Below are 268,010 nucleotides of genomic sequence, written 5' to 3'. Positions count from 1 at the left end.
GACAGTTTGTTGGACAATGTCCGCAGAGGGCTGATGAGGCTGCAAGACTGAGGCTGGTGGAGTGAACCTTAAATTCTGAACCCTAAACCTTTTCCTGCAACTGAGTCAAGGAGAAAGTGAAAAACCTTCTCTTCTTACCACCTTTCATATGTTTCAAAGATGATGACGATCGAAGATGATGGTGAAGATGAAAGCGAAGATGATGCGAAAATGTTGGTGAAGATAATGGTGAGGATGATGGTGAAGATGATAGCGAGGATGACGGTGAAGATGATGATGAAGATGATGGTGAAGATGATTGTGGGGATGATGGCAAGGATGATGACGAGGATGATGGTGAGGAGGATGATGAAGATGCTGGTGAAGATGATGGCGAGGATGATGGCGAGGATGATGGTGAAGGTGATGGTGAAGATGATGGTGACGATAATGGTGAGGAGGATGATGAAGATGCTGGTGAATATGATAGCGAGGATGATGGTGAAGATGATGGCGGGGAGGATGATGAAGATGCTGGTGAAGATGCTGGTGAAGATGATAGCGAGGATGACGGTGAAGATGATGACGAAAATGATGGTGAAGATGATGGCGGGGATGATGGCAAGGATAATGACGAGGATGATGGCGAGGATGACGGTGAAGATGATGGCGAGGAGGATGATGAAGATGCTGGTGAAGATGATAGCGAGGATGACGGTGAAGATGATGATGAAAATGATGGTGAAGATGATGGCGAGGATGATGGCGAGGACTCTGAAACTGAGCACTGTGTGGAATTTCTACACTCTCTGATTAGATCAGACTGAAACAGGAGCCCGGAGAGAAGAGCCGTGTGAGCGAGAGGAAATGAACAAATCCGAGTTCCTCAGAGCCACAATTCAATTAGGCACAAAGTGGACTCTGAGATCACATCGCCCAAAGATGGACGGAGGGAGTAGGGAGGACGAGGAGTGGAGGGACCCCAGAAACGTGCAAGGTGATGGTCTGGAGCCCAGAGCGACAGAGGACAGAAACCCGCAAACAGCTTACGGAAGTTTCCTCGCTCAGAAAAGGCACTTCCTGACCGCACACCTCCCGCGGCTGGACTCCCGCTCCTCCGAGTCGCTCCTCTCCGCAAGCGTCCCTCAGGGACCCGTCCTCATCTCCTCCTTCCTGGCTGCACACTCAGTACGTAGGAGCGCTGATCTCCTGCTGTCTGGGCTTCTGTCTCCGCACATCTCGTCATGTTCAGGTATGAAAGAACAACTGGGGCCTCTCCATTGCAACTGACGTGCATTTTTCTTAACTGGCTGCAGAGAACACACACACACACACACACACACACACACACACACACACACACACACAGAGTAACGATAGACTAATTTCATAACCCATAACTGGCTATTTCTATATAAAAACATGGTGGCACAACGAGTAGCGCTGCTGTCTCACAGCACCTGGGTGGTGTGAGAGGACATGGGTTCGGTCCCTGTGTCTGTGTGGAGCTCCCTCTGGGTGCTCTGGTTTCCTCTCACACTTCAAAGATATGCCGTTCAGGCTCCCCCATAGTGTGTGTGTGTTCCACTGATGTATGCATGAGTGAGTAGTGTATCTAGCAGCGTAAGTTACCACGGTAAATAACCACGGTGTGTGGGCTGATAACACTACATAGAGTTCATTGGAAGTCGTTTTAGAGAAAAGTGTCTGATAAATAAATACATGGAAAACAATACAACAATTTTACCGGCTTTTTCAAGTCTTTCAAGTACCGCACCGTTCAGTGTTTCATCTCTTCGCTCCTGGCAATTTAGTGTAGAGGGTTCCCCTGTTTCACACACTCTCCTTTCACGAGAATTAAGACTTAGGAACAAAAGTAATTTGTACCTTAAAATCCTCATCACGACATGTCAGCTCACACTGAAGAGAAACACCTTAGAAGAAAGGAAACTCGACAAGGTGAGCACCCCCCGCCCCCATAGCCCACGCAGGTAACACACCCTGCCGCCCACATCTGTCGTCTCATTACGCACACGTTGTCAGAAAGTGTCCCGTGTGTGATTCTACTCATTGTGTCGCCTCATATTTCACAGAAGCTTGTGGAGAGGAGACACAGGGACCGCGGTGGCGCTCAGGGCCCAGGAGGACACGCGGAGGGACGAGCGTCTGGCGTCGGGAGGACGTTGCCGACGGTCTGGAGACGGCAGCACGGACAGACATTGATTTACCGCGTGTGCAGAGACGACTCGGTGACCGTACTGCTGTGAAACAGTGACGCGCCTGCGTGCGCGCGCACACACACACGCACAAATTCCCATAATGTCCCAGATGTCATTAGAGGAGCCAGGGCTCGCTCGAAATGAGACAGCTTCGCTCTTGGACACACACTCGCCTTTTTTGTTCCAAAGACCCTCTTCAGCTCGGCTCTTGGTTTCTGCGCTTGTTCTCCTTGCAGATATGAGCCGCACGCCGAGTTCTGAAACGATGTTCCTTGCACACGTGGACAATAGCAGACGCTCGGGGCCGGCAGCGTTTCTTTGCAAAGGTACTGTGTAGCAAAACAGACCGGGAGGAGACTTTGTGCTCCGCGGGACGAGCGGACGAGTGGCACTTTAATGGCCAAGCGTGCGGAAATGCGTGTGAGCGAAAGGTCCGGTAGCGAGGACCTTGCCCCCGACAGGCGCCCTTCCTACTGCTCCTGCTCTCCTGTCGGCGCTCGTCGAGCGCTGAGAGCGGGCCTCCGGGGGCTCCTTTCCCGGGGCTCCCGCACGCACGCAGCTGTAACGCCGCAGGGTCACCGGGCGCCGCCTTGCCGAAAGCAGCAGACCCGCCGCACGGCCGGCGCTCGGCGTCTGCGGTCGCACTCTTCTTAGTTTTCCTCGGGACCTAAGAGCGGGGACCGTTTCACAGCGACTCAGGTGATGGAAGGGGCCATATCCTGGTCGCGCGGTCCTCCTTTGAGCCGCTCGCTAATCTAAGTGACCGCCCGGACCAGCGAGCTGAAGGCCCCGCTCTCCTAGATTCCAAGAAGCTCCGAGCCCGGGTGTGGCGTCATGAACACCATGCAGACAGCTGGAGCCTCGGGGCTGCTGGAGGCACAAGGGCTCCACCTGCTGCACGGACTCAAGAAGCACTTCCTTGCACTTCCTCACACACCTCACAGCGCCCGTAATGGACTTCATTTGCACCTTTGTTCTTCGTTGCAGTTAGAGCTGCTGCCTTTGGAGCCAAAGGTCACAGGTTTGATCCCCACCTCTGGCTGTAGTACCCATGAGCAAGGCACTTATCCTAAAAAATTGCTGCAGTAAAATTAGCCTGCTGTATAGATGGGAAAGAAATTGTAGGTAGACCAACACTGTAAGTCTCTCCTTCGGAGAAACGTGTTGGCTGAATGAGTAAATGATTGTACTGCACTGTTACTCTTCGTTACAGAAAAACCCTCTTCGTGTTGCCATACCAGTAAAGCACGTTGAACTGCCACTCAGCACGTCCCCAGGAGGACACCTGTGAAGGTGGACACTGTGTGCGTTGCTGTGAATTTTCTCGACTTCGCAACACTGATGAGCACCTTCGTAACACACACACGCGTCTGCAACCACTTGTCCGGTGGCGAACTGGAGCCTAACCCGGCAACCCAGGGCGTAAGGCTGGAGGGGGAGGGGACACACCCAGGACAGGATGCCAGTCCATCACAAGGTACCCCAAGCAGGATTCGAACCCTAGACCCACCTGAGAGCAGGATCTGGCCAAACCCTCTGTGCCACCACGCCCCCCCTCTTCACACCACCCTGCCTCAGTTAATTCCTTAATCCTCCCCCCTGTGTTTCAAGTCTTGATCCACAGTATGTTGTCACTAAATGGAACATTTCCCTTTCCGGAAATAAACAAAATGCTCCTCAGCGTTCCTTAATGCAAATACACACACACACATTTTCAGAACCGCTTGTCCCAGACGGGGTCACGGGGAACCGGAGTCTACCTGGTAACACAGGGCGTAAGGCCAGAGGGGGAAGGGGACACACCCAGGACGGGATGCCAGTCCGCCGCAAGGCACCCCAAGCGGGATTCGAACCCCAGACCCACTGGAGAGCAGGACTGCGGTCCAACCCACCGCACCCCCTTAATGCAAATAATAATAACACAATGTATTACAATATGAATTTTGTGTTTTAGAACAAGGAACCAAGGCACATCTATTCCTGGGCCATATTTACAGTAAACAGTTCTGGTGTGGAATGGAAAATGTACCTGAAAGTCCACATGGATTTTCAGGATTTATCTTGTGTTTCAGCATCAAGACAATCAACGTATGTGTACTTTAATAAATCTGTGTAAAATCTTCTGACATTAACCCGCTGAACACTGTGTTTGAATTTTTTCGCTTTATTCAGTGAAGAAATCCAAAAAAAGCATCATGCAAGTGATACAATCAAAAATAAAACAGTAAAATCAATGGAACCAACTAATATAAAGACAGCATAACAGGACCTTTGAGAGACTACAGGACAAACCCCAAGGCTAAAGACCATAAATACTGAAAAGGAACTAACCCGGTAGCTCCAGTAGCGCTCAAGAGGGGCGCCTCCCTGGCCTGTTCCCACCGTGTTACTGTACACCGTACCTACTGTACCCACCTGCCTTCGGTATTTTCCTTTTCACAACACGTCTCCCCTGTCGACGTTTTAGTAAAACAGGTGAATGATACAAATACATATACATTTAACCCAATAAGCAGCTGGTAACACACTGGTCACAGCTGTTGCCTTTGGACCCAAAGGTGGCAGGTTTGATCCCCATTCCAGCTGTAGTACCCTATAGCAAGGTACTTACCCTGAATTGCACCAGTGAAATTACCCAGCTGTATAAATAGGTAAAATAATTATAACCTTAACACTATAAATTGCTTCGGAGAAAAGCATCAGCTAAATTAATAAATGTAAATATACAAACACAATCAAGAAAATTAAGGGACACACACAGTGAACTAAGCTACACTAAACCATAGTACTCTCAGGTTTAAGTATTCTGGCTGTCTGTTGTTATTTATTGTTACCGTTATTTATTGCTATTGTTATTAGCATTATTTATTGTTATTGTTTTGTTTGTTCATAGTCTGTGGAAAAGCACTCAAAGAAGAATTTCATGGTACTTGGACACGGTACCTGCACCTATGACAATAAACCTTGAACCTAGAATAAATAAATCAATAGAAACACACCACACACACACACATTTTCTGAACTGCTTGTCCCATTTGGGGTCACGGGGAGCCAGAGCCTAACCTGGCAACACAGGGTATAAGGCTGGAGGGGGAGGGGACACACCCAGGACAGGACAGCAGTCTGTCACAAGGCACCCCGAGGGGGACTCGAACCCCAGACCCACAGGAGAGCAGGACCCAGTCCAACCCACTGCACCACCACACCCCCTACACAGGTAGTCATTTATTTATCTTCATCTATTTATCAGACACTTTTCTCCAAAGCGACTTCCAATGAAGTCTGTGTAGTGTTATCAGCCCAAACACCTTATTCACTGTGGTAACTTACACTGATACACTACCTACACTGGGTCACTCATCCATACATCAGTGGAACACACACACACTCACACACACACACACACACACACACACACACACACACACACACACACACACACACACACACACTACAGAGGAACCTCAAGAGCATGTCTTTGGAGTGTGGGAGGAAACTCACGCAGACATGGGGAGAACACGAAAACGCCACACAGGCTGAACGGGGATTGAACCAACATCCTCTCGCACCACTCAGGCACCGTGAGACAACAGCACTACTTGCTGTGCCAGGCACATCTGTGACAAAGCACAATTTACATGTATTCATTCAGCTGATGCTTTTCTCCAAAGCCACTTACAGTGTTAATCTAATTTTATTACCACATGGCATTTTCTGACATCCTCATAACAGGTTTCTCCAGCACAAATTCTGTTCAACACGACCGAAGCCTTTGAGTCCCCATCAAACAAGTTGACTACCTGAAGGTGCAATAAGTGCTATAAATTATAAAAATTGTGCAATTAAATAAAGTATGTTAAAAAAGACATAAAAAACGCTACACCTAAAATAAAACACATAACACACCACAAAACACAACACTACTTACATTCACAAAAAATAGGGGTTACGGTGTTTTGTAAGTGCGAAAAGACGTGTGTTACCTACCCCAGGACGGAGGATCTGCCCCAAACCTGTGGGGTCACAGCCAGAAGAGGCCCTTGCACCTCTCTTTGGCTTCTAAGCAAACCGACTTTGAACGATATGTTTTACAACAAACTTTACAACATATAAAAAATAAGGAAGCAAGACACTGTTGAATGTACAGTTTGTCTGGAATATGGTTGTAAATCCTGACAAAAAAAGCAATAAAAAGAATTCAGTTCAATGTATTTTTATGGAGCTCTTCTCACACAGTGACACAGAGCGCTTTAATACGGGCATAAGGCAAGAAAAACTAACACATCACATAGAAGACAGTAGACGAACGACTATCATAATACAATACATTTACAGAGCCATAAGTATGGCTACTGGCCAGGGAGGAAAGGAACAAAAAACTCCCAAATGAAAATCGAGGGAGAAAGAAAAACCTCTGGGGGTCCAAAAGGGCCAGCAGCTGCCCCCCACCAACCCTCCTGGACATTCTAGATTAAGTAATAATTCTAAACCAGTTTACAAGTAATAATGATATTGTTGCTGTATGGTAGCTTGAATCCCCAGCTCAGCATGGTACGTGTCGTCCATCATGGCAGTTGTTCATCGTCTTCAGTCGGCATGGAACGCATCTGTTACTGCCGGCCGGCCTCCTCAGGTCTTAGGTGGGGAGACAATGCTCAGCAAGAAGTTAGTAATTTCTAACTTAAACAAGTAAATTTAATTTGCATTGGTATAGAAGAGGGAAAAACAAACACAGTCAAGTGGAATTACATTTTGAGGTGGAATGTCTGAGTAAACACGTAAGTCTTTAGTCTGAATTTGAAGACTGATACAGACGGGGCATTTCTGACAGTAACTGGTAGACTATTCCACAGTTTAGGTGCTCTATAACTGAAGGTGTGACCTCCTACTGAGATCTTACTGATCACAGGTACTTTAGGGTAACCCGCATCCAATGAATGAAGATATCGTCCCAGGATATAAGAATCAATAATCTCAGAAAGGTAAGCCGGAGCAATGCCATGTACTGCAGGAAGTAGGATTTTATAATCAACTCTTAAGTGTGACCAAGAGCCATGCAGTGATTTAAGTACCGGTGTTATATGGTCCTACTTCCTAGTTCTAGTGACAATTCTCGCTGCAGTATTTTGTACCAGCTGTAGCCTGGATACAGTCTGGTATAGATAACCCGACAATAAAACATTACAGTAATCCATCTTGAGTGAAACAAAAGCACGACCCAGTTTCTCAGCAGCCCGTCCACATAGGAATCACCTTAATTTAGCTATGTTTCTTAACTGAAGGAAGCACGATTTAGTCACAGCATTTACATGAGATACAAATGACAGCTTCCCATCCAACAGGGCACCCAAATCCTTGACACAATCCGTACGCTTGAAAGTAATACCATTCGTTGTAAAGATTGGCGTGATAATGCTGAGAATTTTGGCATCACCACCCACCACAAGTACCTCTGTTTTACTGGCATTTAGAGATAAAAAATTTTTACTCATCCGTAATTTTATACTGGTAAAACAATTACTAAAGACACCACATGTGATGGATCATCAGGCTTAAGCGATACCTATAGCTGTGTGTCATCGGCATACGAATGGAAATTCACATTGTGTTTGCGAATAATGTCACCCCATGGTAACATATAGAGTGAGAACGGTAATGGCCCCAACACAGAGCCCTGAGGCACACCATACTGAACGTAGTCGAGACGTAGGGGGTGCAGTCATCAGATTTCAAGAATTTAATAATTACAGTTGTACACATAATCGTTTACGATGTTGTTTATTATTGATTTAATTGTGTATGGTAGTTTGTTGTGTTTTTTTAAAGGAATTGCTCTTTTTGTCACTCCAGTTAGATAAACAATGTACACCGACCGAGCAGTTGTCGAGCATGTCGCATGACAATGACGTCACCACACACAGTTTTGATCGACTTCCGGTTTTGTCGCCCTGTTTCCGTTTTGTGTGTTTTGTTTACGACGCCTAGCCGCGGACCCGCTGACGACGGGTGTTAGTGCGCATTCCAGCGGTTTGCGTTGTGATGATTGTCCGGAGGTAAAGTGCGTAACTCAGAGTGTGTGTCCGCAGCCATGTCTCCTAAGCGCAGACTCATCACGGACTCTTTCAAAGTGGTGAAAAGAGCGCGCGCAGAGCAGAGAGTGGAGAAGAAGGAGGAGGAGCCGCCGGAGCCGCCGGAGCCAGGTGTGCGTCCGCCCGCCCGTCTCTCATCTCTGCGTCCTTAATCTCCATTCCATAATGAATGAATAACACTGGTTTCCCCCATACTAATGATCTGCCCCTGTATAAACATCTGACCAATCAGAGCCCGAGTCCCGCTCCCTCACTCCCCGCGAGAAGGACCTGCAGGAACTCAGGAAGTTCGACTTGGACTGGCGCTTTGGACCCTGCACCGGTACCCTGGTGGTCCCTCCTACTCATCTCTCTCTCTCTCTCTCTCTCTCTGTCCTCTGTCCTGCACCGGTACTCTGTGGTGGTCTCTCTTACTCATCTTTTCCTCCGCTGTCCTCCAGGAATCGGCCGTCTCCAGCGCTGGGACAGGGCCTCCCACCACGGCTTGGACCCCCCCAGGGAGGTGCGAGAGCTGCTGCTGAAGAAGAGTGCAGATCCAGAGTACACACATTGGTACTGAAGTCCAGCGATCCGTTACCCCCCCTCCCCACACCACACCACACCACACCACACAGTAGTGAGTCATGAAAAGTGAATATGGAGTCTGTTCTACTCTGATGAGACAGCTGTGTTTGTGTGTGAGGAGGCAGGGGGGCAGTCGTGTGGGCTACAGGAAGAGCAAGCCCCCCCCCACCAAACTCAGTTAGTGTCAGTAATGTAAGACACGGTCACTTTCAGGTAAATAATGGTGTGTGTGAAGATGAACGCAGTCTGTGACTCTGGTTTCTTTGAAAGTGCCTTGTAACATCTGCGTAACGTCTTTGTAATGTCCATCTTTCGTTGTTGTTTGTCTTGTCACTCATTTTCATGTTTTGACCCAAACCATAAGCGGTTCTTGTGTGTTTTACTGGCACTGAAGTGTCCTGAGTTCTCGACATCCATCTTGTGTCCCAGCACTGCAGTCCTTTCCCTGTGGTCCCCACTTGGACAGCAGAGCGCTTCAGTCCACTCTTACTGTTGGACTCCCACTGGCGTTGCACCACGTCTCGTTACGTTCCTGCTGAAGTGTCCTCTCAGACGTCCCCCCGCTGCTAGCTGTGCAAACTGTGTGTTATGCTTTGAGCCACAGTGCCTGGGAGTCTAAGGGTCTCTCTCGCTTTCTGTGTGTTTCAGTCTGTGGCACGAACTCCCGTTGTGAGGACACGTGGAGGACAGGTGGAGGACGTCACCGCGCCACGGCTCCTGTCTCCTGCTCATCTGATGCTCACACTGTGTTTCACTCTGCTTTTATCACTACATTTTATAAAACCTGCATTACTTTGACACCGTTTGTCTCTGTGTATATGTGTGTGTGTGTCCGTCCGTCCGTCCGTCCATGATCTGTCTCCTCGCTCCATGCTTGTTCAGCTGAAATCCACTGGACCCGAACCAGACAAAAGAAGCGATTGTGCGGTGGCTAAACACTCACGGTCTGTGTGTGTGTGTGTGTGTGTGTGTGTGTGTGTGGAGCGCTCCAGCAGACAGCAATTGACCATAGCATTGTGAGCCAATCAGAGCCCAGCCTAGGAGGCACCTGACCACCTGTGTCACCAGCACTACCGTCTCGTTTATGCTGAGGAGTCGCGGGACAGTGGACTGGCACCGTACTCATGTGTCACTACAGCCATCGTCCTTCTTGTGTCTGCTCTGGTGACACGGTGAGTGACCGGAGCCCCAAGACTTCAGCCCGGGGCACATTTCCCTCGTGATCACGCCTTAGGGTTAGGGTTGCGATCACTGTGTGTTGATGAAGGACGGGGCTCCGATACCTCTCATAGCTTTTCGTTTATGTTCACGCACACAGACGTAGGTCACAGTGTCACTTTTGCATGTTCTTGGCACACACTCTTGTCATCACACAGTCGCCATAGTGGGTCCTTTTTAATTAATTGACCTATTTAACCAGTTTAGGACATGGTGTCTATTTTTATTTCATAACCCCCAAAGGGGCACTGGGGGGGCAGCGATTGTGAAAGTGGTGGAAGGTGAGTCGCATGAGCACAACTAAAAAGACACAAAGGCATGTGTGTGTTTACAAAAGGTAGCGTGAGAATTGTTCATTAAAAGCATTTTAACATGCATCATGTTGTCATCTTGTATCGGACAGCTGGTCGCGCAGTGCTTACGTCTGCTGCCTTTGGACCTACAGGTTGCAGGTTTGAATCCCACCTCCATCACTAGTACCCTCGAACAAGGTACTTCCCCTACGTTGTTCCAGCAGAACTGCCCAGCTGTATAAATGGGTAAATAACAGTGGATCATTTAACACTGAGAGGTCCTTGGGATGAAAAAGCATCTTATTGTGTGAGGTAAACAAGGTAAAGATGCACTGTGGCATACATGTCACTTCTGTCCCTGTGCACGGCCCTGCAAATGGCCTTGGGTGTTCAGTTTTAATTAGGGCCACATTAATTATAATGTGGGTAAATGTGGATGTTTTAATTGGGTCGAGTGTCCCGAGGGCTCCCTTCCCTTCGCTTTCCTTGGAAACGTTCGCTCTACTGCAGTGTGACCTTGTTGAAGGCCTCACACCTTCTTCTCCAGGTACAGTGTGTTTCTCCGGCTCGGTTGTGTGAGGCCTTGGCTTCGCAGTCAGGGCTTTTTTTGCCACTGTCACATGCTGTCTGGACCGGAGCGCCGCACAAGCCACCTGCCCGAACGCCGTTCCTCATGGCATGAGCCGTTTGGCTTCAGCGAGAACGTCTCCGTTCCCGCAGACCTCTTAGTCTCCCAGTTTTGTTTTGTTTTGTTTTGTTTTGTTTATCCTGCTCCACTTCACCACAACTAGTCAGTTTTTCAGTCAAGCTGTTCTTCTGTTAAGCGTTGATTGGCTGGAATGCAAGTCAATCTTTTGATTGACAGGTACTAGCAGCCGTTTGATTGGCAAATGGTAGTCCGCCGGGTGGCGCTTAGCTTACACTCTCTCCTACACCAAGGTGCAAACAGGCGGGACTCGGAGGCTCTGCTCTCTGGTTGGTCTGCGGACCCGCCATCCCCTCAAGGTGCGCTCTGATTGGCCGTGAGCGTCTTCGCGTGCGTGGGGCGTCGCTGTGCGGCCTGCTCAGGAACTGCGGCTGCGATAGAACGAGGAGCGGATTAGCGGGCAATTACATCAGAAAGGAGCCGCCGAGGGACGTAGCGGAGCGGAGAGGAGCGCGCGCGCCCGGCCGCCCGCCCGTGCATAATTAGCATGTGGAATTGAGACGTACAAGTAATAAACAGCGGCGCAGCTCTGATTTCCAGGCTGCACGCGACCGCGCCGCGTTCGTAGCGCTCACAGTTGCGTTCGTCTCCGTTCCTCGTCGTTCGCACCCGGCTCGTGTGTGTGTGTGTGTGTGTGTGTGAGACGTGACTGTGCGTGACACTCGCTGTGACACTCGACTCGCTGTGTGTGTGTGTGTGTGTGTGTCGTCGCCGCCGCCGCCTGGAATTCACCGCTCTTGCGTCCCAGACGACGTCGACGGAGTGTAAAAGTGCGCCGGTGAGTAAGCAAATCAGTAAATAATACTAACATAATAATAATAATAGTATTACTAATAGTCGTAGTAGTAATTTTAATAACAGTAATCGTGATGGCGACAATTATTATACGGGACGATGATGATTGATGATGATGCTGGTGCGTTCGCGATTCATACTAGCAATCGAATATTTACCATGGTACAGTGGCTGTAATGTTTCTTTTCTCCCTGAAAAACAAGTGTCGCGTGACCGATGTCATGATGATGAGCACAGGAGTGACGAGAAGAAGGGTAAATATTACTGTAGTAAATAAGGGCGCTGAGGAAGGTGACGATGGACCGTGTGCGCGTGCGCGCGCGCGCCCCTCCCCAGGGATGGACAGCGGCCACACGAAGACCGTGGAGGAGGTGCTGGGCTTCTTCGGGGTCAACGAGTCCACGGGGCTGAGCTGCGAGCAGCTGAAGAAGGCGCGCGAGAGATGGGGCTCCAACGGTACCCAACGCCCCACCCCCACCCCCACCCCCACCCCCCCTCCCCTCCCCTCCCCGAGAGCATCGGCATCGCCGCCGCCATCCTTAGTGCGACAGGGTCACGGTTCGGCTTCGGGTGCCGCCAGTCAGGCAGCGCGGCTTTGAATCCCCCCTCCAGCTGTCGTACCCTTGAGCAAGGTACTGACTCTAAATGACTGCAGTAAAATTGCCCAGCTGTATGAGTGGCTCAGTAACCGTAAGTCACTTTGGAGAAAATTGTCACATAGATGAGTTAATGGCGTTTTCACGTAGCTGCGCTCGTAGCGACTGGAGGGGGGCGCCGCGACTCTTACGGAATGTCCCCAGCGTGTCCGTAGAGCTCACGCGTGTAATGGACGTGCTGTGCGGTACCTGATGGTGTGCGTCTCTCTCTCTCTCTCTCTCTCCCTCGGTGCTCCACCTCGGGGTAAAAGAGCTTCCGGCAGAAGAAGGTGAGAGACCCCACCCCCGCCGCTGCAGTACGACACATACGGCACTTTGTCATCACTTTTACGCAACAGTCCTCCTCCTGGGCCTGGAACCTCACAAGGCCAGCTCCTTAACCGCCTTGCTCTCCGCTGCCTCCCACAGGGAAGTCGCTATGGGAACTGGTGCTGGAGCAGTTCGAAGACCTGCTGGTGCGGATTCTCCTGTTGGCGGCATGCATCTCCTTCGTAAGGGAACCTCCCCTGCGCTGTAACTACACTGCGGACACACTGCGGGCACACTGCAGACACCCTCCCCTGATGCCTCACTCTCTTTCCTGCTGCTCTGCCGCCCCAGACTCTGGCCTGGTTCGAGGAGGGGGAGGGGACCATCACAGCCTTCGTTGAGCCTTTCGTCATCCTCCTCATCCTCATTGCCAACGCCATCGTTGGAGTGTGGCAGGTAGTGCCTGTGTGTGTGTGAGAGTGAATGAGACAGAGTGTGGACGCCAAGACTCAGTGCTATTCGTTGTGCCCTTTGCAAGATGGTCTGTGACAGTTAGCGGTGTAGAGTGTGTCAGCAGTAGTTGCTGTGTGTGTGGTGCGGTGCGGTACTCAGTGCCCAGTGTGTTGTTGTTGTTGTTGTTGTTGTTGTTGTCGTCATTTTCAGGAGCGGAATGCCGAGAACGCCATTGAGGCGCTGAAGGAGTACGAACCGGAGATGGCCAAGGTGTACCGGCAGGACAGGAAGAGTGTGCAGAGGATCCGTGCCAGAGACCTCGTACCTGGCGACATCGTGGAGGTGGCCGGTATGTTCTGTGTGCGTGCGTGCGTGCGTGCGTGCGTGTGCATGTGTGCGTGCGTGCGTCCATGGTACAACCCTTACGGGCTACTTTCGGCTCTCCCCCTGCAGTGGGCGACAAGGTCCCGGCTGACATCCGCCTGACATCCATCCGCTCGACGACGCTGCGTGTGGACCAGTCCATCCTGACCGGCGAATCCGTGTCGGTGCTCAAACACACGGATCCGGTGCCCGACCCTCGCGCCGTCAACCAGGACAAGAAGAACATGCTCTTTTCTGTGAGTCTCGGTACACCGTGTGTGTGCGCGCGTGTGCATTGGCCATTTCCTGAGCCACGTCCTGGCCCCGTGACCCCAGGGCACCAACATCGCGGCGGGGCGAGCCGTGGGCGTGGTTGTGGCCACAGGGGTCCACACGGAGATCGGCAGGATCCGTGACGAGATGGCGGCCACGGAGCCAGAGAGGACGCCGCTGCAGCAAAAGCTGGACCAGTTCGGGGAGCAGCTCTCCAAGGTGCGCAGCGAGCTGGGCGGTGATATGGGTGTGACCAGGGGAGTGGGCGGGGCCTCCCCAGCATGTCTAATAGCACACTTGTGCGTGTGTACGTGCGCACCAGGTGATCACGCTGATCTGTGTGGCCGTGTGGGCCATCAACGTGGGCCACTTCAGCGACCCGGTGCACGGGGGCAGCTGGCTGCGGGGGGCCGTCTATTACTTCAAGATCGCCGTAGCGCTCGCCGTAGCAGCCATCCCCGAGGGTAGGTGCTCGATGCGTCGACCCGTGAGGTCATCGGACCGACGCAGAGATTCGAATCATTCTGTGCGCGTGCATGTGTGAACCCCGCCCTCTGTGGCCCGCCCCCCTGCAGGCCTGCCGGCTGTGATCACCACCTGCCTGGCGCTGGGCACCCGCCGCATGGCCCGGAAGAACGCCATCGTGCGCAGCCTGCCCTCCGTGGAGACGCTGGGCTGCACGTCCGTCATCTGCTCCGACAAGACGGGCACGCTGACCACCAATCAGATGTCGGTGTGCAGGGTGAGGGCCCTGCCCCTTGTCTTAGCCTGACCAACGGGACGGGTGATCAGCCGCAGCAGAGGGCGGTGCTCTCGTGTCGCTCGCACGTCGAACCCTCACTAACACCGCTGGCTCGGCCCCAGTTGGGGTGTCGACAGTACGCTTTAACTGTAACAAAGCATTAATTATACAAATGATGACGAGAGGGACGGCGGTCATCGGGCGCTCCCTCTCACCTTTCCATTTAACCCTTTTGTGGGTCTGTTTTCCTGTGCGTAGATGTTTGTGGTGGACAGCGTATCAGGGGAGCAATGCGCCTTGAGCGAGTTCACGGTGACCGGATCTACTTACGCCCCGGACGGGGAAGTGTGAGTGCCAATTAACCTCTAACAGACTCGTGGACTAATCAGCGCTCAGAGGCCAAATAACAAATTAATCAACTGATGATTCTAATGATGACTAATTGAACACACGTCAACACGACTGCACGGCACCCTCAAGTTGCGCTCTTTCCTTTTCTCCTCCTATGGGCTTCCCCTCCGCTGCTCTCTGGCACCCTCTCTGGCAGCTATCAGGGTCGCGCTCCAGTTCGCTGCAGTCAGTACGAGGGCCTGGTCGAGTTGGCCACCATCTGTGCTCTGTGCAACGACTCTTCCCTGGACTACAACGAGGTAAGGAATGCCAGTCACCGTCACTCTTCACAAATACGACAGCTGTTATGAACATGATAGTTGACTGTGTTATGGAGGTCACAGTTCACTCCGTGTTACATGCGTGACAGATGACTTATGGAGGCGACAAATCGCTCAGTGTTACAAGTGTGACATATGACTGTGTTTTGGATGTGACAAATGGCACCCTGTTACGAGTGTTACAGATGACGGTGTTAAAGAGGTGACGGAGCGCTGTGTTACGAGTGTGACAGATTCTTGTCAGCGTTACCGTTTGAGTGTTTCTGTGTGTCAGTTGTCCTCCTCTCCCCTTGTCTCTATGTCTTCAGGCTAAGGGTGTGTATGAGAAGGTGGGCGAGGCCACGGAGACTGCCCTCTGCTGTCTGGTGGAGAAGATGAACGTGTTTGACACGGACCTGCATGGACTTACTCCAGCGGAGAGGGCGACGGCCTGCTGCTCTGTGAGTGTGTGACACATTCCAAGTGTGTTGTAGCGCGGTCATAGTGCGTGTTACAGTGTGTGTCACACTGAGTGTTTCCCTCCCTCCATCTCTCGTTCTCAGGTCATCCAGCAGCTCATGCGCAAGGAGCTCACGCTCGAGTTCTCCAGAGACAGGAAGTCCATGTCCGTCTTCTGCTCTCCAAACAAGCTCAGCAGGTCCACCGGTGGGGCCAAGATGTTTGTGAAGGTGCGGAGCCCCCTGTCTGCCCGCGTTCTCGCTCTCGCTCTGGTTTCCTTCTCCGTGTCTCACCGCCACCCCGCTCCCCCGCAGGGGGCGCCAGAGAGCGTGTTGGAGCGATGCCGCTGGCTCCGGGTGGGCGGCGGCTCCCGAGTACCCATGTCCCCGGCCCAGCGGGAGCAGCTTCTAGCCAAGGTGCGTGAGTGGGGGTCGGGCCGTGACACCCTGCGCTGCCTCACCATGGCGACGCGAGACTCTCCTCCGGACCCGCGTACCCTCACTCTGGACAACTCGGCGAGCTTCTCCGACTACGAGGTGCACTCCCTGCTCCGGCTCCTTGTCTTGCTGCACGTTTGCGTGTTTCTGTGTTGATCTGAGGCTCTGTGTGCCGCCGCAGTCGGAGCTGACCTTCGTGGGCTGCGTGGGCATGCTGGACCCGCCCCGGAAGGAGGTACTGGGAGCCGTGCGCATGTGCAGACAGGCTGGCATCCGGGTGATCATGATCACGGGTCGGTACCACGTGACCGGCGGCATTCGCAACGTCACGCTCAGTAGAGGTCGCAGTTGGCACCATTGTCGCTGGCCACCGTCGTGCCTGTGCGCCAGCTGTCGTGCCTGTGAGCTGTATTCCACGCTTTGACTCCACGTGAGCTCACCAGCCTGTGTGCTTCCAGGAGACAACAAAGGTACAGCCATGTCCATCTGCCGGCGCGTGGGCATCATCACGGAGCAGGAGGAGGAGGAGGAGGAAGGCGGGGGGGACGGCCAGTTCCTGGGGGGGCTCACGGGCCGTGAGTTTGACGAGCTGCCCCCCCACCTGCAGAGGCAGGCGTGTCGCACGGTGCGCTGCTTCGCCCGCGTGGAGCCCGCCCACAAGAGCCGCATTGTGGAGTACCTGCAGAGCCTCAGTGACATCACAGCCATGGTGAGGGGGGTGGGGTTGGAGTGCCAGGGGCGTGGCTACAGGTCTACTCTGCTGGATTGCGGTGTTCCTGCTCCGGTCGTACTCACGTTCCCTCGCGGGCCTGCAGACGGGCGACGGCGTGAACGACGCTCCCGCTCTGAAGAAGGCCGAGATCGGCATCGCCATGGGTTCGGGGACGGCTGTGGCCAAGTCGGCCTCCGACATGATTCTGGCCGACGACAACTTCTCGACGATCGTGGCAGCAGTGGAGGAGGGCCGCGCCATCTACAACAACATGAAGCAGTTCATCCGCTATCTCATCTCGTCAAACATCGGCGAGGTGGTCTGGTGAGGCCGCTCCCACTGCCGTGACCCCGGCGTGACCCCGGCATCACTCTGATCTCCCATCATGTCCTCGTATCCCCTTGCAGCATCTTCCTGACGGCGGCGCTAGGAATGCCTGAGGCGCTCATCCCCGTGCAGCTGCTCTGGGTGAACCTGGTGACGGACGGCTTCCCGGCCACTGCCCTCGGCTTCAACCCCCCCGATCTGGACATCATGTCCCGCCCCCCGCGCTCCCCCAAGGAGCCCCTCATCTCCGGCTGGCTCTTCTGCAGATACCTCATCATTGGCTGTGAGTGCGACTGTGCCGCTTGCGCCTGTCGACCACTAGGGGGCAGCGGAACACGGTCTCGCCGTCCTTTGTAGCAGATTGATGAAGAAGATTGAATATTACAGAATACGATGGAATAAGGGACAGCTGGTAGTGTAGTGGTTAGAGCTGCTGCCTTTGGACCCAAAGGTTGCAGGTTTGATCCCCACCTCCCGCTATTGTACTCTTGAGCAAGGTACTTATCCAAATAAACTGCCGCAATAAAGTTACCCAGCTGTATAAACGGGTAAATAATTGTAAGCTGCTCTGGAGAAAAGCGTCAGCTGTATGAATAAATGTGGATGTGAATATGGCTAAATATGATTTAATATACGGAATACCCCTTTCGCTGGGCACCGCCGTCATTGTGTCTTCCTCCGTCCTTTCTCCAAACCGCGCCCCCACTCCCGAACTCCCCCTTCCCAGGCTACGTTGGAGCTGCCACAGTGGGTGCAGCAGCCTGGTGGTTCATGGCCGCCCACGATGGACCCAAACTTTCCTTCTACCAACTGGTGCGCCTCTTTGACCTCTGCCGATGTGTGTGTTTTGTGTGTGAGGTGTGTGTGTGTGTGTGTGTGTGTCAGTCATATCTTTCTCTTTCTGGCCCCCAGTCACACTACCTGCAGTGCAGTGAGGCTCACGGTGACTTTGAGGGGGTGCAGTGCTCCGTGTTCGAGTCGCCGTACCCCATGACCATGGCGCTCTCCGTGCTCGTCACCATAGAGATGTGCAATGCCCTTAACAGGTGGGGCTGCCAGGTGTGTGCGGTCGCGCGGGGCTTCGCTCTCCTTCGGCTCAACTGACACAAGTGTTTCCCCTCATGCTCTGGGCGCAGCCTCTCCGAGAACCAGTCACTGCTCAAGATGCCCCCCTGGTCGAACCCGTGGCTGGTGGGGGCCATCTGCCTCTCCATGGCGCTGCACTTCCTCATCCTCTACATGGACCCGCTTCCCGTGAGTGTCTGGGCGTCCATCCGTGTGTGTGTTTTGTGCATGCGTGCGTGCGTCTCCCTGAAGGTGAACCGGGTTCGAAGCCCTTCCCCCGTGTCTGTGTGCCCAGGTGATCTTCCAGATCCGCCCACTCTCGTGGTCCCAGTGGGTGACGGTGCTCAAGATGTCCCTTCCTGTCATCCTACTCGATGAGGTGCTCAAGTTTGTGGCGAGGAACTACGTCGAACCCGGGTGCGAGTTGGGGCCGGAGGAGGAGGAGGAGGAGGAGGGGCAGGAAGAGCGCAGGGGGCAGCAGCATGGCAGAGGCGGTGATGCAGGGCGGGTGCTGCTCGCCTCTGTCCGTCAGGCCTTCAAGGGCGTGTCTTGGTCCTTTGTCCTCATGTCTGTCCCCTTGCTCATCTGGATCTACAGCCTGGACTCGGATATCACCAACATCTTCTGGACATAGGGGGTGGGGAGCGGGCAAGTGTGTGTGTGTCTGTCTGTCTGGCTGTCTGTCTGTCCTTCTCCCTGTTGTCCTTGAACACTGACGCCTCACTTTCCCCTGCAGGGAGGAGTTAGAGTACAGTAGAGTAAATCAGTGTAAAGTAGAGGTAGGTGGAATATGATGTTCCCTGCGATGGAAATGTTCCTTTAGCCGTGTCTCAGCGGTCCAGGGTTTGAGCGGCTCCTACAGTGCCGCCTCCCTTTGCTGCTGTGTGCGGTCAGTGCTGCTGCTCTCGTGGTCGCTACTGCGATGCGTTCCGTTTGCGGTTCATCAGGATGACCGGCGTTCGGTCAGTAACGAGTTCTGCTCCTCTTGTGTGTGTCATTGCTGCGTTATTGTTACTAATAATGATCCTAATTTAATAATTAATAATAACCCCCCTAGGGCTCCACCAGCAAGGGTCACGTTTCACCGCAGTTCACATTCACTGCTCCTCAACGACTTACTAAGCGCTGCGGTCTAGAGGGGGGAAAAAAGGGTGTGATAGCATCATAATAGAAGTGTCTGTGTGTGTGTGTGATGGCATGTGCATGTTTGTGCGTGCGTGTGTGTGTGTGTGTGTGTGTGTGTGTGTGTGTGTGTGTGTGTGTGTGTGTGTGTGTGTGTGTGTGTCTGTCAGCGTCTCTCCCTGCTCTCACCTTCTGACTGCTGATTTTATATTAATCCAAGGTGCAAAAAAATACAAATACAGTGACATTAATTTCTCTTCCCTTTCTGACTTACTGTCTTGTTTTTGTGTCCAGAGTCCTGCTGCTATAACTCCTCCTCACAGTTATACACACACACACACACACACACACATACATACATACATATAATATATATATATTCTAGAGACAGACCAAGTTGTGTGTGTCATATGAAGGCAGTTAGACTTGCAGAAACAGGAGATACTTTATACTGTACAAACATGTTTTATTCCACGACACAAAACACACAACATATTTAAATAGAAAACCATAACATACGTTTTTACACATTGGGGATAATGCTACATCATTGTGAAGAAACGGGGGTGTGGGGGTGTGGGGGGAAGAGACGCTCTGCTCCTGCCCTTCAGCTACACATCACCAGGCCCTGGAGCTCCAGGATCCACGAGTGCAGCACTGCGGACATCTGCCGTTGCAGGTTCCACAGGGAGGTGGTGCTGTGCTGCCCCAGCGGGAGGCTACAGGTGCAAGTGGCATCTGGGACGACCCCACCTTGAAGGATCACCTGCCGGGGGAAGGGGTCGGGGGAGGTGCCAGTGAGCGGGATCCGCAGTGCTGTTGATGCTTCTGGGACGGTACGGCGTCTCCTGCTGCTCACCCGCTTCCTGAGGTGCGTGGACAGCGACTCGGCGGACTGGAGGACGTCGGCGGACACCCGGTCCTTCAGGCACGTCGAGTATTCGCACAGTTTCCGGAGGACATCCGTCTGCGTGGAGCACAGGAGGAAGGTCTGAGACGGCGGGGACAGAAAAGCACACTAAACGAGGTCAAAGTGGTCGGAGACACATGCTGAACAAAGAGACGCCAAATGGACAGGGACACACCAGCCGGAGAGACACCAAATGGACATGCTGAGTGGGCACAGTGATTACGGAAAGAGGGGGTCCTAACATGACCACGTGGAGTTATGCTTGAGGAGACGCTTAGCGTTGTTAAAATAACTGGCTGTGGGCCCAGTTGTGTGCAGTGTCACTGGGATGTACGTATTGTTGAGTGAAGCTGAGCGCACGAGGACAGCTGTGCAGCGCGGGACTCACAAGGTGCCAGTGGACGGGCTGCTGCGGGACAGAGTCCATCTGAAGAACAGAGACGCAGTCGCGTGAAGAACTCATTGGGACAAAACTCAAAGAAAAACAAAGGTCGCTGCATTCAATGGCCCGACTCGCCACAAGTAACGAGGCAGCAATAAACAGGAAGCGTCACAGGAAGTGCAGCAGGTTGTTGACTGTTGATGGTTGCACAGCGAGTAGCGCTGCTGTCTCTTAGCGCCTGGGTGGTGCGAGAGGACATGGGTTCGATTCCCCGTGTCTGTGTGGGTTTCCTCTGGGTGCTCTGGTTTCCTCTCACACTCCAAAGACATGCTTTTCGGGTTCCCCCATAGTGTGTGAGTGATAGAGAGAGTGTGTTCCACTGATGTATGGATGAGTGACCCAGTGTAAGTAGTGTATCTAGCAGTGTAAGTGACCACAGTGAATAAGATGTGTGGGCTCATAACACTACATAGAGTTCGTTGGAAGTCGCTTTGGGGAAAAGCGTCTGATTAAATTAATGAATAAATGTAAATGTAATGTTTAAGTAAAAAGGCAAAGGGAAGGAAAGCCTCGCTGTCATGTTGCACCTCTACAGTAAAACACAGACGTCCCTTGAAAGGAAGCATCGTTTCCAGTGAATGTGAGTGGATGTGCTGCCTGGGTTGCCGTGGTAACGGTGCTGACGTTCTGAGAATTTAAGCCGAAATTCTTTCGCTCAGGACTTTTTCACAATGATATTTTCTCTCTTTAACAGGTGGGAATTTTGCATATTTGTGGAAAAATGGCTAAACCTTCCTTTGTTCAGGGTTCAACAGGTTACGTTTCCACACGCTGCAGCTGTCATGCAAGGAACGCCTGTGTACGTTTCGCCGTACTTCGCCAAACTTCATTGTGACACCTCCGTGTCCTGTACTACGGTAAAGCAGCTGCTGCTCCACTCTCTCACCTGCGCGTCCAGGTTAGCCCTCTGCTTCTGCAGCCAATACACCAGTTTGCCTGCGAGTCGGTCCAGGTCCTGGTCCTTACAGGGGACGGGCAAGCCGGACGCCGCCGTCACCAGTAGCAACCAGAGGATGACGCTCCACCCACAATGCACTGCAGGGAAGAGGTGTGTGTGTGTGTGTCTGTCAGATGGATACTGAGCGGTGGGGGACAATGGGGAAGAGGAGAGAGACGAGCAGACAGTCAGGACCGTGGAGGATTGCAGGCTCTTACTGTTACCACTGCAGCCCTGTGCCGGAGCTCCGAGTCGCGATCGGGTCCGTGACTCCCCGTCAGCTCAGACGCTCCTTGGCTCCCGTGACTCCTCTCCCGGCGCTCAGCCGCCTCACGTGCTGCATTTATACCTGTGATGAGGGACTGGGCGCCAAGGGGCTTTTCCTAGAAATTCTCGCTCAGGTGTTGCCGTTCTGTGGAACTGAACTTGCAGCTGGGTGATGGAGGCCACGGGGGGCGTGATGGCGCTGGTCGAGCGCACGGCTGCCAGGTTGTTCCAGCTGAGCACCCGTGAGGTCGCTCCGCACGCCCACCTGCGCCGACTTCCCGGCAAATCCGCAGCGGTTCGATGCCAGCGGAGCGCCCCCTGGAGCTCAGCGCTGCGCCGAGAAAGCGGCGGCGGTCCCGGGGGCGAGTTGGAGCACGTGGCCGTCTTCCTGTCAATGCGAGGGCGCGGACAGGTATGGTGCTCGGCGGGCAAACCGGGACAAGCGTGGAGCCGAGCGCTTTACGGTGGGGTTGGGGGGTCAGAACCGGCTGCTTCCTACTGAGCGACTGTATTGCACCTTTGACAGGAAAATCAAAAATTGCCCCAGTTCGTGTTTTCGTTTCAAAATGACTTGCTGCAGTACGGACAGGTGAGCCGCGTTTCCCACGTATCTCCTCTACTCGTCTCTCTGCTCTGGTTTCCTGTCGCTGCCCGGATCAAATTCAAGACCCTGGTTATTGTGTGCAAAAGTATCAATAGAACTGCTCCCAGATATTTACGAGACTTGATGAACCGCTACACCCCAGCCAGGCCCCTTCGCTCGTCTACTTCCGCTCGCTTGGTGGTCTCGCACGCGAAAGGCGAAGCTCGGAGGTTCTCGGTTCTGGGTCCCCTGTGGTGGAACGACCTCCCCGTTACTCAGAACTGCTGAAACTCTTGTCTACGTGCAAGAAGGGTGTGAAAACGGACCTTTTCCAGGCTCGCTTCGCCCATCATGTTCACGCACCACAACTTTAACATCATGTCGGAATAACCCTTTACACAGCTGTTCCTGTAATATAAATGTTTGTGTATCTCTACAAAGAAAATAGTAGGGAGGTGATGAGGAAACTGAGTTTCACACGGCTACTGGTGCGATGAACATCGGTTCATACGGTGGAAAGAAAGTAACTGCACTTAACAATTGCACGTCTGTATCTAAGTGTCTCTCTCTAACGAACACATTGTGTTTTCTACGACATGTTGGTCACTTTGGAGAAAAGTGTCAGATGGATAGATAGATAGATGTACATGTTCTGCTCCGCATGTTCAGTCTGCACAGCCCTCCTGGCACAGTAAAGAAAGAGTAAAGTGCACTAAACATATTCTCATCCTTTTACTCCAGCTTGTGCTCAGGGTTCGAGGCCCGGTCCAGCCCCGCTGCCGCCTCGCTTGCGTAATTCCCGCGGAACCCGAGGCTGAGCCCCTCCAGGGTGAGCGAGCGCACGTGACGTGTTCAGACACATCGCGAATTTCACACGAGCTCCAGCGAAGCGCAGAGGCCTTTTCCAGGCAACGAGCGGTACAGCTGAAGTGCTCCGGGTTCCTCATCATCGCTCCCGGGTGTGTGTGTGAGCGTGCGTGCGTGCGTGCGTGCGTGCGTGCGTGCGTGTGGGGGGGGGGGGACTCTCCGTGGCCGTGCGCTGCTGGGGATCCGCAGGAGTCTGGGTTTTCGTTCATATTGAAACACTGTGGCTTTTACACCCTTTTACCTTCACACGTGTCACTGCGTGAGTCACGTGGGCGTAAAACGAAGGAGCATCAGCAGCAGGAGGAGATACAGTAACAAAGTTACTCAGCTGTATAAACAGGTAAATAACTGTAGTTTTAACACCGTCCGTCGGTGTGGAGAAAAGCGTCAGATTAATTAATAAACGGAATAATGATGAACGGGAGCTTCTGCTGTTACGGACGCTTCATTAACACCAATATGTTCCTTCGAGGAAATTGTGTGTCGAAGCAACACGCAAGTAGTGCGGGTGCAAAAGTAAGTGAACCCCAAGTGGCACCGGTGCGTTAACGAGGACGATGACGACGACCCTGACCCTAAACCTGACCCTACACCTGTTGCGCTCACATACTTGAAAGCACTGCTTTATACACATTTTTTTGTTTGTCTGACATTTATCCTTTGTTCATGTCCCTGCAGTTATACGGCAACGTAGGCTAAGTACGTCGCTCGAGGGCGCTCTAGCTGGATGTGGGGATTTGAACCTGTGACCTTTGGGGTCAAAGGCAGCGGCTGTAACCACTGCAGTGCCCGCTGCGTGCGTGCGTGCGTCCGTCCGTCCATCCGTACGTACGCTGCACGTGCGCTTAAACGTAAAGCGCCACGAGGGCCTGCTGTACGTCGGGCCTCGGTCCTTGTTCTTTGCACGAAATCGGCGCCGCCCCGCTCTCCAAGGAGCCGGGTTCGAATCCCACCTCCAGCGTTAGTACCAAAGGCATGAGCGCGGAGCGATGCGGTAAAAAGCACCCTGCTGCGTAAATGGGCAAATCGGTGCGAGTAGCTGCGAGACGAAGGCGTCGCCGTGCGCTGCACCCCAGCGAGACCCACCGCAGGAGTGTCACCCAGCAGCCGCACCATCGCGACACGGTCCCGGTGCACTCGGTACCACGTTTGTCCAGCGGGGGCGCCGCCAGCGTGTCTGTGTCCCGCGAAGGGAAAAGGCTGGAATGGCCAAAGTAACTTAAACGTCTCTTCGGCGCTCTAGTACTTTTTACTATAGTGCGATTTTCACACAAGTTACTTCGATTGGTTTGTAGAAACAAGTAAAGCCACTCTGGGTAACTGCAGTATTATGCACTATACCATTTTTACCCTGTTTTACATCACAGGATTTACCTGTGACATGAAGCTCCAGCAGGGGGCTGGGTGTTCCAAGCTTGCAAATGTGACAGCTGCTGTGTGTGTGTGTGTGTGTGTGTGTGTGTGTGTGTGTGTGTGTGTGTGTGTGTGTGTGTGCGCGCCTGCGCTGTCCAATAAGAGGACGCAGCGGACCTGAAGAGGGAGCAGAAAAGGAGCCATTTATAGACAGGGGAAGGAGAGACGGAGGGACTGCAGAGTAGTGTGTGTGTGTGTGTGTGTAAAGAGACAGGAGGGTTTGACGGATGCGTGCAGAAGAGCGGAGTCCGCTGCTCATTGTGTGACTATATAACATCCGAAGTAAGTTCTCTTAGTGTGTGTTTGTGTGTTTATGTTCATACTTGGTTTCAAACGCAATGAGAGCGCAAAGAGCAAAAACTTCACACGCAGAGACAGCTCTCCTCTACTCAGCAACTGTTTCCTACACACTTCACACCGTTTTTACTTTGTTTTACGTTATTTTACTTTTACGTGTTACACCATCAATATCTGCATTCCGAGCGCTGTGTAAGCTCCACATTCCAGCATGAAAACCGTGTGGTGCGCCGCCCCCACTTGTACGCCTCGTAGACACTTGTTCGCATGGCGCTCGTCCCGTGCGCGGAGGGCAACCGTCCCGCACGTGCTCTCCCGTGTCCGACACGGCGGCAAGAGGCCGGTCGGCGGACCGAGCGAGCGACCGTCAGGGAGCGCATGAGTACAGCGGTTTACTGCAGCGTAGCGTACCGCACTCTACCGGAGTGTACTCGGAGAGACGACGTACAACGGGGACGGTGACGTCGGCGAAAAGCACGCAGAGCCGCTCGGGGTCACGGCTCTATGGAGACGCGAGCGAGACGGCGGCCGCGCCCATACGGTACCGCACGGTGAAAGATGGGTACCTTTTACCGCCACCCCCGGCAAACAGGCCTGTTCTTCGGTGTTTCGTATTTCCGCTCTTTTGTCCCATCGCGTTGCCTCTCGAACGCCTTTTCTTAGCATCGGGCACACTTTTCACACGGAGGCGGAAGAGCGCATCGATGTGGTAAAGGTGCTCACGGACACGGAGAGGAACCTCGGGACGGGCGCGTGGTGGACCTGCGTGCGCAGACGGGGGCACCCGCTCCGGTGCTCCGGTGCCGCGGTGCTCGATTCCCGCCTCGCGCCGAGACGCCCCCGCCCCCACCTCACAGCGCCCTGCGTGCCGCTCTCCCAGCGCGCCGTTCATGTACCGCGGTGTCTGCGCTGTACTGACTGGCCCGTGTCTGGCAGCGCATGGCGCCCTCCCTGCCGCAGGCCTACAGGAGGCGCTGGTGGATGGCGGTTACGGCCGTCTTCGAGAACCTGCTCTTCTCCGCCGTGCTGCTCGGCTGGGGCTCTTTGCTCATCATGCTGAAGAACGAGGGCTTCTACTCTCACCTGTGCTCAGGTGCGTCAAACCCGCGGCTCCGGGTCCCGGGGTCCGTTTCTCGGTCCGCTTACACGCCTCCCGGGGCCCCTTGCAGAGAATGACACGCTGAGCGCCGGCGCCACCGAGCGGGACTGGCTCAGCTGCGTGGAGCAGGACGAGATGCTCAACCTGGGCTTCACTATCGGCTCGTTCCTGCTGAGCGCCGCCACCCTCCCGCTGGGTGTCCTCATGGACAGGTTTGGACCGCGTCCCCTGCGGCTCCTGGGCAGGTGAGAGCAAGGCAGAGCCGTGTGCGTGTGTGACAGCAGACAGTCAGCAGCAGGTGCAGCAGGTGTAGTACAACCTGGTCGACACGGCCGCATTGAGCTCGGATTTGCTGCAATAAGCTCCTGTGTCCCTCAGAGCTGCTGAATCCCTCCCGCTCCTTGAGAGCCACTTGTCTCCCGATCTCCTGACAGCTCCATCGATGAGTCCGACACCATCTGCTGTGATTTTTTGTGTATTTGCTGCTTGAATGTCACTTCTATAGGGACTACTGGAGGGATGTGAACCAGCAACATAGCAATGTCACACACACAAGCTGTGTCCATAGTCCAGTGTGTGTTTCTGAAGCGCTTCGTTTGAAGTGTCGCTTTGAGTCCCCCACGCTCACGATGCCGCGTCTGCCTGTGTCTCCAGCTCCTGCTTCGCCTTCTCCTGTGCAATAGTAGCGGCGGCGGCATACGACCCCACAGGTGAGTGTGTGTCGTGACCCCTGACCTCGACAGGGAACCCTGAGTGCGTGGCGGCCTGGTCAGCTGCTCTCCGTCTCCCCCAGTGCTGTCGCCCCTCATCTTCATCGCCGTCTCCTTCAACGGCTTCGGAGGGATCTGCCTCACCTTCACCTCCCTTACGGTGAGAGACAGGCACGCACGCACACACGCACACTATGTCTCAGCTCCAAGAAAACATAATGATGTCAAGTTCTGCAGTTTTTTTTATAATTTTGTAAAATGTTTTAACTTTAAAACAGCTGTACCTCTTACGTTGTTCTCGTAGCCAAACAATCTGTGCGTGCGTGCGTGCGTGCGTGCGTGCGTGCGTGCGTGCGTGCGTGCGCGGGGCTGAATGTCGGTGTATTTTCACCGCAGGCCTCTTGACAGGATGTATTCCAGGTCTCGGATGTAAATCGTGGCACAAGGCCCTGAGCCAATCAGAAGCCAGCTCCTGGCACACGCCCTACACTTGGCTCCGCCCCTTTACCGCTGCCCCTCCACACAAACGCTGTTGCTGTTGGCCGGGAAAGACCCGGCACTTCCTGTACTGCCTCACCCTGGGGTCCCACGCAAGGGCACGTGAGTGCGTGTAAGAGTGGCCAGGCCAGAAAGGAAAGACCGGTCAAAGGTCAGAGGTCACTCACACTCGTGGTCTTGGGGTTTGTGAGGGAGCCCCACCCCCGCTGTTTGCATTGGTGGGTTCAGTTCATTACACTTCTGTTACATTACATTTATTTATTTATCAGGCACTTTTCTCCAAAGCGACTTCCCATGGACTCTATGTAGCGTTACCAGCGCACACAGCTTATTCAGCGCGGTAACTTACACTGCTAGATGCACTGCTTACAATGGGAGTGCAAGAGGCACTCAGCTACTACTACTGCTGCTCCCAGCAGCGTATGATGTGTCCACATGGACACGTGGATCACCGGGTCCTGCAGCGTCTGTACCGCTGCCCCTGGACACTCCAGGTGCTCAGCAGAACAAGATAGGAAGCGAGAGGAGGGTGGAGGACAGGAGGGTAAAGGGGCGGGCGGGCGGGCGGGACGGGGTGGGGCGTGGGCATGTCCCCAGGTGAACCTTGATAGGGAGCTCAGTGTTGCCTCCTGCAGCAGAGCTGTGTCCAGAGCTGGAGCGGAGAGAGGGCTGCAGTCCAGCTTTCTTACTGGCGTGTTAGGAGCGCAAGTGACCAATCAAGCGAGAGCGTCACTACACATTTGCATATCTCACCGAGACTCCGCCCACCACAGCCAATGCCGGGAACCGGATGGACCGTCAGCCTTTGCTCCGGGCGCTCCTTCGCTCCTGACCTTTCTGTGAACGCGTTCAATCGCTTTCATGCTTTTCCGTAATTGAGAAATGAGTTTTTCCCTTCGTACTTGAAACTGGGTTCACTTTGGGTTCGATGGCTTGTTGGTTTACACACACGCGCACACACACGCAGCAGGACGAACATGGTTTGGCACGGTTTGACAATGGGGGGGCTCTGGCTCAGTATTAAACACAAATCGTAATTGCTGAGTCAGACATTCCTTGGTCAGGTAGAAGGAACAGTGTGAAACTATTTACGTACCTTGGTCCTCACAGGTGCGTGTGCGTGCGTGCGTGCGTGTTTCTGACTGTGATTCTGACATCTCTGAATCCTTCCAGTTTTTCCACACACCCTTTACTGCGACGTGTGAAGGTGCAGCTCTTTATTCGCCCCTCAGACCGACGAGTCCCCTCCGTAGAGGTGCGACGCAGCCGCTCTCCTGCAGTCCGGAGCCGAGTCGAGTCGAGTCCCATGCGACGCGCCCTGTGCCACGTGCCACGTGTCTCGTGCTGACGCTCCCTCTCTTTGCAGCTTCCTAACATGTTCGGGAACGTGCGCTCGACGGTCCTCTCCCTCATGATCGGATCCTACGCCTCCTCTGCGGTCACCTTCCCTGCAGTCAAGGTGCCGCTCTCGCTTAAGGCCCGTCGTCGCGCGTGGCTCACACACGCTGCTCTCTGTGTACCGTTTCCCCAACACGCGTGCAGTAGAGACACGCGCGCCCACAGAGACGCAGAGTCAGCCACTAAGTCCAAAGCGCCAACATAGCGCATCGTGTGGTGAAAACGTGGTAAAAAACACTCGGTGTAGCACACACTCGCACACGTTGTCACCCACGTAGATGTACCTCTGCACAGTGAACACGTGTGACAGAACGTGTGCTGACCGCTCTCCGCACGCTCCAGCTCATCTATGACGCTGGCGTGTCTTTCCGGCTGATCATGTGGGCGTGGGCGGCGCTGGCGTGCCTGGTGTTCCTCAACTGCTTCCTCAACTGGCCCGTGGAGTCTTTCCCCTCCCCCGAGGAGGTCGATTACACGTGAGTAACACGTTCCGACCACGCTGCCCTAATGTGTCCTGACCGTATCTTGCATCATCGCGGTCACTCTGTTGTCATGTGGTCAGTTACTCTGCCAGCGCTCTGCAAATGGTCACCGTCTCTGAGCGCAACTCCTGCTGCTTGGTCCCTGGCAGTAAGAAAGCGAAATCCGTGGATCCGGCTCCGGACCGCCAAGTGACCGAGGACGCGGTGGGCCAGAGGCAGAGCCATAGCGACCGGGAGCACGACTCCGGCCGCGTCCTGCAGCTGGGTGAGTCCAGCTGGACTAGAGGAGCGAGTGAGGGGATGACCACTGAAGGACCAGACTGACCGCATACGTCTCTCACGCAGCGCCCACACAATCCTGATCTAAATGTTGTCAGTTTGCTCACAGACTGCGGTACGTGCCGTATCCTTACTGCGGCGTTACTTACTGCGATATTCTACCTGCCGTGTTTCTCACCGTGGTATTCCTTACTGTGCTCTTTCTTACTTTGCTATTCCACCTGCAGTATTCTACCTGTGGTATTCCGTTGCTGGTATACTCTGCTTGCGGTATTTCTGATTACAGTCTCCCCTTCTGCAGTGTTCCTTACTGCGGTATTCCTTAATGCGATATTCTAACGTGTACGCTTGTCGCCCCCCGCCCCCCGTGTCAAGGCTCCCCTCCGCTCCGCGCATCTGTGTGTTCGCCCATCTTCCTATGGAGTCTGATCACCATGGCGATGACCCAGCTGCGGATCATCTTCTTCATGGGCGCCATGAACAAGATGATGGAGTTCCTTGTGACCCGCGGGGACCAGAACCGTGAGTAGCGCACGCGGCCGCAGCGGTTACGTCACGGGTTCGGCGAGCGTTCCGGAAACGTTCGTTCAGCCAACGTTACGCTCCCTCGGTTTTAGTCTGCAGCCAGCTGAAAATAGAAAGGATATTTAGAAATATATATTAACCATCAAATATAAATGAGAAATATATTTCGAAATGTAAAGAAATACAAATATGTGAGTCAGTTACTCAAATTGTGTGAAAGTGTGTTTTCTTTTGGTGGCAGGACTGCGGAGATATTTCTTTATTGTCATGAAATGTTAGAATTCTGTATCGAGTACAGAGGCTCCACTGCTGTGAATTCAGCTCACTCGCACAGTGTTCACAGCTTGTATCGGCGGTCAGAAAGAATACTAAGAACGACTCGCCGGAGCACGGTGTACACCCATTGCGGTGACATCAGGGTAACACTGCGGTAAGAGCGCGCTAATGTTGTTATAATGACTGATGGGTAAACTCATTTGTTTCAGCTTCAGAGGAGCTGGTGAAGGAAGCAGAGGAACAAGGTGAGGAGGCGGGGGACCGTGTGTTGGGGCTGCACATGGCTGTTGGGTCACGTCCCCTGACGCCGCGTCCTCTCCCCTCCTGCAGTGTCCTTCTACTCGTCCGTCTTCGGCACCCTGCAGCTCCTTTGCCTGCTCACCTGTCCCCTCATCGGCTACATCATGGACTGGAGGATGAAGGAGCGCGAGGGCGAGCACGAGCACGAGCCAGAGCGCAGGTGAGGGAGCCCCGACCGCTCGCTGACCGCTCGCTGACCGCTGTGACCGTGTCTCTCGCTAACGAGCCACAAAGGCAGACGGTTTGAAAACTGCCCTCGAAGCCGCAGGTTCACGTTACTGGGGTGAAAGTGTACGTTTGATGGCCCAGCGGGACCTCGGCCGCGACGTCCAGCAGCTTCGGCCAGGTCACCGTATCCTCTTTTGTGTACCGCAGCCTGTCGCCCCCGCCCAGGAGGGACAGAAGGGTCCAGAAACTGACTAACGCCATCCGAGCATTTATCTTCACTAACGTGCTGCTGGTTGCCTTTGGGATTATCTCGCTGGTGGAAAACCTGCCTCTCCAGGTGAGTGTGTGGAGCCGCAATGGCGCCGGCCCTCGAGGTTCTGGGTCGTCTCCGGCGCCTCCCCTGCTCACCTGCTCTGGGCGTCTCTTCCCCGCAGGTCGCGTCCTTCGTTCTTCACACCATGGTCAGGGGCTTCATCCACTCGTGCTGCGGAGGCCTTTACGCCGCTGTGTGAGTCGGGGCTCTGTGTGTTCACTTGGAGCGTGTGCGCGCTCGGCGGTGCCCGGCGGTACCCGGCGACGGTCACACACGTATCCGCGCTCCGCCCTCAGGTACCCCAGTAACCACTTTGGCACGCTCACGGGGCTGCAGTCCATGATCAGCGCCCTCTTTGCACTCCTCCAGCAGCCGCTCTTCGTCATCACGCTGGGTCCGCTGCGGGGCGACCCCTACTGGGTGAGGCCGGAACCCGTCGCTATGGTTACGGGAGCAGTCGGCGCCGTGCGTCACGCCGCCCTCTCTGTCCCTCGGCCTGCAGGTCAACCTGGCTCTGCTGCTCTTCTCCTTCACGGGCTTCCTGCTGCCGGCCTACCTGCTGTACCACCGCCGGCGCCTCGTCCGCGACAAGGAGCAGCGCCACCCGGGGGCGAGCGTTCACTCGGACCGCGGCAACGGGCCCCTCGTCCTCGGAGGGGAGACGGTGGCACAACCAGAGCAGTGCGGTTCATCGTGTTGAGTGCCTCTTCTCCCAGTGCCGTGTGGAAGGGCTTCACCCTGACGCCCCATTTACTGATTTCTGAGTTGCTGCAAGAGCAGGCGCGCACACGCACGCACATGTGCAAACCAGCACGGACCAGTCCACCAAGGGCCCCGTTTGTTTGACCCCAGGGCACAGCGAGGGTCTTGTAGGCAGTTATTCGGTGTCCACTGCATCCTCTGTTGTGTCCACTGGGTACACGGCCCATTACCCCACACTGGACCACGTGCCTCACGGCCTTACGGACCCTGCGGTGCCTCTGTCGGTTTACTGCTGTAAATGGGGCTCTTTTTTATCGAGATTTACCCCACACTGAAGCCCTGCGTGCTTTTACCACAACGTTACTGCTCCACACGTTCTGCAAATCAGAAGCCATGGGCTCACCGCTCATTTTACCATGCTTCACACCGCTTTTTCCGTTTGCGCACCTGCCTGGGTATCCCCATCCGACCTGCAGAGCCGACACGCGTGCGAGATGCCTGCGCTCGCTGTCCTCGCTCTTCCCGTGCCGCTGTGTTTGCGCGCTCTCCTCGAAGCGGCACCCAGTGCCGGAGGCCGGAGCCATAACCAGTGCCAACACACCGTTATGAATAAAGAGAAATCACATCAGCGTGTGGATGCCTTCATTTCACTCTGAATGTCCACTCGGTATCCCGTCCCCTCGGCAGAGCTCCGTCCACTCAGTGCTCAGACAGTACAAGAAGCGCTAAGAATCCTTACGCACGATGGGCTAATTCCAGCACCATGGTTGTGTGACTCCACAGCGCCAGTTTTACTCTGTTCGGTGCAGTACAAATACTCACTGGGGCTCTTCGGTCCCTCACTGCAGCGCTGGAGGGCCAACTGGGATGAGCAGGACGTCTCCACCGGGGCACGTTTGGATGGAATGGAGCAGGGGTTACAACCAGCCAGCCTATAGGCCACACACACACCATATGAAACTGCTTGTCCCATATGAGGTCGCAGGGAGCCGGAGCCTAACCCGGCAGCACAGCGCAAAGGGCGGGAGGAGATGCACCCAGGACGGGATGCCAGTCCATCGCAAGGCACCCAAGTGGGACCCCAGACCGACCGGCGAGCAGGCACAGGCCAAACCTGCTGTGCCACTGCACCCCCTTTTCCTCAAACCATTCCTGAACAACTTTCGCAGTGTGGCAGGGGACATTATCCTGCTGAAAGAGGCCACTGCCATCGGGGAACAGCGTTACCATGAGGGTGTGTATGTGGTTTGCAGCAATCTTTAGGTAGGTGGTATGTGTCAAAGTAACATCCACATGAAGGCCAGGACCCAAGGATTTCCAGTAGAACATTGTCCAGGGCATCCCACCGCCTCCGCCAGTTTGCCTCCTGCTGCCGTCTCTTCCCCAGGTGAACGACGCACGCATCCAGCCGTCCGCATGATCTAAAAGAAAATGTAATTCGTCAGACCAGGCCACCTTCTTCCATTGCTCCATGTTCCAGTTCTGACGCTCACGTGTCCATTTGTAGACGCTTTCAGCGGCAGCCGGGGGTCAGCGTGGGCACTCTGACCGGTCTGTGGCTCCGCAGCCCCATACGCAGGAAGCTGCGATGCACTGTATGTTCTGACACCTTTCTATCTTGGCCAGCATTAAGGTTTTCAGCAGTTTGTGCTCCAGCAGCTTTTCTGTGGTATGGGACCAGGCAGGTTAGCCTTCGCTCCCCACGCACATCAGTGAGCCTTGGGTTCGCACGACCCTGTCGCCAGTTCACCGGTTGTCCTTCCTTGGACCACTTTTGGTGGGTACCGACCACCGCATACTGGGAACATCCCACAAGACCTGTTGTTTTGGAGATGCTGTGCCCCAGTCGTGTTGCCATCACAATTTGGCCCTTGTCAAAGTCGCTCAGATCCTTACGCTTGTCCATTTTTCCTGCTTCCAACACACGAAATTCAAGAACTGACTGTTCACTTACCGCGTAATATATCCCACCACTTAACAGGTACCACCGTAACAAGATAATCGATGTTGTTCACTTCACCCATCAGGGGTTTTAATGTTGCGACTATCCATCCATCCATCCATCTTCCTCCGCTTTTATCCGGGGCCGGGTCGCGGGGGCAGCAGTCCGAGCAGAGTCCTCCAGACTTCCCTCTCCCCGCACACCTCCTCCAGTTCCTCTGGGGGAACCCCAAGGCGTTCCCAGGCCAGCCGGGAGACATAGTCTCTCCAACGTGTCCTGGGTCTGCCCCGAGGCCTCCTCCCAGTGGGACAAGCCCGGAGCACCTCCCCAGGGAGGCGTCCAGGAGGCATCCGGAACAGATGCCCGAGCCACCTCAACTGGCTCCTCTCGATGCGGAGGAGCAGCGGCTCTACTCCGAGCTCCTCCCGGGTGACTGAGCTCCTCACCCTATCCCTAAGGGTGCGCCCAGCCACTCTGCGGAGGAAACTCATTTCTGCCGCTTGTATCCGCGATCTCATTCTTTCGGTCATGATCCAGAGTTCATGACCATAGGTGAGGGTAGGAACGTAGATCGACCGGTAAATTGAGAACTTCGCCTTACGACTCAGCTCCTTCTTCACCACAACAGACCGGTACAATGACCGCATTACTGCGGACGCCGCACCGATCCGCCTGTCAACCTGCCGCTCCATTTTTCCCTCACTCGTGAACAAGACCCCGAGATACTTAAACTCCTCCACTTGAGGGAGCAACTCCCCCCTAACCCGGAGGGGGCAATCCACCTTTTTCCAACTGAGAACCATGGCCTCAGATTTGGAGGTGCTGATTCTCATCCCTGCCGCTTCGCACTCGGCTGCAAACCTCCCCAGTGCACGCTGCAAGTCTTGACTTGATGAAGCCAACAGGACCACATCGCCCGCAAAAAGCAGAGACGAGATCTCGCGGCCACCAAAACAGACACCCTCCGTTCCCTGACTGCGCCTAGAAATTCTGTCCATAAAGATAATGAACAGAATCGGTGACAAAGGGCAGCCCTGGCGGAGTCCAACATGCACCGGGAACAGGTCTGACTTACTGCCGGCAATGCGAACCAAGCTCCTACTCCGGTCATACAGGGAACGAACAGCCCGTAGCAACGAGCCCCGAACCCCATAATCCCGAAGTACCCCCCACAGGATGCCACGAGGGACACGGTCGAATGCCTTCTCCAGGTCCACAAAACACATATGGACTGGTTGGGCAAACTCCCACGAACCCTCCAGCACCCTAGTGAGGGTATAGAGCTGGTCCAGTGTTCCACGGCCAGGGCGAAAACCGCATTGCTCCTCCTGAATCCGAGGTTCGACTATCGGTCGGATTCTCCTTTCCAGTACCCTGGCATAGACTTTCCCAGGGAGGCTAAGGAGTGTGATCCCCCTAGAGTTGGAACACAATCTCCGGTCCCCCTTCTTAAAAAGAGGGACCACCACCCCGGTCTGCCAGTCCAGAGGCACCGTTCCCGAACTCCACGCGATGCTGCAGAGGCGTGTCAGCCAAGACAGCCCCACAACATCCAGAGACTTGAGAAACTCGGGGCGGATCTCATCCACCCCCGGAGCCTTGCCACCAAGGAGTTTTTTGACTACCTCAGCAACTTCAGCCAGGGTAATGGACGAGTCCCCCTCCAAGTCCCCAGCCTCAGCTTCCTCTACGGAAGGCGTGTCGGAGGGATTGAGGAGATCCTCAAAGTACTCCTTCCACCGCCCGAGGACATCCTCAGCTGAGGTCAGCAGCGCACCACTTCCACTGTAAACAGTGTTCGTGGAACACCACTTCCCCCCTCTGAGTTGCCGGACGGTTTGCCAGAATCTCTTTGAGGCTGACCGAAAGTCTTCCTCCATGGCCTCGCTGAACTCCTCCCAAGCTCGAGTTTTTGCCGCGGCGACTGCCAGAGCCGCGCTCCGTTTGGCCCGTCGGTACCTGTCAGCTGCTTCAGGAGTCCCATGAGCCAGCCAGGCCCGATAGAACTCCTTCTTCAGCTTGACGGCATCCCTTACTTCCGGTGTCCACCACCGTGTTCGGGGATTGCTGCCGCGACAGGCGCCGGAGACCTTATGGCTGCAGCTCCGAACCGCCGCCCCGACAATGGAGGCGCGGAACATAGTCCATTCAGACTCGATGTCCCCCACCTCCCTCGGGACCTGGTTGAAGCTCTGTCGGAGGTGGGAGTTGAAGACCTCTCTGACAGGGGCCTCCGCCAAACGTTCCCAACAGACCCTCAGTATGCGTTTGGGCCTGCCAGGTCTGTCCAGATTTTTCCCCCGCCATCGAATCCAACTCACCGCCAGGTGGTGATCAGTTGACAGCTCAGCCCCTCTCTTCACCCGAGTGTCCAAGACATATGGCCGAAGGTCAGAAGAAACGACTACAAAGTCGATCATCGACCTCCGACCTAGGGTGTCCTGGTGCCAAGTGCACTGATGGACACCCTTATGCATGAACATGGTGTTCGTTATGGATAAACCGCGACTAGCACAGAAATCCAATAACAACTCACCGCTCGGGTTCGGATCAGGGAGGCCGTTCCTCCCAATCACGCCCCTCCAGGTATCACTGTCACTGCCCACGTGGGCGTTAAAGTCCCCCAGTAGAACGACAGAGTCCCCAGTGGGAGCGCTTTCCAGCATGCCCCCCAGGGACTCTAAAAAGGCCGGGTACTCTACACTGCCGCTAGGCGCATAAGCACAAACGACAGTGAGAGACCGTTCCCTGACCCGAAGGCGTAGGGAGATGACCCTCTCATTCACCGGGGTAGACTCCAACACATGGCGGCTGAACTGGGGGGCTATTAATAAGCCCACACCCGCCCGCCGCCTCTCACCTTGGGCAACGCCAGAATAGTGGAGAGTCCACCCTTGATCGAGAAGAGTGGTTCCAGAACCCAAGCTGTGAGTGGAAGTGAGCCCGACTATATCTAGACGGTATCTCTCAACTTCCCGCACCAGCTCAGGCTCCTTCCCCCCCAGTGAGGTGACATTCCAAGTCCCAAAAACCAGAGTTGGCGCCCGAGGTTTGGGTCGGCCGGGCACTCGGCCCCGACCACCGCCCAAATCACAATGCACCGGCCCCTTACGGTTTCTCCGGCAGGTGGTGAGCCCACCGAAGAGCGGCTCCACGTCATGGCTTCGGGCTGAGCCCGGCCAGGCCCCGTGGGCATAGACCTGGCCACCAGGCGCTCGCATGCGAGCCCCCCCCCCAGGCCTGGCTCCAGGGTGGGGCCCCGGTAACCCCATACCGGGCGCGGTAAACGAAAGCCTTGATTTTTTCTTCATAAGGGGTTTTTGAACCGCGCTTTGTCTCGTCTGTCATCCAGGACCTGTCTGCCATGGGAGACCCTACCAGGGGCATATAGCCCCAGACAACATAGCTCCTGGACTCATTCAGGCACTCAAACCCCTCCACCACAGTAAGGTGGCGGTTCAGGGAGGGGATGTTGTGGTTTTTCATTTCAAGACACCCTCTGATATGAAGCATGAGTGTTTGTTGGTGTTACTGTCAATCAGGAAGAGACTGTTTTCCCCACAAAAAAAACAGTAGTTTGAACCTCTCACACTGGGATATTGCCTAATGAGGTGATTTCGCATTAAAAATTAACTACTATAAAGAGCATGTAAATTTACTAGGGACCACAGGGCACCACACAGGCTTTCAGGCTACAAAAGACGCTTCCCCAGATTACGAAACAGTGAACAATACAGAACTTCTTCCACTTCCGGAACTGGTAAATAACAAAAACTAAAAATTGTAATGCCAATATGGTTTTAATACTGTACTTAAAGAGATGTGATGAACAATACACAAAAACTTAACAGGTGGAGAGTGACGAGTGCTTGCACAGAGAAACGATTGACAAAATATTTAACAAAATTTTATTGTAATAAAGTTGTATGTACATGTTTTCACTGTAGCGCTCAGTCCTGCTCACTACCAGAATCTCGCTTTACTGTCCTCCAGCAACTCAACACCAGCAGAGTTCCATGCCCTCCAGCCTCCACTAAACGCCGAAAGAAGGATTTCATAAACCAGTCTCACATTACAAGGACAGGTAAGCGTTAGCAGAGGGGTTGCAATCTCACACGTGTGGTTCGGTCTCCCTGGAAGGCAAGCTGATGTTCCAGGTCCTTTGTACAAATCGCAAGCTGTGGCAATGAGGCAAGGGGGAGTGGAGTGGAGTGGGTGCAGGCAGGGCCGGCACTCGCACCCCGGGGATACAGCAGGCTTCGGGTGGCCGCCTCCTCTGTGCTCTACCTGAGGCTGCTGCTACTGCTGGGCTGCGACCCAGGCAGTCCTGGGTGATCCGGGCTGTGCCGATTCTGACAGAAAGGAAACAAAATAAATGTGTTCGCGGGCAGATGTACACCAAGTGTATGTTTGTACCAATATACACGCACAGGGTATATGTATATACCGTGTGTTTTCCAACCTGCATCTACTGTTCAGAGCTCTGTGTCACTTCAATGCACAATACAAGTACACACACACAAACACTGAAATTATCTCCATATTTATTTTTCTCAACGAACACACAGCTGTGCAGACTGTACACTCGACAGCTGTCACCATCATGTCAGGACTCGGCCTCACCTTCTTCTTCTTCTTGTCTTTCTTCTTCTTCTTCCGGTCGGGGTCATCATCCCGTTTCTTCTTCTTCTTCTTGTGGTCCGAATCCGACGGGGTCTCTGAAGGACAGAAATTATGTGAGACCCGCGTGCTCCGTGAGAGCAGAACTCACTGTTCGCGTTATATGTTACAATGATCATTACTCGATCTCTGTGGCACCTACTCTCTGTGTGTGTGTGTGTGTGTGTGTAAGGGGGGTCTTACCTGGAGGAAGGGGGTCTTGGGGACGATGGTGTCTGTGCTTATGCTTGCTCTTCTTCTTAGGGGGCTGGATGTGCATAAGCCTGTACTGCTCTGGCAGCTAGGAGGGAACGAGACGGAAACGCACACGCACACACACACACACACACACACACACACACACACACACACACACACAGAGTCAGAATGGCTTTCCAGTGTGCATCCAAGACCCTCCGGACATGTAGCCAAATCACAATGTGCTATAAGACGGTACCGGGCCAGTGTGCAGTCGGAAGCCGGTGAGCATCGCTCCCGTGAGGGGGTTGAAAGAGTTTCCGCAGACAGGCGGCTTCTCGATGAGCGAGCGCAGGGAGCTGCCGTCCTGGGAGCCGGGGCTGTCGATCATCCCTGCGGAGAGGAGCGCACGTTGCACGGAGTCACACTCATGCTACTATTAGGATCAGAAAAGACCTTAAGTCCCTGCAGAGAAATTCACCGTTATCGAACCGTAGTAACTCCGGTAAGAGACGGGCAGGTTGTGCGCCGGAAGGCATTTCCAACGAGTCGTCGGTCGGGAGATGACGGGATCAAGATGCTCACCTGGCAGGTCAGGGAGGAAGTTGCTGAGCTTCTCCTTCACCTTCTTGCCACAGAACTTGTTGTAGGCGTGTTCCAGGTTGTAGTGGGTGATGAGGTTCGTGTTGCCCGTCAGCTCGTTGCCCACTGCCCCACACCCACACACACAGGGAGGGAAGACAAGGGAGGCACACTTTTCAGACTGCACGAGTGAACAGGAGCAGAGCGGCGGTGCGCTTTTCTACCTCCTCGGCCACAGTGACAGTGTCTGTGCGAGTGTGTACGTCTCGTCATGAGTCATGTCATCTAAGTCAGATGTCATCTGATTCTGTGTGCCTGTGTGTATAAATGAGAGAGTGCACGTAATGTTTGTATGTGTGTCTATCTGTGTGTGAGAGTGTGTATATTATATTGATATATTGTCTGTGCGTGACTCACTGCAGCTCGATCATCACACAGAGAGAGAGAGAACCCGGCCGGAGACCCCAAGTTGGGCCCCAACCTCAGCGCAGCACCGACCGCTAACGCCTAACCTGCGGCAATAACCGCGGTTCAGGACCGTGCGTGCCGAGGGGAGGGCGGGAAAACTCACCGGGCAGCTCCCGCAGGAGATAGAAGGGCTCGTTCATGACCCCGGGCTTCCGCAGACAAGGCCCCTCATCCCCGAGCTGGTGTGGGATCTGCACCGCCATGGGAACCCCGCTCTGCGGCGGCGGAGGAGGCGGTTTTCCGGGGCCGAAGCCTAGCGCCGAGGAGCCAGGGGGTACCTGGCCGTCGCTTTGCGGGTATAGAGAGAATATCTCCGTCATATCTAATGAAAACTAAGTGATATGAAAAATGTACAAAGATATTTAAAAAATAAACAAACAAACGGGAATAACTTCGCCGGTCTTGTGCAGTTGTTGCTAACCAGCTTCACTCCGACTGGCGTCACAAGCGGAGATCATTCTAGATTACCGTAAAACATCGAGCTAAACGGACTGCGCTGCGGAGGCCACTGCATCTAGTTGCTCCACTTCCTTTATCTCCACGTATTCAGGTGTGTTTTGTGTTATGTTCGTAGACTTTCTATTTGAATGTACAACTTCTATGACGAAATATGAACCAGCACGACAGACGATATGCAGTGTCTTGACGCATCTGCACAGTCATTAGACTCGTTACGGTAAGGAGCGAACGGTTCCCACAGGTACGCAGGCAGTCGCGCTTTCTCCGCCCACAAAACCAAAACTTGGCTTCATGAACGACCAATCACTGCTGACTTCTTCTGTGTCGACCAATCGAGAGTTAGATGAGACGCAACCCCCACTGACTGCTGATCGGGGGCCTGGTGCTGTACAAACTGACCTGAGATCAGAAGCGGTGCGTCGCTAACGGTCACGAGCAGAGTGACCAGCTGATCCAGGCACAGTGACCGAATCTGTTCCGCACGACGTCGCTCTCTTAAAATTTCAGCAGTAGCTGTGGGTGCACCTGCTTCGCGGCGCTGCAGCTCCTGCGTCGAACCGAACGCCATGGAGCTGCTGACCCCGCTGCTCGCCTTCCTCTACCACCTTCCGCAGGTGTACAAATGGCTGCTGAAGCCCTACCTACTACATCGCGTCGCTCTTCATGTCGGTCGTGTTTCTGCTGGTGCGGAAAACGCCTGGAATCTGCGAGCACCTGGACCTGCCGAGCCAGCGCGAGGACGGCAACTCGTGCGACTAAGACTGGGTGCGTGTGCGTGTGCGCGTGAGCAGGCAGCACCAGGGAGCCACGCTCAGCTCTGCTTTTCTCGTGTAGAGAGAAGTGGAGATCCTCATGTTCCTCAGTGCCATCCCATCGTCGTCATGATGAAGAACCGCAGAGCCAGTGAGAGTGTCGGCCGTCCTGGTGACCCGCACGCACGCACGCAGCGCTGGACTTGCGCTCCTCTTCACTTCCTGTCCTCCAGTCAGTCACCGTGGAGCAGCACGTGGGAAACATCATCCTTTTCTGCAAAGTGGCCAACGTGATCCTCTTCTTCAGGCCGGACGTCCGCACGGGCCTCCTCTACCTGACCCTGTGCGCCGACTGTACCTCGCCCTCCGCTTAGCCACCCTGCTCACATCCACAATCGCATCTATTGATCGATGCTCACGAAGCGACCCGCGGCGTTCGGCGGCGGAAGCTCCGGCCATCAGGAAGAGAAAGGGTGTAAATGCTGAGGAATACCGTGGTTGCTGGTGTTACCAGCAGTCGTCGTCAATTTGCGAAGACACTGACGTCTCCTTGTTTGTTTGCTGTAACTTCCGTCAGTAGCGCAACCAACGTGAGCTGTGTTTACCCTCCAGGCCGGTAGATGGCGGCGGCGGCGGCGACGGCACTTTGCCGACGTGACGTTTCTCTAAATTGGTTCCGTTTCATGTTACTTTGTTTAATAGACGAGACTTCCGGTGAACAGCGTGTAGTGTGGCGAGCCCACGCCTCGTTCACCGCGGTGACTTACGCTGCTGGATACGCTACTGACACGCATCCATACATCAGCGACACACACTATGGGTGGCTAGGAGTCACGAGTCTTTGCGCTGTGGGAGGAAACCAGAGCACCTGGAAGAAACCCATGCAGACAGCAGGAGAACATGCAGACTCCACGCAGACTGAGTGGGGATCGAACCCACGAAAGAAAGAAAAAGAATTTCCCTCCGAGACTCAATTTTCTTTTTCTGTTTCGTTGTAGTGGCGTGTAGTGTACAACACACACACACACACACACACACACACACACACACACACACACAGACAGACAGACAGACAGACAGAGTGAGGAAGAAGATCGCTGAATGAATATGTTGCGTAGCAAAATGAGTGTGTTGAGACACAGCAGCGCAGTGCCACTCGACATTTTGGGTCACTTGTTACAGCGAATGTAGTAAACGTAGTAAAGGAGCTAAATGAGGGGCTTCTGTCTTACTAACCAAGTATTATAACTGCTAGTGAGTTAGTGGTCAGTAGCTCTGAAGGTACAAACACACTGGGTTACAAATGAACTCCAGGTCTTAGCTCTGTGTGTGTGTGTGAGAGAGAGAGAGAGAGAGAGAGAGAGAGAGAGAGAGAGAGAGAGATATACTGTGCACCTTTTCCCAATGCCTTTGTGTTCTGAATTTCTACTTTCTCGTGTTGCTGAAGCCTGACTTAGACGAACTGCCCCCTGCCCTCCCCACCCCAGCAGCCCCACCCCCACAGGCTCCGCCCTCCGCTCGCTCACTCACTTCCTGCTGTGTTACAGTGTTCCTGATAACCTGCAAGCCGCCGCTCTACATGGGCCCTGAATACATCAAGTACTTCAGTGACAAAACCATCGATGTGAGTGAAGTTCACGTGTTCTCCACATTGTCATGTTAAATACAGCAGTCATAAACAACTGTATGTGTGTCCGTGCGTGCGTGCGCGAATTGCAGGAGGAGCTGCAGCGGGATGGCCGTGTCACCTGGATCATCGAGTTCTTCGCCAACTGGTCTCCGGAATGCCAGTCGTTCGCCTCTGTCTACGCTGACCTCTCCCTCAAGTGGGCGCTTGCACCGAGAGCAGCGCGCACGCACGCAGAGTGCAGCAGGTTGCCCTTTCTAACCATCACCTCCTGCTCAGGTACAGCTCTGCTGGTCTCAAGTTTGGTAAGGTGGACGTGGGACGATATGGAGATGTTGCCAAGGAGTAGGTGCCTCTTGCTTTTTATGCCATCCACACATGCGGCTGTGAACACACACACACACACACACACACACGTGCGCATGGTGACACAGCTCTGACGGCGCCACTGTTAACATCCCTCTTGCCCCACAGGTACAAGGTGAGCACCTCCCCTCTGTCTAAGCAGCTCCCATCGCTGCTGCTCTTCCAGGGCGGAAAAGAGGTCATACGGCACCCCCAGGTGGACAAGAAGGGCCGTGCCGTGTCCTGGAGTTTCGCTGAGGTGAGGACCCCGTGACCGCCGTGCCAGGTTGTGACTGGGACACGCACGCGCGCTGATGCCGACCGAAGTGGCCCGCTGCCCACAGGAGAACATCATCCGAGAGTTCAACTTGAACGAGCTCTACCAGAAGTCTAAGAAGCCGGCCAAGGGCAAGGGCGAGAAGGCGGCCGAGTCGCAGTTCCCGCCGGTTCCGGAGGAGGACGAGGGGGAGGCGGAGCCAGAGAGCAAGAAGGACAAGTGAAGTGCGGCGCCACCCCGCAGTAGCGGTACAACGGACTTCGAGGGAAGCTCAGAAATGCGAATGAGGTTCAAAGCAGCCTTTCCGACTGTCGTTATTAGTGCTGTCGTTTTCATTTTCCTTTTGTTAAGAGGAAGCGCTCCTTCTCAGCATCGCTCTTATTGCGGCGGGAAGCCTTCCGTCATGCCGAGGTGTTAAATGACCCCCTCTCTCCAGTCCCGTGCATCGCAGCAGTAGCTCCCGGGGCCCTGTTTGTATGGACTGGACATCTCTCTCTCTCGCACGCACACGGACGGACATAGGTTTGGTCACCATGGAAACCGGCATCACTTGGGTCTCTAGGACAGGCCTGTTTGGAGTCCCTCCATGGCTTCTCCAGCAGGTCTTGCAAGGAACCTGGCAGCTGCGGGTTCGAACGACAGGGCCAAGTGCCACAGTGTGTGTTTGCTGCCCATGTTGCTGCCCTGCGGTGGGACCTGTTTTCACCGTAATTGCTGCAATAAATTCTCCACCCACTGTGTAACCGGGGGCAGGTAGACTAGCAGCATGACCTCTGACCCCAAGGATGCACCGCTACCCCACCCCCCACATGTTTTTTTTTTGGTATGCATCTTAATGTCACCTCCTCTTAGTGTGAAATAAGGGACACGAAGGAAGGCAGTGAACATGCTGTGATTTATTGATGAAGCAGCGTTGGAGCAACTCAATAAAGTGCAAATGAAGCTCAGTGTCAGCTCTGCGTTTTTTTATTTTCTTTGCTGACTGTACAGGTGAGTGGGACACTTATCCTACACTGATGACTGAGGTGATGGGGCGGGGCGGGGCGGCGAAGCGAAGCTCAGTCTGACACACACAGGTGAAAGGCCAGCTGACCCGTCACTACAGGCTCAGAGGGAAGAGGCCACAGTTCAGTGCATTTTACAAAGTTTATTATCAACCCTCAGCTACTAACAACAATACGCGGTACATCGAAACCTCACTTCCTCCTTGTTTTTAACCATGGTAGGTGCTGGGCCCGCTGCTGTCCGCAGCGCCTGCTCGGCTTCCACGGGTGCTCTTGTTCAAGCACAATTTTACAGGAATGAACAGCGTAACGAAAAAATGTTTCCTCCTCTCGGCGGTGTCCCTGCACCACCCCCGTGTTCGTCTGGACACAGTTTAAAACGGACTGCGTCCCCTTAGCCACAGACTGGCTTTCAGATGCAGGGTGTTTGCATTTTAACGCTGAAGTTTGTCACTTGGATTCCAGCAGACTAAACCACACGCGCGCGCACACACACCCACGTGTTGCCTCCGCAGCCACTGGCTGACTCCACCTGTATAAATGTATGTAAAAATAACATTAAAACAAATACTTCACTGGTGGTCGTCAGACTCCCAGCTGTAATGTCTAGATGGGTTTGTTAGGCTCCGCCCTCCTCGCTGCCGCCAGAAGAGAAAAAGCTGCACTTCATGCCTGGTTCGTCCAATCTGCATTCAAAAAAGGGTCCTTCAGCCACTCAGCAGCACGGGGCTGTGGTCAAGGTCATTCCTCAAAGGTCCAAAACCGTGCAGCTCGTAGCGGTTCTTCTGCTCCTTTATACATACGCACGCACACACCTTTAAAAAAAAAAAAGCATCAGTGACCACAGCAAGACAGCTGACAAGTCTCCCAGTCTGTCCCTCTTACGGAGTCGAGGCGAAGCACGTCGCCCTAGCAGCCCTCTGCTAACTTTGTTCGTCCGGCAGAACCCAACGGCCGAAAGGTGCTGACGGTTCGAGCCCCTCCTGGAGCTTCTTCACCAGTGGCTCCCGGGGGCGGAGGCCACAAGGACAGTACAGGTACGAGGAGATAAAGAGCCCAAAAGGTAAGAGCTGCTCCTCCCCCGCCTCAGCAGGGGTGCACGCATCGAGGGAAGAGGGAGGAGGGTGGAACCCCCCCCCCCTTCCTGCAACGGTCTGACAGTCACACTGAAATCTCATAGGTGGTTCCACCGACGCCCGTCACCTTCTTGACCCTGCCCCCCTGCCTGGGGGTGGGACCGTGCGAGGAAGGGCTGCTGCGATCGGCTTGGCCGGGGCTCGCTGGGTGGGACGGCGAAGAAGGGGACGACGCGGAGCGGTGGGGAGACGGGGGGCGCGCTCCTCCGGGCTGGCCGTTCGCCCGGCCGTAGGACTTGACGGGAACCTCGTCCCTGCGGAGGAACAAGGGGGACAAGACGACACTTGATGGAGGGAGAGAGAGAGAGAGCGCGGGTGCCAGGGTTACTGGTGGCGCGCGACTCGTAATCGCACCCCGAGTACCGTGTCGCCCGAAACGGCCAACGCCGCAGCGAGGAAACGCGTCGCCGACACCCCCCACCCCGCGATGATGGCAGATGATTGTTCGCCACAACATTGGGGACTTGAGGGCAACGTTATCAGCCCTGCGTGACACGCAGCGGTACCGTGGAGAACCGCGACGGCATAACGCACGTACGCCGCGTTACGCGCCGTGTGAAACGCGTGCATCTCTGCGTCTAACTACTGCGCTCTAGCATGACACTTGTATCCTCCATAGTTAACAGATGAGCATGTTGCCCATTAAGACACCGCCTCCACCAGAAACATTAGTAGAGAAATTAATAACACAAATGACTCCTGGTACAGTGCAAAATGCAGAGGATGAGTAAACCGTAGATACTGAGGTAAATGAAGTTGCAAAGCTTGCTTTCTCTCACACACACACACGCACACAGCACAGCCAAACGCAGTGACGTGTTCCCAGCTGAATCAGAAGAATCTGTGAATGCGCAGCCAACAGATGCGATCGCAGCAGAGCCAATCGGAGACAAGCCAGAGAGAACAGCCAATCGCAGCGGACAGCATCGCAGCGGAGCCAATCGGAGACGAGACATCGAGAGCACAGCCAATCGCAGCGACAGCATCACAGCGGAGCCAATCGGAACCAAAGAGAAGGAAAAGGAGAAGCACTCACAGGAGCAGGGATGTAGAGGCGGCTGCGGGCTGCACGGAGCAGTACTCACTTTGGAGCCTGGATCCCAGCCCCCGCCGACGCCTTCCGCACCAGCCGGAACTGCATCTCGGCCGCCGCCGCGCTCGAGTAGGACAGGGACTTCCCTAGGGGGGGCGGGCGCGGCGCGGGGGCCGGGGACACGGGGGACCGCGGGGGGTCCTGCGAGCCCAGGGAACGAGCGCGGTAGGCGTACGGGTGCGAGTCGGACAGCAGCGCCGGGCGAGAGAAGCGAGGGGGGCGGCAGGGGTCCGGCGGCGGCAGCGGAGGGGGGCTGCCCGTGCGCAGGTACGCCTTGTGCGGGGACGAGAGCGGGGCGGACGAGGCCTGGTGCAGCTCGGGCTCTCGTTGCTGAGCGATCTGCGCCGACAGGAAGGGAGAGCTGTAGCCCAGCAGGGGGGCGTGACGCGCCTGCGGGTGCGGGTGCGGGTGCGTGTGGGGATGGGCGTGGGGGTGAGGCCGCCGACGGCCTGGCGACAGCTCGGGGGCCGCGCGGCCCAAATCGGGGCCCTCGGACGGCGTCAGCAGGCTGTCGTAGGACAGGCTCCCGTTGCGCGGCGTCTGGTTGGCCAAACTCTTGTAGCTGGCGGAGGCCATGCTCTCCGGCGGTAGCGGCCCCGAGGCATTATGGGCCACGTGGGCGGACCGCACGCCGGAGGAGCGCGACGCCCCGCCCGACAGCACCGCGGGCTCCGAGAAAGAGGGGTAGGAGTGCCCCCCCAGGGAGTAGCCGGAAATCCCCCCCGCCTGTCCCCCGGCGGCGCCCGGACCCCCGGCCTTGCGCTCGCGCTCGCTGTGGTCGGCGGCGTCGTCGTCGCGCCCGTCCAGGCTGGGCTCCGAGCGGTAGCCCGACTGCTGGCTCGAGCGCAGGAGCGACGGCACCTCCTTGAGGCCGTCGCCTTGGTTCATCTGGAAGAGAGAGGAGAGGCCGGTGAGGTGCGGGAACGGGACTCGAACCCGCGGCCGGAAACGTCGCCGAACCGGCGGGTGGAGGAGGGGCGCCCCGAGCCCCGGTTTCACGCTCCCGTCGGGCACACGGGCTCCTCCGCTCCGCAGCTGGGAGCGCGAGTGCGTCTGTGACAGAGCTGCTCTCGTTCGCCCGCCGGGTTCTGCAAAACGTTCTTCGTACCGTTGCTGAAGCTACAGAGAAATGCTTTCATTTCAAGCGAGTGAAATCAGAAATACATTCTCTGCACAAACTCATATTCAACGCCAACTGTGGACCGGTTCTTGACCCATCGATCCCATACGCACACGTTCACGCGCAAGCGCGAGCAGCACATGACGCGCCGCAGGGTGTGAAAGAGCTCCGGAGGCAAGAGCCTCGTGGAACGGGCGTCCAGCGGGACGAGCGCGGAGGGACCCTGCCGGACAACCTCGTGAGCAGATCATCCATCCGTTCTCCATCCAAGGGGACGCACGTTCCAGAAGGTTCCGCAGAGACACGCAGGGACATACACTGCAGCCCGCTTACCGATCCTCCTGAACCGAAAGCCGCGGGTCGGGGAGAGGCAGAGCTTTAATGACGCAGCGTGAACAGAAAGAACGGCAGCGACGCGGCGGACGCGCAAACGTCACCACCATCGCCATCGAAGACGTCAGGCAGATACCTTGCTGGAGTAGGAGTGCGCCAGACCCGAGCGGCTCTTCCCCGGGCTGCTGTAGGCGGGACGGTACTTGTACATCGTCGGAGTGGGAGGAGCCTTGTTCAGCAAGCTGCTTTCTGGGGGGTGGTGGTACAAACAGCAAAACGCAGCTTACTGCAGTGATTTATTTCGCCACATCATCCCCCACGTACCCTGACCTTGGGGGCGGAGCTTACCCTCCGTGGAGCCCATGGACACCTGGCCTCGGGACAAAGCGGGGTATCTCAACTCTGGCTTGGGCGGCGGAGGCGGGTCCGCATCGGCCGACTGGCTCTCCGCCTCCAGACTGCTCTTGGACTGAGGGAGGGAGGGAGGCGGGGTCAGTGCACTGGCGCCACCCGGTATGCGGGGCGTTAATATCGACGGGACAATGCTGCCCTACCAGGTGCAGGTCGCCCTGGATGCCGTTGTCCAACACCTTGGCAGCCAGCTGGGCCTCCGAGAGGGGCGGTCTCAGGAAAGGGGGCCGGACGAGCGCTGTCGGGGCTCTCCTCTGCCTGCCCAGGTACCTGGAAGAGGGAACGCGGCCGCGTGTGAGGACGAGGCGCGGCGCCTGGGGACGCAGCACGGGAACGGGACACACACTCACGATCACGCAGACCTGGGGGCCTGGGAGCTGCACAGCACGTGGGAGACGTTCCTCCAGCAGCCGTTGGTGAAGGGATTGACTCCGCCCCTGAACTTCCCCGTCACCTGTGCGCAGGAGAAAGAGACTGTGTGTGTGTGTGGCATACATTCAAGGGGGCAATTCTCTCACTGCAGCGTTAAAGAGGGATGATGGTCATTCTCTCTCTGTCACGCACGAGCACACACACCTGTTCGTTGGTGGTTCTCCCTCGGGCCACCAGTACGATGTGGAAACCGGTGAGTCCTGCAACGGGGATGAAGAAGAGTCCGGCCACACACATGACCGCCATGCTGGAGGGGGGAAGTGAAGGAAGCGAGGAACACACAGATAAACAGACGGGCGCGCGTACACACGCACGTGCACGCGCCCACACGGCCGAGCCGATAAAGGATACGTGACGGCGGCGTGCAGGCGGTCTAGGTGCTGTGTGTGGTGCAGGACGAAGAGCAGACCGAAGCCAAACACACCCATGATGTGCACCGTCAGCGAGAGCAGGAAGAGGAAGAAGTAGCGGTAGTTCCTGCGGCCGATGCAGTTGTTCACCCAGGGGCAGTGGTGGTCAAACTCCTGGTGGGGGGAGGAGCAGCAGGTGAGGGAGGCAGTGGCAGGTGCGCGCGCACGCACACGCACGCACGCACGCACACGCACGCACGCACGCACGCACTCACCTCCACGCAGTTGTCGCACACGGAGCAGTGGGAGCAGCGCGGCGGCCGGTAGAAGCGGCAGGTCGAGCACCACTTCATTCGCACCTGGATGCTGCGGATCTCCACCGTCTTGTAGAGCGGCGCGCGGAAGTCGTCCTCCTTGTCTTCGTCCTCGTCCGCTGGACCGGGGACACACAGAGGCCCGGTAATTACAGGCAGCCGCTCAACTAAGGGTGTCGACGAGCGGTCCGACGGAAGTACCTCGGGGGAAGACGCCGGGATCCATGAACGTGGCCATGCAGAAGTTGGCGAGAACGAAGAGGAAGACGGCGCCGTTGTACATGGGCACAGCCACGGAGACGTGCTCGGCGAGCCAGGGACACCTGGGCCACGTGAGGGACAGCGGAAGACAAGGCGCAAACGTGTCACAGAAGGCGTTGAACTCCTACTGCAGGAACCACCCAATCGCAGAGCTCTATTTGAGGGCCGGTGAAAAACGGTGTGCGGGGGGGGGGTGGGCTGCCAGATGTCGGCCTGCGGTAAGCTAGGATTCAACATACAACGTGTGCGCGGGGTGGGGATACTCACGTGAAACAGAAGAAGAGTGTAGTGGATCCCACCAGAAAGGCGGCCGCCGCAGAGACGGGCACATAGCGGCCGGGGCGCAGCGGGCGGGACGTTGGAGGGGAGCGGGGGGAAGAAGAGGGGCCGCCGACAGCCCCGCCCCTACTGACAGGTGGCATCGCCGGTGTCACAGGGACTGGGGTTCGAACGAACGAAGGGTCAGGAGAGAGCGGACCGACGGAGGGTCACAGACGGGGAGCCCGGAGCCGCCACGGTGTCCACGCGGAGAGCATTTTGAGGAGGAGACGGAGGACGGACACCTGTCCCGCACCCTCGGCCCTTCAGGGACCGTTCGCCATGTCGATCGCGACGCCACAGACCCCAGAGCAACGAGTCCTCGGGAGCTACCGACACAGAGCCGAAGGATTCGACCTTAACCGGAGCGCGCTTGTGAAAGTGGCGTAAAGGCAAACCGGACAGCGGTCGCTGCGCGGCTCGGATGCGACGGCGGTTAAGGGCAAAACACTGTGCAATATGGTTCGCGGTGCATCTCACAGAATCTCCCAGCGATCAGTAACTGGGATGATCAACCGCTGAGAGTGTCTCCCGCAGGTCATCATCTCCAGCCCGTGTGACCATGCGAAACGCGGCAACATCTCCCCGCAGATGCACACGCTGGCCTGCGGGGGGCGCGGTTCGCCCCCGAGATTAACCGACAGGGAGAGAAACCAGAGAGGCAAGCAGCACCCCGGCGGTGGTCGAGCAGGGAACCTGGGAGCGCTCGGCGGAGGATCCGGCTGTGCTTGTGGGAAAAGGGGAACCGGACGAGTTATTCTGCCGTAAATCGTAAACGTCGCTCCAACAGCGGGGGCGACGGCCGCGGAGTTCAGAGTTGCGCTGCTACGGACACGACAGCGAAAACGAACCGCTGCGGGGAGAACGCTCCCAAATACGGCAAAGATGGAGGACCTTGGGAACGAGCGGATAGAGGGAAGAGCTCCGACCCGGGGGAGGCTCGGGTGCGAGGACAGATAAAGGTCCAAGGTAAATCAGTTGGGGGTGACGCAGGGTGCTCATCCAGGAGACCTGCAGCGAACCAGTCCTCCCCAGGCCAAACACGCTCATTAAACAGCGGCTGGAAGCGGTCAACGGGAAAAGAAAAGAGAATCAAGGAGCGAAGGGAGCGTGTACACACACTGTGCATTTCACACGCACAGGACCGCCCTGCGCTCTCATCCCCACGCTCTTCTCCGTCCAGTCGTCGGAGGGGGCGGAGCCACTCGGATGCTCCGCTCAGCGTGCTGTCCGGGTGATCCTCAGCAAAAGGGAGACGCTGCCAGGCGTGCGTGACATCGAACCACACCCCCTCCGGCCACGCCCACCGTCCACACCCCCGACCGCACCCTCCACCCGCTGCAGCCTGCGTTTCTCTGCCGCGTTGCTGGTGACGGAGGCCGCGGCTCCTAGAGACAGAAAGAGAGAGCGAGAGAGAGACGTGAACCTCAGAGACACACACCATCATTGACCTTCGAGCGTCACAGGTACGAGCTGCCCCACAGGGGGTCCAGCTATGGTACCCCGAGCAAGAAATCGCCGACCAGTTTTTCGTGAGGCGTGTAAACGGGTGACGGGATGCGCCTTTCAGCTGTCCTACATAGTCCATCTACGGCACGAGCGAGGAGCCTCAGCGCAGCTGGAGGGCACCGTCCCCGGACACAGCTCTCCGAGACGCCTTCGCTCGCACCGAGCACAGTGTACGGCGGGTACGTTCAGCAAGGGCTACAGGGTGGGTCCGACAGCGGTTCCCAGGGATTCGAACCGCAGCCCGAGCGGACAGCGCAAAGGCCCCAAGCATGAAGGATGGCTTGTTTTCACTGTGTGTGTGTGTGTGTGTGAGAGAGAGAGAGAGAGAGAGAGAGAGAGAGAGAGAGAGAGAGAGAGAGAGAGAGAGAGAGAGAGAGAGAGAGACCATTAAACCTTTAGCAGCTCATTAAAGCATTACCATCAGATCTGCTTCTTTGGAATAATGATTAAATCCTGACATAAAGCAGTAAAACAGTGTGCAGGGGTTGCCACCTGAGTGGACCCCCCGCACGCACACACAAAGCACAGCCAGTGGAACGCAACCCTAACCCTAACTGTAAGCCCTGTTCCTTGTCCCCTCAAGCACAACCAGTAACCAATAAAGTGTGACCCCCAGTGACCCCCAGTTGAAGGCGGTGCAGAGACCCCTCCGTGTGAGCACTGCACATGATGAACACTCTTCCCCGGTCGCCAGCTGCAGGTTCGACACACACGTGACGTGCAGCCCCAGTGACACATTGTTGTTCATTTACACACAAACACTGAGGAATTCCAAAAATCTGACACGCGCTGCATCTCTAGTACAGCAAAGACGTGCTGTTCGGGTTCACCTCTTGTGTGTGTGTGTGTGTGTGTGTTCCACTGATGTACGATTGAGCGAGTGACCCACTCTAAGTAGTGTATCCAGCAGTGTAAGTCACCACGGTGAATAAGGTGTGTGGGTTGGTGACACTACGTAGAGTTGATCGGAAGCCGCTTGGACAAAAGTGTGTGAGAAATAAATAAAAGAATAAATGAAAGAATGTAAATGTACACAGAGAGAGACACCGTATGTATCGTTACGCGGCGATACTTTGTTTCTCCTCCAATTAAAGCGCCGCTCCGGTGCCCGATCGATCGATCGATCGATCCATCGATCCACGCACCGTCCGTCCGTCCGTCCGTCCGTCCCTCCCTCAGCCTCCCTCCACCTGACGGCGGCCGGGCGGGCGGGTTCGACTCGCACCTCTTCGGACCGTCGCGTCTGAGTCCGTCCGGGGCCTCGGGTTCGGAGCCGGGTGTCGACACTGTCGTGCAGCCACTCGAGGCTGAATCAAGGGTCCGCGGTCAGCACTCGCACCCGCGCGGCCGTGCGTGCGTGGACCGGATTCATCATTTTTCTTCCCCGCTCCCTGCGCTGGACCGGACCGACCGATCGATCGACCGATCGATCGATCGATCCCTCACAAACACCGGACTGTGGATCTCCTGGTTCCGGCCGCCGGTACCGGACTGTGAGTCCGCTCAGCTTCCGAGCGCCGCCGGAGCTCCGCTCGCTCGCTGCAGAAATTATTTATTTTATTAAATCATGATTAGGTCTCCGAATCATCAATGCGGCGGGGCGACAGACAGACAGAGCTGCCGGTCCAAGACGCCTCCTCAGCGGCCGCTCGCTCGTGGCCGTCCACCCCCTCCTGAGCGTATGGAAGATGTCAGACGGGCGCCGGACGCCTCACAGGTCCCGGCGAAGCGTCCCACGCTGACGCGCCCTCGGCGGCAGCACCCAGCGCCATGGCCCTCAGCAGCCCGGATCAAGCCCTTAGTCCCGCCTCCTCGTGGCCATTGGACGGCTCTCACAGGTTGCCCACAGCGATTGGACAGAGCGAGACGCCGCTTCGTGGTCATTGGCCGAGCCGAGCTATCATTCAAGCAGAGAGAATTTGCGAGCTCCTGCAAGTCCGCAGACAGCGAGTCTGGCGGAGAACCCGCCCCTGCACCTGGGAGCGCAGCCCTGCGACCCCGCCCCTTCACCGTCATTGGCCATAAATTGCTGCCATTCAAATGAGGAAGGTCAGCGAGCCAATGGGAGCTCCGCTGGCAGTTCCGTGAAAAGAACGGACTGAAGGGGACGCGTTCCGGGCCGCCGCCCACAGGGATAAAGCGGTTGGTTCTGCGTGGTTTGTGGAAAAATGTCCTGTTGGTTTAAAGATGGTGAGATGTATATAATGAGACACAATGAAAAGATGCACAGTACGCTTTTGTTTCAAATAAAGTGTCTTAACATATTGTAGTACATATTTACATATTTACAGTAGCAAGTGCGAGCTGTGAATGAATGACTGTCAGTGACAGGTCAAGTTTCGGTGCACTGACTGTGTGTGTGTGTGTGTGTGTGTGTGTGTGTGTGTGTGGACGCACGCAGCATGGGCGAGGGACAGGGATTACAGTGACTGCAGGAGTTTCTCAAATAAATCCGCTGCCCATTCCATATATTTCTGCAGATCTAAACAACATCTGTTACAGTGACACATAATAATAGAAGACAATATTGAAAATCAAAGCAGCCAGAGGTTGTTCTGAGCCAAACATCATCATGTTTTCACATAAATCAAATAAGTCTACAAGTATGATTCAATTATAGTAAAAGTGTTAGAGGCTGAGCAACTGTTTTTTCACTGGCCACCTGAGGAGCCAGAGCTGGAGTCCAGTTTACTGCCCGTAACCACGGCAACTTCAGGGCTCTGCGAGAGAAGCCCATGGCAGCCCTCAAAGACACCACAGGCTTGTCCAGTGGCCATCCTTCTGTGGCCATGCCAGGCCAGGCAAGGAATGTCATGGGGGCTCTGGGCAGCCAGATAGTCCCTTTGCCAAAAGTCTGCACCAAGTCTGCAGCCCTCGGCCGAGGGCTGAGTCCAACTGCTCTTAATCACGAGGGCAGCTCGTAGTGTAGTGGTTAGAGCTGCTGCCTTTGGACCCAAAGGTCGCAGATTCACATCTCACCTCTGGCTGTAGTACCTTGAGCAAGGTACTTATCCTAAAATTGTTTAGGAGGGAGTAGGGGGGTGCGGTGGCGCAGTGGCGCAGTGGGTTGGACCACAGTCCTGCTGTCCGGTGGGTCTGGGGTTCAAGTCCCGCTTGGGGTGCCTTGCGACGGACTGGCGTCCCGTCCTGGGTGTGTTCCCTCCCCCTCTGGCCTTACGCCCCTGTGTTCCCGGGTAGGCTCCGGTTCCCTGTGACCCTGTATGGGACAAGCGGTTCTGAAAATGTGTGTGTGTGTGTTTAGGAGGGTCGGATGGAGGCCACAGCTCTGGAAAAGAAGCTGTTTCTCAGTGTGCTGCTGCAGGATTTTATTGTCCTGAACCTTTTGCCGGACGGTAGAGGTTCAAACAGCGAGTGACCGGGGCGTGGTGTCCTTGATGATACTGCCAGCCTTCTTCCTCACTCGACTAGCATAGATTGTGCCCAGGATGGGGAGCTCCGTCCCGACGACGCGCTGGACCGCCTTCGCCGCATGATGCAGATCCTCTCGTTCGGCGGCTATACAGCGGGCACAGCACGCGGTGGCGCAGTTGGTCAGGATGCTGTCAGCGGTGGTCCTGTAAAAGTTTAGCAGGGCCTGTTTCAGCTTCCTGAGGAACAGGAGTCATTGTTGGGCCTTTTTGACCAGGTGTGAGGTGTTGCTGGTCCATGTCAGCTGCTTTGACACATAGACTCCCTGTGGACGTGCTGCTTTGCCTGCCTTAACTTTCTTCAGGGTTGTCCTCACCTGGTGCTGCTGTAGAACCAGTGTCGACTGTCCGGCCGGTGGGGTGTTGAGCGGAACGGACCCCCTGCTCTGAGTGTCGAAGCAGGAAAAGAACTGGTTCAGAACATTATCACTGGGCAGCAGACTGATGGTCTCATAGTCAGTCAGGGCCTTGATGCCGTTCCACATGCTGCGGGGTTGTTGTCGAATCGATCCTCAATGCGCTGTTTGTACCCGATGCTTTTCTTGAGTTTCCTTATTTCCATGTTCGTGTGTCGTTCATGTCCCGGGGAAATATTTCTGACATTTCCAGTGTGCAGCACTTTGCGACTTGTGTAACTATGAGGAAAAAAAAGGGTTCTTTGCTTAAAAAATTAACAGTGTAAATGTTGGTATTTCATGGTATTGTTGTCTTGGAAATGAAGGGACTTGTAACATGAAGCTGTGGCGACATCATGTGGACAGATGCAGAATGACATCGATTCCCCACGCATTGGGCGCATTCGAGCGCGACGGCAGCAACAGCACCGCGGTGTGGCGAGTAGTGGTATTGACACGTGTCGAAAGGCGGTATTTAGTGTGTTCTGCGCCGCCAGTGGCTTCAAGGTTCAAGGTTTTTTCTCATAGGTACAAGTGCCGTGGACAAGTACCATGAAATTCTTCCTTGAGTGCTTATCCACCGACTATGAGAAAAAAACAAGAGAAAATGCTGCACAAAACAAAACAATAAATAATGCCAACAATAACAATAAATGAAAATAAATAAATAGACAGCCAGACTCAGAGTACTGATAATACTTGAAGTGACAGTGTAATGTGCTGGTGCGCTTGGAGGGAGTAGTCCAACTCTAGTTATGGGCTCACTGGAATCGCATTCACATGGAACAGCGAGCAACGAGACAGCAGAAAACAGCAGAAAAGCGACTCCAGACAATACAGTGTTACTATATGATCACTTGGGGGGCGCAGTGGGTTGGACCGGGTCCTGCTCTCCGGTGAGTCTGGGGTTCGAGTCCTGCTTGGGGTACCTTGTGACGGAGTGGCATCCTGTCCTGGGTGTGTCCCCTCCCCCTCCAGCCTTATGCCCTACGTTGCCGGGTTAGGCTCCGGCTCCCCGCGACCCTGTATTGGACAAGCGGTTCAGAACGTAAGTGCATGTGTATGATCACTCTTCAGTTAGTGTAGGTACAACAACAACTTCTTTATGTGCCCTGCGCATGTAGACGGAATCACCACAAGGGGGCGACACAGTCATTCAGATGGTGACAGAATCATCTGAGTGTTGTAACTATGTGCTCATGACTTTCCTGGAAGGGAATTTAATAAAAGTGTGAAAATTAAAATGAGGTGACTCTTCAGTTATGTGCGTTTTAAAGCGCAGCAATCGGAGAACTGAAGCCACAGCCTTCCGGTCACAAGCCACCTTCACTATCTGCTGTAACTGCAGCTGAGATGCGATGCTTTGCGGAGGGTTCAGCAACTGACCGAACACGTTCGCGAGAAGGTGATTTCATGGGGAAAAATACTTTGTTATGAGAATGACGTCTGAGATACGGAGGCTGGGAGACGAGCTGTGATTCACTGCAGCCCGGGAGCCGGTCCAACAGCTCGGCGGACGCTCGCCGCAGGCCGACGGATGGTGGACGGATAGAGGGGCAGGTTTCGTAAGAGCGGACCGAGGATGACGGAATGTCCCGGAAGTTCAAAGCTCACAGAGCTCTGACGCACCAGAGGACACACAAAAAGGCACTATTTCTGGGCTCAGCCAAAATCGGAAGCGTTATTCTCAGGGAACGCCTTTACAAGTGGGAGAGAGACGCGGAGGGGAGAGGCCACAAGTAGAGCAGGAGAAAAACACCATGGCCCTTGTCTCCATGAGAGACAGAATGGAGATAGAGGCTCCTCTTCACCTGCGCCCATGAGGGAGGCTGAGAGGAGAAAGGCAGGAGATGAGGGAAGCGGAAATGATGGACGATGATGTCAAATGTGCGATATGGAAATGAGGTGGGGCTGCACCCTGAAATGAGCTCAGAAACAGAGAGATACTCACAATTTTTGAGACTGAATGACACACCAGTGTGTTACACCTCTTACTGTCCACTGTTTACTTACATGTGTTCAGTGTAAAGTGACCTAGTGTTGATCCATTTACACACTTGGGTAATTTTCCTCGAGTAATGTAGGCAATTTACTTTGTTCAAGGATAATAAAGTGCAAAGGGGGTTCTGAACCTGCAACCTTTGGGTCTAAAAGCAGTAGCTCTAACCATTACACTACCAGCTCTCCTGTTTGTCTTAATACACATATTTTCAGAGAGCAGTGAAGTGTGAACTTGGTGATAATGGTGAACCAACAAATACAGCAAAACACTTTCCAAACACGCACCAAACATACCCCAAACATGGTCGAAACACGCACCAAAGATGGTGCAAACATACTCCAAACATTGTTCAAACATATTCTGAACATGGTCCAAACATAGTCCAAACATGCTAAAAAATACAGCTCTCCATCCCAAACAGTGATGTCAGTACCCCCCCCCGCAACCCTCCACACACATTCACACACGGATGTTCCTCCCACAGATGGTCAGGGAAATATGGGTCTCATCCTGCTGCACTTTCCATCTTTTCCTTTCTCACATTGATGCATAATTTGTAAGTGATGTGTCAGATTGAGAAAGAAGACGTCACACACACAGACACACACACACAGAGGCACGCACACACACACACACACACACACACACACACACACACTGCAGTTCTGCACACAAAAGCTGGTGACAATGGCTGTCAGCGAGGACACTCGGAACGCCTCTGAACAGCAATTGAAAGAGTGTCACACATAGACGACACACACACACAAGACAATGGAATGTGTGACACAACATCCATCAAGCACAGAAATGCCCCAGTGAGGCCCGCTCAGCTCGACTTCTTTACAGCTGGTGGACAGACACACAGACATAGACAGACAGACAGACACACACACACACACACACACACACACACACACACACACACACACACATAGACAGAAGCAGACAAAGCTCTGTGATGGACCAGGCAGATGGACATGTGGCCCAAAAGAAGCAGGATGATGAATCACTGAAACACCACATACAGCAGAGACGACAGACAGAGACTAAAAGAGCACAAAGGGGGAGGTGGAGGTGGGGGTGTCAAGGGTAGGAGGAGGTAAAGACGGTAAAGATCAGAGTGACGAGTGAGTGTGATTGAGAGCTCAGTGTGTGCAGAGACAATACTCCAGTAAACAGTACTGTCTGTTTAAAAAACAGTTAAAGTTACATTTATTGGCTTATCTGACACTTTTCTCCAAAGCGATTAACAATGTAAAGCTCTCATACACTGAGCTGCTCACAATAATTTTACCATTTATACAGTTAGCCAGTGTTTCCCTGGATTACCTCAGAGTAACTAGAGCTACCACAACTACCAGTGCTACCAGAGCTACCGGAACTACAAAGACTGCCAGGACTACCAGAACTACCACCAGAGCTACCAGGACTACCAGGACTACCGGAACTACCGGAACTACCGGAGCTACCACAGCCACTACAGCTACCAGAGGCACCAGAGCGTAAGAGACGAAGCGGGAGACAAGAGGTGCGGTGCTCTTTGGTGAGGGGTTTTATTTAATGTTGCGGGTCAGGGAACAGGTAGGCTGGGGATTCGTGCGGGTCACGGGGGCAGGGAGCCTCGGGTCGGTCCGGACGCCGGCCTCGTTTCCGGCTTCGGGTTCAGGTGCGTCTCTGCCTCTCTGGATTCGCTGTCCTCCTCCGTCTCTTCCCTCTACTGCCAGGCACCGGGGAAGAAATAGAGAAGATAATCAACCCCAGCTGTGGCTGCTTTGCCCCCATCTCCGCCTCTTTCCTGGGCCACCTTGGCATGCTACACAGAGCTACCAGTGCTACCGGAGCTACCGGAGCTACAAGTGCTACTGGAGCTACAAGTGCCACCAGAGCTACTAGTGCTTCCAGTGCTTCCAGAGCTACCGGAGCTACCACAACTACCATACCTACCACAGCTACCAGAGCTACCATAACTACCAGGACTATCAAAGCTGCCAAAGCTACTAGAGCTACCAGTGCTACTGGAGCTACCGGAGCTACCAGAACTACCAGTGCTACCAGAGCTACCAGAGGTACCACAAATTTCCAGCTAATTTGAAATATTTGTGCCCATCGTAAAGCAGATATACCAATAATACCAAATTACTGACAGCTTGGGACTTTCTGGAAATATCTTTGCCAATTCAGCTGAATTCAATGCAATATATTTTTATAGCACTCTGCAGGGGGCACGGTGGCGCAGTGGCGAAATGGGTTGGACCAGGTCCTGTTCTCCAGTGGGTCTGGGGTTCGAGTCCTGCTTGGGGTGCCTTGCGACGGACTGGCGTCCTGTCCTGGGTGTGTCCTCTCCCCCTCTGGCCTTACGCCCTGTGTTGCCGGGTAGGCTCCGCAACCCCGTATGGGACAAGCGGTTCCGAAAATGTGTGTGCGCGCCCATCGTAAAGCAGATATACCAATAATACCAAATTACTAACAGCTGGGGACTTTCTGGAAATATCTTTGCCAATTCAGCTGAATTCAATGCAATATATTTTTATAGCACTCTTCTCACAGAGTGACACAGAGCTGAACATGGGAATAAGACAAAGAAACAAGTATGTCTACTGGCCACAGAGGACAGGAACAAAAACTCCCCACTGAAAGTTGAGGGAGAAAAAAACCCTTGGGGGGGTTCCAAGTGTGAGCAGGGTGTGGTGGGTTGTGCTGGTGCCTGCTGTGTGGCGGTTCTGGGGTTTGAGCCCTGCTTGGGGTGCCTTGCAACAGTCTAGTGTCCCATCCTGGGTGTGTCCCCTGCCCCTTTGGCCTTGTGCCCTGTATTGCCGGGTAAGGCTCTGGCTTGCTGTGTCCCTGCTTAGGACAAGTGGTTGTTGCCATTGGATGGATGGATGGATGGATGGATGGATGGATGGATGGAGGGATTCAAGTGCCAGTGGTTGTCCATCCCTCCTGGACGTTCTAGATTAAAGAAGACTTCTAAGGCAGATAATAATGGCATTGTTGCTGTATGGTAGCTTAATTTCCCAATTCGGCAAGGTATGTTTCGTCCATCATGGTGGTTGGTCTGTAACCACTGGTCTCCTCAGGTCTTATTGTAGGGAAACAATGCTCAAGAAGAAATTGTCAATAACTTGTAGCTGAAAGAAATAAGTTTAATATGTTTTGATACAGAGGTGGGAAAAACTGAAACACAGCCAAGTGGAATTAAATTTTAAGGTGATATGCTTGAGTAAACATGTAAGTCTTAAGCCTGGATTTAAAGGCTGAGAGAGACAGGACATTTCTGACAGTAAGTGGTAAAGTACTCCATAGTTTAGGTGCTCTGTAACTAAAGGCGTGACCTCCTACTGAGATCTTACTGATCACAGGTACTTTAGGGTAACCCGCATCCAATGAATGAAGATATCGTCCCAGGATATAAGAATCAATAATCTCAGAAAGAAAAGCCAGAGCAATGCCATGTACTGCCGGAAGTAGGATTTTATAATCAACTCTTAAGTGTGACCGAGAGCCATGCAGTGATTTCAGTACCGATGTTACATGGTCGTACTTCCTAGTTCTAGTGACAATTCTCGCTGCAGTATTTTGTACCAGCTGTAGCCTGGATACAGTCTGGTATAGACAACCTGACAATAAAGCATTACAATAGTCCAGCCTGCTTGAGACAAAAGTACGAACCAGTTTCTCAGCAGCCCGTCCACATAGGAATCACCTTAATTTAGCTATGTTTCTTAACTGAAGGAAGCACGATTTAGTCACAGCATTTACACGAGATACAGATGACAGCTTCCCATCCAACAGGACACTCAGATCCTTCACGCAATCTGTACGCTTGAAGCTAATACCAATTGTGGTAAAGATTGGTATGATTGTCAAGAGTTTTGGTGGAGCTTATATCCCAGCAAGACTGCGGTGCCGTCCAGTTTTTGGCGTTGCAAATACTATGAGGGAGATTTAAAGCTGCAACCTTCAGGTTCAAAAGCAGCAGCTTTAACAACTATGCTAACAGCTTTCCAGTCTATGGGAGTAAAACCACAGTAACTGAGTATAAATAAAGAGTAAAAAGTGCTGAAATGACTCTCATTTGTTTTTGGCTCTTTTATCTTCTGAAGCAGCAGAGCTGTTTCCTGGAGCGATGCTCTGGCCACACCCAGCTGTCAATCATACACACTACATGGTAACATTCACGAAACACACCTTCTTCCAAAAAAAACCCCTCAGGACCACACCTCCACTAGGAGGAGGGGTCATGAGCCTCACTTGACCGTAGGTGCGACCCCCCCACCCAAGGGTACTCTGAGCCAGTGTGGAAAGGATAGCAACCATGAAACACACTCTGAAACATAAATGTTTGCACATTTTCAGTAAGCACACACACACACACACACACACACACACACACACACACACACACACACACACACACACCAAAACACAAGACCTTCAGCAGTTCATGCAGAAGTAGAGACTTATAGGGGCTATATGGTACAAGGGGCAGCTGGTAGTGTAATAATTAGAGCTGCTGGCTTTTGACCCAAAGATCGCATGTTTGAATCCCACCTCCAGCTGTAGTACATTTACATTTATTCATTTAGCAGACTCTTTTGTCCAAAGCGATGTACATTTCAGCAAAAGTACAATTTATGCATTACATTGAGAGAAGGAGACATAGCTGCAGACATGAAAGTCTCAAGGAAACCTAGTTTGTTCCCTACCACTTGCTGCACCGAGGTTCATCGTTCAAGTAGGTGCATAAGACACAAGACAGACAAATCCCGATACCCACACCAAAATTTTTTTTTTAATTAAATATTATAAGATACACAAATGAGCAAGTACAATGCCAGAGTAGTGGCTGAATAAAGGTTGTATCTGGGGATGCTTCTGGAGTTACGATGTGTGAACAGTTATACCATAAATGAGCTGGAGAGATCTTGGGCGAAGTGGATCTGGAAAAGGTGGGTTTTCAGACCCTTCTTGAATGTAGACAGAGATTCAGCAGTTCTGAGTGAGGGGGGGAGGTCATTCCACCACAGCGGACCCAGAACCGAGAACCTCCGAGCTTTGCCTTTCGTGCGCGGAACCACCAAGCGAGCAGAAGTAGGTGAGCAAAGGGGTCTGGCTGGGGTGTACCGGTTGATCAAGTCCTGTAAATAGCCGGGAGCAGTTCTAACGATGCATTTGTAGACAATAACCAGGGTCTTGAATTTGATCCAGGCAGCTGTAGGAAGGCAGTGCAGAGAGATGAGTAGAGGAGATACATGGGAGCGCTTTGGCAAATCAAAAGTTACCATAAGTTGCTCCGGTAAGATTATCCAGCTGTTTAAATGGGTAAATAACTGTCTGTAGTGTAATACTCTTACTGTACAAGTCCTGGGTAAGTACCCTGCCAAGGGAACTAGAGGTGTGATTGAAACCCAGCTCTTCTCATCAGAGTGCAGTGTAACTAGACTTCCACCAGCCGGCCATTACTGTGCTTACACTGGTAAGAAATCACTGAGAATGGAGTTCCGCTGGTGTTTGGAAGAGGATTCTCTTCAGTCCCTTGGTGTATGGGAAAGACTTGTCCTCTGCTGGACCTCCTGACTCACACATCCTTGACATTCTGCCTCGTGTCACTGCGCAGTGAGCGAACCCTGGACACGTCCACCCCTGAGGATCAGCATCAGCCACCAAGTGTACGATTGTCACAGTGAACTTGTGGCTCCTGCTCTGAGGTTTCTGTCGTTGGACACGTGGTGAACTACAAACAGGACAGCGGAGCTGAGGGGCGACCGTCTGCGTGGACAACGTGTGGACAATCCTCTGAAGAGACGTCCATCACCAGTGGCCTTTGTGTGCGTGGAAAAGTAACGGCTCTGAGCGAGAGAGATGTTGGGTAAAGTAATTTCCCTATTGCTTTTATGATGGACAGACAGAGAGACTTTCCCCTTCCTGCCAAATGTGAGCAAGTAGAAAGATGCTCCCCCACAGAGGTAGTAAAACAAAGTAAACATTTATTGTTACCGTCGATAACAGACCCTCCTTTCAAAAGGAACGACACAAAAGTTATTCAGTCAAATTTACATTTTTTTCTGTTTCAGTGTTTTTTCACCAAACACTCACAGCAACCCAACGTATGATTACATAGAGCATGTGGAGCTTGTTTTCCGTGTTCCTTTCACACGCACACATGCACACACGCACACACGCACACACACGCAGAGTGTGGTCCACCCCTCTCAGACCGGACTCTGGCTCTCTATTAGTCTCTCCACGGAGGCCCATGGAAATGGCACCAAAGGACAGCGGCTCCCTTTCCAGACTCTCCATCCGGTCAGTCGCTCAGTGTGTCCTGCAAAGTCCCATCTCCAGCAGCATCACTGTCTGCGTGGTCTAGTAGGAAGCGCTGCGGTCTGTCCGTTTGCCTGCTCCCGGAGTCCGTCTGAGCCCAGTGTAAGAGGGCTCATGGTCCAGTCGGTCAGTGAGGTCAGGCTGTGTGGGAATGCGGTTCAGTCCGTGCGCTCTTTACCACGTTCTAGCCTCCTTATGCATCCATGACGTACTGCAGCTCCCCCTGGTGGTCAGTGGGGGTCAGCAGTTTGGGGTGACGCTTGCTCACTTTTGCATGAAGCACAACTTCTCTCACACACACACACACACACACACACACACACACACACACACACACACACACACACACACCACTCAGAGAGAAAGAGCAACGGGAGACATTCGCGTTCACACCTTATGTCTATTTACAAGTGATGTGAGCCGTTACTCCCCCTGCTGGTGATTCCTCTCAGAAGCACATTGGCACATGGGAGTGACTCAAAGCACCTGCTCCGCTTTGTTGCTCGCGGGACCCCGGTCGTGCCGTCGTCTCTGTCAGCTGCGTGATACCGGCGCTCTTCTCTCGTCTCGGTCCGGCGGCCGACTCTCGAGGGATCAGAACCCAGGTACCGGGTGCCCAAAATCAGCACCGCTCACTGGCTGCTAAACAGCTGCACCTTTACTAAGTCAAGCTGAGAGAGAGAGCGAAAGGCGACGGGCGCCCCCCAGGGTCTGTGTCAAGTTGAGAGCGAAGGACAGCTGCTGCGAATTGCACTGCTCACACTGGAGGGTCCGCAGTGCCAGTGAGCACAGTGAGCAGCGCCCTCTGCTGGCAGGGGCCAATGCAGCTGCACGGACTGTGGTGCGAAGGAGCAAATGACGGTGAAAGTGATGTTGGCAGCAATCGCACTAGCAGCACACGCAGCAGAAGCAGCAGCAGCTTTAGTGTGTGTGGTTTGTTAGCCGCACTGGTGACATCAGTGCTGCAGTGTTACAATGTGGCAGGGTGGCAGCGAATGCGCCACAGGCAGCCTCCCTCTGCAAAGCTAAAAAGGACGGCTCGCCGTTTGTCCATGTCGGTGCTCCAGGCAAGTCCCCCCTGCACAGCACCATCCCACTGCTCTTCCCGCTGAGGAGCTCAATATGGGCGGAGCTCCAAGGGAAAACTGGCAGGAACTAAGGTGCAAGTGTGTGGGGCCGGTGGAACAAAGGAAGGACTGCGGACTCTTGATACAGGGGGCAGCCGGATTCAACCGACGAGCATGTGGACGGAGAGGGACAGAACGGCAAAGACAACAACGGACAGCGCAGAGGACGAGGTGGGGCAGGACGCCGCGGCCGGCAGAGACGGCAGGTCGAAGCCCGGCGGACACTCGAGCTCAAAGCAGCGCAGGCCGGTGACGGCAGCGTCCTCATTGCCGTAGTTGGCCCAGTACTCTTCGGGGTCCAGCTTGGGTAGCGCGGCCTCCTCCTCGTCGAACTCGTACTTGGCAGACGCGACAGCTGAGTTGGACACGGACGAGTCCAGGGCCTTGCTGGCCGAGAAGGGAAATGCTTTGACGGTCTCTGAGCTCTTCTCGAAGACACCCTTGGTGGAGGAGACCGGCTTGGCCTTGGAGAACCACCAGCGAGTCTTGGTGCTGAAGGTGGTGGTGGTGGTGCCGGCCAGCGAGCCGGGGTCTGGCAATGGGCACAGGGCAAAGTCCATCTCGCGCAGGAAGCGCAGGTCCAGGCCCCGGCGTGTGGAGGGCGAGGAACACAGCAACTCCGAGCTGGAGATGCGGGCGCCACGAAAGAACTCCCACAGGGACCGGGCCTCGCAGCCGCACGACCACGGGTTGCCGTTGAGCCGCAGGAACTGGACGGAGGCGGTGTCGCGGAGCACCTGCCCCGGCAGCTCAGCAAGCGAGTTGTTGAACAGGAAGAGCATGGTGAGGCGCCCCAGGTCACGGAAGGCGCGCCGGTGTACCTGCCGGATGCGGTTGTCATGAAGCAGGAGGCGGTCCAGGTTGACGAGGCCGCGGAAGGCGTGCTCCGAGAGCGTACGGATGCGGTTGCCATGTAGGAAGAGCTGGTTGAGGTTGACCAGGTCCGAGAAGAGGTCGTCCTGCAGGAAGTGCAGCTGGTTCTCCTGAAGGTAGAGGAACTGCAAGCTGTAGAGCTTGTGGAAGATGTCGTGGGGCAGCGCGGCGAGACGGCACCGGTGCATGTGCAGGCTCTGTAGGCGCTCGAGCCCCCTGAAGGCCCCGCCCTCGAGGCGCCGCAGCGATGGGTTGTCGCCCAGGTCGAGCTCCTCGAGCTCACGCAGCTCGCTGAAGGCCCCGGCCTCGATCCACGTGATGTTGTTGGAGAAGAGCCAGAGGACCTGCAGGGGCGACGAGGGAGGAACGAGACGGTCATCGTGAGTCTTCCTGGAGAGGAAGTGGCTTCCGCGCACACACACACACACACACACACACACACACACACACACACACACACACACACACACAAAGCCATGCAAACCCACACGCACCTGAGTCTCGAAGCCGAAGGAGTCCACCCGCAGCTCGGTGATCTGGTTGTTCTGCAGGAAGACGCGCTGCGAGTTGTACGGCACACCCACTGGCACTGATGTGAAGTTCTGTGCCTGGCAGCTCACCGTCATCGGGTTCGGGTAGCAAACGCAGAGACGCGGGCAGCCCTGGGCCGGGGTGCAGCTCAGTGCAGTCAGCCAGAGCGTCAGCCACATGGAGACGCCACCTAAAGGACATGCAGAGACACCCTTCACACACGTTCTGTAGCTCAGTTTTTTTATGCACGTGACCCACACACACGTCCAAGTTCCACCAAATACTCTGGAAAAGGGTTCATTTCAGTTAAATACTGAGTGAACTTTGTACTACAGAGGAACAATTACGAGATACAAAAAATCTCGTTAAAGGATCCGACAGCGGACGCGAAACGGGCTGAAACGGGCTAAATGTACAGTGATCGCCAGTCAGGGCTCGTTGCTCACTTCGACCAGTATAGGTTCTACACGAGACGTGTTTTAACATGGTAAGATGTCTCGCTGTGCGCTTTGGCTGCGCGCGTAAAGTTAGTGCGTAAAAGTGGCCAAAGAGACTCTCCGTCCCCGCGTGCCGCGCTGGGGCCCCCGGGAGCCACAGTCGCAGTGGTTCGGATGGATGGGGCTCGCTGTGAGGGTGAGCAACCGTTTGGCTCTTAGAGTGGCCCCTCCTCATCCTCATGTCAACGCAAAGTGGACACCGCGAAACACAACTGACACGATAAAATGCCGATGTTCATCTTTCACTCCAGCAGCTGGTGTGACTCGGTAAAATCATGGTAAAAACGACAGACTCCGAGCACTTGCAGTCCGTTTCGCGATGAACTCATCTCTCATGTGGAATGAACCGTCTCCTGTCGTGTTCATAAATGAGAATGAACCAACGGTGCAACTCACCGATGCGCTGCGCTGCTGATCCTCCGCGGAGAAACGCGCTCGAACCCGCGTCCATCATGTCGAACCAAAGCCGGAGCGAGTTAGCCTGCGAGCCCGGGGTGGGGTGGCGGTTGTCTGCTATCTCGGCCGAACCGAAGCTCTGGTTCCCGGTGCCGGAGGGGGCCAGCTCAGTCAGTGCCGGCTCTGCGCTCCGGACTCCGCTTTATACCGGGAGCGCGGCGCGCCCACGAGTGGGCAGCGCGTGGAATCTCTCATACGTCACCGTCAGGGTCGTGCACGAGCGAGGGCGGCACCGGCGGGAGGGGGATCCGGCTCATCCTGAAAGAGTCCCTAAAAGGAGAATGATGTGATGGAGAGGAGGAGCGCAGGGGAGGAGATGCTGATGATGGTGATGATGGCCGGGCTGATGATGATGATGATGGTGATGATGATGCGAGGCGTCGGAACCGCCAGACACGCGCTTTTTTGGCTTCGGAACAAAAGTGTTTCGTGCGCCTTTGATGTGCGGGAGGCAACAATGAGAGATGGCAACATTTGGAAAGTGCGTGTGTGTGTGTGTGTGTGTGTGTGTGTGTGTGTGTGTGTGTGTATTCATGTTTCGGCACAAAGAGGAGGACAAGTGAATTGGAGAAAGACTCAATCAATGAATGAGGAAAAGGAGCGCGCGGGGCGGGGGGTTCGGATGAGGAGCGCGTGGACACTGGGGACACTGGACAGGGGGGCAGAAACTTTCTTATTCACCTTATTGCCTGTAATGTTTTACTATCATCGTGTTCAAAAAGACCAATAAAAGTGACGTCATGAGCGCATTTTCATAATTGCTCGTCTTTACTGTTCAGCACGGAGCGCGCGATCATTACATAAGGAGAACCATGGTAAATGTGCGGTAAAGTGGTGTGGTAAGCACGCACTGCTGATGGACCCTGCCTGTAAATCGGAGTGAAGAGTGAGGTGTTTTTTTGGACGGTGAGCAGTGTAACAGAGCTATAGAGTGTGTGTGTGTGTGTGTGTGTGTGTGTGTGTGTGTGTGTGTGTGTGTGTGTGTGTGTGTGAGAAAGACACTGCTGGGCTCCCTTATGGCTGTGTCCACTGAGCAATGGGGGCGCTGACTGTGGTTCGAGGAGCGTCCAGCGGAAGTGGGGGCCGTGGGGTGGGGGGGGGCGCTCTGTGGTCCCCCATGATGGTCATACTTTTATTCAGCTGCGTGTGAAAGAAAGATGGAGAGAGACAGAGAGAGGGATAGAGAGAGATGGATAGAGTGGGAGAGAGAGACAGGGACAGAGAGAGAGGGATAGAGAGAGAAGGAGAGAGAGGGGATAGAGAGAGAGAGCGAGAGGGGGAGAGAGAGGGATGGGGGGATAGAGAGGGGTAGAGAGAGAGGGATAGAGAGAGAGAGAGAGAGGGAGGAACAGAGAGAGAGAGAGAGAGATGGAGAGAGAGAGGGATAGAGAGAGAAGGAGAGAGAGGGGATAGAGAGAGAGAGCGAGAGGGGGAGAGAGAGGGATGGGGGGATAGAGAGGGGTAGAGAGAGAGAGAGAGAGAGGGAGGAACAGAGAGAGAGAGAGAGATGGAGAGAGAGAGGGATAGAGAGAGATGGATAGAGTGGGAGGGAGAGACAGGGACAGAGAGACAGGGACAGAGAGAGAGGGATAGAGAGAGAGGGATAGAGAGGGGATAGAGAGAGAGAGAGGGGGGGAGAGAGAGGGATGGGGGGGATAGAGAGGGATAGAGAGAGAGGGACAGAGAGAGAGGGATAGAGAGAGAGGGATAGAGAGGGGATAGAGAGAGAGAGAGGGGGGGAGAGAGAGGGATGGGGGGGATAGAGAGGGATAGAGAGAGAGGGGATAGAGAGAGAGAGAGAGAGAGAGAGGGAGGACCAGAGAGGAAGAGATGGAGAGAGAGAGATGGATAGAGAGGGATAGAGAGGGAGAGAGAGAGAGAGAGAGAGAGAGAGAGAGAGATGGAGGAACAGAGAGGAAGAGAGGGAGAGAGAGAGATCTCCCTCCTCCTGCAGGTCCCTGGTCTGCAGTGGAAGTTCGCTGGAGGGGGGACAGGTGTCACTTTCAGTTTAATGCACTTTATCAACAGGACAGATTGTGTACAGTTGGACAACCAGAGTAGTAGTGGAACAATTTATGGAGAATATTTTGTAAGGATAGATAGATAGATAGATAGATAGATAGATAGATAGATAGATAGATAGATAGATAGATAGATCTCGCTCCTCTCCCTCTCTCTCCCTCCCCCGTTCGGCCGCCCGTGGTGCGTCACTCTGTGGGTTACCATGAACCACGATCAAGCACAGCCAGGCTATCTTGCCCCTGAAGACGGGTTTGATTGTCCTCGAGCGCGTTGCACTGAAGGAGAGGACGGCCCCCTGGCCTCCACACTCTCAGCACTTATAACAGTCTCTCATTATTAATAATTAGTATGTTGGACTGTGTGGAGGTCACTCTGTAGGTGAGTGAGTGTGCAGAGTAGAGCAGCAGAGGGGGAGAAGAAGGGACAGGGGGACGAGGGACAGAGGACACAAACACATTCTCTTCCGGTGTGTGTGAACGAACACAAGTACTCAAATTTGGAGCCCCCCTGCTGCTGCATTCTCCTCATTAGCACACACACACACACACACACACACACACACACACACACACACACACACACACACACACACACACACACTGGACTGCTGGACTTTCGGTGTCCAACTACAGGTTCATCATCCCTCCTACACACACACCAGGCTCCCTTTCTGGGAGAAACAAGAAGCCTTTCAGTGTCCGCCTTCCTGCTCCTTGGGGAGTCACTTCAGAGTGTGTGTGTGTGTGTGTGTGTGTGACTGAGTGAGTGAGTGAGTGAGTGAGTGTGATATTCTCTCTCGCTCCCAGGGTTCCCTCAGTAATATGTGATAAATACACACAATGACTGTGTGTGTGTGCGTGTGTGTGTGTGTGTGTGTCTCCAGCTGACGTCTCTGTGCCTCTATTCTCAGCTCCTCATTCCTTCATTAAACAGCCGGTATTTTTACACACTCGCAGTGGAACTCGGACGACAGATGACGCATTTGGGGGAAAATCAGGGTGGAGGGGAAGGTGAGTATGTGCGTGTGTGTGTGTGTGTGTGTGTGTGTGTGTGTTTGAGAGAGAGACCTTGCCAACAGGACTGCTGTAAACAGCCATAAAAAGAATTAAAGTAATAAGAAGCAGCCATGAGCCCTGTGACTGGAAGCCCTTGATGCGGTAAAATCATGGTCTTTTACCAGCGATGTGAAGATGGACTCATTGTGACCACAAGTTCACCATCATCCCCAGTGATGAATGATCTCCACCCCCCATTGCACCCAGGCACGGTCAGGCAACGAGGGCCTGAGGGCCTGGTGACCAAACATGGGTGTGAGTGTGAGTGTGTAGAGGAGACACAACACAGAATGCCCACACACACACACACACACACACACACACACACACACACACACACACACACATACACACACACACACACACACACACATGCAACAATAGTCCCCAGAGAAACACCTGCACCCATTTACCATACTGGTTACCATGCCCCCTAACATATGGTAAACAGACCCCTGGTCCACATGATGCTCCTGTGTGACAGTGATGGACAGACCCCCCCTCCCCCCAGAGGTCAGGGTTGAGGTTCGAGTTCCTCTGAATGCCGCTGTGCCAACTGAGTGTCCCAGCTTTAGTGTGGTCACAGCTCCCGCATTCGTGTCCTTCTGTGAGAAGAACCAGGCTGATATCATAAGGCGTGTGTGTGTGTGTGTGTGTGTGTGTAAAACCTCACCATGTGTGATGCACCCCAGAGACGACCACATTCCCCTTTATGACCACACACACGTTTTTTTTAGTGGTAACAGAGCTGCCACCATATTCTTTAAGGTCCTGGGTTCGAATCCCACCTTTTACAAAAGTGTCCTTGATCTCGTGGTACTTTATCTGAAGTGGTAGAGTAAAAATTACCCTGCTGTATAAATTATTAATAAATTGGTAGAAGTCACTTTGAAGGAAGAAGCCAGATGAATGAATGTTTGTGGCCCCCCCCCCCCCCAGTGAGAACCACTCATCCCCAAAGCGAGGAGTCAAATGAGGTGTGTGTGTGTGTGTGTGTGTGTGTGTGTGAGTGCAGTACAGTGTGTGGGAGCATGGGAAAGTGTGAGCGGTTTCATGTGTACACGTGTGTGTACAAGCGTGGGTGCGTGTGTGGGTGTGTGTGTGGGGTCCGTGTTCTGTGCTGCCTGTCCGTTGCTCCAGCCAGAGGGCCATTATGTAACGGGCTGTGTGTTTGCAGTGCTCTCTGGGCAAGTGTGTGTGTGTGTGTGTGTGTGTGTGTGTGTGTGTGTGTGTGGGAGCACAGGAGCGAGACACACCGTTGCTGCACGGGGTCATTAGAGCCCGGTCTCACACACACACCACTGCACACTCCTGCAACCCCAGTGACCGTAAGCACATGGCACTGATACCAGTGCTAATGATGTCATCATGACATCATCAGGGCTTCCTCTGGGTGCGGCATGGGATGTTTCGGGTGCCACCTGAGCCTCTTTACCAAGTGGACATGCCTCCTAGTACCAGATTGGCATATTTCAATAGCACAACCTCATGTGCAGTGGGGGGGGACAGCAGGGGCCACTGCCCTGCCAACCACCCCAGACTCTCTTCTCTCACACACACACACACACACACACACACACACACAGGGTTTGGGAACAAGCTCATTTTATTGGAAAGAGGCACCGTTACAATAACACCTTCATGAGCAGACAGAGGATGTGCTGCCATCCGCGGGGGTCTCTCTCTCCCCGTTGCCACGGAAGCAGGGGGTGTGGGGGGGTGACAGACAGGAGCAGAGAGGAGGTGGAGCTGAGAGAGAAACACACTCAAGTGTGTGCATGCCTATCAATGTCATGCTGCTGCGTGTGCCTCGGCACCCATGTGTTCCTCTGTCAGCAGGCAGGTGGCAGCAGTAGCGCCGCTCAGTGGGCCATGAGGGCCTCTCTTTCTCTCTCGCTCTCTCTCACTCGCTTGCTCGCCCGCTCACTTGCTGGCCATGGTGTAGGCACCGAATGGGTGGAACTGCATGTCGCGGATACGGCGCACCGACTGCATCCTGGGGTGCCGCGCGCCAAACTCGTTGAAGTGCCGGAAGTCACCCTTCTCCAGCAGGTACTGGCTGCCACGGTAACCAGGGTACTCGTAGCCCACCCACCTGTGGGGCGAGCAGGAGACAGAGGGTGAACGACACGGAGCCGACCGGGACCCAGAACGGAGCCGGAGGGCGTGGCCCCGCGTGACCCCTGGAGGACGACACTCACGTTCCGCAGCTGACGCAGATGCTGCCCACGCGGTCCGTGAAGCCGTAAGAGAAGAGGCTGGGCACATCGTCGTCCATGATCTCCATCTTACGGCCCTTGAAGTCGCCCACCTCATAGAGGCAGATCTTGTGCTTCTCTGTATCCTGAGGGCAGGAGGGGGAGACAGAGTGCATCAGGTGAGGAGCAGTGCACATCAGCACGTTCCCGTTGACTGAGATACGAACAAAGTGGGATACAGACAGACTGAGATACGAACAAAGTGGGGTACAGACAGACTGAGATACTGAGTACTAATGTATGATACTGGGTGCCGTACCATCCGGATGGGCCGGAAGGACATCAAGTACTCGTTGCGGTAGTTGTTGCTCCAGCAGTCCCAGCGCGGGTACTCGCCCTTCTCCAGCACGTACATCTCGCCGCAGAAGTTCATCTGCTCGTAGCCCACAAAGCTGTGGAGCACCAGAGATGCGGTTAAGGAGCAGGCGGTTAAGGAGCTGTGCGTGGTGGAGCCGCTCAAGATCTCGTACTCACGGGCCGCAGTCGACACGCAGGGAGCGCACGCGGTCAAAGCCCGCTTCGCACACGCTCATGCACTCGCCCGTGATCTCCATGCAGCGGCCCTGGAAGTTCTCCTGGTCGAAGACACACATCTGGGGGACAAAAGAAAGAGTGGGCGCGCGCGCACACACACAGAGTTAGCCTACCTGCTACATGGAGCGTTTGATAATGGGGTGAAAAGAATATTTTATATGCAGCGTGGGCCAGATGTCTGTGTGCGTCTATGTGTGTGTGTTTGGGGGCGGAGCACGCAGGCACCGGGGAGGGCTACCTTGTAGGGCATCATCATGCCCATCTCGGTCTTCTTGGTGGCCTTGCTGTCTGTCTGGGAAGAGCCCTTGGAGGAGCCCTTCGAGGAGCCCTTGGAGGACATGATAGCTGCGGGGGAGGGGAGACACACACGGTGGTGAAAAGGTGTGTCTGTACCACACACACATAGAACAAAAGCCATGACATTTGGTGGAGCTACAGCTCCTGAGGTTCCCACTCACTCAGCGGACTCATCACACACTTCCTGCCCACACTACACAAACGATACATTATTACAGCAGGGGTCACCGCTCGATCATTTAGTAATTCAGGGTAAGTGCCGTGCTCGAGGGTGCTACAGCCACAGGCGAGATTTGAACCTACAACCATTTGGTGCAGTGGCAGTAGCGCTCAGCACTGCGCTACCAGCAAGTTTCTCTGAGGTTTCACAGAGCAAAACCTTCCCTTCTGACAGATACAATAATAAAAACTTTACAGCAGGGATCTCCGTCCATATTCAGTCATAATAACCCCATAATCCATTTTGATAATCCATCATATTTGATTATAATAATCCCATATTCTGCCTGTCATTGTTGGTTTCTTTCACTTTGTACGCCTTCCTCAGGTGTGCGCGAGTGAGTCTCCACGTCTTACCTGTGTGTGTTATGGCAGGTGCAGTCTCTCACTGAGTGTGTGTGTGTGTATGTGTGTGTGACTGCAGCGCCTCACGGACCTTTTATAGTCTGGCGCACGGTGGGGGGGATTAGTGCAGCGGCACAAAGTCGCTGAGTCCGCAGAGCTGAAGAATGAAAGTCCTCCATCATCAAAGTGCAGGACGGGAGCCAGAGGGCGCACTCACACACGCACGGACACACACACACAGACACGCACGCACGCACGCACACGCACACACGCACACGCACACGCACACACACACACACACACACATTATTATTCCCAAAGACCTTTCAGATCACCCTTTTCTCAACTTTTCGCAGCCGGGGGTGCAGTGGTTAGGGGCGCCACCCCACAGCGCACGGTCCGAGGGTCCGGGAGTGCCACCTCCCGCCGTAGTCCCCACGGTGAAGCAGTAATTCCGAACTGGTGCAGTATAAACAGCTGAATGAGAGTCAGTTTCTTGTCGCTGTATATCAACGAACGAAGGAAGATGTAAAGGAAGGAAGGTAAGCGAACGTAAAGCCCAGTGAACGCAGCGAGGGACGGCTGCAGCGACGGCGCTGCGAGAAGCGCGCCGGGGTTCGAACGGAACGGCACGTCCGCTTCCTAGCGAACGCAACGGTTCAGCGAAATGAGATCGGTGCTCGAGCACAAGTGGCAATTAAACGGAAGCGCCGCAGAGTGCGTGACTGAGTGTGCGTCAAGTGGCCGGTGAGTGCAGCGTGTCACACCTGAGCGGGGGGTTCCCTACAGGTGTGAGCGTGAGCATGACGGCTGCCGGAGGACGGACCCTTCGGCCGACACCCGCACTGGGGCTCGGGTCAGAGGTCACACGCTGCTCTGCACTCACGTCTCGCGCGGCACAACATGTTTTCTCAGCACACGCCGCACTTGGGCCCTGTCAACCTGAGATGCAGGGTAAAAACAAGGTACTCGAGGCCAACCGTAGAGTGGCTCACGTGTTCAGCCCGTGGCGCGGATCCCCAGCTGTGCTGACGTGTACGAATGTGCCGCCGCGGCTCCTTTGTGGCGCTTCCATTGAAGCCGGGGCCCCCCAGGGCCACATCGCTGCCCCCTGCTGACTCAGCACACCAAGGACGGGGGGTTCGGTAGGCAAAGAGAAGGAGATTAGCGGAGAGAAACACGCGCACGCACACACGCACACACACACACGCAAGGGTTCTTCTGTATGGTGGGATGTATGGCGCGATGTATGGCGCCACCACTGGTACAAACAGTTAAACCACGTTACACAAGCTCCCCTGTAACACGGTAAAGGCAAGAGCTCCACTGCCCTTCAAGCAAGCTAAACGAAACTAATGTCAAGTTAAATAAATGAAACTAAGATAAACTAAGGTACAATAAAGTAAGCTAAGGTAAAATAAAATAGGACAATTGCTAATAAACAAGGACACTAACTCATTGCATCAGGGTTTACAGCATGTCTTTGGAGTGTGGGAAGAAACCAGAGCACCCAGAGAAAACCCACTCAGACACCACTAGAACATACAAATGCTACACACACTGAGTGGCGATCGAACCCACATCCTCTCGCACCACGCGGGCGCTGTGAGACAGTAGGGCTACTTGCTGCACCACCCAAAGCAAACAACAACCTGCAGGGTTTCTTCAGACTCATATGGACCTGTGGCACAGCCTGTGTCCATGTGGGTTTCCTCCGGGTGCTCTGGTTTCCTCCCACAGCCCAAAGACATGCTGTTCAGGTTCACCCATAGTGTGTGAGTGACAGAGAGTTTGTGTGTTCCATTGATGAATGGATGAGGGACCCATTGTAAGCAGTGTATCAAGCAGTGTAAGTCACCGCAGTGAATAAGGTGTGTGGGCTGATAAGACTACATAGAGCTCATTGGAAGTCGCTTTGGAGAAAAGAGCGTGAAAAGAGCATCCCTCCTGCTCCTACAGCCAGGCAGAAAGTGCAGGCACCTGGCACCCAGGGGGTGGGTGTCGCTTCGTGTTTCAAGGTACTGCTTCACACACACACACACACACGCAGGAGGGTGCATGTTACCAGGGCATCACTCACCCCCCAGCGTACCGGTTACCGGGCTCTGACACAACCGTTCCAGTGCACTTGCACCATTTTTACTGTCACACTCACCTGGCCAGGAAACCCAAACAGTGTAAGCAGCCCTCTGCTCTCACCTTAGGGTTAGACTCACCGCAGCTGCTGCAAAGGAGCAGCCCGGTTACCATGGATACCATGGATAAACTGTGGGGTGCAGCCCTCATGGCAGGGAATCCCTGCGCTGAAGCAGGGCGGACTCTCGCTCTCAGAACCAGTGTGCTGTACTTACACACTTGACCCGTGTGACATACCTACATGAACAGTTGGAAATTTATATGAAAGTGAAGTGTTTTCCGTACAGTTTTCTACTTCAGTCCTTGTCGATCTGTGTCAAACCCCATCTTAGCTTCCTGACATAAAAGGAACAGGCTGAGCCTCCCTCCCACCAGCATTTTTAATATTTATCTCCTTTGAAAAATCACAGGAAAATGCACTGCAAACATAGAAAGCTGCAGAAAATCACACAACTCACTGTTTCCTACTTCCACAGAATTCATTGTGCATCTGAGTGTTAGACTGATATTGACTTTTTTATTAAACAGTTAACAGGAAAACATGAAAAAGGATTTCACTTAGGACCTGTACAATGTCAAATGCCAAAAGTAATTACAGTAAACGAGCATCCACCAAAATGCAGACAATGGCTCAGTTATGAAGTGAACGTGGTCCTTGGGTAAGAGGTGATGTTACACCTGTCCAGGTTCCAGGCAGCACAGAAGAGTTTAAGAAACAGCGGTGTCAGATCCGGTGTCAACAGGAGACAGCGTACTGGCCGGACCATCAGCGCCCCGACCTCTCATTGGCCGGACCGTCAGCGCCCCGACCTCTCATTGGCCGGACCGTCAGCGCCCCGACCTCTCATTGGCCGGACCGTCAGAGCCCCGACCTCTCATTGGTTGGACCGTCAGAGCCCCGACCTCTCCTCAGCACCCCAACCTCTCATTGGCCGGACCTTTAACGGCAAACACGCCACCTTTGACACAGTGACTTTGAGAGAGTTCTGGAGTTGTTCCGCATTCGTGGATGTTGACGCTGTCTTGTTATTTCAGCTGGAGCACTTTGAACAAAAGGGTTGGCCAACGCTACCCCCCTCCCGGCCCCCCCGAGGCACACCCCCACGCAATCCCTCCAGGATCCCAAACCCCTACCCCGAGGCGGAACCCGCGGCCGCCCTCCTCCCGATCTCCTCGTCCTGCACGGACAGCTCGGTGAGCTTACGGCCGAGCCTCTCGTGCAGCTCCGCCTCCTTGTAGTGGGGGGCCACGCACTTCCGGTGACAGGCGCCAGTCATGCTGGAGTGTGTGTGTGAGAGAGAGAGAGAGAGAGAGAGAAAAAAACACAACATAGCACTTTTAAGTGTGGTGTAAAACACGAGAGCACTGTGTACTGTTCTCACACCGAGGCGCGGTGCCGAAGCCCAGGAGCAGGTGAGGCGGTGGCTACAGCTGCCTCGACTCCACCTGGCCGCAGGTTCCAGTCCCACCTCACTCAGCACCTGCTCTGCTGAGCTGTACCGGCGTCCATCCATCGAGCCGGTACTTTACCTCACGACGTGGCAGAGTATAACGGGTAAATCAGCGTGAAAACAGGTTAACGCAGCGAGTCACCAGGCAGAGAAGTGTGATACGGATGAATGAAGGAAAAGAAGCGGTCGCGCCGCGGTTAGCGCACTGAACGACCCGCACGACGTGACGACACGCCGCGACGTTACCGATTTGTACATGTCGGCCATCATCTCCACCTCGAGCTCGGCCGCGAGCTGCTGCGCCTTCGCGGGGTCCATGTCGGATGTCCGTTCGAACCCGGGACCCGAAAAACGCCTGCTGGTTTACGGGTCGAACGAGCAGCAGCTGCTCCGCCATTCCCGGTTCCCCTTCAGCGAGACACCTGGGGGCGGGGCGGGGCGGGGAGGGCACTTCCGTCCTCCGGACCGCCTCAATAAAGTTGCACGTTCAAAAGCGCGCCGACCGGAAGATGTGTGCGTGTGGCCTGGGCGAGCGCGGCCTCTTGCGGCCACTCTGGGGAAGGACGCACGTACATGCACGCACATGCGCGCGCTCTAGCGTCTGCGAGCTCGCGTCCGTTTTCCCGCTCGGGGACGCGCTTCTATTTGTCAAAACTAGTCGGAGCGTCAGACGTGAATGATTTCCACGTTTCATTCGCATTTGTGCCCCGGCTGTGAGTAGAATGAGCCAGGAGTTAAGAGAGACACGAGTCTGGAACACGAAAGAGCTAAGGAAGTTGGCGCAGCTTCACGTCACGTGCACCGCCCCGCTCGCGGCACGCGGACAGCGCGGGAATGAGGTGGACGGAGCAGTAGAAACTAAGCGGCCATTGAGTGGGAAGTGGAAATTGGAGGCGGAACAGAAATCGCGATGCAAGAAAACGCGTGAGGACCGAGAGATCCGAGAGGAGGACGCACACACGCCGTCTCTCTCTCTCTGCTCTCCCCCAGTCCCCGTCCTCGGGCCTTCCCGCCATCCCTCCGGTCCCCTCGGTCCCACCTCAGCTCCACGGTCGCCTTCTCGGACTCAGGTTCTCCGTCTGTCCTGATGGCGTCCCTCTCGTCACGTCTCCGCCTTCCCAAGATCACGTCCCTGCGGCGCTTCCCAACCCCTTACCTCCGCTCTTAGCGCCGCTTCCGTTCCTTCAGCTGCTTTCAGTCTCTTCGCAGTAACTCCGCCCGCCGTCCCGGCACGCGTCCTCGTCGTTGTCCACGGCGCGCTCGCGAAGCCTTTCTCTTGGAGCGATAGACACGTCTCGCCGCTTCTCCGCTGCTGCTCGTGAACCTTGCTCTTTCTTTCTCCGCGCCGTCGGTCAGTCGGTCGCTTCCCTCCGCTCCGCGTCCGGCGTGCAACCCTACTCCTGCAGCTGCTCTTCTGTCCCCGCAGCTCCGGTCCTTTTCAACCCGGCTCTCAGGAGCCGGACGTTAGGGAGGGGTCGGGATCCCTACCCTACCGGCGAACCCGGGCCGAGGTAAAACGCTGCATCCGAGGAGCGCTGCTCATTTGTACCCGTCTCCCCGACGACACGGCAAGCACGACAGACATCGCCGAGCTTCGCAACTGGGCCATCCGCTGCGGAGCGAAGTTTGCACAGCTTTCCTCCAGGTGCTCTGGTTTCCACCCACAGTCCAAAGATGTGCCTTTCAGCTGGACTGGTCACTAAGGAGCTGTGTGTGTGTGTGTGTTCCATTGCTCTGCAGTCTAAACAGGAGAATAACATTTATTGTGGTGTATCCAACACTAAGCCACCTTGGATAAACACTCGTTAGTAAGCTGTGTGTGCTGAACTAATAACTCATCCCAGTGATGACTGCAGCACTGCAGTAGTAAACAAAATGCTTCCGTTACGTTCAGTCCATCACGTGACCCTTTTCTCCAAAGTGACTTACAGCATCAAAGTAGCACCCATTATTTACCTATTTATACCACTGTAATGCCACTGGAGCAATTTAGGGTTAGTACCCTGCTTCAGGGTACTACAGCTGCTGGAGGCACTTGAACCGGCAGCCTTTGGGGCCGAAAGCAGCAGCTCTGACCACTGCCTTATCAGCTGCGCAGTCAGGTTGCATTATGGGAAAGCGATTTTCTCACCTTGTGAGTCAATGATTCTCACACACGGTCCTCTGAAAATATTTATTAGAAAAGAGTTCTAGTTACAAGAGGTTTCAAAACCAAGAAAGGAAATTAAGGTTTATGTACCTTAACTAATGGAAAAGTGACAGTATAAAAAAATAAGCCGATTTTCTAATTTTGATCTTGATGAAAATGAGCGGTAAATATATATATATATTATATGAAGAGAAAACAATTGCATATATATTAACCACACCCTCCAAAAATTGTCCCCAAATCACAAAATATAAAAAGAAAATCTAAGAGGAACAATTCAAATAAAAACCTTTAACATATTTGCATATTCACTTTGACAGGTCCTTCTCCATCATGTCTGTTAAAACAAGTCGACTCGTCCCTCTGCCCCGTGTTTATCCAAACAGTGCTCTTGGACAGTGGCTCAAAGCGGAATGGGTGGAGCTAAGGACACGATAACCACTGTGTATTGGGGGAGGGGCACATTCACATCATCATCTTATTAAATTACCATTAAATGAAGACATTAAATATGAGCACTGGTGGCGCAGCGTGAGGGAAGACAGCGCCATCTTCAGGGTGGACAGGGACAAGCCTTGGCTCCGCTCAGCACACCTCAGCACAAGGTGCTGCACGCCCCCTAGTGGCTGTACGGAGCAGAGGATGAGGACTGGACTGTGGTGTGGGGGCAGGGGGCAGGGGGCAGGGGGCAGATACTCCAGGAAGTGTGCTCAGCAGCAATGCATGTCCTCATCTGTCCTTGCTGGGGCTCAGTGGGTTAGGGATGGGCTGGTTTCTCTGGGCGATGCTGACAGTCATTCTCCCTGTGTGGGAGAGGAACACACACTCCTGAACAGAAGAGCTGCTCTTCAGTTGAAACAAAGCAAAGGCACTAAAGAAGGTAGAAAACAGGTGCTGACACAGGGACAGAGGAACAGCGCACACATGCGCTGGGGAGGCGCCCAGCTCTAACCGTCATATAAGTAGCCTAGAGGCAGCGATGCCCGGCGGTCCTTGGGTGTCCCTCTCTGAGAGGGCACAGATCCAGCAACAAGGCACGTGAGAGACATTGAAGCAGTGGGTTAGCGGCAAAGGGTCAGTTTGCTGAGACACACACACCTGCTGAGGACTGGGAGTGTGTGTTGTGCGAGAGTTACCTGTGCGGCGTTCTTGTCCAAAGGGTCCAGAGAGTTATCCATGGTGTTGCGGCGCTCCCTCTGGTCCAGTGTGGAGTAGGGATCTGCAGGGAGATAGCACAGCCATGTGTACACACACACGGGGGGCGGGTGCACAACATAGTGACGCTACTTACCAGGACCCATGTCGCTCATGGGAATCATCTCTGCCTCCCTGTCCTGCTGGTCCCCTGTTGGACAGACAAGAGAGTAGTTGGTGTGGAAAAACACATCGCGCACGGATGCACACGGACACACTCACCCCTGTCCATGAGCGGCAGAGTGCTGTCGTCATAGCGACCGTTGCTACGCGTTGCCGTGGGGGGGTTCGGGTTCACCATGAAGTCTGTCTTCTTCCAGCCATCCTTCTCCAGCGTGCGCCGCAGCTCCTTGTGCCCCCACACCAGCTGCAGGACCTGGCCGGCGCCTCGAACCTCCCGCTCTGAGCGGTTACTGCAGGCACAGCGACGCGTGTGACGGGAGCACAGAGCGAGGAGGGGCGGGGCACTTGGTCTGTGGGAAGAGTTCTCACCCGTCCTTGTTGATGAGTACCAGACGCTCGATGCCCTGCGAGGAGCGCAGTGTCTTGGCCGCCTCCACGCTGGAGCCCAAAACCTCGGCCAGCGTGCTCAGGATCGACACGACCGTGTCCTCGGTCAGCGCGCGAGCTGGCTGCTGCTGGCCCCCCCCTGGCAGATTGGCCACCAGGTGCGGCACCGCATGTTTCCCTGTGTGCAACAAGCACAGCAATGAACGCGCGCGCACACATACACACAACCGAATAAACAAACAGTTCGCCCAGATGTGCGCACACACATACCCATGAGCTCCTTGTTCCTGGGGTCGAGGGCCAGGTTCCTCAGGGCTCCAGACATGGCCCTGACGACCCGGTTATTTCCGTGGCCCAGCAGCTCGGTCAACACCGGGAGCCCCTTCTCCTGTCGCATCACGGCACGGATGTAGCGGCCATACTGCGGGGCAGGGAACGGGTGTCAGTACGGCGACTTGACGCACACCGAAAGGGCACAGGCAGCGCACCGCAGTAACGATTGGGCGGGGCACTCACGGTCCAGCGTCCTGCGCACAGGTTCTGCAGCGACCCGGCAGCCGCCTCCAGCACCGACGGGTTCTTGCTCTCCTTGAGCAGGGAGGTGTAGAGACGGACCACCTCGGGCTGGAAGAGCAGCTCGTACCCTGGAACCCAGCAGAAGCGCAGCGTGAGAGGGAGGGAGCGGGGGACAGTGCTGCCGGGGGACGGGTGGTCGGACCAACCAGGAGCGGTTACCTTTGGCGGGAGCGCTTCTCTTCGGAAGGTCAATGAGCTCCTCCGTCACGTTGTCTGCGTCCTTCCGCCCTGGAAACACAGCGGAGCTCTTTAGCACATACACCGCACGCACTGCTGTTCTCCCAGTCCACATAAAGTCGTGCCTGCTGGCTGCAGCTGCGACCGTGACGGTTTACCCTGCGCTTTGCCAGGCTGTACGCTGACACTGCTAATTGCAGTGCAGCTCATATAAACAGAGTGCATTTAGCCAAGAAACAGAGACACACTGTCAGCGAGTCCAACAGCGCTGTGTCTGCCGGTCCAGGCAGATGGTGTTGGACTCATTTATGGAGCCGTCAGGAGGTCAAGAGACAAGCGGCTGTCAAAGAGATGGGCTCGAGGCACTTCTTCGGTGCGGGAGGGATTCAGCAGCTCCGAGGGAGACAGTTCATTCCACGACATCACAGGTGAAATGGATAAGGGACAAACTTTGGACACTGGAGCTGCTGTGACCCGATGACCATGAGTGCTCCACTACAGAGGGCTGATGAGTATGGGAGGGGTTACGGCAGCACCACAGTGCAGCGCAGCACAACAGAAGCACAGCAGACACACACACATACACATACACAACCTCTAAAGAAACACTTGTCTGACCAGAGGAGGTGCAGCGAGAATCAGAGAGAGGGGACCCCGACTCAGCACCAAGTAAACGCATCAGATTACCCTGTTACACCACCACGAAACAGCACACCGCAGCGGCCCAAGCAGCAGAGACCACAGCCCGATTCTGGAACGTTCCCCCGTTCCGTACCCAAGTGCAACACCCACTGACCTTTGCCCTTGCGGGTGCCGAAGCAGCTTGCAGTATGGGCGGAGCCTGGGGGAGGGCCCTGGTGTACGGGTGCCGCCTCCTGGTAGCGCTCGTGCCCCGGTACCTCGCGGTGCACTTGGTAAGACAGATTCCTGAGCAGACACACACTGTTCTCCGTGAGCTGTGGGGAAAAGGAGAGAAACCAAGTGAAAGGAATGAGCTGGCAGTGCTGCCTGCCCGCCCGCCCGCCCTCCACCAGCCCCATCCCAGGGCACCTTGCTGTCGACATCTTTGCGGTCGATTTGCGACTGGACGATGTACATGACGGCGTCCACCAGTCCTGTGCACTCCCTCAGCTTGCGCCGGGCCTCGCTGCGCTCTGAGCTCACATTCCTGAGGGGCACGGAGCAAGGCATGCTGGGATATCCACTCCTGTCTCAGATCTCTGACTTCGGACGAGGCACAGCCCAGCATGTGACGCAATGCTGTGTGCGTGTGTGTGTGTGTGTGTGTGTGTGTGTGTGTGCGCGCGCGTGTGTGTGTGTACCTAAGGCAGCCGGTCGTGTTGGTGAGCGCCACTTCCCACTCCATGTGCCGTGGTTTACAGCTCTCCTCGGCCGTCCCGCCGTCGCCCTCGCCGACCCTCTCCCAGCCGGAGCGTGGCACCAGCACCTCATCGGAGAGAGTGTGCAGCGCGTGGTCCACGATCTCCATCTTCACACCCTCATGCGAAGACATGTTCCAGAGAGTGGCTGCAAACATACACGTTCTTCCTCACCCGACTGCTCGGAGCCACCATCGGCAGCCAAGCGGGGGCGCCAGCGCCACCTACACCTACCCGTGATGTTCTCCGTGAGGTCCTGGTCCCTGGTCTTCCGGAGCAGGCGCACGAGCGCAGGAACGCCATCGCAGTTCTTGATAGCTACCTTGTTGTCACGGTCGCGCCCAAAGGAGATGTTCTTGAGGGCCCCACAGGCGGCGTAATGCACCTCCCTGTTGGGGCTGTCCAGCATGGACACGAGGGAGGGGATGCCCTTCAGGCGCCGGACGTCCGACTTCACCTGCGGCGCCACCAACCACAACCGCACTGTTAATGCTTCTGGAGCCCCAGCGTACTGCATCCCGTCTGCGGCGAACGGTACCCCTTTACCTTGTCGTTCTGGAAGGTGAGGTGCTGCAGGTAGGCAGCGGCGTTGCTGCGCACCGGATCCAGGCGGTAGTTGAGCATGGCGATCACCTCGGGCAGCTCCGGCTGCCTCCAGCCCGTGGGAGGGGCCTTGCGGAGGGTGCTGTCCAGGGAGGCCATGCTGCCCCTCTCACCCTGGGCCAGGGGAGCCCCCCTACCCCAATAGTACATGTCTCCCGTTGCGCTCATGTCTCCGTCGAGGACCTCGTAGCTCCTGAACATGCGAGCACACGCACCAGAGACGTCACAGAAGTGTACGGTGTGGCAGCTCAGACTGCCGTTACTATTCTCCCCGGCCCCTGCTCACCCAATCCTCCGGGGGGCGCCGTAGCCCAGGCGCGGCACCGTGCCGTAGTGGGTGGGCGGCCCCATGCCGTAGTCGGGTTCGTCGTAGCCGATGCTGCGCTGGTCGTCCTCCAGGCCGTAGGGTTCGGGCACGAAGCGCTGTATGCCCACCAGGTCGGCGGCGCTGCCCATGCGCACCTGTGGCTGCGCTCCGTACGGGTCCAGCTGCTGGCGGCTCGGCACCCGGTAGGTGGAATCCAGCGTGCGGTACCCATCCACGGGCCTGAGGCGGCAGGTGACAGGTCACACGCGCGCTCACACACGCTCACAGACACGTGCTGCTCGGCACTCCCGCCCGCACTCCAGGAGCCACTCACCTGTAACGAGGCTCCATGTGCACCCCCCTGCCCAGGCTCGAGTATGTGTCAGAGGGGGCATACTGATAGCCGTGGGGCGTGGGGCCGGAGGGGTAGTCCCTTCCCGGCAGCCCTGCTGCTCTGTAGCCGCGATCCATAGTGCCGGGGTAGGGGCCCATTCCGTCCACAGACAGCATGTCGGACACCGACGGGATGACCGTGCGTGTGGTCACCGTCTTCACCGCCTTCTTCACCTTCAAGAGTGCGAGGGGTGGTGAGCGCGCGCGCACACGCACGCACGCACACACACACACACACACGCCGGGTAGCATACCGTGGTCTCTGCGCGGCGCGTGGTTCCGTCCTCACCGATCTCCATGGAGACAACTGAAGGGGCTTGCTGGGGTTCCTCTTCCACAGTGACCGTCTCCTGAACAACATGGCTGGGGTCGAACATCCCGTTCTGAGGGACAGTGGAACAATTACCAACACATGCTGAGACACACGCGCACACAGAGCTGCAGTTACAAGGTGCATTGTGGCAGCAGGCACACTGCGGCTTGTTACAGCGGCACAGCCACAGTGAAAACACTCCCGGCTGTGGGACCCCTCAGGAGCTTACACACAACGCAGTGCCCATCACACACACCTGTGAAGTTCATCTGCGATGTCCTGCGTCAAACACATCCCAGGGATACAGCTTTTCACTCTTACAGGACACAGCTACTGGCCCTAAACCTCGGTGAGTCTAGTGTGATTTACCGCAATTTACTATGATTTATTCCTAACAGGGAACACGGGATCGACAGTAACATCAGCAGTAAGACTAAGATTAAGACCACAGGAGGGTTTGCGGGTCGCGTCTCCTCGAGGCAGGAAACACACACACACACACACACACACACACACACACACACACACGGAGGGCTGACCGCACGGAGGAGCGGACAGAGAAACATGACCGCATTCCACGAGCACCGTGTGACACAGATCAATATCAGAGAGCTGTGCGTTCACACTGTTGCAGGCATGCGCACACAGGCGCGCACACACACAACGGCCCTGTACTAGGGAGGGGAAAACCAACCTCAGTGGGTGTCAGTCCCATTGTGCAGGAGGTAAATGATAACGGTAAATGTGGTACCGGAGTTGACACGGACCATGTGTCCAGTTACAGGTCTGACGTGAGTCTCGCCAAGTGTGTCCAAAAACCTAGCGGGTGTGTATGAAGCACACTGGAACTACCTGTAAGGTTTCACAACCCCCCTCCCCCTGGGGGCAATGTGTGTGTGCTCTATTGGTGTGACCTGCAGCTGAACCACAGTAAAGCACAGTGTTGTTCCTTCTATGGGCTCTATGTGTCTGGGGCTCTTTTTGTCTGCTACACACGCTCCGTGTGTGTGTATATTTCGAGAACAAGCAGTCAAACTGGTTTGGGATGACGATGAGTAATCAGCAAAAGCCCAGAGAAAGTCTCCTAACCCTATCCATCCACACACACACACACACACACACACACACACACACACACACACACACACACACCAGTACAGTGTCCTGTACTCTTCTTGCTGAACGCCACAAACCATGGTAGTACCATGTCTTCCTTTCCCACATCTCTGTTACCCCGGTACTGTGTAGCAGTACTTCGCTCGTCCTCCACAAGCAACTGAACACCGTTCACAAGGCACGTGTTCCTCACCACCATGAACCATCTCGACCGTGTTAAAGCCCAAGGAGGCACCGCAGGTGAGAATCTCGCACTCCCCGAGCCTGCGCAGCTCCTCTGGGGCATCTGGACCACCAACTCCAAGCGGAGGGCACCGCGCAGGCAGCTAGCGGCGCCGCCCTCCTGGCGGGACCACGCGCGCAAGCCCGTTGCTCAGCGAGAGAAACACCGCGGTACGGCCCGTCTGACCTCCCAGCCTGCCGACCGCGAACCCCGTCGACGCTACGGCACCGTTCAGGTCGCATGACCGCACCCTTCCGCAAGGGTCAAAGGTCGCTCAAGGTCCTCGCTGGTGAACATCCCCGCTCATCAGCACACGCTGGAGCTGCATGCGCCAATTCTATATACATGTATTCGTCTTCAGCTCAATTCCACGTATTTTTACAGAGCTGAACAGGGAATAAGAGAAAGAAATGAGACCTGACTATATAGCAGAGCAGAGGTGGGCAATTAATTTTCCGAAGGGGCCACATGAGAAACTGGACTGGTGCGGAGGGCCGAACCAATAGGCTGAACTTAATTCTGATCAATACTAATTTTATCGCTTTATAAAAAGCGGTAAATTGTATGGTTTTAATTAGCTGCTGTGCGTAAGAATACATGTTACGATAAGGGTACGAAAATGTGGACTAGGTCAAATATAGCAGTAAAAAGTAGTGGAAAAACCAATCATTACACCTTCACAAAAACAATACTGAAAATGTGTATGTTTTACAGTATGTTAAAGACCAAAAATTAACTTTATACAAAAAGCAATAAGTGCTTTTGGTGTTTTTTGGTTCTTTTTTCATGTTCAGTGAGAAAAATCCAGTCTGTCTTGGGTTTGAACAAGTGCACTGAAGTCTGGTTGAATGTCTGAGGTGGATATGCGAAGGACAGCTGACAGGTGATCATGAGGGAGAGAGGATCTGTGTCTGGATTTGTTAAACTTCATCACTGAGAATGTTTGTTCACATATGTAGGTAGATCCAAAGAGAACAAACATCTTCTGAGCATGCCTCCTCATGTGCGGAAAGTTCTCCTCTTTGAGAGAAGAGTAAAAATCCAGCAGCGATAGTGACTAAAAGTGCTCTGCCAGTAGTGTATCAGACTGCAGGTCAATGAGTTTGAGCTGAACATCGCTGGGTGTATTATCCACACTGCAGGGGGGAAAAGAAAAGTGCAACAAACTATCTCTGATTCAGTGCTCATGCCCTGATGAATTTAACTATTTAGTTACAACATCAATAACATGGTTAATTTTTACACTGAATTACAAGACAGTGTAAAAATACCAGTTTCTGGGTTAATTTCAGTCACTTTATCCTGCATCCGCTTCAAAAGTCCGACATTTTCCCCGTCAGATTTGGACAACCATCCGTTGTAACACCTGCCAGTTTGTCCCATTTCAGTCCCAACTTGTCCAACTCTGCATTTACCTCTGTGAACAAATCCCTCCCTGCCTGTTGTCGTCCCTTTCAATGACCGCATTGCTGTCAGCTCCTCCGTAACCTTAAACTTTCCTTCGTTGTCCCACGTACAAAGACGAGTAACCGGGCTGCGTTGCGGACATCGCAGCTGTCATCAAAGCCAAGGAGAACAAGTCAAAAGTGTCCACTTTGTTTTGCAGCTGAAGCTCCAGATTTCCCACGATGTCCTCGATCCCTCTCGTTACGGCACGCGCACACATGCGTAAATTGAAGAAAGAAAAAAATAGCTGTCGCTTTCAAAATAAAAACAATGTGGTTGTATTCTGTGTATGGCGTACACTTATTTACATTTTATTTCTAATTTCCGATTGATCTCTCGGGGGCCGCACAGAGACAGCCAAAGGCCCGGATGTGGCGCGGGGGCCGTAAAATGCCCAGGTCTGTCTGTACTAGAGTAATACTGTTTCCTTGCAGTTATTAAACTTGTAAGTTTGTCTACTGGCCATGGAGGAAAGGAACCAAAAAAAAAAAAAAAAAAAAAAAAAATCCTCTGGGGGTCCATATACCAGGGTATACCTGTATTTTTTTTCTCAGCCATCTTATGTCACTTTCACTGTAACAAAGTCAATAAACATGTTACACGACTACAGAAGTAGTGCGACTCCTCTTCCCTGGCTGGTGCTGCTATGTGGAAAAAGATAATATCATCCTGAAATTCTTGCAGCCGGACAACACGGAGCGCAACAACCGCATCACACGCTCCACTCCGGTGCATCCAGGTGCGCGTGGGCAGCAATGCAGTCTCACAATGGCGGAAGCGTGCTGATCCTGTGGAATGCAGAAGCCTTACGCAGCGAGTTGTTCTTTCGCTAGAAGTACGAGTGTGTAGCCGCCCTCCCCGCCCGCCGCTCTCAGTTTACCTGCTGATGAATAACTGGGCTGAACCTTCAAAGGAACCAAAGGCCCACAGACGAGCGTGTGAACAGGCGACGAGACAACGCCGTCTCACACGGGCAACAGGAATCTGCAGCCGTCCGTCGGTCCGGAGGTCTCCGGAACAACGAGATGTCTGCGTTTGTTTCCGAGACAGATATGCGCGCGTTTAACGGACGAAGCTTTTAATGAGCAGTTGGACGACGTGTGTGCGGCCGCTGCGTTCCGCCACGCGCAGCCTGGGCCCCGCAGCCTCAGCAGCTCCCCCCCAAGGAGCAGTGACCTTCACCTCATGCCGTCTTCCAGGAGCTTCTACCGAACTCTCCAAAGGTCTCCAGCAGGAAAGGAGGAGCTCAACACCAGGGGACTCTGTTCACCTGCGCTCCGATCGCTCTTGAACCCTGCCCCCGCCGCTACGGCCCTCGCAGCCGCTCTCGTCCCCTGCCAGCTCACATTCCAGCACCTGCGCGGCATGTCGGATCCCGTCCCATACGTGCAGACATTCCTCACGGCTCCGCTGGACGCGTCCTACCAAAGACACAGGCTGCAGGTCCCACAGGAACGGGTATCGAGACAGAGCTTCACAGCTGAACCTGCGCTGCGCTGTATTAACATGGTAAATTGTGAACAGCACACACAGCATCCAGTGGGACACTGCATCTGCACTGTCCTGATGCCGTCAGTCGTGAACAACATGCACAGCACTTCACCACTGACTTTTCCACGCCCTGCCATGCAGGCTGCATACCCGCTCACAATTTACGTTTATTTAGCCATTTCTCCAAAGTGACTTGGAGTGTCGAGCTGAAGGAAACTACAGCAGGATGTGGGATTCGAACCAGAGTCCCTTGAGTGCAAGGTGACAGCTGTAACTGCTGCGCCACCCGCCGCGCTCCGCCTTACAGCCGTGACAACAGCTAGACGCAGAGCGAGACATCAAGATGACAACACAGGTGAAACACACACACACACAGCGAGTGACGCCATGGAAGCTTCCTGTCGGCGCCCCTTTCCCTTACTGGTGAGAGCGACACACTCCAGGAGAGATAAACATGCTCAGGAGCCCGACGGTGGCTCCTTTATGGACTGCGCTCGGAGTGTAAGCGAGGTGTAAAGCACATCCGTGTAACACGTGGCCACGCACCTCAGTCGACGTGCAACACAATGGTTCATAAAGTAAAAGGGGGGGAGTGTTGTGCGTTTCAACGCTTCACTCATTAAAAGAATGAGAGCAGGACTCGGCTGTGCATCCGCGTGGCTCAGGATGAGGGAGCGCAAATGAAGATTTGGGAATCACACAGCTATGGCAACCTCCCCTGGGACAGAGTGGGAGACAAACACACACAAACAGAGCTCTGTACTTATCAGCCTGGATCAGCCCTGAAACTCACATGTACAGCACCTGCATCTCTCTGACCAACTGCTGACAGCTATGTGTACGTGCTCAAACATGGAGAGGGAGCAGAGCGAGAGGAGGTGCTGCAGTGCCGGGTGGGGGATGGATGGACAGACAGACAGACAGACGAGAAATCAAAGGACGGCAGAGAAGGCTGAACCTGGGAGCCACACACACACACACACACACACACACACACACACACGGGACCAAACGTAGGAAGCAGGAAAGAGGAAGAGGGGGACTAAAGGAGGACACGGCTGCGCCAGTAAAGGGTCCAGCCTGATGTGACGTCAGGTGACGGCCGTCTCGCTCATCGGTGTAAAACAGGGCATCGAACAGAGAGTGCAGGATGGCGACACACTCCAGAGGGAAGACCGCTCCTATGGCATTCACCACACTACCTTTCTGAGCCTCACGGGCGCACACAGCCGCTCCTGGGCGCCACGGCTTTTGCAACCAAGTCTAACAGAAGTAAACAAACATTGGGTGAGCTAAAGGTAAACAAATCTGGCTGAAAAAGAAGAGGGACGACAAGAGGTGCATGTGAACCGTGTACCAGAGAGAAAAATGTGCTCAGCGGCAGGTAAACATGGCGCCGCATGGCAAAGAAGGCACAGACAGGCTGGAACATGTCATTGCCGTGGCGAAGAGCACGGCTGTCAATTATTAACCCAGGGACCTTGGCGCTGCACTCTGCGCGCACAGGGACCGCTCCGGGCGGTTTCCACCAGTTTGCTGCGCTGCGTGACGCGCGCACGGACGCCACGAGGCCCTCGGTGGCGCTGGGGTGTACGCGAGGAGCCGACACACCCGGACACGCGGTCGAACCTCCAGCCTGGGGAGGCGGCTGTATCTACATGCTTTTCCAAAGTGCCCTTTGCCCGCACGCCGTGTCTCTTTCATTCCTGCGCAGCTCACACTGTTGAAGGTGCAGACAGGAGGTGCCACACCTTGTTTCACCAGGTCAGACTAATGTGAGTATGAGAGACAGAGAGGAAGAAAAGGGTGACAGCAGGTACATTACTCACACTTTCCCTCAAACTTTATTCAGTTCCATAAAGTTCTTAAAATTCTACAAATGATCGGTTCACACACTGACAACAGAAACTAGCCAACACGCTGTAACAGGCCTTATAAACACCGAAAACAATTTATATAAAAAAGAAAAAAAGTGTAGACTTGTGGAAAAGACAGATACTAATCGCACATCTGTCAAGCAAACATGACCTCCAGGTTTGAACTAAAAACCCTTCTGTGACAGAGAGCCAAAAAAAAAAAAATCACAAAACAACATTTCAAACAAATTAATTCATGTTGGACAGACAGTCAAATTCCAAATGACTCCCTTTTCTTCCTGTGTCTACCAACAAGCTTACAATAAAATCGTCTCACCTACATTCACACCAAAACCCATCACCCAAAATTACTACCCTATTACCCTGAATTAGCTACAGGAGCAGCAAACAAACACTAATAAAGAGACAACACTTGAAAATACTGTTAAAATTAATGAAAATCAACAGCTAACTTCTACAAACAAAAATCCCCTCCTGCCCAGCTGACCGTAGGAGGCGACCTCACTGGACAAAATTGATGACCGACACAGCCGAGCGATCGGGTCCAACTTGTGGGATGTGGGGGGTGGGGCACGCAGCGCACATTATTCACGTTACATAAGAAAACACTGCTTCTATAGAGTAAACACCAGCAACTCTGCACCAGTCACGTGCGTAAAGCACACAGCCTCATTTACACCGGGAAAAGGAAGAAACCATAACGCTTAATTCCTCATCGAGCCGTTAGCGTGACGAGCGCGAGGGCCATTCGCACGGAACGGTCCACTCCGCCAGGGACTGGGCGGGCGGGGCCCAGGAGGGACAGGCGAAAGACGGTGGACGGTCAAGCCACGGCCATGGCCGCCGCCTTCCTCACACAAGAGGAGGACGGGCCTCGCGTGTCAAGAGCGCCGCCACACCTTGCTCGAGAGAGAGGGCGGGAGGTCGTGCCGGAATGTTCCTTCCGCCCGCCCCGGCGGAGAGCGTCGCCGAAACAGGACACGCGTCATTACGGCACTACACCGCAGCACCGGACCGCAGAGGACAGCGAAGAGAGCGCTTGCGCCGCGCCGCGCCCCGACACGTGCGCGCAACCCGTTTGAAAGGCAGAGCGTCGGTGCGGCTCGGCCGCCAGGGGGCGGGCGGCACCGTGGCAAAACCCGAGACATTTCGGAAGGACCGGTCCGAAAGCAGCGACAAGCGCACGCGGCCCACCGCTCTGCCCGGCCTCCCCGTTTCCAGTAAGGGTTCAAGACCGCGACGAGCGATGACATATGATATGAGCGCAGGGTCCACCCGCCCGTCCATCCGTCCTCTGTAACACGTGACCAACCGCAGTCACGGTGACATCAGCTCTTCTTTGCCCTGCCGAACTTTAACGCGTTACTCTGAAGAGCACGGGACACGTTACCGCCCTCTTACCGTGACTCGGTCAAACACGGTAACTAACGTGCTTCCCTCCTGCCTGGTCGCTGCTCTCTACGTGCTGGCGAAGGACCACGACCGCCGCTCCGCAAACGACTTCAACGCCCAGCGGAGACGCTCGCGGCTCCGGCGAAGGGAGGAGGACGAGGAGGAGGTGGCGGCGGCGGCGGCGGTGCGGACGGAGCCGAACCCGAGTCGGGCGCCTATGCAAAGCAGTGGGGAAATCAATGGTCTGGGCTCCGGCAACCGACGGACAAGCGCCGCTTCCTCTCCTTCATCGCGCCATCATCACAACCAACAACAAGTCAAGAGGAGGAGGAGCAGAGCGAGAACACGGCAGGGGATCCGGCAGGGGGATGGATGGTCCATGGACGGTGGTGTCCAGCACCTCCTCCTCCAGCACCTGCTACACTTAAGACCCCAACGGCTCCAGCACAGCAACCCACCACCGCGATGAGGGACACAGGTGCCTATTGTTGGTCTGCTGCTGCTGTCACTCTCTCTCTCTCTCTCACTCACACACACACACACACACACACACACACACACACACACACACCCTCCGCAGCTCCCCAGTACGCGAGCGCGCCTCGCACGCGCTCCACACCGCAAACTTACTTTGAAAGAAAAACGTCTCCTACACTTAAAGACTCGGTGAAAACCGAGCCATTCATTGGACGCGTCTGGACCGTTCGTGTGTCGTCGTCGTCCCCCAGGCCGGGAACTTCTGCGCTCCCGAAGAGGCAGGCGCGCGCGCGCGCACACACACACACACACACACACACACACACACACACACACACACACACACCGCTTCGACTCAGCCGAGTCTGACGAACTCGGCCGGTAAGGCAGCAACACTTGACCGACGAGGAGCGCGACGCTTACCCAGTACCACAAAATGTGATTTTCATATGCATGTGTAAAAAGTACTTTAATGCGACCGACTCACCACAACGTTCCACTTTCACTTCTGTCTTCCTGCTTTTCCTGCAGTGCCTTCGGCGCGAGAACTCCTAGTACTGGGAATCGCACACCTAGGGCACGGGCGGGGTCTGGAGGTGGGCCATTACCGTAAGTACAGGCGCAAACACGCAACCTGTGTTACACACCTAGGGAACGGGCGGGGTCTGGAGATGGGCAATTACCGTAAGTACAGGCGCAAACACGCAACCTGTGTTACACACCTAGGGAACGGGCGGGGTCTGGAGATGGGCAATTACCGTAAGTACAGGCGCAAACACGCAACCTGTGTTACACACCTAGGGAACGGGCGGGGTCTGGAGATGGGCAATTACCGCAACAACATGTACATCACACACACATTTTCAGAACCGCTTGTCCCATACAGGGTCGCGGGGAACCGGAGCCTACCCGGTAACACAGCACAGTACATTTATTCATTTAAAGGGATGCTTTTCTAAAAAGTGATACATCCCAGAGCAAACAGAAGTGCATTGGCAACAGACACACCAGATACAGACATGGGACTCTTGCAGTTGAGCAGAAGGAGGCTGAAGAGAGAGGCCAGTCTCTGTGGAACGATAACCGATGGTAGCAATATACCGGCCCCGTGGGCGCGGAATACAGATAACTGGTTACTATAGGATGCACGTTGTACGCTGTTTGACTGAAGAGGGAGGGAGAAGATAGACTGACCTCTAGTTGTCCCCTGAGTTTGGAGCACAGCAGGTTTCTTTAGCGGCGCTGAGATGAGGGCACTTTTGAAGGTGGATGGGAAGCAACCAGAGCAGGCCGAGGAGCCGGTGATGCGGAGGGAAAAGAAATTGGTTGCAGCTAAATGTCCCGTAGAAGAGGTGAAGGTATCGGATGGAGGCAGCAGGTGGTGGCTCTGTGCGACAGCACGAGCTCAGAGATTTCGGTTTCAGTTTCTCAGATGAAATGCGGAGAACGAGGCCCAGAGACAGGACAGTACAGGACAAAGTAATATGTCACTGAGAAAGTCTCACACACACAGCAGCTCAATGTGACACGATGTGATGTTACGGTAACAAAAATAAGAAATAAATAGTAAAATAAACAAGAAAAAAAAAGTGAATTCAACATTTACAGGCTACAGATCTACTAGAAGCAAAGTAAGAATGATGAACCCAGTGCAATGACTCAGTGCACCTACTGTACCTAACAGGTCCATCACTCACACTATGGAGGTTCGCGGCTGTTGGCAAGAAGGACCCCAAACCCTTTCCGTGAGCCCTAACCAAACGATCCAGGGACGAAAGAAGTTCGTGGCGATGACCTCGAGAATGGAACGCGAGACTTTGTCCACGATGGACTCTAACTTCCTCCTCATTGTGTCCTCTGCACGGAGTTGGGGCGGGGGAGGGCAGAGCATTGACCGAACCAGCTTGTTGAGCCCGTGGGTCTCAGCAGGAGAGATGCCCCCCTCACTAAAAATCATTTAGTTAAATCAAGTTTACGGACTTTTTTCCAATATATTTATTTTTAACCAAATCTTAGGAAGTCTACTTGTTAAACTATCTAGAAAAACTTAACTGTAAATTACAGGAAATTATTAGCACAAAGGCCTAAAATGAATGCAGCAAACGACAAAATAAACATTAGAGCTATGAGAACGCTTAAGATTTTAAAAAATTAAAAATATGATTCAAATGTTTAAAAAAAAAAAAAAAAAATTTTTAAATATTTTTTTTTTTCTTCAAATCGCCAACCTTGCTTCTCTTGTACAGATCATCTGAGTTGTAGGACTAGTCCACTTTGGTGTTGATATGAGCTCCCAGGCACCACACCTGCGCCCTTGTGGTAACCGATGGTTGTGCTTTATACATTCCTATAAAGATGTTTTTTTTTCCCCCCCCCCCCTTTTTCAATTGAGCAAAATCACACACAATACCAGAACAACAACCCAGCCAGGGGGGAATTTAAAAAAAAAAATAAAAAATAAAAAAAATCTTAAATTACAAAACACTCCAATAACCAGACACATCAAGACCTTAAAAATATCACAATAATAAACAAACAGTCTTAATGGCCTTCTTATCATCACACTCCTTGATAGTGTCAATGTACTGCTTAACATCTTTAAGAAAAACTGAAAATATAGGTTTTTTAGCAGCAAATTTGTACCTGTGTATATGGTATTTTGCCAAAACGATTAATACATTAATGATATATGCTCATTTCTCTGTACGTCTATCAAAACGGAAGAACCCAAACAGTACACATTCATAATACAAAGCAAAATTCTTACACAATTTATCAATAATAAATTCTGAGACATCTCTCCATAGCTGTTTGGTATAACGGCAGTGCCAAAAGAGGTGAGGCACCGTCTCTGGGCGAAGGCTACAAAAAGAACAATTTACATCAATCCCATCCTTGAATTTTCTAAGAAAATGATTGACAGGATAGAATTTGTGTCTAATCTTGAAAGAGATTTCCCTAACCTTGTAGTTAAGAAGTATTTGTGCTGTGAGTCAGCAGCCAAAACTTTCTCCCATGGGTCCCATGATGGGACCTCGTCAAAAAAGCAGACATAAGGAAAGGCGAATCACTTCATGATTCTGAAACAAACAAAGACGAACCGCTCCGAGTGTTATCATTTCTAAAAATGCTGCGAAAAACAGATCTTTCCACATGCTCATGGGCATGGCGTATCAACTGGGTCGCTATAGAAACAGCAGCAAGCAGAGTCACAGAACCATTAGGAATATAGCCTTCATTAGCAGCAGGCCAATTCCTCTATATACACTGTATTTAAAATTTATAAAGACGTGCAGCGTCACGTGTGAGTGACAGACATATCTTTTCTGCCGTTTCCGTTCTCACCGGCACGGCGTGCACCTTTTTATTTCTGGGCTGGAGGACAGACAGAGGAGGTACTTTTCTAGCACTTTACAGTCCCCCCCCCCATTACTTTACTTGTGACTCAGTTTCGATATTACAATATTGGGACAAACACGCCGCGAACGTTCACACCTGCGCTCGAGCGGGGACACGTGCTGGTACGGGTTGTTACCGTAATAGTAGACAAATACGAGCACTCGTATACAGATTAGGGGGCAGGGAAGTTACCGTATTAACAGTCACGAGCACAAACGTACACGTTACATGCTATTGCATGGATACGAACAAAAGCGGGTACGAGAGCTGGGGGCTTACCGAACTAGCAGACAGAGATACGCATGCACACACATATATGCTTCCCATAAATGTAAATCTTCGTGGCATTAATTTCTCGACAGCGCCATTGTAGGAGCCTTGCATACAGTTCTTTTTTCGGGCAACATGATGATCCCAGTTCTGTGGGGCTTCGCTTGCCGCGCCGCTACTAGACAATTTACGGTAATCGCGCTCGAAGCAGCTTCCGTTGGCGGACGTGGCTCGAGCGCGCTGCAGTGCCGAACCGAACCGAACCGAACCGACCAGTACGCAGCCCGTATGCTGGTGGGCAGCACGTGGCCCAAGTCTTGCGGCGCGCTGCGCTCCGGGCTGTTTAGCAGCCTGCGGGAGAGCCCGCGTGCTCGCGGACCGCTCGGCCACGCCCCCCTTGCCCCACCGCCGGGCGTCCGAAAGTCTGCGGGATCCGGTAAGCGCTGGCGTGGCGTCTGTGGTCAAATGTGGTAAAAGAACCCTCATCCCTCCCTCCCTGTGACAGATACGGAGAAGGTCCACCGCGCTGCAGCTGCTCGTCATCGTGGAGGAGGAGGAGCTTCACCGATGACAGCAGGTCGGTGCCCAAGGTGAGCGACAAGTGCGTAGGACAGAGACGCACTGACTCTGTGTTAATAATTAGAGGAAATACGTGAAAATGATAGTTTGTCTTTAAATGGCTTTACCCTCCTTTAGGCTCCGCCTTTTCGATGCACATATTTACATATTCTTTGATCTTTGTGTGACACCTTTCTCCTCAGCGATGCTCACTGTTCACCTATTTACCTGGTTTTCCCTTTGACTGACAGAACAGTGACATTTGGGCTTGGTCGCTCTAGGGCAGGTGCTTTCCTTGAGGGCACTGGAGCAGGAGGCGGGTTCCGAACCCACGTCCTCAGCGTGCAGCCTGGGCAGGTGCCGTAGACGTCACTCAACCTGCTGTGCCTGCTCCGCACGGGCTTCGGCCAGCAGCTGGACCACGGTGTGGAGGAGGCAGGGAAGGTGGCTGGCAACGTGCTTCGCTTTGCACTGGAGGTTCGCCCTCAGCTCCAGTAGGGGGCGCTACATGTTTGCACATCTGTTCAATAGCAGGGTCCTGTTTTCTGCCAGTTATGAGCCTGTGCGCAGTGCAGGGGACCCACTGGAGATGAAGGATGGAGGCTGGACTAATGATGATGATGATGATGATGATGATGATGACAGAGCCGCCCATCCACGGACTGGCCACCAGGGGGCGCCACGAGCCTCTTGAGGATAAGGAGGAGCAATAATGAGAAATAATGACAAACTAAAGGGCAAAAAGCCCTTGTCTTTAAAAAAGGGTTCTTTGCTGCAGATACAGATAGTCTCTTTGGCTGATGACTTGTCTTATATTGCTATTAAATATGAGTCTTGTGTTTTCCCTGTAGACTCTTAAGAGAAATGGTGCGCAGGCTTTCAACTGTACAGGACTCAAAGCCAGACATTTGGCTGGTTGTCATGGTAACGGATGGTGCTGGCATGTGGTTCTGTGCTGAGCACACAGTTATGGGACAGTTTCCCTCTTCATGGACTCTGAAGTGGTATCTGGTCCTTAGGCTGGACCCCGCAGCATCTCTCATTCTCTCTCTCTTTCACACGCACTCTCACACGAGGCAAGACGAGAAATAAGCTAAAATCACGTACATTTAATGACACTGAGAAGGTCGAGTGTGTTCCTCCCACATTGACGCTCTGACTGTCCCGGCTGAAGGTGAACAAATGAGAAATCAGTGTGTTTGAGCAGCGCTCCCAGTCCAGTGTGTGTGTGTGTGTGAGAATGTGAGATGTACCCCTTAGTGTTCATCACTTAATCAGTCATGTTTTTTGGCAGCAATAAAAAAACTAAAACTAAAGGCGATGTGTTTCTACCCACCAATCGTCTGTTACATGTATTTACACAGTAAACATACGTCTGAACAAAGGTGTGTGTGTGTGTGTGTGTGTGTGTGTGTGTGTGTGTGGGGTGCAGCGTTGCAGCCCCTGCTCTCCTCTCATCATTCCCTGTGTTGAGGGGCAGGTGGCTGGTGGCTCCGGGGGGCGAGGCCTCTCCTCAACGTCAGCGGGACATCATGCGGACGAACTCTGAGGATAGAGACAGGACTAAGTGTCCAACTGGACAGTGTCCGTGCGCAGGGGCACCCCCCACCACCCCACGCTGCACGTGGCACTAAGTGAGCGGCGCTCACCCTCGAAGTCGACCAGGCCGTCCCCGTTGAGGTCCACGTCCCGGAGGACCTCGTCCATCTCCCTGTGGTTCAGCTGCTCTCCCATGAGCTTCTTCATGGCCTCGCGCAGCTCAGCCAGGCTGATCTGCCCGTCGCCGTTGGAATCGAACTGGGGGTGCAAAGGGGGACGGCGGGAGCACAGGGTCACGTCCCAACACTGGCCGAGTGATATTGAGCTTTGCCACCAGGGAGCCCAGAGCGAGACCACCCATCACTGACCTCCTTGAAGGCATCTCTCAGCTCCTTCACACCGATCATGTCCGCTGTCTCCGCCAGCATCTTGGGGCCCATGAGCTCCACAAAGTCTTCAAAGTCCACTCTCCCACCACCTGGAGCGTAGGGGACATGGGCACATTGACGCGGACCATCCTGGACAGGAAACGCAAGCGCACGGCATCAATCCGCTGCGCCCCAAGTGACTTCCTGTGGGGATATGGTCCCGGGTGCGGCCGGGGGCACAGAAGTATGGCACCTGCGCTGAATTAGCAGGAAAGCTTAAGCAAATGGGATTCGAACCCACTTTGTGCCGGTTTCAGAGGGACTGTGGTTTGCAGCCCTTTCCCTTTCCCTTTCCTTTTCCTTTCCCTTTCCCTTCCTCCCTCATTTCCAGGCCTTCCCTGTTACCCTGTCCAGCCACCATCTCCATACGACACGCGTGTCCTCAGCCCCGGGTGTCGGCCTACTGCGACTGCACTCAGCAGGGTCAGGTTCTTCCTGCTGCAGCGCCCTTGATCGAGGTACTTAAGTTGAAGTGACAGAGTAAAAATGACCGTGCTGTTACGTTATAAAGAGTAACTGATGAGAGCAATCACAAAGATAGGGACAGTGCGGTTGAGGTCGTGATCCAGAAGTTTCAGTGAGATTCGCTGCTGTGTGTCGTGTGTCTCCACAGTTACATGAATTTACTGTGTTCTGTAGTGTTTCCGAATGTCCCCACGACTGTTTACTCCATCTTTACTTTGTTATAGTGCTGCTGAGTGGCGCTCTGAACACGTGTGTGTGTTTATGCGCGCGCTGAATGAGTGCAGGCTCACAGATCTGCTGGCTCAGCTCGATGAGCTCCATCTCAGTGGGCATGTATCCCATGGTCCTCATGCACTCGCCCAGGTCCTTGCAGCTGATGAAGCCATCCTTGTCCTTGTCGAACTCGCGGAAGGCCTCCTTGAGCTCTGCACGGGGATGAGGGACACATGCGGGGGGGGGACAGCCGTGTCAAGGCTGGGCTGGTAGGAAGTGGCCCAGGAAGGACATGACCTCTCTGAACATCACACTGGTGCACTGACCGCACATTGACCACAGTGTGTTACCGCGCTCACTGTACCTTCTATCTCCTCTGGGCGGAGGTCCCTGTCCTTCAGATTGCACAAAGAGAAGAGAGAGATACACACATGCTCACAGAGGGCCGGGCAGTCTCACTGTCTCTCACACACACATAAAGACAACACTGAGGTACCAGTTAGAGTGAGCATTTGCAGCATCGCTAACAGGTGAGAGTGGGGACACCAGGTAGGGCATCCTGGAGCCCGTGTGTGTGTGTGTGTGTGTCGCATGCAGCAGTGGTGCACTCAACGTTAAGAGATGGTGAGGGTGCCGGTCGGAAGGACCCACACATGCCAATTCCCCGTAGGGGGTGCTAGAGAGGACACAGGACAGTGGGACACAACTGTCCCACCATAGGACAATGGTGCTGTGTAAGTCCATGAGTTAGTGATGTGATGGGGGTCAAAGGTAACCATGGTGACCTGACATCATGTGGGGAAGCTAAGGAGATGAGAGGATTACAGATAGAAACACACACGCTGATCATACACACTTTTCTCGACGCACACTCAGCGGCGCCCCGGCAAGCGGGAGAAATGGGACTTTTTTCGGTTGACCGAACTAAACGCCGCCACTGCGGTCCAACCTGCTGCCGCGCTGAAGCCCTTAGGAGGCTCTGCAGCTGACACAGATACACACGCGCGCACACACAGACACACAGGCGGTTTGCTCTTCTGTGTTTATGTTTATGTTTACAGGCGGAAAAGACAAAGTGGGATGTCTCCAGCTGCGCAGCTCAGCCTTGCTGACATCACTGGCGCTGCGTGGCCCGGAGCGCCTAAGGGATTATCCCCATGTAGCATTAAACATCACTGCAGATTACACCCTGCAGCCGTGCACACACACACACACACACGCACACACACACGTACGCACCCGGCCGGAGGGTCTCGCACAGAGCAATGCTGGGTCACACGCGGAGATGTATAGAAATGCAGGGTCATGTGTTCCTGTCCTGTGCGGACATCTCTCATCACTGTGTCATTGGTGTGTGTGTGTGTGTGTGTGTGTGTGTGTGTGTGTGAGATGTTCAGCATGATTTCTGCCCTGTCCTCGGCAGTAACACAGCAGGTCGTGTGAGGAGAGATGACAAAGTGCTGCTGAGATCCTCTCCAGTGACAAAAGTTGCAGAGAAATTTCTGGAAGGGCGGTGCAGTGGAGCCACACACCACCCCCGTGGCTCCAGCTAGACGGTCCAGGGTCCGAGGGCCGCTTTCATCCGTGTGTCCTCCTGCAGCTGGGACCACTGGCTTCTGAGGCCTCGGACAGCTGGTGGTGTTGTTGTTGTTGTTGTTGTTGTTATTAATACTACAAATTTAGTGAGCTGACATTCCTCTCCAAAGTGAATTACAGTGTTAAACTTCTCACGCCAGTTTTCCTGTTTATAGAGCATGGTAACTTTTACTCTATCTGATACTGTGTTATAGTACTGTATTGTAATCCACGTACTGCTGTTGCTCTTGCTGACGTGGTCTCCAGACATGCTGAAGAGGGCATCCAGCCAACACACGTCTCTCTGATGCGCAAATGAAGGTGATTTACTGCGGTACAGAGAGGTGAGCCCCTCTTCTGCTCTACGGTGACAGTTCGAGCTGCTGCCCCAAGAGATGCTCAGTGGAGCTTCTATAACAGTGAGGTTCATCATAACCATGTCAGCTTGTTGTGGTGGAGCGATGAGGAGGACGGAGGAGAGATGACTGAGGGGGCGCGGTGATGACCGTGTCAGTGTGTGTGTGTTTCCTGTTGAGAGCAGCCAAACCCCAGCGGTCGAGTCCTGCGCCGCAGACGGGTACGTGTGGGACGTCCAGTGTATGTCCACTGTGTTCATGAATAGTGTGTGTGTGGACAGCGTGCGAGAGAGCCGGGTGTGTACAATGTGCGTGTGTGTTTGTACGTACGAGCTGCGACTGTGCGAAGCCCTGTCTGAGGAAGATGCAGGCCGGTCCCACTATGTGGTGCAACATGGTGCAGTTGTGGACCAGTGTGTTCAGGGGGTCGCCGAACTCCTGCTCGCTGCCCGAGTCGTCCAGAGCGATCTCCTCGTCCACGTCGGCCCCCGTCGGCCCCCCGTGGTCCCCAAGGACACCTCCGCCTCCTTCCAGGGATACTGCCCCCTTGGGGGAACAACCCGCTGGTTAGAGGGCAAACAGGGTCAGCAAGTCATGCTGCATGTGCTCCCCTTTACAGAGGACAACTGGTGCTTGCGGGTTATGCCTGTCATCCCAAACCTAACCCTAACCCTATCCATTTCCTTATCCCTGTCTCTGACTCTAACCCTTAACCCTAACTATAAAGGTTATAGCCCTATCTGTAAACCTGAACCCCTAACCCCTAATGCCCCACTGTTACCCCAACCCTAACCCTACATTACTCTTCTGCCTCACTAACATCATCAAGCGTACACCTTTGTGGTCTTGTTACAGTCTTGAGACGCACCTGACCCCCTTGAGTGTCCCCTGCTGGACTCACTGTCTCACACAGCAGCTGCAGCATTCAAACCAGAGTGTGTAGAAGTCACAGGGGCTGCTAATGCTCTTCCACACAGAACACATAATCCTGATGGGCGGGGATGAACTCTTTTACTGCGGTGCCACGAGTCGTCCCACGGGACCACGATGTCCATGATGTCCATGGAAACACACACAACCCCTCAGCCACAAGTTGACTTCTAGCTGTGCTCTGCTGGTCAGACACTAAGGAGCCAGCTGGGGACGTCACCTGCACCCTCTCAGGTGGCCTGTGGTGTCCATGTGTCTGTCTCAGTGTCCCTCTCAATGTCCGTCCTGAGTCCTGTGTTGCGTGTGGGACTGGTCTTTTAGCTGTAGACACACCTACATGGAACCCCTGTCACCGTGGTACAATGCCCGGGGGGGCGGCAAGCAGTGAGCAGGTAAATTTTTCTTCTTTTTTTGTGTTCTGAAGTTTTGTGTTTTTCTCTCCTCAGCTTACCGGACCAACTCAGCTGTCCATCAACTTTATCCAGTTCCACATCATCATCACTCTATAGTGTCACGTCATCATCACCGCCCAGTCCCAAACCTCCACAACCACCACCGCCATCATCATCACCGTCATCATCGTTATCGGCGTTGCATAGTCTTACATCATCATCACTGTTCTCTCTGTCATTGCCTCTGTCAACCTGTCCTCTCACTGACTGGTTCTACAAGTGTGTAAAAGTGTGTTCCAAACACAAGAAAAGAATGCTGAAAGAAAGCAGCAGCAGAAGCAGCATGACTGTTGTGAAGCTCCCTCATTCTAGGCACATCTGTTCTCTCACACGCGCACACTCACACAATCAAGTCCTACCTTTCTCACTTTGCTGCTCTTGGATGGTTTGGTGATGTTTCCCATCCCTCGTCCCGTCACGGTCGCTCGGTCCCTCTGCCACTCGGCTGCCTCCTCTCTCCCCCTCCCTCCATTGTCTCCCCCCCTGCATCCCCTCTCTGCCCCCTCCCTCGTTCCTCGCCCTCTGCGGACCCCTCGACCCCGTTACGTAAACTCTGCAGCCCGAGCGAAGCTCACTGAGATACTGCCCACAGTATCAAAGACCGCAAGCGTCACAGAGACATGTTCATCTCGCACTCATCCTTCCATCTGTGTGCTTAGAGAGAGACATGTGGACGGGTGCTGGGGCTGGAGTGTAAGAAGAGCAGTGAAAGTTTTGGAGTTTTCCATTGAAAAATGCCTGTCCTGCACCAAGTGTGTGTGTGTGTGTGTGTGTGTGTGTGTGTGTGTGTGTCTGGTCTGTCTTTTGCTGTCATATTCTCTCTCCCTGGTTTGCTCCTCCTTTAATCCGTCCTCTCCATCACTCGGCAAATGACCAGTCTGAGTGGAGAGGGAGAGAGAGAGAGCCGGAGAGAGGGACGGAGAGAGAGAGAGAGAAAGAGATTGGATGAGATGCGGTGAATGAGAGAAGGAAAATACAGGAGGCCTTTTAATCCTTACCCTTCGAGATTAAGAAGAGCGGTGGGGAGTGCAGTGCACAAGAGATGGAGAGACCTGCTGGAAGGGCTTCTGTGGGAGACGACAGCGCAATGTGTGTGTGCGTGTGTGTCTCTGCTGTAAGGAAGCGGCTTCTTTTCTGGAGCCGCGGTAACGAGCCGCTGTCCCACTGTTCTGAGCCCATGTCCATTTCAGAGTGACCACACCGGGCCCCTCGATCCGCTCAGCTCTGCCCGTTTATTCATACGAACGTGCCGCGTCGCGTCTCCATGGCGACCTTTGACCAGCCGCAATCACTGTGATTTTGGCCACCTGGCGGCGTTGTTTCCGCCCCCGCTCACGCACCCTGTGCGGAAACACAAACACGTGGCTCTGCTGCGTGTGTTTGGGGGTGCAGTGCGAGTGTGTGTTCTGCACCGCTTTGCATATCTGTGTGCAGAGGAGTGTGTGTGTGTGTGTACGTGGCGCAGGAGACTTTTCTTGTACATTTCTAAGTACCTTTGACATCAGTACTTCTTACCTTTACCAGAGTACCGTTGTAGAGAAAAAAGGTACTTTTGTTGCGTTTACTGTGTTTCGTTTAATTTGTGGCTATTTTCAAATTTTGACCCCTTAATGAAAGCTGAGCGCTCCGGTCAGAAACGCTGCGACCGGTGACATGTCGTGTGCAGACGGAAGGCAGGTCGGCGTCGGCCCTCAGTCACGTAGGCATGTGCAGGAAAACGCTGTCCCTCAGTCGGTGTCACCGGACTGCTTGTCCTCTGAGTTCCACTTCATCCGAAAAACCACAGCAGCTGAGCTGTGTGTGTGCCAAAAATCACTGAAACACCGACACTATAGTATTTCAGCACAACATCACGATAAAACACTTACATTTTACACAATTGCTGTGTGTGAAGTGTGTATGAAACAGGGATCCGCTGATCCCGTCGTATTTAATGCGAACAACTTTCTAAAACTGCACTGCTGCTAAAACACACGTACAGGCCCGAAAAGCACCAGCTACACATTTCCTGCTAATTGCTCTGCTGTCTCCGCAACCCTTTGCTACAAACCCAATATGGCGATAGGCTCTCCTGTGGAATCGACTACACTTCCCATGATGCCCTGCTCTCTTAAAGCAACACTCAAGTTCCCAACACAGCAACGCAGCGGACGTAGAGATCCGGATACGGACGTGCCAATAGCGGCGCGTTCCTGCGCTTCCGCTTGACTCGCGCACTGCGCGACTTTCAGTTTTTTTGGACAAATAAATTTAACTTAAATTTAGCGATGCCTGTACCTTCAGTACTGAGCCTAGGAGTTACTTTATTATTTCTGAGTATTTTTCTCAGGCTCACGCGCACGCAATATATTATTTTCCAGCGCAGAAACACAAACAGTTTGTCACGCGGTACTATTTCCCGGCCCGTCGTCGACGTCGTACGTAGCTTAGTTAATATATCAAGAATATTTTTTTTGTTCCACATTTAGTTGATTTTAATAAGAGTTACACAGGTCTTACTGGATGTGTTGCTCCAATTTTTTAGTATGCAGTAACAAATTACAGTCTCCATGCTGTTAACAGTACGTAAATGTTTGAAAAGTGTCAAAATGTATAGTACAGGCTAAAAAATTCCTTAATTCCAGTAACCTCAAAGTATTATTTTAGTGTATGTATAACAGCTACTGGAAAGATCCAGGTGAACATCTATCTCGTGGCGGGACTAAATTCTGAACCGACCAAGGAAAGAGAAAAATGTGTGTTAATTACCGTTAATTAGTGTTAATTGGTATGCTGCTTCATGTGCTAATTGAACGCACATCACAGGCTGCGCAGCGGTCATGAAGTAGCTGAACCACGACTTCACTTTGGGTCACTGTGTTCCCAGGGTGTCCCTCTCAAATGTCCCCCGTGACAATGTCACTGGACGTGTGGCTCTAATTATACCAATTATGGCAAATTATTTGCCATTTGTTATTACTCAGTATTGAACCTCTCAGTTCTGTGAGCGCATTTTCCAAATTTTGTAGTAAATCTGGATCGTTTTTTCCCTGTTTCAGTCTAGTTCAGGTGCACATCACTGCATCGCACTGGAAGAGTCGTATTCGCCCCCGTCCAGTTTTCTCCGTTTCTGCCGTTTCTCACATCCACTCGTGTGTGAATGGAGCCTGAGATGGAAAAGTGACTCCAGTGTTGTTTTTATGTCATTTCCCGTTACACGTATATGTGCAGAAGTAATTGACCCCCAACTGACAGTTTGAATCCGACAAGGCCGGGTTTGGGTCGGTCCGCTCCAGTGTCACTGTCCAGCACTGGAACCGTGGAGGAACATCTGAGCTCAGTGAAAGGACTTTCTGAAGAGCTCTGAAGGAACATTTTTGAGGCCTCTCAGCCTGAACGTCGGAGAAGAGCCATTAGTAAGGGTTTCCAACGCTCTGAACCTCCGCAGAACCAGGATGGGAGCCTCATACTCAACGAATGGAGACAGTTTGGAACAGTGCTGCATCTAACTAGGACAGGCTGTCCTACCAAAGTCTGGAACGGCCACCAGCAAAAGTCTCACTGGCAATGTGTGTGTGTGTGTGTGTGTGTGTGTGGGTGTGTGTGAGGACCCTCGGTCATGCTGAGCTCCAACGCTTTGTTGCAGGTGGACCAGTTTCTTGTGTCACTGTTCTTTAGAGAGTGGAAAGTTCCTCAAAACTGGTACAGTCCACATGAGGTAAAAACACAGCACACACGGTTAAAAACACGGCACACACGGTAAAGACAGCACACACGGTAAAAACACGGCACACGCGATAAAGATACAGCACAAGACACCTGGGATCGGTGAAGGTGTCAACACGAGGCAGTTCTGTGCGCTGCAGTCCCCACACGGGACCAAAGGATGGCAGTCTAACTCTGGTGTCCACTGTGACAGAGACCAGACTCAGCGCCACGATCCCTTTTATTCCCTATTTCAGCGAAGCGTCCGAAGTAAAAACACAGGCTGACTGCGGTATTCTGCTGTGGCTCAGTGACAGCATTGGGGTTGTTGTTTCCCTGACTGTCAACAGGTGGCGTAGTGCTTAGAGTCTTTCTACAAAACACTTGAATTTGAGTGTCTGCTGCTGCATCTCTGACCACTTTACTTACCTTGAATTGATACGGTGGAAATTACCCTGCTTTATAAATGGGTAAATCAGGGTAAGTAGCTCAGAGCATGAACTTAATTTCCTTCAGGATCAAGAAAGTTTTTATCTGTGTGTGTGTATACATGTGTGTCTTTCTTTTTGCACTGTGACACGGCTGTGTGGATCTGTCACTGGACCACTGAGTTCTGCGTGGTAAATTACACAACATGTGAATTTTCCTTTGTTCCCCGAGAGGGGGGGGGGCATTAATAATAATAATAATAATAATAATCAGAAGAAGAAGAAGCAGAAGAAGAAGATTTAAGGGGCACATAAAACCAACATTTAGATTCTGTTTGAAAAGTTTAGTCAGCAAAGCAGTGCACTATCCCCCCCCCCCGCCCCCCGCCATTAAGACCGTAATCTAGGTTCACTGTCGAGGCTCTGAATCTGAGCAGCACCGAAACCCTCGGTTACACTGTAACCACAGTGAGACCTCCAGTAAGACCATCACTGAGATTGTCAGTGAGACCACAGGAAACCTGTGAGCTAGCGTGTTGCTGTCACTGTGAGCTGCAGTGACACTGCCGGGGAGAGGCCGTGTGTTGCGCTGTGCGTTGCGCTGTGTGTTTCCTCCACACACCTTGTCGGTTCCCTGCTCTGACAGCGAATCACTTCCCACGCGCTCATCTTGTCCTCAGAGCCGTTAATCTGCTGCAGATAATCCAGCGGTTGTTTGTTAATCTGCGGCCCTTGCCAGGCGCTCGTTCTTCTTCCGCTAACCACCCCATGCCACCCCCCATGTATTACTCATTATTCGCCATCCGCCCCCAACCTCTCTTCAGTTGAATACCAACGCTCTGCAGGAGACAGCAGGACGCGGACTGAAGGGGTCTGTCCTACTCTGTCCTACTCAGGCTGGACCTGTGAACCTCAACCAGTGCTTTGGTGAGAGGAGTGTGGCAATTTGGACAGTGAGCGGCAATGAGTGGACAGTGAGTGGACAGAGAATGACAGTGAGTGGACAATGAGTTACAGTGAACAACAGTGAGTGGACAGAGAGCGACAGTGAGCGGACAGAGAATGACAGTGAGCGGACAGTGAGTGGGCAATGAGTTACAGTGAGTGGACAGAGAATGACAGTGAGTGGACAGTGAGCGACAGTGAACAACAATGAGCGACAGCGAGAGGACAGTGAGTGGACATTGAATGACAGTGAACAACAATGAACGACAGTGAGTGACAGTGAATGGACATTGAATGACAATGAATGGACAGTGAGCGACGGTGAGTGACACTGAGCGGCGGTGAGTGGACAGTGAGCGACTGAACAACAATGAATGACAGCGAGAGGACAGTGAGTGGACATTGAATGACAATGAGCGAGAATGAATAACAGTGAACGGACAGTGAGCGACAGTGAACAACAATGAGCGACAGCGAGAGGACAGTGAGTGGACATTGAATGACAGTGAACAACAATGAACGACAGTGAGTGACAGTGAATGGACATTGAATGACAATGAATGGACAGTGAGCGACGGTGAGTGACACTGAGCGGCGGTGAGTGGACAGTGAGCGACTGAACAACAATGAATGACAGCGAGAGGACAGTGAGTGGACATTGAATGACAATGAGCGAGAATGAATAACAGTGAACGGACAGTGAGCGACAGTGAACAACAATGAGCGACAGCGAGAGGACAGCGAGCGGACAGTGAGTGGACAGTGTGTGACAGTGAGCGACGGTGAGCGGACAGTGAGTGGACAGAGAATGACAGTGAGTGGACAATGAGTTACAGTGAACAACAGTGAGTGGACAGAGAATGACAGTGAGCAACAGTGAGTGGAAGGTGAGCAACAGTGAACAACAATGAGCGACAGCTAGAGGACAGTGAGTGGACATTGAATAACAGTGAGTGACAGTGAACAACAATGAACGACAGCGAGAGGACAGTGAGTGACGGAGAGTGGACACTGAATGACAGTGAGTGGGCAGTGAACGACAGTGAACAACAATGAATGACAGCGAGAGGACAGTGAGTGGACATTGAATGACAATGAGCGACAATGAATGACAGTGAATGGACAGTGAGCAACAGTCAGTGACACTGAATGGCGGTGAGTGGACAGTGAGCGACAGTGAACAACAATGAGCGACAGCGAGAGGACAGTGAGTGGACATTGAATGACACTGAGCGACAATGAATGACAGTGAGTGGACAGTGAACGACAGTGAGCAACAATGAGCGACAGCGAGAGGACAGTGAGTGGACATTGAATGACAGTGAGCGACAATGAATGACAGTGAGCAACAATGAGCGACAGCAAGAGGACAGTGAGCGACAATGAATGACAGTGAGTGGACAGTGAACGACAGTGAGCAACAATGAGCGACAGCGAGAGGACAGTGAGTGGACATTGAATGACAGTGAGCGACAATGAATGACAGTGAGCAACAATGAGCGACAGCAAGAGGACAGTGAGCGACAATGAATGACAGTGAGTGGACAGTGAGCAACAATGAGCGACAGCGAGAGGACAGTGAGTGGACATTGAATGACACTGAGCGACAATGAATGACAGTGAGTGGACAGTGAACGACAGTGAGCAACAATGAGCGACAGCGAGAGGACAGTGAGTGGACATTGAATGACAGTGAGCGACAATGAATGACAGTGAGCAACAATGAGCGACAGCAAGAGGACAGTGAGCGACAATGAATGACAGTGAGTGGACAGTGAACGACAGTGAGCAACAATGAGCGACAGCGAGAGGACAGTGAGTGGACATTGAATGACAGTGAGCGACAATGAATGACAGTGAGCAACAATGAGCGACAGCAAGAGGACAGTGAGCGACAATGAATGACAGTGAGTGGACAGTGAGCAACAATGAGCGACAGCGAGAGGACAGTGAGTGGACATTGAATGACAGTGAATGGACAGTGAGCGACAGTGAACGACAGTGAGTGGACAGTGAACGACAGTGAACAACAATGAGTGACAGCGAGAGGACAGTGAGTGGACATAGAATGACAGTGAGCGACAATGAATGACAGTGAATAGACAATGAGTGGACATTGAATGACAGTGAGCGACAATGAATGACAGCGAGAGGACAGTGAGCGACAATGAATGACAGCGAGAGGACAGTGAGTGGACATTGAATGACAGTGAACGCACAGTGAGCGACAGTGAACGGCAGCGAGCGACAGTGAGTGGACAGTGAACGACAGTGAACAACAATGAGCGACAGTGAAAGGACAGTGAGTGGACATTGACTGACAGTGAGCGACAATGAATGACAGCGAGTGGACAGTGAGCGACAGCGAGCGACAGCGAGAGGACAGTGAGTGGACATTGAATGACAGTGAATGGACAGTGAGCGACGGTGAGCGGACAGTGAGCGACAGTGAACGACAGTGAGCGGCAGCGAGCGACAGTGAGTGGACAGTGAACGACAGTGAACAACAATGAGCGACAATGAATGACAGCGAGTGGACAGTGAGCGACAGCGAGCGACAGCGAGAGGACAGTGAGTGGACATTGAATGACAGTGAATGGACAGTGAGCGACGGTGAGCGGACAGTGAGCGACAGTGAACGACAGTGAGCGGCAGCGAGCGACAGTGAGTGGACAGTGAACGACAGTGAACAACAATGAGCGACAATGAATGACAGCGAGTGGACAGTGAGCGACAGCGAGCGACGGTGCAGCTCATATCTGTTTTAGGGGATTGGCCCTGCTCTGAATGGAGGAAGCGCTGTGAGTCCTCCAGCCATCACACCACCTGCTGCCCACTCTCAGTACACCAACTCCTCAGTTACAAACGCAGCCGGGAACAGAGGGCTGTTCATGACTTTGTTCAGAACTGCAAGTCACAGTCAGTCAGAGGGTAATAACACACATGTCACTCCATTGAGTCGTTGCTGCAGTTCTGGGAAATTGAGCAGAAACCAAAACAGATCCTCTGGACAAACTTCTGTTCAGTGCTGATGGTTCATTCATTGATCCCGTAAACATGGGTAGCGTTCAGGGCTAGAAGTTGGCCGTAAGCAGCGATACTCAGGGGTACTTGGCAGTATTTGGCTGTACTCAGCAGTACTCGGTGGTAATTAGCCGTACTCGGCGGTACTTCAGCAGTACTCAGCGGTACTCGGCCATCCTCGAAGGTGCGCAGTAGAGGCCTTTCTCAAGAGCTCCTGGTACTCTTTAGTGCCCCAGTGGATTCTCTGCCTCTCCCAGCAGGTTTCCCTACCCAGAATGCACTGGGTGATGCAGGTCAGCTCATGCGCTGTCGGCCCGGCTGCGGGATGAGGAGCAAATGGTGTATTTTAGCTCTCGGAAAGCTGGGCATGAGGCGTATTCTAGAGTACCGAGTGGCAGCTCCTTGTTGCTGGTGGCAACTGGCTGGACGACATCACTCGTTACGAGCGCAGAGGGTCCAAACCCCACTTGAAACCAGCAGAAGCACATAACATGGGCTCACGAGTGGAAATTCATAAGAAAATCCAAGGAGAGTGCACAGCTGGACACAGCTGGACACAGCTGGCGACCGGACGGCGAGTTTTGGAAAGAGCCCATGAAGTCCGCTTGCAGGTGTCCCTCATGACGGGGGCTTACGGGAGTTACAGGTGCTGTTAGTGTCCCCTTTATTAAAGACACATCTGTCTGAACATCAGCAGTATCTCCTGGTATATTTATTCCAAATGTAATGCTTTTGCCAGTACCGACCGACACACACGCTAACAGGCCACCGGGGAATACCGGCACGCGTTTCTCCACTGCAAGCACCGGCAGTGTTCCTTACCTTCTTGGTGATCACTGCCTCTAACCTATACCAGAAATGAGCTGTAAACACTGCGTAAAAGAGTTCAATTTAGGATGCCCCATACGTGCGCTTGGGGGCTCTTTACTGCCACCTATTGGCTCGGAGGGGAACCACAGGGGACATTTGCACGAACTCAGTGGTCTGTAAGGTGAGGAGCCAGTGTACACGTGAAGTTTTGGCATGTGTCTCTGAGGGTCCGCACCTAACCTCAGACCAGGTAAAGCAGTCCAGGTGCCAGAAGTGTTACCTGTGCAGAAGGCGGTACAGGTAGGAGAACCTACCTGTCCAAAGACAGAATCCACGATGCGCCTCAGCTTTCTCCTCTCTTTCTGCTGCCCCTCAAGAGCTGAGGACAAGTTGTGAGCCTTGGTGTGTGTGGACTGCACGTTGCTCCGCCTTCTGTCCCCCCCTGCCATGTTGGACGAGCTGCTCCACCTCCTCTGCCTCTCGTCCTTCCCCTTGATGGATGGCTGGAAGACAGGCAGAGGGAGGAGAGAGAGCGATGCTCAGGTGATCCTCCATGAGTCAGTGTGTCCCACTCGGCTGTAAGCATAGACTCCAGACAAGACCCCAAACTCCGCACCGAACACACAGACATCAGACAAGGAGGGCAAGAAACCAGTGTCTTCATGCTGTGAGTCGTCCTAAACTGGGCGATACTATTTGGCTGGTTGAGGCTCCCTCCCCTGATAGTTATGGCTCTTTAAACACCCAATGGAGCACTGGTCGAGTGAGTGTCTGGTGACCATATTGACGACTGTGATCACCACTTCTCCTCTTTCAGATTATTCTCTCATTTACCCTGTGCTGTGTTTCTGAAAGATTTCAGCAGCGTTGTCCTTACCAACAAAGTACGACAGGCTTGTGCTTCTCACCGACTTTGGTGTCCACGTTCAGCAACGTGGAATCTGACATGTCTGCTAAGTCCTTCCTGTGTCTGCTGGATCCCCCGGGGCTCTCAGCACATCACTGGACCAACTCATGACCGCAGTCACACGCTGGACCTCATCATCACCTGGGCCAGTAGTGCTCATCTTATTTCTCAGGAGAACCATCTCGGGTCATCAGCTTATCTAATCTCTCATCTGGTCTCATCTTGACCTACCTCCTGCGACTAGCAGTGTGGAAAAGGTCCTCACAACGCAAGTCTGAAAGAGCTCAAATGTGCCCTGGTTTAAAGAGGAGACCGTTGCTCCACAGTATGTCTCACATGATAGTTCCTCCATGAAGACGCTCACTGCCAACGACAGCAATGTTCTAAGGTGAATGCTTGGTAAGCCCAAGCCTCTGGCATCCACAGTGAAATAGAGCTGCTTGTGGTTCAGTGAAAGTACAAGACTGAGCATAAATGGTCAAGTGTGAAATTGCTTGCGGTGTGGCTCCACCTTCCGTTACAGGAAAGCTTTTCCAAAGCTCAAATCAATTGATATGAATAGATGAGACCAGTACCAATCCTCGTATCCTATTCCACACCATCTCCAGGGTAACTAACTGCTGCCCTACTGCCCCCTTGGCTGACCGGCACTGACTTCCTGGGTTATCTGAACTCAGAATTAGACAACTTAGACTTCAAATATAACAGGACAACTGTGGTGTCGAAACACCTGCTAAGTGCTGTTTTGCGTCTTTCGAGCCTCTTGGCGAGCAAGATTTGACCACAGTGATCCTTTCATCCAAATATATGTCTTGCCCCTTTGGTGCTCATATTGATAAACCTTCTCACATCTTACCTTGTCCAACCAATACTCATTAATGCCTCTGTCACCTGGACTGGTTCCTGATGCATCTCAATCTTCAGTTTTGAAACCACCTCTCAAGGGACTCAACCTGGATCTCTGTCTTCCCAGTGGTGCTCATCCTCCTGGATCTCACTGCAGCCTTCAGCAGCATTGACCAAAGCCTCCTGTTGTACAGGTTAGAGACATGCCTGGTCTTTTCTTGGATTGTGCTCAAGTGATCTAACGCCTATGTTATGAATAGATTTCAGTACGTATATCTTAATGACGACTCCTCTAGGTTCTCATTTTCTCCTGTCCGATATGGGGTACCTCATGGTTCTGTGCTGGGGCCATGTCCACTCCTGTGCTGATTACACACATCGCTACCTGCTCATCAAGCCTTCAGATTTGCTCATTTTTAACACATACTGTGTACCGTTGTCTTAGAGACATTGAGGCCAGGACTGATGCCAGCTGTCTTGCCCTGAATCCCAGAAGAACAGAGGTCCCACGCCTGGGACCAAAAATTCCCAGCAGCCAAGCCTCTCAGTTGAATCTTGACGACTTAACAGCATTGTATCATTTGCAAGGAATCTTGGAATTCACTTGGACCCAGAGCTCTCTTGTGAGTTCTGCCTCAGAGTAACTCTGTCACAAAGACTGCTTCCTGCAGGCAAGAAATGTCTTGAAATGAAAGTGTCTCTGGAACGAACACTGAGGAATCACTCTGTCCCTTCATCTCCAGCAGGCTTGACTACTGCCTTCATCTCCCCCTTTGACTGGTCCAAAGCACTGCAGCCAGGATCATCACCAGCTTCCGCAAATACTGCCATATGGCTCCTGTTCCTCGATCTCTTCACTGGCTACCCATCACCTGTACATTTCACTTCGAGATACTCCTTTCAACCTGTAAAGCTCTGAAGGGTCTGGTACCACCTTACATCGTCAACTAAGAGTTGACATTCAAAGGACACTGACTTGCTTGTGGTCCCGGAAATCTGTATGAAGACTTGAGGTGGCACTGGGCCCTAAAGCGTGGAATGCTCTGCCTGCTATAGTAAGAGATGCCTCCTCGGCCCCATTTTTGAAGCTAGACTAAAAACACATTTCTGTGAACTTCGATTTTGGGAACTGATCCAAAGTGATGTTTTCACAAGTTCATCTGTTCTTTTTCTCTTCTTCTTGAGGCCTCTTTACATCCTGGGACAACCAGTGTACAGCTGCCCTCTGGACAGGTCACCAACGGCCAGGAGCCGATGAGCACCTACCTCGATCAGTAGGGTCCCTAACCAGGGGCCTGGATACCAACTCTATTTTGCACAGACTGCGGTTCTGCAGTGACGGACACACTGGTCTTTTGTTCTAGACTTACCCGCACAGGTCCCTTGTCAGCTCTGTACAATGCTCACGGGGGGTGGGCAGCCACTGGGACTTGCCCCACAGAAGGTTATTTTTCTCCCTTCTCTGCAGTGGGAGTTTTTTGTTTTCCTCTCCTCAGCTGCAGTTCTGCGCAGCCTTGGTGAGAAGAACATTGTATAGAAATACATTTCAAGCAAGAGCCCAAACTCAGCAGTGAACATGCAGAACTCAACGAAGACCCCAGACGTGTCAGAGAAGAAGACCTCAAAGTGAGAGAAAGAGTGCAGGTGCGAAGGAGGGAGTCACCAGCTGACAAATGGACACGTCACCAAAAGGGGCATCACTGGAAGTCATGTGGCAAAGGTCACTAATGAAGTCATCATGGACACGGTGCTGTGCATGTGACATAAACACATGCCCTTCTCACACGCAGTCTGACCACTGAACATGCAGCCGTACACACACACACACACACACACACACACACACACACACACACATAGGCACTTTCCACTGAGGCACAGCTGACTCCTCACTCCAGCAAAACCTGACTAAATGACAAAGTTTGGAGCCAATGAAACATGTGGTTTGAAAAGGCATATCACCATATGGGAGCGCTCTCACGAGCTCTGCTTCTCGCCTCAGTAACCTGCAGGTTGACAGTTTAACAGGTTAACAGGTTAACATTTACTTCAAATGTCCCCACAAGATTAGCATAGGTATAAAATATGCAACTTACACACAGACACACACACATACACCATTACCCACCTGTTTGACAGTTGTGTTTAGTTCCTGTGGACTGTCCATGCCTGGTCCACTGCCTGTTCTGAAGGAGGACACATCCTGAGCAGGGCACATACAGCTCTCTCTCTCTCTCTCTCTCTCTCTCTCTCTCTCTCTCTCTCTCTCTCTCTCACACACACACACTCACACACTCACAGAGTCTCTCACTGTCCCCACCTCTCTCTCCCTGTCAGTTTCAATTTCAATTTAGTGTTCTTAACTGGTATGACAATTTTGATATTGCCAAAGCAACTGGTGAGCAGTGATATCGACGAGATTAATCTGTTATAAAAATATAACAATAACAAAAAAATTTTAAAGCTTAATAATAATAATAATAATAATAATAATAATAATAATAATAATAATAATAAAGAAAATACTTCTACTCGTGACAATAACAATAGACGTCTCTATATGTGTGTGTTTGTGCATGATGAGTGCAGTCTCTCTCTCTCTCATACACATCACACACACTGTATGTTTTTCTGCTTCCTCTTCTATTCACTTTTGGCACAACTACACAGTAACGCACTGGAGACCCGACATAGAAACTGAGTGTGAGGATAAGAAAGAGGGTGTTCTGATCAACACGCACACACACACACACAGATGTGCAGGAGGCAGATCAAACTGTGGACTGTAAAGAACATCCTTTGAGAAGAGAAGATCTAGTAGGTGACGATCGAGGGGATGAGAATCGAGAAGATGATGGGAGACGGTGATCTCTGCTCTGTCAGGCTGTGTGTTCAGGTGTGTATGAGCGTGTGCGTGTGGACCGGACCTGCCCCCGTTCGCCCACCCGCGCTGCCGTCAGCCGCCCTCCAGCCCTCCCTCATTAATCCCCCGTTCTCGTTCCCTCTTTGTTCCCAATCCTCTTACCCCTTCATATTTCTATTGTTTCCATATAATTCACGAGAGCGTCTCTAATACACGATCCCGCCCACCGCCAACTTGTGTTTTTTAACGCACTTTTGAGGTCACGCTGTGCTCTGTGTGGATTAAAGCAATCGTACGACGGGCCGCGGACAGGGCCTGACGCGCTCCCGGCCGAGGGCTCCGGCCTCACCCCTGCGTGTGTCGCGGATGCGCTGCGAAGCGTCAGCCTGTCGTGGATTAGCGCTGCTTATTCAGGAATGTCGCCCCTGTAATTCCAGAAGAAAATTACATCTTCGGGGTAATCCCGTGTGGCTCGGAGCCAGAGAGACACGGGGACGAGGGGCTGAGAGCGCTCGTACCCGGTCGCCGCCCTCATATGAGTATCATTGTTCGTACGCGTGCATTGTTTCAGCTGCACGAACTCGGAGCAGTGTGTATGTGTGTGTGTGCGCCCACACTTTTTAGTGAGCGGCGCTTTCCTACTTGTCTCTCTCCCATGTGTCTCATTTTCGCACAGTATTGTTCTTCTTGTGGAGTCATGCACACTGAGCAGAGTGGAGTCCGAGAGGCCCGCAGGCCTGGACCATGTTCTGGGCTTGGGGACAGACTTTGGTAGGACAGCCTGTCCTAGTTAGATGCAGCACTGTTCCAAACTGTCTCCATTCGTTGAGTATGAGCCTCCCATCCTGGTTCTGCGGAGGTTCAGAGCGTTGGAAACCCTTACTAATGGCTCTTCTCCGACGTCCAGGCTGAGAGGCCTCAAAAATGTTCCTTCAGAGCTCTTCAGAAAGTCCTTTCACTGAGCTCAGATGTTCCTCCACGGTTCCAGTGCTGGACAGTGACACTGGAGCGGACCGACCCAAACCCGGTCTTGCCGGATTCAAACTCTCAGTTGGGGGTCAATTACTTTTGCACACATATGTATAATGGGAAACGACACAAAAACAACACTGGAGTCACTTTTCCATCTCGGGCTCCATTTACACACAACTGGAAGTTACAAAAACACTGGAACAAATGTAATGTGAAAAAGCAGCAAGAAGAGAAGAGGCCGGAAGGGGGGTGGGGGGCAAATACTTTTTCACTGCACTGTAGGTACAAGTATATACAGCACAAGGACAAAGTATTACAATATTCCGCAGGGCTGCTTTGTAGCACAAATGTAACATGTATGTAACACACATGTAGCACTAAAGAAAGAAGAAATGTTTCACAAAAATAATAAGGACTGTTAAAAGATGGACTGGGGAAGCAGAGCAGGACTTACAAGCCTGCTTCGAGTGCACCGATTGGAGTGTTTTTGAGGCTGCTGCTAGCGATCTGGATGAGCTCACAGACTCTGTAACATCATATGTCAGTTTCTGTGAGGATATGTGCATCCCTACCAGGACTCGTTTAACATACAACAATGACAAACCGTGGTTCACTGCAAAGCTCAAACAGCTTCGTCAGGCCAAAGAAGACGCCTACAAGAACGGGGACAGAGTCTTGTATAAACAGGCCAAAAACACTATGGCAAAGGAGATCAGAGTGGCTAAGAGAAACTACTCTGAAAAGCTGAAGAAACAGTTTTCAGCCAACGATCCTGCGTCGGTGTGGAAAGGCAAGAAAGACATCACAAATTACAAGACACCACCCCCCGGCACCGTGTCAACTCAACAACTAGCCGACGATTTGAATGAGTTTTATTGCAGGTTTGATAAACCCTGTCTCACAACCTACACCCATTCAGACCCTCTCTCCACCAATCACTTAACAACTCAAGTAACCCCCACCTCCCCCCCCACTGCACCTTTGATCTGTGAAGAGGAGGTGCGTCGGGTCTTCGTCAAGCAGAAGACAAGGAAAGCACCAGGCCCAGACAGTGTCTCACCGGCCTGCCTAAAAACCTGTGCTGACCAGCTGGCCCCTATCTTCACAAAGATCTTCAACAGATCACTAGAGATGTGCGAAGTTCCTTCCTGCTTCAAACGCTCCACCATCATCCCCATCCCAAAGAAACCCAAAATCACAGGACTTAATGACTACAGACCTGTCGCCCTAACATCTGTGGTCATGAAGTCACTTGAAAAACTGGTGTTGGACTACCTGAAAGACATCACTGGACCCTTGCTGGACCCCCTGCAGTTTGCTTACCGAGCAAACAGGTCTGTGGATGATGCAGTCAACATGGGACTGCACTACATTCTGCAACATCTGGACAAACCAGGGACTTATGCGAGAATCCTGTTCGTGGACTTCAGCTCAGCCTTCAACACCATCATCCCACACCTCCTCCTGTCCAAATTAACCCAACTCTCTGTGCCCACCTCCATCTGTCAGTGGATCACCAACTTTCTGACAGACAGGCAGCAGATAGTGAGGCTGGGAAAATTCTCATCCAAAACTCGCACAATCAGTACTGGAGACCCCCAGGGATGTGTGCTCTCCCCACTGCTCTTCTCCCTGTACACCAACGACTGCACCGCAAAAGACCCCTCTGTCAAACTCCTGAAGTTTGCAGACGACACCACACTCATCGGCCTCATCCGGGATGGTGACGAGTCTGCTTACAGACAGGAGGTCCAAGAGCTGGCTGTCTGGTGCAGTCATAACAACCTGGAGCTGAACACGCTCAAAACAGTGGAGATGATCGTAGACTTTAGGAGAAACACCTCAGCATTATCCCCACTCACCATCATGAACAGCACTGTGGCAACAGTGGAGTCATTCAGGTTCCTGGGCACTACCATCTCACAGGACCTGAAGTGGGAGTTCCACATAGACTCCATTGTGAAGAAGGCCCAGCAGAGGTTGTACTTCCTTCGCCAGCTGAGGAAGTTCAACCTGCCACAGGAGCTACTGATGCAATTCTACTCTGCAGTCATCGAGTCTGTCCTCTGCACCTCTATAACTGTCTGGTTCGGCTCAGCTACGAAGTCAGACATCAGAAGACTGCAGCGGATAGTTCAGACTGCTGGAAGAATCATCGGCACATCCCCCCCAGCTCTCCAAGAACTGCACTCGTCCAGAGTCAGTAAAAGGGCTAGCAAAATCATTCTAGACCCCTCACATCCAGGCCACTTCCTCTTCGAACCCTTGCCACCTGGCCGGCGCTACAGAGCACTGAGCACCAGGACAGCCAGGCATAAGAAAAGTTTCTTTCCTCAGGCCATCTACCTCATGAACACCTAAATCTCTCCCCTAGAGAGTAAACCGTGCAATACATAATGCTATTTATATTTATAACTATTTATCACATTTCTCTTACACTCCCTTGCATTTGTTTCTAGTGACTATTTTTGTACTATTTTTGTATATTGGGTACTTTATATTTTTAAATATTTTTTATCCCTTGCTCACATACTCTATCTTCTCATCTGTGTCTTGTCACTGTCATTCTGTCTGTGCTGTGGTAGTTCCTGTCACCAAGACAAATTCCTTGTATATGCGAACATACTTGGCAATAAAGCTCGTTCTGATTCTGATTCAATTCATTCGATTGTCATGCTGATCAAATGTTAACTTCTCGAGTTCAGTTCAACTGTAACATATAGAAGAGACACGACGCACATGAGGGGGGTGTGAGAGGATGTGGGTTTGATCCCCATGCAGTGTGTGTGGAGTCCGCATTTCCCTCCGTGTTCATGAGGGTTTCCTCCCACAAACATGTTTCAGCTGAACCGGTGATGCTAAGTTGACCATAATGTGCGTGTGTGTACGTGTGCGTGTGCGTGTGTGTGTGTTGCTCTGATTGTACGTATTACACTGTAACGCAGTAAGGGTGAGCATGTGCAGACTCTCTCTGTCTCTCACACACACACACACACACACACACACACAAAGGGAGCTGTTCTCTTGCACCGAGAGCACAGGGTCACCAACAGCACTCAGAGCAGAGCTGACAGTTGACAACACCATTATCAGCGTCGTTATCGTCCGGACGGCAGCACCGGTGACGCAGTGAAACCGCCGTCTCCGCTCTCACATGACATATCGATGAAACAAGAGCACGACTGCAGCAGCACCAACCTGCATGATGCTCAGCATGGCTTCTGTTTTGGTTCTTATTGTTTCAGCCTAGAGGTGTGCATTAACACCCCGCCCTCCCACAGACTGCAATGACACCCCTCCCCTCCTCCCCCCACAAAAACCCGCTCTTCAATAGCAGAGTGCTTAAAGCCGCTGCCTTTGGACCCCAAAGCTACAGGTTCACGTCTCCCCTCCAGCTGTAGTACCCAAAGCGAAACCGTAGAATGACCCTGTTGTATAAACGAGTAAATAAGTGTAAGTAGTTTAACCTTCAGATAAATGAAAAAACATAATGAAAGCTGCAGTGGGTCTAATGTCCAGCTGCTCTCTGGTAAAGTCCTCTGGTTTGCATGTGTCGAGAGATGCCACAGGTCCCACAATCCTCCTCGATGTGTGTGTTCCTTGTGCACCGTGAAGTCCTCCTTAAAGACATGCAACTGTGGAGCAAACAGGTGAAATGTGTGTTGGCTCTATAAAAGGAAACAAGACCCATGGGTCGTGTGATGTAAAAGAGCTGTCCTGCAGTCAAATTGAGGGACACCCCCCACACGCTACACGGTTGCAGGTTCCAGAGGGGGGACGTGTCCTAAAGCGCCTCGCCTTCCTGGCACTCTGCTGCGCGGTACTGCACTTGGTAGGAGAAGGAGGAGGAGCTCTGCGACAGGAAAACCGAGTGCTGAGGGATCGAGGCGGGGGTGTCCCTCCTCAACCTCGTCCTCCTGTGGGAGCACCCGTTCCCCAGCTCGCCCTCCTCCAGCAGGCCCTCGAGAACGGCCCCCAGGCTCTGGCGGATGCGCACGCAGAAGTGGGGGCAGCTGAAGGCGTAGAGCACGGGGTTGAGGATGGCGTTGAGGAAGGCCGCCGTGGTGGCGAGGGGCAGCCCCGCCTCGACGAGCTTCGAGCCGTACGGCCACTCGTGAGATGCCATCTCCAGCAGGCACAAGGCGTGGTACGGAGCCCAGCAAAGCGCGAAGGCGCTGATGATGGCCGCCATCATCTTGACGAAGCTGTGGGACAACGGGCTGCTGGGCGCCAAGGAGCAGCTCGACATCCTGCCCCCGTCCCTGACCCCGTGGCTCCGCCTCCGCAGCCGCAGGCCCCAGTTGAGGCACACGTAGCTGCTGGCGATGACGGTCAGTGGCCCCACGAAGGCCAGCAGGAACTTGGAGAGCGCCGTGACGTCCTGCCGCAGGCGACAGTTCCACGCCAGCCGAGCCGGGTCCGAGTATAGGCCGAAATTGTGGTAGCAGAGCTTGCGCCTGTCCTTTCGGGAGGTGACCACGCGGAAGGGCAGGTAGGGCAGCGTGTTGGCTGCCGCCCACAGCCACCCCATACCACACACCTTCCAGGCCATGCGGACGGACCGGTGGTTCTGGCTCCAGACGGGCCGCGTCACCAGCAGGCAGCGGTCGAGGCTGATGGCGGCCAGCAGGAAGGAGCTGAGAAACATGTTGAGGAAGAAGACGGCCGACTCCGCCACGCAGAGCGGCTCGCCCAGCTCCCAGCTGTGGGCCGAGTGCAGGTAAGAGGTGAACAGGGGTAGCGTGAGTGTGGCCAGCAGGTCCGAGAGAGCCAGGTTGAGCACCCAGACGGACGCCACCGTGCGCCGCACGCGGAAGCCCACCACCCAGAGCACGAGCGCGTTCTCCAGGATGCCGAGCGCCGACACGATGCCGTGCACACACACCACAGCCACGTTCACCTGCAGCATGTCGTTCAGCGACTGGTTCACCATGCGCTCCAGGATGGGGCACAGCAGCCCCTGGGAGACGTTGCCGCCCTCGGACATTGTGCACCTGTGTGGGACGGGGCACGGGGGACGGGGGACGGGGGACGGGGACGGGAGTGGGGAAGAGCACATGAGTGTCACTGTTGTGCCTCGTACTCACTGCACGAAGCGCTCAAAGTGCGTTTCCTCACGTTCCCGCATTTCCACGGTTCCGCATTCAGTCGTCCCAGACCCTCCAGGTTCCACCTCACTCTGGAGACACGGAGCTCCACTGGGACATTTCTGTCCTCCTGCCTTCTCTCTGACTCACAATCATTTCCACACAGGAATATTTCGTGAAGCTCTTGACAGCGTTTGTGCACCACGGATCACGTGACATGTTTTGTTGATTTCCTCAGTGAGAAGACGTTCACATAGAGGATAATCTTAAAACCGACACATTTTTGCAAACTTTAGTTTTAGAGTCAACTAGTAGGGCTATGCTCAGAGCTGCTGCCTTTGGACCCACAGGGTCGAATCGCACCTCCAGCTGTACTAGCCTTGAACAAGGTACTTACCCTAAATTGCTCCAGTAACAATTACCCTGTTGTAAAAGAGGGGTAAATAATTGCAAGTAGATTAATATTATAAGTCCCTCTGGAGGAAAGTGCCAGAAGTGAATAAATTAAATGCAAAATGACTTCTTTTGTACCTCACTCTGCAGCCCTATGGAAATACCTGGTTTTTCCTGCCTGGTAGAAGCTGATCGTTTGCAGTCAAGGAAAATCCGTAAACTGCTGCTCGCGTCAGTCAGACTTTAAAGTCGATATCAGCGCCGACGTGCATCACCCTTCACGCTTCTCGGCGTTTTGGATGAGATCAAGTGTAGCACTGGAGATTTCAAGAGGGGCAGAGTGGAACCTAACAGGGAACTGTTTGTGGCTTCACAGCCACTTCCACCAAGGGAAGCTCTGCCTCCTTGAAGGCTTTTCTGTTGTTCCGCGTAGCCCATAGAGCCGAAGATGCAGGGTTTTGAGTAGTTTGACCTTCGTGAAACAGATATTTTATTTCTTGTGTTTTTCTACTTAGCTCAGCTGCCCCAAGGACATCGATAGCTCCCAGGGCTTCAGAGATGACAGTGACTTCCACCATGAAGACAGCGACTCCATCAAGAACATCCACTTTGTTTCTTCATCTGCTGTGTTTGTTCCTCTTGCCTCATGCCTGTGTTCAAGCGCTCTGTGTCACTGCGTGAGAAGAGCTCTATAAAAATACTTTGAACTGAACCGAATCGAACATCTTCTGCTCCAGGTGGAGGACACTTCTCTTCAGCTGTGTTCTGGAGGACTCTGATGTCCATGTCTTCTGTCCTTCTGTGTGGGCAGCAGCTGTGGGAAGATGCTGAAGATGCTCAGCAAGGTGAACTGGACTTTTGGAAGCCGTGGAGAAAGTTTCAGGCCTGCTTCTACCCTCACTCTACGGGGACAGAGGAGCTGCAGCACCCCCCCACCACCCGCATGTTTTAACATCTGCGGCAGCGTTGGCTACCTGTTCGATCAGGGTCAACTGCCATCCTATTGTCTGTGTTGGCGCTGGAGGCACATGGAGAAGAAGAAGCGTAAGGACACAATGTGCAGAGGTTCAAGTCCAGCGTCCAGTTGTAGTAGCCTTGAACAAGGTACTTACCCTGAATTACTGCAGTAAAATTACCAGCTGTATCAATAACTGTAAGCCACTTAGGAAAAAAATGTGAATGAAATAACACACACACACACACACACAGATGGAAACCGCTTGTCCTAAGTAGGGTCGCAGTGAGCCAGAGCCTAACCCAGCAACACAGGGCATGAGGCTGGAAGGGGAGGGGACACATGCAGGATGAGACAACAACCCATCACAAGACACCCAAAGCAGGACTTGAACCCCAGACTGACCAGAGAACAAGCCCTGGCCAAACCTGCTGTGCTGCTGCATCACTACACCCCTTACCCTGAACAAAATGAATAAACTATAAATGTGTGTGTTGTGGGGGCACGGTGGTGCAGTGGGTTGGACCGGGTCCTGCTCTCTGGTGGGTCTGGGGTTCGAGTCCCGCTTGGGGTGCCTTGCGGCGGACTGGCGTCCCGTCCTGGGTGTGTCCCCTCCCCCTCCGGCCTTACGCCCTGTGTTGCCGGGTAGGCTATGGTTCCCCGTGACCCCGTATGGGACTAGCGGTTCAGAAAATGTGTGTGTGTGGGTGCGTGCGTGCGTGTGTGTGCGTGTGTGTGTGTGTGTGTGTGTGTGTGTGTGTGTGTGTTGCATGCAGTGTTGGTGTAAAACAGAGCAAAGCAGTGACACACAGCAGCAGGAACTGAGGAGATGGTGCAGAGAACAGAAGCAAAGTCACTTCCTGAGGCAGCAGATGGACAGATAGTGTGAACACACACACTCAGACACACACACACACAGAGGGACTGAGGAATAGACAGAGAGAGGGACAGCACAAATTAGGGAAAGACAAACACAGTGAGTATCACAGCTGTTGGACTGAGGAAGGGGGCCAGCAGGTGGTACACTGACTAGGGGCCCTGCCTTATGGTTATACAGACCTGGGTTTCAATCCCACCCCCTGCTGTTCTATCTTTCACTAAAGTCCTAACTCTCAAGTGCTACAGTAAAACTTAGCAGTAGCACATGGGGTCGACCGCAGTGTCTCACTTTCGTCCACTAGCGAAGTCAACATTTGATCTACAGGATGATTCATATGAATTCTGGGAGGTCTGGACAAGCCTCTGGACCTTCTCAGGCAGTGCTGCATGGCCTGTGTGTGTGTGTGTGTGTGTGTGTGTGTGATCTTCTTTCTGCATTGCTGTGAGCAGTAAAAAAGAGGAAAAAATGCGGGATATTGAAGTGAGAAAAAACTGGGCGATTTTGCTCCGGGAAGCGGCTCGGCTTTGGAAACGCAGCGAAAGACGGGATATGAAGCACTGATATGTTTTTCCAGGGAAAACGGACGTTGTGCCCGAACCCGATAAACACGCCTCCTCGGCTCATTTCTCTCGTGGTGCCGAAGCGGAGCGTCAGGAGTGTTTGTGCACGGGGCACCGATTCCTGCTGATGTGGGCGGCGCGCTCACACCTCCGGCCCCTTTCAGAGCTTCTCGGCGTGTTGCGACTGACACACAATGAGTTCCTTTTTCAAAATAAATGGCAGAGCGGGTGGCTACGCTGTGCTGACTCACGCAGACTCGTGCGTTCACGCAGGGACACACACTTTTTGAATTTCAGAAGAATTCTACTCCACCCTGGGGCCTTTCCACAGCTGTGTTCCGGGTGTGTGTTACAGAACGAAAACAGGAGCTCTGCGAGTGAAGTGCTGTGCTCACACTCCACCTCACATCACCGACGTTATTCAGTAAATATGAGGTGCGATCCCCGCTCAGTCTGTGTGGAGTCTGCATGTTCTCCCCGCGTCTGCGTGCGTTTCCTCAGGGTGCTCTGGTTTCCTCCCACACTCCAAAGACATGCTCTTCGGGTTCACCCATAGTGTGTGAGTGACAGACGGAGAGTGTGTGTGTTCCACTGACGTATGGATGAGTGACCCAGTGTAAATAGTGTATTTAGCAGTGTAAGTCACCGGGGTGAATAAGGTGTGTGGGCTGATGACACTACACAGAGTCCATTGGAAGTTGCTTTGGAGAAGAGTGTCTGATAAATAAGTAAATGAATGTAAATGTAAAGATCTTCATCAGGGGGTGCGGTGGCGTAGTGGGTTGGACCGCAGTCCTGCTCTCCAGTGGGTCTGGGGTTCAAGTCCCGCTTGGGGTGCCTTGTGACGGACTGGCATCCCGTCCCGTCCTGGGTGTGTCCCCTTCCCCCTCTGGCCTTACGCCCTGTGTTGCCGGGTAGGCTCCGGTTCCCCGTGACCCCATAAGGGACAAGCGGTTCTGAAAATGTGTGTGTGTGTGTGTAAAGATCTTCATACTTCATACAAAGGATCCACCTAAACACCTCACAGTGCAGTGGATACGTGAAAAATTACACAGTTTCTGCCACAAACAACAAATTTTGGATCACGATGCTTTTTTCCCCCCCGAAAGATACAGATATGGAGGTGCTTGCAAAAAATGAACGTAAACTAGTTTTCTGCAGTTTTTTTTCCGAACAGGCCGCCAGTGTCATATAATGTGCTAAGTAGCTCCATTAGAATAAGACAGAATGACAACCTTGGTGTCTAGACATACATTATTGAGGTGAAGGAATGCAATGGACACACTTTGGAAGCTCTGTCTCATTCCACTGCTTCCTAAATTGGAAATTAGCAGTAATAACAGCATAGTCTGCATATACAGCGATCAGCCAAACATTAAAACTACTTGCCTGTTATTGTTTAGGTCCCTCTCCAGCCACTAAAATAGCTCTGACTCATCGAGGCATGCACTCTACAAGACCTCGGAAGGTGTCCTGTGGTATCTGGCACCAAGATGTTAGCAGCAGATCCTTTTAAGTTCTGTAAGTTGCGAGGTGGGGCCTCCATGGATCAAACTTGTTTTTCCAGCACATCCCACAGATGCTCGATCGGATTGAGATCTGGGGAATTTAGAGGCCAAGTCAACACCTTGAACTCTTTGTCATGTTCCTCAAAGCATTCCTGAACAATTTTTGTAGTGTGGCAGGGCCACTGCCATCAGGGAACAGCGTTGCCATGAGGGTGTGTATGTGGTTTGCAGCAATCTTTAGGTAGGTGGTATGTGTCAAAGTAACATCCATATGAAGGCCAGGACCCAAGGATTTCCAGTAGAACATTGTCCAGAGCATCACATTGTCTCTGCTGGCTTGAATTGAATTGAATTGAATTGAACTGAACTGGTCGAGTTCATGTGCTGGACAGGCGTCTGGCCTTGGAGGACCTCAACCTTGTTTCTTTCCTTTGCTCCAGGGTTCAGGAGTACTCGGCACTCAGTCCTCAAGGCCAGTTTTCAGTAATCCCAGGAGCGGCAAGTGGGCGGTTCCCACGCACCTGTCCGTCAAGTGCAGCCACACCCCGTGCTGTGACTCCGCCCAACACCTGTCCTCCAGGTGCTGTTGGGCTCCAGCGATGCTCCTCTGCCTACAGTCAGTAGCTGAGCAATTTCTGCAGCACTTGAACCCACAGCCTGCGCATGTTTTGCACTCTGCTGGTTGCCTTACTTTACCAAGCTTTACCTGCATTCTGAGTGTATCGCAATGTTCGCAGTAAAGCAAACCCCTCGCACACATTGAGCAGGAGCTGGTGCTCACCTTGATGCACTTGTCTATGATCTGATGCCATGAGGTTTTTCCTGTGTCTTTTGTCTGCAGTGTGTTTGTGTTTCTGCTGAGTACAACTGTACTTTGTTTACTGGTGTGTGTATTCAAATGAGCTGTGATGTGGTGAGCATTGAGCAGGAAGAGTGGGTGAAGGATGGGTGAAGAGGAAGAGGAGGAGGTGGGAGGTGTACATAGCAAACAGTGTTGTGACACAAATACAGAGAAATACACGCACAGACACACACACACACACACACAAGCCAGAGTCACAGTGTCTGCAGTAAAGTGTTTAAAGATCTTCTGATCTGATGAGCCATGGACTTTAAAACAACACATCCAAGTGTAATCTCCTTCTTGAGGAAGTGTGTGTGCATGTGTGTTTGAACTGTATGTGTGTCTCTTTTGAGATGAGACCTTCTCTCCAGCACATCATACTTCTCACTGTACACCATTGCTGAGAGATCCAGACTCTCCGTGTAGGAACCTGCTGCTGGAAGCTGAAGAGCCACAGTGGGAACGATGGACACAGATGTGTAAAAACCACTCCTGTCCTCTAGTTCATGGTCACATCTGGTCCAGGATGTGCAGCTGGATGGTGGTGGTTTGAGGAAAGCTTGGGAAATGAGTTGGGTATTGACTGAAGATGGAGGCTCATTTCCCACCTGCCACTTGTGTCCTCACACACAGTATAACACTCATTCCACACTCTCTCAGACCACTGAGCCATCTCTGTGTCACTGAGGTGAAAGATCACACACCAAGTGCTTGTTAAACTCTCAGCAGCTCTTTGTCTTTCCCACCTCAGTTCATTTGTTCACCTTGTGTGAACTTGGCTCAGCCCTGAAAGTAAATGTTTGCTTGAACATTTTCTAGTGTAATTGGAAGACTGTTCTTGGGCTCACACTTTTACTGCCCTTTGTTGAAACATTCAGAAGCACTGGAATCCATCAGATTCTGAGGGAACTCAACTGGACAGGTCATGTTCAACCTCCACCTTCCACACAAAACCTAGACCTTCTGCACTTAACCTGAACCTTCAACACTCAACCTGGACTTTCAACACTCAACCTGGACCTTCAACACTCAACATGGACCTTCAGTACTCAACCTGGACCTTCAACACTCAACCTACACTGCCCAAAGACCTTTGAGACTCAACCTGCATAAGGATCTGAAACATCCAGCCATCTCTATTTATCACTCTCAGGTCCTATAGACCTTCCTCTGATAAAGAACCTCACGTCACCTACCTTCTAGTGCTCTCCCTCCCAGATGCTCAGTTGACGTTGCTCCTCTGCTGTCTCACAGTCTCTGTCTCTTTGGCACTTTTACTCTAACTGCTCTCTCATTCCTTTATTCTGCCTTTTCTTGCATCATTCCTATCACCTTCTCATCACAGAAGAGAGAATAAACGTGTGCGAGAACATACCACTGTGAATGTGTCTGTGTGTGAAGGAGAGAACGAGGTAGAAAGAGTTGTCTCAGATATGCAAATGAGTCAAGCTGATCTGATGGCTTGATGAAAGAGCCTTTATTCGATGTTCAGACCTGCACTCACTGTTGTGCAGCAGAGCTCATATCTGTCGATCTGCAGGAGTCTCTTTCTCAACCTGTGTGTGAGTGACACAGAAAGTGTGTATGTTTCACTGATGTATGGATGAGTGAACCAGTGTAAGTAGTGTATCTAGCAGTGTAAGTTACCGCGGTGAATAAGGTGTGTGGGCTGATAACACTACAGAGAGTTCATTGAAAGTCTTTTTGGAGAAAAACGTCAGCTAAGTGAATAAATGCAAATGTAAACCTCACATTGTGGACGCGCCTCAGCACCAGTAGGGGGCGCTTTCTCGGGCCTTCTCATCACAGTGCTGCAGAGAAGCAGTGAAGGGTGTCACAGGTGCAGCTGGGAGTAGTAGGCTTTTAGCTCATGCAACAGCGACAGTCGCTCCTCCTGCAAGAAGATGTGCAAGAATTTCTGTTGATCTCGGCGCTCTTCCCTTCTCCAGGGATTGGCAGCCAGCGGTGTGGTTCTCGTGGTCTGATGGTGTGTGTGATGCGCCTATGGCTGTCAGCGAGTCCGTGACCAGCATTCCAGCGGGATGACTCTGTGTGTCACAGCATCTATAAAGTGTCTTCTGTGTGCTGGGATCCCAGCTGTGGTGAGCAAGCTGGTGGATGATGGGGTCTGAACCTCAGTCTCCGCTGCAGCACAGAGCAGAACGTGAGCTGATGTGCGGGAGGGTGGATGGTGAAGCAACAGGAGGAAGATGGAGAAGCTGCCAGCAGGAAGTGGGTAGACACCATTGGGAAACCCACTGTGTGCACATCCCCACGGCTTTATAAGGGTGCTGGAATGTGCCGTGAGCCTCGGAGGATCTCTGGAGCGTAGAACCGGTGAGGTCCCACTTCTTTCAGACGGAATGTTCTAAGAGAATCGAAGTTCCGGCTTCACGTGTTTCTGTTTTCATCTGTTTATCCTCACAGAGATCGGAACAGGTTAGTGAAGCATTGAAACCGTCCCGAAGCCAGTTAAGCAGCTCTGTGCTCTTCTAAATGTGGTAACGATGGTAAACCTATGGTAAATCTGATGGTACGTGCGAAAACATTTGCTGATAACAAGAGCTGCTGTGGAGAGTAGATGGAGGGAGTGTGTGAACGGTGGGGCTCTCTTTCCAGACCTACCTGTGTCCCGTGTGTGAGTGTGTCGCTGGTCGAGGAGCTGAAATTTTGTGGAATTCAGTGCGTTTCTCAGTGTCAGTTTGAATTTATGCAGCGCTGGTCTCTGGATCAGTACTGTTTGTTGTTTAACACATCGTTTCTCGTTGCGTTTCGTGTGGTTGAAGCGCTCAGATGAGATGCACGAGCTCCCAGTCAGCGTGTGTGCGCGATGATGTTTGTGTGTGTGATGTGGCTCTGAACATACAGCATCGGATCTTGATGCTGAGCAGCGCTGCTTTTGGACTCTTGGGCTGCTCTCGCACGGTCCTGTCATGGTCCTCGACTGCAAGGAAGCTCCCGGAAACAGGAACAGGGCATCAGATGAGCGACGAAGAGCGAATGAGGCCAGATGCGAGGCCAGATGTGTGTTGGTGTCTCAAACCGTGTCATCGACACGGCGGAAAGGCCTCCATCCTCCATCCTCCATCCATCATGCGCAGCCGCGCGATGCTCTGGGACGAACGCAACGCTGCGGTTCCCCATTCCCCGCCGGCCGGTACACACGCTCACCGCACTGGAACGACAAGTAGATGCAGTGTGTGCTGGGGGCAGAGCCTCCGGGCTGTCCGGTCACCCACGCCCTGTACATTGCCGGAGATCCGTCGGTCGGGGGTCACGATGGGATCCGGATTCAAAAGGTCAAAGGTCATTGTCGAAACGGCGCGTCTCGGCTCGGGCTCGAACTCGGTCGGAATTTCCGATGCCGCTGATCCAGAAACGGCCGTCCTCTTGGGTCCTTTTCCTTTGGCTGTTTGTGTGGATGTGGGACAGAGGAGGGAGGGCTGGGCAAAGCAAGACGGTCGCTGCTGAACCACATCATCATCATCAACAACAACAACAAGGACAAAGACAGCAAACGTGTCACTGTAACTGTCCCACGGCTCTCTCTTTCTCTCTCTCTCTCTCTCTCTCTCTTTCTCTTTGTTTGCCCTTATGAATAATTTCTCAGCACTTCTCTCAGCTTTGTTTCGGCTCAGGATGGGCTCCCGGGGGACGGGGGGTGCGGGGGTGGGGGGGTTCCCCCTCTGCACTCGCTCCTGTTCCTTGTTTGGTTTGTGTGTTTCTGCACCCTTCAGACGCCACAAAATTACAGCTGAACCTTCGCTCCAGAGATGCGGCGTCTTGTTCCCATTTATATTTATATTTCCTGTTATCCACGTCTTGTTCTTCTCTACGTCAATGTGGCCACAACACGTAAACATGGTATTTCTGGGTAACAATCGAAGCATGTCCTCTCTGTTTACACCATTTTCACAGAGCATCTCACCAGTCTCACAGTCTCACACACACACACACACACACACACACACACACACCTCGGAGCGGCAGAGGGGCACACCAGGAAAAGCCGCATCATTAGCTCAGCTCACCGTGTTCAGTGTTAGTGAGGACACACCTCTTCCCGCCACATGCAGCAGAGTGCTAACCCCATGAAGGAGGTCCACCCTCTGTAGAGTCCCGACAGGGGTGAGGTGTCGCAGTCACTGGATCGGCCTCTCGAGATCGAGTCCTACACATCCTGAGCAAACGGTAGGTACCCGTGACACCTGCCTCCGCTTGCTAGGAGTGACATTTCGAAACAAAGCTGATGGATAAATAATGCAGTGCTGTCATTACTGTGAGATAAATGCCAAAACAGGGAAGTTTCTGTCTATGTTATATTGGTTAATATTGAGTAATCGTGGTTCCTGTGGGGGGTGCGGTGGCGCAGCGGGTTGGACCGGGTCCTGCTCTCCAGTGGGTCTGGGGTTTGAGTCCCGCTTGGGGTGCCTTGTGATGGACTGGCGTCCCGTCCTGGGTGTGTCCTCTCCCCCCTCCAGCCTTATGCCCTGTGTTGCCGGGTGGGCTCCGGTTCCCCGCGACCCCCTATGGGACAAGCGGTTTCAGATGAGGTGTGTGTGTGTGCGTGTGTGCGCGCACACCTGTGTGTGTAATGTGTGCTCTAATCACTGTCCAGTGTCCACAGCATTCACTGCACCCAGAACACAGTATCCGCTGCACAGTGTTCACCATGCTCACTGCAATCACTGTACAGTATTCACTCAACTCACAGCAGTTACTGCATCCGCCGCACAGTTTTCGCTGTATTGACTGTACCCACCACAGTCACTGCACAGCATTCATTGTATTCACGGTATCCGCTGTATGTGGCCGAGACTTCCCCCTGACGGGATGGTCATGTGTTCTGGGGAGAGTTACGAGTGGAGACCAACAGACACACAGAGAGCAGAAAAGAGCTGTCGGGAAATGTGAAGAGCAGTGCAGGCACACACACGCATGCACACGCACACACACACACACAAGAATGCACATACCCATATCCTTGCTTTGTTCTGCAGTCTTCAGAGAAGGTGACTCACTTGGATCTCGGTCCAACCCCTCCCCCGTCCCCCAGCTCTCGCCCTTGTTTATGAGAGCAGCTCTAAAACAGGTTAATAAATAATGTTCTCATGGTCGTACATAAGGAGACTCATCGCTGGGGGTTGAGGAGATCTCAGAGGACCAGGACACATCACTAGTGGAGCTTCACATGAAGGTAGAGACACAACCAAGTCCTGCCACTGCGATCACTAGACCAGGTTAATTTGCGGTCAAAGAAAGAGCGAAGCTTTCGGTTGTGTGACCGAACCCTGAGCGGGAGATGGACAGGGACCGCAGGGCGACACTCCGCCTCTGCACTGGCGTGTGAGGAGTCGTGTTTGACAGCTCTGCGGTTCATGTGTGGAATGTGTCCAGCGCTGTCCTGTGTCTCCGCCATCCTGCAGGTGAACAATGTTGTGTCCGACGCTGAGTCTTGTCCTCCTGCTTCTGCTGCCACTCGCTGTGGCCTTCAGACCCAACGTGGGAAAAGCCAAAACCCACGTGAACATTATGAAGACAGCCATCATCATGAAGATCGCTGAAGTCTGCAGGGACGTGGAAAGAGCTGAGGGCAGAGACTTTGACACTCCGGTGCGTACGTGTGCGTGAGGTCACGTAGACTGGTTCAGCCCTTCCTAAGAACCACAATGTGAAGATCATAGCTACAGAATAAGTTACCCTGGTTCTTCACGTCAAAAGGGGTGAAGTTACATTTTTAAAGATAAAGAAGTTTCCGGTTTTTTATTAAAAATGTGTTTTTAATTCCAAGTTCTCACTAGTCAGTTTCCTGAATGCAATCTGTTTACCCTGCAAACTTAAGCGAGCGATGGGAGTAAAGTTCACCCGAACAGCACAGTCGTGTGGGACACCCCACTTCACCTCACCTGCACGGTGTTTACCGCTCATGTCCGATGTCGCTGAGGGTCGGCGATCGCTGGCAAGCTGATGGACATGCGGCACGTGATCCGTACGCCCCTCACTCCCTCTGCAGGATGAGTCTCTGGAGGAGCTGCTGCAGGCCTGTCTGGGGCGCGACAAGGTGGGCGAGGTGTCCGCCGTGGCGTTCAAATCCGCTCTGGAGCAGATCTACCGGCAGAACGCGCTGGTGGACAACCTGTTCGCCAGCAGCGATGGGCACCACTTCAACTCGGAGGCGTTTGTCGAGGGCCGGAACCTCATCTCAGCGGCTGTGGCTACAGCCAAGGCCAACATCCAGCAGGAGAACTTCCAAGCGGCCAGAGAGGCGCTGGGGCGAGCGAGCCACACGCTGCAGGTGAGGGGAGGAGCGGCACCCGGGACGTGGGCAGGTTTAAATTCGAGATGAAGTGGGAGACGGACATCACGCTTTTCTGTTTGCGGCGGTGCGGAAGGTAGCGCTGCAGCCTCAGCGCTGTACTGGGCTGTTTGGGCGTAGGTTCGATTTCCACCTCAGTCCGTCTGGAGTTTGCATGTTTTCCAGTGTTTGCATGGGATTCCTCCCACACTCCAAAGATGTGCGTTTTAGTGACTTGGTCACTCAGAATTTGCTTTTTCTGTGTGTGTGTGGCGGGGGGGACTGTCGTCCCATCCAGGGTGTGCTGCCTCATGCAACCATCCAGTAGTTCTAGGATGGGCTCCGGACCATGGGGATCCTGACGAGGACTCATGTTAGTGAAAGTGAATGAGTGACTGATATTATGCATAATAATAAAAATAAAACAGCTTTGTGCCTCTTCACTGACAACCTGCCCACAGTGACACTCCTTATGGTGTCATTTAAAAACTGGAGTTCAATTTTCAAAATGTAAAGTTCATATTTATCATATAAAAATCCAGGAGCCCAGTGAGACACTGGACAGGTGCTTACTGGTAACAAATGAAAGAACGATAACTAAAAGACAAGCTGGAAATAATTTTTGTTTTCAGAAAACAGAAAGTATGTTCATGTTTCTATTTTTATATTTCAATTAATTTTCGGTGAAGCGTTTTGAAGTTAAGGAGTTAAAAAGGAGAGTAATTTCAGTGATTTCACACAACTGCTCAGGATTTCTACAGCCACACTAACTGGGTGGAACTCGGCCACAGGACTCCCTACGCGAACCTCCTGAGACCCGACTCTTCCATAGGTCCCATTGCAGGTACGCCCCCAGCAGGGACTTGAACGGGGGGTGGGGGGGTCCCAGCAGGTATTGAGGGTCCCGGAGGGCTGGGTATGTGCGTGTGTGTGTCGGCCACTCCTAGAAAGAGCCAGTAAAGGATTACGCCCGCACCCCACCCACAGCCCCGTTGGGTCAAATTAATCTCAGTCATTTATAATAATTCCGCATCCAGATACATATCTCTGCAGCTCGTCCTCGGGGATCAACACACGCGGCACAGCGGTGCGTTTCTTGTCACTGTGTGTCCACACCTGTGTGTGTGCGCGCAGGTGAGGGGGAGGCGACGTGCAGCGACTGCGACCAGGACTCCTGTCCCAGTAACATCCTGCCGAGCATCACGCGGGAGCAGAAACTCACCTCTGGGTACCTGTCCGTGAGGTCGCCCTTCAAACCGCCAGGTCAGAGCATGTGTGTGAACACACACACGAGCATGCGCACACACACTAGTGCTGCTTCTTTCTACTGTTGTTGATAATTCTTGATAAAACTAATATTTTTTCTTACAAGAGAAGAGAGGCTGGTACAGTAACACAGTGTCAGTCCAGTCCTGAGTGTTGAGGAGTCTGATCGCTGGGGGAAGAAAGTGTTACACGGTGTGGCCGCGAGGCCCCGATACTTCGGTACCACAGTGCTTTGGTATAACGATACTGAAATCGTAACATACACTCAGAAAGAGTTCTCATGTTTTTTCCGGTATATTTTGTTATTATATCAATTTCATATTTTCCATACTAAATGCAGCTAATCAACAATATTTTACCATCTTGAAAAGCTTTTTGTGTTTCTGCTAATTGGCTGAACAGGGATGTAAATGTAAAGAAAAACAAAGAAACAAATAAATTGATGCCCCCCTCGCATTACAAGCCACAAAGTCATTTCAGAAGACGCATTTGGCCCCTCTGAGTGACGCCCCCTCCCTGCGACCACAGGCAAGTGCAGCCACGGGGGTCCGAGCGACAAGACGAGCAGCCAGCATCCCCGGGGCGGGATCCACAAAGATGAGCCAGGACCCCAAAACAGGGAGCTGTATGCAGCCGCTGTAGACGTGGCCATCGCCGCCACCCTGGATCTGCTGGAGGACATCCGCAGTGCAGTCGGGGACGCTCGCTTCCTGAGGTACGATCACAGCGCCCCCTGCTGGAGGAGCAACTCCGAGGTGTGGAAAAGAACGGAGCAAAAAGCTGTTCTGTGCGTCATTCACTTGTGAATATGGCATGTGCGTGCGTGCGTGCGTGCGTGCGCGCGCACTCCCTCCGTCAGGCTCATGGGGATCAGCCGCTCCTCGGTGCTCTGCTTCGTCATCGACACCACGGGCAGCATGTCTGACGACATCGAAGAGGCCAAGAGGGTGGCGTTTTCCATCATCGACAGCAAGACGGGAACGCAGGACGAGCCCTCGGCCTACATCCTGGTGCCCTTCAATGACCCCGGTGAGAGCGGCTGCCGCCTCTGCTCTTTTCCACGTGGAGAAAAACGCGTGTGTCTCTTGGGTAGCCGGGGGGCACGGTGGCGCGGTGGCGCAGTGGGTTGGACCACAGTCCTGCTCTCCGGTGGGTCTGGGGTTCAAGTCCCGCTTGGGGTGCCTTGCGACGGACTGGCGTCCCGTCCTGGGTGTGTCCCCTCCCTCTCCAGCCTTATGCCCTGTGTTGCGGGGTAGGCTCCGGTTCCCCCGTGACCCCGTATGGGACAAGCGGTTCTGAAAATGTGTGTGCGTGTGTGTGTTTCTTGGGTGGGTTTTCTATTGTTTTCGCCCCCGTGTTCCTTTTCCGCAGAGTTTGGCCCTGCCATACGGACCACAAAGCCAAACGTCATTAAAGCAGAAATCTCCAAACTCAGTGCCACCGGCGGTGGAGACATCCCAGAAATGTGCTTTTCCGCACTCAAGGTACAAATTCGGCACACATCACACTCTCCCCCACGGGAGACACCCTTCGCATGAGCGAGAGAACAAAGAAAGCCCCGGAGGGACGCGAACCTCTGTGCAGCGTGTCAGGAGCTGCATTCCGGTGCTGCCCCACAGGACCCCTGTGGACTCGCTGCTGCTGCTGCTGCTGCTGCTCTTCTCTGTTCCCTCCCTCCCTCACTCCGTCTCTCTCTCTCCCTGTGTCCTAGCTCGCCCTCACGAGTGCCCCCCAGTCCTCCAGCATCTTCGTTTTCACGGACGCCCCGGCGAAGGACACCCACCTGTTGGCTACTGTGAAAGCCCTCATCCAGAGCACGAGATCCACAGTGAGGACTCCCTCGTTCTCCGTGCACCGCCTGTTTGGTCACTGACGGAGTACCTCCACTCGTTTCGCTCATACTTTCCTCCGATTATTGCAAGTATTTTCGCTGATGCTTACGACGACTGCCTGTTGACACAACCGTGCCCTTTTCACCAAAGTGCCTTGCTCAGGGGTACGACGGCTGGAGGGGGGATTCAAACCTGCGACCTTCGGATCCAACGGCAGCGGCTGTAACCGCTGAGTCGGCAGCCGCCCGTTTAGAACACGTTCTGGGGGCGGAGCTTCCTGTCATGTGACACAAAAGTGATTCCCGTCTTCTTGCACCCCAGGTGTCGTTCTTCATTACAAACCCTGGCTTGTCGCGCCGGAGGAGGAGAGATGCTCAGAGCGGGACTGTTTCCCAGCTCTACCAGGATCTGGCGCAGGCCTCAGGGGGTCAGGCCATCGTGGTCAGCAAGAAGGGGCTGCCCCAGGCCACTGCCATTATTGTGGACTCCACCACTTCTGCACTGGTACACGGCACCTCCGTCGGATGGACCCCGGCGTCTCGTGTCCAGCACGAGTCGTAAGGTATCGTTACTTCTGCTCTTAAAGTGACGGCGTCTCTCCCGTACCCAGGTGACCCTCCTGCAGTGCGTGAGGAGTCCAGGGACCACAGAGACCTTCACCTTCTTGGCAGATGAGTCTGTGAGAGACATGATGATATACATCACGGGGGACTCGCCCATGTTCACCCTCCATAGTCCTTCAGGTGAGGGAGCTGCTCACCTGCCCACGCAGATTCCATCCTGTCCTGCATCGGCACTGTTGCTCTGTTCAAAATGGAAGCATCACTAATCTGCCAGACTCAGCAAAGAGCTCCACCAGCTTACCTGTCCCCACCCCTGGTCACCAGGTGCGTCCCAGAGCAGCCAGGTGACACACGGGCCCTTGGGGACCATCCAGTCTGTAGGGAACCTTTGCAGAGTTCGGCTGAACCACCAAACGGGCCCGTGGAGGATCGACATGGACTCGAGAAAGGCGTACACCCTCAAAGTCACCGGTAGGTCCCTCAGGGTCCCTTCAGCCCAAGAGTAATATACAATGGGGGCAAAAAGAAGAATAATCCCCTTTACAACTTTTTTCTCTATTTCTGAACCTTCTGCACACGTCACTTGTAGCTGTAGATGAATGGGCTCCGATCGAGAAAACACGACTCCGGTGCTATCTTTGTGACCTTTCCTTGGTGTGCCGGACAGTGAATTGTGCATCATGGGAGTGGACAAAGTAACTGGCCCCAATTTTCCTTATGAAAGTGGCACTTCCAGCTGGTTCTCCAGGAGCCCCTGCAGGATCTCCGTACCGCATTCCCGACTCTAGAGCTTCGCTTACGTTCCGTACGTCACCTTTTTCATGGACCGCAATGGAGATGATGATAAAACAAATGTGGCTGATGGTGCACCCTGTTCAAAACGGTACTGTGATCTTTCGGCTCATCCCTCCTGTTTGGATTCAATTCCTTTATTTAAAAAATAGTGGAAAACTATCACGCATAAACTAAAATACGTGCGGTAAAATTGATTTAATAAAACAAAATTAGACCTATACCCCGAGTGTCTAGTATCTATAAAAGCTTTTTGAAAAGGACAGTTACCCAGGAGAGCAAGAGGCCTGGATGTATTCAGCTGCTGCACAGCAAGAACACAGTTTGTGCCAAAAATGGCACCTTGTTTCCCCCAAAGATTCACACAATATATTGCGTACTGCTCAGGTGAGCTGTGCTGGCTGGGCAGGGCTCACCTGTGTGCAGCATTTTCGGAGACGGAGAGCAGGTGCACGCTGACCGGTGGCCGAGGGGTCCGGTCCACTGCGCGGGACACGTTCAGTCCGTTGCACTCATTTCACGAGACAGTAAAATCTTAGCTTTTGACGCCCCTGGACAATCTCACCTGCAGCCCCTCCTTTCTGATCACATCAAATTCTGCTGAGTCCGTCAGTCTGGCAGATTCGTGCCACGATCACTCCGAGATATGAATGTCAGAGGGCCGAAGCGCAGAGTTCATTCCCGAATGTAACTCACGAGTTTACAGAACAGAAGGTGAGACGTGAAGACTTGAGAGCGAAGGGAAAAGGAGAGTTGGAGCAAACGGTGGCTGGAGGACTCAGGGAACAGGAGAACTTGGAGACCTGGAATAGAGAGCAAACACTTCCGCGGGACCACAAGATCAATAAAATCAGGGTAAGGCGACTCGAGCACACAGCTCCTGAAGCTTGTGCTGGTTGAGAATCCACAACCTCGCCGTTGCCCGTCTCTCGCTTTTACTGAGCAGGACGTTGACTCGTTCAGTCCTTGGCTGATTGAGAGCACGCGAGAACAAGATTGGGGTGAGAGGCCCCTAGCAGCGGCCTCTGGCTCTGGTGTCGTGCCCTGCCATTGTGACAGAAGCATTTACTGTCACATTTGCAGTCATTCCAGCTAAAGGGGGTACCAGCACTTAGTGACTGTTTCTTTTTCACACCTGTGATGGCACATCTCGCCATCTTCCACTCCAAGGAAAGGTCACGGCAATAGCAGTGTCAATTTGTCTCGCTCAGGCTCTACCCATACACTTCTAAAAGTGAGAAAAATATCTGATCACATTTAATAAGAAAAGGAAAAATGGAGAAAATGGGACAAAGGCTTTTTGAAACACCCGTCACATACTGAAAATTCTGTGTCCTGCTTCACACCTCCAGGTCAGAGCTCCACCGCCTTCCTGTACGACTTTGTCGAGCCCTTCGAAGGTCCCCACCCGGGCTACATGGTGATCGAGAGCCGCCCCCGAGCCGGTACAGACAAGTGCTGATGAGGCCAAACAGTTTCTCCTTGTCTGGACTTGTAAATGTGCTGCTGGTGCGATGAAAAAGTGTCTCGACGACAGGTGTGCAGAACATCTCCATCACTGTCGTGCTTTTCTCTCCGCCGCAAACGTTCGCTGCTCCCAACAGGGCGGGGGGCCAAGCTGCTGCTAACGGTGACAGGAAAGCAAGGCCCAGACTCTCTGAAAGTGGCCGAGGTGTCCCTGGTTGACGCCTCGGGTTCGGGCGAGGCCAAGGGCATCGTGGAGGAGCTCGGTCACGGCGAATACCTCGTGTCCATGGAGAGAATGCCACAGGGGCAGACTGTGCTCCTGGTCAAGGGTTTGGACAAGAACACATCGAGCCACTTTCAGAGACAGTCCACCACCCAGCTCACCGTCTCCCAAGTGACCATCACGGTGAGACATCACTGCTTCCACCCAGTGCTTATCGCTATTAGTGTATACGGAGGGACGCCTTTCTTGTAAGATGTTTGCAGGTGTAGCTATGCAGTGAACACAGAAGCCCACTGAGAAGAAACACCTGAAGGAGCCCGTTGCACAGGAGACACCGACAGACCGTGTCCTCTTTCCTTCATCCTCTCAGGCCCAGGCTAACAGCACTCTGGAACCCGGGGTCGCCTTCTCTCTTCCTTTCACTGTGATGGCCAGCAGCACCGAAGGCAAATGCACCATCCAGGCAAACGATGACCGTGGTTTTGTCCAGTCTTTTACAAAGAGGTGCGATCGCGGTCAACCTGCAGCCTGGGCTCAGTGTAGGGCTCTGTGATGAACGTGGTGTCAAGGAGCAGTGTGTTGTTATGGCTTCTGCCCAGTGCATTGTGGGAACTCTGTCTGTCTTCTGTGCTCCCCTGTCCTGTCCTGTCCTGTCCTATCCAGCCTGACCCTGGTGGACAGCAGTGCTCAGGGACTAGTGACCCTCGAACCCCCAGCAAACACACCGTCTGGTACAGACATCACTCTCACCATCAACGCAGAGTCTCCCGACAACAGTGACTCCAACTACGTGGTGCTGCGTCTCTCCGTCATCGCAAAGGTAACGGCTGACAGCTGTGACCGTGGCAACCATACTGTAGCGAGTGACACGACCAAGGTGACTTTGCACAGGGAACAGAGTGAAGGTGGATCTGTTTCCAGGAGCAGAGAAAGGCAGGAGTTATCAGTGCGGTTCATGTGGTTGGTAGAAAGGTCACAGTCACTGACATGAGCTTCACTGGGCTGGTAGGAAGGCAGTAACAGAAGAGGTGGGTAAAAACAAGGTACATTTACTCTGCTGTTCAGTGTGGTCTTTGATTCTTCTGCCCACCTCTGGACAACAGGACAGGGCTTGTTGACATCACCCTCAGTAAAATTGCGTCCATCATCTACGGGAACTGTCCACGTTACTCTCAGGTTCTTAGTGTCCTGCTGTCTTTCTGTCCCTCAAGGTGACAGACTTCAGCCCCCCCGTGTGCCACATTGTGAGCGTGAGCGCCAACTGCTCACGCAACTGCAGCCTGTCCACCTGGGAGCTCTCCGCCAACATCACCGACGGCAACGGGACAGGAGTGCAGAGCGTGTCCCTTCGCCGTGGCGACGGGATCCTCCACAGCGCCGGCTCTGTGGGAGAGGGAGGAGTCAATGTGACCGAGGTGCTCTACAGCGCCTCCTGCTGCTCACCAGATGTGGAGCTCATAGCGGTGGACGCTGTGGGGAACGTGGGGATGTGTTCCCATTCGGTCAGGGTTGCAACAACAACTCCTCTTCCACCAACTACCCCCCGCTCTGGCTCTCCGCCCCTCTTCCCCTCTCTTGCTGTCGGGCTGTGTGCGGCGCTACTGCACCTTTATCAGAATGGCTTCTAAGAATGTATGTCTTGTTGACCCTGGCATGTGGTCAGTAACTGTTGTGGTCATTAACAGCATTTTCTAAAATCTCTTGATACATTGTTCAGATCTTTTTCAGCATTTTTTGATAATATCAAATAATGAAAATAAACAATCTAAATTTTAAGAGAAAGGTGCAAGTGAAGTCAGTTCCTCTAAATAAAACCTAAACCTGAGAGTTTCACGTTTCTAAAAATGCTAAACATGCCAGACATGATATGTGGAGGACGTCCAAATTGGTTTTTTTTCCCCAATTTAAATAATGTGAATTGTATCAAAAAAATCACAATAAACATGACAAAATCAACAGGAAACACAGAACCTAAAGTGTAAAAAAAACTGCCACATCTGACAGAAGACCACAGGATGTTTAAAACAAGTGTGTTGCAAGTCACCGCCACAAAGACCTGAGGCTCATATCTGCCAAGATCTCGAGACCTTGGCATCTCGTAGAGTCTCTCGTTAGATAGCGTTGGATGAGAGGACCACGACACCGGCTACTTTCTCCCGCTTCCCAGCCCTCTGTGCCCCATCGCACTACCTCCTTTACGAAGCCTGTACATTTGCACATTAAAGAATATTGAGTATAATTAACATGCATCTTCCAACTTTGTTCTTCATTTAGATGTTCACTCACAAGTGTCTAGCTGCAACTATAAGCAATTTAAAACACTCCCACTAGTAAAACCGCCATTGATTTTGATTTGATTAACAATTAAATGCTCTGTGTCACTGCGTAAGAAGAGCGCTCTTTACAAATAAACTGAACTGAATTGATTTTATCTGCTCAACTTTCAGCCTTTGTTCTAAACATTTCGCCTAAGTAAGTCAAAAAAGTGTCCGCAATGATACTTTTAACTTTTTTACACTGTTGGCTGCAGTAGTAGTTGCACATATGCGCATGAGCTCCGACTGCCTAAGTTGTTCTGACACCGGTCTCCGTACAATCGTACCCTTGTTCGCATGGCCATGGCCCTTTGCGCATTCACCGGAGAGCAGCAGCGGCAGCAGCAGCGTGCTGTTGTCTGTTTTCAGCAGGATGAAGGCGTATCGGGAACAAAAGTCCATCTTCAACTTTGAGCAGGGGTTTCACAGGTGAAGAACGGTGAGGGGGCCTGTCCTTGTCCACTACTGCTGACAGCATTGATGGTGCTCATGGCATGGTTCTGGCAAACAAGCAAGTGACCATTGATGAGGCAGTGGCCCATCTGCAAATTGCTCCAGGTTCTGCTTATGAAATCATCCATGACATGAAAGAAATTATATTTCCTTTTCGGGAACCGATCAGCCGCAGGAGATCCGCACTGAGACACATAGAGACTTTTCACGACAACATCGGCCGATGGAAGAAACCCAACAGCTGGGCGTCTCCCTCATCGGTTTGCGTTGCCTCCTTTTATTTGCAAGCTCATACACAGGTCACCATCAGGCATGGCAACACTTTCGAAACTTCCCTTGCATCCGACGCAAAAGATATCTTTACTCCGAATAATTTGTCCACATTTAAGAAGCGTGTAGAGACGCATCCTAAAGCTTAAACTCTCTTTTCCTTTTTGTTTTCCTTATCAACATTTCTCTACTGCGTTAAGCAGACAACATACAGTACATTTTCTGAACGTCTTAACTCTTACGTCACATTAGAACATATTAATCACTTGAAAATATTAACTACTTGAACATATTTTCACACCACAATGACAACCTTGGTTTAACTAAGGCTTGAGCGTGATGGTTTTCAGGATAGCTAACCGAAGAACACAAATACTGTCCTTTGGAAATGTGTCAGCGGCTTCTGAATCACTATGACGACGAAGGCGATGCCTTTACGAGACGCATCGTTACTGGAGACGAGACATGGATCCAGCACTACGAGCCACAGAGCAAACACCAAAGTCTTGAGTGTGTAACAGCGCTGAGGGAGTAAATGTGTAAATAGTTGGCATTAGTGTTTATGTGTGTGTACATAGTTGTGTGTGGTTTCTGATTGGTTGTCATCCTATTTATGTTCAGTGTTTAAGAGTGGGATTCTGGGGAGTCCCGGGGGGGGGACGACCCCTTAACCATAGGGTGCAGCAGGGGGGCTGGGAGTGACCCAGGGGGATTCTGAAGTGTTCTGTATTTTGTACTGTCTGAAATGTCTTTGTTAAGACTGCTGTTGGAGACATGTATGCTTTCAATAAAGAGCATCTTTCTTTTATTCTGTCTGTTGAGCAAGTTTCTAGTAGCTCCATGGGGGGACGCTACAAGTGGAAACGTCCCAAATGACCTGTCAAGAGCAAATTCAGGACAACTGGCTTGTCGCTCCGCCACAATCCTGTTATTCGGAGGCATACAAAGCTTATCCATCACTGGACCACTTATGTTAATAACCTAGAAGTTGTGTCAAAAAATTAGGCTCAAGGAAACTTCTTGACCTTCTTTTGGAGAGAATCAGGCATAGCCAATATCATTCATTTATGAAGGATTTTAGCCATATATATATATATACAGGTCCAAATCTGCTAATAAAAAAACTCATAAAGAGTACTGAGGAGTGTAATAACGAGAAAGCCATTATCATGACTGTACATATAATATTGTAATATTTTTAGTTACTGGAGTGTTTTGTAATTTGTGAATTTATTGTTACTTCTCCCTGAGTAGGTTTGATTGTTCTGTATTAAAATTCTTGTATGGTGGGTTCTTAAATTGTTTCATAAATATTTAAAAGAAAAGTTTATTTCTCGCGTTCCAGTTGTTCATTTCCGCTTCCAGTTTCCCAGTAACTACTTCCGTGGATCCCGGAAGTTGGCGGGTGGTGAGTTTCACGGTCTCGAGTCGGTAGCTAATTGGCACATTTTTTTTTTTGCAAAAAAAAAAAAAAAAAAAAAAGAAAAAACAGAAAAAGGTGTCCGTAAGTGAAGTGCGCGTTCGTCGCCGTTTTCCACAGTTCCGCGTCCGAAGTCCGAGTGTGAGAGAAGGAAGGAGCGCAGAGGATGAGCCGAGAGTCTCAGCGCCGCTAGAAGAGTAGAGACACTGACTGTCTCAGACAGACAGGGAGTCCGTTCCGTTCCGTTCCCGTCCTGTGTGGGCGCGCTGTCGAGTGAGTCAGTGCCGCGGACGGACGGACAGAGCCGAGGAAGCGGCGGGCAGCGCGACTCGCGAACCGCAGGCCAGGGACTGAGACAGTGAGCCGTCCTCAGCCTCGGTCTCTCGAACCCGCCGCCGCCGCCAGCACCGCGCGGGAGGAGCCTCGGACGCGCGAGCGCCATCATGTCGGAGGCCATCGCGGCGTTCCAGGCGCAGCTCTCCGGCCTCATGGAGACCGTTTTCAAGGCGGCCATGTACGAGATCGTGCGCCTGGTGGAGGACAGCTTCGTGGAGGAGGTGTCCCGCAGCAGGGAGCAGGTGGAGGCGCTCCGGAAGCGGCTGCAGTGGGCCGAGGGCCGGCGGCGCGAGGCGGCGCGGTGCGCGCAGTGCGGCAGGGCGACGGTGTGGGGTCCCGAGCACGGTCAGTCATCGCGAGCCCGCTGCGAGCATCGTTGCTCGTCATCACCGCACTGCGAGCATCCTGGTGCTCCGCGTGTTTGAAGTGACGTCACGGGGCGGGTGATTCCCACGCAGGTGGTCCTGAGGGGCGTGGCCTGAAGCAGGAGGGCGGTCCCGAGGGCAGGTGGAGCAGCTGTCCCAGGGAGGAGGGGGATCCCGCTGCCGCCAAGGGCCCGGAGGAGGTGACTGCACCCAGCGCGGTTAAGGCACTGGAGGTGAGTGTGATCGCAATACTCGCCGTTGGTGTCGATCAAACATGTGCATCTCCTGCGCTTGGTGCTACACAGCAGGTGCAGCGATTGTTTCACGGAGATTGGACGGTGTTTGAGGATGGGAGTTCGGTCCTCGCTGTGCGTAATGTTTGTGTTTTTGCCCTGTGTTCCTGTGGGTTTCATCTCTCAGTGCAGAGGTGAGTATTTAAATTGGACTGGCCACTAATTTGACCTGTGTGTGGGGCCGCAGGGCAGCACAGTGGCACAGCGAGTAGCGCTGCTGTCTCGCTTGGATTCGATCCCCTCTCAGTCTGTGTGGAGTTGCGTGTTCTCCCCTTGTCTGCATGGGTTTCCTCCGGTTGCTCCGGTTTCCTCCCACAGTCCAAAGACATGCTCTTCAGGTCCTCCACAGTGTATGAGTGACAGAGAGAGTGTGTGTGTTCTACTGATGTATGGATGAGTGACCCATTGTAAGTAGTGTATCTAGCAGTGTAAGTCACCTTGGTGAATTAAGGTGTGTGGGCTGATAACACTACATAGAGTTCATTGGAAGCCACTTTGAAGAAAAGTGTCTGCTAAATAAAGACATGTAAATGTGTGTGTGTTCCTTTGTTCCTCTGTATAGATAACTGTAGGGACTTTACAGTAGAGTATCTGAAGACAGCTGGTAGCTTAGTGCCTAGAATAGCTGTCTTTGTATCCAAAGGTGGCAGGTTCAAGTTTCCAAGTCTCCAGCTGTAGTACCCTTGAGAAAGGTTCGTACCTTAAATTGCCCCAGTACAATAACCCAACTGTATGAGCAGGTAAATAATTAAAGGTAGATTAATATTGTAAAATTTGCTTTGGGAAGCACTATCAGGTAAGTGAATAAATGTAAACCTCTCTAGCTCATGTATGGTGTGAATGTTCATGCACCGTAACTTCATGAGCATCTCCAGATAAGCTGCTTTATACAGCTGCTACTCCGGCATTGCATGTGATTGTTTGTGTATTTTATTAGAAAAAAAATTGATAGGAGATTATCAGGATTCATCTATCCTGCGTTTTATGAACCTACTCTAGCGATGAACATCTGTGCATCAAGTGGAAGGTAAGAAGCTAGGTTTACTTAAGAGTCACATGTCTGCAGCCATGTCTCTCCTAATTTAATGCACAAATTGTATTTTTGCTGAGATGTATGTCGCTTTGGACAAAAGTGTCTGCTAAATTAATAAACGTAAATCTATCATTGTATGGCACGTTGGGCAAAAGTGTTAGACATACTGATTAGTGATCAGTGCAAATCACTTTTCAGGAAAACATCTGCTAGATGAAGACATGTAAATATGGATAAGTGCCTGGTGTGTGATGCTTTGGTGCTTGTTTCTGGCAACACGGTCACTGTGTTTAGTTTGAGCTTGGTTTCAAGCCCAGGCTTTGGGTCCAGCAGTTTCGTTGGAGATGGCACGTGGGACCGTAGTGTGTGATCGAACACGTGTCCCCCGTTTGCCCACAGCAGCCAGCACTTGTGGAAGGGGAGAAGCCTGTGCCACTGAAGAAGGAGCAGGGGGCACCCAGGAGCAGCAGGGAGCCACAGCGGTGGAGTATGTCTGCAGAGGGTGAGTGCTGCAGGGCTTCCTCTTTCTCCCGCCTTGCGCTGGACATTAGAGTTGACCCTGGTTCCTGCTTTCTTCTGCCATCCAGGGGAGGAAGCTGATGCTTCTGCAGCAGACAGAGATTTCAGTGTCGAGACGCAGCCGCCCCGTGTGGATGAGTGGGTTTCTTCTGCGAACCTAGAAGGCCGTGGGTCCCCGAGGGGCCACATGGCGGAGAGTACTGAGCAGTACAGGACCAGGTTCGCCCAGGAGGAGCTCAGCGGATTGGAGGATGCTCTTGAGACAGAGCCGAAGGCACCGTTTGTCAGCCAGGTGTTTGATGGCGAAGCGCTCAGAGGACAGGGTCCCGAAGAGCCACAGAGCGCACAACTGCACTACGATGCGCCAGGTCTCCTGCACACTGAGCTGGGAGCAGTTGATGACCAATCCGCCGCCCATCTGGGCTTCCAGCGGAACAGGGTGACTGCTTTCGGTGAGCGCTTCAGGTCCCGCTCTGCATCCCCCCGTGGTGATGTGGACATTGGGGAGCTCAGTTACCTCCTGATCAACGAGGATGGCTATTTGCAGGAGACGGACGACAGCTACTGGGGACAGGCAAGTGTGGAGTTGGCGAGCGGGGAGGGACAGTCGGGCCAGAGAGCCCGCGGTGAGGAGCTCGTGCCATTGCACAGGGATTCAGACGGGCGTTCGGAGAGCCAGGACATCACCTCGCCGGGACACTGCGGGGAACGAGCTCGCAGCTGCAGCCAGTGCCATGTGAGCTTTGCAGACCTGGGTGCTCTGAAGGCACACATGAGCAGCCACAGAGCGCCTTCCGCATACACGTGCACCCAGTGTGGGAAGAGCTTCACTCAGGCGTGCAATCTGAAGGTACACCAGCGCATCCACTCCAGGGAGGGGCTTCACCTGTGCAGCCACTGCGGCAAGGGCTTCGTCTCATTTGCTGACCTCAAGAAGCACAAGTGCAGCCACACGAGCGACAAGCCCTACTGCTGCATGCTGTGCGGCAACAAGTTCAGCCGCTTGTGGAACCTGAAGCTGCACCGCCGCATCCACACACAGGAGAAGCCGCACCGGTGCACGCAGTGTGAGAAGAGCTTTACACGTGCCGACATCCTCAAGGTGCACCAGCGCACACACACTGGCGAAAGACCCTACTGCTGCACCGTTTGTGGCCTGAGTTTCAAGCGCCTGGACCACCTGAAATCCCACCAGCGTAAACATAGGCCACAGCAGACTTGAGGGGGGAGGGGGCTGAGCATGAGCACAAAGAGAAGCTGCAGTGCGTGTCCATCTAGAACGTAGTGCTTTATCGCTTCTCCTTTTATTAATCTATGTTGTCTTTTTTATACAGTATGATCTCACTTTGAGCATCATGTTTTCTTTTGTATTTACAAAAATGACCTACATTTTTATAGCTATACAAGTATATACACACATCTATTTTAACAGGGTTGTGCTGGGATATCTGTTTCATTAATTTTTTTCTATTTATTATTTTTTTTAAAGAACCATTTAAATTTTATATGCTGGTGTCTTGTATGTTGGGCATAAAAGGCACTGAGATATTGAAGGTGACGTACCAATACACTGGCTCCTCAGCTTACATATACAGTGGGGACTTTTTCTTTCTTTCTTTTTTTGAAAATATACATTTGGTTTTTACCACTGAAACCCAGTCATTCAGGTGTTAATACAGAGTTCCGTCACTTCATTCATGGGATGGACTCTATAAAAATCCCTTTCATTCACCTTGGAGAAGAATGTGAGCCGAGTGAAGTTTCAACTGGAGTTTTAATGAGTAAAAAATACTTTGTGAGACTTCTTACTGTAATACAGTTAGTCCTCGAACTATGACATGCAACTTATTACGGCCTTCCCCTCAGCTTTACTATTTTGGAGTCTCAATGATTAGTCATATTGTCTAACGTTGATTAGCTGACCGCTCCATCTGCTGTACGATAACATGGACTGTTTTATTTACACAACGTTACCTTAGTGAATCCATTCAAGTTACCATTTTTTATACAGTGGCTGGCAAGAGAAAACATGAGTTCTGGTGGTGCTAAGGACATGGATTTAGAATTGAACGTGAAAATAATATTGAAACATGAGAACATTACTGTACTTCATTGCTGTTCTATACTGAATATTAACATGAATAATGTGTGAAATTGATTGAGGAAACATAAAGCTCTATTTGAAAGCATAGCATTGATGCATATTAATTGTTTATACAGTGGCAAGGAAAAGTGTGTGAGTCCTTTGGAAATTACTGCATTCATGTATAAATTTGTCTTAATCTGCTTTGATATTCATCTAAGTTATAGTAATCAACAAACACAACCTGTTTTAACTAATAACACAAATTGTATTGTTCTTGTAAATATTGACGATATTCAAATATTCACAGTATAGGTTGGAAATAGTATGTGAAACCCTAGGCTAATGCCTTCAACAAAAGCTAATTAGAGCTGGAAGTTGGCAAACCTTGTGTCCAATTAATGAAATGAGATTGGAGGTGTGGTTTAGCGCTACTTGACTTCTAAAAAGCACTCAAACAGTTTGATTTTGTGATTCACAAAAAGCTGTTGATATGAACCATGCCTTGCAAAAAAAGAGTTCTCAGAAGACCTGCGATCAAGAATTGCTGTGTTGCATAAAGATGGAAAGGAATACAAAGTTATCTCAAAGAGCGTACATATTTATCTGTTCACTGTTAGACAAATTGTCTATAAACGGAGATGATTTAGTACTGTGGCTACTCTCCTTAGAAGTGGCCGTTGAGTCAAGATGACTCAAAGAGCACACCGCACAATTCTCAGTGAGGTAAAAAAGAACCCTCAAGTGACAGCTAAAGACTTGAAGAAATTATTGAAACTGGTTAACGTCTCTTTTCATGAGTCTATTATACGGAAAACATTGAACAGGCACGGTGTCCGTGGAAGGACACCATGAAGAAAAGCGCTGCTTTCCAACAAAAACATTGCTGTGTGCCTGATGTTTTCCAAAGACCACCCTGACACTCCACAGTGCACCTGGGAAAATGTTTTGTGGACTGATGAAACTAAGGCTGAGTTGTTGGGAAGAACACACAGCACTGTGTGTGGCGTAAGAAGGGCACTGCGTACCAGCATGAAAACATCATCCCAACAGTTCAGTACAGTGGAGGGAGCATCATGATTTTGGGTTGCTGTGCTGCTTCAGAGCCTGAACCACTTGCCATCACTGAGGGAAAAATGAATTCCCGTGTTTATCAACATATCCTACAGGAAAATATCAGGGTGGCTGTGCAGGAGGACAGTGATGCTGAACAGCGAAGTAAATCCACTACAGAATGGCTTCAAAACTCTGCCTTTTTGAGCGGCCCAGTCGGAGCCCAGACCTTAACCCCATAGAGATGCTGTGGAAGGACCTCAGGAGAGCTGTTCACACCAGACATCCTAAGACTATGGCTGCGCTGAAGCAGTTCTGTAAGGAAGATTGGTCCGAAATTCCTCCGGAACGGTGTGCAGGTCTAATCCGCAGCTACCGGAAATGCTTGGTTGAGGTTATTGCTGCCAAAGGAGGATCAACTAGCTACTAAGTCCAAGTGTTCACTTACTTTTTCCACAGCACTGTGAATGTTTAATGGGATGTGTTCAATAAAGCCATGAAAGACTATAATTTTTAGTGTGCTGTTAGCTTAAGCACATTGAGTTTGTCTATACTTGTGACTTTGATGAGCATGAGATGATATTTTGACAAATTAATGCAGAAAACCAATTCCAAAGGGTTCACATACTCTTTCTTGCCACTGTATATGCGTATGGATCATATAATACAGCATAAGGGGTCATTAGAACGGATCCCTGTGTTAAGTTAAGCACTACCTGTACATTTATTGACATTGAGCTGCATTTAAATTATGGCTTTAAAATGACTAAATAATGTTGATTGATTGGTAAACATACATTCCTCTTGTTTTTTGTCCCTGGCAAAATCACGCGAGCTTTAAACACCGTAGAAGTGAGCTGAATTTAGGCAGTCTCACAGTTCTATTATATTGTTTTTGACCTTTTTTTTTTTTTTTTACAAACAAGACAAGTGAAGAAAATGCTATTAAAATAAATGGAAAATGCATCTTCAAAAATCCATAATGCAAGGAACCAGTGTACTTCCAATATCTCTAAAGAAAAGTGAGCAGTTTGCTAAACTTCTGTTTGTCTGGTGAATGAATATATTTGCTGTTTTTTACTGTAAACTAATTTTGTTCCCATTTGATTTTTCTACTTTGACCAGACATTCAGTTAAAAGTGTCAAAAAATACTTATGTAATTTATTGTAATATGCAGAACTTTAAAACTGTATGCAAACTAGAATAGTTAACCCTTTGACTGAAGTATGCAAGTATTATGAAGACTAAAATTCTCTTGCTGCCTCACTATTTTTAGGGCAGTGACATTGTGTTTCTGGAATAATTCCAATTCCATGTTTTGAAACCTGACAGAGGTAGGTGAGCAGAGGGACACACTGCACACACTACTAGTGTGCAAGAAGTAACAAACCGAAGAAGTGAATTTTATGCAGTAATAAAGCTAAAATAAACACCCGACATCAGCTCTCCTCCCTCCCCAGTCTCTGTTTGTTAAATGACATCTGGAACAACATGATGTGCCTTAGCACGCTCCCCGTAAGCACTCGTAAGGTGTGTGTTTTCGTTCCTGTCCCGTATGCAGTGTTTGGATTTGTACTGTAAATACCCTGGTACCGGCGTGTGGCTTCATCTTCTCAATAAACTGCTGGCCTTGGCCGCTCTCCAGTACAAAGCTTCTTTCATTGACTGTGACTTTAGATGTCTACAGTAAATGCAGTGTGGTGTACACTGTGGAAACTCCCACTGAACATCTTCCTCCACTGCCATACAGCAGGGCTCAGAGCTGACACTGAAAGGAATACCTTGTCCTGTCTGCTGTCTCAGAGAGAGATCCTGGAAAGCACAACGCAGATCTATTTTCTCTTTCTTTTTTGCTGACTCACATGGGATATTCAAGTGCACGAATTTGTACAGTTGGGTTTATCTATTTACTCTCTGTAACACAAACCAAGCAAGTACTTCTTGAGAACCTGCGCTGTAACAGATGTTTCCTAAACGCTTTTCGCTTGGTTTGGCACTACGAGTGCGCCGTATAGACAGGAAGTTACGTATGCCGCGATGCCGAACAGGAAGTAGATGACAGGAGGACCGGGCGCCCGTACGCACAGGAATAGCGGCGAGGGGCCTTTTTTCTTGCAATGTTATTGACTCTACTCCCGCAGAATACACAGCTGAAAGGTCCACACTTTGCTCTGAGAGCCAAAAGCACTTCCGTGGGAGCCGGCGCTACAGAAGGAAACGCGTCTTAAGGAAATAATAGGCCGTAGATACGCGCAGCTAGCTCCCGGGGCCGGTTCGTCTTGCCTGCGCTCTGAGCTGAGGCCGTCGCTTGATTCTAGTAAATAAACAAGCCGTCGCACGGGACTGCGATGCTGCAAAGGCCCTTTAACCAACTCGTTAAAGCCGCGGCCCTACACTGGAAAGGTGACTCGCTCTCCCTCAGGTGCTCCGGCTGAGCGCAGGCCACGCCCCCTTTCTGGATCCGCCCCCCGAGCGCGAGCGCCATGTCGGAGGCCATCGCGGCGTTCCAGGCGCAGCTCTCCGGCCTCATGGAGACCGTTTTCAAGGCGGCCATGTACGAGATCGTGCGCCTGGTGGAGGACAGCTTCGTGGAGGAGGTGTCCCGCAGCAGGGAGCAGGTGGAGGCGCTCCGGAAGCGGCTGCAGTGGGCCGAGGGCCGGCGGCGCGAGGCGGCGCGGTGCGCGCAGTGCGGCAGGGCGACGGTGTGGGGTCCCGAGCACGGTCAGTCATCGCGAGCCCGCTGCGAGCATCGTTGCTCGTCATCACCGCACTGCGAGCATCCTGGTGCTCCGCGTGTTTGAAGTGACGTCACGGGGCGGGTGATTCCCACGCAGGTGGTCCTGAGGGGCGTGGCCTGAAGCAGGAGGGCGGTCCCGAGGGCAGGTGGAGCAGCTGTCCCAGGGAGGAGGGGGATCCCGCTGCCGCCAAGGGCCCGGAGGAGGCGACTGCACCCAGTGCGGTTAAGGCACTGGAGGTGAGCGTCCTTGAATTCAGAGGGACTGCGCAGTAACTCTGGGTGTAAACAGCTGTTTCCTCAGAAATGTCGCTGCCTTGTTCAGGAGACTGATCCTTTGCTGTACTTTACTGTACTGATGTGGACTGCGCTGCACTGTACTGTGGTTCTCCTGTCCTGTGTGAGGGTGACCTTCATACTGGGCTCCCGCAGCCTGCAGGTGCGAAGGACAGAGAGCGAGATGCAACACTGAAAGAGGAGACGCGGGAAGAAGTGCTGTGCGGCGTCCGTCTCCAGGGCCCCTCGAAGCCCCGAGTGGAAGGTAAGGACTAAGGTCCAAAAAGTACTGACCCAGATGTTGGTGGTGGTGTGACAGGAGTGTGTGTATAGTGCAGTGTGTCACCACTATGACACACTTTACTGGCACCTCGGGGAGCAGTTAAAAGGATATTTCAGTGAAGGCAGAGTTATAATTTAGAGGCTTCTGAGCAGCCGTACATGGAATGACGTGAAATACAAAGACCGAATGTGCCTGAAATTGTTACATTCAAAATTAGAAGAATAAATTAATAAAATGTTTTATGGTAGAATAATTACTGTGTCCATGTACGTTAGGGGGTAAAATGAGGGAAGATGTCTTTGCCTTTGGAGCACTGTTCGTCTCGAATGTTATCCAATGTGTCGTTACATGGACATCCTGTGGAGTCACACTGCACACAGTCACAGTGTTGTCCCGTGATTATTGGTTATTGATAACCGGTGTGACCTCGTGTTCAGTACAAAAGTAAGAGTGCAGTGTTTTGCGGCTGTGTGGAAATAACATGTTCTGTCTTTGCTGAGCAGGTGCTGAGGAGCCCGATTCTGTCCATGTCCAGAGGAAGGATGGTGAGGCCCAGTGGGACTGCATGGAGGGGCTGGACAGGGCTACCCAGGGTGTGGGGGAAACCAGTCTGCTGTCCACACCACAGGAGGCCCACGGACACGCCGCTAAGGCACTCAGCCTGGTAGGACCTCAGCAGTGCACCGGAGGCTCTGAAATGGACAAGACAGCTGGTGGATTGAGGACGGCTTTTGCCCAGGCGGTTGGGGGTCCAAGGGGTGTGTCCCAGGTGAAGCTTCAGCTGGTTGCAGAGTGCCTGTCCACTTCCAGATCTCTAGATTGTAAACCGCAGAGCGACTCTGACGGACCTGCTACCATCAAGCAGGAGGATGTGCAGCTGGCAGAGTGGGGCAGGGACACCAGGCCAGAGGATGCGTTTGTCCAGGAAGTGACTGCAGAGACCACCCAAACTGAGACAGAGGTGGACTTGTCTTCCTCAGAACATGTGAGCAGGGTTCTGGGCACACGCTCCAAGTGGGAGGAGCCTCCGCTGCAGACTGGGGGTCAGAGACACCCTCTGCTAGGAGACCCCGTGGCGGTGAGGCGGGGTGCGGAGAGAACCACGGTAGAGTTGCCCGCCGATGGTGCTGGTGGTCTGTATGGGAAGAGTAGCCAGGGCCCCGCGAGGGTCTGCACCACAGAGAAACCTCCTGGTTCCACCCACTTTGGGCGGAGCTTCGCTCAGGTGCTCGGTGTGAAAGCGGTGTCGAAACAGCCCCCCCACAGCTGCGTCCAGTGCGGCAAAAGCTTCTCGCACTCGTGTCATCTGAAGGCCCACCAGCAGATCCACACGGGCGAGAGGCCGTTCGTGTGCACGCTCTGTGGGCGGAGCTTCACTAAGCTGAGCAACCTGAAGGCGCACCGGCGTGTGCACACAGGGGAGCGGCCCTACATGTGCATGGACTGCGGCAAGCGCTTCACGCAGAAGTGCAACCTCAAGAGGCACCAGCGCATCCACGCGGCCGAGAGACTCTTCACCTGTAAATAGCAGAGTCCCTCACACACACACAAACACACACACACACACACACACACACACACACACACACACACACACGGATGTTTAACAGGTAGCTGCGTTTCTGTGAATGACCTCCCAGGTCGTGAACTGTCCCGAAACAGACACTGCAGCCATATACAGCATCTCCTCTACTCTTGCTATGGACATAAAGATGAACGTGTGTTTGTAATGTGTCTTACGACTGCTGTCTACCTCAGAAATGGTTTAATTGTTTTACAGAAGTCTGATGAAGAACTGTCATTGGTCACTTCCTGTTACTACAGTCTCTTTGTAGCGTCATTATCCCAGACTGTAAAAATTCTAGCTTCTAGTCCTTCATGATGGGCCTTTCAGTGAACTCATACTCTCAACGTTTGAGGAATTAACAGTAAACTGACTTCTGGCAGTTTTGATACTCCTGTCTGATGACACGACTTGTTAGAAACCCGCGCTAACCGAGTCCTGTAAAGGAGGCAACGCATACAAACAAGTGTGTGTTTAGTTGGCTGTACATGGCGGTGGAATGGTGTGTCTCGATAGTGAACGTTGGCTGAAGGAGAGTGAAGTGAAGGTGGCTCAGAACGCTACTGAAGTGCTTGTACCATGGGTTCCCTTGCACTCCTCTATTGTTGTTGTCAATGGCATCATCATCATCATCATCGCTGCTCTCACCGCAGATAGTCTCTGGAGAATCTTACATGTTCTACTGAACTCATTACACCAAGAGTTTTACAAATGGAAATCAGGTACCATCTTCCCGTTGAAATGTAGTTGTGGTTGTACGTTTAGCACAGCTGTAGCCGGAGCTGCACATCTGTCTCTTATTTGCTGCTTCAACTCAAACTTTAAAGTCATTTCCAGTTTCACGTTCTCATGGAATTCTTAAATTTATTTTGAACTTTGAGCTCCTTCTCCCTGAAGGTTGAAAGCAAAGTGGTGGAGGGATCCAGATGTCTTCATACTCCACTGACACATTGTGTCACGGGGGATTAATTAGTTTCCTTGCATCCTCAGGGTCCTGGGTTGGAATCCCACATCCTGCTATAGTACCTTTGATCAATGTACTTACTGTGAACCATGTAAATGGGGAAATCAGTGTAAGTAGCTTTGTGTACAAACCTCACACTGTAAGTCACCTTGTGGAGAAATGTTGGAAAAACAATAATAATTAATAAGATGGTGAAATGTGTCTTCCTCCACTGCAGGGGACAGTGTGGGGCTTTTCTTCAGTGTAATGTCTCTTGCTTGCTCTCTCTCTCACACGCACTCACACACAGCGGCAATAAACAGTAAAGGCAGTAAATATATTAATACGGTAAGTGCATCAACACGCAGTAAAGTAGATACATTCAGAAGTAAATACTTGAAATGTGGTACAGACATGATGCGCTTTCCTCATACATGTGTTTTCGAAGCAGTTGGCTCTGTGACGCACTGATTGTGGAAGGAATGGAATCTGAGTGGAAACTTCCTCAGGCTCCTCTTTCATGTACAGTAAGTATAGTAAGTGCAGTATTAAAGAACAGTACATATGTACAGTACACACCTTATACAACATGGACTATAGGGTCAATTTGGGGAGCTATGATCTTTGCTACAATTTTGGATGAAAGTGGCCTGTTGGAGATGGGTCAGTAACTACTACTGTTCTTACAGTCCAGCTCCTTGTTCTTTACTAGTAACTAATAATGGGGACTTCAAAATCTTTCGGACACAGAACAGTAACGAGCTATTAACAATACTGACAGGTTCTGCGAGCACAGAAAGTGCGGCTCTCAGTAATGTAGTGGGTTTGGGTCTAAAGGATGGGTAGTACCTTCCACAGAGCGGTTTACCATGGTAATTTCCTACACGGTTATTACGTCGAAGCGGTGCGGACAGTAACTAATATTACCGAGGTCAGGAGCACTACGCTGGTCTGGCGGGTGTATTATATGGGTGTCCACATATTCTCTCATCTATTGTGGAAAAACCACATCAATTCATCATTAGTAATGGAAGCACAAATACATTGTTTACATTTGTGTTTAGCTTTGCTTTACCACTTAATTAAGCAATTGTTTTACAGCAGAAACGAGGGTTTTTCCCATTTTCATCAATTAACTTTGCGTGGTATTCGGATAATCTGACATGAAAAAGTGCTTTTCTATAATTTTTTAAATTTACATGTATTTATTTATCAGACACTTTTCTCCAAAGCAACAAACATCTCAGGAAATACAATATGTTCATTACATTAAGAGAAAGAGACACTTACAGACATGTGATTATTAAGTACAGTTAGTTTCCACCACATGAACCAATGTTCATCACACCAGTAGCTGTGTGAAACAGAAATAAACGAATTTATTAGACAATCGGACCAGGCTACATAACAAATGTGCAGTTTAGTTGAACGCCATTTACAGCAATTTATCACATTCTAATTTACTGCACGAGTTGATTCGTTGAACCACAGCGAGTTTCTTACACTTCGAATAAATTTAGTTTTTGGTGGAGCCGCAGAATCTAAGGCGAATTTTACCTAAACTCAAAAACCATTTGATCAATATCTGCACTCATTCCAAAATCAGAGCTTCTAATATAATCCATAATTTTACCAATAGTATTTTCATCAGTATGTTGCACGATTGTGGTCTTGCTGTGGTCAGACGGGACTGGCAGGTATAGATCAAAGGTATAGATCAAAGGTGAACAGGTAACGATCGGAAATGGTGTCGTTTACAGGAATAATATTTACACGGTGATCGTGTACACAATAAGTTTCGGGAACTTGAGTAAAACCAAGTGAATTGAAGAGACAAAACTATTAGCGAGAGAATCCGACAACACGTCTATATCAATATTGATCACCCATCAAGATGATTTTGTTGCTGTTACACAGTCTGGCTGTGAGGCCCGATGCTTCGGCACCTTTTTCCAAATGGCAGGAGGGTGAAGAGTTTGTGTGAGGGGTGCATGGGGTCATCTGAGGTCAATGCTGATGGCTTTGTGGATGCAGTGTGTGGTGTAAATATCTGTGATGGGGGGGAGAAAGACCTTGATGATCTTCTCAGCTGTCCTCACTATCCGCCGCAAGGTCCAAAACTGTCCAATTTCCGAACCAGGTGGCGACGAAGCGGCTCAGGATGCTCTCGATAGTCCCTCTGTAGAATGTGGTGAGGATGGGGGGTGGTGGGAGATGGGCCCTTCTCAACCTTTGCAGAAACCACAGATGCTGAGAACTTTCTTGGCTATGGAGCTGGTGTTGAGGGACCAGGTGAGGTTCTCCGCCAGGTGAACACCAAGGAATTTGGTGCTCTTGATATCTCCAGGGAGGAGCCGTCGATGTCCAGCGGAGAGCGGTCGCTCCGTGCTCTCCTGAAGTCCAAAATCATCTCTTTTGTTTTATCCACGTTAAGGGACAAGTTGTTGGCTCTGCATCGGTCCGTTAGCCGCTGCACCTCCTCTCGGACTCCTCCTTCTTGGTGATGAGCGTGATATCAAAATGTAGTAGTCATAGAAATTGCTAAGCGTGATAACTGCTAATATTTCTGTACTAGGTTTAAGGCTCTGCTCTGTGCTCTGGAATGCAAGACCATTGTGGGAGATGCGGGCTGTACCAGGCACCAGGTCAGAGGTTATCTGGTAAAGGCTGATGGTCCTGCCTTGCTGGCTGATGGGGGTTGGATGGTTTCGCTTTAAGGTGAGGGGTTTGAGAAGGAAAGGAGCAGAAAGTTATTAAGCAAAAAGGCAGGAAAACACCGAACACACCTGTTGTAACGCCCTGTAATGAATTATGTATGAGCCTCGCAAATAAAAGCAGGCAATAAAGACTGATCGGAGCGGGGGGAACCCAATTTCTGGGGCTCTCCCGTCGGCCGACGTTGTCATGGAAAGTCTGTGTGCCCGAGTATATTTTTTCCAGGGTCTCCTACAACTGTACGGGAAGGAAAAAATTTCTTTCACATAAGACCCACCAGGGTCGTGTCGTCGGCGAACTTGATGATGTGGTTCGAGCTCTGCGTTGGTACACAGCCGTGAGTCAGGAGAGCGAACAGCAGCGGACTGAACGCGCAGCCCTGGGGGCCCCAGTGCTCAGCGTGGTGGTGTTGGAGATACAGCTTTAATACCTGCATGGATACCGTATTACTCTAGTACCGTATAGTCAGCTGTCTTATTTGTTTCTTTGTCTCATTCCCGTTCAGCTCTGTGTCGCTGTGTGAGAAGAGCTCCATAAAAATACATTGAATTGAAGTGAATTATTGTGAAACGGTGTTCGATGCCTTTGCCTTCATCAACTCTGAGAAGCTCTGAAAGGGGCCGGAGGTGTGAGCGCGCCGCCCACATCAGCAGGAATCGGTGCCCCGTGCACAAACGCTCCTGACGCTCCGCTTCGGCACCACGAGAGAAATGAGCCGAGGAGGCGTGTTTATCGGGTTCGGGCACAACGTCCGTTTTCCCTGGAAAAACATATCAGTGCTTCATATGCTGTCTTTCGCTGCATTTCCAAAGCCGAGCCGCTTCCCGGAGCAAAATCGCCCAGTTTTTTCTCACTTCAATATCCCGCATTTTTTCTCTTTTTTACTTCTCACAGCAATGCAGAAAGAAGATCACACACACGCACACACACACACACACACACACACACACACACACACACACGCACACATACACGCAATGCCTACAAGGGCCACAGGATACAGTACTCAGCGGGGGGCCACGGAGGTCATGGTGCAGATGGTGGAATGTTTTTCTAGCAGAAAAAAAAGTTTGACACTTGAAATCACCACATATTTATAGAGGGAGTCTTAGTGTAGAAACATGGCGTTAAAATGCAGCTACCGGTGTGATAAATGTTGGTTCATATGATGGAAAGAAAGTGACCGCACTTAAGAATCTGTATCTGAGTGTCTCTTCCTCCTAATGAACACATTGTATCTTCCATGAGATGTTCGTCACTTTGAGAAAGTGTCTGAAAAATGAATACATGGAAATGTAAATGCAAATGTAAAATACATGTCCCTGCCCCGTACGTATGTGAAAGTCCTACTTCGGGTCGTGTCGCATGAATTGATCATAAGAATGCGGTTTCTCAGGAGCACAGACGGGGACGAATGAAACTCGTTGATAAAAAGAGTTGATGAAACACCGTTCCTGTGAGCTTGTTTCACATCCGCTATTAACTTCATTTTACTGTTCGGCACTTTGGATAGTTGCGTTCTCAGGGTTTTGTCTTCATCGCTGCTCGTTCGTTCGCTCTGCAGCTGCAGGACCCGACCCCCCTGAGCGCCACGGGAGGACCCGAGGGCGTCGGCAGCGCGAGAGCTCCAGTCCCCCGAGCGTCCCGCTGGAAAGCTCTACCGCGGCCGAGTGCCATGAGCCGGGACAGGTGAGGGTGGACGTTGCTCCCGTGTGCCACACTTAATAAAGCAAAGAGTGTCCATCGCTCCCGGAAAGGTGAGGACACGATGTGGGTGAGACAGCACTCGGTTACACGGCTTGTATTTCATTTCCTTTCGCTAACCTGAGAGAACACGTCACCACGAGGCCACTTTTCGCTGTGCTTTATTATGAAGCCAACCGCTGAAAGCGTAGGGACAGAGACACAGCGAGGCGTATTCGCTCCATGGCTCCTGCAAAAGTCACGGATACAGCTGCAGTAAACGAAGAAATGCTCTGCAGACTCTGAGGAGCAGGAGAGACGAACGCAGAGCCGTGCGCTCGCACGCTCCCGCTCTCGTCAGGTACGTGTTGCCGCCAGCTGACGGCTGGGCACAGAGAGCCTGTCAAGTGCTGCGCAAAAAACGCTTTCTCGAAAATGGACACGTGGGAAAACAGAGCTGATCAAAGCCTGTGCTGCAGGACAGCTTGGACTGCGATGTCGTCTCACAGTACTGCTCCGATACCTGCATCCAGCGTTGACATCTTTCTGAAAGTGCCGGGGTTCGTGTCGTGCGCATACAGCAGGTGTCCGTTTTCACCCCCCTTTCCCGGCAGGTTGTGTGCAAATTTGCGCCGTGCCTCTTCCATATCGTAACGAGCGCAGTGGAAAGAGCACGCAGCCCGAGGAGACCACCGCTGTTTGCACCAGATGCAGATGATGAGGATGATGAGGATGATGGAGATGATGAGGGCGACAGAGCTGCTCGATGCGGTCAGGAGAGCTATGCTGGGGGCTGCGGTACGGTTAGAAGGCGCAGACTGAGACACGGGTGGTGCTCTGCTCCAGAAGTCCCTGTGCTTTTGCTGCTGTCGGACTGTAAGGTCGTGGCTGAGGGCTCCTCGGCCGTCCTATAGCTGCTGTCGGTAGGCGGAGGTGTAACGGTGGAGTTTTCGCTCGTGGGCTGAGCTGTACTCTGGGTAGATGCAGATGTAATGGAAGAGCTTCCAGCGGTGCCAGAGGTGGTGGAGGGAGGGGCACTGCTGTTGCAACACTGACCGAGTAGAAACACGTCCCCACGTTCCCCACAGCGTCCACCGCTATGAGCTCCACATCTGGCGAGCAGCAGGAGGCGCTGTAGAGCACCTCGGTCACATCGACTCCTCCCTCTCCCACAGAGCCGGCGCTGTGGAGGATCCCGTCGCCACGGCGAAGGGACACGCTCTGCACTCCTGTCCCGTTGCCGTCGGTGATGTTGGCGGAGAGCTCCCAGGTGGACAGGCTGCAGTTGCGCGAGCAGTTGGCGCTCACGCTCACAATGTGGCACACGGGGGGGCTGAAGTCTGTCACCTTGAGGGACAGAAAGACAGCAGGACACTGAGACCCTCACAGCTGGGGCTCGCTTTACCAGGCACCATAGGTTCTGCGTGTCTCTTACTCATGCAGAGCTACAGTAGCTTGGCAATGTTTCTCAACTGTATGGTTACCATGGCGATGCTCATCAGTGGACAACTGTTACCTTGGTGATGACAGAGAGACGCAAAACAGCATAATTTGAATCGCCGCTGTCAGGAGACTCCGCAGTGATCGTGAGGGTGACGTCCGTGCCAGATGTTGTGTTTTCTGGGGTTGCGAGGATCACCGAGCCCTGAGCGCTGCCGTTGACCAGGGTCAGACTGGAGAAAGAAGACGAGGACAGGACACAGGGAGTTCCCACGATGCGCGGGGTGGAAGTCGGGGCGCCTATCATCATACCGCACTCTCAGTCATACCTTTTTGTGAAAGACTGGACAAAACCGTGGTCATCATTTGCTTGGATGTTGTAGGTGCCCCCAATTACACCGTTTGCCACGGTAAACGGAAGAGAGAAGTGGATCCCGGGTTCCACAGTACTGTTAGCCTGGGCCTGAACACATCATTTATATTAATATCGCCACCGGGAAACGGCAGCTGCCGAGCAAAGAGGTCCGAGTGCTCTCGCCATGACTTCCGACCCGGGAGCGCGGGCTCAGGTCTCTCACCGTGACGATGAGGTTGGAGGCCCTCAGCTGAGTGTTGGACTGTCTCTGGAAGGGTGTGCTGGAGGAGCGCGTGGAGCTGTCTAACAGTCCCAGCAGCCGGACGCTGAACTGCCCCTCGGGGACTCTGTCCACAGACACCAGGTAGTTCCCTCGTCCCAGCGACTCTACGGTGCCGTTGAACTCCTGTGACCCCGACGCTTCCACCAGGGATACTGCTGTCACAGTCAAGGTGACGCTGTCTGAGACCGTGAGGTACAAGGTGCTGTTCTTACCTGACAGGGGAAGACAGAGAAAGTGTTACTGTGGTCCTGTGTGGAATGACCGTTCCTCTGCATGTCTGAATCCCATGAGTCACCATGGCACCAAGTACTGTGATGTGACAAAGTAAGTGCATAGCATGGAACATTTTGTCCTTTCACACATATTAAGTCATGTAGATGTCTTGTACTTATTCAAATGATACCACAGGGTTAAGGTGACCATATTTAACAGTTGTCTCATTTGAGATGTGTACTCTGCAATTATTCATTCCAAAGAAGTGTTTTTTTTTTGGGCTGCAAAAGGTGACTATCCACCTAGATTTTATTGTGTGGCAGAAATAATGGCACGTCAGCATTTCTTGTAATTTTCTATGAGAAATTTTGTCCTTCTCTTCCACAAGAATAGCTTTAACTGCTTCATGTTCAAAGGCCTTCTAGCAGCACAGCTCACTTCAGGTACCCATGACATTTCAACTTGATTTAAAACTGGACTGTGACCTGGCCACAAGTCTCGGTTGTCTCAAATGTTTCAAATTCTGTTCCAGTATCCTTCAGTACACTGTGGAACTCATAACTGAGTCAGTAATTGTGATTTACAAAGGCCAGAAAGCAGCATAGTATCCCCACCACCAGCATTTATCATTGCTATGAGGTTATTCTGTTCAGAAGGACTTTTATTTACATTTATCTGATGCTTTTCTCTTACAGTGTTAGGTTATAATTATTACCACAAGCTTAGAACTATTTGCCCAGCTGGGCATTTTTTTTACTGCAGTAATTATTTATGGTAAGTACTCAAGGGTATTCCAGCTGGAGGTGGGGACTGAACCTCCAATCTTTGGATCCAGCAGCAGGAGTTCTATCCACTACACTTACTGTCCCCAACTGGTCATTTGTATCTGGCATGGCATTGAGCTTTACTGCAAGATTATTCCACCTCTGACTCATCTGTCCCACATATTTCACCTACCTCCTTCACTAAGAGTCTGAGGGTAACAACTGATCTCAACATATCGAAGCCACAACCCAGTCCTGTGGATACATCCTGATAATATTTGTAGGATCCGTCCCTACTTCACAACTGACTCTGCCCAACTACTTGTCCAGACCATGGTGACATCTCACCTGGACTACTACAACTCTCTCCTGTCTGGCCTTCCTGCTAATGACATCCAACCTCTGCAGCTTCTACAGAATGCTGCTGCATGAGTTGTGTTTGATTTGCAAAGCACTCCCATGTATCTCCTTTACTCATTTCTCTGCACTGGCTTCCTATAGCTCCCGAATCAAATTCAAAACCCTTGTTACTGTGTACAAATGCATCAATAGAACTGCTCCCAGCTATTTACAAGACTTAATCAACCAGTACACCCCAGTCAGGCCCCTTGGCTCGAACTGCAGAAACTCTGTCTGTTTTCAGGAAGGGTCTGAAAACCCACCTTTTCCAGATCCACTTCGCCCAAGATCTCTCCTGCTCATCTATGGTGCAACTGTTCATGCATCGTAACTCCGGAAGCATCCCCAGATACAACCTTTATTCAGCCACTACTCTGGTATTGTACTTACTCATTTGTGTATCTTCTAATATTTAATAAAAAAAAAAATTGGTGTGGGTATCGGGATTTGTCTATCTCGTGTCTTATGCACCTACTTGAACGATGAACCTTGGTGTAGCAAGTGGTAGGGAACAAACTAGGTTTCCTTGAGACTTTCATGTCTGCAGCTATGTCTCCTTCTCTCAATGTAATGCATAAATTGTACTTTTGCTGAGATGTACGTCGCTTTGGACAAAAGCGTCTGCTAAATGAATAAATGTAAATGTAAATATTTATTCTTTCAGCTGACACTTCTCAAAAGTAGTTTACCACACAGCGATCTACAGTTATTTACCCTTTTATACACCTGCATTTACATTTACACTTATTCATTTAGCAGACGCTTTTGTCCAAGGTGACATACATCGCAGCAAAAGTACAATTTATGCATTATAAATTGCCAGGTAGTTTTACTGGAGCGATTTAGGAATAAGGACCTTGCTCAGGGATACTAAAGGCATGATTTAAACTTACAACATTTGGATCCAAAAGCTGCAGCTATTACTAACCAGCTATCCTTCTACACTGTCTTACTGCCCTTCCAGAAGTCTTCCCTAAACCCAGGTGATCACCAGCACACTTCAGACATGATTTTACATTGTTGTTTGAGAGCTGAGATTTCTTTTTTCCTGATCTCACTTGAAGTGAAAGTGTGTTCAGTCTCTTTGGCTTGTATACACTGACAGTGACTGCAGCAGGAGAGGTCTGTAGACTTTTTGACACTAGGCCCTAGTTTTGAGACATCTTAGAGCATCCTCTGGACATGGACTGACTGAATTCCATGTGATGGTCCCTTTGGATGTTGAAGGAGATTTCAACTTTAATTTGTAAATGATCTTCCTCAGAGAAAAATGATTGACCTGACATTTTTTTTTGGATATTTTGCCAGATGTGGGCATCAGCAATTTTGCATTTAAATCAGGAAGAGACATTCTCATGTCCTAACATACTTCCAATGAACAGACTCTCCAGTGGGTGTACTTACCTTTTCACATCACCATATATTGAAATGTCATATTATTATATCTGAAAAATGCTTGTTACTTAGAACAAGTACTTTTCACTTTGCCTCTTTTACCTAAAAGTGGACGACCTTCCCTCGAAACTAAACCTTCACGAAATCCATTTGTTTTCTCCACAAACATGAATATGAAGTCTGCAGGACTTCGGCCTGTAAGAGAAGACAAATAATGCAGAATGATTGACACAGTCTGAAAGAAAAACATGGGTTAATGCATTTTATAAATGCACAATGAGTTGTTATCTTTCATTGAAAGACTTTCCTGTCAAATGGTTTCTGGCAGGAGTGTCCAACCTGTTTTGGCCAAGGGCTTTAGAGAAAAGCGTGAGCTATAGAAATGCATGTAAATGTCGAACCTGTCACTTTGAGAGAGTACGGCTGGCTGGAACTGATGTTCACTGTCCACAGTCCCACCTGCTGGTTCAGCTGGACTCTGTACAGGTTCCCCACGGCCTGTATGGTTCCCAGGGGTCCATTGAGCTCTGTGTTTCCCTGGTTCTCACCTGTGAGGGTACAAAAACACTCCATATATACAGTACTGTGCAAAGGCTTTACGAAGGTGTGAAAAAATGCTGTAAAGTAAGAATGCTTTCAAAAATAGAAGTGTTTATTTTCATCAATTAACAAAATGCAAAGTGAGTGAACAGAAATAAAAGAAATCAAATCAATATTTGGTGTGGTCACTCTTTGCCTTCAAAACAGCATCAGTTCGAGGTACACTTGCACACAGTTTTGTAGGAACTCAGCAGGAAAGTTGTTCCAAACATCTTGAACTAACCACAGTTCTTCTCAAATGCTTCTGTCTCTTCATGTAATCCAAGAGGGACTTCATGTTGAGATCAGGGCTCTGTGGGGTCCATACCATCACTTCCAGGACTCCTTGTTCTTTACACTGAAGACAGTTCTTAATGACTTTGGGTGTATGTTTGGGGTCGTTGTCCTACTGAAGAATAAATTTGGGGCCAATCAGATGCCTCCCTGATGGTATTGCATGATGGATAAGTATCTACCTGAACTTCTGAGCATTGAGGAGGACATTAATTCTGACCAATGCCCCAATTCCGTTTGCAGAAATCCAGCCCCAGACTTGCAAGGAACCTTCACTATGCTTCACATTTGCCTGCAGACACTCATTCTTGTACCGCTCTCTAACCCTTCTGCGAAAAAACTGCCTTCTGTTGCAGCCAAATATTTCAAATTTTGACCCATCAGTCCAGAGCACTGGCTGCCATTTTTTCTGCACCCAGTTCCTGTGTTTTTGTGCAGTCGCTTGACCTTGTTTCCACATCAGTGGTTTGGCTTTTTGAGAGCAATTCTTGCATGAAGACCACTTTTGACCAGACTTCTCCAGACATTAGATGGACATATCTGGGTCCCACTGGTTTCTGCCAACTCTGAGCAGATTACACTGCTGGACATCTTCCGATTGTGAAGGAAAGCAACCATGATGTGTCTTTCATCAGCTGCAGTAAGTTTCCTTGGCTGACTACTGCGTCTACAGTCCTCAATGTTGCCCATTTCATTGTCCTTCTTCAAAAGAGCTTGGACAGCACATCTGGAAACCCCTAGCTGCCATGAAATTTCTGCCTGGGAGAGACCTTACAGACACAGTAGAACAGCCCTGAGTCTTGTTGCTGTACTCAGTCTTGCCATGATGTATGACTTCTGACATTGAACTATCTTCAGAAGCCTCACTTGATAGCAGAGTCTGGCTGTTCCTCACCCAGTTTGTTGTTTCTGTTTCAGGTAATGATTTTGTTTCAATTTACATATTAAATTGATGATCATTAGCTTCTGTTTGGTAGAACTGCTTAATCATACACCTGACTACATGCCTACAAAATCTATGACATTGAGCAAGTGTACTAAGAAGAACTGATGCTGGTTTGAAGACAAAGGGTGCTCACACCAAATACTGATTTGATTTCGATTTTTCTTCTCTTCATTCCCTTGCCCACCCCAACCAGACTGCTTCGCTCTTCTACTTCTGCCCGCTCGGTGGTCCCACGCACAAAAGGTAAAGCACGGAGTTTCTTGGTTTTCACTCCATTGTGGTAGAATGACCTCCCCCTCTGATTTGGAAGTGCTGAAACTCTGTCCACATTTAAAAAGGGTCTTTAAATGCACTTCTCCCCTGTGCTCTAAAGCTCATGTAAGGTGTAATTATTCATGCACAACTTTATGATCATCCCCGGATAAGCCTTTACACAGCTGCTACTCCTGAATTGTACATAAATGTTTGTGTATCAAAAAAAATTCTAGGAATGTGACCAGGAATTGTGTATTCTAATCATATAAATATCAATCATACGATCCTACCAGTGGCTGGAAAAGGCTGCTCTGAAGGCCAGCACAGAAGGTCTGATCATGGCAGCACAAGAACAAGCCCTAAACACCAGAACCATAGATGCTGGGGTTACATATTGGGGTCTAGTATATCAGACAGGACCCAAGGTGCCGGCTGTGCAAAGATACCCCTGAAACAGTTTAGCATATAGTAGCAGGGTGTAAAATGCAAGCTGAGACAGCATACACCGAGAGACATAACCAAGTGGCTGGGATAGTGTACAGGAACATCTGTGCAGAATATGGACTGTTCTGAAAACAGCAGAGCTAAGGTCCTGTGGGACTTCAAGTTCCAGACTGACAAGCAGTTGCTGGCCAACCGACCAGACATAGTGGTGGTTGACAAGTAGGAGAAGAGGGCAAGTGTGATAGATGTAGCAATCCCAAGTGATGGCAATATCAGAAAGAAGGAGCATGAGAAGATCGAGAAGTACCAAGGGCTGAAGGAAGAACTGGAACGGATGTGGGAGGTCAAGTCCAGAGTGGTTCTAGTGGTAAAAGGAGCACTTGGGGCTGTGACCCCCAGACTAGGAGAGTGGCTCCAGCAGATTCCAGGAACAAAATCTGAAGTCTCTGTCCTAGGAACAGCTGAGATACTGTGCAGAGCCCTAAAACTTTAAGGCCTCTAGTAGAGGACCAAAGCTTGAGGAAGACACACACACCACCCCAACATTTTCTTAAAGAGATTTTGTTCCGGTGCAGGCCAGAAGATACAAATATTTGAATAGGGAGGTGGGAGGTTCCCAGATTTTGCTCTCAAATTTGACTGCTCTTTCCTTTCACAGTTCTGTAGGTAAATTGGAAAAGGCTTACATCTGGAAAAAACTGTAACTCGATTGTTCGTAAAATGAGCATCATTGCAAGGGGCAGATTCTAATAGTAACTCTTTAGAAAATGGAACTGAAATTTATGATTTACCTGAAGGGCTCTGTAAGGTGAAGGTGACAATACTGCCTGTGATGTAGGCAGTGACGTTCCAGAGAGACTCATCCACCATGAAAGAAAAACTCTCTGGTTTCCCATAATCCCTGGTGGCCTGGAAGACTGTGACCTGGAGAAGAACGAGTTATGTGACACAACGAGTAAGACAGACGCTGGAACTCCATTCGGAGTCATGTGACCCCAGGACCATCTGACTGAGGTGAGCAGTACCAGGGCTGATGTGGTGGAGTCCACAATGATGTTGGTGGCCTGGGGAAGCGTTGCCTTGGTGACCTGTATAGCCTGACCCCCTGAGGCCTGAGCCAGATCCTGGTACAGCTGGCTGGCAGCTCCTGACATTCTGCTCGAGAACCTCTGTCCTTGGTTCACATCTATCCCACTGCTTCTCCGGCGGCGAGCAGAAAAGACGTTTGTCAGCATGAAGGTCACCTGGGAAAGATCAAGATGAAAAAAATTTTTGTCAGAACAACTGGCAATGAGTGCAAGCAACAAACAAAATATGAAATTTAAAGGAGCTGTGAAAGGAGAAAATGATTATGTGAGTCTCAGCAGCACAGTTGGCCCCCAATTTACAAGCTTAATTGGGAGACTTGGTGTGTTACTCAAAAAGTTTATTTCTTGTGTGACGAGCTGGAAAAAACCGTGCTTTTGGACTTTGTAACTGCACATTGTGAATCATGTGTCTGCATGTTTGTTGTTATCTGTTTTTGCTGCACTTTAGTTTACTTTGAGGTATACAGTGCTTTGGAGAAAAGAGTCTGATAAATGAATGAAAGTGAATGTATTTACTGTACTAACGTCAACAACCACATAGCTCTGTAGGATGGGATGCAGCAGAGGGGCTATTAAGATGGAAACAGAGTGGCACCATGGGCTCTCTTTCTCTGACTGCCTTTGAGTAGATAGTGGACAATGTGGGGCAAAAAACATCTCCACCTCTGGTGAGACAGGATACCTTGTTTATGTGCCTGGAAGTTTTAGGTTTCCTGGGAGAAGAATTTATGACATTGCCAATAAAAAAAGCCCAGTAAATGACCCTGGCCAGAGTTGGACCAGTGTGTTGGTGCTCACCAGCAAGTCCTCCATCCCTTTCACCAAACACATCACACAAAGTTCACTAATGGGTAATACAAGCATATCCATCCATCCATCCATCCATCTTCCTCCGCTTTATCCGGGGCCGGGTCGCGGGGGCAGCAGTCCGAGCAGAGTACTCCAGACTTCCCTCTCCCCGCACACCTCCTCCAGTTCCTCTGGGGGAACCCCAAGGCGTTCCCAGGCCAGCCGGGAGACATAGTCTCTCCAACGTGTCCTGGGTCTGCCCCGAGGCCTCCTCCCAGTGGGACAAGCCCGGAACACCTCCCCAGGGAGGCGTCCAGGAGGCATCCGGAACAGATGCCCGAGCCACCTCAACTGGCTCCTCTCGATGCGGAGGAGCAGCGGCTCTACTCCGAGCTCCTCCCGGGTGACTGAGCTCCTCACCCTATCCCTAAGGGTGCGCCCAGCCACTCTGCGGAGGAAACTCATTTCTGCCGCTTGTATCCGCGATCTCATTCTTTCGGTCATGATCCAGAGTTCATGACCATAGGTGAGGGTAGGAACGTAGATCGACCGGTAAATTGAGAGCTTCGCCTTACGACTCAGCTCCCTCTTCACCACAACAGACCGGTACAATGACCGCATTACTGCGGACGCCGCACCGATCCGCCTGTCAACCTGCCGCTCCATTTTTCCCTCACTCGTGAACAAGACCCCGAGATACTTAAACTCCTCCACTTGAGGGAGCAACTCCCCCCTAACCCGGAGGGAGCAATCCACCTTTTTCCGACTGAGAACCATGGCCTCGGATTTGGAGGTGCTGATTCTCATCCCCGCCGCTTCGCACTCGGCTGCAAACCTCCCCAGTGCACGCTGCAAGTCTTGATTCGATGAAGCCAACAGGACCACATCGTCCGCAAAAAGCAGAGACGAGATCTCGCGGCCACCAAAACAGACACCCTCCGTTCCCTGACTGCGCCTAGAAATTCTGTCCATAAAGATAATGAACAGAATCGGTGACAAAGGGCAGCCCTGGCGGAGTCCAACATGCACCGGGAAAAGGTCTGACTTACTGCCGGCAATGCGAACCAAGCTCCTGCTCCGGTCATACAGGGAACGAACAGCCCGTAGCAACGAGCCCCGAACCCCATAATCCCGAAGTACCCCCCACAGGATGCCACGAGGGACACGGTCGAATGCCTTCTCCAGGTCCACAAAACACATATGGACTGGTTGGGCAAACTCCCACGAACCCTCCAGCACCCTAGTGAGGGTATAGAGCTGGTCCAGTGTTCCACGGCCAGGGCGAAAACCGCATTGCTCCTCCTGAATCCGAGGTTCGACTATCGGTCGGATTCTCCTTTCCAGTACCCTGGCATAGACTTTCCCAGGGAGGCTAAGGAGTGTGATCCCCCTGTAGTTGGAACACAATCTCCGGTCCCCCTTCTTAAAAAGAGGGACCACCACCCCGGTCTGCCAGTCCAGAGGCACCGTTCCCGAACTCCACGCGATGCTGCAGAGGCGTGTCAGCCAAGACAGCCCCACAACATCCAGAGACTTGAGAAACTCGGGGCGGATTTCATCCACCCCCGGAGCCTTGCCACCGAGGAGTTTTTTGACTACCTCAGCAACTTCAGCCAGGGTAATGGACGAGTCCCCCTCCGAGTCCCCAGCCTCAGCTTCCTCTACGGAAGGCGTGTCGGAGGGATTGAGGAGATCCTCAAAGTACTCCTTCCACCGCCCGAGAACATCCTCAGTTGAGGTCAGCAGCGCACCACTTCCACTGTAAACAGTGTTCGTGGAACACCGCTTCCCCCCTCTGAGTCGCCGGACGGTTTGCCAGAATCTCTTTGAGGCCGACCGAAAGTCTTCCTCCATGGCCTCACCGAACTCCTCCCAAGCCCGAGTTTTTGCCGCGGCGACTGCCAGAGCCGCGCTCCGTTTGGCCCGTCGGTACCTGTCAGCTGCTTCAGGAGTCCCATGAGCCAGCCAGGCCCGATAGAACTCCTTCTTCAGCTTGACGGCATCCCTTACTTCCGGTGTCCACCACCGTGTTCGGGGATTGCCGCCGCGACAGGCGCCGGAGACCTTATGGCCGCAGCTCCGAACCGCCGCACCGACAATGGAGGAGCGGAACATAGTCCATTCGGACTCAATGTCCCCCACCTCCCTCGGGACCTGGTTGAAGCTCTGTCGGAGGTGGGAGTTGAAGACCTCTCTGACAGGGGCCTCCGCCAAACGTTCCCAACAGACCCTCACTATGCGTTTGGGCCTGCCAGGTCTATCCAGCTTTTTCCCCCGCCATCGAATCCAACTCACCACCAGGTGGTGATCAGTTGACAGCTCAGCCCCTCTCTTCACCCGAGTGTCCAAGACATATGGCCGAAGGTCAGAAGAAACGACTACAAAGTCGATCATCGACCTCCGACCTAGGGTGTCCTGGTGCCAAGTGCACTGGTGGACACCCTTATGCATGAACATGGTGTTCGTTATGGATAAACCGCGACTAGCACAGAAATCCAATAACAACTCACCACTCGGGTTCAGATCAGGGAGGCCGTTCCTCCCAATCACGCCCCTCCAGGTATCACTGTCGCTGCCCACGTGGGCGTTAAAGTCCCCCAGTAGAACGACAGAGTCCCCAGTGGGAGCGCTTTCCAGCACGCCCCCCAAGGACTCTAAAAAGGCTGGGTACTCTACACTGCCGCTAGGCGCATAAGCACAAACGACAGTGAGAGACCGTTCCCTGACCCGAAGGCGTAGGGAGATGACCCTCTCATTCACCGGGGTAGACTCCAACACATGGCGGCTGAACTGGGGGGCTATTAATAAGCCCACACCAGCCCGCCGCCTCTCACCTTGGGCAACGCCAGAATAGTGGAGAGTCCACCCTCGATCGAGTAGAGTGGTTCCAGAACCCAAGCTGTGAGTGGAAGTGAGCCCGACTATATCTAGACGGTATCTCTCAACTTCCCGCACCAGCTCAGGCTCCTTCCCCGCCAGTGAGGTGACATTCCAAGTCCCAAAAACCAGAGTTGGCGCCCGAGGTTTGGGTCGGCCGGGCACTCGGCCCCGACCACCGCCCAACTCACAATGCACCGGCCCCTTACGGTTTCTCCGGCAGGTGGTGAGCCCACCGAAGAGCGGCTCCACGTTATGGCTTCGGGCTGAGCCCGGCCAGGCCCCGTGGGCATAGACCTGGCCACCAGGCGCTCGCATGCGAGCCCCCCCCCCAGGCCTGGCTCCAGGGTGGGGCCCCGGTGACCCCATACCGGGCGGGGTAAACGGACGCCTTGCTTTTTCCTTCATAAGGGGTTTTTGAACCGCGCTTTGTCTCGTCTGTCATCCAGGACCTGTCTGCCATGGGAGACCCTACCAGGGGCATGTAGCCCCAGACAACATAGCTCCTGGACTCATTCAGGCACTCAAACCCCTCCACCACGATAAGGTGGCGGTTCACGGAGGAGTAATACAAGCATAATAACAAGTAAAACCATAATTACAAGATATTGTGGAAAAGCATTATGAGTTGTATGTTGTCTAGCTAGAAGCGATGACAACAACTGCTCATCAGACATTACATGTATTACCTGTAGGATGATGGAAAGGTCACTTCACTGATGGCTCAAAACTGGTCAATGTAGAAGGTATAGGATGATCTACAGCTCACTGCGGTGTGATTTCCATTTATATATACATTTATTAATTTAGTAGACACTTTTCTCTGAAATAAAAGCTCAGAAAACAGTCTAGGATGCAAAAGTGATTTTTGAGTACAGTCAATTTGTTACATACCACAGCATAAACCAGTGTACCCATTACATGAGTAGCTGCTTAGAGGCCTTTTTTTAACTTATTAAACAGGTAATAAAACGTACATATTTATTAAGCACTTTCAAGATCAGGGAAAAAATGAGTCCAAAAGAGGTGAGTTTTGACACCTTTCTTAAAGGTAGACAGAGATGTCACAATTCTGAGTTGATATAGATGGATGCAACACCAATATTATGATCCTTAATTCTATCATAGATTACGCAAAGAAAAACAACCAGTGAACTGGTGTCCTTCAGGACTCTGTACTGGGTCCTCTTCTCAATCTACACCTCCTCCCTCAGCCCTGTCATTGCCTCCCATGGATTCAAATACCACTGCTACACTGGTGATACCCAGTTCTTCCTCTCCTTTCCACCTGGAGCATCAAACATTTCCACACACATTGCTGCCTGCCTGTCGAACATCTCTGCATGGATGTCTGATCACCACCTCCAGCTCAACCTCTCCAAAACAGTGATCGTACACCTCCCAGCTGGCCTGTCCTCCTATCACAATCTATTGATCAAACTGGACAACTCACTCATTTTGTTGACCTGCTCTGTTAAGAGTCTAGGAGTTATGATTGACTCAAGTCTATCTTTCTCTCAGCACATCAAAGCCACAACCCAGGCCTGCAGATACATCCTGTATAACATCCGCAGGAGTCGTCCTTACCTCACAACTGATTCTGCCCAACTACTTGTCCAGGTCATGGTGACATCCTGCCTGGACACTGCAGCTCTCTCTTGTGTGGGCTTCCCACTACTGCCATCAAACCTCTGCAACCGATACAGACTGCTGCTGCCCGAGTGTTCTCATGTATCTCCTGTACTTATTTCTTTTCCTATTGCTACCCAGAGGGGGTGCGGTGGCGCAGTGGGTTGGGCCAGGTCCTGCTCTCCAGTGGGTCTGGGGTTCAAGTCCCGCCTGGGGTGCCTTGCAATGGACTGGTGTCCCATTCTGGGTGTGTCCCCTCCCCCTCTGGCCTTACACCCTGTGTTGCCGGGTAGGCTCCGGTTCCCCGCGACCCCATATGGGACAAGCAGTTCAGAAAGCGTGTGTGTGTGTATTGCTACTCAGATTAAATTTAAGACCCTGCTGAATCTCTGTCTACATTTAAAAAGTGTCTTAAAACTCATGTCTTCCAGACTCACTTCTCCCATGATCTCTTAAGCTCATGTAAGGTGTAAATGTTCATCCACCGTAACTTTATGATCATCCCCGGATAAACCTTTACACAGCTACTCCTGTAATAAAAATAGTTGGAACGTGATCAGGAATCAACAATATTATAAGTTTTATGCAGCTACTTGTGTGATGAGCATTGCTGCATGTGGTGGAAAGAAACAAATTTTCCGGAGCCATGACCAAAGGCCTTCATGATTCTGGACCTCTTGTGCATGTGACCACAAACAACAACTATCACATCTATGAGCCACACACATCAATAGAAAATGAAAAAATCTTTCACTTTCATTATTACTGCAAAGAGGACTGAGAATAGATGAGTATGATCGTGTAGCAGTGGTAGGAGGATCTGTGGGAGGTGGTGATAGAGCCGAGGAAAGATGTGTAGATGGAGAAGAGTAGGGGCCGGGTATCCAGCCCTGTGGGTGTCACTGTCACTGGCGCGCCTGACGACTGCACATCTAGCAACTGCGTGCTTGATAACCACCACAACCCCCCCCAGTGACAACCCGGAGATGCAGTATAAAAGCACCAGCTCTGACGCACTTGGCCATGGAATCTCCAACTGAGAGATATTCTCCGCACCTATTTTCTGAGGCTGACTGTTCTGTTCTATTCTCTGGGTGCAATCCCATGTGAAACAAAGCGAGTTAGTATCAGCAATTGAGTCTGCTCTTCTAATCCTCCACACTTACCATGACAGTGGGACACCAGTTGAGAGAGGTTGAAGAGAAGATTAGTAGCCCCAACAGGCCACTTGGTAAAATCTGTGTGATAGGTAGGGCTCAGACCATTTCAGTGCAGGTCCTTTGATTCCAAGCTGACCAAGAGAGGAGAGTAGAATCCGTGGTTGAGAATGTCAAATGCTCCAGACAGGTCAAGGAGGATAAGGACTGAAGAGAGTGAGGCCGCTGTAACTGACTGGAAAGCATCACACACTGCGTGGAGAGCAGTTTTAGTACAATGACTGACCTTGAAGCCAAGCTGACACCCATCGAGTAGATCATTCTGGGTGAGGAATACAGATGGTTTGCTGATCACAGTTTGACCGTTCCAGAGTTTTTGACAGAAAAAGGGGGAGTGAGATTGGCCTGTAGTTTTGGACTGAGTCTGGATCTAGAGAGGGTTTCGTTACCAGCATTGAGTTGAGGGCCGTTTTGAAGGCAGATGGGAAACAACTAGAGGAGAGTGAGGAGTTGATGATCTTGGAGATGAAGGAAGTAAATTGCAGGGAGATCTCATGTAGGAGAGGTGAAGGGACTGGACTGAGGGGACAGGTCGTGTCTCTTCGTGACAGCAGGAGGTCAGAGATCTCAATTTCTGACAGGGGCTTGAATTCAGTGCGCGTGACTTTGAGGGAGGTCCAGCATGATCGGGGAGAACTTTTCTGTGTACTCTGTCTTTGAAAGACAAGGCAAAATTGTCAGCAGTGAGACAGGAGTGAAAAGTAGGGGGTAAAGAGTCTATGTGTTCTGTTGTGGAAGAAGGTGGTTTGAGCTGAGGAGACAGCAGAATTGAAATCCGAGATCCTTGTAAATTTCCAGGTCCGTAAGAGTCTTTAACTTCCACCATTGTCACTTTGCAGCCTGGTGTTTGGTCCCGTTACCACAGAGCACACTTGATTGGAATTGGGCTGGTAGCTTTTTGGGAAAAAATACATACACACCCACACACACACACACACACACACACACACACATTTTCTGAACCGCTTGTCCCATTCAGGGTCACAGGGAGCCAGAGCCTAACCTGGCAACACAGGGCAGAAGGCTGGAGGGGACACACCCAGGACAGGACAGGACGCCAGTCTGTCACAAGGCACCCCAAGCAGGACTTGAACCGCAGACCCACCAGAGAGCAGGAACTGGTCCAACCCACTGTGCCACTGCAGCACCGCACCCCCCCCCGGGGAAAAATAAAGAATAAATATTTTTGAAAAACTTTTACACTTGCACAAGGCAGCATGGTGGCACAGCAAGTAGCACTGCTGTCTCAGTGCACCTGGGTGGTGTGAGAGGACGTGGGTTTGGTCCCTGCTCAGCTTGTGAAGAGTTTGCATGTTCTCTCCTTATCTGCATGGGTTTCCTGTTGCTTTGAAGAAAACACACACACACAGTGGCTGAAGTTGCTTGACCCAAGCAGGGTCATAGCAAACCGGAGCCTAACCTGGCAATACAGGTCATAAGGTGGGGGGGGGGGGGGGAACGACACACACCCAGGACGGGACACCAGCCTGTTGCAAGGCACCCCAAGCAGGACTTGAACCCCAAACCCACCAGAGAGCAGAACTTGGCTCAACCCACTGTGCCACCACACCCCCCGCTTTGGAGAAAAGTGTCTGCTAAATAAACAAATTTACTGTTAGAAAGTTTGTTACTTTGAAAGTCAAGATATCGTATAGTCAGCTGTCTTATTTTTTTATTTCTCTTATTCCCCTGTTCAACCCACTGTGTTACTGTGTGAGAATAGCTCTATAAAAATACATTGAACTGAAAGTTTGGATCCCCTCTGCCTTGCTTCCCGTGTTGCCGGGTTGGGCTCTGGCTCACCGTGACCCTGCTTGGGACAAGCGGTTGTTGATGTTGGTTGGTTGGTTGGTTGGAAAGTCTGGAAATCAGTGAACTGTGAAAACTGTGAAAACCTGATTTAGCTTTAACCATTTTTCAGCTTTTAGAGAGTCAGAAGATCATGCACTGAAGAGATGGAAGCTGATCACAAAGTGTGTTTAGACAAAAAATAACTGAATCTCAAGTATGGTAGGCATCGATAACTAGGTAAGTACTCACCACTGAGTGTGTCTTCTCAATGAGAGCTAAAACTGTGCCCTTCAGGTACTCATCTTTAGCTGACGCATCAGTGAAGACAAAGATCTGTGAGGAGGGCGAAGCTCCTGTAAGGGCCAACTGGGGTGGGGTTGTTGAGAGGAGATGGGGGGGGGGGGGGGGGGCAAGAAGAGCAGAAGAACATGGAGGAAACATGAAGGCAGTAGTTAGAAAATTGAGTAGACATGTGTAACCAGAAGGGTTCTGGTTCAAGTCCCTTAAGGGTCTCTGAGGTTTCACAATTGATCAGGGTTCTTCATCTGATGTTATTGAACATCACTGTGCACCTGCAGTCCTGAGAGGCACATCTCTGGCTCATCTCCCCCTCCATCTGGTGTCAGAGCACTGATCCTCAACTTGAACTCGTCTGCATTGGTGGTCCTGGTCAACGGTCCGAAATCTGAACATGGTGTGATTTTTTCAGCGTTTATGTATACTGACACGTACTGAAGTGATACATTTTACAGTAGTCCACCCATGAACATTGTTACAAGGAGAGACTCCTCCCAACCGGATTTTGGTGAGGTGGAGAGACTCATCTTATACTAGCTGTTCATAGGACAGATCTCATCCTCCAGGGTTTTGAAAGAGGAGACTCCATATGACTCCTTAAGGGCCATTGAATGTGAGAGACCTCATTTACAAGGGTTGTTAAAAGGCAGAAACCACACCCACCCGGGTCATTGAAGGGCACCAGGATGTAGGCTGAGGGCTCCTCGGGTGTTCCTCTCCTGCTGTCGATGATGGAGAAGGACACCCTCTTGGCCTCTTCAATGTCGTCAGACATGCTGCCTGTGGTGTCGATGACGAAGCAGAGCACTGAGGAGCTACTGATCCCCATGAACCTGGAGGAGCAAACAGATGAGTTCTTCTGTATGAGCTTTGACCTGGTGAGATCTGCAGGAACCATGTGAAAGGTGAATAAGAGGTATTGTCTGTAGACACCCCCGCACACACAGCTACAGCACTTGGCCTCTGGATGGAAAGGAAATAACATCCACATCAGGACAAAAGTTTGGCTGCAACGATTTAGACCTTTCCAGAAGTGAACAGGTGAGAAGGGGTGGAGCCTCACTGGCAGCTGAATTAACAGGAAAATTTCACTTTCTAGAATCTCTCTGGCTGCTGAAGTGAGAAAGATTAGTTCTGGTGAGAAGGACAGAAAAAGGACAAAGAAGAAATCTTGCCAACATGAACAAATATGAGTGAATACAGGATGCCGCCATATGTCATACACCGCTTTCCCTGTTCCTAGAGACGTACCGCACACGTCCGGCTCATATTTACATTTATTCATTCAGCTGACACTTTTCTCCAAAGCAATTTACAGTGTTAGTCAACCTGCAATGATTCACCCATTTGTACAGGTAGGGAATTTTACTGGAGCAACTTACGGTAAGTTCTTCACTCATGGATACTACAGCCAAAGGCGAGATTCAAACCTGCGACCTTTCGGTCTAAAAGTAACAATTCCCTATTTAAATGTTTAAAGTTTACTTCTCATCTGTGTGTCTCCCGCTTCAACAGTTCTGTTTCTCCAGTCTTCAAATGCAGACTGCAGGGGGCGCTCTGCTCTCACCGCAGAAAGTTAACATCCCCGACAGCAAGACGGATGTCGTCCAGTAGCTCCACTGTGGCGTTGGTAGCCACCAGAGCAGCATCCTGATGCAGGTGTCCGTGGCTGGAGCTCAGGTCGTCCTTGTTGATCCCTCCCATTGGAGTCTTCGAACTTGTTCGGTCAAAGGAACCTCCATGACTGCACTTCCCTGTTGAAGGGGAACATGGGAGTTCCTGAGAAGTGAGTGATAGACAAAGATGCTTTTGGGGGAAATGAAAACACAGGTGTGGTTCTCAAAACACAGTGTGTATATGGAGAGGGTAGAGCAGGGACCATAAAAGAGAATGTCTTCAAGACAACCTGACCACCCCTTAAGGACAGTGTCCATTACAAACACACTAACCCTAGCCCCAGGCACCTGTTTACGCACGCATGCACGCATGCACGCATGCACACACCCATGCTCAAACAGCCTATGCACTGTGAAGGAGAAGCACTAGCTGCCTGATAGTGTAATGGTTAAAGCTGCTGCCTTCAGAGGTTGAAGGTTCAAATCCCTCTGTCAGCTGTAGCTCTTCTGAGCAAGACACTCGATTCCAGTTGCTTCTGTAAACTTACTCGGCTGAATGCATGAAGTTGTGTTGGTGAGAAACTTGCCTTCTGGTTTAGAGGAGAAGAACAAGCTGAAGTATCCAGATGTTATCTTCTTCGCACTTAGGATTTCCGGGAGAATGTTGTCCGTACAATTTCCCCCAACACAGTCACGGCATGTCGGCGTGCCCTTGTCTGAGGAAGAACCCAAAATCACTTTAAAGGCTGCCAAATAGGAATGAGTATAAACCATGAGATCATACTCATAATCATGAACTCATGATCACTCTGAATTGTCAATCTCATCACCTGCCAGGTTCTCCAGTCTGATGTTGGGCTGGATGAGGGCGCTGAAGGGAACTTTGTTCTTCATTTCGATCCAGTTGCTGTGGCTGTAGAAATCCTGCAGATGACAGGCAAACGCTCCACTAAGAGGGTGACTTCCTACATGGTGGAACATCAGGCTTTCACTCGTTTCAAAGTCTGTCAGGAAAATCCCAGTGCAGTGAAAGTACAGTTTGTGTATGTGCATGTGCGTATGCCTGGATTAATGAAAAATGCACTTTTTATGAAGTCGCAAAATAACAGGAAAGGAAGAATGGAGACAAGTGGTTTCGCACAAAATCCAAAAAGCAACGTTCAGTTCTGGAGCCAAGAAATCAACGTCAGTGTCAGGAGCTTCATTCTCGTGTACATGTGAATGGAGGCGTGTGTCAGCTGCAGTGTGTGCAAGACCCTTCCCAGCATCTCCCTCGCCGAGATGAAGTTCTTCATCTTCACGCTGGCCTTCACACTGACCACGCCCTCGGTGATGAGGCTCCGCCCTTCTACGAAGGTCTCGTCGTCAAAATGGTACTTGGATACGAAGAAAGTGAATCCCAGGTCCACCTGCCAGTTATTGGTGTAGACCGCTCTGATGGACTCCTCGAACTTCGAGTCTGAAAGCAGCACAGGGTCACTGTCGGGGAAACGCCCTCAGCACGCGGGACGCACTCAGAGTGTCGTCGATCTGAGGAACATCACACAACACAGGAAGAGGGAACACTGTGTGTCGTGTGGCCCGTGTGCTTTTCAACTCAGCTTCTGTTCCAGGTGAACTGGAGGGATCACACCTGTTTCTTCTGCACCTGAACACTCAGAATTGGTGACGCAAACGGAAGAGAACAGCTGCACTGTGCTGTGCAAATTAAATTCTGTATTGCTTTGTTATGCTTCACGCTTGCTGCACCTTATTTCCTGTAATAATTTCTTTCCCTTCTCAGTAAATAAATTACTCACATCTGTTTGGCATGGAGGGGGGGTGCGGTGGTGCAGTGGGTTGGACCACAGTCCTGCTTTCCGGTGGGTCTGGGGTTCGAGTCCCGCTTGGGGTGCCTTGTGACGGACTGGCGTCCCGTCCTGGGTGTGTCCCCTCCCCCTCCGGCCTTACGCCCTGTGTTACCGGGTTGGCTCCGGTTCCCCGTGACCCCGTATGGGACAAGCGGTTCTGAAAATGTGTGTGTGTGTGTGTTTGGCATGGAAAGCAGAACCTGGTTACATGCCAAAAAAAAATCACTGTTGTGTTATTGTTTCAGTTCTGAGAAATGTGAGTATTATGCTGGTGAATACAGACGTGCTGTATGTTTGTGTGTCCCGTTCTTTTCTACATGTCCCAGCATCTCACCTTCTCACCACCTCTGATGGGAGGTAAAGCACAACACTCCACCCATCAAACTGCTGCCATATGACTGTCACCTGAGCACTTTGTGAGCTTTTTTACCTTGTACTGTAGTAATATCTCATGCTGCTTTGCACAACATAATGCGCTAAATAAACAACATAACATAATGAGCAACATAATGAGCTAAATACAGAAAATATGTCCTGAACATCATTGCCATAATGCTTTTCAGAACATTGACACAGATACGTGCTAATGGAGGAGAAACTGACTGCCATCGAGGAACTATTCAAATTTAAAACAGTGCAAACACCTGTTACACACTAGACCACCCACTGTTACATCTATTGCACTGTGGGTGGTCTAGTGCTTTGAGCTGATGCCCTCCCTGAAGGTTCAATGGTGAAATTCCACTGCTGACCACAGTACCCTTGAGCAACTAACCTTGAATTGATAGTAAAAACTATGCCACTCAATAAATGGGTACGTTGTCACTGCAAGCCGCCTTGTGGAAAAGCGTCCGACAAACGTAAAGCATCAGGTTTATACTCTAGTTTGGCATGTACTGCTCTACTGCTGCTGTGTGTCTGTCGAATGCTGTCAGATGACTAAGATGAGAGCAGAGTGTGCTGTTTTTGTGCGTAGCTACTTAAATAAGCCTATTTCGAAGGGAACAATGACAATAAAATCAGCAGAAAGTGAAAGTGAAATATTAATATTATATGTGTCACGCCCTCCACTGGTCCCCTAATGAGGACACTTGAGGCCAATCAAGAGCAGAAAGATTTCAGGGCTAGAACCACCGCCCTCCAGCTGGGGAATCTCACTCACCCTGAGACCCTCCCCCCACGCTCTTAAGTCCGTCCTTGTTACTCCCTGCTCCTACACCCTTTGTCTCCTCTTCCCCGTGTCCCGCTCCTCGCTGCCTCCCAGATACAACCACCTGCCTAGCCCATGACCTCGTCTTCACACCTTCCCCTTTAGCCTTGTTCGCTCATCGCCTGCCCATGCGGCCGGCCCTGACTTCGAAAACCTGCGTAGCCCTTCAAAGTTCAATAAAAGATCCTGCACTTGGGTCCAGCGTCCCCTGTGTTGTCTTTCTGCCTTGACAATATGTCAGTAATATAATTACGAAAAGATAACCTTTAACCATATTTTGGTAACTGACTATGTTCTATGTGCTTAGAAACGCCACGAGCAGGTGGAACCCATCAGGTTTAAGCTCCACATAACAGCCTTGTTCCTCTTTCACTGCCTCTTTTACAGTTGGGCTGAAGCTCCGCCCACTGCATTGTTCAGCTTCAGTTGACTCACAGTGAGGCCGAAGCTCTGCCCCTTGGCCAAGGCCAGGTCACGGCACACCTCGGCCGTTTTGCGTAGGATGGCGCTTTCCGTGATGTCTCCGTGGGAGAGTGAGCTTCTGCCCCACGTCATGGGTTTGAAAGCCAGGGTCCGAGCACACAGCAGCGTGCAGAGAGCAGCGATGGACAGACACCGGGGGGAAGCCATCGGGTGTCTGCTGGGGGTTTTCGGGACGTCAGGACGTCAAGGAAGTCCTACAGGTGTTTGAGGAGCTGCAGAAACTCTTAGTGCACAGTGTATCTCTGGAAAAACAGAAATTAAAATGATATAAAACAGGTGATGGCTCCAGACAGCTCCAGGGCCATGATCTCTGCATTATACACTGTTTTACCGCATATTGGTACTGGCTCTAAGGAGGCTCTGGGAACAAGACCTTGACGTGTCCTTTAGCGACTATGAATGGTCGCGTATGAGTGCTGTAGTGTTCCCTGCCTGCACCTCCCTCAGCATCTAGGAGCAAAACTTCAGTTCATTCACAGAATCTCCTTCACTACGCTGCACCTTCACAGGATGTTTCTCTCAGCTGCGCTTTAAATGCAAAGGATCTGCAGGGACTTTGGTACATTTACTGTGGGAGTGTGGTAAAACACCATCTTAGTGCACCGGGTTCATGCAGCCTTTGAGAAAACCTTGAACAGAAAGTTTGATTTGTCCACAACTCAAAGTGTCTTTTTCATGACAGCTTGAAATGTGCGTTGTTAATCTTGCATTTTTGGCAAAGAAATCTATTTTATTGCTGTGATTCTCCCTCTACTGTTCCAGTATGTGGTCGACTCGACCGCAATAGATCACATGTGGACGGCAAGATTATTCTGTCCCTGAACTTACGTTTACATCCATCCATCCATCCATCTTCCTCCGCTTTATCCGGGGCCGGGTCGCGGGGGCAGCAGTCCGAGCAGAGTCCTCCAGACTTCCCTCTCCCCGCACACCTCCTCCAGTTCCTCTGGGGGAACCCCAAGGCGTTCCCAGGCCAGCCGGGAGACATAGTCTCTCCAACGTGTCCTGGGTCTGCCCCGAGGCCTCCTCCCAGTGGGACAAGCCCGGAACACCTCCCCAGGGAGGCGTCCAGGAGGCATCCGGAACAGATGCCCGAGCCACCTCAACTGGCTCCTCTCGATGCGGAGGAGCAGCGGCTCTACTCCGAGCTCCTCCCGGGTGACTGAGCTCCTCACCCTATCCCTAAGGGTGCGCCCAGCCACTCTGCGGAGGAAACTCATTTCTGCCGCTTGTATCCGCGATCTCATTCTTTCGGTCATGATCCAGAGTTCATGACCATAGGTGAGGGTAGGAACGTAGATCGACCGGTAAATTGAGAGCTTCGCCTTACGACTCAGCTCCCTCTTCACCACAACAGACCGGTACAATGACCGCATTACTGCGGACACCGCACCGATCCGTCTGTCGACCTGCCGCTCCATTTTTCCCTCACTCGTGAACAAGACCCCGAGATACTTAAACTCCTCCACTTGAGGGAGCAACTCCCCCCTAACCCGGAGGGGGCAATCCACCTTTTTCCGACTGAGAACCATGACCTCGGATTTGGAGGTGCTGATTCTCATCCCCGCCGCTTCGCACTCAGCTGCAAACCTCACCAGTGCACGCTGCAAGTCTTGACTTGATGAAGCCAACAGGACCACATCGTCCGCAAAAAGCAGAGACGAGATCTCGCGGCCACCAAAACAGACACCCTCCGTTCCCTGACTGCGCCTAGAAATTCTGTCCATAAAGATAATGAACAGAATCGGTGACAAAGGGCAGCCCTGGCGGAGTCCAACATGCACCGGGAACAGGTCTGACTTACTGCCGGCAATGCGAACCAAGCTCCTGCTCCGGTCATACAGGGAACGAACAGCCCGTAGCAACGAGCCCCGAACCCCATAATCCCGAAGTACCCCCCACAGGATGCCACGAGGGACACGGTCGAATGCCTTCTCCAGGTCCACAAAACACATATGGACTGGTTGGGCAAACTCCCACGAACCCTCCAGCACCCTAGTGAGGGTATAGAGCTGGTCCAGTGTTCCACGGCCAGGGCGAAAACCGCATTGCTCCTCCTGAATCCGAGGTTCGACTATCGGTCGGATTCTCCTTTCCAGTACCCTGGCATAGACTTTCCCAGGGAGGCTAAGGAGTGTGATCCCCCTGTAGTTGGAACACAATCTCCGGTCCCCCTTCTTAAAAAGAGGGACCACCACCCCGGTCTGCCAGTCCAGAGGCACCGTTCCCGAACTCCACGCGATGCTGCAGAGGCGTGTCAGCCAAGACAGCCCCACAACATCCAGAGACTTGAGAAACTCGGGGCGGATCTCATCCACCCCCGGAGCCTTGCCACCGAGGAGTTTTTTGACTACCTCAGCAACTTCAGCCAGGGTAATGGACGAGTCCCCCTCCAAGTCCCCAGCCTCAGCTTCCTCTACGGAAGGCGTGTCGGAGGGATTGAGGAGATCCTCAAAGTACTCCTTCCACCGCCCGAGAACATCCTCAGTTGAGGTCAGCAGCGCACCACTTCCACTGTAAACAGTGTTCGTGGAACACCGCTTCCCCCCTCTGAGTCGCCGGACGGTTTGCCAGAATCTCTTTGAGGCCGACCGAAAGTCTTCCTCCATGGCCTCACCGAACTCCTCCCAAGCCCGAGTTTTTGCCGCGGCGACTGCCAGAGCCGCGCTCCGTTTGGCCCGTCGGTACCTGTCAGCTGCTTCAGGAGTCCCATGAGCCAGCCAGGCCCAATAGAACTCCTTCCTCAGCTTGACGGCATCCCTTACTTCCGGTGTCCACCACCGTGTTCGGGGATTGCCGCCGCGACAGGCGCCAGAGACCTTATGGCCGCAGCTCCGAACCGCCGCACCGACAATGGAGGAGCGGAACATAGTCCATTCGGACTCAATGTCCCCCACCTCCCTCGGGACCTGGTTGAAGCTCTGTCGGAGGTGGGAGTTGAAGACCTCTCTGACAGGGGCCTCCGCCAAACGTTCCCAACAGACCCTCACTATGCGTTTGGGCCTGCCAGGTCTGTCCAGCTTTTTCCCCCGCCATCGAATCCAACTCACCACCAGGTGGTGATCAGTTGACAGCTCAGCCCCTCTCTTCACCCGAGTGTCCAAGACATATGGCCGAAGGTCAGAAGAAACGACTACAAAGTCGATCATCGACCTCCGACCTAGGGTGTCCTGGTGCCAAGTGCACTGATGGACACCCTTATGCATGAACATGGTGTTCGTTATGGATAAACCGCGACTAGCACAGAAATCCAATAACAACTCACCGCTCGGGTTCAGATCAGGGAGGCCGTTCCTCCCAATCACGCCCCTCCAGGTATCACTGTCGCTGCCCACGTGGGCGTTAAAGTCCCCCAGTAGAACGACAGAGTCCCCAGTGGGAGCGCTTTCCAGCACACCCCCCAGGGACTCTAAAAAGGCCGGGTACTCTACACTGCCGCTAGGCGCATAAGCACAAACGACAGTGAGAGACCGTTCCCTGACCCGAAGGCGTAGGGAGACGACCCTCTCATTCACCGGGGTAGACTCCAACACATGGCGGCTGAACTGGGGGGCTATTAATAAGCCCACACCAGCCCGCCGCCTCTCACCTTGGGCAACGCCAGAATAGTGGAGAGTCCACCCCCGATCGAGGAGAGTGGTTCCAGAACCCAAGCTGTGGGTGGAAGTGAGCCCGACTATATCTAGACGGTATCTCTCGACTTCCCGCACCAGCTCAGGCTCCTTCCCCGCCAGTGAGGTGACATTCCAAGTCCCAAAAACCAGAGTTGGCGCCCGAGGTTTGGGTCGGCCGGGCACTCGGCCCCGACCACCGCCCAAATCACAACGCACCGGCCCCTTACGGTTTCTCCGGCAGGTGGTGAGCCCACCGAAGAGACTTACGTTTACATTTACATTTATTCATTTATTAGACACTTTACTCCAATCCGACAAACATCTCATAGAAAATACACTGTTTTCATTACATAGGAGAAAGAGACACTTAGATACACACGTCATTCTTCTGCAGTTACTTTCTTTCCATCACACAAGTAGTTGCATAAAACCTTCTTCAAATATCGACGAGAATTAAGCTGTTACCTTTGTTCAAAGTGCCTGGAGGGATCTCAGCAGTGATTTTCACACGTGATAGCGATGAACCTGAAGGAAAAGGTGGTTTGGAGGCCCAGAAGTAGCACAGATGCAGCACAAAACAATTTTGCTCCTACACGCCTAACAAACATGAGCCGTTAACAGCAAAACAGCTGGATTAATTGCAGCTCCCTAGTGCAGCAGCTTCACCGGGACGGCTGAGGCTCGAGTCCCACGCTGATCTCTGTGGAGAAGCTCAGAGAAGGTGGAGACCAGAGACAGTGCCTCTCACACTAACACCTACTTGAGCACGAAGGATAACTTGTGCCAGAATCATTCCGACACGTTTCACCGAGTCTCACCAGACAGGAGCACCTTCCTTCCTTCTTTTACGCTCACGGGTGTGTGATGCGATCGGCGTTGTGTAACACTGGTAAGAGCAATAAAGCGTGATTTTACGTGGGACCGTGTTGGTGGAATTCAGCAACAAGAAACCTGAAGACAAGTGGAAAGCAAAGAGGAAAGAGTGAAACCTGTTTGCCTCGTTCCCCTTTGACACACGGAAGGCAAACAAATAACTGAACGTGTGGGCTGATCACACTACGTGGCATTCCTTGGAAGTGGCTTTGGAGAAAAGCATCTGCTAAATAAAGTAACGTAAACGCACATAAACAAATAATTCATCAGCGCTGGAGGGAAACAACGCAGCAGTCGGATGAAAAGGCATCAGCAGAGTCCACGAGCAGCGGCCCTGGTCCAGCGTGGTGACCGGAGATACGCTTCCCAGGCAGGTGTGTTGTGTGTCCACAGAGCTCAGCTATATGCTTGAAACAAACACTGAGCTTTGAAAGAATCACAAAGACACTCGACTTAGAAATGAAGGACACACCCACACATGTGAGAAGGCAGACTGTGGGACACACACTCCCAGTCCAGCGCTTTCTGCTGTGTGGGTTTGGACACAACGAAGGGCCCAGCGAACGTCTCGGGATGAGACATCTGCTATAGAATCGCTTTGCTTCTGCCAGACATCATGTCCTTTGACCTTAACTCATGTGAGCTGAGCTCAGGTACCATGTTTTGCTTTGGAGCCTCTAGTGAACACATCAGTTTGCTAGCATGACACAGGAGAGCAGGAAACAGGACACTTTTAACACAAATACTCTGGTTACTCTGGAAGCCCTCAGGAGACATGATGCTCAGACACTGATCTGTATCTTCCAGGCTGTAGGTGACCTGACCTTCTGTAGTTCGTCCCACTGTGCCCAGAACATGAGGAAATGACTCTCTCTCACACTCACACACACACACACACACACACACACACACACACACACACACACACACACACACACACACACACAGTGGCTGAAGCCACTTGACCCAAGCAGGATCACAGCACACCAGAGCCTAACCTGGCAACACAGGGCGTAAGGCTGGAGGGGGAAGGGACACACCCAGGATGGGACACCAGTCCATCACAAGGCACCCTAAGCAGGACTCGAACCCCAGACCCACCAGAGCAGCCATTAAGAGAATGGTGTTCGAGCTCCACGACCCACTGTGGGATTGTGTCACGACCCAATTCGGGACAGGGTTCGCTGCACTGCGCAGCTGGATGGGAGGTGGAGGACACCCATGTGTGGGACGTGACCCCAAGGAGCACCTTCCCTCGGTCTTTAATCTCCAACATGTGTAATGTGAACATGCCCCATTGTGATGACTAGGTAGGTGGAAAAAATGTAACTGGTGTTGTGTAAATCATGACAAAGGAGGATGTGTGAAAATGAAAGTAAGGAGAAAGGAGTCCAACCTGTTTCTCCTCATTTTCAGCATTATCTGAATCCAAGCAATAGAAAATTGATTGTTTCTGGAAATATAAACATGCATTGTTCTCAGGAAGGCGGGCGTGTGTCGATACGCTCTGTGGCATGAGCAGGAGGCCCATCAGTCCACACAAGGGCACCGCGCTCCTCGCTGGGTGTCAGTGCTGGACGGGGCCTTTTTGTAGCGCCCCCGGTGGACAGGATGTCCCGTGTGTTTTCTCTTCATGGTGGAAGAGCAAGAGTCGAGTGAAATGAGACAAAAACAACGCCTAAATATGACATGTGACAAAAGCGAATACAGAATTGCATTCCACCACAAGGTGGCGGTGCCATCAAGGGCTTCTTTTGCCCAGCACACAGGAGGCCCAGCAAGGACTGTAGGAGGCAATGGGGAACTGCTGGAAAACCCATCAGCTGTGCTCATGTTGTATCAAATTCCTGAGTACGAAATAGGTGAACGCATTTGCTATTGACTGTAGTTTAATGTAACTTTTCCTCATTTTAGAGTAGAGCCGCACTGTTTTCTCCACTTTGCTCCTGTTCCTCCTTATGCCACATGACTACATCCCAGTGGAACCAGCAGCCCTGTCACGTGTGGGCTTTCCAGCCTAGCGATGTTCTGGCTGCACGCTGACCTACACGTCACATGCACGTATTGGCATCTTTGTGGCCAAAGGCCCTCAGTGTCAGGGTGGCAAACTCCACATCCACTCTGAACAACAAGAGGCGACGGCAGCGGCGCGATTACAGGCACCGGACAGCAGGTTTCACCAACGAAAAGGCTTTTATCTCAGACTCCAACACAAACACGTGGAAATTGCCTCCTTCAGTACCTGAGAAGTACCTGAAATGACCACGAAGCAGCAAAACAAGGTAAACGCAGCAGGGTCCCCACAGTCCGAAGTTGCGGCCCCTTCTGTGGCGCTGTCCTGCTCCCTTCCCAGTGTCCACAAACGGTCCTCCCAGAGTCCTCAGACCGGCTGCTCCCTCCCTCCTGATTTCCCTCGACTTGTAGAAGCTGCTCCTCTATGAGGCTGGGGCAGGATGCAGGGGCAGGAGGGGGGGGTGGGGTGGGGGGTGGAGAACAGTCCAGCAGCACAACGCTGTCCCTGGCATGGCGGTGCGGTGCTGCCCACCGGCGCACAACATACGAACACTAAGTTGCTGCTCTCGTCCCTCCAACTCTTCACTAAGTGGTAAGAGGCGAGCAGCTCGACCTACGAAGCGCAATATGAACGCCAGCGTGACCAGGGCAAAGTCACACAAACATTTGGTCATTGGCAGTGAACTGGCTGTGTGATGTTGTCCATAAATTCCCAAAACATTGCAGTGTCTTTTCTGAATGTTTCGCTAAATAGTTTGTTATTACAACCAGTCCATGAATGTGATGGTGTGACCTGAGAGGAAAGTGTGTTTTGGCTGTTTGAATGTGTGTGTGCTGAAGTGTGTGTCTGTGTGTGTTTGCACTTCTGTTGTGGATTAATGAAGAAATGAAAGAAGAAGGGGGCCGCGGTGGTGCGGTGGGTTGGACCGGGTCCTGTTCTCTGGTGGGTCTGGGGTTTGAGTCCCATTTGGGGTGCCTTGCGATGGACTGGCGTCCTGTCCTGGGTGTGTCCCCTCCCCCTCTGGCCTTACGCCCCGGGTTAGGCTCCGGTTCCCCGCGATCCCGTATAGGACAAGCGGTTCAGAAAATGTGTGTGTGTGTGAAAGAAGAAGAAGAAAATAGGTAAAAAATGGAAATATTGCATGTCCACTCGTAGATGAGCTGTACATGCTGTATGTGGGGAGGATACTGCTGTCACTGCATTGGTTACTCCACGTTCACACCTTTGCATTCCACGGTCATGTGACCGACACCTCTTTGGTGACAATCAAATATAGGTGTATCTCCAAGAAGACACTCATTGCAGTCGGAGCTTCTGAGTCCCACAGGTAACAGAACTTGGTTTAAAACATTGCTACTATTATTATTATTAGTATTAGTATTTTGTCTGGATTTATTGCACTGTTCTGCATTCATTTCATTGCTGCATGTTAGGTCGAAACATTTTTCTGTTAATGCATAAGCAAAATTCATATTTCTTCTATTTGTATAGATATGTTGTATAGTACTTTCATCACAATGTACCAACTTTCACTGAACTGAGAGTGAATTTCAGTATGTTTGATCCACACTGATGGATTTCAGTGGCAGAATGAACATGAGCAGAAATGTGAGGAAGCGGCTCATCGCTGCTCATCCTGTGTGCAGATCATCATGTTGGTCTCATTCAGTCTCCTCTCCCCCAGAAAGGAAACCATGGCTCTGAATTACAGTCTGCTCCTTCTTCTCCTCGTGCTCCCTGGAGCTCTGCCTTTCATTATAATTCCCTCGCAAGGCTCCATGACCCATGCTGACATCACGAGGACGGCCATCGTGCGCCAGCTCACCCAGGTGTGCAGGAGCAGGTCTTCGGCGGACGGGGCGGCCCTCGCGTTGCAGGTGAGGGAAACACCGTAAGCACTTGTGAACATTTTCGTGATGGTGTTTGCGCTGCGGTCATCTTTCCTTTTTCTCACCGCTCTTCATGAGGTTCATTCAAAATGCGACTTGTCAAACACATCTTCCTGCTCATCACTAGTGAAAAGTTCCTCAACAGGGTTGGTAAAGTGAAACCAAAAGTCTCTTTATCTGATATGAGTCGTGACCTGGAGCCAAATGGAGCCAAATGGACTGCAGAGAAAAGCCACCTGAAAAGCATAAAAACCACCGGTCGCTGGAAGGCGACCTGTTAACCTGTTCAGTGAGTCCTGCGTTACAGTCAGTTGTGCGAGTGTTCATTTCACCGTGTCCTCAGAGTATGTGCACACAGTAACGTCTCTGGTAGCGTCAGTGGAACTTCATGGCCTCAGTCTAAGTCAACGGAGGGATAAAGCCACTGAAGGTGTGTGTGGCATGTGTTGTGTGTGTGGAATGTCCTTCCACCGCTGCAGTAGTGACAGGTGAAGCAGAACCAGAACTGATATGTGCGTCCATGGCTGTGTCTGCTTTCGTTTGGAACACCTGTGACAGCAGAGTATCACATGTGCACAAAAACATCTTGAGAGTTGAGGAAACGCCGAGAAAAATGTCCACAAAGAATTTTTCAAAGCAAGCCTGCATTTGCAGATCATTTATTGACCCCCGGCTGGGAATTACGCCCCCCCACCGTCCACACCTCTCTCACTATTCCAGTGTGTCTTCGCAGAATAGAATTATCACTGATCCTCTGCACATATGAAGAGAAATATGAACATAGACCTCAACTACAAAACACTGTTAAGAAATGAAAGTAACTCTGGTTCTTTAAAGATTTTGGTGCGATTTTGAGCAGGCAGATTTTTCATTTATCATAATATTGAAACACATTGGAATGATCGTTCCTAATTACAGGGACACTCCAGGTCAACGACACTGTGCTCTTTCTGTACCCGTGAGCAACATTTGCGTTTACTTGCTGTACTCGTTGATCCGTATGTGGCTGAGACCCATGTGTCTCTGTGGGTCTGTATGTGTCAACAGCTGGTAGTGTAGAGCTTGGAGCTCCTCCCTTTGGAAGTAAAGGTTGCAGGTTCAATTCCCACCTCCAGCTCTAGTGCCGTAGAGCAAGGTACTTACCTTAAATTACTCTTGTAGAGTTAACCAGCTGTATATTTGGGTAAATAGGGGCAGGTTTTCCTGAGAAAAGAGTCAGAAAAATGAATAAATACAACATGCTGCTCAGTCAAAAGTGCTGAATCTCTCTCAGCATCCAAGAAGGGTCTCTGAAATCCCTTCTCCCCTTGTCTCATTAGTGGTCCATAAACTCTGACCACATTGCCCTTTCAATAATTAAAAAAACATATATACAACTACTGGTGTGATATACACTGGTTTATACCATGGTATGTGACACTTTGACTGTACTCCAGAATCTGTGCCTGTATCCAAATCTCTGCTTCTGTTGATGTGCTGAGCTCCTTGTGTTGCTCTCTGCAATGTTTGTCGCTTTGGAGAAAAGTTTCTGCTAAATGAATACATGTACGTATCAATGTCAGTTAGATCCTTTCAATCGTCTGTCTCTGTCGGAGGTTTTGCCAGAGGTCAATGTACTCTTTTTTCAAACAGGACGAGGGAATGTCTGCAGCAAGGCTGCTGACAACATGCTTCCAACTGGACTCTCTTCCCAAATTTGTTGAAGCTTTTGAAGTCATAAAGGACAGTAATGTCCGTGTGGACATCCGGCACGTCTTTGACGAAGAGTACCACTTTGACTCCGAGACCTTCGAAGATGGACGGAGCCTCATTAGCTCAGGCCTGTCCTTCATCAAAGGCAGCATCCAGCAGGGCAACTTCCGAGAAGCCAGGGAGAGACTGGGGCAGATCTGCCATACCCTGCAGGTGGGGGGTCATGATCCGTCACCTCTGTTCGACTAACCTTGTAGCAGCAGCTCTGCTCTATGTACCTGTCATATGTCCAGAGGTCTCAGAATAACTTTTCTGTAGTTGTAGTTATGGTTATATGTCCATCAAAGGGGAAATTAAATTATAAAGGGTCCTCATACATAATGATAATAATGGCAACCATCAGTCTCGAGAGACCACGGCACCGTCCTGATACAGGTGCTCATACATTCCAGTAACTAAAGGCAATAGTTTAATATCTCTGTGTGATATTTTACACTTTTACATGAGTGAACCCATTTTTATCTACAAATACTTGTGACACCTGCACATGTTACCTTCCTGAAATCAGGAATCTTGAAAACAGGGCTAGATATGCACTACAGATACCTCTGAAGTTTGGCACCATAAATCATTCATTCATACAAGAATATCTTCTGTACTGTTACAGTAATGGTTGTGCCCTTCTCTGTTATTTTTTACCACAATTCTACTTTTTAGGATTTCTACAGTCACAGCAACTGGGTCGAGTTGGGAAACACACTTCCCAACAGCAACCTGCTCAAGTCGGGTGTCTCCATCGGCAATATTGCAGGTACAGTAGGAGTGAAAACGTGAGAAAGTGGGTGAACATGAGAGCATGGGATCATTGTGGGATGATGATTGTCTTCTTAATACCATGGTGAATAACACATTAACTGGTGTTTTTGGTCTCAAGACAGTGTTTTTGATAATGTAGCCCACTGAAGTGATCTGTTTTCAGGAGCTCTGACTATTACCGACATTCTCTCTCCAGATGTTAACACACCAACTTGCACAGACTGCATAGACAACAACTGTGAAAACAACATCCTCCCAGAAGTTATTCAGCAACAGAAGTTAACCTCAGGATACTTCAGCTTAACATCGTCCCACAAACCAGACGGTACCCGGAGATCCCTGTCCTATGAAACAAATACACATGAATGTACGATCTGGGACGTGCTGCCAGTTCTTTTGCACAGGATGTAAAATTTCAAGGGGTGCCGTGGAGCAGTGGGTTGGCCCGGGTCCTGCTCTCCGGTGGGTCTGGGGTTTGAGTCCTGCTTGGGGTGCCTTGCGACAGACTGGCGTCCTGTCCTGGGTGGGTCCCCTCCCTGGGTCCCCTCCAACTCCTACCTTTCACCCTGTGTTGCCAGGTTAGGCTCCGGCTTCCCGCGACCGCAAATGGGAGAAGTAGTTTCAGAAGATGTGCGTGTGTGCAACCCTATCCATCAGACAAAGTAGAGAAGCACTGGCCATTGTGATCATTTCAGGGTTTTCCACAAATAACATGTAACCCGAAAGGTTATGGAGAATCCTATCTCCCAGGTCAAAACTTTCCTGTTTGGTGCATTAATAGAATTAAAAGGCTTTTTATAACTGAACATCTGTCTGGTACCAGGAAAGTGCAGTCATGGTGGAATCATTGACCTCACGAGTCACCAGAGTCCCGTGGGAGGGATCAACAAGGACAAGACGAGCGCCAGCCACGGACACCTGCACAGCACTGCGGCCGAAGTGGCCACCAATGCCACCGTGCAGCTACTGGAGGACATCAGAGTCTCTGTAGGAGATAGCAGCTTCCTACGGTGAGAGCGCAGCTCCGCCTACAGTCCATCTGGACCATAAAACAGCAGTGTGGACTGGTGCAGCTGGACATGCAGTAGAATTTATCAAAGCTGTGTGCATCATGGGGCGAAAAGATGTAACATTTAAGTACGTATTTTAACCAGAAACAGACTGTATAGAGCGTACATTGGCATTTAGATCAGCACCCGCTGTCTTTGTCTTGTCCTCGTCCCTCAGGCTCATGGGAATCACTCGCTCCTCGGTGCTCTGCTTCGTCATCGACACCACGGGTGGTATGTCTGATGTCATCAAGGAGGCCAAGAGGGTGGCGAGCTCCATCATCGACAGCACGCAGGGCACAGCAAATGAACCTTCAGACTACATCTTGGTCGCCTTCAACAGCAGCAGTGCGTCCATTACGTTTCACTTCTGGAGGACAGCTCAAAATTTGCTTGTCATGACTTTGGGGAAGTACTTCTGTCTCACCGTTGTCCACCTCCTGTCCACGTCTGTGTCCCAATGCCTGGATATTCAGATGTCGGACCCTTGTCACACACTACCGATTCAGGGAAATTCCAGCAGTGGATGTCGTCACTCACCGCCGGAGCAAATGGGGCGCAAACAGTGTTGAGTCTCTCGGCCACTGAGGTGAACACCGTTACAATGCACTGCGCCGTACAAATGAGAGCACTTCAGCTCAGCAAGTGTCAGGATTAAGCAACAAAATCGTTTTTACTTCAGGAGCTGAGTACAAGAGTCCAGATTAAATCCCAAAAACGTCACATCAAAACTGCAAATGGCATCTTTCACATTTTTTTCTTTCCTGCAGCTGCCCGCACACGGGTATCCAGTTACTTGTGTTGTCAGTCAGCAAAGTGGAACTTGTTAGAAGCGACATGGACAGGACTGGCAGCATTAGTGAGCCTCTTTTGACATGAGCTCGAGTGTAAACCCACCTGTCCTTCCAGATGGCCCTCAGAGCAGTGCCAGCCTCCTCCTACATCTTTGTCTTCGCTGATGCTCCAGCAAAGGATTCGTACTTGATGAGCACGGTCACTGCGCTTATCGAGAGTACACGCTCTGTGGTGAGTACCTCTGTGGCCATCTCACGCCCCACGTTGCTGCTACCTGTCTCAGTGCTTCCAAGAGTGTCAAGGGTTCTGCTGAAGCAAACTCCTAACTCACGTTCTGCAGGTGAACTTCATGCTGACAAATCCCATTGTCTCCCGACGGCGCCGAAGTTATGGTGCGGAGTACGTCAGCCGGGTGTCAAACCCTGCAAACCAGCTGTACCAGGAGCTGGCCCAGGCCTCGGGGGGGCTGGCTATAGAGGTCGCCGCAGCCTCCCTCCCCCAGGCCACCAACGTCATTGTGGACTCCACCACCTCCGCACTGGTGAGCTCCTTCTTCGTCCGAGCAGCACACGCTCTTGTGTTGTTCTCTTCATTCTCAGAGTGAGCACCACCATCATGTGCTCCACACCATGACTTTCCTCTACAACTTTACAACTCATTGAAGAGCTACAGCAGTCAGTCTAGATCTTTGGATCACGTGACTCCATCTGCCACCTCCCCCCAGGCGACACTGTTGCAGGCAACGAGGAACCCAGGGAAAGCAGATGATTTCTCTTTCGTGGTGGACACATCTGTCCAGAACATGATTATGTACATCACAGGCAGCTCCCTCAGCTTCACTCTGCAGAACCCGTCCGGTAAGTCAGTGCCTCACCTGTCCCGGTGAAATCCTCTAATGTTGCTTTCGTCGGCACTTGAATATCCAAGTGCGAATCTACTCCCGAGGGCAGTCCCAGCCAGTGCTCCCCAGGCATTGCCAGGCCAGCCGTAAGGCCGTCGGTGAGGATAGGGACATAGACTGAGTGGTAAACCGAGGGCTCCGATCCCTATTTCAGTCTCCTGATCCATTCATCATTCACTCCTTAACAAGATCCCAAGATCTCTGGACTCCTCCACTGGGGAGAGTTCCTTGCTCTCCTGGAGAGAGAAACCCTCTACTGTCACCTGGGGCCCTCACCTGGAACATACCTTTTCTCCAACTTTCGGTCCAACTTTTCATGTGTAACTGTTTGGCTGTAATGATCAAATATAGATGTATATTGGAATGTGGAAATTAAGCACGGTACGAGGAGTAGTGGAGGGTATGGGTTCTGAACGTACCTCTGCCACCCCACACACAGGAGTATCCCAGAGCAGTGGGGTGACGAATGGACCCCTGGGAACCATACAGGCCGTGGGGAACCTGTACAGAGTCCAGCTGAACCAGCAGGTGGGACCGTGGAGAGTGAGCATCAGTTCCAACCAGCCGTACTCTCTCAAAGTGACAGGTTCGACCTTCCCTCAGACCTTTCTCGTTGGCGATGTACTTTCCTGTTTCTGAACATCTACATGAAAACTGAGATGACGTCTTTACTCTCGCTTTCAGACTTTGTTTGTAACAGTGAAAAGATGGGGCACTATTATTTTTTTACTTATTTTCTACTTGAAAATATGAGGAAATATGCTATTAATGTTTTCTTGAGTGGCCTCCTAAAGCAAGGAAGTGTGGGCAAAGAGCCTAATAAGGTATCAGCGATATCGCACCGTCTGGTTTCAGGTCAGAGCTCAATCAATTTCCGCTTTGACTTTGTGAAGACCTTCTCAGAACCAGTCTCAGGGTACATAGTCACAAAGAGTCGCCCCAACACCGGTAAGATCTCACTGGGCGTACAAACTGCATGACTTACACAGCTTTGGCCGCACCTTCATCTCCTGCCACCCTCTCTGTCCCTTTCAGGGGGGAACGCCACGTTGCTTTTAACAGTTATCAGCAGCTCCACTGTTAACGTCACCGAGGTGTCCCTGGTGGAGGTGTTGGGGTCAGGGAAGGTCAACGGCACCATCAAGTCACTGGGACAAGGGGACTACCTGGTGTCTGTGGACAAAGTCCCAGATTTCCAGTTTGGCGTCCGGCTGGCAGGGCTATTAGACAGCTCTACGCAGTCCTCCAACGCACTCTTCCAGAGGCAGTCCAATACTCAGCCGAGATCCTCCAACCTGACCGTCACGGTGAGAGGAGTCAGGGGCTTGCTCTGAGGTCGAAGGTCATGCTGAAGCACAGCTCTTGTGTTTGTGTGAAAGATCTGTGTGATGACCTTCTAAGCAAAGACAAAACCACAACTGGCCAGAGAGTATTGTGTGATGCAGCGGAGATGCTCTACTGCAGCACAGTCAGGGTGTTTTACTCAGGATGTTTACAGAATAGAGGGGGTGCGGTGGTGCAGTGGTGCAGTGGTGCAGTGGGTTGGACCACAGTCCTGCTCTCCAGTGGGTCTGGGGTTCGAGTCCCGCTTGGGGTGCCTTGCGACGGACTGGCGTCCCGTCCTGGGTGTGTCCCCTCCCCCTCCAGCCTTACGCCCTGAGTTGCCGGGTTCGGCTCCGGTTCCCCGTGACCCCGTATGGGACAAGTGGTTCTGAAGATGTGTGTGCGTGTGTGTGCGTGTGCGTGTGTGTGCGTGTGTGTGTGTTTACAGAATACTTGTAACGATTCAGTCAATACTTTACCACCCAGCGAAGATCAAGAATTCATTCATGGTATAAGTACTGCTCTTCTGCAGGTGTACACTGTAAGAGATGCTCTTGCTGGCACAGTGGATGTAGGAGTCACTAAAGTTCATGTGCCGCTCTCTCTTTCCCATCCCTCCTTCAAACAATGCCACCTGCTGTCATCCTCTCAGGCCCAGAACAACAGCATTCTGCAACCTGGGAGTCAGGTGACTCTTCCCTTTACCGTGATGACTAACGGGACAGAGGGCACCTACACCATCCTCAGCAGGGACGACCGGGGTTTTATCACGTCTTACACCAGCAGGTGCGGCTGTAATTCTCAGCTTTTCACAGTCACTGTAGGACTGTGATGCTTTCCAAGAACTCCACGTGTGGATCGACGTGTGCTGCAATGAGAGGCACTTTGACCTGTGCCCAGTGCATTGTGAGAAATCACTATCTCCTGTGCTCTCCTTTCCTTTACAGCCTGAACCTGGTTAACGGGAGTGCTCAAGGCGTGGTCAATCTCTCCGTCCCTGCTAACACACCGTTCTTCGGCAGCGACACCACCGTGAGCATCGTGGCTGAGTCCCCCGGCACCAACGACACCAACTACGTTGTCCTGCGTCTCTCTGGTGCTGCCGAGGCGCCAATTCTGACGCTGAGCCTGGGTCTCTGGGTCAGCCTGGTGGCCTCTCTTTGGCACCTTCTCCAGAGCTGAGCAGCAACAGTGTTACCACGAAGAACAACACTGTCTGGTAGTGTAAATGGACCAGTTATACCAACCACTCCATCTACATTCCCCCTCATCTCCTTTGAGTTTTCATATTTTTGTCTGTTACAGGATTTTATTCTGAACCTGTCAGTTTTTTTGGAGTGATTCATTTTGATTTATTTGGGCTTTTATGCACTTTGACATATCCTATTCAGAATATCTCTGAAATATTTGGACTACTCACTGTTTGCTCATAACCACTTGTAAGGGTGAAACGCGGTCTCTGTCTTCTTCACAATGTTACTGATGTATTTCTATAAAAGATCTCTGCTAGGCCTGCAAGGAAGCCTTCATCATTTGTGCTCCAATGAATGAATTCAGGGTGTCCCCCCCTTAGCCTTGCACCCAGTGCTTCCAGGATAAGTTCCTCATCACCATGACTCAGGACAAGCAATTATTAAAATTGGGTGGATGGTTTTGAATCAGTTATTTGCAATGTATGTATTCCTGGCACAGTGAGCAGTGCTGCCAGCTCACAGGGTCTCGGCCGTGAGAGAGGACATGGGTTCAGTCCCTGCTCAGTCTGTGTGGAGTTTGCGTGCGTTTCCCCCACCGTCCAAAGACATGCTGTTCCGGTGGACTGGTATCTCTAGAATCACCCATAGGGTGTCAGTGACTGTTTCACTGGTATGTAGGTGAGTAACTCATTGTAACTAGAGTGCAGTACCAGAAGTGTAAATCACTGCGGTGAATAAGGTGTGTGAGCTGATAACACTACAGAGTTCATTGGAAGTTGCGTTGGAGAAAAGTGTCTGATAAATAAAGTAACAGAACCTGTTTCAAGGACCTGATGTTACTTTGAATCATATTTGTTTCCACACACACACACACACACACACACACATTTTCAGAACCGCTTGTCCCATATGGGGTCGCGGGGAACCGGAGCCTACCCAGTAACACAGGGCGTAAGGCCAGAGGGGGAGGGGACACACCCAGGACGGGACGCCAGTCCGCCGCAAGGCACCCCGAGCGGGACTCGAACCCCAGACCCACTGGAGAGCAGGACTGCGGTCCAACCCACTGCGCCACCACCACCCCTTACATTTACCATTTTTCACATATTAAATGAGGACACTCAATATTCAGATTCATATTTTAAATGAGTCCTCAGTATGTGAAAAGAAGAGGACGAGGAAAACATTGCATTTAGATATCAGATGCATTTCTCCAAAGTGACCTCCAATGAACTCTATGTATTGTTATCAGCCCACACACATTATTCACCACGGTGACTTACACTGCTAGATACACTACTTACACTGGGTCACTCATCCGTACATCAGTAGAACACACACACACACACACGCACTATGTGGAACTTAAACTGTTGGAGGAAACCCAAGCACAAGGAAAACATGCAGACTTCACACAGATTGAGTGGGGACCAAACCCACATCCTCTCCCACCACCCAGGCCCTGTGAGACAGCAGCGCTATTCGCTGTGCCACTGTGTCACCCAGAAAGTGATAGAACAATTTAGGTAAAGCAGATTAGAATTTGCAAATGGAGTTTGGAATGGGGGTGTGGTGGTGCAGTGGGTTGGACCGCAGTCCTGCTCTTTGGTGGGTCTGGGGTTCAAGTCCCGCTTGGGGTGCCTTGCGGCGGACTGGCGTCCCGTCCTGGGTGTGTCCCCTTCCCCCTCTGGCCTTATGCCCTGTGTTGCCGGGTAGGCTCCGGTTCCCTGTGACCCCGTAAGGGACAAGCGGTTCCGAAAGTGTGTGTGTGTGTGTGTGTGTGAGTTTGGAATGTGGGCACTCAGGCTCTGAAGGTTGCAGATTCATATCCTACTGTCAATCCCACACCTACTGTCTGAACTGCTTGTCCCATATGGGGGTAGCAGGGAGCTGGTGCCTAACCCAGCAACACAGGACATAAGGCTGGAGGGGGAGGGGATGCACCCCGGATGGGACACCAATCCCTTGCAAGGCACCCCAAGCAGGACTTGAACCCCAGACCCCTTAGAAAGCAGGACCCGGTCAAAGGCCACTGTGAGGCTTGCAAGTAAACATTGTTGTACATCTATAAATTCTATCAATTGAATTGCTTGTGTTTTACATATATTTGCATTTATTTAATAATTTCCCTTGTGGGATCAATAAAGTATATCTATCTATCTATCTATCTATCTATCTATCTATGCCAAACATGTTATGTTTTTTCAAATCTCTTAAAATTTGAATATCCACACATACACAGCAAGTGCTGAGAATCTGCTGCCAACCCAGCCTTGCTGAGCTCCTTCCAGTACTATGGTTTGAATCACCTGCTTTGCGTGTAACAAGACAGAAAAATACTGTGGTGCACAGCGCCGTGGCTTCGGATGGGGAAAAGAAGGACGCAGAGGCAGCGTTCATCCCGAACGTTTCGTTGAACATCGTCACACAGGGAAATAATGCTCTCAGTTCCCGGACCCCATTTCCAGAATCTAAAAACAATGGGAGCTTCTGGCAGTGACCCATGTCACCTCATGTTGGACACAAAGGTTTGGTTGAAGAATTTAGATTCTCAATTGAGGATGACTCCTCTTTCTTTGTGTCTACTGCTGCTGAGTGCATAGATACATGATAAGTAAGAGGTACTGACGTCAACCACTATATGCAGAGAAATTTTTCTTTCTTCTGATAAAAGTCTGGCATATGGAATTTGAGTGGGTCATATTACAGTTGTAAAAGTGGCATCTAATATCAGAAGCACAAAGGCTGTTGCTGCTAGTCATGATGCTGACAAACACTGGTACTGGCAGGATGAGACCCCTAACCCAACCTGTTCTAGTGTTTGGTGGTTGCTCTGTGTGGGACACTTCTAGGGTTAAGGTGTTACTACTTCTGGCTAATGCAGAATCAGTTTAAGTGACAACTAGTCTCTGCTGGGGCTTCTCAATTGGCTCGTATGCAATAGTGCACCAACAACACTCACTCTTTTAGAACCGCTTGTCTCATACAGGGTCACGGGGAACCGGAGCCTACCCAGTAACACAGGGCATAAGGCCAGAGGGGGAGGGGACACACCCAGGACGGGACACCAGTCCATCGCAAGGCACCCCAAGCAGGACTCGAACCCCAGACCCACCGGACAGCAGGACTGTGGTCCAACCCACTGCGCCACCGCACCCCCCTCAAATACAGGAGACATTGAGGGTAATTATTAAAGCTGAAAGAAAATTCAAGGCAGGTAAGATATGAGTGGAAGGAAGGGCACACAGAGTGGATCACTCGTCCACCCAGCTTATTCAAAGTAGGGAACCTTCAGCCTGGTTTTAAAGGTCCAGACCGAAGGGGCATCTTTCATGTTAATTAGCAAATCATTCTGTAGTTTAGAGAGCTGGTTGCTGAACACTCAACCACCTGCAGTTTTCAAAAAGAAGTTGTCAGTTGTGAGAAGGCTGGCATCTTGTGAGTGAAAAGCACCGGTGAATATTTAGGGATGAGCTCAGTAAGGTGAGACTGAGATAAATCCCAAAACACAGTCCTCGCTGCCTTGTTTTGGGCAAGTTGAAGAGTAGAGCCAACAAATTTTGGGATGACGGTTAAGAGTGAGTCACAGCAGTTTACCCTGCTGGTGATTAAGCCGTTTCAGCTCAAAAGCCACTGTTCTTGGCCAGAAAAGAGCTGCTGCCTTTCTGCTGAAGAAAGAGGGAAGAGTGCCCTTTGCGGCATAGTCCACCAACACTGCGACCTGTCACAAAAGAATTAGCTCAAAGGGAAAAGTTAGTTTATCAAGTCCGAATTCCGATCATTCCACCTTTGCCTCTTAGAAAATTGTACTTTAGTGGCGTTACGAGAAACGATACGCCCACAATGTCACATATGAATGAACAGATAAATCCAGCAATAAGTGGTTTTATCTGAATTTTTCAGACTCGTAGCATCTGAGAATAGCCTGTGCTGAATACATACATCAGCAAACACTATCTTTTCTGGTTTGATGATAAAGAATGTGTTGGAGCAATAAGCTCAGTTTGGGGAACTGTGGCCTGCAAGTCACACAAGAGTGACAGAGAAAGAGAAAAAACACACTTGATAGACAAGAAACACAAGCACGCGAACCCTGAATAAAACGCACACGCCTACATACTGTTCAGAATCAGAATGAGTTTTTATTGGCCAAGTGTGCTGATGCACACAAGCAATTTGCTTTGGTTCTAGATGCTTCCAGTATTTACAGGCAACAAACCTGTAACAAACCTTGATTGATGTGTTTAGGCCAATTATGTCATTACTGAGAAGCATAGAGACACACAGAGACAACACAGTGTAGCAGTTAACACACCTCAGATATGCAACAAGAAGTAAAATGTTTATTATTTTTAAGCACCAAACTGAAAGCAAAAGTACAGGTGAAAATTCCTCTGTTGTCCCAATTGGCTTTCGGTGTCTCTCTGTATGTCTCCATCTCCACACTGAAGACCTCTGATTTATTGCATCTGTTTTTATACAGTAGATCCACTAACACTCAACGTGAAAAATTATTAGCCATGATCAGTCTGTAAAATAGGGCCCAAAATGACAGCTGAATGTCTCTAGGTGAGTTCTTTGTTCCATAGATCTGACAGTGCACTTTCAGGTGGTTACCTTCAGGGTGACCCAGGAGGGTTCTCCAAAAGGGTGAAATCCATGAAAGAAAACTGAAAACAAATATGGGCCATGGCTCTACTCTCCTTCCACCTGATTCCCCCAATGCAGTTAAAGGTTCAGAAAAGTGCATTTTTTAAAAAAGTATGAAAAACCGTTTTATAAGCATTACGATGAGACACTGTGCTGCTCTCCCTTCCCTGTTGCTTTAGGAATATTAAGATTTCTACTGATTTCTGCTGATTTCTAGTTGCAAAGCAAAGATATACTGTAGGTAGAGTAGTAGTGAACTGCACAGTGGCGAAATGCACTTATGTGCAGAGGCCCACGACCAAAATACATTTGACATCATCTGCAAAGAGCAATGTTACTCAGTGACAATCAAAACGATCCTCTCAGGAAACCAGGAGAAGGAATGGGGTCCCACAGCGGTGACAAACTCTTCAGGACGGTTCCAATGGCAGCTGCTGACATCACAATCTTTTGGTTATTCCTCCAAAGCAGTTGCGCAGAGGAGGGGCACCCCGCATGGCGCGGTTGGCGCTCTCCCTGCATCTCTTCAAGGTTTTCCCATACTGCCCCCTTGGTCAGCAAGTTGAGGTCGAAGAACGGTAAAGGTCAGTTGCGCTGTATGCAGGCCACATTCATCCTCAACGGTGACGGACGCTGGGGCGTCCATCATAGGGCAGAAGAACAAATATCTCACACGCTGTATGAAACCACTTGTCCCAAGCGGGGTTGCGGCAAGCCTAACCCAGCAACACAGAGTGGAGGGGGAGGGGACACATCTGGGAGAGGACACCAGTCCGTCACAGGGCACCTGAAGTGGGACTCGAACCCCAGCCCCATCAGAGAGCAGGACCTGGCCAAAACCCGCTGTGCCACCACACACCCTGAAAGCACATGTAAATCTCTTTTTTTATTTACCTGACACTTTTCTCAAAAGTGACTTAGAGCGTTAAGTTACCGACAGTTTTTTGCCGGTTTGTATAGCTGGGTAATTTCTTACTGCACATTTCAGGGAAACACAGCTGGAGGTGAGACAAACACGGCTCTTTCAACTGTAGTGACATTGACGCTAACCACTTGTGCGGGACATGTATTAAAGCTCGTTGAATAGCAACAGCAGAGAACAAAGCAGCTGCAGCCGCAGATGCCTTAAGAGACGTGTGGGCCAATGTGAACGACAGGAACATACCAGCGTCTGGTCCTGCTCTACCTCTCACCACTGTAGGGCTGGAAGGACATTCCATGATCGTGTGTGACGTTTTTAGAGGTTATACTTCAGTGAAGTTGGCCCTTGTCCACCTGCCTTTAAAACAGGCCCCCGGAGACGACAATCCATTGCAAGGCGCCCAAAACGACCATCTGCACACCGTAGATGGAGCGTGGAGCCGTTTCCTCATTTCGCCTTTATATTGATATTACAGCTCTCATGTAACGTATATAAAATATGTAAAGGTAGCTTGTGCACTGAAGAATCTCTTACGAGAGCTGCAGCCTGTCACCAGAGATCGGGTTAGAATAATAAAAATAAAAAAAAACAATTAGAGCAATATTTTCAGCTTCTGCAGTATTCGAGGTTAAAATACTTTCTCGAGAAAAGAAACAATTCTTTACTTGTGGGACTCAGACAAGTCAGACTGCTGTGAGTGTGTTTTTCTCCGAAGAGGTGCTGGTCACATGACGGCGGAATGCGAAAGTGTCTGTGGTAAATTATTAGTGTACCAGTGTAAATAAGCAGAGTCCTCAGTATGTACAGCATGTGTAGTTGTGCCCTGAAAGGCTTTATTCATCTGCTGAAGGATTTCAAAATATTTCCACACACTTTCATTTCCTCTTCGATACTTCTTCTTGGCACTGTCGAAGAAGTTCGAAAAGGTGACTGTGGCACACCCAGGCTGGGGGAGAGGGGGATGGTGAGGAGGAACAGTTTCACCCCACCTGTCGGTAGTAATGGGCTCTCTTTTGCCCCGTCTTCCCAAACAGCAGGGGAGACTGACTTGAGAGTTCGAGACGGACGCCGGACCCGAAACTTGAGGAAACGCAAACCTCAGACCCTGAAGTGTCGACACCCCACGCCATGAGCACAAGACAGTACAAACACAAGAAGAGAGCACTCCCAGCCCGTGCACAGTTCCCCTTCACGTCTGAATTACAGACACATCTTCACCTACCGAACGGCTCCTGCGTGTTTGTGCCACAGTGATCAATTCTTCCTGAATTGTCTAGAATATTGATGCAGGTCAAACAGCTGTTGTAGAGGGAGTACGTTAGATAACTTTATCCCACCGGATGTTTGTGGGGAGAGCTTCGGGGTGCAGCGCTGCGACACCTCTCTTTATTGTGGTAAGATCAGCGCACACATCTCGCTGTGGAAGCAGTGTGTCTATTGGGACGCAATAAATTATGACCTGCCCAATAAATCGCTTTGGAAAAGGCATCTGCAACATGGACAAATGTGTGTCTTTGCCTGCATGGGGCAATTTCATCCACACCTTGATTTTCCCGAATTTGACACACACCCCCGTTCGGTGTCAACGCAGTTCCAGAGTCTGCATCTTCAGGCTGCACTGCCCTCCGTGTTCATCTCTGCTCCCCTGGTCCATGAGCACCATTAGCCTTGGAGCATCTTTCCACATCTCCACCTGCCTCGTCACCATTTTTGGTGATCGTGAGTGTTTGTACTGATCGTGTCAGCCTCACCAATTCTTTAACCAGTTGTTTCAGACCTCACTAGGTGCTGGCATCACCAGGACCTCCCAGTGCTGGAGTGTCGCCGTTTCCTTTACAGCCACATAAGGCCCCAAAGCTGCTTCATATGACCTTCTATTGTTGTGATGTGATGTAGCTAGGGGATGAGGAGCATTGTTTTGAAAATTGTTTAACAAAACTTTTTTTATGGTTTTGAATATTAGCAGCTTTTTATTAATGTGTTTGTTTATGGTGAATGACTGTTTGTGTGTCTCAGTGTAATTGAAAATGACAGAGTAACACCTGAGATCTCGGCCAAAACATGTAGGAAACCCTTGGTCTGGCACACGTTATATGATATTTATTTCCTCAGTCACACAAATGACTCAGACATTGTGAAGTAAAAAGCTTCCTGGTGTTTTCATGATGGTGACCCATCCAGCCATGCGACAGCTTGTTTGCTCATTCAGCTGACACCGTTCTTCAAAGCAACTTGAACGAAAGAACAAGTTAATTTTTACTGCAGCAATTGAGTGTTAGGGTTTGAGAGCAGAAAGGGGGGCGGTGGTGCAGTGGGTTGGACCGGGTCCTGCTTTCTAAGGGGTCTGGGGTTCAAGTCCTGCTTGGGGTGCCTTGCAAGGGATTGGTGTCCCATCTGGGGTGCATCCCCTCCCCCTCCAGCCTTATGTCCTGTGTTGCTGGGTTAGGCACCGGCTCCCTGCTACCCCCATATGGGACAAGCAGTTCAGACAGTAGGTGTGGGATTGACAGTAGGATATGAATCTGCAACCTTCAGCGCCTGAGTGCCCACATTCCAAACTCCATTTGCAAATTCTAATCTGCTTTACCTAAATTGTTCTATCACTTTCTGGGTGACACAGTGGCACAGCGAATAGCGCTGCTGTCTCACAGGGCCTGGGTGGTGGGAGAGGATGTGGGTTTGGTCCCCACTCAATCTGTGTGAAGTCTGCATGTTTTCCTTGTGCTTGGGTTTCCTCCAACAGTTTAAGTTCCACATAGTGCGTGTGTGTGTGTGTGTTCTACTGATGTACGGATGAGTGACCCAGTGTAAGTAGTGTATCTAGCAGTGTAAGTCACCGTGGTGAATAATGTGTGTGGGCTGATAACAATACATAGAGTTCATTGGAGGTCACTTTGGAGAAATGCATCTGATATCTAAATGCACTGTTTTCCTCGTCCTCTTCTTTTCACATACTGAGGACTCATTTAAAATATGAATCTGAATATTGAGTGTCCTCATTTAATATGTGAAAAATGGTAAACGTAAGGGGTGGTGGTGGCGCAGTGGGTTGGACCACTGTCCTGCTTTCTGGTGGGTCTGGGGTTCGAGTCCCGCTCGGGGTGCCTTGCGGCGGACTGGCGTCCCATCCTGGGTGTGTCCCCTCCCCCTCTGGCCTTACGCCCTGTGTTACCGGGTAGGCTCCGGTTCCCCGCGACCCCATATGGGACAAGTGGTTCTGAAAATGTGTGTGTGTGTGTGTGTGTGTGTGTGGAAACAAATATGATTCAAAGTAACATCAGGTCCTTGAAACAGGTTCTGTTACTTTATTTATCAGACACTTTTCTCCAACGCAACTTCCAATGAACTCTGTAGTGTTATCAGCTCACACACCTTATTCACCGCAGTGATTTACACTTCTGGTACTGCACTCTAGTTACAATGAGTTACTCACCTACATACCAGTGAAACAGTCACTGACACCCTATGGGTGATTCTAGAGATACCAGTCCACCGGAACAGCATGTCTTTGGACGGTGGGGGAAACGCACGCAAACTCCACACAGACTGAGCAGGGACTGAACCCATGTCCTCTCTCACGGCCGAGACCCTGTGAGCTGGCAGCACTGCTCACTGTGCCAGGAATACATACATTGCAAATAACTGATTCAAAACCATCCACCCAATTTTAATAATTGCTTGTCCTGAGTCATGGTGATGAGGAACTTATCCTGGAAGCACTGGGTGCAAGGCTAAGGGGGGGACACCCTGAATTCATTCATTGGAGCACAAATGATGAAGGCTTCCTTGCAGGCCTAGCAGAGATCTTTTATAGAAATACATCAGTAACATTGTGAAGAAGACAGAGACCGCGTTTCACCCTTACAAGTGGTTATGAGCAAACAGTGAGTAGTCCAAATATTTCAGAGATATTCTGAATAGGATATGTCAAAGTGCATAAAAGCCCAAATAAATCAAAATGAATCACTCCAAAAAAACTGACAGGTTCAGAATAAAATCCTGTAACAGACAAAAATATGAAAACTCAAAGGAGATGAGGGGGAATGTAGATGGAGTGGTTGGTATAACTGGTCCATTTACACTACCAGACAGTGTTGTTCTTCGTGGTAACACTGTTGCTGCTCAGCTCTGGAGAAGGTGCCAAAGAGAGGCCACCAGGCTGACCCAGAGACCCAGGCTCAGCGTCAGAATTGGCGCCTCGGCAGCACCAGAGAGACGCAGGACAACGTAGTTGGTGTCGTTGGTGCCGGGGGACTCAGCCACGATGCTCACGGTGGTGTCGCTGCCGAAGAACGGTGTGTTAGCAGGGACGGAGAGATTGACCACGCCTTGAGCACTCCCGTTAACCAGGTTCAGGCTGTAAAGGAAAGGAGAGCACAGGAGATAGTGATTTCTCACAATGCACTGGGCACAGGTCAAAGTGCCTCTCATTGCAGCACACGTCGATCCACACGTGGAGTTCTTGGAAAGCATCACAGTCCTACAGTGACTGTGAAAAGCTGAGAATTACAGCCGCACCTGCTGGTGTAAGACGTGATAAAACCCCGGTCGTCCCTGCTGAGGATGGTGTAGGTGCCCTCTGTCCCGTTAGTCATCACGGTAAAGGGAAGAGTCACCTGACTCCCAGGTTGCAGAATGCTGTTGTTCTGGGCCTGAGAGGATGACAGCAGGTGGCATTGTTTGAAGGAGGGATGGGAAAGAGAGAGCGGCACATGAACTTTAGTGACTCCTACATCCACTGTGCCAGCAAGAGCATCTCTTACAGTGTACACCTGCAGAAGAGCAGTACTTATACCATGAATGAATTCTTGATCTTCGCTGGGTGGTAAAGTATTGACTGAATCGTTACAAGTATTCTGTAAACACACACACACACACACACACACGCACACGCATCTTCAGAACCGCTTGTCCCATACGGGGTCACGGGGAACCGGAGCCAAACCCGGCAACTCAGGGCGTAAGGCCGGAGGGGGAGGGGACACACCCAGGACGGGACGCCAGTCCGTCGCAAGGCACTCCAAGCGGGACTCGAACCCCAGACCCACCAGAGAGCAGGACTGTGGTCCAACCCACTGCACCACCACACCCCCTCTATTCTGTAAACACACACACACACACACACACACACACACACACACATTTTCAGAACCGCTTGTCCTTACGGGGTCACGGGGAACCGGAGCCTAACCCGGTAACACAGGGCGTAAGGCCGGAGGGGGAAGGGGACACACCCAGGACGGGACGCCAGTCCGCCGCAAGGCACCCCAAGCGGGACTTGAACCCCAGACCCACCGGAGAGCAGGACTGCGGTCCAACCCACTGCGCCACCGCACCCCCTCTATTCTGTAAACATCCTGAGTAAAACACCCTGACTGTGCTGCAGTAGAGCATCTCCGCTGCATCACACAATACTCTCTGGCCAGTTGTGGTTTTGTCTTTGCTTAGAAGGTCATCACACAGATCTTTCACACAAACACAAGAGCTGTGCTTCAGCATGACCTTCGACCTCAGAGCAAGCCCCTGACTCCTCTCACCGTGACGGTCAGGTTGGAGGATCTCGGCTGAGTATTGGACTGCCTCTGGAAGAGTGCGTTGGAGGACTGCGTAGAGCTGTCTAATAGCCCTGCCAGCCGGACGCCAAACTGGAAATCTGGGACTTTGTCCACAGACACCAGGTAGTCCCCTTGTCCCAGTGACTTGATGGTGCCGTTGACCTTCCCTGACCCCAACACCTCCACCAGGGACACCTCGGTGACGTTAACAGTGGAGCTGCTGATAACTGTTAAAAGCAACGTGGCGTTCCCCCCTGAAAGGGACAGAGAGGGTGGCAGGAGATGAAGGTGCGGCCAAAGCTGTGTAAGTCATGCAGTTTGTACGCCCAGTGAGATCTTACCGGTGTTGGGGCGACTCTTTGTGACTATGTACCCTGAGACTGGTTCTGAGAAGGTCTTCACAAAGTCAAAGCGGAAATTGATTGAGCTCTGACCTGAAACCAGACGGTGCGATATCGCTGATACCTTATTAGGCTCTTTGCCCACACTTCCTTGCTTTAGGAGGCCACTCAAGAAAACATTAATAGCATATTTCCTCATATTTTCAAGTAGAAAATAAGTAAAAAAATAATAGTGCCCCATCTTTTCACTGTTACAAACAAAGTCTGAAAGCGAGAGTAAAGACGTCATCTCAGTTTTCATGTAGATGTTCAGAAACAGGAAAGTACATCGCCAACGAGAAAGGTCTGAGGGAAGGTCGAACCTGTCACTTTGAGAGAGTACGGCTGGTTGGAACTGATGCTCACTCTCCACGGTCCCACCTGCTGGTTCAGCTGGACTCTGTACAGGTTCCCCACGGCCTGTATGGTTCCCAGGGGTCCATTCGTCACCCCACTGCTCTGGGATACTCCTGTGTGTGGGGTGGCAGAGGTACGTTCAGAACCCATACCCTCCACTACTCCTCGTACCGTGCTTAATTTCCACATTCCAATATACATCTATATTTGATCATTACAGCCAAACAGTTACACATGAAAAGTTGGACCGAAAGTTGGAGAAAAGGTATGTTCCAGGTGAGGGCCCCAGGTGACAGTAGAGGGTTTCTCTCTCCAGGAGAGCAAGGAACTCTCCCCAGTGGAGGAGTCCAGAGATCTTGGGATCTTGTTAAGGAGTGAATGATGAATGGATCAGGAGACTGAAATAGGGATCGGAGCCCTCGGTTTACCACTCAGTCTATGTCCCTATCCTCACCGACGGCCTTACGGCTGGCCTGGCAATGCCTGGGGAGCACTGGCTGGGACTGCCCTCGGGAGTAGATTCGCACTTGGATATTCAAGTGCCGACGAAAGCAACATTAGAGGATTTCACCCGGACAGGTGAGGCACTGACTTACCGGACGGGTTCTGCAGAGTGAAGCTGAGGGAGCTGCCTGTGATGTACATAATCATGTTCTGGACAGATGTGTCCACCACGAAAGAGAAATCATCTGCTTTCCCTGGGTTCCTCGTTGCCTGCAACAGTGTCGCCTGGGGGAGGTGGCAGATGGAGTCACGTGATCCAAAGATCTAGACTGACTGCTGTAGCTCTTCAATGAGTTGTAAAGTTGTAGAGGAAAGTCATGGTGTGGAGCACATGATGGTGGTGCTCACTCTGAGAATGAAGAGAACAACACAAGAGCGTGTGCTGCTCGGACGAAGAAGGAGCTCACCAGTGCGGAGGTGGTGGAGTCCACAATGACGTTGGTGGCCTGGGGGAGGGAGGCTGCGGCGACCTCTATAGCCAGCCCCCCCGAGGCCTGGGCCAGCTCCTGGTACAGCTGGTTTGCAGGGTTTGACACCCGGCTGACGTACTCCGCACCATAACTTCGGCGCCGTCGGGAGACAATGGGATTTGTCAGCATGAAGTTCACCTGCAGAACGTGAGTTAGGAGTTTGCTTCAGCAGAACCCTTGACACTCTTGGAAGCACTGAGACAGGTAGCAGCAACGTGGGGCGTGAGATGGCCACAGAGGTACTCACCACAGAGCGTGTACTCTCGATAAGCGCAGTGACCGTGCTCATCAAGTACGAATCCTTTGCTGGAGCATCAGCGAAGACAAAGATGTAGGAGGAGGCTGGCACTGCTCTGAGGGCCATCTGGAAGGACAGGTGGGTTTACACTCGAGCTCATGTCAAAAGAGGCTCACTAATGCTGCCAGTCCTGTCCATGTCGCTTCTAACAAGTTCCACTTTGCTGACTGACAACACAAGTAACTGGATACCCGTGTGCGGGCAGCTGCAGGAAAGAAAAAAATGTGAAAGATGCCATTTGCAGTTTTGATGTGACGTTTTTGGGATTTAATCTGGACTCTTGTACTCAGCTCCTGAAGTAAAAACGATTTTGTTGCTTAATCCTGACACTTGCTGAGCTGAAGTGCTCTCATTTGTACGGCGCAGTGCATTGTAACGGTGTTCACCTCAGTGGCCGAGAGACTCAACACTGTTTGCGCCCCATTTGCTCCGGCGGTGAGTGACGACATCCACTGCTGGAATTTCCCTGAATCGGTAGTGTGTGACAAGGGTCCGACATCTGAATATCCAGGCATTGGGACACAGACGTGGACAGGAGGTGGACAACGGTGAGACAGAAGTACTTCCCCAAAGTCATGACAAGCAAATTTTGAGCTGTCCTCCAGAAGTGAAACGTAATGGACGCACTGCTGCTGTTGAAGGCGACCAAGATGTAGTCTGAAGGTTCATTTGCTGTGCCCTGCGTGCTGTCGATGATGGAGCTCGCCACCCTCTTGGCCTCCTTGATGACATCAGACATACCACCCGTGGTGTCGATGACGAAGCAGAGCACCGAGGAGCGAGTGATTCCCATGAGCCTGAGGGACGAGGACAAGACAAAGACAGCGGGTGCTGATCTAAATGCCAATGTACGCTCTATACAGTCTGTTTCTGGTTAAAATACGTACTTAAATGTTACATCTTTTCGCCCCATGATGCACACAGCTTTGATAAATTCTACTGCATGTCCAGCTGCACCAGTCCACACTGCTGTTTTATGGTCCAGATGGACTGTAGGCGGAGCTGCGCTCTCACCGTAGGAAGCTGCTATCTCCTACAGAGACTCTGATGTCCTCCAGTAGCTGCACGGTGGCATTGGTGGCCACTTCGGCCGCAGTGCTGTGCAGGTGTCCGTGGCTGGCGCTCGTCTTGTCCTTGTTGATCCCTCCCACGGGACTCTGGTGACTCGTGAGGTCAATGATTCCACCATGACTGCACTTTCCTGGTACCAGACAGATGTTCAGTTATAAAAAGCCTTTTAATTCTATTAATGCACCAAACAGGAAAGTTTTGACCTGGGAGATAGGATTCTCCATAACCTTTCGGGTTACATGTTATTTGTGGAAAACCCTGAAATGATCACAATGGCCAGTGCTTCTCTACTTTGTCTGATGGATAGGGTTGCACACACGCACATCTTCTGAAACTACTTCTCCCATTTGCGGTCGCGGGAAGCCGGAGCCTAACCTGGCAACACAGGGTGAAAGGTAGGAGTTGGAGGGGACCCAGGGAGGGGACCCACCCAGGACAGGACGCCAGTCTGTCGCAAGGCACCCCAAGCAGGACTCAAACCCCAGACCCACCGGAGAGCAGGACCCGGGCCAACCCACTGCTCCACGGCACCCCTTGAAATTTTACATCCTGTGCAAAAGAACTGGCAGCACGTCCCAGATCGTACATTCATGTGTATTTGTTTCATAGGACAGGGATCTCCGGGTACCGTCTGGTTTGTGGGACGATGTTAAGCTGAAGTATCCTGAGGTTAACTTCTGTTGCTGAATAACTTCTGGGAGGATGTTGTTTTCACAGTTGTTGTCTATGCAGTCTGTGCAAGTTGGTGTGTTAACATCTGGAGAGAGAATGTCGGTAATAGTCAGAGCTCCTGAAAACAGATCACTTCAGTGGGCTACATTATCAAAAACACTGTCTTGAGACCAAAACACCAGTTAATGTGTTATTCACCATGGTATTAAGAAGACAATCATCATCCCACAATGATCCCATGCTCTCATGTTCACCCACTTTCTCACGTTTTCACTCCTACTGTACCTGCAATATTGCCGATGGAGACACCCGACTTGAGCAGGTTGCTGTTGGGAAGTGTGTTTCCCAACTCGACCCAGTTGCTGTGACTGTAGAAATCCTAAAAAGTAGAATTGTGGTAAAAAATAACAGAGAAGGGCACAACCATTACTGTAACAGTACAGAAGATATTCTTGTATGAATGAATGATTTATGGTGCCAAACTTCAGAGGTATCTGTAGTGCATATCTAGCCCTGTTTTCAAGATTCCTGATTTCAGGAAGGTAACATGTGCAGGTGTCACAAGTATTTGTAGATAAAAATGGGTTCACTCATGTAAAAGTGTAAAATATCACACAGAGATATTAAACTATTGCCTTTAGTTACTGGAATGTATGAGCACCTGTATCAGGACGGTGCCATGGTCTCTCGAGACTGATGGTTGCCATTATTATCATTATGTATGAGGACCCTTTATAATTTAATTTCCCCTTTGATGGACATATAACCATAACTACAACTACAGAAAAGTTATTCTGAGACCTCTGGACATATGACAGGTACATAGAGCAGAGCTGCTGCTACAAGGTTAGTCGAACAGAGGTGACGGATCATGACCCCCCACCTGCAGGGTATGGCAGATCTGCCCCAGTCTCTCCCTGGCTTCTCGGAAGTTGCCCTGCTGGATGCTGCCTTTGATGAAGGACAGGCCTGAGCTAATGAGGCTCCGTCCATCTTCGAAGGTCTCGGAGTCAAAGTGGTACTCTTCGTCAAAGACATGCCGGATGTCCACACGGACATTACTGTCCTTTATGACTTCAAAAGCTTCAACAAATTTGGGAAGAGAGTCCAGTTGGAAGCATGTTGTCAGCAGCCTTGCTGCAGACATTCCCTCGTCCTGTTTGAAAAAAGAGTACATTGACCTCTGGCAAAACCTCCGACAGAGACAGACGATTGAAAGGATCTAACTGACATTGATACGTACATGTATTCATTTAGCAGAAACTTTTCTCCAAAGCGACAAACATTGCAGAGAGCAACACAAGGAGCTCAGCACATCAACAGAAGCAGAGATTTGGATACAGGCACAGATTCTGGAGTACAGTCAAAGTGTCACATACCATGGTATAAACCAGTGTATATCACACCAGTAGTTGTATATATGTTTTTTTAATTATTGAAAGGGCAATGTGGTCAGAGTTTATGGACCACTAATGAGACAAGGGGAGAAGGGATTTCAGAGACCCTTCTTGGATGCTGAGAGAGATTCAGCACTTTTGACTGAGCAGCATGTTGTATTTATTCATTTTTCTGACTCTTTTCTCAGGAAAACCTGCCCCTATTTACCCAAATATACAGCTGGTTAACTCTACAAGAGTAATTTAAGGTAAGTACCTTGCTCTACGGCACTAGAGCTGGAGGTGGGAATTGAACCTGCAACCTTTACTTCCAAAGGGAGGAGCTCCAAGCTCTACACTACCAGCTGTTGACACATACAGACCCACAGAGACACATGGGTCTCAGCCACATACGGATCAACGAGTACAGCAAGTAAACGCAAATGTTGCTCACGGGTACAGAAAGAGCACAGTGTCGTTGACCTGGAGTGTCCCTGTAATTAGGAACGATCATTCCAATGTGTTTCAATATTATGATAAATGAAAAATCTGCCTGCTCAAAATCGCACCAAAATCTTTAAAGAACCAGAGTTACTTTCATTTCTTAACAGTGTTTTGTAGTTGAGGTCTATGTTCATATTTCTCTTCATATGTGCAGAGGATCAGTGATAAATTCTATTCTGCGAAGACACACTGGAATAGTGAGAGAGGTGTGGACGGTGGGGGGGCGTAATTCCCAGCCGGGGGTCAATAAATGATCTGCAAATGCAGGCTTGCTTTGAAAAATTCTTTGTGGACATTTTTCTCGGCGTTTCCTCAACTCTCAAGATGTTTTTGTGCACATGTGATACTCTGCTGTCACAGGTGTTCCAAACGAAAGCAGACACAGCCATGGACGCACATATCAGTTCTGGTTCTGCTTCACCTGTCACTACTGCAGCGGTGGAAGGACATTCCACACACACAACACATGCCACACACACCTTCAGTGACTTTATCCCTCCGTTGACTTAGACTGAGGCCATGAAGTTCCACTAACGCTACCAGAGACGTTACTGTGTGCACATACTCTGAGGACACGGTGAAATGAACACTCGCACAACTGACTGTAACGCAGGACTCACTGAACAGGTTAACAGGTCGCCTTCCAGCGACCGGTGGTTTTTATGCTTTTCAGGTGGCTTTTCTCTGCAGTCCATTTGGCTCCATTTGGCTCCAGGTCACGACTCATATCAGATAAAGAGACTTTTGGTTTCACTTTACCAACCCTGTTGAGGAACTTTTCACTAGTGATGAGCAGGAAGATGTGTTTGACAAGTCGCATTTTGAATGAACCTCATGAAGAGCGGTGAGAAAAAGGAAAGATGACCGCAGCGCAAACACCATCACGAAAATGTTCACAAGTGCTTACGGTGTTTCCCTCACCTGCAACGCGAGGGCCGCCCCGTCCGCCGAAGACCTGCTCCTGCACACCTGGGTGAGCTGGCGCACGATGGCCGTCCTCGTGATGTCAGCATGGGTCATGGAGCCTTGCGAGGGAATTATAATGAAAGGCAGAGCTCCAGGGAGCACGAGGAGAAGAAGGAGCAGACTGTAATTCAGAGCCATGGTTTCCTTTCTGGGGGAGAGGAGACTGAATGAGACCAACATGATGATCTGCACACAGGATGAGCAGCGATGAGCCGCTTCCTCACATTTCTGCTCATGTTCATTCTGCCACTGAAATCCATCAGTGTGGATCAAACATACTGAAATTCACTCTCAGTTCAGTGAAAGTTGGTACATTGTGATGAAAGTACTATACAACATATCTATACAAATAGAAGAAATATGAATTTTGCTTATGCATTAACAGAAAAATGTTTCGACCTAACATGCAGCAATGAAATGAATGCAGAACAGTGCAATAAATCCAGACAAAATACTAATACTAATAATAATAATAGTAGCAATGTTTTAAACCAAGTTCTGTTACCTGTGGGACTCAGAAGCTCCGACTGCAATGAGTGTCTTCTTGGAGATACACCTATATTTGATTGTCACCAAAGAGGTGTCGGTCACATGACCGTGGAATGCAAAGGTGTGAACGTGGAGTAACCAATGCAGTGACAGCAGTATCCTCCCCGCATACAGCTCACCTACGAGTGTCCTTAATGTGAGGGATCTACTACTGAAGAGTCACATATTGAGATGTACGTTGCTTTGGACAAAAGTGTCAGCTAAATGAATAAATGTAAATTTCCATGATTTTCCTTCTTTGATTTCTGCATGTATGTGTTCATTTTCCACAGGTATGTGTGTTTCCTCTAATTTTAGTATATCTTGAATGTGGCTCCAGCTGTCCATTCGTGTGACATTAAGCTGGACTCCGTGTGCTTGGTTCTGAGGGTCACTGAAGAAGGCGCGGCGGACGGTTGTGGTTCACGCAGTGGATGGTTGTACTTTTCCTTTTTCATTGCAAAAAAACCCTTTTGTCGCATGAAGAAAGAAACTTTGCGCGTCTGTAAATGCAGAACAGAAGTGTGCTCGTGCAACTCAAAAGTCCAAAACATACAGTACGTTCCCCCCTGACACCGTTGGACCTCTTATGGCGTTCCTTGGCATCATTCTGAAGGTTTGGCGAACTGGAGCCTGGACACGCCAATTCGCCACCCTCACTGACAGCCGCACCTCAGCACCCTGTTAGGAAGGAAGGAGCCCCAGGTGCAGCCAGCTCTGAGTGAAGAGAGAAGTGAAAAGACGAGGGAGAGGAGTGAACTTTGTGATTTACAGCACAGAGAAAAACTTCTGGTCTTGTTTATTGCCACATCACCCACCCCAGTTCTTAGCTCTTCACTCTGGCTACCAGTCTCATAGAGGCCCAACTCCACTGTACTTCTCATCATTCACGGGCCACTCAGGGGTCTCTCTCGCTCGCTCTCTCTCTCTCTCTCTCTCTCTCTCTCTCTCTCTCGCTCTCATTGTTCTCATTTTAAGCTCCAAAAACCTTCTATCACCAGTTGTTTTTTGCTCTTCCCATCTCTGCTCGACTCACACTGCATGCTTGGGATCACCTGAGCCCCCTGGGAAGCCTGAGAAACCAACGTACCAGTGACTGACTACTGAGCACCTACAGAGAATTAGCCACTTGGGACTGGACTATGGTTTGTGTCTCCAGAGATTGTTGCTCTGTGTCGTTTGCAGGACTCATCTCTTAACCGCAGAAACATCTGCAAAGCTCTGCTGTCACCACAGTAGAAACCCCAGTAGTGGTACTTGGACCCCTTTCTCCCCTTCTCTGTATTGGGGAGTTTTTCCTTTCCTCTCCTCAGCTGCCAGCTCTCCCACTGGACCAGTTAAGCTGTCCCTCATGACTCTTCTGTCACTGTCCTGTATCTCTCCATTGTTCGGCTCTCGGTGTCGCTCGTCGAGAAAAGCGCTGCGAAGGTAACCTGATTTGAACTCAGTTTTTCACTTCTGCTCTTGTTCCTTCTTTTGGTAGCTGACAGCCACTTTTTAACTTTATTTACCTGTTTTGCTTTGACCTCCAGTTGCACTTTATTACTCACTTTACTCCACCTGCTGCACTTCCCTGACTGTGACACACCCCTGTGGGCCACACACACTTGTTGTCATTGAGATGTCACCTTTGTCGATGGTGACTTGGAGATATACAAACCAGAAGTGCTGAAACGCTACCAAGATAACAATCATACGATGACAATCTCGCAGTGAACATTGCGTGAAATAATGTCAGACTGGACTGGACAAATTCGATTAACAGAAACAAGTCCTGCGGCCCATGGGCATGTTTTCAAACATTGAAGGGTAAAGAAAACAGTGAAATTTACTTTTACATTTACATTACATTTATCCATTCATCAGACACTTTTCTCCAAAGTGATGTACATCTCATAGAAAATACAATGTGTTCATTACATTAGCAGGAACAGACACTTAAGTACAGAAGTACCTCATGAAATATCAGAAGAAAGAAAGCAGTTAAGGGAAGAGGCATGGTGGCATGGTGAGTAACGCTGCTGTCTCACAGTGCCTGGGTGGTTTGAGAGGACGTGGGTGTGATCCCTGCTCGGTCTGTGTGGAGTTTGCATGTTCTCCCTGTGTCTGTGTGGGTTTCCTCTGGATGCTCTGATTTCTTCCCACACTCCAAAGACATGCTGTTCAGGTTCACACATAGTGTGTGTGTGTGTGTGTGTGTGTGTGTGTGTGTGTTCTCCACTGATGTATGGATGAGTGACCCAGTGTAAGTAGTGTATCTAGCAGTGTAAGTCACTGTGGTGAATAAGGTGTGTGGGCTGCTAACACTACATAGAGTTCATTGGAAGTTGCTTTGGAAAAACGCATCTGTTAAGTGAATGAATGCAAGAGGTGCTTTGTCTCAAGATAAGAAGACTACTCAGTCATTTGATGTTGAGTGTAAGATTATTCTGCTGCTGGAGAGTGAAAGAGAACAAAAGATACTTCTCTGTGTGTTTGGGGAGCAGTGGGTCAGAGAGGGGCAGCTAGAGGTGCTTGTGGCAGCAAGCGGAGACCTGCTGGGACTTGTGTCCAAGAACAGCCTTGAATGCTCACGTTCCCTGTGGGGGTGGGGGTGGGGGTGGGGGTGGGGGTCGGGGTCACCACTGTGTTGTGTTGCATTGTGTGCTTGCTGTGTATCTCTACGGTACTATGTGTTTACTGCGCTGTGTTGTTTATTGAGTGTGGTCTGTGACTGCGGTGTGTGTTGACCTTGTGAGGCTTTTATGTAGAGCCACAATGAGTGTGTCTCACTACCTCTTCCTCAGAGTGCGAACGGGCGGGTGCCGGTTCAAGAGGCGTGGTCCAGTTCTGTGGTTCACCGTGCTGCTAGGTGAAACCTGGGCAACACCAGAATATGCGCTGTTGTAGTTACACGTCCTTCAAATGACTCCCTGCTGTTTCACAGAATCTCCACCCTCTGCGTCTCAACGCCTAATAATGTGTCTCATTTTGTGCGGAAATGCTGGTCAGCATGTGATTGTTGTTGACGTCCTCTTGATGTCCACAGGTGGTTACCAAAGGAGAAGCTTCTGCTCTCAGTCTGGACATCAAGAGTTCAGAACCATACCTGGAACCCTCTTGTGATGATTCTTCAGCCCCTCCGTGTGGAACTCTCAACATCAACCTCAAACCTGCAATCTCAAGTGAAGGTGGGGCAGAGCCTCTCCTGGAACCAGAGGGTAGGAGGCTGGGGGGGTACACTCTGAACGGGATTTCAGTCCATTGGAGGGTAACCACACACACACACACACACACACACACACACACACACAGAAAAACACTCAATTTAGAGTCCCCAATTAACTTTGGATGGTTAGAAGACACCAAAGTACCAGTACCGGTACCAGTACCAGTACCATGCGTGGACATTGGGTAAACACGCAGATTCCACATGGATTGAAATGGATTCAAACCAACATCTCAACCACTCAGGCCCTGTGTGGCAGCAGCGCTACCCTCTGCGTCACTGTGGCGTCCTGGTTTCGTCTTTACACTGGTAAGGTACTGTGGACTTCCTTGGAGTCCTCACAGTGTCAACACTGTCCCCAGTCACTAGAGGAAGCTGTCGAGCTACAACAGTCCCATTCGCTTGCGGGTTCCTGTTTTTGAAAGTCTGGGTTTCATCAAGGGTCCGTCATCGATGTCCTCCAGGTGTGTCCAGAGTACGAAAGCTATTGAGCTGAAGTAAAAACCTTTTTTACTCGCTCGGTTCTGACGAAACTCCTCTAACTCTCGGGTCGTATTGGTTTCAGCTCCTGTTGACTTCTTGGTTTCTGGTCCGTGTCTCGTTTCTCACGTCTCCCGTGTCCTGTTTGGTCAACGTCGTACTTTCTGAATCGCCATTTCCGACTCTTGACTCCTGCCTGTCTCTGCGCAGTCACACGGCCACTTTGTCCACTGCAGTGGACGCGCTAGGACTTGCACCGGGATGCAGAGCAGCTGAGCTACCAGAGGGACGGAGCTGCACACGTGAAGAAGAGTGAAGGATCTCCGGCGAATGCTGATGAAGCCGCAGGGTGACTTCTGCGCACAAACGGAGCAGAAACTGCGACAGGAAGTGGCTCAGACGGCCTCTCTGCGGTCGGGGGAAATACAGGGCGCTTGGCACGCGCTGCCATTCAGAGTGAAACCGGGGCTGGGGTGGGGGGGTAGGTGCCCGCTCACGCACGTCAACAGCACAAATCTTTTCAAACACGCTACATGCACCGAAACCTTCACCCGCACGCCCCGGGCACCCGGTAGGTCGTGAACTCCAGGCCACCCCCCACCCCACCGCTCCCCTTGCTCCCGACACGACCCCTCTTCCCCGGGACCCTCCGGGCGCTCTGACGCAGCCGTGTTCACGGCTCTTGGGCTGGGAGCTGCGCCTCGTGTGTCAAAGTGACTGACCTCTTTACTGCAATAAACCTCAAAGGCACAAAAGGAGCGCATGGATGACATGCATGAACTCGGAAAGGGCAGTGTCAGCAGACAGTTTGATGGACAACAGCAGACACAGTCCACATAGTGCTTGGGACCCAGATGGAGGGTGTCTCTTTAGTCCCTCCCAGTGCCACTCCTTTTCCTCCAGAAACACACACACATACACACATTGTAACGATCTGGGTAATGAGTTAGCCCAGATCCTCACGTGTATTCCAAAAAAAGGGTGTATAAACCCAGACGAACACGGAAGAATGGAAGCTCTTTGTTTAATATCTTCTAGGCAACGATGGGTGACTTATACTTCACACAGCTGTCTTCATGATAAAATAAACAACATTCAACTCCAAAACGTGCGGGGCACAAAATGTGTACACGGCCAAGTATATCAGCCTGTGCGCGAGCGGGAGAGAGAGGGGACCGGGGGGGGAGGTAACCCCTTGGTCTCCACAATAATACATCATCATTACAACACACACACACACACACACACACACAGACTGTGGAGCCTAACCTGTCAACATGGGGCACAGGGCTGGAGCGGGAGGGCAAGGCACCCCAAGCAGGACTTGAACCCCAGACCCAGCAAAGAGCAGGTACAGGCCCAACCCGTTGCACCACAGCACCCCCCTTTTTATCCAAAAAACTTTATTGAATAACGCAACACAAATTTCACATTTCAAGTGTCAGACATTATAAACATGTAAAAACAAAATCCATGAATGGAAAGTAAACATGCAGAACTCATGATCTCACACCTTCACATAAAAGACAAGATGAGCTGAAATTTCACATATGGTTCTAAGACATACTATAATATTTTATAAATTTACAATATTATAGTGTATCTTAGATAAATATTATAATGCTTGTTAAAATGGCAATTAAAACAAGTTAAGCATAAATTCACAATTTTTTGTGATATCAATGAAAATAAGGATATAAGTGAAGTAAAAAATAATGCACAGACAATTCGGGAATAATCACAATTTAAGGCCATATTAAAAGTCAGATATGAAACAGACCATTTCATTTACATTTACTGTTTGTCCATCTGCATCTATTCTCATATCAAAAACATTGCCTGCCCCCCTTTTCCGGTTGTTTCCAACCCCAGACCTTTCACCCGTTTTCCCCATCACCTTCCAGAATCATCTGCATAAATGTACGAGGTAACTGATAGAAGAGTTTGATTGACACCCCCCCAAAAACAAACTGCCAGTTTCACTAAACTGGGTATCAGGGAAAATAGTTGAGCTGTTTAAGAGTTGTGTGTTTTGAAATCAGTTTCAAAATTTAAATTTGTTTTTGTCAATCTGCGTTTCGTTTTGCCAATTAACCAACCGCTCAGGAGAGAAATTACTTACGGTTATGATGCGCAGTGTTCATGATGCATTCTTTACAAATCAGTATTCAGAATGAAACACTTCTAATAATAACAAATAGTATCTTTTAACAACCTTTGTTGCATCTTGTAGATATTTTTCAGTTTATTTTTAAATTCTGGAAAATATACTTTATAAATGATATAGCTGAGCGCTGGACTGTGTGATCATTTCAGTATGAGGTCACCCGAGGTCACCTGAGGTCCAGTTGTGTGCTCACGAATGATGGGAAATGAGCAAAAATAAATCCATAAAAACACACGTATCCCTCTCCTCGCTCTCTTTCCTCCCTGCTACTCGCTCGCCCACCTGTCTTTCCTCTCCATCTCAGCCCCCCTCTCACAACTGCTGGGGCTCATCTGCGAACTGGCCCCCGAAGCCCCCCCGGACCGCCTCCAGCTGCCCTCCCTCCAGAGGCCGAGGCAGAGCGCCCACAGGCCGCGGCGCAGCAGGGAGCGCCCCACCGTCCCGAACACCAGGGGGTTCACGCAGCTGTTGGAGAAGGCCAGGGGGGCCGTCCATTCCATGCACCCCACCACGACCCGCCGCAGGCTGCAGGAGGTCTCCCCGGGTGACAGCCAGCGGCTCACCGCCCCCAGGAGCTTGCAAGCATTGAAGGGCAGCCAGGACAGGATGAAGACGGCCACGAGCCAGAGCACAGCGCGCATGGAGCGGCGCAGGGGGGCGGGGCTGAAGGCAGGGCCTCGGGAGTGCAGGTGCAGCATCCGGATGAGGGAGCCGTAGCAGAAAAGGGTGATGCCCAGCGGCAGGAAGAATGTGAGGAGGAGGAGGCACAGCGTGAACATGGCTGACTGCACCCCTGGCCCCACCCTCTCCGTGCAGTAGGTGGCGCCGCCCGGCCCGTCCTCCCACAGCTCCCGCGAGCGGAGCAGCGGCACGGCCAGCAGGGCGGAGCTCATCCAGGTGAGAGCACAGCTGGCCGCCACCAGGGGGCATCTCCTCAGGCGCCTGTACAGCATGGCTCGAACCAAGGCTAAGTACCTGGGGAAGAATACGGCAGTGATGTGACACACACATCTGTGCACGCACACACACAAAGGCAGAAAAAGAGAAACACATGTACCTGTCGATGCTCATGAAAGTGATGGACCAAACTCCCACGTAAATGGTTATGGCCGTCACGTATGCTGCCACCTGTAGGGCACAAGAAAGGTGCATTTTTGTGTGTGTGTGTGTGTGTGTGTGTGTGTGTGTTTGTGTGTGTGTGTGTTTCAATTCCGCTACCCGTCCCCCTGCTCACCTTGCAGCTCATGGCCCCAGCTCTCCACACCCCTCCATTGGCCTCGCTGTCAATCCAAAGCGGCAAAGATCCCAGGAAGAGCAGATCCGACACAGCCAGGTTTGCCGCCAGAATCTCACTGTTCCTCCAGCGTCGGCGAGGGGCCCCCGGGGGCCCCCCACGACCCCGATCCCAGAGGGCCCCCAGCAAGGCCAGGTTTCCCGGGACCCCCACCACCATGACAGCACAGTAAAGGGCTGCTCTCACGGGCCGAGCGACCTCACTGGGCACTATGGCACAAAGTGCATCGTTCTGGTCCCCTGGTCCCTGCTCATAGTCATCGAGGTAACCGTAGTCATCCTGGTAACCATAATCATAGGGGTATTTGTAGCTGTCAGTGGAGTTGGGGTCGAAGGTGTAGGCGTTGTAATCTTGGTGCATTCTGGGATAATGTAGGCTGTGTCCTCCAGCCTCTGCCTCTTAGCGGTTCGGTACCTCGGTGCGGATGGTGTCGGGATGAAGACGGACTCGTATTGCGATGAAGTAAAGTCGTCCTGATGCCTCTCATACAGTCGCCGCTGTCCTCGACCCAAAGCGAACGTCCTTTTACACAGTAAATCGGTGTAAGTGGAAGAATGCAAGAGTGTAAAATTGGGACAGGTGTGTCTGCGTGTGAAACTCCTGGACTTGCACCACTAAAGATCATCATAATTTCTTCTCTTAGTTATGACCGCTGTGCTTCGGACATTCACTGTGTAATTTCTACGAATCCACCCCCCCCAGTTCTCCTTATCGGCCTTATTGCTCGTCTCCATATTTATGGATCAGATGCCCACGCATGTGAACAGATGATCTCCATGCGTTGTGTGTCGTGCCTGGCAGGTGACTCAGAGCTGGAGGAAGATGCCCTTTCGTGTGTAGAGCCGTGAGTCGCAACCTTCACTATGACTGTTTCTCGGGGGGACCAACAGAGCAATCGAAAAGTCATGAACTCCTTTTCTCCAGTAGAACACCCACGTTTGGCTGATCCTTGACTTGCGTGCCCCCCCCCCCCCCCCACTATTGCAGTTACTACAGAAGAAATGAGAAATAAGGTATGAATTTATTGATGTGTGAGTGTATGAATGGCCTCAGATCGGCTGCACAGTAAGTCCCTCTTTTCACCTCTTTTATTAACACCATCATTTTACATTTACATTTGCATTTATTTATTTGGCAGATGCTTTTTGTCCAAAGCCACTTCCGCTGAACTCCATGTAGTAGGTTAACGACTTGCAAGTGGATTTATTCAATTTCTCCATAATGGCAAGTGATTTAAAAGTTTTTAAGGACAGAACATTGCAATCTGCACCAGGGTCCAGTTTGAATGTGACTTCTTTATTTATCTTGTGTTTCTCCGTCCACTTTTCTTTATCCTTTTGCATTTCTGTCGTGACGGCCTGTATGTCTTTTACTTTTTTAGTTGTCCAAACTTTGACTGTGCTTAGGGTTACATTTACATTTATTTATTTAGCGGACACTTTTCTCCAAAGCAACTTACAATGGATACTGTGTAGTGTTACCAGCCCACACAGCTTATTCACTGCGGTGACTTACACTGCTAGATACACTACTTACACTGGGTCACTCATCCATCCAACACACACACACACACACACGCACACACACACACACACACGCACACACACACTCACTCACTTATTTACTTTAACTGGATCTCTCACTTCGATGTTTGGGCTTCATGACACCTCTGTTTTCCGTTTTAACTTCCATTTATTTGTTTTGTCCAGAAACTCATGATATACTCTAAACTCTAATTTCACACTACAAACTACAAGGTACAAGGTACTTCATGCAAGAGACTCTGGACATTTTAACTTGATAATTTGCAACATGATTTCAGGCGCTTTATATTTGGACGTCTACAAACTGTCATTTTGTATGACGCTCCAAGAGAATTACTTGTTATGATGGGAGGGGCAGCAAAGACAGAGCTACACAACTCCAGAAAGCTTGAGACATTTTTAACTGAACTTTAGAAAGGGTTGTAGAACATTTGATGAAGCCTCGTGGTTCCCTGTGTCAATACTGAATGTCGGCGACTATTTGAGTCACTTTCTACCACTGGAAAAACTGACATTTAATTTGCATGACAATTGTCCCGAATTCTGCAATACCTCGACACCCTTCTGGAAGTTACTAGAAAATGCTACATGATCACACCTGTAAGAAATAGAAATATTTTGATCTTGACCTCCAGCTCCATGCAGTAGACATGTTTTTAGCCCTCAGTGTACCGTGTCGACGGTGTGTTGCTGTGACCCTGTGTTATTCATAAATTAAGAAAAAAAACTGTTGCCTGTGACTATTCTGAATAATAATAATAATTCAGTAATGAGAACATTTTGTGAAACGCTTTGATTAGATTTGATATAATTTGTTGAACATATGATAAAATTTATTGCAAAATGGTCACAGTAAGTTGTATATTATTACATCGCACATTAGATATTTTTGTTTATTTGTATATTTAATTTGTTTAAATTTAAGGCTCAAAGCACTTTTCTAGTACTGCAATATCTGTATATCTAATATTGTAAGAGATGATTTTTCCGCATCAAAATAAATTCTTAGTATTCAGAGCAACAATTTTTACTTAGTAAAATCTCAGATGTTGACAGTTTTATTAGATGCATTTAAATAGTTTAATTCTTATGTAAAGTGTATTTTGAATTAAAGATTTTAATCACTAAACTTTCAAATGCAGTAAAGCAGCAGACAATTAGAAAATTTTATTATATCCGTGAGTATAATCAATTCTTTTAGTTTCACTGGTGAGCAAAAGCAAATTGTCTTGAAGTAAAGTAAGAAAAAGTAACAACAAATGGATCTGAAGTAAAGTAATAAAAGACCTACCGTGATCCAGCTGAGATCCGTTAGAAAAAACACACCTGCGTGGGCTGATTTACATGAGGGTAGTTTTTGGGTGTGTGCTTGTGTGTGTGTATGTGTGAGAGATACAGAGCTTGTGTATACGTGTGTGTTTGCTAAGCTCCACAGTTACTTCCGTCCGCTGGATTCCACTGCAATTATTTCTACAATATTACAGAAACTATTAGTGTAACGCACGAAACAACACATGACACATTGTGCAGGTATCATAACGAAAATTCATAACCTTACCTTTTTCCTCACGTACAGTTGTGCCTGAAAATATTTGCACTCTTCAACTTCCTGCATGTAACTCAAAATGTTCTGCAAGAATAAGTTGAAATTGGTCTCCAGGCTTCACTGCTAATATTATAGAGCGTTTGAAAAGACAGTGAAAACGCACTGACGCTGGCACTGGCAATGATACTGACACTGACACCTCAGACCCGGTCTTTGGTAGAACGGCCTTTGGTCAAAGTAGCCAAAGGAATAAAGTTCAGCTCATCCTACAGCCACCGATGAGCTTCCCGCACCTCTGTGCTGCTGTCTCCCGCTCTTCTGGTGCAAAGTGCTCCGCTTCTCCCAGCAGCTCTGTTCACACCTGCACTGGTCCTCGGGGGCGCTGGAGCTGCTCTCACTGCTCTCTCCGCTTTCGCTGCCGTGTGCTTCAGGGCAGCCCATGAAGGGCCATCGTGGGGCATTTTGTGTGTTTTGTGTTTTGGGGTCTCTGTCCTGCTGGAAGAGCCAGGAGCTTCACTGGAGACCCAAAACTGAAATTAATAAATGTGAACATGTTCATTTAGAATTTTATTTAAATAGTGCAGTTAATAGTTTCAGAATAGTTTCAGTTCCTCATTTTGTCATAAAATTGCTACCGGTTGTTTCTCTTTGTTTCTGATTTTGAGTGTGTGTGTGTGTGTGTGTGTGTGTGTGTGTGTGTGTGTGTGTGTGTGTGTGTGTGTGTGTGTGTGTGTGTGTGTTGCTGAAGGACCTAGCACTTCTCTCCAGCTTGCTGACTGTGTTTCTTCACCACTTTTGTTGAGAAGTCGAATGTATCGAGTTACACATGTGTGATGCTGAGGGTTGTGACACTACAGCTTTTGCCACTTTCACTGAACACAAGAAACACAACAGCAGACAAATTTTTGAATGAAAACCGACTGGTGATGACAAGTCATCCATGACCTCCCACACATTTACATTTCCATGTATTTATTTATCTGACACTTTTCTCCAGAGCAACGAACATCTCATAGAAAATACAATGTGTTCATTACATTAGGAGAAAGAGACGCTTACATGCAGACATGTGATTCTAAAGTGCAGTTAGGTTCATACGGTGGAAAGTAACGATGTTCATCACACAAGCAGGTGCATAAAACTCAGGGTAGATGATTCTTGATCACCTTCCTACAAGATTTTTTATTTGTTTTTTTTAAAGGTACACAAACGTTTACATACACTGCACAATTACTCACTTTGCTTGTTGTCTCATAACATGGAAATCTGGGGATTAAATTTAGCTACAAGTCACAAGATGATGGTAGTAATAACAATAATAATACATTTGCATAACATGTACATTTATTCATTTAGCAAACAGTTATCATAATAATTCTAATATTTACACAGAACCTTCATGAAAAGCTTCTGAAAGTATATTGTTGTGAGAATAAAGACAAACTGAGCTCAATAAAAAAACAAAGGGGACCAATTTACAGAAGAGTCAACATAAGAAATTACATCAAAGTGTCAACTGAATGAACAAATTAATATACAGAGACAATAGAAATAATAGTAAAACAAATGATGAAAGGGAAAAGACAGGAAGTGCACAAATATGTGAGTCTAATTCTATAGCTCGAGGGGGTTTCGGGAGAGATCTTCAGTCTTTTAAAGTTCTTTCTAAAATTATGCCAAATAAAAAAAAAAAAAAAAAACCAAAACCAGACTGGCAGTTTCTCTCAGTGACTCAGATGGTTTTATTAATTTGAGCTCCTTCGAAATGCTGGAAATGTTTGCAGGTGAAATGAGACGGAGGAGATGTGTGAAAGCAGGGCAGAGCATCTTTGTGCAAACAAATGGCTGGAACTCGAACTCGAACCACAGCAGTATGTTGGGCCCCGACTGCCTTCCTCAGCTTGTGAAACACACTGACAATAAGACGGCGAGCCACGTTGTTTCAGCTCAATTCGGCAACTTTTTGTGGAAATGAGAGATGCTTAGGTGAAGTGCTCTACTGGAAGGAGCAGGGCTATGGCCCGAACGCACTAGCAGTCCTGTGCGAAAAGATGCGGGAGGAAAGTGCAGCACGAGGAGGGATGAGCTGCCTTCCTCCCTAATGAGCCAATGCACTGAAGATCAACCTTTGTGCATTATGATTTACAGTAGCATGTGACAGACACGTTCCTCTCTGTGTAAATGTGGTATGACGTTCTGCACGAGTAGTTTCAAAAATAATCCCCAGTAATGCACTCGTGCACCTGAAAAGCATATTCCCAACTATTTCTGATCGTATTTCTGCAAAAAACATCCTGAGCCTGACACCTGTCACCTGTGCTGCTTGTTGGACAAGACAGTTTCCTTCAGTTTCCTGCAAAATATACTGGCTGTTGTGTTTACTCAATAAACACACTGAGAATGATATTGTTAACTGGCACGTAGCCTCGTTTAATGTTCACGCTGGGTTTTCACAACCATATGCTTTTTTTCGTATTCCTGCTAAATCCGCTTCCTTGCTACCTAGGTATCCTTCCTGTACCTACCGAACACCTCTGCCCTCTATAGGTAATAACAGAAACAACAACTGATCACCACATCCCCTTTCCTTTGAAAGTAGAAACCTTAATAAACAGAACTAAAACATAATAGATACTATATTACAACAGATAGCCAAATATTACAGAAACCATAAAATTTCAAAATTATACATACTCTATATGCACAAATGCCACAGAAAACAGGCATCTACAAATTAAGTCTGTCGGGTTTCTTTATGGTTCGCAGTGATCTTCTTAGTACCGGAGGATCACTCGTCCCGGCAGAGTGATCATTGTCAGGTGCTATGGACGAGGAAGCTTGTGTACTCAAAGGCACTTGATCCTGTGATGAGGCTTGAACCTCTTCTCTCTGAGGATCATCCAATGGTTGGCTTGTTTCTTGTGTCTTGAGAAGACTCCTACGATTTCTCCTGAAGACCTGTCCATTTTCTGCTCTAACCACGTATGATCTCGGATTCACTTCTTCCAGTACAACAGCTTTCCTGTCCCAGTGGTTTGAATCCCCAAACCTGACAACGTCATGCTCTGATAACGGTTCCAGTCTTTTGGTATTCTTGTCGTAGTTTGTCTTCTGTCTCTTTTGTAGAGCTTTTTGTTTCATTGCGATGTCCTTTATTACATCTTGCTTTATGTCACCTCTGTAAGGAAGTGTTGTCCTGATTTTGCGACCCATCAAGAGTTCTGCAGGAGATGCACCATGTTCCAGAGGCGATGCGCGATAACTCAGAAGAGCTAAATATGGATCTGATTTGCTCTCTGACGCCTTCTTGAGCAATTGCTTCACAATGTGCACTCCTTTCTCCGCCTTCCCATTGGACTGAGGAAACTGAGGACTTGAAGTCACATGCTGGAAATCATAGTGAGCAGCAAAGTCCTGAAACTCACTTGAACTGTAACAAGGACCATTGTCACTCATTACCACAGTCGGAATGCCATGCCTGGCGAAAACGGATTTCATGTGCTGTATCACACATGCACTTGAAGAATTGGACAACAGTGCTATCTCAGGGTAACTGGAAAAATAGTCCACTACCAAAAGGTAGTCCTTCCCATTGAAATGGAACAGATCAGTACCCACCTTTTGCCATGGATACTTAGGTAAGTCCACTGTGATCAAGGGCTCTCTTGCCTGCTTGTTCTGATGCTTGAGACAAATTTCACACGTACTGACCATTTTCTCAATGTCAGCATTCATTCCAGGCCAATATATTGCATCCCTTGATCTTCTCTTGCATTTCTCTATTCCAAGATGTCCTTCATGTATCCTGCAAAGCATTTCCTTTCTCAGGACCTGTGGAATTACAATTCTGTTTTGTCTCAACAGAAGACCATTTGCTACACTGAGCTCGGCTCGAACATTGTAGAACTGTGGACAGGAACTCTTGATCCATCCATTGTTCAAATTTGTAATCACCGTCTGCAGAACTGGATCTTTTCTCGTCTCTTCAGCTATTTGCTTGGACTTCTGATCAGACACTGGAAGGCTTTCCACAACAAGATTCACATGCATGTCCACATCAACTTCAGTAGAGCTCACTTCATGCGATTCGCATGCTGATGGTGCGCGAGACAATGCATCAGCTAAGACAATGTACTTCCCTGGAGTGTACACTAGTTCAAAGTCATAACGCTGCAGTCTCATCATTAGACGCTGAATGCGTGGAGACATCTCATTCAGATTCTTTCAAATGATTGCTATTAAAGGCTTGTGATCTGTTTCAGCAGTGAATGATGGTAAACCATATACATAGTCATGAAATCTCTCAAATCCAAACACAAGTCCCAAGCACTCTTTCTCTATCTGAGCATATCGGCTTTCAGATTGCGACATTGTTCTGGAGGCATAAGCTACTGGTTTCCAGCCGTGAGCCTCTTCTTGGAGCAAGACTGCGCCTAGCCCATATTTTGATGCATCTGTGGAGATTTTGATCTTCTTGGACGCATCAAAGTATACAAGAACTGGTGCCGTTGTCAACGTTGACTTGAGGATATTCCATTCTTCCTCATGCTTGCTTGTCCATCGAAACTCGTTTTTGTGACTCAGCAGTTCCCTGAGTCTAGCTGTTTTCGTGGAGAGATTTGGAATGAATTTACCAACAAAGTTCACCATCCCCATGATCCGCAGCACACCTTTCTTATCCACTGGACTCGGCATGTCAAGGATTGCCTGTATTTTACTTCTATCAGGCCCTACACCATGCCCTGACAACTTGTCGCCCAGAAAGGTAATTTCAGTTACACCAAACTGACACTTGGCTTTGTTGAGCCGCAGTCCATATTCCCTAATTCTGAGAAGTAGCTTCAGAAGCCTCTCATTGTGCTCCTGTAATGACGATCCCCATACCACTATGTCATCAACATATGCACGAACTCCACTAAGCCCTTCTATGATGTGCTCCATGGCACGATGAAAGATTTCAGATGCTGATATTATGCCAAAGGGGAGTCGTAGGAAGGAATAACGTCCAAATGGTGAGTTGAATGTGCAGTATTTGGTGCTGTCCTCGTGAAGTTTTAATTGCCAGAACCCTTGAGAAGCATCAAGTTTGCTGAAATATTTAGCACCAGCCATCTCGCTGGTAATCTCCTCACGCTTTGGAATCTGGTAATGCTCTCTTTTTATATTTGCATTTAAATCTCGAGGATCCATGCATATCCTCAAATCACCATTCTGCTTCTTCACACAAACCATGGAGTTCACCCAGTCTGTGGGTTCCTCCACTTTCTTTATAACTCCCAGAGCTGTCATCCTGTCAAGCTCCTTTTTTAGTTTATCTTTTAGTGGTGCTGAAACTCTTCTTGGAGCATGTATCACAGGCTGAGCATCTTCTCTAAGCTGAATTTTGTAAGTAAATGGGAGAGCTCCCAGCCCCTGGAAAACATCCTCAAATTTGCAGACAATATCATTTGGAGTTTCCTGTTGTGCCAATGCTACATCATGACTATTGATGCAATACACTCGTCTGACGAATCCTAACTCCTCACAGGCTTTGTCACCAAGCAGGGAGTGATGATCATCTGGGACTACAACAAAGACAAGGCGATGAATTTTGCTCTTTACACGTACTTTGAGTCTACACACACCTTGAGTCTTTATGTCCTGCCCGTTGTAAGCTTTAAGCGACACTGGACTTTTCCGAATATGAGGTCTAATTTTCATCTCCCTTATGTCACTTGTGCTTATCAGATTGGCCTTGGCTCCAGTATCAAGTTTCAGTGAGACAATGGATCCATTTATGTCTAATGACACAATCCATTTATCCCCAGACACACCGTCCACATTTGAGACATTTTCTTCTTCAGTCTCATTGCAGCGCCGAACACTTTCTGTATCACCGTTGATCATCCCCACAAAGAAAGTCTCTGACAATTCCGTCTCTTCCACAGCATGCACATTTGTTGTTGACTTCGACTTATTCTTCTTTGAGAAACATTGTTTGGCAAAGTGGTTCATACCTTTGCATTTTGCACATTGCTTCCCATAAGCCGGGCATCGCCTGGGTTGATGCACCGAACCACATCTTTTACAACTGAATGCCTCGGTGCCTGTCCTCGGCGTGGATCGTGCACTTCGCTTTCTCATTTGTGGAGCGACAGCGCCGACTACTGGACTGTCAGGAACAGCAGCGCTCACTTTGTCACCGAAAGTTTTCGAATGCAGCAAAGCAAGTTCACTCGCATGACAAATCTTGACAGCATCATCCAACGTTAGCTCCACTTCCCTAAGCAGTCTTTCCCTCACTTTCTTCTCGTGAATGCCAAAGACAATTTGATCCCTAATCAGCGAATCAGCCAAAACACCGAAGTTGCACGTTCTCGCTTTTAGCTTCAGGTCAGTTAAGAAAGAGTCGAAGCTTTCTCCTTGAATCTGAACACGCGAGCGGAACACATACCTCTCGTACGTCTCATTTTTCTTGGGCGAGCAGTGCTCGTCAAATTTCCTGACGACTTCCTCAAAAACCTCTCCATCCCCAGGTCTTGCGAATGTGAAGGTGTTGTACACGTCTAGTGCCTGAGGTCCAGCCACCGTCAGAAGCAACGCAACCTTTCGCGCATCTGGCTTGTTATCCAGCCCAACCGCTTGCATATACAGCGAGAATTGCTGCTTGAACGCCCGCCAGCTGCTGTCGACGTTCCCGGTTAGTTTCAAGGACTCAGGCGGTTTAACAGCATCCATCGTAATCCTCGCGACTGTCATCTGCTCAGAGCACTCCTGGTACCATGTTGTGTTTACTCAATAAACACACTGAGAATGATATTGTTAACTGGCACGTAGCCTCGTTTAATGTTCACGCTGGGTTTTCACAACCATATGCTTTTTTTCGTATTCCTGCTAAATCCGCTTCCTTGCTACCTAGGTATCCTTCCTGTACCTACCGAACACCTCTGCCCTCTATAGGTAATAACAGAAACAACAACTGATCACCACACTGGCGACCCCCCGTGGTCACATCTTTAAAGAAAAAGGAAAAGCCGTTTCATAGATGCTCCTGCTGTAAACTCATCCCTGAAATAACGAGGTTAATTCATCTCATGAAACCATATTTCCCCTCGGAGAAAAATCACTTTCCAGGTGTTTTCTGAAAACATGTCAAATTAAATTTGCACTAAAATTAAATTATAGTTAACATACAAACATTGGTGCTACTTAAATGCTGTCATTGTTCCGTTCCACGCGGTGATCTGCAAGTGCAGATTTCTTCAAAGCGATGTTTATTATAACAGACAGACGTAATCCCAGAGAGTAGTCGGGGACAGGCGAAGGTCGGGCGATCAACAAACAGAATACACTGGATAAGGCGAGAATCGTGGTCATAGAATAAACAGGCAAAGGTCTAGGTCGGAAGGAGTAACAGGTAATACAGCCAAGAATGCACAAGGAGTCACTGAACAAGGTTCCGCATCAGTCGTCTCCTTGGCACCCCTTTTTATTCCTGTTCCCATCAGTGAACAGCAGGTGTCGCCGATGTGCCGGTTGATGGAGACGTGACAGTACCCCTCCCCCGACAGACGGCTCTGGACGCCCTGGGCCGGGACGGCGGGCGCCCCCTGGGGGTGAGGGACCGGACGCTCGGGATGGTCCCTGTGGAAGTCCGTGATGAGCGAGGGATCCAGAATGTCGGATGCTGCCACCCAGGACCCCTCCTCTTGGCTGTCTCCCTCCCAGTCGACCGGATACTGCAGCCGACCCCGGCGCGAGTCCAACAGGGCCCGAACAGTATAAGTTTGGTCCCCATCAATCGGCAACGGAAGGGACTGGGCTGTATCGGCTGGTGCAGGGATACCCCCACTGGCCTCAGGAGGGACACGTGGTAAGTCGGGTGCACTCGGAGATCCGGGGGGCAGCTGCAAATGGTAAGTTACCGGGGTCACACGGTGCAGTACCTTGAACGGGCCGATGTAACGGGGCCCGAGTTTCTTTGAAGGGATCCTCAGATGAAAATCCCAGGTGCAGAGCCATACTCTTTACCCTGGCATGAATGAAAGGGTACTTCGGTGTCGGTCTGCTTGACGTTTATATCGTTCCACACTGTGGAGGAGGTGGTTCCGGACCGTCCGCCATACGCGGTAGCTCTCGCAGTGCCAGGTCTCCACCGCCGGGACAGGACTCTGTGGGGTTTCTCTAGGGAACAGAATAGGTTGGTATCCCAGAATGCATTGGAAGGGCGAGATACCGGTGGACGCATGCAGAGCGGAATTATGGGCATATTCTGCCCATGCCAGGTAGCGAGCCCATTGGTGCGGACGCTGGGAACAGTAGGGCCGGAGATACCTCGCTCTGTCCTGATGCAGGCGTTCGACTTGGCCGTTGGCCTGCGGGTGGTAACCTGAGGTAAGGCTAACCGTTACCCCGAGCCACCTCCAAAAGGCCTTCCAAACTCTGGAAGTGAACTGGGGTCCTCGATCAGAAACAATGTCTTCAGGAAGTCCGTACAGTTTAAAGACTTGCTCGAACAGGATCTCTGCGACCTCAAAAGCAGTAGGCAACTTCGGGAGAGGTATCAGTCTGCAGGCCTTGGAAAAATCGATCGATAACAGAGAGTATCGATGTCTTACCCTCGGAGGCCGGCAGTCCAAGGCAACATGGGTCCAGGGTCTGGTCGGTGTGGGCAGGGGTTCCAGGAGACCAGCTGCCTTTTCGGGCAGGGTTCGGGTCTGAGTGCAGGTGGCGCAGGCCTGGACAAAGTCTCGAACATCATCTGACACAGAAGGCCACCAGAACCATTGGTTGTCGTTCTATTTATGTTCACTGTTGAGAGGGGAATTCTGGGGAGTTATGGGGGTAGCCCCTCAACTGTGGGGCGTAGTAGGGGGGCTGGGAGTGACCCGGAGGGGGATCGGCAGTGTTCTCTGACCCTTTTGTACTGTCTGAAATGTCTTTGTTAAGAGTGCTGGAAAAAATGACATGTACATGATTAATAGAGCATGTTCCGTTTACCCTGAACCTGCTTCTGGTAGCTCCATGGCGGGGGGCGCTACACTGGTGTCAGAGGCAGGATAGAGCAGGGTTTGGAAGAACACACCGCTGGAGAGAACCTTCTTCGGAAAGGACAGATATTCAGCACAGGACTTCGGAACTGCTGACTGCGCTGGAGCAGCTGTGGGGACCGCTGCGCCGGTGAGAGGCTCCCCTCGTGACAGCGTGCGAAGAAAGAGGTATTCCCCAACCTCCACCCAACACGCCAGCATCGGGGGAAGCACCGCAGCGAATGGCGCTCCGCTCCTCAGCTTTACTTGTTCGTACGAAGAAGTAGAACTTGTGTGACCGAAGAGCTTCGGAGCGCCAAAACACATCTTTAGTCTGGCTGCCTTCGCACAGGTAATGAGTCTGATTTGTATGAGCAAAGTTTCCAGCTGCATAAATATTTAAATGTCATTTATTTACATTTTCATCTGTACATTTATTCCGTTAGCGATGCTTTCTCCAAACTGACATTGAGCTCAGAGTAACCAAAAGCGCATTTCATCAACCAGTGGAGGGATACAGTGTCTCACATACACACGACACCTGTACCTGCCCCTCACGAAGGGGACTCGCTGGGACTCCACACCTGCTTGCGGAACCTCGTTTAGAGCAACCGCAGCTCACCTGTGCTTCGCGTGCCCGATTCGCTCCTGTTCTTGGTTTTTTTGGCTTCCGACCCTCGCTCTTCCTTCTCAACCATGTCCCTCATTTCATCCCACGAAACCTTGATCGTTCATGACCTGACCCACGCCTGTTTCTGACCTCTTTCCACCTGCCCCTTTGGTTTTGTTCTTAATAAAAGAACAAGCGATTGGGTCCAACTCCCTGGCTTCCCTTCTTCCGGCATGACATACAGATGCACAAAGAGGTCTTTAAGATCTCTTTCTTATATATAGTTCAAGTGTCTCAGTAGAGAAAAAACTTAAAGGCAGACTTAGTTAAGGTGGGATGAAACTGCACGTGATCCCTGACTGGTCAGCAGTAAACTGTGGTCCTCAACACTAAATGCTGATTGTTCTCATTTCACAGAGAGATGTTAACCTTTTCTGCTATGAAATCAGATGCTGGTTACATGCGATGTGTGAAAGACTGATGATGATGATGCAGCTGCTCATGGTTCACAGCAATGGTGACCATGACTGATAGCTGACAATGGCAGTGAGCCCACAGAACAGAGATCCTTTGTCCCATGAGAACCTGCTGAAGGACCAGACACTGCCTCCCGTCTGCTCGCGGTTCCCTCCTCACTTTTGAGATGTTGAGCTGATTTTCTCAATTTTTTTCTGATGCTGAGGACTCTAGCAGCCCCTCTTGTTCTCACTATATGTCAGACACAAGACAAATTTCACACACCGTGCTTTTATTTCAGTTCCAAAGCGAGAAAATCACACATACGGAGATTTTTAGTAGACATTAAAATAAGCAGGTGGAGTAGAAGTTCCCTTTACCTGATCTGATGGAGTAAAAATATAGCAAAAATTACCCTGGTGTATTAGTTGCTAAATCATTGTGGAAAATTAGCATAGAGTCTGATCACAGTGATTTACCTGCTTACTGAGGTCAGTTATGGTTACTCTCTCAACTGAGGGTTAGTACCATGACCAGTAGCACTGTAATGAGAGCAAAGGTTTGGAACCCAGGGCTTCAGGTGGGAGGTGACAGTGGTTACTGCCACACTATTTGCTGCACCGTGAGAAAAGTGTGAGAGTTTTCTATTTCAAAGAGACGTTTAGATATTATTAGTAAAATAATGAAAAAACAAAAATGCTAAATTTCAGCAAGAAAATTAGTTTTTCTTAATTGCCTGAACAGAGCTACTAATTTCGGCTCCAAAAAGTGAGAAAGATTTAATGGGAAAATTTCAGTCTGTGTTTGGACCTCTTCCCCAACAAGGCCTCAAACAGAGCAGTGTGAAGGGGGGTCCCGACTCTTTGGATGTGAGATCAGCTGCTTTCTGCTGTCTGAGATATTTTCTGACAGTCAGTGAAGAAGCACATTTGAGTCAGTTTGTGTTTGTGGGCTGCAAAAATGTTCATTTTTGGAAAAAGCAGTGATGGGGCATCTTTTTTATGACTTATGAGGGCTGATGATCACAGGATGCTTTAAGAAGGTGGATCTGAATTGAATGCCATTCTTCAAAAGTAGAATAGCGTGTTACAGCAGTAATGTAGTAAAATACGATCACTGCGAGAGCTGCAGAAGATACTACAACAGAGCTGTTTGAGCTCAGGGCCTCCACCTGTTCCCCTTCACCTGCATTCCTCTACATATCTGGGAAAGTTCCCCTAATATTCTGTGATTATATTTTGATTAATATGTGCATTTTAAAGCAAAGCAAGAGCAATGTAGCCTCATACATTCACCGTGGCTCCCAAGGTGAGCCCCAGACCCTGAACGCTATGAGCAGAGTCCAGTAAGACTCCACATGAATCTGTGTATCTCACAGCATCCTGGGTGTCCAGGGTGTCCAGGGCTCCAGTGAAGGTCCATCCTTGCTGTTACTGCGCTGCTGCGGCCATAAGTCATGAGGATGCATCTCTCCCAGCAGCCTGATGGCGGTGTCCGAGAGCTCTGAGTGCCAGAGGTCAGCAGTGTTAGTGCATGAACAACAACAGGACATTGTCTTACTCGGTGCTCTTGTCCCTCAAAGTGGAACCTATTTAAGCAGCAGGGCTTTTTTACTGGATGAGTCCAAGATAAGTACATTACTCATATGCCTGCTGCCAGTAAATCTGTGGTATTTATTTTTGAGAAGATATGTTTCTTGTTTTCTTTGTAATTTATTGTCCTAAATAATCAAACGCTGTGTCACACATCGTCTCCGCTCTATGTCCTTTTTATTTGTGACCATATGTTGTAAAAGCAGATCAGACTACAATGAAATAAAAAAATGCAAGAACATTTTATTTTCCCAAGAGCTCACACAACGCAGGGTCTCAGTGTTCCTCTGTTCTGCGAACAGGGCTGAAGCAGGGAGCTCTGTGAATGGGTTCCCGTCTAATTGTCTTTTATTAACCTCATGTCCTTTTCACTCATGTACTCATCTCGCTGTCGCTTTTCTCCAAAGCGACTTGCAATGCCAAGGTGTGTACTTTCTTTTCCACATCACTGCGTCTGCATTGTTTTCAGTCAATAAATTATGTTACATCAGTCCACATTAATGACATTTTACTTTATTATATATTGCAAAATTACCATGCTGTACATGGTTTTGCAACAAGATGCACCTCTCCATATTACTCCATATTAGTGTCATAGAGCAGGGACCATCCACATATAATTTTTGCACTTAGACAAAAGAGATACTAACTGTGATCTGTACTCTTCTAAGGCGCTCAAATACATGGTGTCTCTGCTAAACAGAGGGGAATGAATTACCTCTCTACTCCAGTAGCACAGCCACTTCTTGCCAGTAGGGGTCGCTGTCCTTGGCGTACCCCTTGCTGCGGATCCAGTCTTGGATGGTCTCACACTCCTCTGCTGTCATGCCTTGTTTCTCTCCCAGGAGTTTGAACCACGCCTTTAAGTTGTCAGCAGCACATTCCTCAAGAGCGTTTCTGAGGGCTTCCTGCCTCGTTTCGCTTGTTGGGTTTTCACGGTGGCTTTTGCGGCCACGAGGCCTTTTGATCATATATTTGGGCATGAAGCCCAGAACGGACAGCTTGAAGGTGGCCACAACATCATCTTGGCTGATGGCCTCGGCGATAAGCTTCTGGAACCGCTGTGATTTGGTACTGAGGAACTGACTGTGCGTCTCCTTCGGCACATAAACACCAGGAAGTTTGGTCTCTTTGTTTTTGTCAGTTTCTGACGTTGTTCTGCGAGGACTTTTAGAAATTTCCATCATGCTCCTTGCCAGCTTACTGTTGCGGTTCATTTTGAAGGCCAGCTCTATGGCATTAACTGACGGCTGATGGTGCATCTTGACAAACTGCCCTTTTTCTTCTTTCTCTGTGTACTTCTTGTTTTCCTTGTGTTTTCTTGTCTTTCTCACCTCTTGCTTGAGGATCTTACTGCTGTCTTTCAAATATTGAACTTCTGGATATCGAGATCCTTGCACGGACCAGTCTTCACCTCGAATAGCCTCAGTCCAGTGTTTGAGTTTGATGAACGATGACCATTGATGTGGGTGTTGGAGAAGAGCCTCTGCCTCAACAGAGCGCAGACGTGCCGCTTTGGATGAGATGTTTTCCTTGGAGGTGTCTGGTTTCATGCCATATGCCAAAGCGTGAAACATGCTGTCTGCTCCTTCGCTCTCCACTTTCATCACCTTTCCATGGATTATAACATCATAACGGTCACTTGGGAATTGAGAGCTCCTGGGTTTGTAGATCAGTTCCACAGTCTGAGTGGCAGTTTGGTTGTGAGGACTGAATACGTGCATTTTTTGAAGTTCACCACCACTATCCTCTGTGAAAATGACAACCTTTGTGGCTGTAGTGTCTGACAGGACCCTAATATCGAGAAATGTTCCGGGAGTTTCCGCGCTGTTGACCTTTTTGGCGTAGGACTTTATGAGCATGGGATCCACCCCCCTGGAACTTATATCTGTTGGACAGTATACACTGTAGTTGTTATTCTGGCCAACTTTGAGCTTTTCGACTGTTCGCTCACTCTTTAACATGTGCTTGGTTTTTTCCCCAGTTAAACCATTAAATTCATCCAGAGCAAGAGAAGCTATATGACTGGAGAACTTCTGGTGGAACGTGTTCACCAGAGCATCTGTCAGTGATTCACCAATGTCATCAATCAGCTCTTGCTTCAAGGAGTTCACAACCTTCATGTCAGACTCTGAGAGATCTTCCACTTTGACACCTTCAGCCGAACCTTGCTCATTGATAAACTTCCTTAATACATCACAGTAATTTGTGAAGAATTTACTTGACAGCTTGCGTACTGCCACCACAGCATCCGCGCATAGTGCTGCCAGATGTGCCCCTTGGATGGTCGTGAGAACAATCTTGATGGTGCCTTTGTTTTGCGCTTTGACGGAACTAATTACACTCAAGATTGTAGAGGACAGTTTGTTCTCCCATTCAAGGTCTGCAGTAAGTGGTTCCAATGCTTCGGAAACCAAGTTTTTGAAAATCTTCTTAAATATTCTTTTAGCACCTCCAGACTGTGAAAGGATTCTCAGCTCTTCTTTATCTATGAGCTTCAAGACAATGGAAGTGTTTACCAATGTGCCTAAAGGGTCTCTTTCCATGTTAGCCTTTGCTTCCTCAGTAGCTCCCCTTTTCACCTCTGCTTTAATCCTGTCTATTATCGCCTTCATGATCTGCTCCTCAGCCTTCTCAATACCATACAAGATGGTTTTTTCTGCTATTGTTTTAAATGTGTGCTTTGCTACATTTTTCATATTTGTTTTCATAGCACTGGTGAAGCCTGCTTTTCTTTGTGCAGACAGAAACTTTGGCATCGCTTTGAGCTCTTTAAAAACCCCTTTGAAAAGCTTTAAAGTCCCTTTGAAACCCTTGGCAATCAGCTTTCCAACTCCAAACCCTATCAAGGAGACACCAATAGAGATTGCTTTTTCAATGGCCCAAGACTTCCAGCTGAATTCACCTGTAATCATTGATTCGATTCCAGTGATGCAGTCAGATATTCCCTCTATAATGAGTCCCATGCCGACCTGAGCCATTGCGCCGAATGTGAATGCAGTGACTAACGCACCTGCAACTATCTGACAAATACCAAGGAAGAATACCAACAATGCCTCCCATTTGAATCGAGGCTTTTCCTTCACAGAAAAGATGTAGTTCAGGCCTCGTTCATACAGACTGTAGCACTCTTCATGAAGCTCGTGTGTACTGGACACAAGTGAGAAAACTGGGGCTTTCTCAGCAATGGCATCTTCTCCTTTCTCTTTTATCTCATTCAGTTCAGTTGCTAATGGCTTCCTGAATGTTTTTGTCCAGGAGGCTGAGCATTTTGCACTTGTTGATGAGTTGCACATGAAGGGAGGTACTGCTGTTCCCTGCATCAACGGAGGACATTTTCACAAACTGCAGGCTAACCATACATTCCTCCTTCAGGCACTTGAGAGACTCCTGCGCCTTCTCCAGGTCACTGGCGGCTTGTGCCATGTAATCTCCTGTACACTCATGTATAGTGCAGTAAGCATGATTGTAAAAAGCTATGGCTGCCCAACTTGCATCTTGGTTCATGGCTTTTTCGTATAGTCTAGCACTCACATCCCATTTTTTCTTGTCAAATGCAACATTCCCAAACTTGATGTAGTGATATATACTGGAGGATGGTGAATCCTGACATTGGGAGCGTGTCTTTGCTTTGGCTACATCAGTTTTTAGGTCCCTCAGTAGTTCATCTCGCTTCAGCTGGTCGATTTCATCAGACTTTATCTGCAGCCAGATTCCCCAGAACTCATTGAGAACAGCGACAACAGCCCTTTGCTCCTCTTTGTCTGTGTTCCTGTAAATTTCCTCAAGGGTTTTGCAGTATTCTGCAAACAACTCCTCACGAAGGATTACTTCGGCAATGTCACTCCTCAAGTTCTCAATCTTCTCATCTGCGATTCTGTCTCTTGCCCTCTTGGCTTCCTCAAGAGAAAATGCTGCTTTGAAGGAGTCCTCAACATGATCCAAGCACATAATCACCTGGGCTGAGCCAGGTTTCCCTTTTCGGGCAGTTCGGCCGAAGGCCTGAAGTTCCACACGCATGTTCTCAGAGAGGAAAGACAGAACCACAAACAAGCCCCCGTTGGAGTTGACCTTATCCGAGACTTTAATATCTGTGCCCCGACCAGCAAGGTTTGTAGCAACAATCACGTCTCCTGGAAACAATACTTTATCTATTTTGCTGAGACTTTGGTTGTCGCTGCGTGAGTACTGAATGACTTTATCAGGAAACAAAGCATCCAGCTTTTTGAAGATCTCGGTGGCTTTGTTGATAGTTTCACAGATCACCAGGGCTGCTCTGCCTTCTCTAAAATTTGTCCTGGTGATTTCACATTTAACAGCTCTGCAGATTTCTGATACCCACTCTTCATTTGAATGTTTCAGGATCCCCTTGACTTCAAATAACTTTTTTCTGTTGAAAGACGGCATTCTACAGGCAGAGAGGCTTGGATAAAGGGACTGCAGAAATCTGATGTCTGTTGGACCGCCAAGAGTTCCTGTTGTTCCATATATGTTCCCATGGTACTTTTCAAAGAAACAAATGTTGGACATGTAGTTAGTCACTGTTGACATTGTGCTCATTTTCATTTGGTGTTTAATCTCCAGAAACTGCTGAAGTCCATCTCCCCATCTCTTGTTGAGCTCTATAACGCCAGTGGATTTGTAGTCCACGGGGCAAATGCTCTCTTTTTCAACCACATACTCTCGTCCTTGTCTCAGCTTCAAAGCCAGAAAAGCATTTTGAATCCATGTCTCCATTTTCTTTTCTACCAGGGGCTTCAAGAATCCTGGCACATTGATGTTACTCTTGTCATCTGCACAAGGGGTGTACTGCAGCTTTCCTAGGATATACTCAGAAATAGGCTGGATTAGTGCATCATCTGAGTCATACAGGGGACAACACAAGCCATCCTCCAAGACAAGAAACTTAAGGTTGAGAATGTAAGGAGATTCTTTCTGCTTAGGCTTAGTAAGACAAAGTAGTCCAGAGTCGTTCAAGGTGTAAGCTGAGAAAGAGTAAATGAAATACTGCTCCAGTGTTTCCAAGAATCTGATTATATCATCCTGTCTAACAGTTTTCAGTTTCTGCTGAAGTTGATCTTTGTCACACTGATAGATTTCTTCCACAAAGCCTTCAGGAACAATGTTATTTTCTTCAGCAATTTGTAAAGTATCTCTAGGGTCTATGATCTCGCTATTATCTGTGTCAATGGAGTCATAAATTGCCTTGAAGAATGAAGCTGGTGGGCCACGAATGAAAGTTTGCTCTCCTGTGGACAACAGACCGTATTGACTGACGTGAGCCCAGGTCATGGTGAAGATGACGTTGAGGTGTTGCATGCTGGCCATACTGCTGGACAGGTAGGTAAGCTGGACTCCCCGGTCCAGCAGCAGTGAGTCGACTTCATCCACAATGATGCACTGGTTACCACGATCCGGTCTTACATCCTTCATCTCAAAAATCTGCCGAAGGTAGTCTGCTGCAAAACTATCAACAGTCCCATAAACCACATCCATCTTATAGCAACATTTCCGTTCCTCGTCAGTGGTCTTGTTTGTGTTTGTGTCAACTGTGATTCCAAGATAGTGATAGAAACGGGACCACTCATTTGCATCACGTTGGCAGAGCACAGAGGAGCTGGACACAATGTCCACCTTTTCCTTCCTGAAAACCCTAAAGGCTGCAAACATGCTGATGACACAGGATTTTCCTTCACCAGTGCCCATCTCAAGCAGCTTCCCTGTGTCTGACAGGGCTAGGAAGCACCAGCTGATCAACTGAGTGAACCTGGGGTACCAGCCGACCACGTCGTGTACAGCATTGCATAAAACAGATAGGACTTCTTGCAGGTCTTCTGTTTCTTGACTGTTGCTCAGGCTTTGAGCTCTTTTAAAATCTGTGTATTGTTTAATTTTGTCACTGTTAATTAAGTCTGTGACATTCTTCACAATGATGTGTGTTTTTGCTAATGTTTCTTCATCTGTTTCTCTCATGTCCTTTATTTCTTTTAAAATAGACTCTGGACTTCTGTCTTTCTCCTTCTGGCACATCCTTTCTAGTTCACAGATGATATCATGTGTCTTCCGTGATTTTAAAAGCTCACAAAGAGATTTGTCAGTTTCATCTCTCCAGTCTGCAGAAACTCGATATGTCATCACCAAATGCAATATCTTCTTCATGGAAACCTGATCTTTGTCATTTTGTTTCTCTGTTAGGATCTGAAAGAGATTTAAGGCTTCTACTGGGGTCCAGAGGCTCTGATACACAAGAGTTGTGACTGTCTGAAACAGTTCTTGAGAAGATGATAAATCTTGGCATTGCAATGCAAAAGTGCATAGAATTTCAAAGCACTTCTTCTCGGGTGCAGATACTCTGCCTTCATCACTTTTCTTTCGTTCTGTTAATGTCGCCAGAAGCATCTCCAGCAAAGTAAGGACAAAAACTTCTTGAAAGGACAGTTCTCTGTCAGTTAGTTTTTGACAGATGGCCACTGTTTTAATATGTGAATCTGCTGCTGTCACCATCTTGTTTTGGAGAACCTGAAAAAGCGCCCTTAGAAACCCAAGGCTGAAATCCGCATCCTCATTCAAAAACTGAACTACAAGACTTTGCAAATTCTCAGCTGTATGTAAAAAAATATCATTGAACCTCGACAGATTCCAGTTTTCACCAATAATCCTGCACTTTTGGTCAATGATAAAGCCTCGAGAATGTTGAGTATGTTTTTCTTTTACTCCTTCAAGGCTGTATTGCAGGTAGTCAGAGACAAAGTCATCAATGGTGCCATACACAACGTCTGACTCATAAACCTCTTTTAGTGAGGTGGTGGTTCTCATCGTTATTGTGTGAAATGAAAGTCCCAAATGCTTGTAAAATACAGACCATTCGCTGATCTGCTCATGAACTTCAGTATCAGAGTTGAGCACAACATTTATCTTGTTTCCCATGGAGACCTGCATTGCCACAAACATGGCTGTCACACAAGGTTCTTCCTCAAACCCAACCAGCTCTGGGCGGCTGCTCCCCTCTGTCAGCACCAGGGTGCACCAGCACAACATCTGGTCCACAGTCGGCCACCAGCCCTTAGTACTAAAAACAGCCCAGCAGAGTTGAGTGAGACTCTCCTGAAGGGCATCTGCTTCCAGGCCTGCATGTTTGAGGGGACCTTCTGCTAATGTCCCTTCCAAGTTTTCTGAACATTCCAGAACACCAGCAGTGACCTGATGTATTTTATTGGTTAAAGACCCATCCAGTTTTCTGTTTACTTTTAAGTCTTCCAGAGCTGCACTTAAACAACTTTTGCCCTGCTTTTTAAGGAATTTTTGGAAGACATCATAGGGGTTTTCAGTGAATTGTATGGCTTGGCTCAAACTGCCTCCGGCATCACAGATCCATGCTGGGGAAGGTTTATACATTTGTATCAAAGTGATGATTTTTGTTATCAAAAGATTTTCATTTAAATTTTCAGACAGCACTGTAAATAGTTTTATGGCTTCCAATGGGGTCCATTGGTTTATTTCCACAGGTCTGACGAGTATTGCTGTGGATTCTGTGTAGATATCAGCTGAACACAACTGTGTTAGTCTGGATAACAACAGCTGGAAACAGCAGGATTCCACTTTAAAAATGAAGGCCTCTGAGGCTCTTCGTATGATGGTTTGCAGAGATAACAGGAGACTTTCTAGAAACTGTAGAATGAAGGTGTTCAGATCTTGACCATTTTCTTGCGATGCAGAGCACATTAAAGTCGGGACTCGTTTCAGATGAAATGTATGCAAGGTTCAAGAACAGAGCTTGAGTAAGAAGGAAGCTCTCATAAGCATTACTTCCAGAACAGCTCATTGTCTCCACCAGTGCGTGAACACGACTGGACAATATGTCATGTGAAGGGACACTAGATATCTCAGCAGCCAGAACACACATTTCGGTAATCAGCACTTGGGCATGCTGCAACGTGTTGCCTGACGGAGGATTAATGATCCACTCATCAAAAAGAAGGTCATCCAGAACCTCCGTGACCTTTCTCAACTGCTCATCTGTCATCTGGTTAAGACTGAAAGCCATGATGGAGATGTTGCACTTGGATGAAAGGGTTTCCAGGAGTTTTGAGCTGCTGCTGTGTTCATATTTCTCCTCAAATTCATCTAGGTGACTTATTAGGATTTCTCTCGTTGTCTCGCTCTGTTCTGAGAGATGTTTCTCTTTTTGGCTTTTAAGATCCTTGGCATGTTGCAGAGAGGACTGAAGCCTCAGACTGAGGTCTTCCATTCTTCTTCTCTCATCAGCTCTCCTTTCCTCCTCTTTCCTCTGCTCCTCTGCCCTCCATCTCTCTTCCTCCCTCCTCCTCTCTTCTTCTCTTCTTCTCTCTTCTTCCCTCCTTCTTTCCTCCTCTCTCCTCTGCCCTCTGTCTCTCTTCCTCCCTCCTCTGCTCTTCTTCTCTTCTTCTTTCTTGCTCCTGTCTAATCTGTTCTTGTCTAAAGGGCTCATAAAAGCAGTGTTTACACTTGTAATCATTGATTCCAACAGTTCTGTAATACTCTCCTCCATTGAACATGTACACTTCTCTACCGTGAATATTAGTTTTAGAGAAATGATCAAATGATGTGCATGGGGGAAAGACCATTGAACATGTTACACATCTTAGACGGTCACCCATATTGGCCTCTGATGGTTGGTTCCCCATTTCTGATGGATTCACTAATTCACAGTTGCTAATTTGATGCGCTTCTGTCTCCAAGGGTTTTTCTGAAAGAAAAAGATACATGTTTCTGGCTTTTACTCATAATTAGTGGGAAGAAAGTAATGAAACAGAAGAGATACTTAAATATATGTTTAATCTCATTCATTTTTTTAACTTTATTCAGTGCTGTTAAGGAAATTAAATTGGTAATTTCTTATCTGTGCTCTAATCAGATCTACATTTTCACATTCACATTGTAATCAATATGAATCACGCTCACACACCATCTGAACCGCTTGTCCCATATGGGGTCGCGGGGAGCCGGAGCCTAACCCAGCAACACAGGGCGTAAGGCTGGAGGGGAAGAGGACACACCCTGGACAGGATGCCAGTCTGTCACAAGGCACCCCAAGCAGGATTCGAACCCCAGACCCACCAGAGAGCAGGACCCAGTCCAACCCGCTGTGCCACCATACCATCATACACCCCCTCTCAATATGAATCAGTGTGATAATAAGTGAAACATAATGAAAACGTTTAGAGGTCACGTTGACAGCTCTCCCCATGTTCACAGGAGTTTATTCCCAAAGACATGGTTCAGGTGCACTGGTGACTCTAAACTGTCTGGAGTGTGTGTGTGCCATGGTTGCAACCCGGAAGGAAAGGGCGGACTCAATTGCGGTGTGAACCGGAAGTTTATTCAGATGTTAGACAGGAATTGTGGTCGGGGACAAGCATGGGTCTTCGGACAGCGAACGTAGTACACAAAGAAATCCAGAGTCGTGGTCAGAAGAATAGGTACAGGATCAATACCGAACAAGCAGAGCAAGGAATAGGAGGGACGGGTCTTCGGAAACGAGGTTGGCGAGGGGTAAGGGTCGAGGGACGAGGGACATGGAACAAGAGACACAGGAAGCAGAGGTACTTGGTGGGCAGACTCGGCACGAGTAAGCGATTGGCGAATAAGGTTCCGCACTCTTCTGTCATCTGTCTTTGCCTTATATCCTGCCGAACCCCAGGTGTCTCACATTAGGCTGATGGTGTGGGCATAGCAGTGTGTTTGTGTGTGTGAATATGTGTATGTGCATTTCAGCTGTCTTCACACTTTTTTCATGATTTTTCCGCTTGGCGTAATCATGGTACATACAACAGTTGTGTTTTTATAACTGTGAATATTTTCATTGCACCGCAGTACAATGAAAATAAAGTCTTCAATTCAATTCAGTTCAGATTATGTACAACATAAAGTGTCGAATGAAGGCTTACACAACAGGAAGACCAGTTTCAACATGAGAAAAATAAAAATTGTTAATGAACACTGAATGGTTTCAGTTCAATTCAGTTCAGTTCAATTTATTTGTATTGAGCTCTCTTCTCACACAGTGACACAGAGCGCTTCAACAGGCACAGGCTGCAATGGATCTGGTTAAAATTCGTTTGGATTATTCAGTTAAAACAGATTTTTGATTTAATTTTTCAAAACCTTTACATTTTGCCCAAAAGAGGTAAAGGATTTTAAATGTAACATTTTATTCATTACGTTGTGACATAGAAGATATGAGTACATATGAGTACAATTAATGAGTACAATTAATAAATTTAAAAATTCAACCAACCAACTGATCTATGTCTACAACCACTTGTCCTGAGCCGGGTCGCGGGGAGCCAGAGCCTTACCCGGCAACACAGGGCATAAGGTTGGAGTGGGAGGGGACACACCCAGGACAGGACGACAGTCCATTGCAATGGACCACAAGTGGGACTATAATCCCAGACCTGCCACATACTGGGCACTGGCCAAACCCACTGCGTTAAAAATTAATTTGAAATTCACACACACACATTTTCTGAACCGCTTGTCCCATACAGGGTCGTGGGGAACCAGAGCCTACCCGGCAACACAGGGCGTAAGGCCGGAGGGGGAGGGGACACACCCAGGACGGGACGCCAGTTCGCCGCAAGGCACCCCAAGCGAGACTCGAACCCCAGACCCACCGGAGAGCAGGACCCGGTCCAACCCACTGCGCCACCGCACCCCTGTTCATTTGAAATTCAATATAATATAATATAATACACACACACACACACACACACACACACACACACACACACACACACACACACACACACACACACACACACACATTTTCTGAACTGCTTGTCCCATACGGGGTCGCAGGGAACCGGAGCCTAACCCAGCAACTCAGGGCATAAGGCTGGAGGGGGAGGGGACACACCCAGGACCGGACGCCAGTCCATTGCAAGGTACCCCAAGCAGGACTCAAACCCCAGACTCACCGGAGAGCAGGACCCGGTCCAACCCACTGCGCCCCCATATAATATAATATAATATAATATAATATAATATAATATAATACATGTTATGTAGTGGCACAGTGGGTTGGACTGGGTCCTCCTCTTTGGTGGGTCTGGGGTTTCGAGTCCGATGGACTTGCCTCCTGTCCTGGTTGTGTCCTCTCCAGCCTCATGCCCTGTGTTGCTGGGTTAGGCTCTGGTTTGCTGTGACCCTTGTACGAGAACACTCTGACGGTAAGGTTGTGATGATTTTCGGTTAAGGGCATGTGTGCTTAAAATAGGGTTAGAGTGTCTGAAATGAGGACCAATGTACGTGACTGAACGTAACTGGTATGTTGTGATAAAGAATGTTTTCTGTGTCTACACCTATGACACAAGCTTGGGGTGGATGTAACAACCCCACCCCTGTGTGTATATACATCTGCCTGCTTGCCTGCCTCGGTGTGACCCTCCCCAGGAGGCTCACCCGTGTGCGCATGAATAAATTAAGTCTTCTGCAACTCGAGTGATTGATTGAGTTATCTGTTTGTGTGATAATATTCCTTTTGCCTACCACAGTGCGCTTATAATTATACAAGTATATGTTATGTATAAAATTTCATAGGAATTTCAAGAATGCAATTTGCATTCCTTTCTTCTAAATGTAATGAAATGTATTTGCAGTTTTATAAAAGAATTCATCTGAAATTCAATTATATATATACACATATATACATAAAATTAAAATACACTAATTTTAAATGTATTAAAAACACAAATACATTTCATCACATTTACAAGTAAAGAATGCAAATTGCATCCTTCAAATTCCTATGAAATTTTATTCAGAATCAGCCACAGATCTCAGACTTACAAAGGCTCTGTCTCAGTTTCTTTCCCACTTTAGCTGACAAATTCATAAAAACATTTTTTTCTTCTTACCTCCCAGTAAAATCTGCACAGCAGTTTCAACTCTTTCCAGAGGACATTCAGAAACTGCTGTAGATCTGAAAGTGAAGCACAGCTGCTGTTTGCAAGGAACCTCCTGTAGGCCCTGCATGTCCTGCTGTCTCTGATGCTTTTTACCCCAGCTTTTATAGTTGAGCTCCAAGATAATATAAGGAGGTAGTCAGACAAAAACAGAATGTGGCCGTTTTCCAGGACTTGTAGCTGTAGCTGACCAGTTCTACATTTACATTTACATTTACATTTGCATTTATTCATTTATCAAATTTCATTTGACACTTTCTCCAAAGCGACTGTAGCGTGCCGAGGCCGCCCGGGGAGGGGGCGGAGATGGGGTTAAAGCATTCACAGCTGGGGCTGATTTCATCGCCTATTTCTTCCCCGGTGGCCAGCAGTAGAGAGAAGAGACCGAGGAGGAGAACCAGACCGAGACGACTGCAGACCTGAACCCTGACACGAAGCCCACGTCCCAATCGACCCGACTCTCCCAGCCAGCACAAAACCTTTCCCTACCTGTTCCCTTTTTCCCCATCTCCTTCCTTCTCCTCTGTCTAGGCAAATAAAAGCCCACAGCTACGGGCAACTGCATCTGCTGTTTCCTGCCTTGTCTTTTACAGCAACACACACACACGCTTTCAGAACCGCTTGTCCCACACGAGGTCACAGGGAACCACAGCCCACCCGGCGTAAGGCCGGAGGGGGAGGGGACACACCCAGGACAGGACGCCAGTCTATCACAAGGCACCCCAAGCAGGACTCGAACCCCAGACCCACCGGAGAGCAGGACCGTGGTCCAACCCACTGCGCCACCACATCCCCCAGCGCTGTACATCTCAGAGAAAATACAATGTGCTCATTACAGTAACAGAAAGAGACATAGTTGCAGACGTGTGACTCTTAAGTGCAGTTAGGTTGTTTCTTTCTACCATATACAACATTGTTCATCATGCGAGTAGCTGCATAAAACTCAGAATATTGTTGATTCCTGATCACCGTCCAACTATTTTTTTTTCTGAGATACACATACGTTTATGTACATTACAGGAGTAGCTGTGTAATGGTTTATCCGGGCATGATCATAAAGTTACGGTGCATGAATGTTTACACCTTACACGAGCTTAAGAGATCATGGGAGAAGTGAGGCTGGAAGAGGTGAGTTTTAAGACCCTTTTTAAATGTGGACAGAGATTCAGCAGTTTTGAGCGAGAGGGAGAGGTCATCCACAACAGAGCCAGAACCGAGGACCACCAAGCGGGCAGATGTGGAAGAGCATAGTGGTCTGGTTGGGGTGTAGCAGTTGATCAAGTCTTGCAGATATCTGGAAGCAGTTCTACTGATGCATTTGAAGGCCATAACCAGGGTCTTAAATGTGATCCGGGCAGCTATAGGAAGCCAATGAAGAAAAACGAGTAGAGGAACTGGGGTAGAGCTATCTGGTAGCATAGTGGTTAAAGCTACTGCTGCTAGATCTAAAGGTTATGGGTTGGATCCTCACCTTTGGCTGTAGTACCCTTCAGTAAGGTGCTTGCCTTGAATTGTTCTGGTAAAGTTACCCAGCTGGGTAAATGATGGTTACCTGAATACTACCTGTTGCTTTGGAGGAAAGTGTCAACTAAATCAATAACTATAATGTAAATGAAATACATAGGAATGCTTTGGTAAGTCAAACACACCTGGGGCAGCAATATTGTGTATCAGGTGAAGAGGTTTGGTGGTAGTAGCAGAAAGGCCAGACAGGATGTCACCATGGCCTGGATAAGTAGTTATGTTTACATTTATTAATTTAGCACATGCTTTTCTCCAAAGCGACATACATGTCAGAGAATACAATTTGTGCATCATATTATGAGAAAGGGACATAATTACTGACGTGTGATTCTTAACAATTTGTTTCTTTCCACTATATAGAACAATGTTCACCACACAAGTAGCTGCATAAAACTCAGAATAGATGATTCCTGATCACCTTCTGACAATTTACTTTTTTAAGATACACAAACTTTTACATACAATATAGGAGTAATGGCTGTGTAAAAGCTTAGTTGTGCAGAGTCAGTTGTGAGAAAAGGATGGATCCTGCGGATGTTATTCAGGATGTGTCTGCAGGTCCGGGTTGTGGCCTCAATGTTCTGAGAGAAAAATAGACTTGAGTCAATCATCAGTCCCAGATTCTTAGCTGAGGAGGTAGACAAAATGACTGAGTTGTCCAGTTTGATCGAGAGATCGTGACAGGAGGACAGGGCAGCTGGGAGGTGAAGAATCTCTGTTTTGGAGAGGTTGAGTTGGAGGTGGTGATCAGACATCCATTCAGAGATGTCCAACAGACAGGCAGCAATGCATGCAGAAATGTCTGATGCTCCAGGTGGAAAGGAGAGGAAGAGCTGGGTTTCATCAGCGTAGCAGTGGCATTTGAATCCATGGGAGGCAATGACAGGACCAAGGGAAGAGGTGTAGATGGAGAAGAGCAGAGAACCCAATACTGAGCCCTGTGGGGCACCAGTTGAGAGAGGCTAAGAAGATGAACAGGAGCCCCACTAGACCACATGATAGAATCTGTCAGATAGGTAGAACTCAAATCATTTCAGTGCTGTTCCTTTGATGCCAAGTTGACCAAGAGAGGAGAGTAGAATCCGGTGGTTGACAGTGTCAAATAGTGGAGACAGGTCGAGGAGGATGAAGACAGAGGTGATGGTGGCCGCTCTAGCTGACTGGAGAGCATCAGTCATTTTGAGCATCAGTGACCAACTTCAAATCCAAACTGATATCCATTGAGGAGATGATTCCGAGTGAGAAATTCAGATAGTTGGTCACAGGCTGCCTGCTCTAGAGTTTTAGACAGAAAAAGGAGGAGGGAGACTGTAGTTCTGGGCTGAGTCTGGATCCAGGACAATATCTTCATTCATTGGGTGCAGGTTACCTTAAAGTACCTGAGATCAATAAGACCTCAGTAGGAGGTTGCGCCTTTAGTTATAGAGCACCTAAACTGTGGAAAAGTCTACCAGTTATTGTCAGAAATGTCCCGTCTCTCTCGGCCTTTAAATCCAGGCTTACAACTTATATGTTAATTTGTGCCTCTCACCTCAAAATTTAATTCCACTTGGCTGTGTTTCAGATTCCCACCTCTATATCAAAATGTATTAAACTTAAGTTATAAATTACAAACAATTTCTTCTTGTTGAGTATTGTCTCCCTACAATACTTATACTTACAGCTTTATAAAAGCATTGATAATGTATTGCACTAGTTCTGTAGTTTGTTTCCTTGTCTGATGTATTTGTTTCTTTGCTCTTTGTCGGTGTTCAAGTGCTCTGTGTCACTGCGTGAGAAAAGCGCTCTATAAAAATAAATTGAACTGAATTGAAAGCAGTATGGGGGGCATGGCGGTGCAGCAGTGGGTCTGACCCAGTCCTTCTTCCCAGTGGGTCTGGGGTTCAAGTCCAGCTTGGGGTGCCTTGTGATGGACTGGCATCCCATCCTGGGTGTGTCCTCTCCCCCTCCAGCCTTGTGTCCTATGTTGTTGGGTGAGGCTCTGGTTTGCCACGACCCTGTTTGGGGCAGGTGGTTTCTTATTGCCTTAAGAAACTGGTGGAACTATGTATAGTTTCATATTTGCTGCTGCCAGCCAATGGTGGAAGTGAGGTCATACATAATACATGTAATGTGTTTTCCACACAAACTCATCTTTTGAGTTAATTCCTCTGGCATCTCCCATTTTTTCAGCTTTGAATCACGTCAGTTCAACCAAAGTGGCCAACAGCATCAGCTGTGAAGCTGTACATGTGGTGCAAAGTATACAGTTGTTCAGCAATAAACAGGACGTGTTCAGTGAATCCCCACTTCTGTTCACACACACACATTTTCAGAACCGCTTGTCCCATACGGGGTCGCGGGGAACCGGAGCCTACCCCGTAACACAGGGCGTAAGGCCGGAGGGGGAGAGGACACACCCAGGACAGGACGCCAGTCCGTCACAAGGCACCCCAAGCAGGACTTGAACCCCAGACCCACTGGAGAGCAGGACTGTGGTCCAACCCCCTACCCCTTCTGTTCAATCAATGTCAAAAAGCTTGCATAAAAATAGAGAACATTGCTTTTGGAAAATGTTAAACATTTATTTAATTAATAAAACAAATTACTATGACGTGAACAAGCCAATTAGGTTCTTCTCCCTCCATGTCTGTGTAATAAAAACTAATATAAAAAGCACAAGAAATGGGGAGGGCGACATTATACTCAACTGCAGGTACAAGGTCAAATTTACTTCACTAAAACTAAAAAAGAGTTAGGTGGAAAACCTACAGAAGTATAATTTTTACCTTGATTCAAACCATGCTTCTTAACATCATGCATAAAGGAATGGACCGGAACACCACTTACTTGCCTCATGGGTCTGATATTATGTTACTTTGTTTATCAGACACTTTGCTCCAAAGAAACTTCCAGTGAACTCTATAGTGTTATCAGCCCTCACACCTTATTCCCAGTGGTGACTTGCACTGCTGAATACACTACTTATACTGGGTCACTCATCCATACATCAGTGGAACACACACTCTCTCTGACACTCACACACTATGGGGGAGCCTGAAGAGCATGTCTTTGGACTGTGGGAGGAAACCAGAGCACCTGGAGGAAACCCACGTAGACTCCACACAGACTGAGAGGGGATGAAACCCACATCCTTTCATACCACCCAGGCGCTGAGTGAAACGACCGAGCTGTAAGACCAGGAGGAAGGCGTGAGGTCCAGGCTCACACAGAGACACGGCTCTCTGCAGCTCTGCTCTCAGCTGCTCTTCACTGAGCTCGGTGTTGAACAGGCCTGGGGTGTCGATCACAGTCACCAATCTCCCATATCTCTCTCCTCGTCGCTCCTCGCTCCGTGTGGTCCAGGAAGTGGAGCTGATTCCCGAGGGGAACTCCTCTCTGCCCAGGATGGTGTTTCCCGCCGCGCTCTTCCCAACGCCGCTGAGCCCCACCAACACCAGCCTCAGGTGACCTGAGACCGAGAACAAGTTGGGATCATGTCAGTCTTTATGGTGTTCGCTCATTGTTCAAAAGTCACTACTAAAGTTGTTATTGAACTGCCTGTAAGGCACTTATGGTTTTATTACATGTTTAATAACACAATCAAGGTGCTTTCAGAAGCGACCAATGTGTGGTCCTCTTCAGTACCTTCCTAAACCCTCCAATATGTGCTCTTGTGACGTGTCAGAAAGCAGAGAACGGCTGAGAAAGGACGAGAAAGAGTGCCCTCGTACACATAGAATCTGCTGGTGCTGAGTATGTGCGCCATGTAAAACATAAAGCAGTTTGTGAAATAAAAAAATTTATCTCTTGTAGTTCATTCTTCCCTGTGCTGCTCAGACAAACCAAGGGCCGTATAACAGGTCGTTTATGAAGAAAGATGCGCAGGAATAAATGTACAAGAGATTCATTTATTTCAATTTGTCTGGTTGTGGTGAGGGGGGACGCGGTGGTGCAGTGGGTTGGACCGGGTCCTGCTCTCCGGTGGGTCTGGGGTTTGAGTCCCGCTTGGGGTGCCTTGCGACAAACTAGCGTCCTGTCCTGGGTGTGTCCCCTCCCCTCCAGCCTTATGCCCTGTGTTGCCAGGTTAGGCTCTGGCTCCCTATGACCCCAACTGGGCCAAGCTGTTCACAGAGAGTGTGAGTGTGGTTGTGGTGAAAAATTACCTCAAGGAAGGACTTTTAGTCTTTGTCAGCATAAGGCTCAACGATTCCGTGCAAGTCAACTGGCTCCTAACTTAATGAATCAGGACATTTACATGAGGTTCCAACTTCTTGCTCCGGCCAAGGTTGGCTTGGAATTAACATTGTCAAGCACAAGAGACCCAGTGGTGAGATTGATTCCTTTAAGTTTAAAAACAGGACGTAAGTGGGATCCACGGGAAGCTGTTGCGCATGCGCAGACAGCGCTTGTGCACAGCTATGTGGTCCGTCAGGTGCAGGTAGATAGGGCGGGGCTCGGCGATCGAATAAAGTTGTGGAGTAAAGCTAAGTTGCCGGGGAGGAGAAAGATGGTGATTGGCTTTATCCGCGAACGGGAACGGGAACGGGAGACGAGGCGGGTAACTGCGACGTCACATGGGGTGCAAGGGCGATGTTTGGCTTGGCAGCATGTGGAGAAACGGAAGATCAACTGGCGTGATCTGTGGGCGATGGACGCCGGTCGTACTGTCATTAATTTAAGTTTCTCATCGGAGCCACCTACGATGTTCTCCCTACTCCACAGAATCTTAATCGCTGGCAGAGCCGACTTGCAGCTTGTGTGCTGGTGGTATAGCCTCTTGAGGCATATTTTGTCTGCATGTAAGTTAGCTTATCTCAGGGAAGATGAAGTGGAAGTGTTAAAATCCTTGCTTGTTGAAGAACAAGCGGGTTGACACCGTTGAGTCAATTCACTCCCGCGTTGTGGGAGAAATAAGGTCATTTGTTTTGTGTGGGAGGGGGGAGAGCGTTGCATGTCATGTGCGTGGATGCGGCGGTAGGAGTTTTAAGTGGGGTGAAGTGCATGGCTGGAAGTTGGTAGCGGACGTGGGAAAACAGCAGGAGATGCCACAGTGCATTGCGATCACGGCGTTGAGACTCGATATTGTGTGCTGTACTCCGAGGCCGAGGGCGCACGGATAGTGTACTTCATTGAATTAACGATACCCTTCGAAGATGCCTTTGAGAGGAAGAAACTGAAGTACACTGAGTTGGCTGGTGAGGTGAGGGAGCGAGGCTTGTAGTGCGTTATTAGACCAGTGGAGATCGGTACTAGAGGGTTTGTTGCAAAATCGACCACGTCGCTACTGTTGGAGTTTGGTTTTAGGGGTCAGTCGTTCAGAGCAGCCATTAAAGGCTTGTCAGAGGTAGCAGAAAGATCCAGTCAGTGGTTGTGGATGAGGAGGCAGCGGGGTGTTTGGGGGAAGCACACTTGAGTGGGGAGTATTCGCCTATGTGCACATCAAATGGTTCGAGTTTTGTTGTCATCTCCATATGTTGATGTGGTGTGTCGGTTGGTTTGTTGGTGGTCGATGTATGGCCGGGGTGGGAGGTCCTTTGATGGGTGGAGTTGCCGGGATGGCGCTGCGGGCATGGGGTGGGTCTGGGACGCCAGATCTCGCCGTTGAGCCTTCTGGAGGTGTCGTGGGCTCGATTCAATGAAACATCAACGAAGGAAGGTACCCACTTGACAACCCCAACGAAGTGCTCGTGGTGGCTCCCGGCAAGGAGGATGGTGGTTGCCCATGATGTGGGATGATTTTTAGTTATATTTTACGTGGAGAGAATTGTTCGGTGGGGGTGAGGGGTATGTGGGGTTTTGGGAGGGATGGAGTACTGGTGGAGCGGTTGGTTTGTGTCCAGCCCCCTTGATTTTGGCACGAGGGGTTGAACATCTTTCCCTGTGTATTACTGCTGTTTGGAGTAGATAGGTGGAGACACAGAAAGAAAATCCATGTTCACTGATTCTGCAGAACACTGCGGTTTTCCATTTAATAAGCACTCATTCAAATGAAAGCAGAATCCAAATGAAAGAGTGGAAAACCTTTTTTTAGAAATGGGCAACAGCCACAAAACAGGAGAGGGTTACAGGTGTCTAGTGAGACACAGTTGGATTTACAGTAAGAACAAGATTAAAAGATGAGACACAGCATGATGGTTTAACACTCAGGGTTTCTTTATTAGACACATCCAAGACCCCAAAGGGTTCAATAAATATAACTACTTTGCAAATGTGCAGGGTAACCCTGTTCACAATTTACCAGTGCAGTTCCACAGTGCAAACTGCTGATAGATTCATACATGTATGAGGTAACTGCCTTTAGCGTGGCTCCATGTGGGCAGATAACCTTAATATCCAACATTCCGCTTATCTATTAAAGAAAGTTCCAGTACAAACCACTAATGCTGATTCATACTTACAAACATGATACCATCCATGTTTTGTTGCTGTGTGGAGCCAATGGATAGACTCAACCAAATGCCACTGACATTAAAACTAATTTGATGCCTTAAATAAGAACACACAAGCAAAATGCTAGATGTCTTTAATTCATCTTCGGTAAAAAGACTAGAAACAGTATAAGGTGATAAACTACATTTTTCAAGCATGTCAACCATTTACATACATGACCTTCATTTGTTTCCAGTGTACAGTGACTTCAAAAACAGCTTTCTTTTCTATCAATAAAACTCTCAAACTTTCTAGACTGATCAAACTTTTTGTGTTAACTATAAACCCACAACTTCACATTGTTAGGGACCAAGTTCAACATGATTAATGCAGTTTTGTACATTACCCACCTGTAAAAACTGAACTTGACAGTTGAGACACTGGATGAAGGTTTGGCACTCAGGATTCAAGAAGATACATGAACTATCTTCTCTCCCGTTGTATGTCAGTTGCCATCGCGTTCCAGACCTTGCGGTAAAATGGGAATGACAAACTTTGGAAAACTGATGCAGGACTGAGCGGACACCCAAGTCTGTAGATTAATACAATTAAAACATAGTGAAATGACCGGCTTTACTGGTTTAATGTAAATAGTTCCATTGTGGGAGTAATGTTAAATGTGGGTGTGCAACCGCTGGGGGAACTTCGGGGGGAAAATGAGGGGGTGACTGTGTCTACCAGTATGTTGGGAGAGAAATCCTGGGGATGCTAAGCAGGCTGGGAAGGGTAGCTTGAAGTGCAGGTCCTTGAAGAGATGGGGGTCCTTGGACCAAGAGCATTGTTTCCTTGTGTGCGGGTGTTTAATAAAACAATTGGAATGAATTCTGCCTCTGCGTCCTTCTGCACCCTATCCAAACCCACAGCACTGCACGCCACAATAGACAAATATGGCCACACACTGTATGCGTGTCATGCAAGAGTCACCAAAGTCAGTTCAAAACCAGCCCTGCTTGTCTCACAATATGAAAAAATACTTATTCTGAACTACTGAAATATAATTAAAATTTTTTTTCCCCATGGTTTGACCCCTCAGAGAATAGGGTCACATACGTAAAGGTGTAAAAGTACACTTTCATTTGCACAGTGAGTGGTAAAGTTCATCTGACAGGACCCAGCTGATAATCCTTGGGTTTACACAGGTGAAAGCCTCCTCAGAGGCTCAGAATGTTTTTGCTGATCACTGTGTGAAGAAATTATCAAAATTGCTGAGATGTTACCAGAATTCTGAGCATAGCATATTCTAGAAGAATGATCTAAATAGTACTATTACTATTTAGTGTCATAAATACTTTACAAAATGGTTTTAGTGAAAAGATTTCTTCAGCACATATCCATACTTCGGTCCATTTCTTACCCCGGAAACGAATTAAAATGATCTTGGGAAGGCTGTGCAAACCTTCCATTGGCCGATGCGGCCTCTGAGCCGAGTGCCAAGTTTCTCAGCCGTACTGTACAGTGTAAGTTACTGCGGAGAAGAGCACCGGCGCAATGAGTAAATAACAGTAAATAGAGTCTTTTACTATTTGGGAAATTCGCTGGAGCTGTGAGGGTCGAGCTCTCTGGGCAGGGAAGGCGAGACTGAAACGGCCTTTGTGCAAATTGCCTACAGCTTCCGTTTCGGCCGCCCTTCCTTCCAGCTCTTCGCTTACTTTGCGTCTCTGCGCTGAGATGTGCACAGGAGCCGCCCCCGTTCTCCACACCTCGCCATCCCGAAGAGCTGCTACTGTGTATGTATTCACTGGAACACTAACTGATATTTCATTAGCATGAAATCTCACCCACATTCAAATTGCAAACACTCCCTTCAGTCAGCCTCGGCAAAACGGGCACAAAAAGCAGCACGAGCGATAACTCGTCCTCCTCTTATGGTGCAACGGCCTCCTCGGATCTTATCGCAGGGAAGATGTCAATTGTGCCGAGAATGATGGCAGCGAAAAGAAAAGCACTGGAGGAAGATGGGCCTCAGAAGAGCAGATATTTTAGAAACAAAAAACGGGCCGGAAACGGACGGCATACGGTTTGTTCAGTTCAAGGATTCGACAGCTAACATCAAATGTTGTACGCTAGTGCTCATCTGTTCAATATGATCATGTAGAAATACAATTATTCATTTGGCAGAAGCTTTTCTCCACAGCGATTTACAATATTAAGCCCCATACAATTATTTATTCATGTATACAGCTGGTGACCTTACTAGAGCAGTTCAGGTGGAATACTTTGCCCACCCAGAAGTGGGATTCAAACCTGCGACCTTTGGGTCCAAAAGGCAGCAGTTGTAACCACTGCACTAGAGTACTGTGGTATCATTTCATGACCCAAATTCACAGTAACTCTTATGGTAAATGTCAGCCTGAACAAGTGGCGCACGCACGCACGCACGCACACACGCACACCACTCAGGTTCCACTTTATGTCCATTTCCATTCAGGGAGACACACATTGTGGAAACATGTATTGCTTCTAATTTACATACATTTATTCATGTATCAGACACTTTTCTCCAAAGTGACGTACATCTTAGCGAAAATGCAATGTGTTCATTACATTCGGAGAAAGAGACATAGCTGCAGACATGTGACTCTTAAATAAACCTAGTTTGTTACTCTCCACTTGATCCACTGATGTTCATCGCCATAGATGCTTAAAACTCAGAATAGATGATTTCTGATCACCTTCCTACAATTTTTTTTATTTTTAAAAAGTTACACAAACATTTACATACAATGCCAGAGTAGCAGCTGTGTAAAGGGTTACCTGGGGATGATTATAAAGTTACGGTTCATGAGCATTTACACTATACATGAGCTTGAGAGATGATGGGCGAAGTGAATCCGGAAGAGGTGAATTTTCAGACCCTTCTTGAATGTAGGCAGAGTTTCAGCAGTTCTGAGCGGGAGGAGGAGGCCCATATTCTAGAGCAAATTTGCTCGTTTCCCATTGGAAATTGGTTAAATCCAAAATATTGTAACGACTTGCATTACTGTGTGTTTAGTCGGGAACATTTGCTTATTGTAAATACTTGAATTATGGGTAAATTGTAAATAATGTGTTAAGCCAGTGGGGGCACTTCTGGGAAAAATAATGGGAAGATGCGTTTGCCAGTGTGTGAGAGAGAGTGTGGAAGCACTAAGCAGCCTAGGAAGCCTGGCCAGAAGTGCAAGGTCTTGTATAAGGCTGTGGTCAAGAGGAGAGGAATTTGAGTTCTTCTGGGGCTTGAGGAGAGCACCTGGACCAGGATTCAGCCAAAGGAGCTTGACCACCATTTGCAAGATTTGAACTGGCATTGTCTACAAAGTAAGTTGCTGGTCAAAGTGGTTCTGCACAGGCACAAACTAACAAGTCACCCACTCTACCTGTGACTCCAGTGCAGCGAGAGTGAAGCTCTTGCGCATGCCTTTTGGGTGTGCGGACAGGTGTGGGTGGTCTGGCATTTGGCGACTCGCCTGTGCAGGAAGATTGATCCGCAGATGGTTTTGACGTATGACGAAGTCTCGAGAGGATGGAACTCTGCTGCTCAGAAGGCAGCAGTTGCCCCGACGTGGCTGGTGATTCGCGTGGCCAAGCAAATGCTCTGGAACGCAAGAACCCAGCTGGTCCAGACAGGGGTAGACTTGGGTGTCCAGGGTGTGTATCAGAAAATCTGGGACGACCTAACGTTTAGGATGGAGAAAAATGTCACTCAATGGGGTTACTCAGAAGCCAAAGAAAGGTGGAAGGGCCTCTTTTGGCTGTAATCCCACAGGTTTGTGGCAGATCCTTCATCCTTGGGTGAGTAACACACATCCTTTTGCACTTAAAAAACACCACAACCCCTATTTATGGTGAATGTAAGTGTTGTGTTATGTGTTTTATGTTAGGTGTAGAGTTTCTAATCCTTTATGGCACATTTTATTTAATTGCACATTTTAAAAATTTGTTGCACTTTTAAGTAGTCACTTATAAATGTCTACATGTGTGGTGTGTTTCTATTAATCATTTATTTGTTTAGTGTTGTGTAGATTAGTTTGTTGTATGTCTGTGAAGATTCTCAGTTATCCAGGTCATGATATATCTAATAAAACAAAGGCAACTGGACTTGCATGAGTTTCCTTAAAGACATTTCACCACTCATCCCAGTGACTTCTTCAGTTCTAAAAGATTGGTGGGGAGTTTAGGTTTTTAACTTGGAACATCTGTGGGTGGAGCCCACTTGAGACTCACATGACTGGGGTTTGTTAACAACCAAACAATCACCTGCAATTAGAGGATGTTGTTCAGATTAACCGGGGTGGTGTCCTGTTTTTCCACAATTAGCGGTACTCTAACAACCCATTAATGGCCAGGAACTCCAGACTCAGGGTGCAAATGGGTGTGAAACTTTTTGGGGACAGATGCTAAGACCGTGTTATACGTGGCTGATAAGTTGTGTCTCAGTCTATCTCCCTTGTTCAGAGAGGGTTTTCCAACTTTACATAGATGCTTCACCCTTCTTTCAAACCATCTGTCTTCTCTGGCTAAAATGTGTACATTGTTGTCCTCAAAAGAGTGTCCCTTGTCCAGGTGTAAGTGGACTGCTGAGTCCTGACCTGAAGAACTGGCTCTCCTCTTCTGCTCTGCTGAATCAGATGGAAATATAACAGTGTGTCTTCAACTTGCAGAAATCAAGGTAGCTACAAGGAGTTTGGAAAGTTTTTCTCACAACTGCATGTTGGCAAGACTGTGCAACCAGCAATGAGAACATGATTATTTTCAACATAACTGAATGTCTAAGAATAAGGGGCATGGTGGTGCAGTGGGTTTGGCCTGTGGCTGCTCTCTGGTGGGTCTAGGGTTCCAGTCCTGCTTGGGGTACCTTACAATGGACTGGTGTCCTGTCCGGGGTGTGTCCCCCTCCCGCCTTACGCCCTGTGTTGCCGGGTTAGGCTTCGGCTCACTGCATCCCCACTTGGGATAAGCGGTTTCAGTCAATGTGTGTGTGTGTGTGTGTGTGAGAGAATGTCTAAGAGTGGATGTAGAGCAAGACTGCAGATATGATTTTGCACTCTAAAGTTGTCAAAAACATGCAGAGACACGAGTTGGCGTGAAGTCAGGTGCAAAGTTTATTCACAAATGCACTGAGCAATTGCTGATGACTGTAGGGATGGTGCTGCGGGGACTTGGAGACATGGAGGCTGAAGAGAGTGGGAGACGAGTGAACACAGCGGCTTGGGAGACGAGGAGAGTGGAGAACTTGGAAGGTGGTTCCCTGGAACACAATGGGACTGGGAACAGGAGGCAGGGACACAAGAGCCGGAAGCACTGGACAAGGCTGCTCGCTCTGCCAGTCACTATAGAAGTTGTACATTAAGAATCCTGCATTTGTTCTCCTGCTCCTTTCATATACAAAAATCAGACGATTGGTTCCTGAAGAACTGATGTCCTGGTTGAGCTAAGTGGACACCAAAATTACTAGCTTTTTCGATGCACTAATATTAAGAAATTTTGGGCATGCTCTGAATATGTTCAGAACATGATAAAAATTACTGTAGATCTGACTTGTCGCATATTGGAAAGTTAATTTTAGGTTGCACTCATATTTTTGAGTGTTGCTGACAGGTGCTGTAATTCTCTGTTCTCCAAGACATTCGTGTTCTGACTCTGGTACATTAAGCTGATGACAGGTGAAGGAAACATTTGATTCTGTTTGGTGGAAATTCACAATTATATTTGTGATCCCAGATACAACATTAATATTAGATGATGCATTCACAGCTGAGAGTTAAATACAGGTATTGCTAGATAATGTAGTTTTGTTTGGGAGCCTGTTCTCATCTGCTCTTACAGGTTGGTTTCCTCCCTGCTTTCCTGCTGTGCATCTGTACCCTCCTACTGCTGCTCCTAATACAGCTCCAGCTACTGCTCCAGGTACAGCAAAACCCAGAAGGATACCTCCCATTCCCCCTATTAGCACCCCGACACCCAACCCCACTCCAAAACCCGCTGCCACTTGTTCTGGTGAAACGGCAGAGTCCTTCTTGATCTCCTTACCACACCTGCCTGTTTCTGCGTCTTTCTCTTTGCATAAATCAAAGTATTCCTGCTGGTTTCTCTCCGCCATGGAGTGTACCGTATTAAAGAGCTCCCAGACCTGCTGGGTATCTCTCATGTCCTTGTTGTTGAAGACATGGTAGCGACCCCCGCATTTTCTGAGCAGCTCCTGGAGGTTTGTATCCTCGCTGATAAACTCTTCGATAGTCTGGTCCTCCAGCCGGTCTCCATGTGTGAAGAGGAGCACAGTGAACTGATCCACACTCTTGGAGAGCAGCTCCTGCAGGGTCTCCATCACCCTCTTCTCCTGCTGCGTGAAGCGACCGAGCTGTAAGACCAGGAGGAAGGCGTGAGGTCCAGGCTCACACAGAGACACGGCTCTCTGCAGCTCTGCTCTCAGCTGCTCTTCACTGAGCTCGGTGTTGAACAGGCCTGGGGTGTCGATCACAGTCACCAATCTCCCATATCTCTCTCCTCGTCGCTCCTCGCTCCGTGTGGTCCAGGAAGTGGAGCTGATTCCCGAGGGGAACTCCTCTCTGCCCAGGATGGTGTTTCCCGCCGCGCTCTTCCCAACGCCGCTGAGCCCCACCAACACCAGCCTCAGGTGACCTGAGACCGAGAACAAGTTGGGATCATGTCAGTCTTTATGGTGTTCGCTCATTGTTCAAAAGTCACTACTAAAGTTGTTATTGAACTGCCTGTAAGGCACTTATGGTTTTATTACATGTTTAATAACACAATCAAGGTGCTTTCAGAAGCGACCAATGTGTGGTCCTCTTCAGTACCTTCCTAAACCCTCCAATATGTGCTCTTGTGACGTGTCAGAAAGCAGAGAACGGCTGAGAAAGGACGAGAAAGAGTGCCCTCGTACACATAGAATCTGCTGGTGCTGAGTATGTGCGCCATGTAAAACATAAAGCAGTTTGTGAAATAAAAAATTTATCTCTTGTAGTTCATTCTTCCCTGTGCTGCTCAGACAAACCAAGGGCCGTATAACAGGTCGTTTATGAAGAAAGATGCGCAGGAATAAATGTACAAGAGATTCATTTATTTCAATTTGTCTGGTTATGGTGAAAAATTACCTCAAGGAAGGACTTTTGGTCTTTGTCAGCATAAGGCTCAACGATTCCATGCAAACCAACTGGCTCCTAACTTAATGAATCAGGACATTTACATGAGGTTCCAACTTCTTGCTCCTGCTTGGAGCAGACAGGTGGAAACGCACAGAAAGAGAATCCATGTTCACCTGCCTGTTTCACGGAAAAGAGAGAAAGTTGAGAATCTAGCGGAGGACCTGACTGATCAAAACGCCCCAGAGCGGCTTCTTCAGGTGTCTGTTCATGTCCCACTTATCTACAATGCATGATGGGAAACCGTGAGCAGGGGTTCAGAGGTCTAAGAGAATGGTCCCTCGGCCGTGTCCCCAGTGAGTGACTTTTATCTTCAGTCCCACATCCTTCACTGCTAGTGAGGAAAAGTACTGAGCTGTGTGACCCTGCAACAAAAGCTCTTAGTAACCAAACAGAGACACATGTAAGATTTAGACATGATTTATTTCGACTTGGAGAATCATATCATTTTTTAGCACTGTAATTGAAGTAAGCAAGCACTTGCAGTTGTTCTTACACAAAAAATATGTTCATCTCTTGATTTCCATTAAGCTGCATAGGACAGACAAACCACTGTCACAAGTTTTTCCTGGAGAAGTCAAGATATGTGCAAATTCAGTTTGGATCCAACAAGTCGCACTGCTGTGGTCCCACACACAAGGGTTCCAGCGTAGCGCACCTCTGTCTCTGTGTCTGTCCTATCACCTAATGACGTCAATGTTCAAAGGCAGCGGAGAAATTTTGCATGCTTGGTAACAAATGGAGGAGCATTCTGTAGCTCAGTGGGGCATTATTTATGTGTTCCTTGTGTTTGTAACAATTCGCATTATCAGCACATCTCCAGGAACTAGTTGTGGTCCTTATGCAGAGGAAGCCTGTCATTCCTTTTCCTTTAAGACCGAAGCAGCACCGCATTTGGTGTCACTCTGAGAGAAGCCCATCCACCACTTTTCTTCATAATGTCTAAGTCTAACAACAAAATATGGAGCACTTTGGGTAAAGTCTGGTGATAATGTGTTCAGGTGAACGCAAGAGAATTACTAAAATGTGCACTGAAGGGTTAAAAGGGAGCCGATTCGACGCCTCTCTCTCCGTTCACTGAATGGTACATTTCTTGGACGCTACAAACCCTATGGTTCCCCCAGCGGCGGCCCCCACAGCTCCTCCGACTGCCATCCCAACTGGACCTGCTACTGTTCCCGCCAGGGCTCCTAATTTGGCTCCTGCATACATAGCTCCAGCTCCAGCTCCAGCTCCTGCCACAGCTCCTGCCACTGTGCACCCAACTGTAGCATTCCTCACAAATTCATTATTTCTCTCTGCTTCTCTTCTAGCCTCTTCTTCTTTCAGCTTCTTCTCTTCCATAATCCTCTTTTTCTCCTCCTCAATAGCCTTCTCCACTTTCTTATACATCTCACTGGTGTAACAGCTTCCTAAGTTCTTGTTCACCATGTTCTCTATCTTTTCCAGCAGCTCTGTGACCTGAGAGCGATTTCCCATATCTTTGTTGTTGAACACGTGGCATCCACCACGACATTTTTTAACACATTCTGCAAGCTTTCCATTGCGTTTCACAAAGTCATAAATGTTTTCCTCTAGATCATCTCCACGTGTGAACAGCACCATGGTGTATCCAGCTGCTTCAGATCCGAATGTGGTCTGAATGATCTCCACTGCGTCCTGCTCCTCCCGTGTGAATCTGCCCAGCTGCAGGACCACCAGGAAAGCATGTGGTCCAGGAGAAGACAGGGATATACACAGTGCGATCTTCTTTATGATTTCCTCGTTGGTGAAATTAGTGTCAAACAGGCCTGGA

At 50.6% G+C, this 268,010-nt stretch overlaps 16 protein-coding genes, 1 long non-coding RNA gene and 2 pseudogenes across 33 annotated transcripts; 9 read left to right on the top strand and 10 right to left on the bottom strand.

Moving 5' to 3' along the window:
- The first annotated feature begins 8,148 nt into the window (after positions 1-8,148).
- On the top strand, positions 8,149-10,550 carry pold4 (DNA polymerase delta 4, accessory subunit). Its single transcript, XM_029259046.1, has 4 exons — positions 8,149-8,398; positions 8,520-8,609; positions 8,728-8,839; positions 9,500-10,550. Exons 1-4 carry the CDS (start codon positions 8,287-8,289, stop codon positions 9,522-9,524), a joined length of 339 nt encoding a protein of 112 aa, XP_029114879.1. The 5' UTR covers positions 8,149-8,286; the 3' UTR covers positions 9,525-10,550.
- Positions 10,551-10,554: 4 nt separating this feature from the next.
- LOC108925889 (sarcoplasmic/endoplasmic reticulum calcium ATPase 2) lies at positions 10,555-19,487 on the top strand. 4 transcript variants are annotated; one of them, XM_029258990.1, is made up of 22 exons: positions 10,555-11,846; positions 12,200-12,319; positions 12,771-12,788; positions 12,928-13,010; positions 13,120-13,224; positions 13,432-13,570; positions 13,675-13,841; positions 13,921-14,076; positions 14,180-14,321; positions 14,433-14,599; positions 14,858-14,946; positions 15,147-15,249; positions 15,579-15,710; positions 15,813-16,244; positions 16,327-16,438; positions 16,604-16,854; positions 16,961-17,181; positions 17,265-17,467; positions 17,912-17,997; positions 18,097-18,230; positions 18,321-18,438; positions 18,545-19,487. In XM_029258990.1, the coding sequence occupies exons 2-22, from the start codon at positions 12,202-12,204 to the stop codon at positions 18,881-18,883; spliced, it is 3,315 nt and encodes a 1,104-aa protein (XP_029114823.1). In that variant the 5' UTR covers positions 10,555-11,846; positions 12,200-12,201; the 3' UTR covers positions 18,884-19,487. The 4 variants fall into 4 exon arrangements, with proteins under 4 accessions (XP_029114823.1, XP_029114821.1, XP_029114822.1 ...); XM_029258988.1 differs by having other exon boundaries at positions 12,067-12,319; XM_029258989.1 differs by lacking the exon at positions 10,555-11,846 and having other exon boundaries at positions 11,870-12,319; positions 15,813-15,938; positions 16,023-16,244.
- A 5,513-nt stretch (positions 19,488-25,000) lies between these two features.
- On the top strand, positions 25,001-31,504 carry LOC108925870 (large neutral amino acids transporter small subunit 3-like). Its single transcript, XM_029259020.1, is given in 13 exon segments — positions 25,001-25,072; positions 26,024-26,241; positions 26,243-26,431; positions 26,841-26,896; positions 26,980-27,056; positions 28,761-28,853; positions 29,135-29,268; positions 29,424-29,539; positions 29,929-30,075; positions 30,564-30,599; positions 30,685-30,814; positions 31,030-31,159; positions 31,257-31,504. Coding segments are annotated over 12 exon segments (1,401 nt in total). The 5' UTR covers positions 25,001-25,072; positions 26,024-26,026; the 3' UTR covers positions 31,335-31,504.
- A 6,108-nt stretch (positions 31,505-37,612) lies between these two features.
- Positions 37,613-40,361, bottom strand: med19b (mediator complex subunit 19b). The gene is made up of 6 exons (XM_018738206.2): positions 39,790-40,361; positions 39,222-39,344; positions 38,896-39,029; positions 38,643-38,739; positions 38,403-38,497; positions 37,613-38,131 (listed from the first exon to the last, which is right to left on the bottom strand). The coding sequence occupies exons 1-6, from the start codon at positions 40,004-40,006 to the stop codon at positions 38,063-38,065; spliced, it is 735 nt and encodes a 244-aa protein (XP_018593722.1). The 5' UTR covers positions 40,007-40,361; the 3' UTR covers positions 37,613-38,062.
- Positions 40,362-40,517: 156 nt separating this feature from the next.
- Positions 40,518-44,093, top strand: LOC108925905 (thioredoxin-related transmembrane protein 2-B-like; annotated as a pseudogene).
- A 75-nt stretch (positions 44,094-44,168) lies between these two features.
- Positions 44,169-53,217, bottom strand: LOC108925869 (palmitoyltransferase ZDHHC5-like). Of its 5 annotated transcripts, XM_029259003.1 has the most exons (13): positions 52,653-53,217; positions 51,442-51,717; positions 49,868-51,306; positions 49,541-49,662; positions 49,301-49,458; positions 49,027-49,199; positions 48,820-48,922; positions 48,606-48,697; positions 48,387-48,513; positions 48,181-48,301; positions 47,969-48,081; positions 46,372-47,267; positions 44,169-45,540 (listed from the first exon to the last, which is right to left on the bottom strand). In XM_029259003.1, exons 3-13 carry the CDS (start codon positions 50,020-50,022, stop codon positions 45,312-45,314), a joined length of 2,289 nt encoding a protein of 762 aa, XP_029114836.1. In that variant the 5' UTR covers positions 50,023-51,306; positions 51,442-51,717; positions 52,653-53,217; the 3' UTR covers positions 44,169-45,311. The 5 variants fall into 5 exon arrangements, with proteins under 5 accessions (XP_029114836.1, XP_029114835.1, XP_029114838.1 ...); XM_029259002.1 differs by having other exon boundaries at positions 49,868-51,717; positions 52,573-53,217; XM_029259005.1 differs by lacking the exon at positions 51,442-51,717 and having other exon boundaries at positions 52,573-53,217.
- A 10,053-nt stretch (positions 53,218-63,270) lies between these two features.
- LOC108925880 (reticulon-4 receptor-like 2) lies at positions 63,271-67,165 on the bottom strand. 2 transcript variants are annotated; one of them, XR_003798255.1, is made up of 4 exons: positions 67,001-67,165; positions 66,071-66,297; positions 63,900-65,920; positions 63,271-63,864 (listed from the first exon to the last, which is right to left on the bottom strand). XR_003798255.1 is itself a non-coding variant. In XM_018738211.2 (3 exons), exons 1-3 carry the CDS (start codon positions 67,056-67,058, stop codon positions 64,805-64,807), a joined length of 1,401 nt encoding a protein of 466 aa, XP_018593727.1. In that variant the 5' UTR covers positions 67,059-67,165; the 3' UTR covers positions 63,271-64,804. The 2 variants fall into 2 exon arrangements, 1 of the variants encoding a protein (XP_018593727.1); XM_018738211.2 differs by having other exon boundaries at positions 63,271-65,920.
- Positions 67,166-72,060: 4,895 nt separating this feature from the next.
- On the bottom strand, positions 72,061-73,233 carry LOC108925868 (beta-crystallin B1-like). Its single transcript, XM_018738196.2, has 5 exons — positions 73,168-73,233; positions 72,870-72,988; positions 72,655-72,787; positions 72,339-72,481; positions 72,061-72,232 (listed from the first exon to the last, which is right to left on the bottom strand). The coding sequence occupies exons 1-5, from the start codon at positions 73,189-73,191 to the stop codon at positions 72,061-72,063; spliced, it is 591 nt and encodes a 196-aa protein (XP_018593712.2). The 5' UTR covers positions 73,192-73,233.
- Positions 73,234-80,039: 6,806 nt separating this feature from the next.
- LOC108925867 (catenin delta-1-like) lies at positions 80,040-97,158 on the bottom strand. 7 transcript variants are annotated; one of them, XM_029258992.1, is made up of 17 exons: positions 96,679-97,158; positions 84,920-85,048; positions 84,607-84,839; positions 84,252-84,512; positions 83,909-84,158; positions 83,597-83,819; positions 83,306-83,510; positions 83,034-83,151; positions 82,780-82,939; positions 81,966-82,034; positions 81,747-81,874; positions 81,501-81,651; positions 81,213-81,408; positions 80,943-81,133; positions 80,818-80,871; positions 80,663-80,745; positions 80,040-80,329 (listed from the first exon to the last, which is right to left on the bottom strand). In XM_029258992.1, exons 1-17 carry the CDS (start codon positions 97,153-97,155, stop codon positions 80,321-80,323), a joined length of 2,937 nt encoding a protein of 978 aa, XP_029114825.1. In that variant the 5' UTR covers positions 97,156-97,158; the 3' UTR covers positions 80,040-80,320. The 7 variants fall into 7 exon arrangements, with proteins under 7 accessions (XP_029114825.1, XP_029114827.1, XP_029114828.1 ...); XM_029258994.1 differs by lacking the exon at positions 96,679-97,158 and adding an exon at positions 93,488-93,566; XM_029258995.1 differs by lacking the exon at positions 96,679-97,158 and adding an exon at positions 93,154-93,289.
- On the top strand, positions 92,932-95,139 carry LOC108925885 (uncharacterized). The gene is made up of 3 exons (XR_001965440.2): positions 92,932-93,001; positions 93,532-93,609; positions 94,685-95,139. It is a non-coding gene; the product is annotated as an uncharacterized LOC108925885 (long non-coding RNA).
- Positions 97,159-97,853: 695 nt separating the features above from the next.
- LOC108925866 (calcium-binding protein 5-like) lies at positions 97,854-113,024 on the bottom strand. The gene is made up of 8 exons (XM_018738194.2): positions 112,965-113,024; positions 112,391-112,579; positions 102,134-102,349; positions 100,237-100,267; positions 99,950-100,084; positions 99,135-99,244; positions 98,877-99,024; positions 97,854-98,772 (listed from the first exon to the last, which is right to left on the bottom strand). The coding sequence occupies exons 1-8, from the start codon at positions 113,022-113,024 to the stop codon at positions 98,747-98,749; spliced, it is 915 nt and encodes a 304-aa protein (XP_018593710.1). The 3' UTR covers positions 97,854-98,746.
- An 8,083-nt stretch (positions 113,025-121,107) lies between these two features.
- On the bottom strand, positions 121,108-129,261 carry LOC108925882 (prostaglandin D2 receptor 2-like). Its single transcript, XM_018738217.1, has 2 exons — positions 129,088-129,261; positions 121,108-122,658 (listed from the first exon to the last, which is right to left on the bottom strand). Exon 2 carries the CDS (start codon positions 122,649-122,651, stop codon positions 121,449-121,451), a length of 1,203 nt encoding a protein of 400 aa, XP_018593733.1. The 5' UTR covers positions 122,652-122,658; positions 129,088-129,261; the 3' UTR covers positions 121,108-121,448.
- Positions 129,262-130,228: 967 nt separating this feature from the next.
- Positions 130,229-142,007, top strand: vwa11 (von Willebrand factor A domain containing 11). Of its 3 annotated transcripts, XM_018738207.2 has the most exons (18): positions 130,229-130,330; positions 131,968-132,082; positions 133,318-133,504; positions 133,905-134,186; positions 134,937-135,030; positions 135,321-135,449; positions 135,981-136,167; positions 136,312-136,481; positions 136,824-136,936; positions 137,164-137,280; positions 137,606-137,788; positions 137,895-138,027; positions 138,172-138,318; positions 139,992-140,084; positions 140,244-140,512; positions 140,700-140,833; positions 140,993-141,149; positions 141,541-142,007. In XM_018738207.2, the coding sequence occupies exons 3-18, from the start codon at positions 133,325-133,327 to the stop codon at positions 141,955-141,957; spliced, it is 2,805 nt and encodes a 934-aa protein (XP_018593723.2). In that variant the 5' UTR covers positions 130,229-130,330; positions 131,968-132,082; positions 133,318-133,324; the 3' UTR covers positions 141,958-142,007. The 3 variants fall into 3 exon arrangements, with proteins under 3 accessions (XP_018593723.2, XP_018593726.2, XP_018593725.2); XM_018738210.2 differs by lacking the exon at positions 131,968-132,082 and having other exon boundaries at positions 130,310-130,330; XM_018738209.2 differs by lacking the exon at positions 130,229-130,330 and having other exon boundaries at positions 131,707-132,082.
- Positions 142,008-144,454: 2,447 nt separating this feature from the next.
- On the top strand, positions 144,455-149,550 carry LOC108925896 (zinc finger protein 252-like). Its single transcript, XM_018738236.2, has 4 exons — positions 144,455-145,468; positions 145,582-145,721; positions 147,214-147,316; positions 147,402-149,550. Exons 1-4 carry the CDS (start codon positions 145,231-145,233, stop codon positions 148,553-148,555), a joined length of 1,635 nt encoding a protein of 544 aa, XP_018593752.2. The 5' UTR covers positions 144,455-145,230; the 3' UTR covers positions 148,556-149,550.
- A 2,960-nt stretch (positions 149,551-152,510) lies between these two features.
- On the top strand, positions 152,511-160,719 carry LOC108925865 (zinc finger protein 324B-like). Its single transcript, XM_029259011.1, has 5 exons — positions 152,511-153,191; positions 153,305-153,444; positions 153,637-153,745; positions 154,267-155,283; positions 160,550-160,719. The coding sequence occupies exons 1-5, from the start codon at positions 152,954-152,956 to the stop codon at positions 160,708-160,710; spliced, it is 1,665 nt and encodes a 554-aa protein (XP_029114844.1). The 5' UTR covers positions 152,511-152,953; the 3' UTR covers positions 160,711-160,719.
- A 717-nt stretch (positions 160,720-161,436) lies between these two features.
- On the bottom strand, positions 161,437-187,337 carry LOC108925864 (von Willebrand factor A domain-containing protein 7-like; annotated as a pseudogene).
- A 3,302-nt stretch (positions 187,338-190,639) lies between these two features.
- LOC114912401 (von Willebrand factor A domain-containing protein 7-like) lies at positions 190,640-199,748 on the top strand. Its single transcript, XM_029259001.1, has 16 exons — positions 190,640-190,710; positions 191,068-191,260; positions 192,905-193,177; positions 193,682-193,775; positions 193,977-194,105; positions 194,604-194,790; positions 195,008-195,177; positions 195,306-195,418; positions 195,739-195,855; positions 195,965-196,165; positions 196,349-196,481; positions 196,965-197,111; positions 197,381-197,473; positions 197,561-197,832; positions 198,501-198,634; positions 198,796-199,748. Exons 2-16 carry the CDS (start codon positions 191,078-191,080, stop codon positions 199,028-199,030), a joined length of 2,481 nt encoding a protein of 826 aa, XP_029114834.1. The 5' UTR covers positions 190,640-190,710; positions 191,068-191,077; the 3' UTR covers positions 199,031-199,748.
- An 8,275-nt stretch (positions 199,749-208,023) lies between these two features.
- Positions 208,024-217,342, bottom strand: LOC108925137 (von Willebrand factor A domain-containing protein 7-like). The gene is made up of 16 exons (XM_029259000.1): positions 217,272-217,342; positions 216,722-216,914; positions 214,804-215,076; positions 214,206-214,299; positions 213,877-214,005; positions 213,192-213,378; positions 212,805-212,974; positions 212,564-212,676; positions 212,127-212,243; positions 211,817-212,017; positions 211,502-211,634; positions 210,872-211,018; positions 210,510-210,602; positions 210,151-210,422; positions 209,132-209,265; positions 208,024-208,970 (listed from the first exon to the last, which is right to left on the bottom strand). The coding sequence occupies exons 2-16, from the start codon at positions 216,902-216,904 to the stop codon at positions 208,736-208,738; spliced, it is 2,481 nt and encodes an 826-aa protein (XP_029114833.1). The 5' UTR covers positions 216,905-216,914; positions 217,272-217,342; the 3' UTR covers positions 208,024-208,735.
- Positions 217,343-223,415: 6,073 nt separating this feature from the next.
- On the bottom strand, positions 223,416-224,803 carry LOC108932088 (G-protein coupled receptor 15-like). Its single transcript, XM_018748280.2, has 3 exons — positions 224,384-224,803; positions 224,207-224,277; positions 223,416-224,124 (listed from the first exon to the last, which is right to left on the bottom strand). The coding sequence occupies exons 1-3, from the start codon at positions 224,801-224,803 to the stop codon at positions 223,416-223,418; spliced, it is 1,200 nt and encodes a 399-aa protein (XP_018603796.2).
- Between the last annotated feature and the right edge of the window lie 43,207 nt (positions 224,804-268,010).

This window comes from Scleropages formosus, chromosome 16, assembly GCF_900964775.1.
Source record: "Scleropages formosus chromosome 16, fSclFor1.1, whole genome shotgun sequence".
In the NCBI taxonomy this organism is placed as follows: Eukaryota; Metazoa; Chordata; class Actinopteri; order Osteoglossiformes; family Osteoglossidae; genus Scleropages; species Scleropages formosus.
Note: the sequence above shows the minus strand (reverse complement) of the source record. Positions and strands in the feature narration are given on the sequence as shown.

Bases quoted from the DNA above. Each gene is read 5' to 3' on its own strand.
- pold4 (XM_029259046.1), top strand. From the start codon at position 8,287: ATGTCTCCTAAGCGCAGACTCATCACGGACTCTTTCAAAGTGGTGAAA. The intron at 8,399-8,519 runs GTGTGCGTCCGC...CTGACCAATCAG, and splicing joins GCCGGAGCCGCCGGAGCCAG to AGCCCGAGTCCCGCTCCCTC. The intron at 8,610-8,727 runs GTACCCTGGTGG...GCTGTCCTCCAG, and splicing joins GCGCTTTGGACCCTGCACCG to GAATCGGCCGTCTCCAGCGC.
- LOC108925889 (XM_029258987.1), top strand. From the start codon at position 12,040: ATGTTTCTTTTCTCCCTGAAAAACAAGTGTCGCGTGACCGATGTCATG. The intron at 16,855-16,960 runs GTGAGGGGGGTG...GCGGGCCTGCAG, and splicing joins TCAGTGACATCACAGCCATG to ACGGGCGACGGCGTGAACGA. The intron at 18,439-18,544 runs GTGAGTGTCTGG...CTGTGTGCCCAG, and splicing joins TCTACATGGACCCGCTTCCC to GTGATCTTCCAGATCCGCCC.
- med19b (XM_018738206.2), bottom strand. From the start codon at position 40,006: ATGACGGAGATATTCTCTCTATACCCGCAAAGCGACGGCCAGGTACCC. The intron at 39,345-39,789 runs GTGAGTTTTCCC...GGTGTGGGGCAG, and splicing joins TCTCCTGCGGGAGCTGCCCG to TGGGCAACGAGCTGACGGGC. The intron at 38,132-38,402 runs GTGAGGCCGAGT...CCTTTCTGTCAG, and splicing joins AAGACAAGAAGAAGAAGAAG to AATCGGCACAGCCCGGATCA.
- LOC108925869 (XM_029259002.1), bottom strand. From the start codon at position 50,022: ATGCCACCTGTCAGTAGGGGCGGGGCTGTCGGCGGCCCCTCTTCTTCC. The intron at 49,663-49,867 runs GTGAGTATCCCC...CACGTGGCCCAG, and splicing joins ACACTCTTCTTCTGTTTCAC to GTGTCCCTGGCTCGCCGAGC. The intron at 48,923-49,026 runs GTATCCTTTATC...TCCCCCCTCCAG, and splicing joins CGCCTGCACGCCGCCGTCAC to CATGGCGGTCATGTGTGTGG.
- LOC108925880 (XM_018738211.2), bottom strand. From the start codon at position 67,058: ATGATGGACGCGGGTTCGAGCGCGTTTCTCCGCGGAGGATCAGCAGCG. The intron at 66,298-67,000 runs GTGAGTTGCACC...CATGTCCTTTAG, and splicing joins ATCAGCAGCGCAGCGCATCG to GTGGCGTCTCCATGTGGCTG. The intron at 65,921-66,070 runs GTGCGTGTGGGT...TCGCCCCTGCAG, and splicing joins CCTTCGGCTTCGAGACTCAG to GTCCTCTGGCTCTTCTCCAA.
- LOC108925868 (XM_018738196.2), bottom strand. From the start codon at position 73,191: ATGGGCATGATGATGCCCTACAAG. The intron at 72,788-72,869 runs GTGAGTACGAGA...GGTGCTCCACAG, and splicing joins CTGCGTGTCGACTGCGGCCC to CTTTGTGGGCTACGAGCAGA. The intron at 72,233-72,338 runs GTGAGTGTCGTC...CTCGCCCCACAG, and splicing joins ATCTGCGTCAGCTGCGGAAC to GTGGGTGGGCTACGAGTACC.
- LOC108925867 (XM_029258992.1), bottom strand. From the start codon at position 97,155: ATGAGGGTTCTTTTACCACATTTGACCACAGACGCCACGCCAGCGCTT. The intron at 81,875-81,965 runs GTAACCGCTCCT...GCTGGGTTCCAG, and splicing joins GAGAAGCGCTCCCGCCAAAG to GGTACGAGCTGCTCTTCCAG. The intron at 80,872-80,942 runs GTGAGTGTGTCC...TCTGTCCAACAG, and splicing joins TCTGCCGCTCATGGACAGGG to GGGACCAGCAGGACAGGGAG.
- LOC108925866 (XM_018738194.2), bottom strand. From the start codon at position 113,024: ATGTCAGATTCCACGTTGCTGAACGTGGACACCAAAGTCGGTGAGAAG. The intron at 100,268-102,133 runs GTACGTACAAAC...TGCAATCTGAAG, and splicing joins GCTTCGCACAGTCGCAGCTC to GACAGGGACCTCCGCCCAGA. The intron at 99,245-99,949 runs GTGAGCCTGCAC...CCTACGCTCCAG, and splicing joins CGAGCTGAGCCAGCAGATCT to GTGGTGGGAGAGTGGACTTT.
- LOC108925882 (XM_018738217.1), bottom strand. From the start codon at position 122,651: ATGTCCGAGGGCGGCAACGTCTCCCAGGGGCTGCTGTGCCCCATCCTG.
- vwa11 (XM_018738207.2), top strand. From the start codon at position 133,325: ATGTTGTGTCCGACGCTGAGTCTTGTCCTCCTGCTTCTGCTGCCACTC. The intron at 140,513-140,699 runs GTGAGACATCAC...TCATCCTCTCAG, and splicing joins TCTCCCAAGTGACCATCACG to GCCCAGGCTAACAGCACTCT. The intron at 141,150-141,540 runs GTAACGGCTGAC...CTGTCCCTCAAG, and splicing joins GTCTCTCCGTCATCGCAAAG to GTGACAGACTTCAGCCCCCC.
- LOC108925896 (XM_018738236.2), top strand. From the start codon at position 145,231: ATGTCGGAGGCCATCGCGGCGTTCCAGGCGCAGCTCTCCGGCCTCATG. The intron at 145,469-145,581 runs GTCAGTCATCGC...ATTCCCACGCAG, and splicing joins GGTGTGGGGTCCCGAGCACG to GTGGTCCTGAGGGGCGTGGC. The intron at 145,722-147,213 runs GTGAGTGTGATC...GTTTGCCCACAG, and splicing joins GCGCGGTTAAGGCACTGGAG to CAGCCAGCACTTGTGGAAGG.
- LOC108925865 (XM_029259011.1), top strand. From the start codon at position 152,954: ATGTCGGAGGCCATCGCGGCGTTCCAGGCGCAGCTCTCCGGCCTCATG. The intron at 153,192-153,304 runs GTCAGTCATCGC...ATTCCCACGCAG, and splicing joins GGTGTGGGGTCCCGAGCACG to GTGGTCCTGAGGGGCGTGGC. The intron at 153,445-153,636 runs GTGAGCGTCCTT...GGGCTCCCGCAG, and splicing joins GTGCGGTTAAGGCACTGGAG to CCTGCAGGTGCGAAGGACAG.
- LOC114912401 (XM_029259001.1), top strand. From the start codon at position 191,078: ATGGCTCTGAATTACAGTCTGCTCCTTCTTCTCCTCGTGCTCCCTGGA. The intron at 196,166-196,348 runs GTGAGCTCCTTC...ACCTCCCCCCAG, and splicing joins ACTCCACCACCTCCGCACTG to GCGACACTGTTGCAGGCAAC. The intron at 196,482-196,964 runs GTAAGTCAGTGC...CCCCACACACAG, and splicing joins CACTCTGCAGAACCCGTCCG to GAGTATCCCAGAGCAGTGGG.
- LOC108925137 (XM_029259000.1), bottom strand. From the start codon at position 216,904: ATGGCTCTGAATTACAGTCTGCTCCTTCTTCTCCTCGTGCTCCCTGGA. The intron at 211,019-211,501 runs GTAAGTCAGTGC...CCCCACACACAG, and splicing joins CACTCTGCAGAACCCGTCCG to GAGTATCCCAGAGCAGTGGG. The intron at 210,603-210,871 runs GTTCGACCTTCC...GTCTGGTTTCAG, and splicing joins GTACTCTCTCAAAGTGACAG to GTCAGAGCTCAATCAATTTC.
- LOC108932088 (XM_018748280.2), bottom strand. From the start codon at position 224,803: ATGCACCAAGATTACAACGCCTACACCTTCGACCCCAACTCCACTGAC. The intron at 224,278-224,383 runs GTGAGCAGGGGG...TGTGCCCTACAG, and splicing joins CTGGGGCCATGAGCTGCAAG to GTGGCAGCATACGTGACGGC. The intron at 224,125-224,206 runs GTACATGTGTTT...ATTCTTCCCCAG, and splicing joins ACTTTCATGAGCATCGACAG to GTACTTAGCCTTGGTTCGAG.